This window comes from Bufo gargarizans, chromosome 4 (assembly GCF_014858855.1).
Source record: "Bufo gargarizans isolate SCDJY-AF-19 chromosome 4, ASM1485885v1, whole genome shotgun sequence".
Taxonomy (NCBI): domain Eukaryota; kingdom Metazoa; phylum Chordata; class Amphibia; order Anura; family Bufonidae; genus Bufo; species Bufo gargarizans.
Window position 1 is genome coordinate 451,706,579 of NC_058083.1, and position 288,358 is coordinate 451,994,936.

Genomic DNA, 288,358 nt, shown 5'->3' on the forward strand with positions numbered 1-288,358 from the left:
TTTTACCTTTTTTCCTTTTTGAATGATTTAGGGTTATTTGGGATAATTGTAAAGTTTCATATGGTGACAGTTCTGTTTGTAGAGGATACACATAAGATGCTGCAGCTGTAGTTTGATATAAGGATGGATGTTCTAAAATCTGAATATATATATTTTTTCCCTTTTAAGGAGACTGCTAAAAATGATAAATAAATCAGCAATCCGAATCTCCAGACACTGTCACCATTCAAGAAAGTGAGCGACCACAGAGTGAATTTTGTGCATGGAACTCCCTGGACAAAAAGACTTCTATACTGGAGAAAATAGTATATGGAGGGTGGGGGGGATTAGAACCTGCAATTTTTTTATTGCTGTACCATAAATCTCAAATTCTAGTATATCCTGCTTTCAGAAGGCCCCTGGAACCATGACAACCTTCCTGTCAAACCACAATTGACTATGGTATCTGAGGGGTTAAACTGCCAGGACTGGCGCTTCTCTCTGATTCCAGAAGTTGGCAGGGTGGCAGCTTTGTAATACAGCTGACTTCCGCATGGGCAGAACTCCTGAACGTGCGCCATTACAGCACTGTGCTATTACATCCCTTTGCATTAATGTGTTAGTTGAAGCCACATAATAGTAAACCCCTTATTTGTTACCATATTCACAACCCCTGCATATATGTCATGTCCTGGCAAATTTTGGGTCCTAGGCACTACAAACCACTTCCACTCTTGATGACTCAGAAAAAATGCATAACATGGTTGTCCATTCATCTTAAAGGGCACTTAGATATACCACATTTCTCCTGTAGTGGTTGCTGCAGGAGAAATGTACAGCTGCCAATAAGTTAAACCGATTGCATGGGTTCAATGTTGCTAGATTCCTTCCTGTAGAGATAATTGGGTTGCAATCAAATATTCATATTTTTTAGTGAAACTCCATATTTGATTTACATTAATCTATAGACAGCAAATTTATTAAGTTTACCCTCATTGTTTAAGGATTTAAAATAAACTTTTATTATGCATTTTATAATGAATCTTCATTTTCGAAATTAATAAGTGTTTTTAAAAATGACAGTGTTATTTCCATGTAAATAAAAAATGAATATTTAAAAAGGGCAAGAGTAAAAAAAACAACTCTAAAGTATTATATATTGTTTTAGTGCTAAGGAGACAGCGAGAATCTCACACAGGAAGGCTGGGTTATGCTATGATATTTGGCACATCTCAATAGAGAAAATTTGTAATTTTGCTATCCTGAAGTGAGAAGGCAGCACACAGCAGGATATTTTATCCCCCAGTCTCCACCCTAGGACCAGCCCACCTAAATATAGCATGCTTGCTGGTGCTATATGAACCATCTCTCACAGCTCCCACGTCTGAAAAATAGAGACAGACTGACAGCTGCAAAATTATTGGGTGTGAATATATTTGTGCTGCCTTCGGACTCGCGGAGACCAAAATTACAGATAAGTCAAAATTTGGAAATCTCCTAGAACTGCTCTTCTGCAAACAGTTGCTGTTATATAGGAGTGGTAATAAACAATGCTCATTCCCTCCTGGAAAGAGTAACTATATCATTTAGGAGCAAACTGCCTACTCTCAGACTGACTCAGCATAAATGGATTTAATACATCTTTATAAGAAATCACTCTTGTATGATGATACAAAGATCTTCTTTGTGGTTCAACAGAAAGTCAAGTGAAATGTGGCAGACCTGAAGGTGTCACTTTATCTGATGACTTGCAAGAGCCATCTACCTGACATAACTTTACCATATGGATAGCACTTGTCCGCTCTAGTAGTCACACAGAGTATAATTACTGGCGTCTAAATACCAAAGTTATCCTTTTAACAGGTCTATCAGACTAACAGCTTCCATCTCTAAGACACTCAAAAGTGAGAATTTGAGGACTCGATATGCTGCTTATTGCATCTTGAGGAAGACCTGTGCTGCTGATGAACCAGTTATGACTCTACACTAAGAACTATTACTTGCTGCTATAGTAACAGTTCCTCCTGGGAGGAACTACAATGTCAGAAAACATAAGAGCATGTAAATGCATGGACACAGTCTCCAGATTTTCTACTTCATAAGAAAAATATTTATCTGAAAGAGAAACAGAGCTAACATGTATCCATGAGCAGGGCACAACTGCACAACCTGGGATAGACTTGTTTATCATTCTAGATGGGCTGATCCTAGGGTGGAGACTGGGGGACATAATATCCCTTTCTGTGCTGCCTGAGGACGAAAAGGAAAGAAGGCATATCAATAAATCTAAAAAAACTTTTATTAAAGGGACACTACCATCCATTTCTTTTGCTACAACATATTGACGACTTATATGTCAATGTTCTATTTAATTTTATTCTACTTATTGTCTTGGCTCTTTAAGGGGTATTCTGGTTATAATAAGGGATAAGGGATAACTATCAGTTTGGGGGGTCCTACTGCTGGGACCTCCACCAACTACGAGAACAGGGGCCCCCTAGGCCTATCAAAAGAATAATAGAGCTGCCATGCCATACTGTTTTCCCAGTTTTACACTTACCTTCAAATATTTTACATACCACAGACTTACCTTACAGTAGTTGCATGGTTCCACCTTTTTACCTTTCTTGAATACTGGTACCACATTAGCTGTCCTGCAGTCCTGTGGCACTGACCCTGTTAGAGTGTCTAAGATGAGACACAATGAGAATCAATTACGGAGCTCAATTCTCTCAGTATCCGTGGATGTATGCCATATCTAGGCCAGGGGCTTATTAAATTTGCTCAGAAACAGCTGTACATCTTCTTATCTTATGTTTAGTGATATTTGACAGAGACCATGGTTTACTGCCCCCCACCTTAATGATATCTACCACTGGCAGCTAACTGGTGAACACAGATGTAAAGCAAGTTTAAAATCTCATCCTTCCCTTTGTCGTCTATAGTTATAACCCCATGTTATTTTTACTGTTGCCAGTAAATAAATTTTTCTCGCTATAAAATATACTATAATCTTAAATTAAGAGCATAGTCAGAATATTTTCAGACCTAGCTAGATGGTCTAAGAAAGAGTGGGGGTCAGGGACTCCAAGCAGGATTACCCAGACAGGGACTCAAGAAGGGTCCAAAGAACCGGACCACCTAAGGACAACAATAGCCAGAAAATCAAGGAAACAACATCGGCCATGGACCAACCATCCCAAGTGTAGTAACCAGCAAACTGTATAACACTGTCCCAGAAGGGGCAAGTACAGCAGCCTGGATTTGGTAAAAGAATCGCCAAACATCCATATGTCAGAAAGGATGCAGAAGTCGGCAGGGGAAGCCGGGAAAGACTACACTGACATGTAGAAACCAGCTACCAGCAGAGCACAATGAAATCCCCAGGGAAGGGGGAAGGAACTGACAGGTGCAGACAACGGCCAGGCACAAGGGAACGGCCCTTCAGTCATGTAGCACAACTAATCAGAGAACATGAGGGAGTACAAAGAACACCCGGACCATGGAAGAGGTAAGGGACCTTGTCAGATACCAGAGTAAGCAGCGGAAAAGTCCACCCACCGGTAGGTGTGTGGCACTCACTAGTCCTGTCACAGCCATTTGACCCAAAACTGCATTAGGGGCTGGTGCTCACCGCGCTGCGTACTCTTGCAGGATAGAACATATAGTAGTGATCCCTGTACTCTGCCAGGACTGTGCCATGTAACTCTCTGAAAAGAAAGCAGAGGAGCAGTAATAACAACGCGAGTACTCCATCATGAAATGGGGTAACGCGGCTGTGCAGCATGCAGTAGTTCTTTACCGGGTTGAGAAAGAACAATCCTAGAATGCCAGGCAACAACCTGACCACGGAGGGAGAGCAGTTGTCTGGTGCATGACAGGACTGGGAAGTCTTGTTTAACCCCTTAAGGACCGGGCTCATTTTCACCTTAAGGACCAGGCCATTTTTAGCAAATCTGACATGTGTTACTTTATATGTGAATAACTTTAAAACGCTTTTACTTATCCAGGCCATTCTGAGACAGTTTTTTCATCACATATTGTACTTTATGACACTGAAAAAAATACCAAAGTTACCCCAAAAATTGAAAAATTAGCAAATTTCCAAGTTTCAATTTCTCTACTTCTATAATACATAGTAATACCTCCAAAATAGTTATTAATTTACATTACCCATATGTCTACTTCATGTTTGGATCATTTTGGGAATGCCATTTTATTTTTTGGGGACGTTACAAGGCTTAGAAGCAAATCTTGAACTTTTTCAGTAGTTTTCCAAAACCCACTTTTTAAGGACCAGTTCAGGTCTGAAGTCACTTTGTGAGGCTTACATAATAGAAACCACCCAAAAATGACCCTATTTTGGAAACTACACCCCTCAAGGTATTCATGGAATGGAGCTTAAATTTCAGAATTTCAATTCTAATTTTCCATTTTAATAAAAAAAATTCCAGTAACAAAGCAAGGGTTAACAGCCAAACAAAACTCAATAATTATTGCCCTGATTCTGTAGTTTATAGAAACGCCCCATATATGCTCGTAAACTGCTATACGGGCACAAGGCAGGGCACAGAAGGAAAGGAACACCATATGGTTTCTGGAAGGCAGATTTTGCTGGACCGGTTTATTTACACCATGTCCCATTTAAAGCCCCCCTGATGCACCCCTAGAGTTGAAACTCCAAAAAAGTGACCCCATTTTGGAAATTACACCCCTCAAGGTATTCAAAACTGATTTAACAAACTTTGTTTACCTTTAGGTGTTCCACAAGAGTTATTGGCAAATGGAGATGAAATTTCAGAATTGAAATTTTTTGGCAAATTTTCTATTTTAACCCATTTTTTCCAGTAACAAAACAAGGGTTAACAGCCAAACAAACTCAATATTTATTGCCCTGATTCTGTAGTTTATATAAACACCCCCATATGTGGTCGTAAACTACTGTACGGGAACACGGCAGGGCGCAGAAGGAAAGGAACACCATATGGTGTCTGGAAGGCAGATTTAGCTGGACTGGTTTATATACACCATGTCCCATTTGAAGCACCCCTAGAGTAGAAACCCCCAAAAAGTGACCCCATTTTGGAAAGTACGTGATAAGGTGGCAGTTTTGTTGGGACTATTTTTAGGGTACATATGATTTGTGGTTGCTCTATATTAAATTTTTGTGAGGCAAGGTTACAAAAAATTGAAATTCTGAAATTCCATCTCCATTTGCCAATAACTCTTGTGCAACACCTAAAGGGTTAAGAAAGTTTGTAAAATCAGTTTTGAATACCTTGAGGGGTGTAGTTTCTTAGATGGGGTCACTGTTATGGAATCTCTACTCTAGGGGTGCATCAGGGGGGCTTCAAATGGGACATGGTGTCAAAAATCTGCCTTCCAAAAACCATATGGCGCTCCTTTACTTGTGCACCTTGCCATTTGGCCATACAGTATTTTACGACCACTTATGGGGGGTTTATGAAAACTACAGAATAAGGGCAATAAATAGAGTTTTCTTTGACTGTTAACTCTTGCTTTGTTAACAGAAAAAATGGATAAAAATGGAAAATTTAGCAAAAAATAGCTGTTTTGGCACCGTTTTTAATATATTTTTTGACTGTGTTCATTTGAGGGGTTAGGTCATGTGTTATTTTTATAGAGCAGATTCTTATGGACACGGCAATACCTAATATGTCTACTTTTTAAAATGTATTTAGGTTTTACACTATAATATCCTTTTTAAAACAAAAAAAAAAAAAAACATTTTAGTATCTCCAAAGTCTCAGTCAGTTTCATTTTAATAGTTTTTAGCATTTTTTGCTGGATGAAAGGACGGTTTTATTGGCACTATTTTGGGGTGCATATGTCTTTTTGATCGCTTGCTATTACACTTTTTGTGATGTAAGGTGACAAAAAAAGCTATTTTTTTGTCACCTTACATCACAAAAATCCATTTTTTTTACACCGTTTTTATTTTTTGGACTGTGTTCATCTGAGAGGTTAGGTCATGTAGTATTTTTATAGTTCAGGTTCTTATGGACACGGCGATACCTAATATGTATACTTTTTTATTTATTTCAGTTTTACAAAATAATATTTTTAGTGTCTTCAAAGTCTGAGCCACAGTTTTTTTTTCTGGGCGATTGTCTGTGGCCAAATAGAATAAAAATTGGGGAAGGGGATTATAAATGTGGTACTCCATGGAAGTGTGGTACTCCCTGAAGCAACCGTCAATGCAGAGGCTCGGATGATTGGGGTGCTGTCCTTCCATATCCCCCTCCTGTGACACACTCTGCACTTTTTTGGGGACCGCCCCTTCTTTCAAGTATTGGGGACCTGGAAAGTGTTGGCCAGGGACGATCCGGGCGCCTCCAGTTCCCGAGGTACTCCAGCCTGCTCTTTCCCGGTCAAAAAACATCAGGGCCTTGGGGACTGCCTCCTAGAACTGAAGGAATTTCCCTGTGTTGCCAGTGCTCCAGGACAGCACAAAAGAGTTGTACAAGGCAACCTGTACGAAGTAGACCTCAACTTTTTTGTACCATGCCCGGGTTTTGCACATGGCCTTATATGGCTTCAGGACTTGATCAGAGAGATCAACTCCTCCCATATACCGATTGTAGTCCACGATACAATTGGGCTTGAGAACCGTTGCCGCGGTAACTCGCACAGGGAAAGGGGTTACCGTCAATTGTGGACAGTATGGTGGAAAATGAGTCTCCCCTTGAAAGCAATGAGAGACTCATCAACAGCGACCTCCCTTCCAGGTACATAGGCCTCCAAAAATTTGTCCCTGAAGTGATCGATGACCAGCTTGATTTTGTACAGGCGGCCATAGGTAGGATCACTTTGTGGGGGGGGGCAATGGACATGCTGCATTATCTGCATAATGCAGGCATTTCCGAATGGCCTTTAAAACGGGAACGTGTCATGGCCATACAGTAGAGTGGGGTCTGGTAGAGGACGTCCCCACTCCAGTACTTCCAGACACTGGATTTTTTACTTCAAAATGTTTTTTATTGTTTCATATAAATATGAATATACACTGATAAGCGAGAGAAAATTGACAAAGGCAAGATCACATATATATATCGGCATGCTTGTACAACAACTAATACATTAGTTATACAGATAGTAATATAATCGGTATATCGCATTGTCTGGTAGAACAAGGGGGAGAAGGGGGGGGGGGGGGAGTCTGAGGGGAGGAGGGTAGAGGGTATAGTAAGTCATGATGTCTCATTTTCCCTCACTTCATGAACCATTACTAGAGAACAGTATATTCTTCTCAAAGGGACTTATGGCATTAGTCAGCAAACCCTCTAAACTTCTTCCATGGACCCCATATATCTGAGAATCGTCGAGGTGTTCTGGTGTCCCAATGTGCTATTTGCTTCAATCGATAAATCTGGTGACACTTCATATACCAATGTTGTATTGATGAGGGATCCGTTTTCTGCCAGTATACAGCCACAAGAAGACGTGGCAGCTGCTAAGAGTGTCTTACACAAATTGTGGACCTCTTTCGATTTTGTACTGGCTAATTCTCCCATTAGACCAAAAAGACATATTTTAGGCGATGCTCGGACTGTTACTCTGCACACCTGGGAAAGAATTTTACATATCTCCTGCCAGTAAGTTTGTATTTTAGTACACGATCACCAAACATGACTTTTAGTCCCTATAGTACATTCACACCTCCAGAAAATAGAGCTGACTTCTGGGAACATAATATGCAAACGTTGTGGTGTATAATACCAGTGTGTAAGGACTTTGTAGCTATTCTGCTGCAGTTTTACACATCTAGAGACCTTCCCTGGAGCCATTAATACCTTTGGCAATTCCCATTGATCAAACTTTATAGCTAGTTCCTCTTTCCATTTATCAATGAATTTGCATCTATTTGTATTATTGAAGGAAATAATTAAGGTATATAACTGGGAAATCTTCTTTTTAGGTTCTAGCTTTTGCAAGGCCATTATTTCGAATTTTGTGTGGTCTGTGCCCCATGTTGGAGCCCTAGTTAGTTTTTTAAATACGTGATAGCAATGTGCTATTTGGAACATAGTACATTGTTTCAAAGCAGGGTGTACTTGCAATTCTGACAATGATGGCAAATCAGCGTCTGGGCATAAGGACAGTATTGGCGTCATGTTCTGACACAGTTTTTTTTTGACTAGGCCCATTTGCAGCACGAGGCCCCAAAACATCTTCATGTCGGCTGCACTGACCGGAGTCCAGCCACTGGACCTAGCCAAAAAGGAGCCCGGGTGTTGAGCAATGAACTGTTGGGCGAACAAGTTTGTTTGCTCCACCATCAGATTCACAAAGTGGTCATTGAAAAAAAAAAAGTAAAAGTCATATTTAGTGAAGCCCACTGTGGGAATCTGGATCCTGGTTGGCCAACAAAGTCAGGAATTACGGGCTCAAAATCCTCTGGGGTACACCAGACAAGTTCAACGGAAGGGGGCTCAGGTGGACCGGACAACTAGTACAAGCCCCAGGGTGGCTACTAGTGTGGGCCACAGGGTCCCTGGCATGGGGGTCCCCTTGCTCTGCCTGGTGGTGTCTCCGCCGCCTTGGGGGCTCATCATCATCACTAGATGATGAGGAGGACGCGGATCACAAGATGAAAGTGGGGTCATCCTCGTCCTCGCTGGGGCTCTCTGAGTCGGAGGCAAGCAGGGCGTATGCCTCCTCGGTCGAGAACATCTGGCAAGCCATAGGGGAGTGTGTGTGTAAAACTTTATTTAGTGTGTGTGGGGGGACGGGTGTGGGGGTCCACAGCTGAGTGTGCTGTGAACCCCAGACACCCGATCAGGGTGAAGCCTGAAAATAAAACTTTTTATTTCCCCCTAAAACTATCACTGCCTAATCTAACCTTTCCCTGCAAACTTTGAGTGGCTCACGTGGGGGTGCTGGGCTCAGGTGGACAGACGGGCTCCTCTCTCCACGGATGCAGTGTGGAGGAGAAGAGCAGAGCTGGGGGAAGTTAACCCCCGCCCGTCCAGCCAATAGGAAGCGATCCTGAGAGGTGATGTCACAGCCACCTCTCAGGATCTAAGGATAGTGATTGGTAGTGTATTATCACACCACCGATCACCATCCTAATCTGGGTTATCGGGTCACCGGAGACCCAAATGACCCGGAAACACAGAAAACCGCAGGTCTGAATTGACCTGCGGTTTGCTGCCATCGCTGATACGGGGGAGAGGGGGGGGTCACAGGACCCCCCTCGGCATTGTCACAGAGTGCCTGCTGAATGATTTCAGCAGGCACTCTGTTCCGATCACCGCCCTGTGTCTTTAAGAGGTTAATAGTGCGTCAGGCAATGAAGTAAAAATTATTCCTAGTACAGAGGCAAAGAGAAGACTAGAGGGCCTGGTTCAGGAGGAACTGCACCTGGTGTCAGATCTGAACAGGCCAGCAATATACTTAAACTAACAAAGCAACTCTACTCCGCCCAGGAAGGGCGGAGACATATGGATACGAGGTATGCCATGTATGCTAGAAGCAGAAAAGCGTGATGAATACAGCATCAGGAGATGGAAACATCACTCCACATGAATGAAGGATGGGGTGGGGGGGGGGGGCACATGATTGCCTATCACAGATCAGAGCCAGGGAAGAGAGCAATACGCCCAGTAATGCAGGAGCCGTATGGGTCGCAGACTGTACCAATAGGGCATAACTCCTGGAGATACTGCAAATACTCCGCCTATAATAGGAGTAATGTGGCTGCATGGTGCTCATTATAATGAGTGGAACAGAGCTACAGCATTTGGAAATGCTACAGTATATGGAGGCTGTACAGGTACTCTACCTAATAAGGGAGAAATACGGCTGTGTAAGTGCAGACTTAAAACCAGACAGGTGTAAAGGGCACAGCATTTGGAGATGGCACAGGAACTCCACTTAAGAGGGGAGCGATGCCTGCGTGGTGCGCACTAGAACCAGAGAAGTGCAATAACTACCGCATTAGAAGATGGCCTCTATACCTCGCCTGGTAAGGGAGAAAGCCGGAATTAGACTTACCGGTAATTCATTTTCCACGAATCCACCATGATGGCCCAGAGAGATTGACCCTTTACCTCTGTAGGGGCAGGAAAAGAGATAAGTTAAAAGGACCCCTCCCACCACCATTCACCAGTGAGTTCCAGATTATAGTGCCACAACCACCGGTAAAGAAGTGAAACTCCAGTTGTTTTTTTTTGGTATTAACTCATACCAAGTCCGTATAATAATTTCTTGGGTGGGATATCATGCCGTCATGGTGGATTCGTGGAAAATGAATTACCGGTAAGTCTAATTCCGGCTTTCCACTTCACCACCATGACGGCCCAGAGACACATAACAGATTATATACGTCTTAGGGTGGGGCAATGGCCTGTAGGACCTTGCGACCAACGGCCAGGTCGGAAGACCTGGATAAGTCAAGTCTATAATGTTTAACGAAAGTTTTTATATTGGACCAGGTTGCGGCCCGGCATATCTGATTTCGGGAAGCTCCTGCCCTTTCAGCGAATGAGGCAGATATGGCTCTCGTAGAGTGAGCCCAAATGACATCTGGACAGCTGATGCCGTCCATCTTGTCACAGTCTGTAATAGCCTGTTTTACCCATCGGGCAATGGTAGATCAGGAAGCTGCCCTCCCTTTATTTTTACCGCTGAAGAGTACTAGTAAATTGTCCACCTTTCTTAGGTCCTTAGTGACCTCTAGGTATTTTAATAATGTTCATTTGACGTCCAGGGTATGGAATTGTCCCTCCCCAGAATTTTTTGGATTCTCGCAAAAAGAGGGGAGAACGATCTCCTGGTTTCTATGGAAGCCTGTTACAACTTTTGGTAAAAACCCCGGGTCTAGCCTCAAGGTAATTCGATCTTCCTGGATTGTGAGGTATGGTTGTCTTATTGACAATGCCTGGACAGTCTTTTTGCTGATGTTATTGCTACAAGAAAAGCCACCTTCTGAGAAAGGTGCTTTAGGGAGCCCGGGGAGCCGGAGTCCAGGGGTTCGTAAGGCGGACCTGTGAGTCCCCTAAGGACAATGTTTAAGTCCCCGGGATTGGCACCCTTGATTTAAGGGATGGTCTTAGTCTGGCTGCAGACCTCAGAAATCTTCGGATCCAGCTATGGCTGGCTAATTCAGAATCGAAAAAAAAAAAAAAAACGCTAAGCGCTGAGACCTGGACTCTAAGGGTAGATGGACGTAACCCTGACTCTAGTCCTTCTTGCAGGAAGTCCAGTCTGTATATTTGGTTTAGCCTAGTCTGGGGCTTCTTCACCTGACCAGGTGCAGAATCTTCTCCAGATTTTTAAATAGATGGAGTTAGTCACTTTCTTTCTGCTGGCCTTCAAGGTAGATATCACTCCCTCTGAGAGACCTCTGCGTCTCAGAAGGTCGGACTCAGGATCCAAGCCGAGAGGTTGAAGATCTCTGGATGTGGATGGAGAACCGGCCCTTGGATCAGGATATCTTTCCTCCTTGAGAGAATGAATACTTCCTGTGGGGAGAGGTTGGTTAGGATAGAGAACCAGCTTCTCTTGGGCCAGTACGGGGTGACTAGGATTATTCTGTCCCTGATGATCTTCTGGAGAACCCTTGGGATTAACAGGAACAGAGGGAAAGCATATGCAAGAACTGGGAGAAGGCGTTGATCGCTAGAGGCCTGTCCCTTGGTTTTAGGGAGCAAAAGGTTGATACCTTTGTGTTTTTCCTTGAAGCGAATAGCTCTACCAATGGGAGGCCCCATCTACTGGACAATCAGATTGACGATGTCGATGTTTAGAGACCATTCCCCCTGGTCTATAGTGGTCCTGCTGAGGAAGCCCGCAGCGCTGTTTAGGCTTCCCTTTAAATGAATTGTAGATACTGATTTTAAATTCCCCCCCCCCCCCCCCCCCCCCCCCAAAGGAAGATTCTTCTGGACAGACTTTCTAGTTTTTGAGACCGTGTGCCCCCCTGGTGTTTGAGTTGGACACAGTCGTTACATTGTCTGAATAGATTTTTATATGCTGGTCCTTTAGTCTTGGGGCAGCAGCTCGTATTGTCTCCCAAACTGCCCTGAGCTCCCTGTAATTTGAGGACTGGGCTGCAATTTTCAGAGACCAGGCTCCCTGGTAGAGGTCGGAGTATATCCTTGCGCCCCATCCCTTTGCGATGGCATCTGTCTGAACATGCACTGCTGAGGTTTTGAGCCAACCCATGCCCTTTTTTTTTGATTTTCTGTGTGAAGCCACCACCGGACTGATGATTTTACATGGCCCGGGATCAGGATTTTTTTTGTCTAGAGAGGACAAATGTTTGTCCCATCTCCTTAGAAGCCAGGACTGCTACAATACGGGCTGTCATTTGACCTAAAAGGCTCATTGTTTCTCTGAAGGAGAAGAAACAACGTCCTAGGAAGTCCCTGATTGATGTTTGAAGGCTTTGAATTCTTTCTGCTGGAAGAAAGGTTGTCTGTTTTACCGAATCCAGCAATACCCCAAGGAATTTTACCCTGGTATCTGGAACTAGGGATGACTTTTTCATGTTTATCACCCAACCTAGGGCTGTCAGAAGGGCACAGAAGGTCTCTCGATCCACTATTGACTGATCCACAGTGTCTGAAATCAGCAAAAAGTCGTCTAGGTAAGGAACGATAGTCACCCCCTGAGATCTCAGGGAGGCGACCATCTCTACCACCAGTTTCGTGAAAATCATTGGGGCTGAGGCCAGCCCGAAGGGGAGAGCCACAAACTGGAAATGGTGAACAGAGCCTCTGTGATCCTTCAATGCAAAACGCAGGAGCCTCCGAGACTGGATGTGAATAGGAACATAATATGAGTCCTTCAGGTCGATTGTGCAAAGGAACGCGTCTTTTTGAATTAAAGCAATGGTAGAGTTTAGGGATTCCATCTTGAATTTTTTGTAAACTACGAATCTGTTTAACCTTTTGAGGTTTATAATCATGTGAAAGGAACCCCCTAGCTTTTTTACTAAGAAAAGGTTGGAGTAGAATCCCTGCCCCCGTTGAAGCTCGGGAACAGTAACCACTACTCCTAAGTCCAGAAGATTCTGGACCTCCTTCCAAATTAGGTTCTGCTGGAATGGGGAAGAGTGGTGAGATACCAGAAATACATTCGGGAGGGGGGGGGGGGGGAGATAACTCTATCCTGTAGCCATTTTTGAAAAGATTTTGCGCCCAGGGGTTGGGAGAAGTCTGAGGCCACTGGGCAAAAAATTGGGATATTCTTCCCCCTATCCTGGCGTCACTGTTTCTCACTGCCCTTGTTCTGGGGATTAAGGAGGTAACCTCTACCTTTCCCCCCTCTTGGGTAACTCCAACGTCCGGATTTACATTTACCACGAAAGGAGCTATTTTGGGAGTATTGGTTACGAAAGGAGGGTTTCTTTTTAGGGGTTTTCTCTTCAGGGAACCCTCTCTTTTTATCAGTAGTCTTCTCAAGGATCTTGTCCAATACAGGACCGAACACGTATTCGCCTGAGAAGGCTATAGAGCACAGCTTCATTTTTGAAATGATGTCGCCTGACCAAGATTTCATCCAAAGTGCCCCCCGGGCAGCATTGGGCAAAGCTGCGTCTTTGGCCGAGAATCTAATTGTCTCGGCGGAGGAATCCGCTAAGAACCCCGTGGCGGATTTTAACAAGGGAATAGAGTATAATATTTGTTCCCTGGACATCTTGTTGATTAGATGATTCTCTAACTCATTCAGCCACAGGTACATAGACCTGGCGACTGAAGTAGCGGGTATGTTGGTCTTAACACTGAACATAGCTGCCTCCCAGGAATATTTTTTTTTAATAGACTGACCGCCTTCCTCTCCATGGTGTCCTTTAACTGACAGGAGTCCTTGAATGGTAGCAAGGTTTTTTTATTTATTTATTTTTTTATTAACTTTGGCCATCTGGACGTCAATTCTGGGAACCTCGTCCAAGATCAGAGTGTCCGACAGGTCAAATACAAGGCGGTTCCTGAATTCCTTGGAAATACCTAGTTTCTTTTCTGGATGGGCCCATTCGTCCATCACCATCTCATTAATATTTTCATTTATGGGGAATACACGGGAACGTTTGACCTTCAATCCCCCAAACATCTCTTCCTGAACTGAGTGGGGTCGCTGGATGTCTTCCACCCCCATTATATCCCTGACCACTTTTAGAAGGTCACTCATCTCGCTAGGAGTGAAGAAGAATTTTCTAGATTCCTCAACGATTTCGCCCTCTGATAGGGGGTACTCGTCGTCCTCCTTTTTGGAAGATGAGGCCTCGCCCTCCAAATCCTCGGCGTCTGAGGAGATGTCCACCATTCCGGGACACATGGGTGGGCTAGAGAAGATTTAACTTCCTCCTGAATCATAGTTCTAAATTCCTGCAATTATTGAGGGTTGTTCTTCTCTCACCAACTTGACAATACAATCTTTGCAAAGTTTCTATCCTAATCGGTAAGCCTGACGGAGCACTGGATGCATCTGGCGGTTTTCCTGGGCTTTTTCAAAGCAAGTTTGGCCTAAAGTGAGAGAGCAGCCCATCAATTTTGTGCAGATCCAGTATAGGTGCATAATCTTTAGATGCAGTATACCAGAAGACCTTAGGGGAGGGGGGCTCATACCCAGTGGTTACCTGAACAGTGATACTGAGGCACCCTCCCCACTGACCCCAGATCAGCATATGTCAAGCTGCCGGCATGCCCAGGTGGGCTAATCACGCAGGGGCGCTCTGGAGCAGTCTGCTCCTTCTGCTGCGGCTCCTTCTCCTGGTCCGACATCTCGCCCGGCAACGCAGAGAGCGCAGCAGGAAAGTGCATGTGAGCTTTTTGAGGGCGTCCGCTTCCGGGTTTCACCCGGCGGCCCGGAAGGGACGTCAGACGCGCACGCCTGCGCAAACGTCCTCCCGGCCAGCTACCTACACAGGGAGGTAGGCGACCCCGCGGCAGCTGAGGGCAGGCTTCCGCACAACAGGGAGCGTGACCCCCCCCCCCCCGGCGTCTCCCTGTGAGCTTTGGAACGGAGTCCACCAGAGAGCAGGGGACGCAGTCCTGGAGGAGAAGCCTGCAAGGGAAGCTAAATTTTCCGCCGATGCGGTCACCCAGGTACAGAATTTATTTTTATTTTTTTAAAAGGAGAGACCAACAAGAAGTAGGTCAGGGCGTCATGAGAGGGCCTGGGAGCTACAGCGCACAAACAGGGACAGGCTCACCGTGTGGCAACCCTTTAGCGCAACAGGCACATGTAAACAAGTGGCGACCCCAGGGGTAAGGCAGAGGACTGAAGGAGAGACTGGAAAAAGGAAAAAAAAAAAAAAACCGCCAGCCATAGGCTGTCCTACCAGACCCCAGGTGCTGTGTTCCGAAGAGGTGCTGCAGCAGCTGCAGAGGTGACCAGAAGAGCTGCAGGAGAGATGCCGGCAAGATGGAGGCTTCGTCTCCCAGGAGAGAGAAGGTCACCCCCCCCACCCCCTCCAGGTTAAAGGCCCGCGCTTATCCACGATAGGATGGAGAAGATGGTCCCTCCCGGGCTATGGAAGAAGCCCGGGAAACCAAGAGGGGCGGAACAAGCGCGGCCTAGCAGGCTCAAAAGCTGGGGCCTCGATTTATGAGGTGGCCGGGAATGCAGCGCTGTCGGCAGGGCGGACCACGGGAGACCAGAGGGCCACCCAGGAGAAGAAATTGGGCGAGGAGGTTAGAGGGGGGAATCGACGCCTGGAAAGGGGCGCTTGGACTAAATAGAGCACCAGGAGCCCGGGGACAGGCTGGAGAAAAACGAGGCCTAGTCCCGGCAAAAGCTGTGGACTAAAGTAGATGGGAGGCCGGGGAGTGGACGGGGGGAGGCCGCAAAGGAAGCGGAATGGCCAGGGAGAAGAGAATAGGAGCCCAGGTGGAGGGGGGGGGGGGGGGAGAAAGGAGGAAGAGAGAAAGGCCCCCCCCCTTTCCCAGAGAGAAATTCCTCCAAGCCTGAGGGAGAAGTGGTTAAAAGAGGAATAGCACCCTGGACCCCCAAAAAGGATAGATCCCACCCCCTGGCCACAACAGGGGACCTCACTCAGGACCCCCACTAACTCTGGGACAGGGACACAGGGGAAATACTTACCGTCCGATGTCTTCGGGCGCCGCAGGGTCACCCTATCGGCAGACTCAACACGGGGGCCGTGGGAATGCCGTCATGCCACTGCGAATGCAGTCAATGGGGACGAGTACGCGCCGGCAGGGGGTGAAACTAAAGTGGCAACCTACGATGGAGCCCCATCCGGCGGCAGGTCAAGACCTGCAAAAGAAAGGAAAAAGAATAAAAATAAAATAAAAAGCAACAAGACCTGCGAAAAAAGAGCAGGTCATGTCTGCCTCCTACGGACACTAGACTAAAACTGAATAGCCTAGGGCTTTGGAGAGGGTATAGCCCACCTGGGCGGAGAAAATGCCATTAACGAGAAAACAAAGTTTAATTAATATGCAAATGAGCACTCGCAAGTGCCCAGGGGCGGCGTTCAGTGTGTAGGAGCCCAGGCTGCTCTGCCTTTTTTCATAGTTTCCCCGCCCCAGCCTCTGCCCGCCCTCCTATTGCCTTGCCTCATCCTTCGGTCCGGCCGAGATCCTGCGCTTGAGCACTGACGCAACTATTTATTTTAGTTATTTTTTGGGGATGGCAAGGGGTTTGATTTCTCCCAGTTTAGCATCCACCCCAACTGAAAAAAGAAACTGGCAAGTCTGGAAATACACAACTCTCCAGGGATGGTGCTGAACTTCCCACTACTAACAGGTTGTCTAGGTAGGGATATCACAATGTTCAGCCTTCTCTAATAAGCCACTACTTCCACCATGACTTTTGTAAAATTTATCGGTGCAGAAGTGATACCAAAGCGGATGGCCTGAAAATAGAAATGGTGCAGGGTCCCTTTTAGAAATACTGCTATTTTAAAATACCTCTGATTCTTGGCACAAATTGTAATCTGGTAATAGGCACCCCCGAGATCTGACAAGGTTATAAAATCTCCTTTTTATAACAGATTTATATATTTATTTTGAACTTCTCATACTTAGTGTACTTGATTATTATTAGAAGGAATTTCCTGCTATTTTTTATTTTTTTTTAAACCAGGAAAACTGTGGAATAGTCACCCTTTTTCCCATTGATCTTGAGGGACCGGGTTGTATCGCCTTCAGGGACAAAAGCTGGAAGGGACAGGAAGACAATGAGGAGAAGCCGAAGGAGAGTCTAATTTATGCTTCCTGTCCCTACCTGGTTGGAGGAGGGTCATCTCTCATGGATTGTGCCACTAATATAAATATATCCCACCCAACAGATATTACTGTTATATCACTTTCCCCAAATACAACCATTGATCAAAACTAAAAGTTATTAGCCTACCATTGCACCCTGTGATAAAGAGATTTTTGTGAACTCACCTGTAAAATCTCTTTCTCGCTTAGTTCATTGGGGGGACACAGGGCCGTGGGTATAGCTGCTTGCTGCCACTAGGAGGCGACACTAGACTGAAAAAGACTTAGCTCGTCCCCTGTAGGCTATACCCCCTCCAGCCTGGAGAGAGCATGCCAGTTTGTGCTCGAGCAGTAGAAACATGTGCGAAGCAAAAGAGAACGCAACAAATGCCGGCAGGAGTGAACGCAACCTAAATACCTAATCGACAACCAACCACCACCACCAATGATAAATACTGGGTGGGTGCTGTGTCCCCCAATGAACTAAGAGAGAAAAGAGATTTTACAAGTGAGTTCACAAAAATCTTGTTTTCTCGCTTGTATTATTGGGGGACACAGGACCGTGGGACGCCCTAAAGCAGTCCCCAGGGTGGGAAAACCAATCACACACCCATGGAAAAAACACCCTTGAGGATGCGTAATCCACTGCCGCCTGCAAGACCTGCCCGGAGCAGCCTCCACTGATGCCTAGGAAAGTACCTGGTCAATCTTGGTGAAGACCAAGACACTGTAAAACGAATGCGTGGTGGAGATGAACCCCAGAAGCACCGACCGGTAGTCGGGAGGGCCTCAACTCCGCTGGGCTGTCCCAGCAACTATCAAAACAGATTCACCTGGAACGTCCCCTTGGAGGCCACCGAGTCTGTACAGCGGAAAAAGCTAGACATGGACTAGCAAACCTCAGAGTCCAATCTCATGGCTGATGGAGAGCCCACTCTCTAGAATGTGAGGGAGAAGGAAGGAAAACCGTGTCCGTGATGACGTGGAAGGCGGCGACTCCCTTCGGCAAAAAAGAAAGTATTGGTCGGAGCACCTCCTTATGTGGGTGCATGAGAAGATAAAATGTATGTACAAGAAGGCACTACCAACTCCGAGATTCGCCACCAAACGACCCACAGGTTGTTTGGATGAAACCGGATCTCGGCCGCAATTTTGGAAGCAGAACCAAAAATCTAGGGCCGCAGGATACTCCTATGGTAAAGAGAAACGCTCCCTAGTAGCGGTAAATAGGTAGACAGATGCCCCCAGAGCCGTAGGGGCTTGTGGGGAGACTTCTAGCGAAAGAAGCTGCTTGATAAACCACAGAGAAAAAACTAAAACAAACACCTGAATCAGGCATGCCCAACTAGAGGCCAAGGAATCAATACCCTGGAGAAAGGTAGAAGTTAGCAACCATATCTTGACAGAGACTCTGCTTGGAGGGATAAATGAGCAGGTTAAAGATGAGAGAAATACTCCTGCCAAGTGGAGTGAGGTGACGACAACCAACCCCCACCATATCCGCGAAACTCTGGTCACGCAGGAAAAAAAATAGAGCTGGGATTCCCGAGCCATACAACACATGGCTATTGGTCAGGTAGACAGAAGGGGGTGACTGACAACAATACAGCTCGATGAGGGAGAAGAATAGAGAGGGTGTTCCATGTACGAGTCTCTCTGCCTGGCGCGGAGAGACTCGTAGTCCACCCACGGAATGAGCAGTGAAGGGTATGACCACCATCGGGCCAACATGACGTAGTCATTACTCCTGTCTTAAGAGAGGTAGCACCGATTGCGTCACAGCATCAACTATAGCACCCAAGTCCCGCTTATAACAGCATCCTAGTGATAGACGAGTGCCGTAGGGACTAAGCTACCCAGTAGAGCGCACCCCAAGCCAGGTGCTGATCAGCTATAGCAATTATGCAATCGCAACCCCTGTGTGACGAGAGGACAACAGTTGTCAGAACAACAGCAATTATCAGTAGTGTAAATGAGGAAGAGGTTAGGGTAAAGCCTATTCCCATCTGAGACTGGCGCTATACAGAAGTAGCCACACAATCCAGTGATAGTTGAATACTCCGCCTGAGGATGAGGCCATACAAGGAAAGCCACAAATTTAATTCTAACGCCATACTACAGCTGAGGAGGCGGCCACCGATTCCAGAGCTAGAAGAAGCCGACACCTGACAAAGGAGCTGTAAGTAGTGGTAACGCGAATACCCCTTTATACAGTAGTAGCTACAACATGGCCCGCCAGCGCAAGCTGAGGGGGGAGGCCTGAGGACATCCCGTAGGAGCCATGGTAATTACCCAGTTATGTAGAGCTAACCTTAAGCACTACACCAGGTAAGGGCGCTGAACAGAAGTAAACGCCGAAGACCGCGCCATGGCAAAGCCCCTATTTAAGGGGGGCTGCCTTACTGCAGCGACTACGATCTCTAGCACTAGCATGACCACTGCACCTGTGGAGGAAAAGACACTGTAGCAGCTAATCTAGAGTGCCAGCATAACCACGTCACCTAGAAAAGGAGGGGTGGTGGACAGAGTCCGTGCAAAACTCTGCTCACTGGATCGTAATCCCGAAATTCTGTGTAATGGCGCATGCGCAACATGTTGTCGAGAACCAATATCATGACCGACCTGAATGGTGGAGACCCATGAGGATAGGGGGTATTCTAGGACAGATACGGTAAGTGTTGCTGTGTAACCCCCCTGAATGGGCAGAGGCCGACATCTTTGCACCCCCAACCAGTACCGGAAGAAAAAAAAAGGAGGATACAATATGGAAGTAGCCACAGTATCCAGTGCCAGTACCCATATGCCACTAGATGAAGGCTACGAGGCACCAGCGGGTATCGACCCTTGCCACGCCCTGACTGTGAGGGAAGCCAAGGCATCTAGTGGCGTGGCGTAGTTGAATTTTTGCATCCAAAGATGCTTGGTTATTCCCCCGTTAGCAGATCACTTGTGGAAGGGGGTAATGCAACAGGAAGCATGGTGATGGCGATGCTACTGATGTAGAGTAACACTCTGCTTAAGGAAGGGGGTAGCTAGACAGTCATAACCATATACAACGGTAGTGTAATTACTCCACCTATGGAAGGAGGTAATGCCTATGGCAAAGCACTGCACTCAGTGGCAGTGCAATTACTACACCTATGAAAAGAGGTCACGCATACGGCAATAACTGTATCCTGAGGTAGTGCAAGTATGCCACTTATGGAAGGGGGTAATGCATACGGCAGGAACCGAATCCCATGGCAGGGAAATTACGCTGTTTATGGAAGGGGAGTAATATATATGGCTAGTTTTGTTCCCAGTGGGCGTGCAATTACTCCACCTAAGTAAGAGGGTAATGCATACGGTAAACACTGAAACCAGTGATACATGCTATAACGCCACCTATGGAAGAGGCTAATGCATACGGAAAATACTGTACCCAGTGGAAATGCAATTCCGCCACCTACGGAAGGGGAACGCCTACGTCCGGCCTTGGAAACAGTACTAGTGCAGTTAGTCCACCTATAGGAGGAGGTAATACATAAAGTAAGTACTGTATCCAGTAGTAGTGCAAATACTGCTGGCTACTGTGGACGCAATCTTGGAAGATTGCACCGGATTCATGTCAGAGTCCGAATCAGTGATTTCCCCCCCCCCCACTCGGACCGAACCACTCCAGGGAGGGAGGGTGCGACTGAGCGTGACCGTAGGGAAGAACGGTGGAGGTGACCGAGGCAGAATATATCCTGGCCCGATTGTGCACAGTTCTACTTCTCTGAATCTTGCCCATGGCAGTTGCAGGTTGCGCCGGTGGGGATTTGACTACCAAACTACCCAGGAGGTGGAAAAAGGAACTTCTAAAAGGTCCACCCACCAGATTGGTTGATAAATCAACGCCTGCGCAAACGACCCAGGAGGGTAGATTGGGAACTTCCAGAGGTCCTCCATTGGATTGCGCAGATGGAGAAATATCAACCAAACGACCCCAGAGGGCGGATTGGGAAACAGAGAGAGATTCTCCACTGTCTGGGATAGGGCGCAGGCCCAGTCTAGTACCACACAGTCAGGGTAGTCCAGCAATGTGGGGTGAGGGGGGCGGGACCTGTATGGTGTACATTTCTTTTCTTTTTTTTTTTTTTAAAGAAACTGTGATGCCCCAGTCTCTGGACAAGAGGCAGGAAGGGTTGGAATTATTCAATAATACGGCACATTGCCTGCAGACAGCAACTCCGGATAATGTGGTCCTGGCCATGAAGGGTTAAGACTGCCTTGAGGACCGTGAACAGAGCTAAGCAGGCTGGGGAACAGCCCCCCCCCCCCCCTCCCCAGAAAGAAGTTGCGACCGGGGCCTAAAGTTTTTTTGAGCACAATGGAACCTGAACTGGTGCACGGAATGCGCCTGTTTGAGCGCGGGCCAGAGAGACAGACAGGTAGGCCCAAGAGAAGCCAGGGGGTAAATTTTCCGGCACCCGGCTGACCGGGCGGGACCCAGAGCGGCGCTGGCCAGCCCCCCTGGGTGTGCATACCGGCTGCGGAAGCCAACCCCACGGGCCAAATAAAGTGCGGCGCCCTGCTGACTGGGGAGAACGCCCGGTCGGCCGGAGAACGGTAGACCCCTTATGGAGCACGGCAGGCGCCCACTTGCAGTTACCAGCCGCGGGAGCCACCCCGCAGGCTGGGAGAATCGGGGCAGGCTGAGGGTCTAAGGAGCAAGTGGACTTTACGATAGGGGAGGCATGGGGGGACCCAGGCCCTGAGTTTGCTCCCTCCAGACAGTCTTGCAGAGGCCCCAGAACCTTAGTGGAGAGGAGGGTATGGTGCAGAGAATACTCATATAATCCGGACTACTCACCCTATCTTCATCCTCTTCTCTTCACCCCCTCCTCAGCTTACCAGCAGGGTCACCTCTTTAGCAGCTGGCACCTGAAGTGGCAGGGGGTCTTGCTGGATTCAGGTGACCCCTTGGCTAGCAGGAGAGCTGAGCAGCACCTTTTCTTCTTGGGGAGGTCGGGCGGTGAGGGATTCCGACACCGGCCTTGCTCCTGGGGTAGACAGAGTGGCTAGGCGACTGTTTCCCAAAACCTAAAAAGAAAAAATAATAAAATAAGTCGCCCTGAATTAAGCAGGGAGGTCTGCCTCCTACAGACACTAAGCTTAAACGGACATGCTCTCTCCAGGCTGGAGGGGGTATAGCCTGCAGGGGAGGAGCTAAGTCTTTTTCAGCCTAGTGTCGCCTCCTAGTGGCAGCAAGCAGCTATACCCACGGTCCTGCGTCCCCCAATGATACGAGCGAGAAATCTGTTTTGATAGTCAGTCGCTGTATGCTCCGTCCTGCATTGCAGCCTTGTTATATAGGACACAGGAAGCGCCGTTAGCAAGAACAAGGGGCGTGGTGTCACATGATCTGCTGATGTCAGGACATCTCACTGCCCAAAGGCATGATGGGATGGCAGATACATGACAAACCAAGATGTAGGATTCAAGCATGGGAGATAAGAGAAAACTGCAAATGAGTTACATTTGAAAAAATAAAATAAAAATTTAACTTTTAGAGTGAAAAGTTGTTTGTGGAACAGCTATGAAAATCTTACAATCGTGACAAAGCAGCTTTGTTTTAGCCTTTTTTCCAAACCACACCATCCGTTAGGTAGGGCATTTTTTCAGTTACTTTCCAAGATACTTTTTTTTTTATAGAAATGTAAAGAAAAAAAAGGAAATAAATGCACAAATTTCAGGGGGTTTTCTACATGCCCCTAAATAAAAATTATAAAAAATAATTTAGGAAGGAAGCCCCAGGACAGGAGTGGGGGGATTTTCCATGATGAGCTATTGGGGACCAGATGACACTGGTACTGTATTTGCATTGTACTTTACTATTGCTTTGTCACTGCACTGGTCCAACCATGCTGGGCGGTCTGCCTGAGAGGTCCCCAGGAGTGAGCAATCCTTTTAAAAAGGAATGATCCACAGGGTATGGATCGGAAACTAAGTAAAGGGCAGGGGAGTGTGATATTGTACAAGGGCTAGAGGGGTTTGTGTACCAAGGCTCATTTTTAGTCCCAGTGCAGCCCTAATGCTGCTTCTAGAATAATGCAACTACATTTTTCTAATCTAACAGAAATCCTCAAATGACTAAATCATGTGCAAAAATAAATCCACAACCTTCATGGTGTAAGCAGCATGGAACAATTACGAGACATAAGAATCTGTACTTTGTGGACTCAACGATTGTGTCTCTGAAATAAGATTTTTTTTTATTATTAATAACATACTTATAATCTGCAGGACGAACCATGGTAGAACAGTGATAAAATAGGTAGTTCCGTAACATCGCTCTCTTAACTTTTTAAATCTCTTTTACAAATTATATCTTAAAACAGTTCTATTTTCCTTCTTAAACTCATAGCTGCTGAACTCCGCCATGGTCTATTTCTGCCTTCAATCCAAACATTTTCTGAAATACAGACATGCGCAAACACCTTAATTTAACAGCTCTGCGGAAGAAAAGTCTGCCTAACGTGGCACAATGTATACACGTGGATTCTAAAAGAGGCCAATATACACAAAAATGAAAAGTCGTCACAATTAGTTTAATGAAGTGCACAGAATAGCGATCAATCATATCAATAAAATAAAACAATTATTTTTGTTTTTTTGTCTTCTTTTTTTTTTTTTTCTTTACATCACATGTGCTTCATTTCCTCCACAGGTATTCTGTTAAATAAAGCACCATATATACTGCCAGGCCACAGCTAGAGAGGATTCTTTACAGAATCAAATTTCTTGTGGTTTAGTACAAGTAAACTTAATTTTGATAATAAGAACCACAGAGATTTGAGGCAACTGCCTCTATTATAAGGTACAAAACTGGCACAGAGGACACCATATTATACACGGTAAAAATGACAAGTTTAAATTACATCATATTGGGTTAGGGGCCCCCCTATTATTTAAAGCGGCCATTTAATGAAAGCCACTACAGCGAACCTGAATTACATAAAACATAACCATAATGATTGGCTTTTACAAAGTGTACTGCAGATGCAACTTTTGTTTCTAGACTTCTGCCTGACCAAGAATAAAGCATAGAAATCTTGCCATCCAAGCAGAAAGCACTTGACAAACCGAAGCACAAAAAAAGGAAAAATCTGCAGGAAAAAAACCTGCAAAAATGTATACAAACAGCTTTTAAAAAAAATAAAGACTTAAAAGCAGACATGCTACAACTAATGTCAAGAAGCAGCTTTGTTTTCTTTTCCTGATATCCTTGAGACCACAAGAATTGTGGACTCAATGGTCCTGCACAGGGTATCTAAAATGTCATTTTGTTGTATATGACTAAAAAGTCCCCTGGAATGCTCACAATTTAGTGATAGGCTGAGCTCCTGACTGTCCTGGGTGGGTGACGGCTGACCATCACAGCCCCGTAAGTCTGCCAAGTCAGCCAACACAGCAGAAATGGAAGTGGAAGGGAGAACACTTTCTTCCTCCATTACATTAGTCTCCTTAGGACTTTGGAGTTCTTTCATTTCTTTCCCATCTTCGTATTTAACGCCATTGCCGGGCTGATCATCTGTTGGTTGTGACCGTGCAGGTAGCAGTATATCTTCGGTAAATGAAGAGGACACTTCTATTCTGTATTCCTTAGCAGACAGAGGAGAGGGAGATGGAGGGTCTTGTTCCGTTCCTGGATCAATGATGGAAGAATCTCTTGTCTCATTGTCAGATGTGCTTGTTGGCGTGGATGCCTCACGTTCATTTTTCAGATCGCTTATACAGCTGTCTACCATATGATCCTCATCGCTGCTAACCCTCCTTCGTTTTACCGGTGTAACACCTTCATCATCTAAATAGAAAATATATATCAGATGTAGCAGATTTAAAGGGGTTTTACAGGAGTTAATTACTGATGGCCTAAGGATCGGTGGGAACGCAACTCGCCAACTAATCAGCTGTTTGAAGAGGCCGTAGCACTCGGACAAGTGTTGCAGCATCCTCATACTATACCAAACACCACACATTGTATAGCATCTTTGCATGGTATTACAGCAGCTCAGTTCCATTCACTGCACAAAGGCCACGTGACAGATAGTTGTAAGGTCACAGTCCAAGGAAGAGGCTGCAGGACATGAACAGCAAAGATGCTAGGTATAGGACTCCCACCAGATACTGATTACCTATCCCGAGTATAGATCATCAATAAATAATAAGTGTTTATATGAAGATGATATTTCTAAAAGCCCCACTGGGATACAGTCAATTCCTGACAATTACACCATATTAACCTAGAATTACCAGCATGTTTAGGATTGGTAAAGTGCAGGATACGTGTTTTAATGAAAGGAAGTGTCAAAGCAGCTTCACTTGGGGTTGTGCAAGTGAAGAGGCGATGGTGTTCCGGTCAGTGCCTCTGTCTCTTCCCAGGCCAGTGATGTCATGTTCATCGGTCATATGACCTAAGTGCAGTTCAGTCCCATTTAAGTGAATGGGGCTGAGCTGCAATACCAAGCACAGCTGCAATCCAATAGATGGTGCTGTGTTGGATAAGCTGCAAGAAGGCTTTGGTGCTCACCAGAGAGCTGCGATCTCTTCAAACAGGTGTCATACCTCCTCTGATCTGATGTTGATGAACTATCCTGAGAATAGGTCATCAGTATTAAACAATCAGAAAACCCTTTTAAGTAATAACTATTATTGGAAGTACATCTGCTAAAATATTAGAGTCACTAAAGCTTATATTGGCGTATATGGTTATAATGGTTTAGAACTTAAAAATTCTATTCTCATGCCAATTACCGCCTGATAGGTGGTGGGGCGAGTGTCAATTTTATTGGATAGTCTGTGGGAGTTATGGAAAGAGCTTAGCAAACATTACTATTTTTTCTTAGGTCCCAAAGACTTAGAAAAACGTGGAAAGCCTTGCTGAAGCTGAAACGGCAGGTGGTCACAGGGTAAGGGTATTTAGGACATACCCTGTGACCACATCACTTGAGGTATAGGTCTTTAGACTTTACGTGCACATGTGGCAGAATTACTGCTAAGAAATCTGCAGTAAATCCATCTACCAACTTTTTGCATTAGTATAAATCATGATGTAGATTTCAAAATCCGCTGCATGGAATAAATCCACACAGATTTTTCTACAATGCAAAGGCATTTCTGCATTCACATAAACTGTACTGTAGCTTGCTGTGGACATCCACAGCAAAAAGGGGTGGGTGTGTGCAAGTCAACATTAGGAATAGGATCCCTTCAATGCTCACCTTTAGCTTTACCATCTTTGGATTCTTGCTCTTGCATTGAATTTCTTTGCTGCTGACACGCTCTGCATTTGCTCAGGAGATCCTGTAAAGTTGGTATTAAGGCTGTGTTCATCTGTTTCGGAGTGTGAACTGACAGGAGTAGAATCAGTGCTCTAAGATCCTAAAAAATAAAGTAAACTCTTAATATCTACTGCTATGTATTCATACAATGACTTACATTCAAATATTGATTGGACTGAAAAACAAAAAAGATGATTTACATGTTTCATTATTGCTGGGTCTCCTGGTTCAAGTTTTCGGATACAGTTTTTAAAGCCAAAACCAGGTGTGGATCATAAAAACAATAAGTAGAACGGACAGACAATACTGCGCATCATTTCAATCCACTCCTGGTTTTGGCTCCAAAAACAGAGCCAGAAAAAACTAACGTGGAAACCCAACCTTAAAGGGAACCTGTCATGTGGATATTTGATTATAATCTAACTAATTATATACAATCATTAACTACTAAAAAGTGCCTTAGATGTATTCACTTACTGGTGTGACAGATGGTTACCTCATTATATAGACACAAAGATGCTACATGCTAATGAGCCAATGATGTCAGTGAGTCCAGCGTTTTTTTATTCAGAGCTAAAGCCACTCTTGCTGCTGATTCATATGGGAAAAAACTGTCAATCAGCAGCAGGTAGGCGGGGAGAGTCAGGAGCTCATAAATATTCAAGACTCATCATTATCAGCTGATGCTTTTCAATACAAGATGTTGGCAGATTGACTGGGTCAATTAAAGAAAGTGATCCAGCATTTTGCTAAGAGAATCAGTCACTTATTTATGTTGCCCTTAGTTAGGACACCATAAAACTGGTGACAGGTTCCCTTTAACTTTTACATGCAGGTATATGCAGCAGGCACACACGCTGAGCCTACTCCATAGGTGACAAACACCAGATGTGTAATGCAGCTGGAACATGGCTGTAATGACCGCAATTGGAGATAAAGTGATGAAAAAGTCATATGTACCGAAATGATTAAATAAAAGTGATAAGTTATACCTCTTAGAATGAGATGACTATGCAGGAACATGGTCCTATCAATCAAGGAGTAGTAGGGTCTGGCAGAGCAGTAGAAGCAAGGGTGCACAGAGTGGCTTTGGTCCACCCATGGTGCACTTAACTGCTCATTTGCATACTGATTAAAAGTACATATTCTCCAAAATGAAGCAACAGATCACTAACTGAACTGAATCATTACATTCATTTGAGTTAGCCCTACAAGGCACTGTGCCTGGTTTTACAATGAATTTCCTGGTGATAGACTCCTTTAAAAAGCATGAAGAGGGGGTCTTCTACCCAGACACCCAAAATCTACTAACCAAAGCAGAGAGCTAAAGTAGATTCCATGCAACTGTATGTATTAAAGGATCACCCAATCAACTGAATGGGTGCTGTATAATACAACAGCCCTGCAGGGTAAATGTGTGGTCAGTCACAGCTTTAGGTTTCAACATCAGGACCAGTGGAAATCTGATGAAAGCTTCCAAACTTATAAAACAATGGCTAGGATTTGAAAGGATGCTGAATCAGTGCTACAGCCCCTCCATTCTCAGGATTGATGGGTGTCTGACCTCGATATGCTATCATATTATAAGGTTGTAACAATCATTTAATTCCTCTCATAACAAATAGGACTAACTCAATGATTTTTAAAGGGGTTGTCCGGGTTCAGAACTGAACCCGGACATACCCTTATTTTCACCCAGGAAGCCCCACTGAGGCTAGGATCAGAGCATTTCATGCTCCGATGCACTCCCTTGCCCTGCGCTAGATCGCACAGGGCACGGCCTCTTTTGTTTATCATAACACACTGCCAGGTGGAAGCTTCCGCCCAGCAGTGTGTTCGGTGATGTCACTGGCTCTGATGGGCGGGCTTTAGCGCTGCCCTAGCCATTTTACTGTCTAGGGCAGCACTACAGCCCGCCCATCAGTGCTGGTGACGTCACCGGGCTTCCTGGCAGCCCCATGGAGAGCCCCAGTACGTCACCGGAACTCCTAAAAATGCCTTTGACCTGCGTGATTTAGTATAGGGCAAAGGAGAGCATCGGAGCATGAACTGCTCCAATGCTCATGTCAGGGGGGCTGCCGGGGTGAAAATGGAGGTATGTCCGGTTTCAGCTCTGAATCCAGACAACCCCTTTAAGTCCAGGCTACTATAGAATATGTAACATATATAGGAAGGAGAGCTAACATAACAAAGAAGAGAAGAATAGGGTAAGTTAATAGGATCTAACAAATTTTATGGAAAGGACAATGCAGATCAAGAATCCAATGAAGCAAACAATATCATTTTCAACAAGGATATTAAAGAGTGAACACAGTTTGATATTCTCTTACTCCATTTAAAGTGCTGCTTGCTTTGGAAATTTCAATTCTGCTGATAAAATCAGACTCCACATTTTGATACTGATTGATGAGATGCGTAATTATTGTGTTAACGAGACTTGCACAATTTGTTTCAGAAAAGACCTGACTTTGAACCTGTGGAAGCAAACCAGAAAAATTAATACATTTAAATGGTCAATCACCTTCTTACCAACTCAATGCCTTTCCCTCCAGGAAAAAAACTGTAAGAAAAGTACTTACCTTTACTAGAAAGTGGGTCAGGAATGTGTAGACCATGTTATTATTGAGGAACACGCGCTCATCCATTAAAATACTTTTAATATATTCAGTGAAAACTGGATCCTCACACAGCAGCTTGATGCAGTTTTTTGCCAGTGGAGACTAGATTTCAAAGAGTAAAGGATTTATTTTTTTATGAATAAAGTAAAAAACAGATTCATTGTGAAGAGAATCGCCTCCCATTCTTTTATAATCATATCTACTTATTTTCGTCAGTATAATATTCATTATTACCATTGTCTTTAAAGAAGTTCTCATGAAAACATCACCAGTTATACCTTACAATAGCAAAAGGACATCAGAGGAAGGTTCCCTACTTGAGACTGCCTTCCATGAGCCAGAAAAAGTAGCTTTCTAAAAATGGCTCCTGCTCTGGCGGACCAAAGACGTCTATGCATTATGATGACAGCTTATCATATGGCTGGAGTGGCTTTCCCTGGCAATAGTGGCTAATTACCAGGAGGTACAGAACTCGGATCTGCAGTTCAACTTTGATTTGGTAATAATCACCTTAACAGATCACTCACAAGATGTCAGAGAGGTGCTGGAGACTGGGCCATCAGACCGTCTGACAGATTTGTTACAGAATGGCTTTCTGCAGCTGGCTGAGCAGTGTATATACGTGCCAGCTGAGGAAGGCAAACAATGTAAAATTTTTGAAAAAGAAAGAAAGAACGAGAAAGAAAGAACGAGAAAGAGAAAAGAAAGAAAGCGAGAAAGAAAGAAAGCGAGAAAGAAAGAGAGAAAGCGAAAAGAGAAAGAAAGAAAGCGAGAAAGAAAGAAAGCGAGAAAGAAAAAGCGAGAAAGAAAGAAAGCGAGAAAGGAAAAGCGAGAAAGAAAGAAAGCGAGAAAGAAAGAAAGCGAGAAAGAAAGAAAGAAAGAAAGAAAGAAAGAGAAAGAAAGAAAGAAAGCGAAAGAAAGAAAGCGAGAAAGAAAGAAAGAAAGAGAGAAAGAAAGAAAGAAAGCGAGAAAGAAAGAAAGAAAGCGAGAAAGAAAGAAAGAAAGCGAGAAAGAAAGAAAGCGAGAAAGAAAGAAAGCGAGAAAGAAAGAAAGCGAGAAAGAAAGAAAGCGAGAAAGAAAGAAAGCGAGAAAGAAAGAAAGCGAGAAAGAAAGAAAGCGAGAAAGAAAGCAAGCGAGAAAGAAAGCAAGCGAGAAAGAAAGCAAGCGAGAAAGAAAGCAAGCGAGAAAGAAGCGAGAAAGAAAGCGAGTCATTTTAGACCTTTGCCATAGTTATGAAATACCTGTGTTTGGCATAACTCAGTCCACAACTTTGGAAACAATGCAAGGTGCAAAGAGAGCCCTTCATATGCAATCAAGACACCTGCAAAATAAATCAGTATGAATATCAACACAAGCTGATATGCAAATAATATAAAGCAGATGTATCCAAAATGTTGTTTTGTAATATCAAATTTTCATTAATCACAGGCCAACAAGGTGTAATAGTTACAGGGACAGACGTTAAATGATCCCCAAATACAGGAGAGGCATACTGAACATGCTAGGGAGGTTTACGCTGGGGGTGTTGAAAAAAAGCATCATTGTGTAAGACTATGAACATGGAATACATTTAAGCGTAAAAGCCCAAGTGGAATGATACATTTCAGCTGTTTTGGTTTAAAGCATGGCTCTTTCCAAACAGCATTTGAGCACTAACAGACTTGACAGCTGCATTTCTAGTCACTTAATGTCAAGAGGAGAGTTAGGCCTCTTTTACATGTCCATATTGACAAGACGGTCAGTGGCTCATCCTTGAAGATGTCTGTATAGGCTCCATGCGTCCATTTTTTTGCCCTTAGTGTGTCATTTGTGTTCATTGGCAGGCTGAAAATTGTTTTCCAGAGCATCTCCTACCACTGGTCCGTCAAAATCACTGACCTGGATGGAGCATGGATGCCATCTGTGTTTGGTCAGTGGTTTTCATGGACCCATAGGACTTCAATGGACGAGTTTGATCCGCATCCAGGACCAAAGTAGTGCACACCTCGGTGGTTTTTCCACTGATGTGTGAATACACAATTTAAAATCAACGGGTACGTGTGCTGTCTGTGGAAACCACGAACAGCACGCGTCTGATTCAATGACGTGACCTTACTTGGAGAGCCTGGAAGAACAAGAGGCCACCAATGATCTCAGTAACAGGATAAAAAGGGCAGAGTGGGGGGTAAAGCAATCATGGAAAACTCTAAATGAAGCTAAAAACCAATTTAATCTGGTGTATAGCATTTCTTAATTGTGCCCTGCAGATTATATCATTTTAAGTTTCAAATTCAACTCACTTTAAAAATGTAAATGTTTTAGATGAGATTGGAAAAACAATCTGCCTTATTTTCCCCCTAAAACAGCACCACTCTTTTGCACAGCCTGCATCACACCTCAACTCCATTCACTTGAAGGTGAATGTCCTGCAACACCTGACACAGCCCATTGACAAAAGTGCCACTGTTCCTAGAAAAAATGGCCGACCCATTTCTCAAATTTTATTCAGCCCCTTCAATACAAGAACTTACTCAGCTTGATCAAAGCTTCAGTAAACTTTTCACAATTGATTGCCACACGGCAAAGGAGATGGATAAACTGGTGATATGAAGACAAGTAGTCCAGCAGCATGCGGTCGTATACTTCATCTTTACCCTAAAACAAAAAGGATAAAGGTGGCGTTCCTAAAAATATTAAAACAATCACAAGCGATCACAAGTGACCAAAAGAAAAGAGTTCTCTCTCATAGGTGCCATGCACCCATACCCCCTGAATGAACAGGGCAGGTTTTTAGCCTCATACCATTTATGGACTGCAAGTAGAGATCTTGAAAATGGGGAAGAGGTGAAACACATGGTATATTAGGAAGATGCATATCCAGTATCATCTAAAGGGAACCTGTCATCAACTTCATGCTGCTCATCTCAGACAGGTGAAATGATTTCAGCGGTCTGCCATTTAAAAGCAAGTGGTTTCCGAGAACCAACATCACAATCATTGCAGACTGGGCCTGGAAAAGTCACGGCCACCTGGGAAGAGTCATGGTTATTCATAAATTCCTGCTCTCCCTGCTGATGACTGACAGTCTTCTACCTAGTTTTCTCCCCATCTCTCTAGAAGAGAACTGCAAATCAGCAGCAGATGGGTGAGAGTGCAGGACTCTTCAAGTAGATTTGACTCTTTTCAAGGCCTGGACTGCAAGGATTATGATGCTGATTCTCAGCAACCACTTACTTTTAGCTCATGAGTGACACACCGCTGAAATCAGCATTTCAGTCACTATTTTATGCTGCCCTCAGTGAGGTCAGCATAACGTTGATGACAGATTCCCTTTAAATCAGAAAAAAATAAAATGAAATGTCTAAATATTCAGCATAAACAGACGATGATGCATAAAAAAAATAAAAGTATGATTACCAACCTTGCTGGATTCAACCATTGTGGGCAAGAGGCACATATTGAGTTCTGGGCGGGGAGGACGGATATTGCTTTTTCCGCCTATAAGTTTCATATTTTCACGACATGGGAAGTAGGGCCCGAGGGACACTGAACAAAACACAATGAAATTAGGAATATTTGTTCTCTAAGAAGAGAGCTAATGATTCAGTTTACCTTGAAAACAAAAGGCCTGAAATTTCCTTATCCTGATAAGTCTTGCCATTATCTTTTTACATGGTTTACATGTGGATAAAGGGATATTCAGGTTGAAACAAGTTATCCCCCATCTACAGAATAGGGGATAACTATTAGATTGGTGGGTGTCGGCACACACAATACTGCTCCATTCATCTCTACAGGACTGCCAGAAATAGTCAAGCACTTGTATTTGGCCGTCTCAAGCAGTCCTGTGGATAGAGGATAACATGCTACAATTGAAATGTCCCTTAACAAATGGAAAGTAACAGTCAATAATAAACAAACACTCACTTGGGATATTGCTGTGGTGGTATGTACAATGGTTGTGCTGTAGAAAAGGAACTAATGTGTGCAAGAAATCATGGGGGCTCAGGAGCACAAGTTCCTTCAGGACATCTAGAATGAGAAGCAAATCTGTAATTACTAATAACGTCTTAAACATTTGAAATTAGGTCCATTCCCTGCAATCCCAGTATAGTAGGACATGTCATCATGCTCACATAATTAGCAATGTCAGCTGCATGAAGAACAATTCAGAATTAATGATACCCAAGTTAAAAAATGATATATTTAAAAGGGAGAGTAAATTTGAAACTTTCAAGTGTCTACTGTAAACAGATATCAAACCAAGATGGCCCCTTGTATTCCTATCATTTCCTTCTTCCCACAGTAAAATAGAGGAAAAAATAAAATAAATTACCTATGCAAGCATTTCTAAGTTCTGGTGGACTATAAGAATTTAAGAGGGTTAGGAGTTTGTGAGCAAATTCAATTCTTTCCTGCCACTGGATGAGAGCCTGCTTCACATCTGTGAATATGTAAAGAAATGAACACATCATCATCATCATGTATTAACATTTACATTCCATGTATTACAAGTACTGCATGTCCCTCCTACCTTTTCTCTGAAGATAAGGACGTGTGGACTTAAGGACAGACAGGAATATGGACAAAAGCTCCACCAAGTCCCCAGTCACATGGCACGCTGTAGCTTCATGGTACATCATATGCAATGTGTTAAAGGACTGCAACAAAATGTTTCACAGAAGGAAAAATAAATAAATAAAAAATAATCAACCACTATAGTATACTATAATATGAAAGAAGCTTCATAATGCCCAGTAACAAATATAATCAAATGCTTCTCATAATGTAGGATAAAGACTACACGTAGCAGACAACCCCCGTATACAATGAATTGAATTACCAGGTAACTGCCTGCTCTCTGGTTCTCAGGAAATTTGTATTAAACCAAGACAGATTTTTGCTAGGATTATTATGCTAGCAAACTGGTAAAAATGTCATAAAGCTACACTTTAAGTTCTACAGAAGGCCATTCAGATTATGGTCCTCCTGATCATGGGCAGAAGGGAGTAAGGCTTCCATACACAAACCCAAACCAGTGGATTTAAGCAGGAACAGCTAGCCATCTAATGCACCGACTGTCCCCCAACAGATGTCAAGAAAGAAAAGTTTGCCATGTAAAATTTCAACATACCTAATCCTTTGTTCACATGGGAAACAAACCACTGCAGGAGTCTCCCCAAACGTGGGTCAGGAGCAACAGTTGTTTGGCCAGCAGCTATTGGAAGTGTAGCTTAAAAGGTTTTACGGTTATAATGATCTTTAAGCAAGTGCCTGCAGCCAGCCTGCCGAAACAGGAGATTCATATTACCTGTCCCACACTGCTCTGGTCCCCTGTACATCTTCCACCGGATGTAAACAGTGTGGGGACCAGAAGATGGAGACAGCAGTGGACCGGAGCGGAGGGAAGCAGGTAAGTGAATCTTCTGTTTCAGCAGGCACTTCCTTGAAAATTGTTAGAACTGGAAAAACCCTTTAAGCCACTGCCAGATATGGTGGCTGCTTATATTCAGAGAGACCAAATAATCAGCCATGTTGAAATTCAATTGGGGGAAATTAGAACACCTCCACACGCCTAAAATTGGTCTCTGGGAAGTTGGCGGGTTAGCACTTTATTTAATATCTATGGCCACCTTACCTCATTCTAACTTTTTAAATATATTCCTGAAAGATAACTTAATAAATGAGGTGAAACTCTGGCCCTTGAGCTTTAACTGACGGCAGTATCTGGTGTAAATTACGGTAAATCCAATAGGCAGTGGAAGGCACCGCCCCTCCTGATAGGTCCCAGCCCTTTTCTTGTCGCTTTAAACAAGGCGGTGAAAAATGCAAAATGTCACAAATTTGGCATGCGCCATAATCTGCAACTTTTTATTGCTGCAAAAGTGGTGTTAAAAAAAAATGATAAATCACCCCCAGTATGTCTCAACTAGTTATCAGTAAATTTGATGAAGGTGGGGGAAACCGGACTATATGCCCAGCAACTTCAAGAATGTAAAACTTTCCAACACTATATCTTATGATACATTTTCAAAAAGATACATGGTTTTCCTCCACTCTGCACCCTACCACACCCATGAGGAGTATTGTATGGCTTACCTCAGTCATTAAAATTAAGCCTCTGTTAAATACAACAAGCAGCCTGTCTTCATCAGACTCTAATAATATTCTGAAGGCACTGAAAGATACACAAGTAAGGTAGGTTACCAAGTCACACATTGAGAACAATGTATATAAATGTGCATTTAAAGAGGACCTGTCACCACAAAATGTAATGCAATCTGAAAGGACCATGTTAGATCAGGAGGAGCTGAGCAGATTGATATATAGATTTGGGGAAAACATAGTTACATAGTAGTTAAGGTTGGCAAAAGACAAAAGTCCAACCTGTAATCCTGCTGTATTGATCAAGGGGAAGACTCCAGATGTGGCAATCAGAACAAATCCCTCGATCAATGTCCATCTTCCTTTTAGGGTCCATTCACACGTCCGCAAATGGGTCCGCATCCGTTCAGCAATATCAGGAACGGGTGCGGACCTATTAATTCTCAATAGGGCAGGAATGGATGCGGAGCGCAAACTATATGCTCTCCGCATCTGCATTTCCAGAGCGCGGCCCTGAACTTACGGGCCGCGGCTACGCAAAAAAAATAGAACATGTTCTATTCTTGTCCGCAATTGCGGGGCGGCTGTACACCAACCGCAGATCCACAATACACCACCAACGTGTGAATGGATCCTTACGGAGTGGTTGAGCCAAAAGGAAAAGGGTGTGTAGAACAAGATTTGTATACATTGTCATAAGCCGCAAGGTTATTTTCAAATAAAAAGTCATCTAAACCTTTTTTGAAGCCTTCTCCTGTATTTGCTGTGACCAGCTCCTGCGGCTATTCCAGACATTCACAGCCCTTACGCCTCTTATGACGGAATCTTTTTTTCTCCAAGCGTAGGGAGTGGCCCCTTGTTTTTTGAGGGATTTTCGCACAGAATAGTTTCTCTCGATATTCAGTAAAACCTGTTGTACATAGATATCTTTGCTATTGCAATTCCTGTGAATACCCATCGGTACAGGAGGGAGGTGTTACCAGTGACTGACAGCTCTTATGTACACTTATATACACAATGCTGTCAATCACCGATAACATCTCCTCCTGTACCGATAGCTGTTCACAGGAAGTAGAAAACACAAAGATCTAAATATATCAATTATAGAATTTACTGAATCTTCTCCTGCTTGACAACATGGTGCTTTCATATTGCATTGCACTGCATTTTGTGTAAGGTATACATTACACAGCTAACTGCTGATATGTGAGATAAAGGATACGCTCACATATAGGTAACTACATAATTTGATGGCTACTAAATCCTTTAAAGGGGTTGTCTCACTTCAGTAAATGGCATTTATCATGTAGCCCAGGGATCAGCAACCTCCAGATGTTCTGAAACTACAACTCCCAGAATGCTCCATTCACTTCTATGGAAATTGTAGTTTCACAGCAGCTGGAGTGCCGAATGTTGCTGATCCCTGATCTAGAGTTAGTACAAGGCGCTTAATGTATTGTGATTGTCCATATTGCTTTCTTTGCTGGTCCGATTTATTTTTCCATCGCATTATACACTCCTCTTTTCCATAGGTTATGATCACTGTTCAATCCAGCCTCGGTGGTCACGCTTGCACTCTATAGGAAAAAGCACCAGCCTCTTTGTCGGCTGGGTCTGTGGGAGTGCACGTAGGCACTGCCCTGGCCACCTCGTATATGTGCTGCAGAGATTGTCGCAACCATGGAAACATTGAATGTATAATACAATGAAAATTTAACGGTGCCTGCGCCTATGTTTTGTCCATTCCTATCATGCACCCCTTGACTTAAATGGCCATGTCTTATGTGAAAATCGGACCACAATAGTGCATGCTATGGAATGAATTGGCCCTTCCAGCATAATGGGTCAGTGTTCAGTTCGGGTGCTGTCCGTTCTACGCTCAGACAGCACATGGACATGAACATCGCTTGACCTGAATGAACGTTTAGTAGATACCTTATTAAAGTAGTCCAACAGGAGCGACCATCTAAGCAACGTAAATAGCAGCTTATTGTAGTTTTCTTAAACTGCTTGATATCCTCAAGCTCCTCTTCTCTCATGTCTGGTCTCTGAGCTACAAATAGCTGCATGAGGTTAAACAATTCTTCCACGGCCTAAAAAGGAGAAAAAGAAAAATGTGCTCACAATGTAATATGCATTTTAGAGTTTAGAAAAAAAAAAGATAAAAAGCAAGAAGAACTGCATTTCAGGCGCTGTCAACATACTTAAGGTCAGGTAAGTAAAACCGTAAACTCCTTTATTTGTCAATGGGTTCCGTAGCTCTGCATCGAAAGCAGCAATCCAGGTAAAGGGTTTTCTGGGATTTTAATATTGATGTTAATTCCAGCGGGTAAAGATACAGGTTTATAATGGGTCAAAAAATAAAGTAATAGTTCCAGCAGAAAAATTAACCCTCACAAGGATTTATATTTATTGATATATTAACATAAAGGACGGACAATCACTATGGTCAGTATACCACCAGCTAACTGGCCACTACTGGGTAAGGGGAGGGGGGGGGAGAATATCCCTACACTCGTACCCTAATCTACATCTCAGCTCAGGGATGGCCCCTAATGGTGGGGACTCCCTGTCCTCGAACCTCGGCTAGCACCTCCTAGTAGGCCCTCGGAGGATGACGATGGTCAGAGTGCCGGCCTGGTGGTAGATTGCCGATGGCTGGGGTGATGGCCTGATGGTAAATAACCAAGTGGACATACGGACAAACACAACTACAGGATGAACCATGTATACAACCCTAGTGATGCTGATACTGATCAGAAGGTACAAAGTACATCAAGACTAAAAAGCACACCCTGTAACAAAAAGTGTGGTATTAACACTAATAAAAACTCCAACGCGTTTCCCCCACGGTGTAGGATCATCAGGGGGTGGATGAAAGACAAAAACAAATCAATAGTAAAGATGGCGGAGACCCATAATATACTGTGGGCTCCGCAGACGGGTGTATTATACCGATAAAGATACACCGGTATAAATTTAGTGAGTGATAGGCAGTTAGGACCCACGAATGATAGTAAGAGGAGGAGGAGGAGGACCGTCCAATCCTGCGACCCAAGGAAAAATAAATAAATAAAAGGATATCTACTTACTTATGGTCATAGGTACGGGGAGGCCTTCTGTCAGCGAAGTGCCAGTCGTCAGTCAGAGACAAGTATGGTTAACAGATATAGCACAGGATGCTGAGGTGGCACAGTAGGCCACAATAACAGTGCCCAGCAATTCAGGCGCCGGGCCAGATTAATGAATTGCGACCTACAGCTCGAGATAGACTGCTAGATGGTCACAAAGACAAGTGGATTGGTCCCCACTTAGGTCACAGTCAGTATCGGTCCTCCATGTTGTCTACTCCTCAGGTCCATCCATTTTAATATTGATGGCCTATCAAAATGAGATTGGTGGGGGTCTGACTACCAGCCCACTCGCTAATTAGATTATTGACTTCGAGATAAGGAGCCCGTCAGATTAGCTGGCTGACGGAAGAGAGAAAATTCATATCCCTCTATTAGAGAAACTCTGGTCTTTATTACAAATCTGGAATATTTTTTTCTGTACAGGACTATTTACAAAATAATTTTCAGCTCAAAATGAGTTATGCAATAATAAAATAAAATAAAAATCCCCAAAAGGTGTACTTAGCCTTTAAAGAGGACATTTCACCACTCCTGACATGCCTGTTTTAATAGCTTCATACATTCCCCATGTAGTAACAATTCTGGAGAATCTATTCTTGTGGCTCTATGTTGTGCCATTCCTTTATTATCAACTAGATTTACAGTGTTTCCCAAGCAGTGTGCCTCCAGCTGTTGCAAAACTACAACTCCCAGCATGCCCGGATAGCATTTGGCTGTGCGGGCATGCTGGGAGTTGTAGTTTTGTAACAGCTGGAGGCACACTGGTTGGGAAACACTGAACTAGAAGTTACAAATAGCTGTCATTCTGCAGTAAGGGTACAGAGGGGTGGTAACCAGTTGGGGGGTGTACCTGCACAGACTCTATCCAATCAGTGCTGCCATTTTAAGACTGTGCAGGGACACACCTCCAACTTGTTACCTCCCCTCTCTACCCTTACTGCAGACTGACAGCAATTCATTCACGACTGCTAGCAGAAATAACAAAGGATTGGCACAACATAGAGCCAAAGGATAGATGTTCCAGAACAGTTAATACATAGGGAATGCACGAAGCTATTAAAACCGGCATGTAAGGAGTGGGGAAAGGTCCTCTTTAAACAGAAATCATATTCAGGTGTCTCCAGAGATGGAGATCTGGTTTTCAACCCAGGTTTTCACATATTGATGATCTATCCTTAGGTTAGGTCATCAAATATTAGATCAATGGGGGGTCTGACACTCCCACCTATCAGATGTACTCCCACCAATCAGATGTTCTAAGCAGTTGCTGATGTCAACCATAACACAGAGGGCGATGCTGGATGCACAGAAACTACCATTGTGTAGTGGCTGTGCCGGAATACTGCAGCTCAGCTCCCATTCAAGTGAACGCTCATCATTACACGACTAAAGCCTGTGTATGCACCACATTGACTAGCTACTAACTGCCACAAAGGATCCTGTGTTCTGCCGACTGCTTTGTGGAATCCAATAGTTCTACAGAGTCCTGCAGAGGTAATATGAGCGTAATCCTATCTACAGTAGTGCTCAACTCATTGCATTGGAAAAACCTAATGAAGCAAAATAAAACATAAAAGGGGCTCTCGTATAAACAATTCTTGTCCTACTCTTTTAAAGCATTTGGAGATTATAGAGGGTGGCCCCACTTTATCTAAATAGCCACCATACATACCACATCTACCCTGCTGTGAGGTTCTGGAAGAACCTGCAGTCTTAAAGGGGGAATCACAGGTGAAAACTTATTTTAAAGTGGCTCCAGACGGTGCATTATTTCTCGAGATTTTGATGACCATCAATAGGTCACCAATATCAGATTGGCAGGGGTCTGACTCCTGGCACTCCTTCTGATTGGCTGTTTGAAGAGTCTGGGCACTCTGGCCTCTTCCTAGGCCTGTGACGTCACGTTTATCGGTCACATGTCCTAGGTGCAGCTCAGTCCCTTTAAGGTGAATGTGGTTAAGCTGCGAAACCAAGCACAGCCACTATACAATTTATGGTGCTGTGATTGGTAAACTCTGAGGAGGCTGGACAAGGTAAGCTCCGGTGAGCACTGCGGCCTCTTCAACAGCGCCGCTCCACAGCTCGCCCATCTTCTCCATGCGCTGCACTGGGACCTGACGTCACACAGCGTCAGGTCATAGTGCGTGCTTACCTGCACTATGTCCTGGGGAATATCTGTAATCACATTGGAGATGGCTTTGATATCTGTGTCTTTATGTAGACTCGTTCTATGTCCTTGCAGATATATGTCTTATTATGTATATGTCATATATATCTTTTATGACTGATATTGTATAGGTCAGTGGTCTACAAAAGGTCATGTGATTGTTGTAAAAAATGAATGAAAATTGATAATAAAGAAACATCTGATTTACCTGCACTATGTCCTGACGATGAGTCAGGATACAGTGCAGCGCGGTGCGGGCCGGCGGGGGACCACGGAGCGTGAGTAATAGCAAGCACTTCACTCACGCTCCGTGGTCATATGACACAAATGAATCCTCGAGGGGGATTTTTTTTAATTTTTTTTTTGAGTTACCCGATTCAATCGTTTCAGCCCTACTCTGCTCTCTGTAACTGCCACGCCCTCTGCACTTGGATTGACAGGATCAGGCAGTGTAAACGTCATCACGCCTGGCCCTGACTTCACTTCAAATAAGAGACAGCTGAGCCTCTAGGTGTAACGGTAACGCCCCTGTTGCTCCTAGAGGCTCATTTGCATATATTAAAACTTCATTTTTCTCAGCAATGCGGGCACATATGAACATAGGACCAACACAGATGCCTTCAGCTGCCAAGCGCACATGTAACAGGCCAGCCAGTTTCATAGTTACAAATCTGCTGACAGACACCCTTTAATACAGAAGACCCAGAAAATCTCTCTAATATTGCAGTTGTAGACCTGCTTTGTCTTTTTAGACAGTAAAAAACAGCTCATAGAAGAACAAGTAAATGCATAATAAATATATGCGCTTTATTGCTTACCGCAGGGTACTGGCTGGCATGCGGTGTGAGGTTTTTGAAGGCCCACTGAATGTTCTGGTGTGAGGCAAGTTGACGAGTGAAGGCAGGAGACTGCTCACAACACATGCGAAGAATACCGTAATAGGCGGGCAGCATGCCACGATTGAAGAGCACCACATCTTGGTCATCATGGTCAGCCAAAATATAGTTAAAGGCAATGTTCTTGGTGACAACAGGGTTCTGTACAATAAGGCGTACATTCTCAGGACAGTCAACACATACGTTGTACCAGAAAGAAAGCAATGCTTGTTTATTGTGGTTCGTGGCTATAGCTGGTTCTGACAGCTTGGGTTGGAAGAGGTTCCACAAATCCATAAAATATGTGGAGAACATGAGTTTTTCAGTTTTGGAAATTAAACAATAAGTCATGAAACTAAAATATGGCACCAGCTTTGTGGTACCATGCACAGCAGCATCAACATAGAGCTTAGCTCTAGAAAGGAGACCGAGAAGGACATTGTACACCTGATGAAGCACAACTGTTGTGTCTGGACTAAGGGGCAGGTCTCGTGTAGGAATGTGAAGAGAGCGTGTCGATCTGAACATCTGACGGAAGGAGTTGCTTGGGATTAGTGACACTAGCAGGTAGGCTGCAGCTGCAAATAAAGACAAAGAAGAGACACACCAGCATTTTGATTAAGATTCAAACTACTCAAGCAAGAAGCAAAACATACAAACTATAGCACCGGTTCCAGAATAGTAAAACCCAGAGCCACGCTCACAGTTCTGCTGTTTGCTAATGCAAACGTTTTCAAACTTGTCAAAGACACCCCTCTACCAGCTGAGCATCTATGATGCCATGGGAAAATTTGTTTTTACATGGGAAATTACTATACAATGCCCCCTGCAAACACTACACTACGCAGAATAGTACAGACTTCTAGACTGTGCAGAAATCCAGCAAGCAAAAAATACTAGGCGATTTCAGCTCTGAAGGCTACAGAACTATTTGCTGCTCTGCATTATAATAGAGGCTGTAAATTAAGATTAGTACAAGATAAGTAATGCAATGCCAACTGGAAAGTTACTGAACTTTTCATATAGATTAGTTCTACATGTAAAATTGTGTGAATATATGCTTTAAAAGTATCGTTCAACATAAGGCTGCAAGTGCCACAGGTATTGCTGGATTCTACTTTCTATGACCTGTATGGACTCTGAGTGGCCCAGCATAATAAGTTATCCAACTTAATAGTGTGCAGAGGTTTCTCCTAAGGAAAGTTAACCATTTCGCTAGTGCCACTTTGTGGAAGTGGCTCCCAATGAGTGAAAATCTAAATTTTTAATCAGGCCTTGGGATATGACAAGGGAATACAGCAAAGCCAAATATCCATTTGTAGACAGCTGTTTCAGCTCGCCCCTTATGAGTATGGAGTACATTCCTGGCTACTTCACAAGGTGGCGCTAGCCGGATGATTCTGTTTCCCTGGGATATGCCTAATATTTGTATATTGTTTTTCCATGGAGAATTGCCTATTAGTCTCCATACCAGGGAGTACTTCCAGTGAGTCGCCACACAGGGCTGGTTTCAGTAAGGACAGCCAGTATCCTGCCTAAACAACTTAATTGTGTCACGCAAGTGTACTGTGTAATGGTGTACAAGAAAAGCCATGAGACAGGCCATAGAAGACTTGAACAACAAAATGCTCCGCATGATGGTCTTTATGAGGTACTTACAGGTTCGCACTCTTGGATAGTTGTGGGCTAGCAAGAAACGTTCTACCCAGTTTTCCATGTTCTGTAACACCCAGCTATGTGCCAGCTTGTTTCGTGGTGTTTGCACTGCCAGCCAATCCAAGCACTGAGATGGGTTGTACTCGATAACCTGGATGAAGGAAAAAATATATTTAAAAAAAAATCTAGGTATAAAACGGAAGAGTTCCTGAAAAAAAAAAAAAAAAAAAAGTACAGCGCTTACGTAAGTCTTAGATTTTTATTTTATTTAATTTTTTTACCTCCCATATTCTTTGTAAAATGTAGGAGGCGAAAGGTGGCATTCCTGGTGGTCCACCAGCAAACTCCATTATCATCGTAAGCAGTTTGAAGAAAGGATTAGCGGCCTAAAATAGAAAGGAGTTCGACATTATTAGTTTGGACAGACTCTCTAATGCATGAGGCCTCTAACTTTTTCAGTAAGAGACCAATCCCTGTGTATACAATGCTGACGCTCATCAGGCTATGTAAAAGATGAGGGACAATCCATATAGGTGCAGTAGTAGAACAGAGAGGGAAGAACCAGATAAATAGAAATCTCAATGAGTCAATTACCTATATTTACAGATTATTTTTAAAAAGGTACATTATGCCCTATAACTCTTCCACTGCTAGGGCATTAAAGGTGTTAACCAGTAATTAATATTGATGACATATCCTCAGGAACCCCGCTGATCAGCTGTTAAAAAAAAGCTGGTGAGTCCCGGCACCCAAGGTGATGTGATAATGATGGTTTATTCTGCGGATAGGTATTTATCATCATTCCCTGGATAACTCTAAGTAATGCATCAGGACTCTCAATGCTTGCCACAGCTACAACATAGTCCGGTCCATAAACATTGGGACATCAACACAATTCTAACATTTTTGGCTCTATACACCACCACAATGGATTTGAAATGAAACAAACAAGATGTGCTGTAACTGCAGACTGTCCGTTTTAATTTGAGGGTATTTACATCCAAATAAGGTGAACGGCGTAGAAATTACAACAGTTTGCATATGTGCCTCCCACTTGTTAAGGGACCAAAAGTAATGGGACAGAATAATAATCAAAAATCAAACTTTCACTTTTTAATACTTGGTTGCAAATTCTTTGCAGTCAATTACAGCCTGAAGTCTGGAACGCATAGTCATCACCAGACGCTGGGTTTTATTCCTGGTGATGCTCTGCCAGGCCTCTACTGCAACTGTCTTCAGTTCCTGCTTGTTCTTGGGGCATTTTCCCTCCAGTTTTGTCTTTAGCAAGTGAAATGTATGCTCAATCGGATTCAGGTTAGGTGATTGACTTGGCCATTGCATTACATTCCTCTTCTTTCCCTTAAAAAACTCTTTGGTTGCTTTTGCAGTATGCTTTGGGTCATTGTCCATCTGCACTGTGAAGCGCAGTCCAATGAGTTCTGAAGCATTTGGCTGAATATGAGCAGATAATATTGCCCGAAACACTTCAGAATTCATCCTACTGCTTTTGTCAGCAGTCACATCATCAATAAATACAAGAGAACCAGTTCCATTGGCAGCCATACATGCCCACGCTATGACACTACCACCACCATGATTCACTCATGAGGTGGTATGCTTAGGATCATGAGCAGTTCCTTTCCTTCTCCATACTCTTCTCTTCCCATCACTCTGGTACAAGTTGATCTTGGTCTTATCTGTCCATATTATGTTGTTCCAGAACTATGAAGGCTTGTTTAGATGCTGTTTGGCGAACTCTAATCTGGCCTTCCTGTTTTTGAGGCTCACCAATGGTTTACATCTTGTGGTTGTTGTGCCTTTTCATAGGTAAATGCATTGATATCCAATTAATTCTAGTCAAGATGGATGTTCATTGTCTTTAAGAGTCATGCTCGACGATAGTTACAATTTTGTATATCTTGAGTAGGCCAAAGTAACGTCGCACAAAGGTTTCTGCTCTTTAGTGTTATTCTTCTCATGAATGTACCAGTCTGAGAAGAATCCTCCTTGTCTACTTAAAAATTTATGACGGGAGATAAAAATAAGCTATATGCAGCTAGTGATAATTACCTATACAATTAGGCATTTATTAATGAAGCAAAATATATAATATTCATGTATTCATTTAATGAGCCTTAGTTAGTCCTTAGCATAAGACAATCAGTAGGACATTATATATATATATATATATATATATATATATATATATATATATATATATAATATATGTTGTGAAGACATGTATCCAGTATATTATATATATTTCTCATTAGGAGAATATTCATCTCTAAAAGAGTGTCTGTGAAGATGTGTGTTTTGTAACAATTATTCAAATCTTTGGTATAACAGGAGGTACTGATATCTCTGTGAGAAAACAAGGCCATTCAAGTTATTTACGATCCATAAATCAACAGTGTGAGAAACATTCAGAAAGACGCCTAGAGGTCTGTCTCTAATTGCTACAAGTGTCAGAATTAATCCCTATAGCTTTGAATTAAAGCTTTTAAGGTCAAATGTATAGAATACGTTTTATTCAGACTTACATAAGTTAACCCTTTATACTATGAAGCAAATAGCTTACACAGCAGTGCCACCTAGGTATGAGTAGGTGACATTACAACAGTAGCAAAAGTGCATTCTGGGTAAGGTTATAATGTCACATTTTTTTATCAATGGTCACGCCCATCCGACTATGATTGGAAAGTTCCAAACTAGGAAGGTGTGTCTAACTGATAAGTTTGTGATCATAAACCATACACAGAAGGTAGGAGGACACACAAAAAAGAGGAGAAGGAGAAGAGAAGTTGAGTTCTCTAGAGGGGTCTATCAAGATGAAAGCCATTGTGAGATGCGCTATGATGGACCACCCAGCTTTCCAGCAGAAGTGAGATTTCTTGGTAGGACTTGGTAAGAGACACAGAAAATTATATTTCATTTTATTAAGACTAATTTGATAGTGTGGGTGAAATTATACCATCTAGATTGGCGAATAAATAAATACATTAATTAATTGATCATCTCCATATTGAGATGTAGTCTTAGGATATTGTGAGGCTTCATTCTACCTGCAGAAGAATCAAGACTCAATCTAGCAAAGCACTAAATAATTGCTTAGATATATATATATTGATAGAACATTCTTCGCCAAGCTAAGTGATGGATTCCCACAGGAAAGACTTGTTTCAAGTGCTTCCCATTTAAGATATGGTCTAGGAAAGATCCTAGATCCCTGTTATTTGTCTTAATAGTCTTACCAAAGTCATATGTGTGAAAATAGTCCAGGATGGGGTGGAAAGATACAGTTATCTCTTCTAAGTTATATCCTTGACCGGATTTGCCCATCTTGAAGTCATGTGATGTGTAGTTGGTTAGAGGGGGGGGGGGGGGGGGGGGAGAATGTATTTAGCATTCTATAATGATGTCTAGGATTAGACATGCCCATCCGGATATCATGAGGTTTTCTCTGAACAGGAGTAATGTATATAACTTATGTTCCTACTTTGATATCCTAACCTAATAATAGCTTAGTTATAATGTGACAAGTTATTTCCACTCACATGTATTGTTAAGCTTGTAATGCTTTATATTAACGCTATATATATTCATTTGCATGCATCATTGTGTTTATTTACTTACATATGTTTATAACCTTGTAACCAATAAATCTGCATATTTTTATAAACCTGTGTATTATTGTATAATGCAGAACTACATGTTTATCATTAACGTCATCTCACGTCAAAAATAACTTATTTATCTGAGGAAATAGTCGGACTCAGATGTGAATTGTATCAATTAGGTTGTCTACAATTCACCAGGTTATGATTTTATAATTTTTTATGGTTAATTAATTTTATGACCATAATTAATCATTCTTAATTGAATTATTACCCTCCGACATGGTGAACCCTCTGTATTCACTCTGGTGAAGTCTTCTCTTGATCTGGCCAACTGTTGCGAAGGGTGTTTTCTTCACCAGGAAAGAATTCTTCGGTCATCCACCACACTTGTTTTCCGTGGTCTTCCGGGTCTTTTGGTGTTGCTGAGCTCACCGATGCGCTCCTTTTTAAGAATGTTCCAAACTGTTGTTTTGGCCAACCCTAATGTTTTTGCTATCTCTCTGATGGGTTTGTTTTGCTTTTTCAGCCTAATGATGGCTTGCTTCACTGATAGGGACAGTTCTTTGGATCTCATCTTGAGAGTTGACAGCAACAGATTCCAAATGCAAACAGCACACTTGAAATGAACTCTGGACCTTTTATCTGCTCATTGTAATTGGGATAATGAGGGAATAACACACACCTGGCCATGGAACAGCCGAGAAGCCAATTGTCCCATTACTTTTGGTTTCTTTAACAAGTGGGAGGCACATATGCAAACTGTTGTAATTCCTACACTGTTCACCAGATTTGGATGTAAATACCCTCAAATTAAAGCTGACAGTCTGCAGCTAAAGCACATCTTGTTCGTTTCATTTCAAATCCCTTGTGGTGGTGTATAGAGCCAAAAGTTTTACAATTGTGTTGATGCCCAATATTTATGGACCTGACTGTAAGGGTACATGGCACCAAATGACTAACTATTTGGTACAAATGATTATTTTGGAGTTGAGGAACAGCTAAAAAATATTAAATCTGTTTTTATGGCTGTGTGTGTGTGTAAAAGTTTACTGACATCAGTATCATGAAAATTATTGCTCCGTTTTGTTCTGATGAATATACGTGTATGAAGATATGTGCATGCTAACACAGGTTTAAAGGGGTATTCCCATGTAGAACATAGAGGCATATCCCTAGGATGTGCCATCAATGTCAGAAAAGTGCAGCTCCCACCTCTGGGACGCGCTCCTATCTCCAGAAGAGGGGCCATGGAGAAGGTAGAGCAAGCGGCAAGTATCACTAGGACAGCGGTAGCGAACCTATGGCACGGGTGCCAGAGGCGGCACTCGGAGACCTCTTTGTGGGCACCTGCACCCTGGAAAAAGTATATTTTCTATATTTTCACAATGTTCCAGGTCTCTACTTTCAAGACCATATATTGAAAAATATGTGGGTTAGGGGGTACAATATGATTTTTTTTTTTTTTTTGTGAAAATCTTTCTGGCAGCAAATGGGTAAGCATGCATCATGTTTTAATGAAATGCGGCTTACCTCTGGAGTTAGCTTTGCTATGGATGTGAAAAGCATGGATGCGATCTAAGAAAAAATAAGAAAACATGTATAAGAACAGATTGTAAACCGTTTTTGTGCCCAAAGCAACTAGTCACAGCACAGCAAAAAACAGTTTTGACTTTAGCCAGTTTTCATAAATCCGCCCACTACTATCTAGAATATGTCAAAGTTAAGAGCTAATTTTGTGGTATACAAGTGGTCACACAAACAATGGTGCTCTGAGCTGTGAGACAGGAGGCAAGAATGCTTATAGAAGTGGTGCTACCACTACTGCTAAAAACTGTGCCTATATCCCATTAGCCCATGAGAAGAAATGAGTGAAATCAACGTTTTCAAGTTCAGGTTCGGTCCGTTATAACAGAATAAAACTGAATTTTATGACTGAATGTACCAAGAAAGCCTTTAAGAGGCATTCAGTCATAACAGAAGTCTATGGGCAGCATAAAGGATCCATCTGGTTTCTGTTAAGCAGGAGTCCTGTTGCCCATGGACTTCTATTATGACGGAATGCCTCTTAAAAGCTTCCGTGCATGGCCAAGTGGCAGAGGAGATGTACCTATAAACTGCCCATGGCCACTGCACCCAATCAGTACTTGCGCCATACAGGGTGGACTCGGACTGTGTTTTTACAACCCTGACATCCCTCGGGAGTTGCCAGGATCAGAGATAACCAAGTTAGATTGGGCTGCCTTTGTCCCCTGATCCTCTTCAGCTACAATTCAAATTTGGTATCTCCATACTTATACTGACTCGTGTAATAAGCTTGTCATGTCACTTATTGCATATTGAATGTCACAAAAAAGAAATCTAAAAAAGAATTGTGGAATTTATTTTTTATTCCACCCTACAAACTTTTTTTTCTACAGTTTTACAATACATTATATAGAACATTGAATGGCATAATTAAAAAAAAACATGTCCTCATATAGTTATGTCCATTGTAGGGTTGCAGTAAACGATTATTTTAGAAATAGAGTAGTCTATCGATTATTTTTTACGATTAATCGAGTACTCTAATAAAAAAAAAAGAATCAATAGACCGTTTACCTTTATAAAAACTCATCAGCCCAAGTGCATCAGTTCCCCCCGTGCCACCAGCTCTCCCCCTCCCTCAGTGCCACCAGCTCTCTCCCTCCCTCAGTGCCACCATCTCCCCCTCCTAGCCATGACCCCAGCGACAGTACTTACCTTTCCTGTAGGGGCGCCGCTCCACAGCTCCTCCATCTTCTTCTCTGCGCGCTGCACTGTCGTCCTGACGCCACACAGCGTTGGGTCCTAGTGCGCTTACGTGCACTATGACCTGACAATGTGTCAGGAAGAAAGTGCAGCGTGGTGCAGGCCCGCGGGTGACCACGGAGCGGTAAGTAATAGCAAGCGCTTCACTCTAGAGGTCACATGGCACAAACGAATCCTCGATGCAAAAAATTGGCATTGAGGATTTTATTGTGTCTAATTACTCGATTCATTTGAGTAATCGTTTCAGCCCTAGTCCATTGGAGAATAAAGTTATGGCTCGCTCAAGTGGGTGAGGAAAACCATGAAACTTTGAACTATATAGATCTGCACACATCTGCAGAATGAAGTGGTGTGTCAAAAGGACTTAGCTGCACTGACACCACTGTAAATAGACAGATGAACCATGATATATCCTAAGGATAGAAAACCCCTTCAATCTGACCATACTGACTTATATAGCAGATTCTTACACCATTTTAACTAGGGCACTGCATGCTAAGATGTATTTGACACTGTTATACTCACATGCTCTGCTAGACGGTTGTTGTATCGACAAAGGCTGAAAATGAGATTACAGGTTTGTCGGATATTAATCCCATCCCTTATATGTTGGAAAAGAAAGGGAAAGCCCTAGAAAACAAAAATTAGAGGTATCATCAGATTACAGACTGACAACCTACATGGTTTGGCATAACACATTTAAATAAGAATAAGGGATTTGAAAGGAAGATAATCAACTTCATCTGGACAAACTGGAGGAACACAGAGACAGACAGTTGTTACCTTTCCACCTGTTAATGCTGCCATGTCGTTCTGTGACAGAGTGAGATGCCTGTTGAGAAGGAGAACATAATTTCAGTTTAAGCAATTTTTCATAATTTTAGAAAACTTTAGCTTTTTCCCCGCTGTTTGCCACCAATTTAGGACCTTAGATCCAACATTTAACTATGACCGCACTCTTCGGAGCCCACAGACCTATAGTAGAGTCCCAGAATTCTGCACGTTGTGGTATTTTTTTTTCCGAGTGTGACTGAATCTGCAAACACAGCCTTACACATGCATTTTTCTAAGGCTGAAATAATAGCGTTCATAGAAAATGTACACTCTAGAATAAATACACGGGTGATTTGGCAATCCCTAAGGCACATGTCCTTAGCAATGCAGACTAGGATCTATAAAGCAGCTCTGCAGTCCGTGTTCTTAAGCATTATGTTCCGTTTATTGTACCACTATTTCCTGTTCAAAATTTGACTTGTATACAGTCACATGAAAAGACACAGCGAAATACACGACTGCATGCAAATGTATTACCATGTTTACCGGACAATGATCAGCCTCCTAGAGGTAGCTGGGTATATACCCATGGTCCAGGTGTCCCCTAATGCATTCATGAGAAATTAGATTTTGCCCGGTTTGCAATAACTATTGGGGCCAGGTTGTCTACTAACTGTATACATGGATCTTTCTAATACAAAGATTGCTGCATCCTACAGTCATCACAAAATACCTCTTGCACTTTCTGCTATAGGATTTCATCCAACATTAGCAAGAATTACAGCTTGATGGAAGTTATTCCTGCCCGTGTCAGATCCAGATGCTGGATGGGAACGGGCAAGAAGTTACTTGCCCCGAACTCTACAGGTATTCAGTTACAACCTACCTTTCTGAACGAGACTGTTCCACCAGGAAAGCTATAAGAGCAATCATCTTTTCTAAAGCAGCGGGCCTGTACTTTTCTTCAGCAAGTGAAAGAATATCTTCTTCTTCCTCTTCTTCGCCTTCTTCTTCCTCAGACAATACTTCAACCTGTGGCTAAAAACGGCAGATACACAGTTAGAAGAGGATTCAACATGCATTGAATAACATAGTTCACTATCTGGTATTGGCAGTCAGTAACTAGGGTGTGCTTTATCCACTCACGTTTTCTGGACCTTTGGTTCCCATGTAAAAATGCACCATGGTTGATATGGCTTGTAGGGACAGTAGAAACTGGCTCTGAAAGAGAAATCAATGATAAACCTGCAAAAGATCTGTAGAAGTGCACAAACCTGGCCAAAGTAAAACCAAGAAAAAGAGCCTGACATAGATATAACAGGGACAAATCAAAGCAAAGCGTCTGTGCAGAACTCCCTCCAACACAAAGTGATTGTATGCGGATATGCAGGAAGGTCCCAACAGTCAGCGCTGCTACTGCAGTGTGGCGGCCATGTAAAGTGTGCACCGAAATAGTATACAATATTAAAATGTTATACCAAGCTTTCTGCTGATGATGCGGCATCCCCCCCCCTTTTGGACCATGCCAGCCCTCATCTAGCTATGCCCATGCATTAACACATAATTCTACAAACATACACAGATATCTCTAGAGAAACACATAAAACATGAAATTACCTCTTCTTCTCCCATTTTGACAAACTCATACAGAAAGGCAAAGTACTCAGTCAGGTGCTTGCTGTGAGGTTTAACGCCATGCTCCATTATTGACAGCAATGTTTTCACAAAGCGAGTAACACAGGAGCGGCTTCCAATATCTTCTACAGGCCCATCCATGTCATCAGAACTATACAATGGGCCAAGGGGATATGTATTAAATATCTAATACTACAAATAAGTCAAATGCAATCAATCACTTATCTTCCCCATTATTATACAGAAATAAGTGGTAAGTTCCCATGTTAAAGGAGTTCAGTCATCAGAAACATGGACCTAAAATCATCTCACCTGAGAGATGAGCCTTTGACAGCTCAAGATCATGATCTCTGCCCCACCAGTCTCCGTTGCTGCTTTCCTAAGAAAACTGCACTTTTGTAATAGCCTTACTCCTGCCGCTGAGACTGACAGGCCAGGCAGTGAAAAAATATTCATGCCTGGCCCTAAAGTCTAGCGGGAGGACAATCGGCACACCCACAATAAAGGGAGGAAGATTTACCATCTGCCCGGCGGTCTCCATCCCTTTATTGCGCAGGTGCCGAACGTGCTCCTGTGAGACTTCAGAGCCAGGCATGAATATATTTTCACCGCCTCGCCTGTCACTCTTTATGGTGGGGGAGCGGCATGAAGAGGAGGGAGCGGAGCCTATGGGAGCACCAAGATGCAATAGCACCAACCTTGTTGCGGATTTGCATATTACATAAGTGTAATTTTCTCTGGAATGATGGCTAATGGGACAAAGACCATGATCTTCAGCTGTCGAGGCTCATGTCTCAGGTGAGATGGTTTTAGGTCCACGTTTCTGATGACAGAAGTTCTTTAAATGGCAGCATGATTGCCGAATGTAAAAACATTATTTTGTTATATGGACGCGGCTACAATTAGTTGCAGGTTGTGTTTAATCAATTTACAAACATTTGTACAAGGTTTGGTGCCTATAATTTAAAAGCTTTGCTTCGGACATGAAAAGGGTCTGATAGATCAGTGTTCCTCAACTCCAGTTCTCAAGGCCCACCTACCGGTCATGATTTGAGAATATCCCACAGAATGAATACCTGAGGTAAGGCCTGATGCACTGACACTAATTATATCACCTGCTGAATACTAAGGAAATCCTGAAAAAATTACTGGTAGGAGGGCCCTGAGGCCTGGGGTCGAGGACCACTCTGAAAGATGGCTTTTAGCCAAGACAATGTTATAAGCCAGCCTTCTCATAATAGAAACAACATGAATATATCTGGCAGTGGTAAAGGTTCTGCACATATAGAAATGCATTAGCTACTACATAAGTTAAACTTCGTATGTTACTAGAAAAGGATGAGAGATAGAGAGGATCACCCAATATACTTACCCATCTTCTATGCCAGGCTGCAGGTACAAATGAGCATGTGCTGATCGCAGCCTCTGAATAACATGGATGCAGAGACGCTGGAACATCTATCGCAAAAATTAAATTCAAATTAAAACTATAAAATGGAAATTTCTAATACTAGTTATGGTTCCATTTATCAACAGGTTGCAAGTTAACCAAATGGGAGTACCCTGAAACCTTTGAAGATGACTTCACCATAATAACCAATCAGATACAACATTATTGAGACTGGCAAGTTTCACACTTAAATTCTGCTTCTGGCCTCATGCACGCTGCGGGATCCGAATTTTGGTCTGCCAAAAATGGACCAGGGAGTAACAGATAATGACTGTGTGCATTGTATTTTTTCTCACTCCCATTAATAGAAAAGGCTACTTCCATTGGTAAAGAATAGAGGATACCCTAAGAGATTCTTTGAATATAATATTGTTGTAAGCACGAGGCCTAAAGAGGTGGCAAGACTGACACTGGGGTGTGACTTGTAAGTTGTAGCTGTGTGAGAAGGACATGTATGACCTGAGCTAAATCTATAGTTTCCAGAGGGAACCGCAATCCAGTCCTCGGAGTGAGGCCTTGCTTGGCATGTATGTAGAGGCTAGCTAAGATTTAATTCCAGGTAATAAGACAAGTTATTCATTTTACACATATTCATGCAGGTTAAGAACTAACAATGACCGTTAAAACATAAAAAAGGGAAAAAGGTATCATCAAGTTCTCACCCACCTGTCTCACTATCTGATTTGGGCATTTGATCAGTATCTGCATTGGCCACCAGTCATCATCAGCCATGCGGTCCAGGAACCACTGAGAGAAAAGCAAAGATCAGGAACTCGGCACGGCTTCAGAGGCCACGTTGTGGTTCACTAGGTCATTTCTATACATCTTACCTCACAAGCTGCCTGGCTGTTGTTAAACTGCTTTGTCAGTAGCTCAATCCACTGAAGCATTGTGGGCTAAATAGAGGAAATAAAACATGACATTTAGGGCTCATGCAAACAAACGTATTTTCTTTCAGTGTCCGTTCCGGGGTTTTTTGCGGACCGTATGCAGAACCACTCACTTCAAAGGGTCAGCAAAAAAAAAAAAAAAAAAAAAAACAACCACCAGAAGTTACTCCGTGTGCATTTCATTTCCATATGTCCGTATATTTCTATTCCGCAAAAAAAATAGAACATGTCCTATTATTGTCTGCATTACAGACAAGGATAATACTGTTCTATGAAGGGCCAGCTGTTGCGTTCCGTAAAATATAGAATGCACAAGGATGTAATTTTTGTGAATACGTTTTTGCGGACCGCAAAATACATACGGTCGTGTGCATGAGCGCTTAAAATAAATAAAATGTAGGTGACACACAATCTTCCACTTATACAGCACACAGATACAGAATCCTTCCAGAAAATCTTGAGATTTTTGTCCCCAGTCTTTGTGACTGACCCAATTTACTTGTTTCCATGTCTGGCAATCTTGGCGGAAAAGGTTTGAAATAGGGCAAATTACAAACATGCTTACTCGTATGAATCAATTTCACTTACAAAATTTAACAAAGTCGGACTGGTTTCTATTGGCAGCTCTCCTGTTCGTCCGTTCTGATGCTTTCAGACACTAGACAAATATCCGCATTCAGCTGTCTATTCCACTATAGAGAGAGGTTTCCTTGTACCATATTCTCACTTCTGCTGACACAAGGTCCATATATCCACCTCCTAGCCCGTCTCAAATGCTTAAAGGAGTATTATCATCTGAATGATCACAGTTAAATCTGTTAATGATTTAACAGCGATCATTTTTCTAAATATATTTCATTAACAAATCCCTATACAAACCCGACTGTTGTCTTCAGTCTCCCCTGGTTACGGCCACCGCTCTTCTCAGGAATCGCGGTGACCGCGCGTGCGCAGACGACTTAATTTTCTTCTCCCGGCCGGCCGCGCGCTGTACTGAACGCGCACGCCGAGTCCGCGCCCTAGTGACTTCTTCCTGGCAAGTATACTATACTGGCCAGGAAGAAGTCACCAGGGCACATGCGCGGACTCAGCGTGCGCGTTCAGTACAGCGCGCGGACCGGCCGGGAGAAGACATCAATGAAGATGGAGCCCGCCCCCTGCAGAGTGCCGAAACAAGGAAGTGGACGGCGCGCCGGGAGCAGTTAAGTATAAACCTGCGTGTTGAGAAAACCCCTTTAAGGAGTTTTCCTGGATTTTTATTGTTGGGGACCTATCCTCAGGATCTGATCAGCAGAGGTCCGACACCTCTCCTTCAATGGGAGCAGTGCAGCCGTGACCAGCTTCGTCCACTACACAATGGACAGAGCTGCGTAGGTCCGATGCAGGAGCTACTTAGAAAGAGCTGATCGGTGGGGTGTTTGGGCCCCTGCAGATAAGATATTGATGGCCTGTCCTAAGGATGACAGTTAAATAGTGGAACCACACAATATTTCTTCAATCGTAAGTGTCATCCAACTAAAAAAAAACATTAGTATAGGTATATGTTCAGAAGTAACAATCAGCTACTGACGTTTTTAGTCCAACAGGACCTTTTATCATGCTTGATCTGGACATAAATGATGTGGGCTAGTGTGAAAAGGAAGGCGCTGTCCCACTGAAGTGAATGGGACGGCGCTGATGTAATTACACCTGCTCACCACTGCAATTGTGACGGCGAGCAGGTAAACAGTAAAGAGAAGGCATTGCTTGTACGAGCACTGAGGTCTCAAGCAGCTGATCGGTGGGGGTGCCTGGAGTCAGACCCCCAGTGATCTGATATTAATGACCTATCCTGACGATAGGTCATCAATATAAAAAGAAGTGGATAACCCTGTAATATCAGTCAAAGGCCTCAACTAAGCATGGCAATGACTACTTTGTGTAATGTACCCCTCTCTCTGCGTCTTACCTTCCTCCCCAGTATTCTCCAATCCTGATTCTTCTTTGTTGACTGTCAGCACCAACAGAGCAACAAAGATTGCTAGAATCATACAAGCTGGTGGGGGCCACTAGGGAGGAAGGGAAAGCTACGGCTGGATCTTTTCTATCAACTAGATTTCTTAAGCATAAATCAGACTGGAGAATATACTCAAAGCATATATAATAGTCGTGTAATATGTAGGTGGGCAGCTAAAAATGTAAAAATAAGCATCTAAAAACTGAGGCGAACAGTTTGAAAATCTACAATGCTCGATATATGGTAGTCGTCATGACACATAACAGATAGAGTTTAGTGTTGGGTACCCGTCTAACTAGACATCGCCTTGACATGCGGCAGACAGGCTCAAATAATTTTGTTGTTCTCAGCCATAGCAACGTGCTCCTGCGATTTGGGATGTGATGACTGACCCCCCCCCCCCCCCCCCCCCTTTTTTTCTTTACAATGCTCGATATACATTGTAACTAGGGATGAGCAAATCGACTTCGGATAAAACATCCAAAGTCGATTTGCATAAAACTTAGTTCTAATACTGTACGGAGCAGTACAGTACTGAACCGTACAGTATTAGAACGAAGTTTTATGCGAATCGACTGCGGATGTTTCATCCAAAGTCGATTCGCTCATCCCTAATTGTAACGGTCATTTACTACATACAAATTTACTGGGATGGCCCGATATGCATAAAGCATTATGAAAACAATGTTAAATTTGCATATTCCCCTCTAAAACAAAACTTTATATAGCATTTAACATTTGGCTTTTATAATGTAAAAAACAGACAGAAAACTGGCAGTATGAAAAATACCTTCTCTTTTGAGTGAATGAAGGTCTCCAAAACAAACGATGTACTCAACTGCAAGAGAAAAATGCCTTATTTAAAAACAGCTCTACTAAATAACACAAATTCTGGGAGAATAATGAGAGAATCAGATGGAAACGTGAATTCTTCACATCTACAGTCGTCGCCAAAAGTTTTGAGAATGACACAAATATTCGTTTTCACAAAGTTTGCTGCTAAACTGCTTTTAGATCTTTGTTTCAGTTGTTTCTGTGATGTAGTGAAATATAATTACACGCACTTCATATGTTTCAAAGGCTTTTATCGACAATTACATGACATTTATGCAAAGAGTCAGTATTTGCAGTGTTGGCCCTTCTTTTTCAGGACCTCTGCAATTCGACTGGGCATGCTCTCAATCAACTTCTGGGCCAATTCCTGACTGATAGCAACCCAATCTTTCTTAATCACTTCTTGGAGTTTGTCAGAATTAGTGGGTTTTTGTTTGTCCACCCGCCTCTTGAGGATTGACCACAAGTTCTCAATGGGCTTAAGATCTGGGGAGTTTCCAGGCCATGGACCCAAAATGTCAACGTTTTGGTCCCCGAGCCACTTAGTTATCACTTTTGCCTTATGGCACGGTGCTCCATCGTGCTGGAAAATGCATTGTTCTGCACCAAACTGTTGTTGGAAGAAGTTGCTGTTGGAGGGTGTTTTGGTACCATTCTTTATTCATGGCTGTGTTTTGGGGCAAAATTGTGAGTGAGCCAACTCCCTTGGATGAGAAGCAACCCCACACATGAATGGTCTCAGGATGCTTTACTGTTGGCATGACACAGGACTGATTGTAGCGCTCACCTTTTCTTCTCCGGACAAGCCTTTTTCCTGATGCCCCAAACAATCGGAAAGAGGCTTCATCAGAGAATATGACTTTGCCCCAGTCCTCAGCAGTCCATTCACCATATTTTCTGCAGAAGATCAATCTGTCCCTGATGTTTTTTTTGGAGAGAAGTGGCTTCTTTGCTGCCCTTCTTGACACCAGGCCATCTTCCAAAAGTCTTCGCCTCACTGTGCGTGCAGATGCGCTCACACCTGCCTGCTGCCATTCCTGAGCAAGCTCTGCACTGGTGGCACTCCGAGCAGCTGAATCCTCTTTAGGAGACGTTCCTGGTTCCTTAGTAGCCAGAATATTCTTGCCTGTGAAGCTATTTTTATGCAACGCAATGATGGCTGCACGCGTTTCTTTGCAGGTCACCATGGTTAACAATGAACAGGTCAAGTCTGCCATTTTAACCCAATCAGCCTGACATAATGATCTCCAGCCTTGTGCTCGTCAACATCCTCACCTGAGTTAACAAGACAATTACTGAAATGATCTCAGCAGGTCCTTTAATGACAGCAATGAAATGCAGTGAAAAGGTTTTTCGGGGATTAAGTTAATTTTCATGGCAAAGAAGGACTATGCAATTCATCTGATTACTCTTCATAACATTCTGGAGTAGATGCAAATTGCTATTATAAAAACTTAAACAGCAACTTTTCCAATTTCTAATATTTATGTAATTCTCAAAACTTTTGGCCACGACTGTACTCTCCAAGTTATGTGAATGGAAACTCAGAATATAAGAAAGCCATATGCTGACAACACTCCCTTGAATGTGTTATTAGAAAATGACCTATTGTTTAAATGATATTTTTGATCGATACATTTTTAAAAGACTTTTTGGTGAAGTTATTTTAAATTTTCCATGTCACTGTCTATATTTAAACATAAACCACTGGCCAATAAGCCTAATAATAAATGTGGCTGCCGGAAAGCAATTTTCTTAATGCTTTCTAAATGCCATTAAGAACAGCTCAGGCAAGATGTCCGCCTCCATAATCACGTTCAGAAAAAAAAATTATTAAAATGTCTGCAATCAGAAATAAAAAAAAAAAAGAGATTAGGAAAAAAATATGTGTTGCTATATGGTTTTCACTGGCAAAAATAAAATTGGTGACACTTCTTTTACAGGGGCTTTCCTGTCCCATCAAATCTTTTGCAAACAGCTAACAAAGGTATAAAGTAACAAAACAAGTAGTATGCACCTGACCAATCCCATGCAACTTCTGTCCTGACACTTCTTTGGTCTCCTGCCAGAGGTTCCAATAATGACGTGGCATGTCAACATGAGACTTTTCTGCAGCAGATCACTGGCTGTAGCCAGAGGTCGCAATAAAACCTGTACAGGCGCTATTATGCTTTGAAAAAAAAGTCTGTGGAGTACTAATACGCCTTTAGCTTTCCCTGCACAATGTAAATGGCGAGGGCAGCACAGCAATACTTGTTGGCACCCCAAGCGTCTTAATAAAAAGCTCCATACTCCTATAAGTCAGTGAGTAGAGAGCTTCGTTATAACTGAGGAAGGCTGCTGACTGGCCACTTTCAGCACAATTCTGTTTAATGCCATGCCCTCCCTACAGATGTACTGTTAAGAAGTGCTTTAATGTGGTATAAGATAGGGGTGGACGGCAGGGCAGGTATTTGTGGGTCTGTTCTGGCTGTTACAAGCAAGCATGTTAGCGAGAAAGGGGTGGCACAGGCAGGAGAAGCATCCGGGGAAAGTGACCGGGGCTGTGCAGGAGGAGGAACTGGCACCATCACTGTGTATAGAGCAGCAGGGACAAGGACAGACTCACTCTCTCTCTCTCTAATTATATATATATATATATATATATATATATATATATATAAAAATAAAACTATTAAAATTGTAGATTCACACTGAAGGCATCAAAACTATGAATTAACACATGTGGAATTATATACATAAAAAAGTGTGAAACAACTGAAAATATGTCATATTCTAAGGTTCTTCAAAGTAGCCACCTTTTGCTTTGATTACTGTTTTGCACACTCTTGGCATTCTCTTGATGAGCTTCAAGAGGTAGTCACCTGAAATGGTTTTCACTTCACAGGTGTGCCCTGTCAGGTTTAATAAGTGGGATTTCTTGCCTTATAAATAGGGTTGGGACCATCAGTTGCGTTGTGGAGAAGTCAGGTGGATACACAGCTGATAGTCCTACTGAATAGACTGTTAGAATTTGTATTATGGCAAGAAAAAAGCAGCTAAGTAAAGAAAAACAAGTGGCCATCATTACTTTAAGAAATGAAGGTCAGTCAGTCCGAAAAATTTGCAAACTTTGAAAGTGTCCCCAAGTGCAGTCACAAAAACCATCAAGAGCTACAAAGAAACTGGCTCACATGCGGACCGCCCCAGGAAAGGAAGACCAAGAGTCACCTCTGCTGCGGAGGATAAGTTCATCCGAGTCACCAGCCTCAGAAATCGCAGGTTAACAGCAGCTCAGATTAGAGACCAGGTCAATGCCACACAGAGTTCTAGCAGCAGACATCTCTAGAACAACTGTTAAGAGGAGACTGTGTGAATCAGGCCTTCATGGTACAAACCGGATTCCAAAAAAGTTGGGACACTATACAAATCGTGAATAAAAACTGAATGCAATGATGTGGAGGTGCCAACTTCTAATATTTTATTCAGAATAGAACATAAATCACGGAACAAAAGTTTAAACTGAAAAAATTTACCATTTTAAGGGAAAAATATGTTGAATCAGAATTTCATGGTGTCAATAAATCCCCAAAAAGTTGGGACAAGGCCATTTTCACCACTGTGTGGCATCTCCCCTTCTTCTTACAACACTCAGACGTCTGGGGACCGAGGAGACCAGTTTCTCAAGTTTAGAAATAGGAATGCTCTCCCATTCTTGTCTAATACAGGCCTCTAACTGTTCAATCATCAGGTGAAAGATCTGGACTGCAGACTGGCCATTACAGTACCCGGATCCTTCTCCTTCGCAGCCATGATGTTGTGATTGATGCAGAATGTGGTCTGGCATTATCTTGTTGAAAAATGCAGGGTCTTCCCTGAAAGAGATGACGTCTGGATGGGAGCATATGTTGTTCTAGAACCTGAATATATTTTTCTGCATTGATGGTGCCTTTCCAGACATGCAAGCTGCCCATGCCACACGCACTCATGCAACCCCATACCATCAGAGATGCAGGCTTCTGAACTCAGCGTTGATAACAACTTGGGTTGTCCTTGTCCTCTTTGGTCCGGATGACATGGCGTCCCAGATTTCCAAAAAGAACTTTGAATCGTGACTCGTCTGACCACAGAACAGTCTTCCATTTTGCCACACTCCATTTTAAATTATCCCTGGCCCAGTGAAAACGCCTGAGCTTGTGGATCTTGCTAAGAAATGGCTTCTTCTTTGCACTGTAGAGTTTCAGCTGGCAACGGCGGATGGCACGGTGGATTGTGTTCACTGACAATGGTTTCTGGAAGTATTCCTGAGCCCATTCTGTGATTTCCTTTACAGTAGCATTCCTGTTTGTGGTGCAGTATCGTTTAAGGTCCCGGAGATCACGGGCATCCAGTATGGTTTTACGGCCTTGACCCTTACGCACAGAGATTGTTCCAGATTCTCTGAATCTTCGGATGATGTTATGCACAGTTGATGATGATAGATGCAAAGTCTTTGCAATTTTTCGCTGGGTAACACCTTTCTGATATTGCTCCACTATCTTTCTGCACAACATTGTGGGAATTAGTGATCCTCTACCCATCTTGGCTTTTGAGAGACACTGCCACTCTGAGAAGCTCTTTTTATACCCAATCATGTTGCCAATTGACCTAATTAGTGTTAATTGGTCTTCCAGCTCTACGTTATGCTCAAATTTACTTTTTCCAGCCTCCTATTGCTACTTGTCCCAACTTTTTGGGATTTGTTGACACCGTGAAAATTTGAATCAACGTATTTTTCCTTTAAAATTATACATTTACTCGGATTAAACGTTTGATCTGTCATCTACGTTCTATTACAAATAAAATATTGACATTTGCCATCTCCACATCATTGCATTCAGTTTTTATTCACAATTTGTTTAGTGTCCCAACTTTTTTGGAATCCGGTTTGTAGAATATCTGCTAGGAAACCACTGCTAAGGACAGGCAACAAGCAGAAGAGACTTGTTTTGGCTAAAGAACACAAGGAATGGACATTAGACCAGTGGAAATCTGTGCTTTGGTCTGATGAGTCCAAATTTGATTTATTTGGTTCCAACCACAGTGTCTTTGTGCGACGCAGAAAAGGTGAACGGATGGACTCTACATGCCTGGTTCCCACCGTGAAGCATGGAGGAGGAGGTGTGATGGTGTGGGGGTGCTTTGCGGGTTACACTGTTGGGGATTTATTCAAAATTGAAGGCATACTGAACCAGCATGGCTACCACAGCATCTTGCAGCGGCATGCTATTCCATCCGGTTTGCGTCTAGTTGGACCATCATTTATTTATCAACAGGACAATGACCCCAAACACACCTCCAGGCTGTGTAAGGGCTATTTGACCATGAAGGAGAGTGATGGGGTGCTGCGCCAGATGACCTGGCCTCCACAGTCACCGGACCTGAACCCAATCGAGATGGTTTGGGGTGAGCTGGACCGCAGAGTGAAGGCAAAAGGGCCAACAAGTGCTAAGCATCTCTGGGAACTCCTTCAAGACTGTTGGAAGACGATTTCAGGTGACTACCTCTTGAAGCTCATCAAGAGAATGCCAAGAGTGTGCAAAGCAGTAATCAAAGCAAAAGGTGGCTACTTTGAAGAACCTAGAATATGACATTGTCAGTTGTTTCACACTTTTTTGTTATGTATATAATTCCACATGTGTTAATTAATAGTTTTGATGCCTTCAGTGTGAATCTATAATTTTCATAGTCATGAAAATAAAGAAAACTCTTTGAATGAGAAGGTGTGTCCAAACTTTTGGTCTGTACTGTGTATATATATACTCTTCCGAAAAAAATGTAGTGTGACCACTGGCTGTAGCAGTAATGCACTGACACCACCGAGCTCACATATGCAGCCAGTGACTGACTGCAATACTCACACGCCAAGACATTGGTGGGTAAACACAGACTGGTGGGCGACCAAGGAAGCGCCGACACAAAAGGTGCAGGAGATTGGTAAGATAAGCATTAGGCTACTTTCACACTGGCGTTTTGGTTTCCGTTTGTGAGATCTGTTCAGGGCTCTCACAAGCGGTCCAAAACGGATCAGTTTTACCCTTAATGCATTCTGAAGGGATAAGGATCAGTTCAGAATGCATCAGTTTGGCTCCGTTCCGCCTCCATTTCGCTTTGAAGGCGGAGACACCAAAACGCTGCTTGCAAGAAAAAACTGAGCCAAACGTGTCCTGGCACACAATGTAAGTCAATGGGTACGAATCCATTTTCACTGACAATAGAAAACGGATCCGTCCCCCATTGACTTTCAATGGTGTTCAAGACAGATCCGTCTTGGCTATGTTAAAGATAATACAAACGGATCCATTCTGAACGGATGCATGCGGTTGTATTATCTGAAAGGGGATGCGTTTGTGCAGATCCATGACGGGTCCGCACCAAACGCGAGTGTTAAAGTAGCCTTAAAGTTTTTTGTTTTTTTTACAAAATTCAGCATGATCTAGGTACCGTATTTTTCGCCCTATAAGACTTTTGGAGAAAGGCAGTGCGTCTTATATGGCGAATACTTCAGTTTGTATACCGCCGACCGCATGCTGTGCAGCGCGGTGGCGGGTGTATTAGTAGGCATGGATGAGGGAGGAGGGGCCGGCACCCAGCTCTGTAACTACAGCGGGCAATCCTAACTGCAGGCAATGCAATCCTAACTGCAGGCAATGTAATCCTAACTGCAGGCAATGCTAACAGTAGTCTTTTATGCAGCCTGTACTTACGATACTAACTTTCCGGCAGGCAGCAGGCTGAGCTGGCGGGCGCTGACAACGTAACTCACTATGTCACGCGCCGGCTCCGCCCACTTTATGAATGAAGAAGGGAGAGCCGGCGCGTGACATAGTGAGTTACGTTGTCAGCGCCCGCCCGCCAGCTCAGCCTCCTGCCTGCCGGAAAGTTAGTATCGTAAGTACAGGCTGCATAAAAGACTACTGTTACGGTACCTTAATCAGCATACAGCATTGTCTGCAGTTAGGATTCCTACAGTGAGCGGGCCCGGTGTAGCAGAATACAGTGACTGCACCGGGCCCGCTGTAATTACAGAGCTAGATGCCGGCCCCTCCTCCCTATTGGGGGTCATTCTATGGATAGCACTGTTATGGGGATTTGAGGATGGCACTGTTATGGGGGTCTGTGGATGACACATAGCATAAAATGCTATTTATGTGTCATCAACAGATCCCCCATAACAGTGCCATCCACAGTCCCCAATAACAGTGCCATCCACAGTCCCCAATAACAGTGCCATCCACAGTCCCCAATAACAGTGCCATCCACAGTCCCCAATAACAGTGCCATCCACAGTCCCCAATAACAGTGCCATCCACAGTCCCCAATAACAGTGCCATCCACAGTCCCCAATAACAGTGCCATCCACAGTCCCCAATAACAGTGCCATCCACAGTCCCCAATAACAGTGCCATCCACAGTCCCCAATAACAGTGCCATCCACAGTCCCCAATAACAGTGCCATCCACAGTCCCCAATAACAGTGCCATCCACAGTCCCCAATAACAGTGCCATCCACAGTCCCCAATAACAGTGCCATCCACAGTCCCCAATAACAGTGCCATCCACAGTCCCCAATAACAGTGCCATCCACAGTGCCCCCCATAACCGTGCCATCCACAGATCCCCATAACCGTGCCATCCACAGATCCCCATAACCGTGCCATCCACAGACCCCCCATAACAATGCCATCCACCGACCCCCCATAACAGTGCCATCCACAGATCCCCATAACAGTGCCATCCACAGATCCCCATAACCGTGCCATCCACAGATCCCCATAACCGTGCCATCCACAGATCCCCATAACCGTGCCATCCACAGACCCCCATAACAATGCCATCCACCGACCCCCCATAACAGTGCCATCCCCAGATCCCACATAACACCATTAGGCACACCTTTTGGTTCAAATTTTATTTTTATTTTTTCCTCCTTAAAAACCTAGGTGCGTCTTATGGGCCGGTGCGTCTTATAGGGCGAAAAATACGGTACGTGTTTTTTTTTTTCTGGTATTTTTCCCTTAACCTCTTAAGGACATAGGGCGTACAGGTACGCCCTTGTGCCCTGGTACTTAAGAACACAGGGCGTACATGTACGCCCTGTGTATTTCTGATCACTGCCGTGCGGCTGGCAGTGATCGGAACCCGGTGCCTGCTCAAATCATTGAGCAGGCACCTAGGCTAAATGCGCGGGGGGGTCCCGTGACCCCCCCATGTCGGCGATCGCGGCAAACCGCAGGTCAATTCAGACCTGCGGTTGGCTGAGATTTCTGCAGAAACTTTAGTATTCCTAAAATGCATCTGTATCCCCCCCCCCCCCCTGCACCCCTTAGTGATTTTTGCCCGGTGGGAGGTGCAGGGGGAGGGTTGCGGGCGGTGCAGGCGGTGCGGGAGGTGCGGCAGGCGGGATCGCGATCCCCCGCCTCCCATTGCGTAATCGTTGGCGTCTAGTGGGTATACCAGGGTGCCAGCATATTGCTGGCACCCTGGTATAAACGGCTGACATCTGTGCTGCGATGTCAGCCGTTTAACCCTTTCCATACCGCGGTCCGTACGGACCGCTGTATGGAAAAGGTTAACAGCGCAGGGAGCTCCCTCCCTCTCCCATCGGGGGGCTGCTGTGCCTTTGCAGCCCCTCCGAATGGAGAGGGAGAGAGCTCCCAGGCAGCCCCCCAAGCCCCGTCCTTACCCTTCCCCGTCTGCGCAGTTCTGACCACTACTGAGCAGACGGGGAAGGTTCCCATGGCAACAGGACGCCTTCTCAGGCGTCCTGCTGTCCATGGTGCTGAACAGATCTATGCTGAAAGGCATAGATCTGTTCAGACAAAGTGTAAAATACAGTACAGTACTATATATTGTACTGTACTGTATTATACAGACATCAGACCCACTGGATCTTCAAGAACCAAGTGGGTCTGGGTCAAAAAGAAAGTGAAAGAAAGTGAAAAAAAGTGAAAATAAAGTAAAAATCAAAAAACACATTTATCACTGATTAAAAATAAAAAAAATTAAATTCCCTACACATGTTTGGTATCGCCGCGTCCGTAACGACCTGATCTATAAAACGGTCATGTTACTTTACCCAAACAGTGAACGCCATAAAAATAAAAAATTAAAAACTATGATGAAATTGAAATTTTGCCCACCTTACTTCCCAAAAAAGTTAATAAAAGTGATAAAAAAAGTTGTATGTACTCCAAAATTGTAACAATCAAACCGTCACCTCATCCTGCAAAAATCATACCCTACCCAAGATAATCGCCCAAAAACTGAAAAAACTATGGCTCTTAGACTATGGAAACACTAAAACATGATTTTTTTTGTTTCAAAAATTAAATCATTGTGTAAAACTTACATAAATAAAAAAAAAGTACACATATTAGGTATCGCAGCGTCCGTATCGACCGGCTCTATAAAAATATCACATGACCTAACCCCTCAGGTGACCACCGTAAAAAAAAAAAAAAAAGAAACTGTGTAAAAAAAGCTATTTTTTGTCATCTTACTTCACAAAAAGTGTAACAGCAAGCGATCAAAAAGTCATATGCACCCCAAAATAGTGCCAATAAAACCGTAATCTCATCCGGCAAAAAATGAGACCCTACTTGAGATAATCGCCCAAAAACTGAAAAAACTATGGCTCTTAGACTATGGAGACACTAAAACTTTTTTTGTTTTAAAAATTAATTCATTGTGTAAAACTTACATAAATAAAAAAAATTGTATACATATTAGGTATCGCCGCGTCCGTGACAACCTGCTCTATAAAATTACCACATGATCTAACCTGTCAGATGAATGTTGTAAATAACAAAAAAAAAACTGTGCCAAAAAAGCTATTTCTTGTTACCTTGCCGCACATAAAGTGTAATATAGAGCAACCAAAAATCATATGTACCCTAAACTAGTACCAACAAAACTGCCACCTTATCCCGTAGTTTCTAAAATGGGGTCACTTTTTGGGAGTTTCTACTCTAGGGGTGCATCAGGGGGGCTTCAAATGGGACATGGTGTCAATAAAACCAGTCCAGCAAAATCTGCCTTCCAAAAACCGTATGGCATTCCTTTCCTTCTGCGCCCTGTCAGTGTGCCCGTACAGCAGTTTACGACCACATATGGGGTGTTTCTGTAAACTACAGAATCAGGGCCATAAATAAAAATTTTAAATTAAAATTAAAAATATATTAAAATGGAAAATCTGCCAAAAAAGTGAAATTTTGAAATTGTATCTCTATTTTCCATTAAATCTTGTGCAACACCTAAAGGGTTAACAAACTTTGTAAAATCAGTTTTGAATACCTTGAGGGGTGTAGTTTCTTAGATGGGGTCACTTTTATGGAGTTACTACTCTAGGGGTGCATCAGGGGGCTTCAAATGGGACATGGTGTCAAAAAAACTGTCCAGCAAAACCTGCCTTCCAAAAACCATATGGCGCACCTTTCACTCTACGCCCCGCTGTGTGGCCGTACAGTAGTTTACGGCCACATATGGGGTGTTTCTGTAAACGGCAGAGTCAGGGCAATAAAGATACAGTCTTGTTTGGCTGTTAACCCTTGCTTTGTTAGTGGAAAAAATGGGTTAAAATTGAAAATTAGGCAAAGAAATGAAATTCTCAAATTTCATCCCCATTTGCCAATAACTCTTGTGCAACACCTAAAGGGTTAATGAAGTTAGTAAAATCAGTTTTGAATACCTTGAGGGGTGTAGTTTCTTAGATGGGGTCACTTTTATGGAGTTTCTACTCTAGGGGTGCATCAGGGGGCTTCAAATGGGACATGGTGTCAAAAAAACTGTCCAGCAAAACCTGCCTTCCAAAAACCATATGGCGCACCTTTCACTCTACGCCCTGCCGTGTGGCCGTACAGTAGTTTACAGCCACATATGGGGTGTTTCTGTAAACGGCAGAGTCAGGGCAATAAAGATACAGTCTTGTTTGGCTGTTAACCCTTGCTTTGCTAGTGGAAAAAATGGGTTAAAATGGAAAATTAGCCAAAAAAATGAAATTCTCAAATTTCATCCCCATTTGCCAATAACTCTTGTGCAACACCTAAAGGGTTAACGAAGTTTGTAAAATCAGTTTTGAATACCTTGAGGGGTGTAGTTTATAGAATGGCGTCATTTTTGGGTGGTTTCTATTATGTAAGCCTCGCAAAGTGACTTCAGAGCTGTAGTGTTCCCTAAAAATTGGGTTTTTATAAATTTCTGAAAAATTTCAAGATTTGCTTCTAAACTTCTAAGCCTTGTAACATCCCCAAAAAATAAAATATAATTTCCAAAATAATTTAAACATGAAGTAGACATATGGGGAATGTAAAGGCATCACAATTTTTAGGGGTATTACTATGTATTACAGAAGTAGAGAAACTGAAACTTTGAAATTTGCAAATTTTTCAAAATTTTTGTTAAATTAGGTATTTTTTGGTGCAAAAAAAATTTTTTTTTTAACTTCATTTTACCAGTGTCATGAAGTACAATATGTGACGAAAAAACAATCTCAGAACGGCCTGGATAAGTCAAAGCGTTTTAAAGTTATCAGCACTTAAAGTGACTCTGGTCAGATTTGCAAAAAATGGCCTGGTCCTAAGGTGTAAAAAGGCTGTGTCCTTAAGGGGTTAAACCACCTGGTTGCAAGGAATGTATGGTCTGTATGGTTGCAGAATGCATTATTTTTTTTTATCATTTCTAATTTAATAGTACAGAGACAGACATGTATGTATATTGCTTGTGCTGACATGAGCATTACCTTGGCAGTCATCAGTGACACAGCTTTGGGATCTGGTAGTGTGCTTGGGATACTACTGCACAACTGCCACATAAACCTAGGGGACATAAAATGAAAAAGGTTGAGTTCCTTGTATGTAGGAGTAAATTAACAGAAAGTGATGGCATGCTTAGGATGCTTACCCAAAGTAAGTATGCTCAAAAATATTCTTGTCCTGTAAAAATTGCATGTTGTCGTGCCAAATCCACTGAAAAATAAAATTTACATAAATTCTAATTTTGCTTGTGTAACATGCTTCATAATATTAAGCCAATAACTGATGACAAACACATTTCCCAAGCTCTGTTCTTGATAACTATGCATAAAACTGGTAGATTTGCTACAGATACAATAAAATGGTCCAGTTTGCTCCAGAATAATAAAATATCTCATTGTGAGGCAATTTTCAGAATTCTAAAGTTAGTTTACTTACCTCTAGAAGTTCTGAGGAGACATCAAACTTGACTTCTTTGCTGGTTTCCTCCTCTGGTTCAACGCGTTTATAGAACAGCATGTACGCACTATGAGTCTAGAGAGGATTTTAAAAGAATCAAATTTTAAAAAATGCATTAGCTCCTTCTACTTTTGTTTTTTGTGTGTAGAGCAGGGCTTCCCAAACTTTTCCTACAGGGGCCTCACCAGCCAGAATATGGTGAAGAGTGGTCTTCACCACTGGTCAAAGTCCATGACAGTGATTTTTAAAATGACCTCAATGTTCCCTAAATTTCTCTTTAACTTATTAGAACACAAAAAGCAGAGTAAGTACAAAAGCAGTCTGCTACCCTGCTCAAAAAGCTTGAAAAGTGTGACATAACCCCTTTAAAGCAATAGTCCTGGGAAAATGTATAAACTGTTTTGAGGAGGACTAGTCACCCAAAAAAAGTCAGCATGTTATAAAGATTCACTAAAACGTGTAATTTATACATGTATATCTCTGTTTATTTTGAACTTCCGTGAACAACTTCCGTGACTGACAGCTTCCTCTGTATACACACTTACACAGAGAATACTATCAATCACTGATAACACCTTCCCTATGTACAACTATCAGTGACTGAGAGCCATCTATGAATACACAATTACACAGAGAATGCTATAAATCGCTGATAATACCTCCTCCCCCCCCCCCCCCCCGTGTACAACTGGTCAGGAAAAAAAACAGAATTAAATGGCTATTCCTGTTACCATAAATATAACTTACGTTTTAGGCTAAATCATCATCAATAATTACCTAATATAATGTAAATTTCACATACTCACCGTTCAGTAGTTATAAAAGTAGTTTTCTTCCTCTCCTACCCAATGCTACCCCATGGCATCGACCTGTAGTTCTAACCCTTTGTTAGGTCGAGCATGCTCAGTGTGTTGCTATCAATTCTCTAGCTAAATGTCTTGTGAAACAAATGGAGCGTTAGTGCCTTTCATTCTCTTCAATGGGAGGTTTAAAGCCACAACTGCACCGAGAAGGGACATGTCCCTTTTCACAGCGCATTAATGGCCGTGCCACAATCTTCTGCGCTGACTCACATTAAAAACAGAAGACAGAAATGTATTCGACCAAAAACTCCACTAGGAAAAAAAATAAAAACTGTGCAGGACACTACCTCTCTTCGGCCATTGTTAAATCTCTGATGTGTGCAGCAGCCCTCCCCCCCACCCTCCCAACTACCTGCACTAGACAAAACAGTATATCAGCTTTGTCTGGAGTTTTCTTTAATAAATGTTCAGCATCATTCAAATTCCATAGTACACAATGCTGATAGTAAACCATTCTTTACATACCTTTTCAAAGGAGAAGTCCATAAATTTATCTGTTACAGAGTCATAGGTCTTTGTCTAGAACAAAAAGAAAAAGCAAGAAATAAATAGTTTTGTTTTACTAAAATACTGCATTTGCTACCATGTTAAAACGGAGATGCCTTTGTAAGCTGAAATGGAGACCTATTGTAACGCTACTGCTTGATCTTTAAAGAGCCTTTGTCAGCATGATCAACCCTATTAAACCAGGAATATTGATGGGTAGGGTTGATCGTGCTAATTAAATAAATACTGTACGTTTCTTTTCAGCTTGTACCGCTGTGGAGATGTGTGGACTTTTAGATTTATGCAAATTTGGCAGTTCGGAAACCGAAGGGCCAGCATAGCTCTTGGCGCACTAGTATGCCCCTCTGTGCACTCCCCCCTCACCTTTGATTGACATGGTTGGCCCGGTCTAACGGTGCCTGCACTGTGGCTCACGTCTGAACTAGATAACAATAATTGTAACTTTTCTCTGCAGCTTTTCTAAATTCCCAGAAGAGCTTCCAGTGACAATCACTACAAGGACTGCACTTCCAGCAGCTCCGACAACCACATACCCTCCCATCGCCACTGACATGCACTTAAGGGTTAGAGAGAGGTTCCTGGAACATTCTGCACATGCCCTGTGCTGGACACAGCAGAGAATCCCAGAGCCTGGTGTCCAGTCACTCTCGAGCTTCAGTCCCTGAAACTTGGGGCCTCGAATAACTGAGGTTTGGAAGGGGGTGGCTATCTGTGAAGCCACCGGCACCTCCACTTCTGTATGGACTAAATCGCTAACAGCTTCCCAAACAGCCACCCCACCCCTCTAATGCTCACTGCTACTGAATGAAGCAATGGATCACTAAACGAAAGGCATCACTAAATTCAGCTAAGCTAGCCCTACAATACATTCTGCCTTGTTTAACAGGGGATATCCTGGTAACAGACTCCCTTTAATCACCCCCTACACTATTCAGCCCTAAGTCATTTAGTAGTAGTCTCTTTCCAGCTTATACGGGGGCTGAACTGTACATTGCTATTATAAGGCTGGTAACAGATGATGATTCACACATTAATAGGAACTAAGCAGAATGGTCAACAAATTAACTTACCGTCATTTCCCCACCAAAGCATTCTGAAGCAAGCTGAGCTGAATCAAAGGGCTTCACTTCAGCATCATTAAAAAGATACCTGAGATGAAGAAAAGAGAAAAATTAGATCTCATTTATAATTTAGTATATTTTTTTTAAAGTGGAAAGTCATGCACTTTAGTTGATTTAAAGTGTCAATTGAATAAATTGAATTGCAGGGATAGGGTACTATAGCTTTAAAGTAAAAGGGAACCTGTCACCGGGATTTTGTGTATAGAGCTGAGGACATGGGTTGCTAGATCGCCGCTAGCACATCCGCAATACCCAGTCCCCATAGCTCTGTGTGCTTTTATTGTGTGATAAAAAAGATTTGATACATATGCAAATTAACCTGAGATGAGTCAGAGCTTGAAAATATGACTTCTCTGGTCACACAAGATATGACTCTCTTTTATGTTAATTTGCATAAAAAGGTGGGAAGTACAAAAATGCATAATACTTACTGAATTCGTCTGCAAATGAAATTAAAAGTGTAATTTATATGTTTAGGGTAACACAATGAACATTTAGCAACGCTCAGTGAGAGTAGCATAGTAGAGGTGACAGGTTCCCTTTAAAGTTATTGTCCACCCAGTACCCACTTTCTTTTAGAGGGTCACTAAGAAGAAGAGTCTTGCTCTGGATGACTTGCTGAAGTCAAGGAGGCGGTTCTATCAGTGATTGACAGCTATCTCTGTATACACAGTCATAGAGGGAAGGCTGTCAATCACAGATAGGACCGTCTTCTGGACTCCAAAGCCCAGAATGAGCAGGAATTTGAATGAATAAATTGTTGTACTGAATCTTTTTCCATAAATTATCTATCAATCTGCGCAGATCCTTCTGCTCTATATTATGCTGCCTGCAGCTTAAGGGCACATTCCTCGCACATTCACATGGCCTGTGTAATAGGTCGATGCAAACTAGTGCCGATACACATTGGTGCTTGTCCTGTCTGAATACTGGGTAGTCTAAGGCCTTAACATTGGCTAAGATGTAACCTCGCTGTCTCAACACTACAAAGTTTAAAATTGGATTTTTGTACTTACCATAAAATCTGTTTCTCGTTCAGTTCATTGTGGGACACAGCACCATGGGTATACGCCCAGCTACCACTAGGAGGCGACACTAGATATGAACGGTTGGCTCTGCCAATGTGGGCTGTACGCTCTCCACAAACACTAGGCTAATCAGTTTGTACCAATAGTAGTGGGAGAAACAAAAGCAAAGAACCAACATGTCCTGGGGAAGGAAGAAGAACAGCAGCCCGGTGACACAAAGAGAAATAAAAACAGAGGGTGGGATCTGTGCCCCCAATGAATTGAACGAGAAACGGATTTTATGGTAAGTATAAAAATCTAATTTTCTAGTTAGTTAATGTCATTGGGGGACACAGCACCATGGGACGTCCCAAAGCAGCCCCCGAGGGTGGGAAGGAAATCTCATGCAAAAAGTTGGGCGCACAGGTGCAGGAGAACCATGTGACCTAACAGGACCAGGAGAGGCCATAGCATGAAATGGTAGATCGAAAACTAAGGAAGTTAGCCGAGAGACTCCAGGACCAGGAAGAGTCCAAAGAAACAAATTGTGGGAGACCGCCAAGATCCCAAGGACAAGTGCCTAGGAAAAAAGGCCATATGCAGGAAAGGAACAAAGGGAAACACCCAGCTCCACCCAAGGTGGGAAAAATAAAGAAGCTAGAGGATAGAGAGCAGGGCTACATGTCCTGTGCAAGAACCGAGAGTTGAACAAGTGCACACTAAAGAGCCAGAGGAAACATCTGGAAGAACCAGGCCTCGCCCCAGGAGAGTAGCAGGAAAAATACTTACTGGAGACAAACTAAAGAAAGACCCTGTGGACCACCCCTCTACAAAAGGAAGGCGATTCCATAAGGCCTGGAAGCAAAGGAACCCGACTAGTAAGAGGGCCTGGCAAGGAAAAAAACTCTAAATTGTCTCAGACCAAAAACATGGCCTGTCTGTGGCAAACACCGTGTGAAGGCCACGGTAGAGAGGAAACAAGGAAGCACTGGAGGCTGAACAATTGAGAGAAAGAATAGCAAAGACTTACCATGGGAAGGGAAGCAAGCCTTCTTCCACTGCAAGGCAGGTGGGAAAAGAGAAACACCCTATGAGAAGGTGAAAACCCATCCTGCCAGAGAAAGCAGCCAACCGCTGGGGGAGAAGGGGGTCCTTGGTAATGACCAGGAGAAGGGAATGAAAGACATGGTTCCCACACAAAGAAGGCAAGAATCGAGCCTCAAAAAAACAGCACTGTGAAATGTAAGACCAGAGAAATCCCTGGCCACATGAAGTCTCAGGAAAAAAAAAAGAAACCAGTCACAGGCCCTGGTAATACAAGTGTGGACACACTCATCTGAGAGATATTGGCGTAGAAGAGAAAGGACTCCAAACAGCCTAAGGCCTTACGCACACGACTGTTTCATTCCGTGTCCGTTGTTCCGTTTTTCGTGATTTTCTGCGGACCCATTGACTTTCAATGGGTCCGTTGAAAACTCGGCTAATGCACCGTTTGTCATCCGTGGTTGCAGTCCGTCCAAAAAATATAACCTGTCCTATTTTTTTCACGGAAAACGGTTTGCGGACCCATTCAAGTCAATGGGTCTGTGAAAAAATGCGGAGGCACACAAGATTGTCGTCCGCGTCAGTTTTTTTCCTATCATTTGCATGGCAAACTTGACTTAGACTTTTTTTTTTTACTTTTCTTCATGTCTGGTGATCCTCCAAAAATAAAGGAAGACACACGGAAACGGATCACGGAACAACGGAACCCCATTTTGCGGAACAGAACGGTCGTGTGCATGAGGCCTAAGGAGAAACAGTTCTCAAATTGAGAGAAAGCTCCATCCCAGAAGTGGCCAATATGAATGTAATTGCAACCCAGAGCAACAAACTCACAGGAACCAGGACCTGAACCTGGGTAGACGGGAAGAGAGGTTAGAATCTCGATGGAAACAAGCCTATGGGGACCGAGGAGGGAAAGAACCAAACCGGGCCCAAAGAAGCAGCCGTCATACAGAGCATGTGCGGTCGAAGATGCCATGCGTAGCTTCCCCAGAGGGAAACGGCCAGCTAGATAGTCTAAGAATCATTGGGGCAGAGACTCCAAGCAGGGTTACCCAGTCAGAGGCTCAAGTAGGGTCCACAGAACTAGACCACATAAGGACAATAATAGCCAGATTATCAAAGGAAAAATAAAATGTAGCAACCATAGGGAAAAAAAACAGCCATGGTTAATCAACCATCCTAAGTGCAGTTTTCAACCACACTTAATGAGTAAATACAAGTCCCATAAATGTAAAAATGTATAATCTTTATTCAACATAATCACGGTATAAACATGATTCAACAAATATTACACGTTACATATTAATTAAAATAAATAAGCATACAGTGGATATATCCAATAACAACACCTATATTCAATATTAATATGACTCCTGCAAGGGATGATAAATCAGTGGTGAACACCTTTTCAGGGGAGGAGAGTCACTGATAACCTGTTATATACTGAGCCGAATGAGGGAAAACACTCTGTATATTGCTCAGCATTAGGTCAGTAGCTCCCCTTTTCCTGATAGGCGTACCAAATATCAGAGTGACATACAAAAATTTCTTAAACAGTAACCAAAGACTGAGTAGGAATCATACCAGTAGGAGTCAGGATAGGTGTGTGTTATCTCTTCGACGTACGTTTCACCGTTCTGCGTACTCAGGAGGAGTAAATTAATGGGGCCAGATGATCAGTATTTAACATAAACTGCTGTCCAATGAACGATATCCTTAGATCTCATGTGATGAATGACGAGTGGAGGCTCATTGCGGCGCATGAACAATCAGGAGCAGCCGCGTCATACCCGCTTCCGCCCGTCTCCTGAGTCCGACGCTGGCGAGGGCAGCCACGTGTCATGAGCGGCACTGACCGACGTCTGATCTCCTTGGAGACAAAAGGAAGCCTGCTAGCTGCCGGACCGTCATGCGCACTATGCCATTCCCGTTTCATTGAGTGCTTTATGTCACCTACAAGTTAAAATGCGGTGAGTTAACTATAATGTGGGGGGGGGAGGGGCAGATACCTAAAAGATATATAGATAGATATTAATACCGGGGGGGGGGGGGGGGGGGGGGGGGCGGTCTAAAACCAGCACCTATAAAAGAGGAAAGATTTTGGCTTTTTTGATTTTTTTAAGGGCATCTAAAATACATTGATTGCCCTATAAACAGACTAATAATTAGCAGCATCTCATAGAAAAAAAAACATTAATAATAAATATTATCATAAGAGAATACATTATATTTTCTGAATGGCAATGCCATAGTGATTACATATCAAACAAGGTAGCACTTTATATCTACTCCCTGTCATCAGGGATATTCAGTATTTGCACCTTGTTTGATATGTAATCACTATGGCATTGCCATTCAGAATATATAATGTATTCTCTTATGATAAGAGACACCGCCCCCCCCCCCCCTCCTGGTATTAATATCTCCATATATATATCCCTTATTTTAGGTATCGGCCCCTCCCCACATTATAGTTAACTCACCGCATTTTAACTTGTAGGTGACAAAGCACTTAATGAAACGGGAATGGCATAGTGCGCATGACGGTCCGGCAGCTAGCAGGCTTCCTTCTGTCTCCAAGGAGATCAGACGTCGGCGACGTCGGTCAGTGCCGCTCATGACACGTGGCTGCCGGCGTCGGACTTAGGAGACGGGCGGAAGCGGGTATGACGCGGCTGCTCCTGATTGTTCATGCGCCGCAATGAGCCTCCACTCGTCATTCATCACATGAGATCTAAGGATATCGTTCATTGGACAGCAGTTTGTTAAATACTGATCATCTGGCCCCATTAATTCACTCCTCCTGAGGATGCAGAACGGCGAAACATACGTCGAGGAGATAACACACACCTATCCTGACTCCTACTAGTATGATTCCTACTCAGTCTTTGGTTACTGTCCCGACTCCTACTGGTATGATTCCTACTCAGTCTTTGGTTACTGTTTAAGAAATCATTTGTATGTCACTCTGATATTTGGTACGCCCATCAGGAAAAGGGGAGCTACTGACTTAACCTGTTATATACTGAGCCGAATGAGGGCAAACACTCTCTGTATATTGCTCAGCATTAGGTCAGTGACTCTCCTCCCCTGAAAAGGTGTTCACCACTGATTTATCATCCTTTGCAGGAGTCATATTAATATTGAATATAGGTGTTACTGGATATATCCACTGTATGCTTAGTTATTTTTATTAATATGTAACGTGTAATATTTGTTGAATCTTGTTTATACCGTGATTATGTTGAATAAAGATTATACATTTTTACATTTATGGGACTTGTATTTACTCATTAAGTGTGGTTGAAATCTAAGTGACAGTCATTGTTCCAAAATTCCTCACCTAATTGGTGATTTCATCCTAAGTGTAGTGACTAGCATAATGGGGAGTAATGGGAGTAATATGGTTGCGCGGTGTACACTAGCACCAGGATGGTGTATTGGTGGCTACAGCGTCTGGAGAAGTAATACGGTGGCCTGGAACACTCTCAGACTAGGAGGGTGAGTTGAATATAGCATCTGGAAATAGTGCTAAACACGGTGGCGGGTAAAGCACCACCTACTGGAGAGGCGTCAAGCTGTGCGGATAATTACCTGTGCAACCAGGGGAGTGCCATCTGAAAATACACTAAAGGGGATACCAACCCTGGAGAGGAGAGGTTCATTAGACATTTGTCTTTAACCACACTGAGATTCTGTATGGTGGAAGACAGCCTGATGCTCTGTTCCGAGTCAGAATCTGTGCAGAGGAGTCCTCCGATGAGGCAGAAGAAACCTGAGGCGTTTCCCTCAGTGCTAGTCCTGTCCTGGGAGGAAACAAGGATGCAGGGGATGAGCGGGACCTATAAGGGGAGACCCTAGGCTGTTACTGGACTCTGCCCCCTGATATGGACCGAGGAAGCAAATGACACGCGGGGAAGGCAATGCTGTTGCATGAGGGCAGGGAAGAGCGCAGGCTACAGTGGAGATGAGGGACACACATGGGAAGAAGATGAAACCTAAACAGAGTTTAGGGTAACCCGACTGAGCCCAGGATCCAGTCACCCCATGCAGGCCAATAGCACAGCAACCCTACAGGAGCAGATGCATCCCAGGGGGAGGGATAGAGGGCAAGGGGACCTGCCACAACATGAACCACCGAACAGGGGCCCAAGATAATACGTCCCACCAATGATTGACGCTACATGCGGGGGGCACTGTGAAGATGGGGAAAGCACCCTCTGGGAAGAAGGACATATCGTCCTCCCAATGGAAATTCCATGCAGAGACCTCTAGAAGGCAATGAGGGAGGCAACACCCCTAGAATAAAAACAAGAAGCAAGAAAAAAATGGCAGGAAAGAGTTTGGCCTAGTCCCGACAGAAGCAGGAGGCTAGAGTAGATAGTGTAGCCGAAAATGAGGCACCCCTGGTGGACTGATGCTGCAGGGTGCTGGTAAGCAGAAAAAAGCTACAAAAAAGGGTAGGCACGTTAAGGGAGTCAAAGCGACCCCAATTCGTGAGAAAATGACCCAATTAAACCCCTGAAGGCAGGGAAATATCCAAAAAACAGACGTGGCCTTGTCACAGCTGGAGCTGGGGACTAAAGTAGATGTCCCAGCTGAAAATGGAGCACCCTAAGCGGGTGGACACCGCGGGACCTGGGGAGGGGAGGAAGGGTTGCTCTGAGGGGGGAGGGAGGGGGGCTCATAGCGGCTCCCATATAGAGAGAAAATGAGCCACACAGAGATCCTGGATGCAGGAAGAAGGAGGGAACTGGCGCTGCCTAGTACAGGCACAAGAGTGGGATTACCAATACTCCACTGCGGATGCAGTAATGGGGGACTGGGTGACCGGCAAGGTACAGAGGTACGCGACCGCAGGGGGTGCAACTAAAGTGGACTTCCACGATGAAGACCCCCCTGCTGCAGGATAAAACCTGCACCTGTAAAGCGAAGAGAAAAAAAATAATAAAAAATGTAAAAAGCAAAAAAGTAGCAGCAAGAGAAGAGCAGGTATTGTCTGCCTCCTACTGACACTAGACTAAAACAGATTAGCCTAGTGTCTGTGGAGAGGGTATAGCCAACATGGGCGGATCCAACCTTTTCCATATCTAGTGTTGCCTCCTAGTAGTAGCTGGGCATATATACCTATGGTGCTGTGTCCCCCAATGACATTAACAAGAAACTAAAATTTTGCTAATATATTTTCTCTATTTGATCCATAGACTCTGAGAATGTAGCAGTTATTGATTTTGCGGGTTTGTATTATTTCTAGTGAAGCTGTTTATTATTAATGACCATCTCCAGCTGTACCTATAAAAGGTCCAAAAGCCCTAATGGAGAAGGGCATGATGCTCCCCTCTTTATAGAGAACAACATAGTCAGCACCTCCTCATAATCAAATACACGGAGAAGCGCAAATCTGCTGTGACTGAAATGCAAAGCTAACAAACCCAAAGAAGCAGGTGCCAAAATATATGTAAAGATGAATATTACAATACTTTCCCATTGCATTACTGCTGCATTTAATATACTTTAAAGGGACATAGCTATCTGATTATAATGTTGATTTTACATGGTCTGAAATGCAGACAGGGGGTACAATTATATGACTGGTATACACATTATAAGCCCTGTGACAGCATAGGAATAGCTAAATATATGTTTATAGGGCCTGTCAGTGTCCCTTTAAAGGGGCTCTCTGGGAATTAAGAGAACGAAAATACTTGAATATTACTTTATTATAAATATATTCCCAAATACCTTTCATTTGTTATAATGGCTCTTTTAGGCCTCTTTCACACTTGCGTTGTCCGGATCCGGCGTGTACTCCACTTGCCGGAATTACACGCCGGATCCGAAAAATCGCAAGTGAACTGAAAGCATTTGAAGACGGATCAGTCTTCAAAATGCTTTCAGTGTTACTATGGCAGCCAGGACGCTATTAAAGTCCTGGTTGCCATAGTAGTAGTGGGGAGCGGTATACTTTCAGTCCGTGCGGCTCCCGGGGCGCTCCAGAATGACGTCAGAGCGCCCCATGCGCATGGATGACGTGCCATGCGATCACGTGATCCATGCGCTTGGGGCGCCCTGACGTCACTCTGGAGCGCCCCGGGAGCCGCACGGATGGTAAGTATACTGCTCCCCACTACACTTTACCATGGCTGCCAGGACTTTAGCGTCCCGGCAGCCATGGTAACCATTCAGAAAAAGCTAAAACGTCGGATCCGGCAATGCGCCGAAACGACGTTTAGCTTAAGGCCGGATCCGGATCAATGCCTTTCAATGGGCATTCATTCCGGATCCGGCCTTGCGTCAAGTCTTCAGGATTTTTGGCCGGAGCAAAAAGCGCAGCATGCTGCGGTATTCTCTCCGGCCAAAAAACGTTCCGTTACGGATTTCTCTCCATTCAGAATGCATTAGGATAAAACTGATCAGGATTCTTCCGGCATAGAGCCCCGACGACGGAACTCTATGCCGGAAGAAAAGAACGCAGGTGTGAAAGAGCCCTTATCTAGGGAGCAATCATTAGAGGAAATAAAATGGCCACCGTCCTATTAGTACAGACAAAACCTGTCCTAATCACACAGGAGAACAAGTTTAAAAGGTTTTTATATAATATTTCACTACCCATAGACCTTTTTTTTGGCTACTATCTTTTAAGCTGGTGCCTAGATTTTTCCAGTCATGGGTTTCGTTATTCACCATGTGAACAAGGTCTATACAAGAAGAGTTTCAAAACTTACCACTTATTATTTTTATAAGCATGAGGGTTCACAATATCTCTAATGAAGCTGTAGTAATGACCTCCATCGGCCGTACCAGTATGAACCGTGACACCAATCAAATCATACTCGTAGCTCTCAGTCTCCTTTAGTTCATCTCCATCTTCTTTTAAACCTAATAGGTTAACCAATGCAACACATTTATTAGGATATCCTGCATGGATATTTAAACAGTTGTATACTGGCCACATATCTATAAGAATGACTGCAACTGCAGTGTGTAGAATAGAAAGGCACGGAAATGTTAATGCCTTAGGCTAGTGCAATGCGGCAACATGTGACGCAGAGAAGTCGCACAACATTTTTTAAAATAACAGTCAATGGTGTTCCCCCGCCGACTGAAACACGAGTGTCGTAAAAAATACATACAAGTTGGATTTTTGTGGGACTGTCATATATATATATATATATGTTGGTAAGGCTGAGGTTCAGCCTGCATTTGTGGGAGGGGCTTGAGCCTTCTTAAACCCCCACTTACCTCATCACAGTGGGCGTTCCGGTTCTTGGTGATCCACTGGTTAGTGTTGGTGTGTCTCCTGGTACCTACGGTCGCCTCTCGCTGAGTTCGTGTCTCCTGGTGGTAAGTATGGGGCTCTTTCGCAGGGCAGAGCTGAGGAGGTCTGGCGCCCTCCCTCCACCTCATGCGGCCGATGCGTTCCAGCGTGGAGCGCTCGGGCTTCCGGCCAGCCCCGTTCCTTTGCAGCTAAGGCGGCGGCAGCCCTGGCCCAGTTCCAGTATGTCACCAGCTGGTCCTTGATTGATACCGAGCTTTTCTGCCGTCACTTCGCTGGCCTCAGGGCTCCCAACTGTGCGACATGTCAGTCGATTTTCCACTCCTCTGAATGGTGCCCCAATACCGCGCACCCGTCTCAGGACAGGCCCATCCCGGGGACCTCTGGATCATTTCCTTCCAACCCCTCCACAGACAAGCTCGGCAGACCCATTGTCTACCTGGGGAAGAGCCAGGTCTGCAATAATTTTAATTCAGGGGGGTGCTCTTATGCCAGCTGCCGATCGCTCCATGTCTGCTCCCTGTGCTTCAGGGCCCACCCACGGTCCGCCTGCCCAAAGAAGTCTTCCAAGGGTTCCTGACTAGCAGACATCAACGTGGACCTCTTGGCGGCACTCCTTCGCGACCACCACGATCAGAACTTTGTGGCGTTCTTGTTGGCAGGCTTCCGCAAGGGGTTCCACACAGGGCTCATCGCTCTGCCACAGGTGCCCTGGGAGGGCAAGAATCTGCTGTCCGCCACCCTGGACCCACCGGCAACCAGCGAATTGCTCCAGTCGGAGGTATCCAAGGGATTCCTCATAGGCCCATTCCCATGCATTCCATTTTCCTCATGGCGCATTAACCCCATCGGCCTGGTAGCAAGGAATAACACCAATAAAAAAAGATTAATTTATGATCTGTCCGCCCCCCATGTGTCCGGTGTTCCAAGCCTCAATTCTCTGATCCCCTCAGAAGAATTTTCCATGCGATATTCCTCGGTGGACGACGCCATCCAGGCAATCCTGTCGCATGGTAGGGGCGCTTGGCTGGCAAAAGTTGACATTGCAGATGCATTTAAACTCCTTCCCATACTGCCACAGTTATGGCAGTTCTACGGTATTGAGTGGGCCGGCCAGTATTTTTTCGCCAACAGGCTCACGTTTGGATCCAAGAGTAGCCCGTGGTTATTCGACCAGCTGGCCAAGGCGCTACATTGGATCCTGATCCATCACGGGGGCCTCCGGTCGGTCATTCACTACCTTGACGATTTTCTTGTTGTCGAGGATCCACAGAGCGGGTCCGGCATACTTTCCATCCTCCTCGAATTGTTTGCCAGTCTGGCTGTTCCGGTCGCGGAGGCTAAGACTGAGGGTCCGGCCACGAGGGTATCTTTCTTGGGCATCATCCTGGATTCGGTTCTGTTGCAAGCCAGCCTACCAGAGGAGAAACTCGCTCAGTGTCGGGAGGTCATTTCCCATGCGGCAGCCACGGGATGCCTCACTAGAGTCGAGTTGCAGTCTCTTCTGGGGCGGCTCAACTTTGCCTCCAGGATTATGCCCCAGGGGAGAACCTTCGTGTCAAGGCTACTCCAGCTTCTTCCCTCGGCACCCGAACAGGACAGCGTCATCCGGTTGGACGGCCAGGCCATGGCGGACCTGGCTATGTGGGAGCTGTTCCTGTCCCGGTGGAACGGTGTCTCCTTTTTCGTGTCACCTTGGTCTTCCTCCTGCCCGACTATTTTTTCAGACGCAGCGGCATCTTGCGGCTACGCTGCCATTTGGGGTTCCCAGTGGCTAGCAGATCGTTGGCCCAGCGCCATCTTGGAGGAGGCTGAATCCATCCGCACCTCCTCTTTGTTGGAGTTATACCCCATTGTGGCAGCAGCTCAGGCTTGGGGCCACCTCTGGGCCAACTTGCCGGTGATGTTTGTGACAGACAACCAGGCCTTGGTCGACATATTGGCCAAGGGCAGGGCCAAGTCCCCCAAAATCATGGCACTGTTGCGCCAGCTGGTTTGGCTGGCCCTGTCACATAACTTCCACGTGCATTGTAGCCACATCCCGGGGGAGAAAAATATAGCAGCCGACGCGCTGTCCAGGTTTAATTTCGAACTTTTCTTTCAGGTAATGCCGGAGGCCGAGCCACGCAGATTTCCCACCCCGCCCTTCAGTTCCCTGACAATGGACTAAGCGTACTCATCGCGTCAGCAAGGGACCTGGCGCAGCAGTCCCTTGCCCCCAACACGGCCAGGAACTACCTTTCAGGCCTAAGAACCTTCCAGGAGTTCTCACGCCTGCACCCGCAGGCTGGCCTGGAAGACATTCCCTACGTCATGGCCTTCATCGCCCATTGTCACCACCAGTTACACCTCTCCTACAACACCATTAAGTTGTACCTGGCGGGCGTGCAACACAACACCATGCTCCGCAACCCGGGGGGTGGGTCCATTCTTTCTGCGCATGCGGTCAAGGCCACCTTGCGAGGGGTCCAGAAGGGTGGGCCCAATGCCCCGTCCCGCAGGCAGGGCATCACGGGGGAAATGTTTCGGAAATTATCTTCAGCCCTGGATGGTGCTCCTTTTGGGCCTTTTCCCAGCCTGGTCATCAAGGCTGCCATGTACTTAGCTTTTTATGGCTTCCTCAGGCCGGGCGAGTTCACGTGCGGGACGGTGCAGCCTGCACAGAGAACAGCTGGTGAGGGGGATTAACCATTACGCGCTGAAGATAATTACCACCAAAACCAGTCAAACAGGCCCCCCGGTGGAGGTCCAGTTCTTTCCCACTAGCAATGAATGGTGCCCGATACAGGTATTTGACCGGCTCATCCTCGCCCTCCGGGAGGCACCACCTCACAGCCCTCTGCTACCCCATCTGAAGGGAGCTCTCACCACGGCGCAATTAGTCAGCCACATCCGCACGGTGGCGGCTGGCTTGGGATTGGACTCAGGAGCGATATCCGGTCATTCCTTCCGCATTGGTGCCGCCTCCGCGGCTTCCCGGCGGGGGGTCCCCGCCCATGTCATCCGGAAAATGGGGAGATGGCGTTCGTCTTGCTTCGCCAGATACATACCTAACCCGCAGGTGGAGATTTCGCAGGCATTTCGGTCTTTGGTGTTATAAGGTAATAAAGTCTTACACCTTAACTATTGTTGTCAGTTTTGCCCCCTTTTAGGCTACTCTCATACCCGGCTCCAGGCACACCCCAGCCGGTTTAGGTTCCAGGCAGGCACTCTGCCCTAGTCTCGTATTTAGCCTCGACCACAAGTTGGTAAGGCTGAGGTTCAGCCTGCATTTGTGGGAGGGGCTTGAGCCTTCTTAAACCCCCACTTACCTCATCACAGTGGGCGTTCCGGTTCTTGGTCCCACCCACCCATTCCCTTCATTTCAAGGGTCTTCCTTGGGGTAGCCCCCTTTTAGGCTACTCTCATACCCGGCTCCAGGCACACCCCAGCCGGTTTAGGTTCCAGGCAGGCACTCTGCCCTAGTCTCGTATTTAGCCTCGACCACAAATATATATATATATATATATATATATATATATATATATATATATATATATATATATATATATATATATATATATATATAGAGATATAGTGCAACACCACCGACTGTCATTACTAAAAAATTGAGGAAGGCTCGCGATTAGAGCCGAAACGTTGCACCACCGATGTGAACAAAGGGTTCACTGCTTTTACTCTTGGAGTGCCGCTCATTTTTCCTAGAAAATATATATATATATATATATATATATATATATATATATATATATATATACACACACACATACACAGTTTCAAGAAAAAGTATGTGAACCCTTTGGAATGATATGGATTTCTGCACAAATTGGTCATAAACAGTGATCTGATCTTCATCTAAGTCACAGCAATAGACAATCACAGTCTGCTTAAACTAATAACACACAAAGAATTAAATGTTACCATGTTTTTATTGAACTCACCATGTAAACATTCACAGTGCAGGTGGAAAAAGTATGTGAACCCTTGGATTTAATAACTGGTTGAACCTCCTTAGGCAGCAATAACTTCCACCAAACGTTTTCTGTAGTTGCAGATCAGACGTGCACAGCGGTCAGGAGTAATTCTTGACCATTCCTCTTTACAGAACTGTTTCAGTTCAGCAATATTCTTGGGATGTCTGGTGTGAATCGCTTTCTTGAGGTCATGCCACAGCATCTCAATCGGGTTGAGGTCAGGACTCTGACTGGGCCACTCAAAAAGGCGTATTTTCTTCTGTTTAAGCCATTCTGTTGATTTACTTCTATGCTTTGGGTCGTTGTCCTGTTGCAACACCCATCTTCTGTTGAGCTTCAGCTGGTGAACAGTTCTCCTGCAAAATGTCTCGATAAACTTGAGAATTCATTTTTCCTTCGATGAAGGCAATCCGTCCAGACCTTGAAGTAGCAAAGCAGCCCCAAACCATGATGCCCCCACCACCATACTTCACAGTTGGGATGAGGTTTTGATGTTTATGTGCTGTGCCTCTTTTTCTCCACACAGTGTTGTGTGTTTCTTCCAAACAACTCAACTTTGGTTTCATCTGTCCACAGAATATTTTGCCAGTACTGCTGTGGTACATCCAGGTGCTCTTGTCCAAACTGTAAACGTGCAGCAATGGTTGTTTTGGATAGCAGTTTCTTCCTTTGTGGTATCCTCTTATGAAATCCATTTTTGTTTAGTGTTTTACGTATCATAGATTCGCTAACAGGGATGTTAGCATATGCCAGAGACTTTTGTAAGTCTTTAGCTGACACTCTAGGATACTTCTTCACCTCATTGAGCAGTCTGCGCTGTGCTCTTGCAGTCATCTTTACAGGACAGCCACTCCTAGGGAGAGTAGCAGCAGTGCTGAACTTTCTCCATTTATAGACAATTTGTCTTACCGTGGACTGATGAACAGCAAGGCTTTTGGAGATACTTTTATAACCCTTTCCAGCTTTATGCAAGTAAACAATTCCTAATCGTAGGTTTTCTGAGAGCTCTTTTGTGCGAGGCATCATTCACATCAGGAAATGCTTCTTGTGAAAAGCAAACCCAGAACTGGTGTGTGTTTTTTATAGGGCAGGGCAGCTGTAACCAACACCTCCAATCTCATCTCATTGATTGGACTCCAGTTAGCTCTTGGAGATGTCATTAGTCTAGGGGTTCACATACTTTTTCCACCTGCACTGTGAATGTTTACATGGTGTGTTTAATAAAAACATGGTAACATTTAATTCTTTGTGTGTTATTAGTTTAAGCAGACTGTGATTGTCTATTGTTGTTACTGAGATGAATATCGGATCACACTTTATGACCAATTTGTGCAGAAATCCATATCATTCCAAAGGGTTCACATACTTTTTCTTGCAACTGTATGTAACTTAAGAGTGAATAAAGCCTAAACTAAATACATCAGCACCCTCAGCCATGAGCAGTATTAAAGGAGTCTACTGGTTATAATAAGTTATCCCCTATCCACACGGTAGAGGATAACTATTAGATTGGTGTGGGTCCCAGTGGTAGGATCCCCACCTATCATGAAAAAAAGAGCAGTCAATTGGGCATGGACACAGCAGCTCTATTAATTTCTATGGGAGCTACAAAGATAGTCAAGTACAGCGCATGCGCACAGGAGTCCTCTGCATTATGTTGGCATGGAGCAACAGTCCAGACTGTGTTTTTCAGCACAGCTTTGAGTGCAGATAGTTGGGAAACGGGGGCCAGTAGAAAAATAAAAGATGGGAATCTGGACTCCTTATCTGTAGTGCTACTCGTGTATTAACTGCATTACATTTGGTCATTAATTACCTTCTATTCGATCATTTTTTCCCATTAAAAAATCTTCTGTGTAGGGTGTCATATCAAGTCGCAGAGGGAAAGAGAAATGGGTGTTGACCTTTTCTTTCATCATGGTGACCATGTTAAAGGTGTACCGCATTGTATTAAAGCTTAATATCCGTGGCAACTTCTTAAAACAAGCCCTGAAATGAACAGCAGGCAACAAATAAGGTCATATGCCTCTGACATGATTAAATACAAACATAGGAAGATATGAAACTAGGAACCAGTGGGTTTGAGGAAGGCCCGTGAATGACAAATTAGAAAAACTAGTGACATAGTAAGGCTCTCTTACTCTTAAGGCACTCACATTAAAGCTGGTCTCCACTGCTTCAGGTGTGCTTTTTGCATTATTATACGTGTGTTATACTCGTAAAGAAGAAGGAAAATTTATTTTTATTTTTAAATAGATTTTTGAGAACTCACCTGTAAAATCTCTTTCTCGCGTAGTTCATTGGGGGACACAGACCGTGGGTATAGCTGCTTGCTGCCACTAGGAGGCGACACTAGGCTAAGAAGTGATAACTCCTCCCCTGCAGGCTATACCCCCTCCAGCCTGGAGAGAGCATATCAGTTTGTGCCCAAGCAATAGGAGTAGGAGAAAAAAAATCAATAAGGAAAATACAGTAAACAACCAATAACTGACAAACATCAGTCGGAATGCACCAGAACTGAGGAGCATACTGGCCCACCAACCGCCAATATGTGCGGCAAACAGAACACTGGGTGGGAGCTGTGTCCCCCAATGACCTACGCGAGAAAGAGATTTTACAGTTGAGTTCACAAAAATCTCTTTTTCTCGCTAGTATCATTGGGGGACACAGACCGTGGGACGTCCTAAAGCAGTCCACGGGGAGGGAAAAAAAAATAATCACACGCCCCTGGAGAAAAAACGCCCTCGAGCATGCGGCATCCGCTGCCGCCTGCAAGATCATGCTGCCTGGAGCAGCAACAGTTGATGTCTAGAAAAGACCCACGAAAAACTCGGTGAACTTGCCGGAAGACCAAGACGCTGCCCTCTAGAAGCGATGTCTGGAGTAGATGAACCCGAGAAATGACGACCGCTGGACGGCCAGGCCATCACTCCGCTAGGAAGCAACCGACAGGCAGACATCCCAGGAAAAAAAGCATCCCGTTGGAAGACGCCAGCTATGACAAGGACCTCCAAGAAAATCAGGCAGAAAACCCATACAGCGGAACGCGCCAGATATGGACCAGCAAATCTCCGAGGCCAAAATAGATGGCTGATGGAGAGCCCGCCCTTAAAATACGAGGGAGAAAGAAGAGAAAAACCATGTACGAGAAGACCCGGAAAGCGGCGACCTTCCGCCAGAAAGAAAATTCTGGCGGAGCACTGCCTGATGCAGATGACAAAGGACAAATGGACATACAATAATAAGAAGAAGAAGTCCCAGAGGGGGGGCTTGTTTGTTCCTGAAACGCCTCCAGCGATCTACCGATCGTCGGGGCGAAACCGGTTGTTCACCACAACTGTGGAAGCGGAACCAAAATCCAGGTTCGCAGGATCCTCCTCTGGTTAAAAGAAACCGGTAATGGAAAAAAAAAACATAATTGACATATATTGACTTCCAGCAGAGACCAAGATAAGAGAATACTCTCCGTGGAAAAAAATAGATCCCGGATTCCATAGCTATACAACCCATTGCCACCGGTCGAGGAGACCGAAGGGAAAGGTGGTCAGCAGTCCAGCTAGAGGAAGGACAGGAAAGAAAAATAGGGGTGTTCCGTTCAAGGAACGAAATCCCTACCAGTGGTGACAAGGTGTGACAGTCACCCGCTCAGCCTGGCTTGGGGGGACCGTAATCCACCCCCGGAAGGAGCAGTGAAAGGAATGACCACCATCGCTTGATGTGACACAGAAGTAATCATAACTGAATGAAGGAATCACTGTAGTGGTAGATGAGTTCCACAGGGACTAAGTAAACATATCTGAAGGACGGTATCACCGTAGTGGTAGACGAGTGCCACAGGGACTAAGCCACCTAGTCGAGCGCGCCCAAGTAAGGTGCGGATAGCTATGGCATTGACACCAATGCAAAACCCGAGTTGATGACACAAGAACAATAGTTGTCAGAGCAACGGACAGTTAACAGTAATGAAGACCATTAAGAGGTCAGGGCAAAGCCCATTGCCATCAGGGACTGGCACTTTACAGATCTCTTGGTAATGAAATACACCCTTGAGGAGGAGCCCATACAAAGGAAGCCGCCAGAGTAACGCAAAGGCCACACTCCAGCTGAGGAGGAGGCCACCCGTACAGGATACCAATCCCAGAGTCGGAAGAAACTGCCGTCTGACGAAGGAACTGTGCAATAGGAATGTTCAGTAGGAACCCTAGCATGTAGTGGAGATGCAAATACCCCTTGTACAGTAATAGCTACAGCCTGCTCCTCCCAGCGTAAAACTGAGGGAGAGGCCTAAGGACACCCAGAAGTAACATGGAACCAAGCTAACTCAGTCAACCAGAGCCATTCTGAGGCATTCCATCTAAAAAGGGGGCAAAACCAGAGCAACCGCCGAAACAGTGTCAGGGTAGAACCCCTATCTGAGGGGGCTGACCCACTGCCATGAGTTCGATCTCCGGCCCTTGTGAAAACTACCCTTGCTTTTTTGTCAGAAGTGGGATCTGAACCCACGCCTCCATTTGGAGACCCGAACACCCCATACACGGAAGAGATTAACTCTCGAGTCCGGCACATTAGACCACTCGGCCATCCTGACTTAGAGAACACGCTGTAGTAGTCAATGCAGAATGCCAGCAAAACACCCTCACCTAATGAGGAAGAGTGGTGGCCCAGAATACAGAGTCAGTGCAACCTTGGGCTCGCTGGGTCGTAATCCCAACATTTGTATAATGGCGTGCACCCACACGCTGTAGAGGACCAATTTCTGACCGACCTGAACGGTGGAGGCCCATAGGGATGGGAATCTAGGGCACCTGAAGAGCTGCTGAGCGACTCCCCTAAGAGAACAAAGGACGACCTATCTGCGCCAACAACCAGTACCAGAAGAGACGGGAGGATACAGTATGGGAGCAGTCCCAGTATCCATATACCTCTAGATGAAGAGTACCAGGCACCAATGGTAACGACTGTTGCCGCGGCCCACCCGTGAAGGAAGCCAAGGCATCTAGTGCGGAGGCTTAGTTGAATCAAAGCATGCATAGATGCTCAGTGATTTCCCGTTATATGTAGAAGGGGGTAATGCCACGACTGTTGAATAGTATTCAGTGGTAGCGCAACCCTCCGTCAAGGAAGGGAGGTAGGGAGATAAACAGAACCGCATCCAACGGTAGTGTAATAACCCCCACCTTGGAGGGAGTAACGCGTACTGTAAGCACTACACTCAATGGAAGTGCAACCACTCCACCTATGAAGGGGAGAAAAATATATAGGGAGTACTGTATCCTGAGTTAGCGCAAGTACCTAACCTATGGCAAGGGGGTAATGCACCCAGTAGGAATTGACCCCAATGGCAGAGAATTACACCCCTATGGAAGAGGATAATGCATACGAATAGTCCCGTTCCCGGTGGGTAGAGAATTCCTCCACCTAAGCAAGGTGGTAATACTTACAGCAAACATTGCCACCCGCGATAAAGCCATAACGCCTCCTGTGAGAGAGGCTAATGCATAACGCCAGTACTGTACCCAGTGGAACAGCAATCCGTCAACAACCGAAAGGGTAGACGCGAATGGCTGGCACCGACCAGTGCAAGTGCCGTCAGTCCACCTGTGGAAGGAGGGAATACAAAGGGTAAGTACTGTATCCAGTAGCAAAGCAAATGCCGCCTAAGGAAGGGGCAATGCAGACAATCAGTACTGCCGGTAGCATGGATGCAGTCTAGAAGATTCATATCAGAGTCCGCAGAACTGTTCCCTCAGAACCAACCCCTGTCAGAAGGGAGGGTTCTGAATATCACCCTAATGAGGAAGGGTGGAGGTGCGGATGAGACCGAGGAGGAAGTGTCCTGCTCGTGCGCAGCTCTACCTCTTAGCATCCAGCCATGGCAGTTGCAGGCTGTGACAGCGGTGATATAACCATCAAAACACCCAGGAGGTGGAATCGGCATCCCCACCTGACTGCTCACAGGATTGTGTGGGCGGCACTCAATCAACCCACAATCCAGGAGGGTGGATTGGGAACCGCCAGAGGTCCTCCATTGGATTGCGCATGTGGATTAACAACCAAATGACCCAAGAGGGTGGATTGGGAATCCAGCAGCTGTGCTCCCCTGGATTGTGCAAGTGGAGCATTATCAACCAAACGGCCCCGTAGGGCAGATTGGGAATCCTGCATATGTGTTCCCCCGGATCCGTGCAGGTGGAGCATTATCCACCAAACGGCCCCGTAGGGCGGAATGGGAATCCTTCAGATGTGCTCCCCCGGATCCGTGCAGGTGGAGTATTATCAACCAAACGGCCAGAGCGGGCGGATTGGGAATCCTCAGATGTGCTCCCCTGGATTTGTGCAGGTGGAGCATTAATCAACCAAACGGCCCCGTAGGGCGGATTGGGAATCCTTCAGATGCGCTCCCCTGTTTGTGTGCAGGTGGAGTATTATCAACCAAACGGCCCAGCGGGCGGATTGGGAATCCTCCAGATGTGCTCCCCTGTATGTGTGCAGGTGGAGTATTATCAACCAAACGGCCCAGCGGGCGGATTGGGAATCCTCCAGATGTGCTCCCCTGGATTTCACATGTGGTGGCCTATACACCAGACGACCCAGAAGGGTGGTCTGGGAATTCTTCATGTGTGCATTCACCACTAAACAGCCCCGGAGGGCGGATTGGGAAACTGTGAGCAATCCTCCCCTGTCCAGATAGGACATGGGCCCAGCCCCATACCCCACCATCAGGGTGGACATGCCGGCAGGAAGGGGTTAGGGTTAACTTCCTAATCTAAGGTAATTGGCCTGCAGAAAGGGGACACCGGATAATGCAGTGCCGGCTGCAAACAAACGACTTGCCACAAAGGGTTAACCCAGCTCAGAGGACCGGATGCGGAGCTCAGCGGGCACCTGGGGGAGGAGCGACAGCTAGTCGGGGAGAATCCACGCCTAAAGGACGAACCCGCCCCCTCCATAACTGGAATGAAAGTTGCGGCCAAGCCGGGACATAAAGTTCGGCGCACAGCCGACCGGGCGGTACTGCCGGCCGGTTACCACAGCGGGGCCTGAAGAGCAACCGCCGATGTCTGCCCACTGATCTGGAGGGGGTGTGTCCACTCTCGCTGCGGGAACCCATCCCGAGCCGCTAAAAAAAAACTGCACGGGCCGAGTCCCGGTAGGCCCGAAGAGGAGCCGGGGGCTAAATTTTTGGCGCGGCCGAACGAATAGCCGGCCGGGAGTGGAGTGACCGGAGCGGCGCTCTGCAAGCGCCCTGGCTGAACATCGGCCGCGGGAGCTCACCCCGCAGGCCGTACAACTGGACCAGAATCTGAGGAGAACCCAGGCCCCCCGTATGGACAGAAGCCCAAACCTACATTGGGCCTGAGGTAATGTGGGGCCCTCACCAGGAATGGCCCACCTGAGGAAAAAGGTCCTCCATCTTATGATGAGGTGACCGGGGGGAAGGGAGAAGGGGGAGGGGAAGGGCCGAGGTACTTACCCAATACGGACTACTCACCCCATCTTCATCCTCTTCTCTTCACCCTTTCTCAGAGTACCAGCAGGGTCACCTCTTCAGCCGCTGGCACACGAAGTGGCAGGAGACTGGAATGGCGGAGGGTCTCGCCGGATTCAGGTGACCCCTTGGCTGGCAGGAAGCAGGGGAGCTGGGCTGCCCTGGTCCACTTCCGTTTCTTGGGGAGGGCGAGCGGTGAGGGGATTCCGACACCGGCCTTGCTCCCGGGGTAGACAGAGTGGCTAGGCGACTCTGTTTCCCCAAACCTAAAAGAGGAAAAAGATAAAATAATAAAAGTAAGCCGCCCTGCAAAAGCAGGGAGGTCTGCCTCCTACGACACTAAGCTAAAAACTGATATGCTCTCTCCAGGCTGGAGGGGGAATAGCCTGCAGGGGAGGAGTTATCACTTCTTAGCCTAGTGTCGCCTCCTAGTGGCAGCAAGCAGCTATAACCACGGTCTGTGTCCCCCAATGATACTAGCGAGAAAAAAACATTTCAAGTAGGATCCATCGGGGATCATTGATTTTTCGATAAAAAGGGTTTTCCAAGGACAAAGGAGGGAGAAAATCAAAAATAATAAATGTTTTAATATACCACATACTGTATGTTAGTATCACTGGTAGATACGTCTGGCCTGATCACATGACATAGTGTCCCCGTAGATGATGTATTGTGCAGAAGTGTATACAAAGATGAGGCAGGGGTAGAATGATGAAGAATTATGAAGAGCTACTCAGAGTTTGCTCCCCCTTCCCCTTCGGCTTAGCTTGGTATTTTAAGTATGTGGAGTACTTTTCTATACTTCACACTCTCAAAAAGCCATGCAGGGTCGAAGAAAGACCAAGGGGGCAAAGCCCCTGTGTATTTTTTCTTCTAAAGGTTTAGTCATCCTTTAAAGGGGATGTCCGTTTTGTTTTGTATTTAATACTGATGGCTAGTGTTTAGCGAATTGAGTTTCGGATCAGAGATCCAAAGTCGATTCATTCTAACACAGTTTTTCATGGTGTCTCCAAGTACAGCATTAAAATGTATTGCCTCCGTGTAGGCAAAATTCATCTCACCCGAAGTCACGCAAGACTTTGGTGAATTAATTCGCATGTGCGCCCTTTAAAAACATTTTAAAATAGCAATCCAAAGTAGAGCTTGGTACAGGCTGGTACCTCTGTAACAAACCCGACTCTGGATTGCTATTTTAAAATGTTTTTAAAGACAGATGGGATTACTGAATGAATTCACCGAAGTCTCACACGACTTTGGGTGAGAAAATATTTGTCTACGGGGAGGCAATACATTATAATGCTGTAAACGGAGACACCATTAAAACCAAAGTGTTTGAACCAATTGACTTTGGATCTCTGATCCGAAGCTCGCTTCACTCAACTCTACTGATGACCTATCCTGATCAGCTGCTTGAAGAGAAAGCAGAACTCGTACGAGCACTGCCTTCACTGTTTTACCTGCTCGCCGTCACAACCGCAGTGGTGATCACTTGAATAGAAAGGAGCCGCCCCATTGAAGTGAATGGGACAACCTAGGATAGGTCATCAATATAAAACAAAAAAGCAGACAACCCCTTTAAGTAGTAGTATTTTATTATTTTGGGCTATGTTAACTTTTGTTCTAAGAAAACCCCTTTAAGCAATCACTTAGATGTACCTCTTTATGGACAGCACAAATCGTAATAATTAAGCACCAAGGAAGGACTAACCTTTTCTCTGCTCGGACCTTCTTTCCACAGTGAGAACAGGTGTACATGTTGTCACCTTCCAATGTATCCTTGATAGTAACTTCATCAAGTGACTCCTAAAGGACAGACATGACGTTTAATCACCAAAACAGGTCATACACAACACATGTACATATATAGTGCAGATAGAAACATTGATAGATAAGATGCAGAAACATTTTCCATCCTATTCACTGGACACAAAACATTAAACAATTTTATTCTACTAAATTCTGTACGTTTTAAACCTTTTCTAGACCTCTGCCTGTAGTTCGTAAGGGAAAAATTGTTTCAGTTCAGAGGCTGGGATCTTTACAATTGACATGCTAGGTTATTTTCACACGATCTATCTTCTGTGCAGACTTCAGCGCACATTCCTCACTGAAAACAGGACAGAAACCGCTTCCCATAGTCTTCAATGAGAAATTTCAGCTGGTTTGCTGAGTGTGCAGTCTCAAAAATCACTAAAAAGTGATGGGGGAAAATATGTCTTCTTGCTGCAATTCTCGTGTGGATAAGGCTACTTTCACACTAGCGTTTTTCTTTTCCGGCGCTGAGTTCCGTCCAAGGGGCTCAAATCCGGAAAAGAACTGATCAGTTTTATCCTAATGCATTCTGAATGGAGAGTCCGTCCCTCAGGATGCATCAGGATGTCTTCTGTTCAGTCTTTGTGACTGATCAGGCTTTTCAGAAAAACGTAGCATGCAGTATTTTTACCTCCGGCCAAAAATCCTGAACACTTTGACTGAACGCCTGATCAGGCTTTTTTCCCATTGACTTGCATTAACGCCGGATCCGGCTCCGTGTGTTCAGTCAAAACGGATCCGGCTTTTGCATGTTAAACCCGAAAAATAGGAAAAAAAAAGTTAAAGTCCATAAATGGCGGATCCGTTTTTTCCAATGCATTTTTCCATTGTGATCGAAAGCCTAATCAGGATTCAAATGTAATCAGTTTTCACACGTTTTTCCCGGATCCGGCGGGCAGTTCCGGTGTCGGAATTGAACGCCGGATTCAAACAACGCTAGTGTGAAAGTAGCCTAAGCCGCACTGTACGAAGCCAAATCCACAGGTGGATCTGTGGTAGGCAAACTTTAAAACTGATTTAGAAATCAGAAGGCCAATCTCAGATTTCTGCTGTGGATTCCTTACCAAATATAAATCAGATTTTTCCACTATGTGATCATGGAAACAGGGTGGATAAAAAAATCAATGATTTATTTAAAAAAAGGGGGGAAAAAAAAGATTTTTTTTTTACTTAAATCAGATTTTTTTTATTTATTTAAATCAGATTATTTTTATATAAAATGCTTTTTGAGGAAAATATATTACCATCATGAAATAAAGATTAGTTATTTATTTATGTAGAATAAGGCTGTATATGTTCAATTTTTTTGGTAAATAAATTCCATTAATCCATTCACAATGTCATGCTCTTCCAGAGGTTTTTGTAAGATTATTGGGCAGTTTCTCTGCCTACAAGATATTATCACAGATGCTTGGTTTACTTTTGCAGTTCTCAAAACTGAATTTGACTCAGCAGAGATCACATGCCTCTTCTTCACAGCAAAAATGTTATAACATGAACAAAGTTGAGAAAAAAGACCTTAATCCTAACTTCTACAAACCTATGAATAAAGAATCAACTTAATTAAACTAAGGCCTCATGCACACGACAGTTGTTTTTCTCGGCCTCCGTTCCGTTTTTTTTTGCGGATAGGATGGGGACCCATTCATTTCAATGGGTCAGCAAAAAAATGCTGATAGTTCATCCGTTTGTGTTCCGCGTCAGTTGTCGGTGTTTCCCTTCAGCAAAAAAAATAGTGCATGTCCTATTTTTTTTACATTTGTGGACGAGGATAGGCATTTATTACAAGGGATCTGTGGTAAAAAAAGGGATCCCCCCCCCCCCCCAAAAAAAAAACTGATGCCACATCCGTTTTTTTTTGGGGCGGACGAACAATTTGCGGACTTAAAAAACTGTTGTGTGCATGAGGCCTTTTATGAAAAGTTGTTATTCTAAAAATCTTCATCTACTTGCATATTATAAGTTATACCAGCAAGAATTAGTCTTTATGTAGAAAACTAAGATTTAAATCAAGCCTTACTGACTAGTGATTTAAATCGTGATTTAAAATCAGTTTGATTTAAATCAAATCCACCCTGCCTGGAAATACTAATACCTGCAGCCTGCCTCTGCTATTGAAAGATCCACATGTCAATTTTTTTTAGCCCCCAGCTTGTTTACTTCCTCCCATTCTGCTGCAGCCTACCAATGGCTTCAGCGGTCACGTGTCTCATCTTTATTTATGGTGCCCTCTTTGGATCCTGTATCCCCACTCCCCCCCCATCTACATGTACAACCTCCTCTTATCAACTCCAACATGAAGGGTCCTTTTACACCGGCACAATTTCTGTCTATTAAAAGGCATCAGTTTAGGATAATAGCTTGCCAATCATTGTTCGTTAAGTGCAATTTAAAGAGGACCTTTCACCTGTAAAAACAATGTGAACTAAGTATGCCGACATTGAGAGCGGCGCCCGGGGATCTCACTGCACTTACTATTATCCCCGGGCGCCGCTCCGTTCTTCTGTTATGCCCTCCAGTATCTTCGCTCTGTAAGTTATAGTAGGCGGTGTCTGCCCTTGTCCTGTGGGCGTCTCCTTCTCCTAGGCTGCAGCGCTGGCCAATCGCAGCGCAGAGCTCACAGCCTGGGAGGGCATAACGGGAGAACGGAGCGCCCGAGGATAATAGTAAGTGCAGTGAGATCCCCGGGCGCCGCTCTCAATGTCAGCATACTTAGTTCACATTGTTTTTACAGGTGAAAGGTCCACTTTAAATACAAAAATGAATCCTAGTTTGTTTTAATGACGCTTGTTGGCTGATGTTGTTTATGTTTACCTATGGCAAAAATACAGCTGAATTAACCTGACCATAGATCCATGCAAAAGGGACTTAAGGGAAGAGAAAGAAGAGCAGAGAAACAGCACTAGTCTGCTTAATTTTGCATTTAGGAAGAAAATAAAAATCTTGGTGGTCATAGGAGCTGTGCAGGGGAGTAATATTGATGATCTATCCTATCAGATCATTGGGGGTCTGACTCCCGCCACCTTGCCAAATAGCTATTTTAAGGGGTCATGGCGCTCATACGAGTGCTGCTTCTTCTTTAAAGTTTATGCACATTGTCTCCTTTGCAGCTGCGGTGCAGTGTAATTACAACTGCTCCATACTATTCAAGTGAAAGGGACAAGCAGATAAAAGGGTTGTCCCACGAAAACGAGATTTTTGTATAACTTACCAGTAAAATCTCTTTCTCGCTCTTTCCTTGGGGGACACAGAAGACCTTGGGTATAGCTCATCTCCATAGGAGGCGTGACACTAAGTGAAAACTGTTAAGCCCCTCCTCCACAGCTATACCCTCAGCCTGGAGAGAGAGGCTGCCAGTTGCGTGTCCAAGTAGTGAAAAAAAGGCAAAGTCCAAAAGTGGAACCAACAAGCCAACTACCCAACGGGTAAAACAACTCGGAAACCGTGTAGAGAAAAAACAAAGAATGGGTGGGTGCTGTGTCCCCCAAGGAAAGAGCGAGAAAGAGATTTTACTGGTAAGTTATACAAAAATCTCGTTTTCTCGCCCAGTTTCCTTGGGGGACACAGAAGACCTTGGGACGTTCAAAAGCAGTCCAAAAGGGGGAGGGACCACAGCACCAAGGCAAAGCACCCGAAGGCATCAAGAAACCGCCGCCCGCAGACCAGGCGGCCCAAGGCAGCATCTGCCGAAGCCAGAGTGTGCACCCTGTAGAACGCTGTAAGGCAGACCAGTGACCGCCTCGCACAGACGCATGGCCGAAGCCAAATGCCTCCGGCCCAGGAGGCACCGACCGCTCTGGTGAAATGAACGGTGACACCAAAAGCAGAACCCTGCCCTTGGTGCGGTAACCACAGCAATAACCACTGTGAGAAAGCGGAGGAAAGCCACCCCGGAGGCCACCAACCCGTTGCGCGGACCTCCTGGAAAACCAAGAGACCGAACGTCGACAAGAGTCGGAGATCTCCAAGTAAAAACCGCAAGGCCCAAACAACTCCCAAATCGGTGAAGTGTCCGTTCCCGGGGGTGGGAAGGGGAGGACGAAAGCCCCGTTAAAATGAAAGACAAACACCACCTTCAGAAGGAAGGAAGAGACGGGATGGAGAACAGCCCTGTCCTGAGGAAAGAGAAGGCTCGGAACAAGAAGGGCCGCCACCCAGGCACCCGCCAGAGACACGACGGCTACGGAAACATAACCGTACAGGACAGAAGGAGTAGAGAGAACTTCTGTAACGGCTCCAAGGGAAAGATTGGAGCGCCAAGAGCCCAGTATGCAATGCCCAGGGCGGTACCCAGGGGCAGTACAAGGGAACCCCAAAGCCGCTCCACGGAAGAGGGTCCTGACAGGCCCAGAGGGCCGGGGAACGCCGAAAGGGGAAGGACAGCGCTGACCCTTGACACTTCAAGCAACAGAGTCCCAGTCCCAGATCTAGGTCGGACTGGAGAAAGACAGAACCATGGAGAGAGAAAGGCAGAGTGGGGGAACGCCCAGCTTCCCACAGAACCCCCGGTAAAACCCCTAAGTCCTACAACAGATCCTGGACAAAACACGGCCAGGAGGGAATACTAGCGAGCCCGCTAGAGACGCCTGGGCAAGCGGGTGAAAACCCAATGCGAACAGGCGCAGACCAGTAACACGGGCAGAACGGTCGGCAAAACTGGTCCCGTCGGCCCCCGAGCAACGTTGTCCTGTAACCACCCGGAGTGGGGGAGCAGAAGGACAGACGGAAAGGAACCGAAGGGTCCGCCCAGCAACCGCCAGGACAAGACAGGCTAAAGTCCATGTCGATGTAGCCACCACAGGAAGACGTCCTACAGTCCCGGTGTGGGAGATCTAATGACAATCTCGACCGAATGGGGGTCCTCCCAAGTTACAGCCAGAGTGAACAAGGGAGACAGTACGAGGCCAAGAGGAACATCAGAACCATCCACATGAACAACCAAGCTCTCCCCAGAGGGGAGGGCAGCGAAGGAACCGCCACTGAAGCGCGGCCGGGGCAAAAGCCACATCGGAGGGAGCCGAGCCGAACCGAGCGGGAGCCAAGCAGAGCCGGCGAGAAAAAGCAGTCGAGACAGAGGCCGGCATAACACCCTTCAACCGAAAGGAGGAGTGGGCAACAGGGAAGCCATAGGACAGCTCAAAGGCAGAACCCCGCTCACTGAGACGCCCGGTTCACTGCCACGCAGAAGGCGAGTACCCTGAAGAACCCAAGGTGGAGGTCCTACGGACCTGGGTAAGCGAGCACCCAAGAGCAGCTGGGTGACCATCCCGAGAAAAGCGGCCCGAACCCGGTAGCGGACCAGCCTGAAGCGCAGAGGGGGCGCCAACAGAAAAAACTCATACTGCATGACACCCGAAGAGGAGGAAACAGTAGTAGGCGAGGGAACAGCAGTCCCGCCAGAGCCAACGCAGAAATCGAGTGGCACTGCAAACGGCACTCTCGACCCAGTGACCACTTGCGCCGGGAAGCGAGTGCACGGGAGAACGAAAAGGTACGTATCAAAGAACCACGAACACTCCCCAGGTGGAAAGGCCAACGGACATGGTGGATGCCGACACAACGGGACCACAATATACAGGCCAAACCAGAGAACGAGCACCACCCAGCTCGGCGAAGTAGAGAGCAAGTAGAGCCCATCTACTCATATCTAAAGAATACACCTTTGAATACAACGGCATACTTTTAATGCTTGTATGACAGCACCCAAGGGTTATACAGGTGGACAGAATGATTTCTTTAGAGAAGAGTGCAAGGCCCGTGACAAGCACCACATCCCAAGAGAAAAAAAAGGGTATGTCGCAGGAGGAAGTGAGGCATACGTACGAGCAGCCCCGCAAGCAGTGAGAAGGCCAACCCACCTATGGGAGGAGAAGGCATACACGGCCCAAACAACAGACAGAGCGCACCAGAAAATTCCGCTCACTGCAAAAAAATAGTCACCCAGTGAAGGGGATCAGCCACAGAGTCCAACAGTATCAACGGAAGTGCAAAGTGCAACCTGAAAGGGAGTGATGCACAAGACATCAGTATGGCATGCGATGGAAACGCAGGCAGGCCCCCCAGAAAAGGGGGAAATGTACCTGGCAACACTGCAGCTGGTAAGAATGCAAAGGCCCGTCCCAAAGGGGGGATGCCCAAGGCCAGTAACAACTTCAGAGAAGTAGAACATACCATAGTTTGCCCAGAAGGTGACCAATCACATGGCCGCACAGTACCCAGCGGGAACGCAGGAGGTCCGCCCAGTGAAAGGGGGACATGAACGGGGTTATCTTACCATTAAGCGAGTGCGCAATAACCCACCTAACACCGAATACTGTGAGAGTGCAACTACTCCACAATGAAGGAGAACAAGCAAGAATCCCGCACAGCATATCAAGGACAGCCATGGGTCACGTGAGGGTGCAAATTCTTGCCCATGGATGAGGCGGGCCGTGTATGGCCCGCAACATATCCGGCGAAAGAGCAGTATTCCACCCAGAAAGGGGCGGGTAATGCACACGGCCGTCATCGCATCCAGCAAAAAATGCAAGCACCCCGCCAAGGATGCGGGACATGCACATGGCCAGCAACGCACTGGCGAGAAAACAACCACAGTCAGTGGCGTTGTGCGTATGCCGCCTGAGGAAAGGATACATGCTCATTGCTGGCAGCGATTCCAGTGAGTGCAGCACACCACCCAAGGAAGGGGTCGTGCACATGGCCGGCAGCGAATCCAGTGATAGTGCAGCAATCCACCTATGGAAGGAGTTCATGCACATGGCCGGCAGCAAATCCAGAGAGAGTGCAGCATTCCGCCTATGGACGGAGGTCATGCGTATGGCCGGCAGCGAATCCAGAAAGTGCAGCATTCCGCCTATGGAAGGAGGTCATGCACATGGCCGGCTCATGCATATGGCCGGCAGCGAATCCAGCGAGAGTGCAGCGTTCTGCCCATGGACGGAGGTCATGCATATGGCCGGCAGCGAATCCAGAGAGAGAGAGCGCAGCAGCCCTCCTTTGGACGGAGGTCATGCGTATGACCAGCAGCGAAGCCAGAGAGAGTGCAACATTCCACCTACGGAAGGAGGTCATGCATAAGGCCGTAGCGAACCCAGCGAGAGTGCAGCATTCCGCCTATGGAAGGAGGTCATGCATATGGCCGTAGCGAACCCAGCGAGAGTGCAGCGTTCCGCCTATGGAAGGAGGTCATGCATATGGCCGTAGCAAATCAAGCGAGAGTGCAGCGTTCCGCCTATGGAAGGGGTTCACGCATATGGCCGTAGCAAATCCAGCGAGAGTGCAGCGTTCCGCCTATGGATGGGGGTCGTGCACATGGTCAGCATCGTATGCGGTAAAAGGGCAGTATTCCGCCTACAGAAGGGGGTCATGCACAAGGACCAGCCCGCAGCCAGAGAGAGTGCAGTATGCCGCCTATAATGGGGGGTCATGCACATGGCCAGCACCGTGACTGGAGAGGGCGACTAATTCTGCCTATAGAAAAAAGGCGGCCTGCACCTGGCCAGCGCCGTATCCCAGGAGAGGGCAAGGGTCCGCCTAGAAGGGGAACATGTATACCTGGCCAGTGCCACGGAGCGCAACATGCCGCCTATGGAATAGGGGCAGGCATACGGCCAGCGCTCTAAGGTCAGGCTGCAGCATCCTGCGCAGCCATATATATATACACACATACAGTTAATTCCTATATTATTTCTGTATTTATATTTTTATAAAAAAAAAATTTTTTTATTTATTTTTATTTATTATTCTAAAACACAGCCTCTTTGAGGCAGGAAGGGGCCACCATATAAGGGCACAGCCTCTTTGAGAGGCTAGCCATCCTAGGGTCTCCTCCAGATGGGAGCCGTCGGCATCCAAGAGGTTAACAGGGATCCGACCTGAGGGCGGTGCAGCGATCCCCTGGTGGCGGGGGGACCTCCGGCGGGAAGAATTCGCGCCTGGAGAGTGCCTGCCCCCTCCAATCGAGGCCGGAATTTTGCGGCCTAGTAGGCCGCGAAGCCGGGGCCTAAATTTTTGCGGTGCCCGGAGGTACCGGCCGGGACCTGGAGGGAGCGGAGCGTGCATAAACCGGCCGCGGGAGCCCACCCCGCGGGCCGGAACAGTCAGGGGGCCCGGGAAGGAGCCGGAATCCTGGGACAGAATCTTTCTGCGGCGCCCGGCCGACCGGAAAGACAGCCTCTCTGAGAGCACCAGTGGTCGGCCAGGGTCTGCTGGAACACCGCACCAGTCATTCCGGCCGCGGGTGCCCACCCCGCGGACCGGAAACAAGGGCCCTTCGCTGCAGCCGTCAGGAGAGGGCCTCTGGCCCTGAGCAGCGCACCGGTAAGGCGATAGGGAGGGGGGGGGGGGGGGGGGGAGATGGGGGACCCTGTGACCGGGTGCCCGTAAGGATAGAGGCAGCTCCCTGGGTGGCATGATAGGGACGCCAGCATAACCCCTCAGTGGGCACCTATTGGGGATGAGAAGGAGCTAATAAAACAAGCTAGGATGGGGCCAGCCTAGGACCAGCAGGGACCAATATGGGGGTCAGTCACGCAGGAGACCTGGGTGGGGGGAGGGGGTCGTAGGGCTGGAGAAGCCACTCTCTCACCACAGCCGTCTTCACCCTCGGTCCGTTCCAGCAGGGTCGCCCCTTCAGCTACTGGCACCGTAGTGGCAGGACGCTGGAAGAGGGACTTGGCGTGCGGGCGACCCTTGCGCTGGCGGGATGCAGGGGAGCTGGGCTGCCCTGGTCCACCTTGCCTTCTGAGGGGGAGGCAGCAGTGCGGATGACCGGCACCGGCGCAGCTCAACCCCGGGAGAAACAGAGAAGTCTAGTGCGACTCTGTTGTCCCGTATTGTCTGGAACAAAAAGAAAAGAAAAAGTAAAAATCAAAATTAAAACAAGGAGAAAACAGCCCTGCAGAGCAGGGAGTGTCTTGCCTCCTTGGACACTAAGCAAAAAACTGGCAGCCTCTCTCTCCAGGCTGAGGGTATAGCTGTGGAGGAGGGGCTTAACAGTTTTCACTTAGTGTCACGCCTCCTATGGAGATGAGCTATACCCAAGGTCTTCTGTGTCCCCCAAGGAAACTGGGCGAGAAAAATATTTTACAATTTTCACACCAGCACTTGGATCTGGATTATAGCTACTGAGTTATTCACTAAAATGTATCTGTATAGTGGAACTTAATTTTTTATTTCTTTGACCTGCTCACTGAGATGGCTGCACATGCTCAGTTATATCCTTCAACTGCCTCCTGAGTTGCGATAGGGAGATCATGGACACTCCCCCTGAGCTGCAGCAGAATATTTATGATATAAATCTAGCAGAGCAATGAATGGGGAGATCTCTGGATCCATGTGAGGTACAGGGCTGGTTCTAGCTTTGTTAGAAAGAGATTGTCATGTACTATATGATGTCTGGTTTTCATTTTTTGTGGGATAACCCCATTAAGTATAATCTCACTGCGCCACCGTTACAAAGGAGACAGTGGTCAGGTAAACATGAGCTGTCACACCTTCAGGGGAAGGCTGTGGCAGATGTGATGTGGAAAACCTATCCTGTGTTTTTTAACCCACTTTGAGGTCTTCCCCAATACCTATTCCTTGCTGGACAAACCCTTCCATGTTCCACATACTCTGTGTCCAAGGCAGAGATAAAGCAGAGTTCTACGTTGTTTTTGTCACTTTGCAACTGTTACTTGTACATATTAAAGAACAAAGTTGGTAAATGGAATGCACTCCTACTCACATAGATGTTCTTCATATCTGCCACCTGGCATCTGACCGTGTAGAATTCTTCAGCTGTCTGACTTACGTGTTCACAATCCTAAAGTAAATGGGTAAAACAATCAATATGAAGAACTACACATACTAACATGCTAGAAACCAAATAAATGTAGCTGTGCACCAATATACATGGGAAATAGCAGCTATACAATGTCCTAAGAGTCTAATGCAATGGGTCCCATTTAGGGGGGTTATCTGGGAATTTGATACTGATGTTCTATCCTCTGGATAGGTCATCAATATCAGATTGGGGAGGATCCGATACCTTGGAGCTCTGCCAATCAGCTGTATGAAGAGGCCGCTGCGCTCTGAGTGCTTATGCCTCTTCCTAGGTCAGTACACTGGTCACACGACCTAGGTGCAGCTCACTTGCATTCAAGCAAATGAGACGTTAATGGAACAGAAAGCATAGCTGCTATATAATGTACGGCACTGTGTTTGGCAAAACAATGAAGAGGCCTTGCCACCCACTGGAGCTCTGGAGTTCCATCCTAAATTTCATCCTTTTCAAAGCACTGGGTGAAATCTGCATGGGAGTATCTGCCATGCCTAGGTAAAAATTTAGCAGAATTTGTATCACTGTGTCAAACTGCTGCATCGTGCATATATACCCGTGGACTTTATTTTTCCCCTCAAGAAAACCTGTTACATACCCCACAAAACACACACAAACTAATCATCCGACACATAATTCAAGAGGACTTACCAAAGACACAACGTTATTAGTAATAACACCTCCAAATAAAGTTTTGACTGTGTTTTTCTGTTGATTAATTGATAAAAAGAAAAAACAAAAATGTTAACATGAGAGATGACTAGTAAATCATACAAGAGGTAAAGAGTTTAACAGAACTGACCAGTTCAGGAGACATTTCTTCGATCTTAGTAATTAGGTCAGTAAAGAACTCGGTCATGTCTTTCTGCTCTCCTGTGTTCAGAGGCTGTTTGTCCATGGTATAAGTCTTGCAGAAGGGTCTGGGATTATAAGCTTTACATTCACTCTCCTGTAATAAATAAAAGCATTACACCACCTTACACATATTAAAAGTATTGTTGCCATATTTAAGGCTACTTTTAACACTTGTGTCAGAGGATTCCGGCAGGCCGGATGCGGATCAGTCTGACAAATGCATTGAAATACTGGATCTGTCTCACTGGTGTCATCCGGAAAAACGGATGCGGTATTTATTTTTTTACAAATTTAAGTGTGTGCGCATGTGCGGACCGGAAGAACAGATCAGTCAATGCGGCAATTTTACATTTCAGTGGAAATGAATGCCGGATCCGGCATTCTGGCAAGTGGTCAGGATTTTTGGCCGGAGAGAAAAATGCAGCATGCTGCGGTATCTTCTCTGGCCAAAAAACGTAAGAGGGGCTGAACTGATGCATACTGAACGGAATGCTCTCCATTCAGAATGCATTAGGATAAAACTGATCAGTTTTTTTCCGGTATTGTGTCCCGAACGCAATACTGGAAAAGAAAAATGCCAGTGTGAAAGTACCATATCTCGTTTTGTTCTGAAAATGACAAATTTGCAGTCACTCAAGGAGAAACTTCATTGTATAATTACATAGGACAGAAATTGACATGCTCGTGTGATAATCGCAAAGGTGGAGAGAGCGTTACAAGACTCAACTCTGTTAACTGTAGTGTAAGGATATGGCTAGGGATGAGCGAACTTCTGTTTTCAATTTTGGTGTATAAGGTTTGGGTGATCTGAAAATTCCGTTATGGTCTGTGGTAGTGGAATCCATAACGGAATTCTTAGATAACCTGAATCTTGTACGCCGAACTTCAAAACACAAGTTCGCTCATCACTAGACATGGCCACACGTTCAGGTTTTTTGATGCAGGAGTGAACTGCAAAATGAGAAGTCGTATCTGTCCTTTATACTTTCTCTGCTATTATGATCCATTTCTGATTTAGGCTTCCAAAACTGCAAAAAAATAAAAAAAATGAACTTAAGGCCGTACACTAAGGAGCTGCGGAACAATGTGATCATCACATGACCGAGAATGATTTGCAATTTTGCATCCTTTGTCACCACTTCCTACGTGTCCGTTTTGGTAAATAATAAATAAATTGTGTAGTTCTGTAGTATGCTACAAACCTGTGCAGAACTACACAGTGAAGGAAAACCTGCCAGCTCTACTGACATGCCTGCTTTAGTAAAAAAGGAGATTTTTGTATAACTTACCAGTAAAATCTCTTTCTCGCTCTTCATTGGGGGACACAGAGACCTTGGGTATAGCTATGTCCTCTAGGAGGCGTTGACACTAGATAAAGCTGTTAGCTCCTCCCCTGGCAGCTATACCCCCTCCAGCCTGGAGAGAGAGCTTCAGTTTGTGAGAAGCAGTAGGAGAAGCAAGCTAAGAAAAAACACGGAACACCAACCATGGCAAAAGACCCAACGGGCTCAAACCATCAACTGCCACAACCGTGACCAAACAATAATACTGGGTGGGTGCTGTGTCCCCCAATGAAGAGCGAGAAAGAGATTTTACTGGTAAGTTATACAAAAATCTCCTTTTCTCAGCCCATATTCATTGGGGGACACAGAGACCTTGGGACGTCCAAGAGCAGTCCGCAAGGGGGGGGAAAGAAACACAGACCCATGGAGCCAGCGCCCCTGCAGGCAACAGAGAACTGCTGCCTGCAAGACCAAGCTTCCAGAGGCGGTGCCCGCCGATGCATAAGTATGCACCTGGCAAATAATTGTGAATGAGCGGAGGAGGGCAGTAGCCGCCCCGCACTACTGCACGGCTGAACCTTGAACCATCCGAGCCCAAGAGCGCTAACCCCTCTGGTGAAAGGAGCCGCAACACTGAAGGGTGGAACCTTGCCCCGGGGACAGAAGTTCAAAAAAAAAAATGCAGACGTGCAATTAACACCCTGGAGGCCGCCAATGTTATGCGAGGACCCTCCGGAAGACAAAACCAAGGCGAGCACGGACGCCGGAAGGAACTGGAGGCTGACAAACAGTCAGAGCCCTGACAAGGCCAAATGACCCAACTCCTGTTCCTTAGGGTGGGAAGGGGAGGTACGTAGTGATGGAAGGCCAGATTCTTCATTGAGATGAAAATCAGAGACCACCGTCGGGAGAAAGGAAGAACGGCCCCAGGGAAGCTCCTACCCCTGGCAGAACCAGGACAGGTTCAAGGGGAGAATTCCGGAGTGCTAAAAAGACCAAGGTCTGATCCCAGGCGGTAAAAGGAGGACGGCATGGAGGAACCGTACGGCTATTCCCTGTAGGAAGGAATTGAGGACCCCGGGTGGGTCAGAGGACGCTGGAAGGCCACACAGTGTCGAACCTATCCAGCCAAGAACCAAAGCCCAAGCAAAAAAACCCCGATCCACCCCTGCTAAGGAGAAGCGCTCCACGGAAACGGAAGTGGTCCACCAATGTCCCCCCGAGCCGACCAGGTTTGACGGGAGACCGAGAAGCTGCCTGAATGAGGCATGTCCAACCGCAAGCCAGGAATCAATACATTGGATAGTCAAAGGTAGTGACGATATGAGAACCATTGATGGAAGAACTCCGTTAGCGACCGTGTAGCAAAACTGCTTGACGGAAGCAAACAACCAAACCAAGATTAGAGAGAAAAACTTCTGCCTCAAGGAGGAAGAAGAGAAGGGGTGTCCCGTTCCAGGAACCAAACTCCATCAACAGACGCGACAGCACCCCCCGCACATCCTGGCGTGGGGAGTCTCATAGTCTAGTCACGGAATGCGCAGCGAAAAGGCATGACTACATCGGACAGACATGCCGACACCAGTCAAGTATCGAGAGGTAGTGGTACACACCGGTAGCGCGCCCAGGACCAACGGTAGGAGTCACCTGTAGAAGGAGGAATACAGGAACGTCACAGGCCAACAGTCGGTCCAGAACGAGACCGAAAGAAAAAGAAAAAACCACAGAACCAAAAACCCTGCATCACATAGATGAGGGGGAGTAGCAACAGAGGAACCACCAAGGTTTGCGGAATGGCAGTGAACCCCGAGCCAGAGAAGGAAGAACGGAAAGAGAAAGGGGGAAGGGGGAAGCCCGTTTCCCATCCGAGACCAGCAGTATACAGAAGTAGCCACCGGATGAAAGCAGGGATGCCATACTCCGCCAAAAGAGGAGCCTATGCAGCGTACGCCACCGAATACGGAGACAGAAGAATCCGTCAACTGACGAAGGAGCCGTACAGGAGGAGCCAGATTACGCAATGGCTACCACAGGACCCCCATACCGTAGAGGAATCCGGTAGAAGCCACGGTACCATACAGCCCCAGGGAAGGAGAGCTAACTTTAAAACGCTCCACCCGGGAAGGGCGCTGAACAGGAACAACTGCCCAGCAAGCGTCAGGGTAGAACCCCTACCTGTTAGAATGCCCCACTGTAGCGACTGCGAACGCTAGTACCCGCACAGGCTGAACAGGCTGCAAAACTAAACCAGAGTGCCAACCCAAACACTTCCCACATCAGGAATGGTGGAAGAGAGTAAGGAGTCAGTGTAACACTTGGCCCTGTTGGCACGTAAACCATATATGTGCAATGGTGTACGCACCACTACTGATGCGGACAATACCGTTACTGACTGGGACAATGGAAACCCATAGAGATGGGAGTCTCCAGGACACAAGTGGTTTTGGGCAGGAGTTATAATCCTGCCCAAACCCAGCTCCAAAGGAACACAATGAGGAATAGCCACCGTATGTACTGGCGGAACTCATATAGTACTAGAGTAAGCGTACCGAGCACCGTCAAGTACCGACTGTCGCCACGCCCCCAATGAAATAAGCGCAGGCACCTAGAGCCGTGGCGCAGTTGAATTGCAGAATCTGAAGATGTACAGATACTCCCCCCCCCCGCTAGTGATCACTAGCGAAAGAGAGTAAGGCAAGTAGTAAGCACAATGACGCGCAACACTCCGCCTAAGGAAGGATAGTGCGACAGCCGGACCGTATCCAAACTGGCGCCACAGGCAGACACCCCACCAGGAAGGGGGGTTAATACCCACGGTGAAAACTAGTGCATATGGCAATCCTGTACCTTATGGGAGAGCAATTAGCACCCGAGAAAGGAGGTAATGGATACAGTACCCCTTGTAACCAGTGAGAATGGAAACACTCCACCAATGGAAGGAGCTAATGAATACGGCAGGTACAGAACCCAGTGGAGGTACAATTCCGCCACCTACAGAAGGGGGAATGCACTGAAAATAGTGTTATTGTACCTAGTCCACCTATGGCAGGGGACAAAGTATAAAGGTGAAAACCGGATCGTAGTAGTGCAATTACACCGGCTAAGGAAGGGGGTAATGCCCACGACGAGTGCTGCTGGCCACCGTAGACGCAACCTAAGGAGATTGATTCGGATTCACGTCAAGGCCCGAATCAGTGATTCTCCTCACCCCCCCTCCCTTGGGCGGACCCACTCCCGTGAGAGAGGGTGCACCTGAGCGTGACCCTGGGAGGAAGGAAGGGTGAGTGGAGATATCGAGGAGAAGACGACCTGCTGTGGTCCGCTTGCGCGCAGGTATACGCATTAGAAAATCGCCCCTAGCAGTCGCGGACTGCGCAGTTGGGGCTTATCAACCAAACTACCTGGGGGTGGATTGGGAACAGAGGTCCTGTATACAAAGGGAACCTGCGGAGAATTATCAACCCAACAACCCTAGAGGGTGGATTGGGAATTTCCAGTTTTTTTCCCCCACTGGAATCGCGCAGGTGGGGAATTATCAACCAAACGACCCCATGGGGTGGATTGGGAATTCCAGAGGTTCTCCACAGTATGGCTCAGGTAGATGAATATCGACCAAACGGCCCCGGAGGACGGATTGGGATCCCGCAGAGATCCTTAACTGAATTGCGCAGGTGGAGAATTACGGGAATACTTCAGCTGTCCTCCTGTGAGTTGCGAAGGTGGAGAGTTATCAACCAAACGACCCCGGAGGGTGGAATGGGAATTCCAGAGGTTCTCCGCTGTATTGAGCAGGCGGAGAATTATCAACCAAACAACCCCGGAGGGTGGATTGGGAATTGCGGAGGCTCTCCGCTGTATTGAACAGGTGGAGAACTACCAACCAAACGACCCCGGAGGGTGGAATGGGAATCCAGAGGTTCTCCACTGTATTGAGCCGGTGGAGAATTATCAACCAAACGACCCCGGAGGGTGAATTGGGAATTACGGAGGCTCTCCACTGTATTGAACAGGTGGAGAATTATCAACCAAACGACCCCGGAGGGTGGAATGGGAGTTCCAGAGGCTCTCCGCTGTATTGAACAGGTGGAGAATTATGACCAATGACCCCGGAGGGTGGATTGGTAATTGCAGCGGTCCTCAACTGCATTGCACCGGTGGAAAAGAATCAACCAAGCTTCCCCTGAGGGTGGGTTGGGAACTGTCAGAGGTCCTCCACTGGTCCACGCAGGTGGAGGATTATCAACCAAACGGCCCAGAGGGCGGAGTGGGAAACTACGGTAAGAGAGGTGGTCACATGTCCGGGGCAGGACACGGGCCCATTTTCGTGCCGCACAGTCAGAGTGGACATGACTGAGTGGAGTAGGGCCTGAATGGAGGCAGACATTTATTTCCAGCTTCATTTAATTTTTTTTTTTTTTTTTTTTTTTTTTTTTTTTTACTTTTTAAAAACTGGTCTGCCTAGCCTCAAGTGGATAAGAGGCAGGAAGGAGTTAACAGTGCAATAAGCAATTTTTCTAGGCCATCCAACCCCTGATAATCCGGAGCTGGCCCAACAGAAGTGGCTGGCCGGAAAGGGTTAACCAATAACGACATTAGGTCCAGGGGCGGTGCTGATGGGGGCGGGGCAGCGGCAGCTAGGCGGGAATTATTCGCGCCGGTCCGGCCACCACCACCGGCCTAAAGTTCCGATGCACAGCCACCCCGGACCCTCCCCCTCTGTACTGAAGTCAGCCGGAGGGTGGAGGGACCCGGAGCGGAGCGCGACACACATCCCGCCTGAGAAGCCGCACCGCGGCCGGGATGACAACAGGGGAAGGAAGCCTATAGGCCCCAAGAGAAGCCGGGGCCTAAATTTGCAGCGGCGCCCGGAGGACCGGGATGCTCACCCCGCGGCCGAAATCGTGACAGCCGGAGGTCCATGTTAAGTAAGTGCCCCGCGGCGCGAGACAACCGCAAGTTGTCAGATGTCCGCGAACGGCCAGGGGCATTAACCCTTTCGGAGCTGCGTGCTTGACGCCTGCTCCCGAAAGTAAAATGAAGGATACTGCAGCAAGTGGACGCCTGCTCCCGAGACGGACTGGGCTCCAGTCTTTTGCCGGAGGTGCCCCGGGAAAAAGATACATTAACCCTCTAAGAGCCGGAAGCAGTCGGCCTAGAGGGCAAGTGAGAGGGGGACCGCGTGTCGCATGGCGCCCGCCGGATTAAACCCCTGCTCTCTTTCAGGGGTCTTGCCATAGTTGAGTAAAGCCCCCTGGCCGTTAACCATAGGGTGACCCAGACTTTCAAAGATGGAGGGAGGGGCAAGGTGTCTTCATACTCACCTAGTCCCATGTACTCACCTCTCTCATCCTCTTCTCTTCACCCTCCCTAAGTGGACCTCAAGGTCACCTTCTCCAGCAGGGTCACCTCCTCAGCAGCTGGCACCGGAGTGGCAGGCGTCTGGTATGGCGGGAGGGTCTTCTCTTTGGCGGACCTAGGTGACCCCTTGGCTGGCGGGATGCAGGGGAGCGAGGCTGCCCTGGTCCACTTTGTCTTCTGTGGGGGAGGCAGCAGTGCGGAATCTTCAGGAGATCCCTGCAGAGCAGGGAGGTCTTGCCTCCTATTGACACTAGAAAAAACTGAAGCTCTCTCTCCAGGCTGGAGGGGGTATAGCTGCCAGGGGAGGAGCTAACAGCTTTATCTAGTGTCAACGCCTCCTAGAGGACATAGCTATACCCAAGGTCTCTGTGTCCCCCAATGAATATGGGCGAGAAAACTTGAATTCCTCAAGAAATAATTCTATTGTTATTCCTTCAAGACATTTACAATAAGTGTCAGTTTCAAACTGTGTAGGGAAACAGCTGTTAGACAAAGATAATGGTAATGTCCAGTTGTCATTAATTCATACATTCCTATGAGGAATAACAGAGGAATGGTACAACACAGAATAATAAGACAAGAAGCTTCAGAATTGTTATTTTTGAGGGAATAAAATTATTTACTAAACGAGACATGTCACAAGTGAGGACATATCCTCTTTAAGTGATAAAATTCTACCATCACTAGGGAGAAGTTTATTGCATACTATTTACCTCGATGTGGAAGAATTTTACTACTTAACTCAATAGTTTGCAGGGAATCATATCAGCACAGAATTTTGGACCTAAAAACAAACAATTACCGTATCTTTCACTTTATAGGACGCAAGTTTTAGAGGCAGAAAATACGGAGAAAAAAATATATATTTTTCGTCAGATATCATATCTTTAGATCAGACCCCTCATATCAGAGACTAACATCAGACCCCCATGTCAGGAACTCAGACTTCCATGTCAAACCTTAAAATAAATAAATTCACTTACCTACACTGCTCCGCTACTACTCTCCAAGTCCAGCGATCTCTGCTGCAGTCGCACTCCCTTGTCTTCTCTCGCCCGTGCTGCATTGTCACCTGACTGTGTATGGTGTCTAGTCACAGTACAGCGCAGCCCCAGGGAGGGCGAGTACCGGCAGTGCCTCACTGCCTTCACCTCTACGGCATACTAGTGTGCACTTCCATAGCTCACTAGTATTCACTTTATAAAGGCACACTGCCATTTTCCCCCCCACTGCAGGCAAAAGAGTGCTTCTTATAAAAGGAAATAATACGGTAGTTTTAAAAGGTAGAGACTCATTTAAAGGAGTGCTCAAGACTAAACAATTACATTACTTAGGAGCCACAGTCAAATTAAATTAGCCAAATATAAATAGTTAGATAAAGTGTTTTTTGGACTATAAGACACAGTTTGTTACCCCAAACGTGAGGGAAAAGTGGCGGTGCGTCTTATAGTCTGAATGCAAATAACAGCTTCCATTATGGAAGCAGTCATAAGCATGTGGGAGGTACAGGAAGCGGTGAGGGAAGACTGCGTGGCTGCACTCACTCTCCCTGATCTTCTTCCGGGCCCTGCTCTGTACTGTTTCCTGCCTGCGCACAGTGTCAGGACGTAGTGCACATAGATGCACACTATGACCTGATGCTGTGCGACATGTCACAGTGCAGTGCGGGCCATAAAAACTGTGTAACAATGAATGGAGCCGTGCACTTCTGGTGCCAAAGTTACTACTGAACAAAGTGGTAGGTATGCTGGGAGTCAGACCCCCGCCGATCGGATATTGATGACCTTAGGACAGGACATCAATATTATGCCACGGCACAACGCATAGGGCGAAATCTGTGGCAAATTAGACATGCATATTTTCCATTGCAGCCCTGATGTTATTTTCCTGGCTGAAGTGGTGAGGTCCCATATAAAGCAGCTCATCTTGCAGCTAATCACTGGCCTCTGCAGTATATAGCACGTCGCTGAGGCCAGTTACTGGATGCAGTGGTGACGTGGTGTGTGCGCTGAATGTCTCTGATGCAGCCAGGAAACAAATGGTGGTTGGGAGGACCAAAGAGTGAAGATGGAAGCAACAGGAGAGAAAAATGCTAACTGTTGCTTCTTTTGTTATTTTATAATACTTACACATTCAAATATAAAAGCTACAAGGCCAATAGAAAAACATTTAGGTCCTACTCACAGCAAACAACAAAAACGAACAATTGTAAAACAAATATATATTGCCAAACTGACAAGCCACTTACCATTAAATATGTAAACATTTTTTGAAGTTCCAGTAAGGTAGTCTTATGTTTAATATCATCTGAATACTGTAAAGGAATAAGAGAAAAAGCATGTAATGTAATTTCAGCCCCATAGCAGTGAATGGAGAGGATGAAGCACATGCACTTTATGCTCTCCATTCACAACAAGGTCCCATTCTTGAAATAACAGCAGGTCCCAAAGTTGGGACCTGAACTTATGGGACGTTCATGGGAAATCTAATTGTTATGCCACACATGTTCCAGGACTTAAGTTTTATACCAAGAAAACGGCTTAAAGTTAATATCTATTTTACCCTTGATAAGCACCATATAAAAATAAAGTATCTATTTACATCTTCACTTTATTAAGAGCAGCGTATTTGTATGTGGCTTTGTGGCTAAACCTCAAACTGTATAAGAATATAAGAAATACCTTAGCAGTAAAGATGGCTTGCCTTGCCTCGGGTATCATGTACAGTTGCTGAATGGTAGACGCCAAATAACATGTTGCTCCGAGGTTTGTGAGTCCAACAAACCTGCACTCAGCCCGGACATCATCATGGGGCCAGTAGTCCCACTTGTAAGGTGCATGGGACGCTGTGGTGAATAAATTGATTTTACAGTATTAAAAAAAAAAAAAAAAAAAAAAAAAAAAAAGGGAAAAAAAGTATGACAAAAATCTATAAAAACGGATATTATAATGAGAACTCAGAGTTTCAACCACAGTTATTTACTTCTGAATTGAAAGCATATATTGCTGTTACATGGTTCGTTATTTAGAAAATGCATTTACAAAAATAAAACCCTTTTAGTGAATTCAATAGAGCATGACCCTTCATTCATACCATCCATCTAATAGGCCCCATGCACATAACTGCATTCATTTCAATGGGGCAACAACAAAATGCAGACAGCATTCATATGCCCGTTCTGTATTTGCCCACAAACAAGATGTCCTATTCTTGTCCGTTTTGTGGACAAAGTTAAGACATGGAAAAATAATGGTGGCATGCACACATCCGGGATTTGCAGACCTCAAAACACAAACGGTTCTGTGCAAGAGGCCTTAGCATGAAAATAGAGCGGCTACAAAGAACATTTCTTGCTCGATAGAACATGGCATTACTCATACGTTACACACACAGTTCATCGATTTCAATGGACATTTTTACCAATGCTGATGCCGCAGATTAACTACGGTAAGGGGACAGTCGCACAACAGATTTTACAGAATTTTCACCGTGCCAAAACTTCACAGAAAACCCACTGGCAGATGTGTCCTTTCTGCCTCCCATTCATTTCAATGGGAGGCAGCGCTGAGGATAGCAGAGCAGCGGCTTAAAGTGAACCTGTCACCGGGATTTTGTGTATAGAGCTGAGGACATGGGTTGCTAGATGGCTGCTAGCACATCCGTAATACCCAGTCCCCATAGCTCTGTGTGCTTTTATTGAGTAAAAAAAAAAAAAAAAAAAAGATTTGATACATATGAAAATTAACCTGAGTCCTGTATGTGAGATAAGTCAGGGACAGGACTCATCTCAGGTTAATTTGCATATGCATCAAATCGTTGTTTTTTTTTTTTACACAATAAAAGCACACAGAGCTATGGGGACTGGATATTGCGGATGTGCTAGCAGCCATCTAGCAACATATGTCCTCAGCTCTATACACAAAATCCCAGTGACAGGTTCCCTTTAAAGCTTTGGCTGCGACGAGAACGGACATGCCCCTTCTTGGAGCGGCTGCAGCTATAAGTCGCTGCTCCACGATCCTCAGTGTTGCCTTCCATTGAGATGTGTAGGAGGCAGAAAGGATGTGGCCATCAATGGGGTTTCAGAGGAATTTTGGCATGGCGGTCTGCCCCAAACTTCCACTGTAAAATCCGTCATGTGAAAGTCCCCTAACAGCCAAGTGGGTCGAGGAGGGTGAATAAGGAGTTACGGAAAACTGCATAGTTCAGAGATCTACATTGTTTCTGTATGTCTCAGGTTACAGAAATAAATACCCCTTTAAGGTATTCTAGGAGGAACAATGAGCTTGTAAAATTAGCTTCTTGACACATAATTTTAACAGTATCTGCAGTTTAAAAAATAAATCTTCAGGATTCCAAAAAATGAATGCTGTATACAGAGGGGATAAAACCTCTGGCCATGAATGGGGTAATAGAGCAAGAGAGGGAAGACATGAAAGTATAGTATCTGAAATACTCAGCTCTTACACTGCATGTGCTGTGCCATCACCCAATTGTGTAACAGCCTGTAGTTCTCCACGGAGCCCTTCACCATTTCCACTAAGAGGTCGTATGCTGCTGCTCGGGAAGAATGAGATTTACATTTGGGCTGCAATCTGTCCTTTAAACTTGGTAACATAAACAGGAGGTTAAAAACATCTCTGAGGAACTCCTGAAATAAAAAAATAAAATAAAGATAAAAACCAAACTAACATCTTAGGACACATTTGCAAATTCATTTTTAATAATTGGCAGCATTAAAAGGGTTGTCTAGGACTTAAATTTAAATGAGCTTTTCTCAGATTTGTAGGGGTCCGACACCCAGCTTCCCTGCTGTTCAGCAGTTTGTGACGTCACGACTATCAGTCATGTGGCCTGCAAAACCAAGCACAGCAGCTATACGATGCTTGGTGCTGTGCTTGGTATACTGTGAAGAGGCTGCAGCTCACAGCCCCTTCAAACTGCTGACTGGCGAGGAATAGGCCATCAATACTCATTTCCCAGACAACCGCTTTAATAATTTACCCCACCTGTCCTTCTCTTGAAAATTTGAAAGGTGGTTTATGCTTGATGACACTGGTTGCCAACCTCAGGAGTCCCGTCATTCCATCATCTTCTACATTGCCATCCTGGTAATCCAGGATTTCTCTGCTATGAAGGGAAATAAAATAAGTATGTTTAGCAAAAGGGCTCCTACAACAGGGTAAAACACGGGTTTTTAAATTCCTCATGGGTTTCAAAAACTCTGCTTGTGGTCGCTGAATAGGAACCTTCAAGTTTACAGGTGCATAGTGTTATGAAATGTAAGAATACATGAACCAAGAGAGAGTTTCATCTTCTGGAAGGAAACAATGAATGCTTCCATTCAAGGACTGCAAGCAAAGAGCATGGAAGCTGAAGAATTGATGCACAAAGTGCATTAGAAAATTCCACAACTAAGCTTTATTATGTAAAAAAGGAATATCCTTAAAGGACACGAAGTAGTGATAAAAACACAAACAAACCCCCCCCCCCCCCCCAAAAAAAACCCTACCTGCGAATGCAGTCAGCCAGATGTCGAGCTAGTGCATCTAAATCAAGCAATGTTGTCTAGGGTAGAAATGGCAAAAAATGTCAATGCATTACATTTATGAAAACACCATAAGGGTGTAGTTTTGTATAGCAATAGTCCAAACATAGTTACTTCAGATCAAGTCAATCGAATAAGTTAAAATCTGGCCTAGTAAAGCCATGTCTATATTAGGGTACTTTCACACTAGCGTAGAAGAATCCAGCAGGTAGTTCCATTGTCGGAACGGCCTGCCGGATTCGGAAATCCGTATGCAAATGTCTATCATTTCTTTCCGGATCCGTCTGACAAATGCATTGAAATACCGGATCCGTCTCTCCGGTGTCATCTGAAAAAAAACGGATCCGGTATTTATTTTTATTTTTTTCACAGATTTAAAGGCCTGAGCATGCGCAGACCTGGAAACCGGATCAGTTTTTCCGGAACACTTTGTACCGGATCAGGCATTAATACATTTCAATGGAAATTAATCCCGAATCCAGCAATCAGGCAAGTGCTCCTAAATTTTGGCCGGAGAAAATACCGCAGCATGCAGCGGTATTTTCTCCGGTTAAATGCCGTAAAAAGGGACTGAACTGAAGACATCCTGATGCATACTGAACAGATTGCTTTCTATTCAGAATGCATTGGGATAAAACTGATGCGTTTATTTCAGGTATTGAGCCCCTATGACGGAACTCAATACCGGAAAACTTTAACGCTAGTGTGAAAATATCCTTAGGGGTAGCAAGAAGAAAAGGTGTAAAAATGGCTATAAACAAGTCTTACATAACAAATTTATGGTATATCCACATGATAGGTAAAAGTCCCAAATTCCCACCATTTGCCAAATCTGTGAGACCTCTTTCCTTCTGAATATCTGGGAATTACGTAAAGATTCTAATGCGGCTTCAAAATCAGGTGACAATAAAAGCTGGTTCTCTACACAATAACCATAATATGCATCCAAACATGTACACAAATCTTCAGTCGCCCTCAGACATCTAAGTCTGCTACATTACGTAGGCATCACAGCTGTCTAAAGCATGAAGACATTGCTGTATTTTACACATCTGTATTCAAACGCAAAAAAACGAATGATACCTGGCTGGCATCTTTGACATGGATGTTATCAATCAGTTTACACAGTAACCAAAAATATTCTTTACATCCAGGTCGTAAAATAGTTTCCTCCTCATAGTCTTCAACCTACAAACATAAAAACAAAATTAGTTAAAAAAAACAAAAAAATTAAATAAACCAAAAATAGGCTCATAGCTATATACTTCCACAGCAACAGTACAGTTCTCGTACATGCTGTCCATACTACAGTATTCTGACCAGTGGATGCAAACAAAGCAGAAACGGCTAAATCCAGACTTCTGCTTCAAAAGCAATATCCAGTAAAGTTCTGATTTAAAGTGCGTGTAGTCACAAGACCCCATCTATGTATAACATGGACAGCTTATTCACCTGGAAGATTTTATAGTTTTCCTTGCAGTGGCTACTGCAAAAGGAACATTTGGGAGACAGATCTTTGGTGATCAGTTAATCAATGACATACGGTAGCTCTCATATAAAGAGGGATGTCTGTGGTGAGACAACTCCTTTAGGGCTGGTTCACACGAGCAAGTCCATTGCATTCCGTGTGAGAGCGTGGTCTTCCTTTCTGGAGCGCAGGGCATGATCATGATTTATAATGCTATGTACCTCTGCTTGACCTTATTGCTACAGGATAATAGTCACAAAAAGCTCATTCAGACGGCCGTATTTGTGGGGCATTTCAATGGGGCTGCAAAAGATGCAGACAGCACACCGTGTGCTGTCCGCATCAGTAGTTCCGTTCCTGCGGCCCTAAATAAAAATTTAGAGCATGTCATATTCTTGACCACAATTGCGGACAAGTATAGGCATTTCTATATACGCCTGGCCCTGTACGTTCTGCAAAATGCGGAATCCGTGTTTTGCGGGTCTGCAATTTGCGAACCGAAAAATACTTAGTCGTCTGAATGTACCCTCGTCACCAAAAAAACGTGGCCATAAAAAAAAAAAAAATATTCAATTGTGCTGAAGGGGTAAAATTAGGGTGATGTTCAAGTAATGCTGTATGCTCTGAGCATATTAGATTTCCCTTCCTGCTGCCCATGCTGCTTCACTGAAATGCTTCATGACCAACTGCAGCTGCATCTCCCCTCCATGCCGGTTTACCGTTTTACTCTACATGAATGCTCTGGTACCTAAGGATGTCTCTGAAGATTTACAGAAATCCTGCAGCAAAGAAACTACACAGGCTGCTGGAAGGAGAAGCAGATTTCCCATAAGATATGTTACAGACAAATGATTGCACTACTGAGTTCTGTAAAAAAGGATTTTAATGGCAGGACACTTTAAACCGGAAACAATTTTGCAGATAGTTTTAATGTATCCAGTGAAGTGAATCATGTCAAGTAATATTAAGGTCTGCTTTACATTTACATGAACATAATAATTGCTACTGTGACTTACCTGAATAGGCTTTAGTGCTTGAGCATCAGGAAGAAATTTTAACAATGTTGATGCAGCCAGAAGCAAAAACGATCTGTTTATTGAATCACCACCATCCAGACCAGAAAGGGACAGTTTGTACAGACCATTGCATGACTCATGACGTACTGCAGTCTAATAAAAAAGGATCAAAAATGGAAAAAAACAACAACACATTTTTAAGGTTTTAATTCCAAGGACTTCAAAGTCCTGCATTCAACAAAAAATTTCTATTAATAATAAAATGCATTTTTTAAGTTCAAGCTAACAAAATCATTGGGCAAGTGCGTCTAATTTGCCCGATCCTTATCTCCCCCGACATTAACTATCGGGGAAGAGTTAGACGACCACTATACAAATAAGATGGTCAGGTACACCTGCCAAAACCAGCAGATTCTGTCAATATACACGCAATGTGCATAGCTAGCTTAAGGCAGCGTGTTAACAGATTTTCAAATGGATATAAAATTAAAAGGCTCTGCAGGATTTAAATATTAAAGGGGTTCTCTCCCATGGCATCTATTATGTAGACAAAGTTAATACAAGGCACTTCCTAATGTATTGTGATTGTTGATATTCCCTCCTTTGCTGGCTGAATACATTTTTCCATCACATTATACACTGCTTGTTTCCATGGTTACAGACCACCCTGGATCCATCAGCGGTGGCAGTGCTTGCCCACTATAGGAAAAAGCGCCATCCTGTGCGCATTTCCATGGTCTCGGCCACCAGAGAGGCTGGCACTTTTTCCTACAGTGTGCAAGCACGGCCACCGCTGCTGGGTTTCAGGGTGGTCGTAACCATGGAAAAGCGCAGTGTATGATGTGATGGAAAAATAAATGAAGCCAGCAAAGGAGGTAATATGGACAATCACAATACATAAGTGCCTTGTATTAGCTTTGTATACATGAAATAGGCTATTTGCTGCATTGAGACAACCCCTTTAAAAATCTATCCTTAGTAAAGTATCAGTAAAGAGTTTTTAAACTCAGTTTGCTAATGCTTACCTCAGGAATAAGAAGAGTTAATTTTTTAAGCCAATCCTGTAAATTCTCGCTGTCTGCCAGACTGGATTTCACAGCAGAACAACAATGAGCCCAGCTGACCATTAGCCACATGGAATAATGTGTAACTGTTGGAAGTAAAACACAAGAAATGTATTGATGGCCCAGCAGAATGCCTGTCATCAGACCCAATACACAGCAATGCTATAAACAAGCCCATGACTGTCTCTGAATTACAATTATTGCAATAATTACAAAAACTTTCAAATACTTCCCATAAGTAAAGGCCCATTTACATGGACTGACCATGCAGGCAATTATCAGGAACAAACCGGTCGGACCCAATAATTGCTTGCTCATTAGAGTGAGAGATGCACTTCTATGCAATCACCTCCACTGCATGGGAAGGAGCAATCACTAAAATGCCCATAAAGATTAATTGTTTCTGGGCAGAAGATTTCAGTTTATACAGGAGGATCCGCAGACCAGAAACAACGAGCTCGGTGTCCGCACCAACAATGCTCTCAACTGATGAACAAGCTTTTGCTCGCTCATCAGCAGCACCTTCACACATGGCAATTATCAGGAGCGCTCTGCCCCAATAACTGCCAATTATCAGCCTGTGTAAAGGGGCCTTTAAAAATAAGCCCCTCGATATGACAGCACACAGATGAGCTATCAATGAACATTTTTGTCAAACACGATGCAAATATTTATAAAGGAATCCAATGACAAATGGTTATGGTTGTCATCAGGGAAGCAAGATTCTTTTCAAAACAGGGTAGCAATGTTATTAAAGGCGTTTTACGAGACTTTTGAAAGCCTGTTCTTAAGCGATTCACTGGAATGAAGTGGCGCTGTAGATAAAGGATCTGCCAGAATGTGTGTGCCTGTGTAAATATGCAGGACACGTGGCATCTGTTTGAAGATGTGGCCACTTCACTCTGCTCATCGGCACTAGTAGGATCTAACAATGCACCTAAATATAGACAGATGACAGTAAATGCAATCGATTGACTACATACCTTCATGCCTTGAACGATGGTCAGACTGTGCCTTCAATACCCTGCAAGAAAATATTATGTTGTCATCTAGTGAACAAAGAAATATTCAAAACCAGCACAGACGTAGGTGCGATCTATAAAACCACTATGCTTACCGTTGGGCTAAATTATCATAGGTGTAAGCCACGGAAATTAAGCGCTGAATCAAACAGGTTCCTTGGACAAGAACAAGAAAAACCTTCAGGGAGACAAAATGTAGAAACTAAAGCTTTAAAAAACAATGGTTTAAGTGCATATTAAACAAAGTACACCAAATCTCTAGAACAGCTGGATTTTAATGGGAACGGTGTGGGTCTACATCACCCAACATTTTTAAATAAAAACAATGCAAACAAATTGAAAGTGATTTAAGGCCTGTTTCACACTTGCATTGTTAATTCCAGTATTGAGATCCGGCAGAGGATTTCGATAACGGAATTAAACTGATCCATTTTGATTTTGTACATCAGGAGGCATCCGTTTAGTGACGAATCCTCATCCTAACTGAATACATTGAAAGTCAATGGGTGACGGATACATTTTTTTAGGCTCCTAAAAAACAGATCCATCACCATCAACTTACATTGTTTTCAGTGCCGGATCTGTGTTTTTTTTACCATTTTTACGACTGGACACAAAACTGCAGCGGTTTTGGGTCCGGTCACAAAACAGAATGCTGCCGGAACGAAAGACCTCCTGATGCATCCTGAACGGATCTCTTTCCAGTCAGAATGCATGAGGACTAAATGAAGACTTTTTTTTTTCTGGTTTTGAGATCCTCTGCTGGATCTCAATACCGGAAAACAACGCGAGTGTGAAAGTAGACTAAGATATAGGATTAGCAATTATTATTAATAATTATTTAGTTAATAAAAGTCTAATGATAATAATGTTACTGCCAATGTTATTAAAATACTGCCAAATGGATATTATCAGAACTTTAACTCCCCTGAAATCAAATGAAAGGCATGTTTTGCTATTAAAGGATTTATAAGGGCATCCCCCCAAACTTTAAGCAGCACCTGCTTCTTGTAAAAGTGAAAGCAGGCTGCCACACCTTCTCCCATTCTACATGCAAATGTAATACAAGTAGTAAGACGCTGGTTGTTTTCTTGACTGAATCTGGGCACAGGCCCATACATATATACTGCCTGAACCCGCTGATTTCAGTGGGATAAGACAATGGTATAAAGTACATGTGGAATTTTTATTTTATTTAATGTAAATAGTTCCAAAGTAAATTATCAGTTGTGTGTTAATTCCATAATGTGTATCTATATACAGTATATACTGCTTTCTCGATTAAGCTTAAAATCATATTCTGGTGCATACTCTTGGCTGCTCTAATTCATACAGCTCAGTTTTCAAGCGGTTCTAGATAGAACCAATAGGATACTCTTATATGAAAGACTTACGCTGGGTTCACACCTGAGCGTACTTGTATGCGCTCAGATGCACGATTTTATGGGGCGTTTACATTCGTGGCTCCGGGAAACAAGCAAACACCCATTGTCGCGCGATCCCGGAAGTCTATGTGCAGGAACGCGCGATAATACGCCCCAAAGAAGCTCCTGTACTTCTTGGGGCGTTTTACAGCGCAATCGTACGCGCTGTAAAACACTCAGGTGAGAACCATGCAGATAGGAAAGCATTGGTTTTTGCTTGTTGAGCGTTTTACAGCGCGTAGGAACGTGCTGTAAAACGCTCAGGTGTGAACCCAGCCTTAATGCCATCCGCACAGATACATCTGCCGCCTGGGAGCCCTGGTTGTCCTCTTCCTATTCCACTGATTTTCGCTATTGTATTACTTTATAGGAAACTTATTCAGGGTGTGAAGTGCGATATTATTTATATTTTGTTTGTCTGACCAGTAATATATGTGACTATGAAACCCCAATATTTTCCTATGTACCCATGCACGTACACTTTTATTTCTTTTCATTTATCTTTTTATTTTGCTGTATTGTGTGATCTACTGTTCAAAACTCTAATAAATACCTTTTGAAACATTACATTTTCTTCTGTCCTCTGTCACACAGAATGGACAGAAAACTCCAGCTGCCTGCAGCCACCACTAGGATGAGATAACTGGAAACGGATTGATCCAACTCCTACTAAACTCCATGGGGCAATGTGAACAGATTCTGCTCTTGCACCGAGCTACTTTGCAGCCCCTACCATCTGCATGAAAGCTGTAGTGGACTCCTTGCTGGATGCTACAACAAAGTTTGCAACGGTCTCCCCAGCCCCTACTTAGTGCCATCAGCAGTCCTGTATGGTCAAAACGGCACACACACTTTCTGAATGGGAGCCTTGCTGCAGTAACCAGCACCGTCCACCACAGAAATGGACAGAGCTGTGTGATTCCAGCACTTGAGCTACTGCAGAACAGCTGACCGGTGTGGGTGTAGGACTCCTTACGATCCCAAGGATAGGCCATCAATATTAAAGTACTGGAAATCCCATTTAATGCCAATGGGAGCAGCATATAAATGTACTACAGGAAACCCGGAAACTGATGTCTGCCCTTCTGAAAGACTTTATTGAACAATACACAAAAGATGGATTAAACATTTAGAAGAGACTGATTAGTGGGGAAGGTGTACCTCTGTTAAACGTGGGATATGAAGGCCCTTTGAGTGATCTGCAGTTGATTTTCGTGACTTGCCAGGCCACGTCCTTTTTCTGTGGCTCTCTGCAATCCCGGACCAGGCAAATACATCATGATATGCCAGATCCAGATCTGTCGGGTCCACAGCAAACTGACATATCAACTTGAGCAAACACGCTAAACAGTCCAGCTGCCACTGTAGAGACACAGACAGAATGAACACTAAATGAAGCACAATTTAATACTCAATGTCATTTCTATCCAAGAATCAGCAAGTGAACATATCTGGCAAAATGACACATAAATCACATTATAAAAGTTATGATTGCAGATTATAACATTACAGATAATTCTTTATGGTTTTACATCTTCAAAACTAAAACATTTACTGAGAGGGGTTGTGTCACTTCAGCAAATAGCACTTATTATGTAAAGGAAGTTAATACAAGGCAATTAATAATGTATTGTTATTACCCATATTGCTTCCTTTGCTGGCTGGATAAATTTTTCCATTACTTTATACACTGCTCGCTTCCATGGTTACAACCACCCTGCAATCCATTAGTGGTGGTCGTGCTTGCACAGTATAGGAAGAAACGCTGGCCTATTTCGTGGTTGGACATTGGTAGCGCACATAGGCTAGTGCTTTTTCCGATACAGTGTAAGCACGACCACCACTGATGGATTCCATTGTGATTGTAACCATGGAAAGGAACAATGTATAATGTGATGGAAAAATTAATCTAGCAAGCAAAGGAAGCAAAATGGATATTAACAATACATTAGTAAGTGGCTTGTTTTAACTACCTCTACATAAATGCTGTTTGCTGAAGTGAGACAACCCCTTTAATTCTGTTATAATAAAACTAGCGACTCATAGAACAGGAGTATAATTTTCTAATATGGCAGTACAGTTGGGAGAAGGGAGCCGCCAGATCAAGCTATACTGCCACGACAGTATTACAATCATATACCCCAATAGAAGATTATTAGGGCAGACGTCTGCAGAAGGCTGCCATTCATATTCTTCCGGTCTTAATTGCCATTATATCTAATATTTAAACCAATATTTTATCACATAAGTAATGAGGGCATTGGAACCATTTAATTCTAAGGCTCTGTTCAAAATGTGTACATTCTGCACATGTACTAGGAAAGCTTCGGGCGCTTACACTGTTTGCAGTCAAAGGAGGATAAAATAGGTTCTTTGTGGTCTCTATCAGGCTAACATAGGTTGCAAAACCTAATAGCTTAGGTAATAGTGTCACCTAGGGGTAAATGAGTAACATTACACCAAAGCAGAAATGCATTTTGGGTAATACAATGACATCACCCACATTATCATATGTACACGCCTAGCCGACAATGATTGGAAAACTCCAAGTTAGGAAGGTGTGTCTAACTGATAAGTTTGTGATCAAACCCTTAGATTTTCCTTTGATCCTTTCTTTTATATAAAGCCATTTGACATAAAAGTCACTATGTAAATGGTGTTCAAAGAAACAATTTGATTTACAGCATGGTGAAATTGATTTTTCATGCAAACTACCCCAAGTACAGAGAGATCCACATCCCCATTTGAAATACAGGGTGGCGTATTCAGGAACTCTGTTATACAGATCCTAAATACATCTGTGTCTGTGCATAAGGCCTAACAGGACAATTCTGACATAGAAAAACTCACCACAGTCCAAGACTCTTGATCCTTGGGCTCCAGAATTCCAGAATTAAATATTTCTATCAGCTGTTGTAGACCCCCTGCAGCAACAAACTAAGAATACGTAGGGAGTCAAACACTTATTGGTTCAATGCTAAAACATCTGACAGTTTTCGCTTTCTCCATCAAACCATATTAAAATATTCACGCAAATTAAATTACCAGTTGTTTTGAGCATTATTTATTAGGATGGTGGATGTATATGGATGTGACCCACAGACCCACAACTGTAAGCAGTCTGTGCTTGATAACAACCAGCTAACTGTTAAAGGGGCTGTCCTACAAAAAATATTCTGTTTTCAACCAGCACCTGGATCAAAATATTTTCATAATTGCAAGTAATTAAAAATGTTGTATAGCCACTGAGTTATTAAATAACATGCATCTCTATAGCACCACCTGTTCTTTTCCTCATTTCTCTGTCCACCTCACTGGAGGTGGACACACATGCTCAGTTCCATCCTTCAACTGCCTCCTGAGCTGTGACAGGTAGTTGGCTGCAGCAAATGGGACACAGCCCATGAACTGTCAGCTGGAAATAAATCTAGCAGCGCAATTGGAGCAATGAATATGGAGATCTCTGGATCCATGTGCAGTACAGGGCTGGTTCTATCTTTGTTAGAAAGAGATTGTCATGTACTATATGATGTAGGGATCGACCGATATTGATTTTTTAGGGCCGATACCGATAATTTGTGAACTTTCAGGCCGATAGCCGATAATTTATACCGATATTCTGGGAATTTTCATTTTTGAAAAAAAAATTAAAATTCCCACAAATCTGCTGAAAATTAATGTTTATTGTTAATGTGTATTTTTTTTTTGTAAATCTTTCTTTTTCATTTATATTTAATATTTTGGTGTTTTTATTTTTATTACTTTTTTTTTTTTTTTTTTAACTAACTTTTAGCCCCCTTAGGGACTAGAACCCTTGTCCTATTCACCCTGATAGAGATCTATCAGGGTGAATAGGAGCTCACACTGTCCCTGCTGCTCTGTGCTTTGTGCACACAGCAGCATGGAGCTTACCATGGCATCCAGGGCTTCAATAGCGTCCTGGCTGCCATGGTAACCGATCGGAGCCCCAGCATTACACTGCTGGGGCTCCGATCGGAGGAGCAGGGGAGAGGGAATCCTGTGTGGGGGGCGCACTGCGACTGGGGGGAGGGGGGGGGCGCACTGTGCCACCAATGCCTAATATTGGGGGGGAGGGGGGGCGCACTGCGCCACCAATGTCTGATACTGGGGGGCTTGGGGGGGGGGGCGCACTGCGCCACCAATGAAGCTTAATCTCAAATTTATTCATATACAGGAGGCGGGAGCTGCAGGATCACATAGCCGGCTCCCGACCTCTATGAGCTGTAGCTGCGATCCGCGGCACCTGAGGAGTTAACTACCGTAGATCGCAGCTACAGCTCATAGAGGTCGGGAGCCGGCTATGTGATCCTGCAGCTCCCGCCTCCTGTATATGAATTAATGTGAGATTAAGCTTCATTGGTGGCGCAGTGGCCATAGCTCCTCCCCTCCTCTTGTCCCCTGTCCTCCCATTGGCTGGAGCGGCAGCAGCAGCACAGGGGGAGGAGACACTGCTCCTTCTCCCCTGTGCTGCTGCTGAGGGAACACGGAGAGCGCTGTCAGCAGCGCGATCTGTGTTCCCCATACGCTATCGGAATATCGGCAAAATAAATGCCGATACCGATAACGTTCAAAATCCTGAATATCGGCCGATAAAATCGGTAAATCCGATAATCGGTCGATCCCTAATATGATGTCTAATTTTCATTTTTACATTAATAAAGGGACAACCCATTTAACTTGATTTACTAGTAATGACATAAAAAAAGTAAAAAAAAAAAAAGATAGTTATGTACTGTGTATACCACAGCATTTTTGAAGTATAAGTAAAACTGTACCTTGCAGCTCCAAGTGTTTTTACTGTTCTCAATCTGATCTTCACTGGAGTCATCAGAGTCTGGATACAAATCACTATAACTGCCCTGTAATATAAAAGTAATGTATTATTACATAGAAATTGTGAAGGTTCAGCTAATACACTATAAACCACTACACACAAGTATTGAAAGTGGTTTTGCAGATAAACATGCTTAAATTTGGCCCCTCTACTAAAACTTCTAGTCTCTTAGACAAACACTGGCGGCTAACCCGCAGATTTCGGTGGGACCAACCAATCAACTAATGTGTATGGGTCTGATCGATGGGAACCCCTTGATACTGAGAAAGAAAGGGATACATTGCTGGTTTAGCACTGCATCCTTTCTAATATTTCCCTAGTCACCCGGCTGCACAGAAAACTGCAGCTAGCCCCATTAAACTAAAAAACAATTGCAGGGGAAAAAACAAGTATAGGGATGCAGTGCCACACCAGCAATGCATCCCATTCATTTTCATGATCATGGAGGGTCCCTGAGGTTGGACTCACGCCGATCACTAAGTGATGGCATAACCTAGAGGCATGCTATTGCTTTATGACATAAAAACCCCTTTGAATGTGTACAAAACAAGCAAATGTACTTATCTATTATTCAGCAATTAAAAATAATCAGTTTTGGACAATTACCGTAGATTCTCTTCTTATCCTCCTGTTTGGCTTTCCTAGCGCTTCAATAATTTCAAGAGCATATAAAAGCTTGTGTGCACTTTTTATCCTAAGCAAATCTTTCCAGCACGGTCCATCATTTCCCTTTATATAAAAAAATATATTAAATACTGCTGATGCATAGAATTGTGAAAAGGAGAACTATAAACTGATAGTTATGTCCTTATCTCTCAGCACAGTGCAATGCTGCATAGAGTGTATAGCCCACCAACATAACCCTCAGCACTATGCTCTGCTCACCTGCTCCTCAGACACATTCTGAAATGCCTGCAGCATATTGGGACACGTAGGCAGTAGCATTAGGAGCTCCCAGACACGTCTGGAAAGGTTTTCAGCATGAAGGTGCAGTTCTTCACACCTTGCACTCTGCAATGAAACATATGTAACATTAGAAGATGGAATAACTTTTTGTGCCTAATTAGTTCAAGTTCCCTCACATAATATAGCTTGGAGTAATCAACAGTGATCATTTAATATAAACCTTTCCCAACATAAATACATAATAGTAAAGGAAAATAACGAGATTTTTGTATAACTTACCAGTAAAATCTCTTTCTCGCTCTTTCCTTGGGGGACACAGAAGACCTTGGGTATAGCTCATCTCCCTAGGAGGCGTGACACTAAGTAAGAACTGTTAAGCCCCTCCTCCACAGCTATACCCTCAGCCTGGAGAGAGAGACTGCCAGTTGCGTGTCCAAGTAGTGAGAAAAGGCAAAGTCCAAAAGTGGAGCCAACAAGCCAACTACCCAACGGGTAAAACAAACTCGGAAACAAAGAATGGGTGGGTGCTGTGTCCCCCAAGGAAAGAGCGAGAAAGAGATTTTACTGGTAAGTTATACAAAAATCTCGTTTTCTCGCCCAATTTCCTTGGGGGACACAGAAGACCTTGGGACGTTCAATAGCAGTCCAAGAGGGGAGGGACCACAGCACCAGGGCAAAGCACCCGAAGGCATCAAGAAACCGCCGCCTGCAGACCAGGCGGCCCAAGGCAGCAGACGCCGAAGCCCCAGTGCGCACCCTGTAGAACCCAGTAAGGTGTGCAAGGAAGACCAGCGACCGCCTTGCACAAAAGCATGGCCGAAGCCTTATGCCTCCGGCCCAGGAGGCACCGACCGCTCCGGCTGAAATGAACGGTGACACCAAAAGCAGAACCCTGCCCTTGGTGCGGTAACCACAGCAATAGACACAGAGAGCGAAGGAAAGCCACCCTGGAGGCCGTCAACTCTTTGCGCGGACATCCTGGAAACACAAGAGACCGAACGCAGACAAGAGCCGGAGATCTCCAAGTAACAACTGCAAAACCAAACAATCTCCAAGCGGTGAAGCGCCCGTTCCCGGAGACGGGAAGGGGATGACCAAAGCCTCGTAGATAAGAAGGCAGATACCACCCTCAGAAGGAAGGGACGGGATGGAGAAACAGCCCCGTCCTGGAAAAGGACAGAGGGCACAGAACACGAAGGGCCACCCATCAGACATGATGGCAACAGAAAACACAACTGTACAGGACAGCAGGAGTAGGGAGAACTTCTACAACGGCACCAAGGGAAAGAGTGGAGCGCCAAGAGCTCAGTGTGTAGTTCCCAGGGCGGTACCAGGGAACGGTACAGAGGAACCAAGAGCCACTCTGTGGAAGAAGGTCATGACAGGCCCAGGAGGGCCAGAAAACGCTGCAAGGGAAAGGACAGCGCCGACACTTGACACTTCAGTAACAGAGTCCCAGTCCCAGGGTCAGGCCGGACTAGAGAAAGACAGAACCAAGGGAGAGAAAGCAGAGTGGGGGAATGCCCCACTTACCACAAAACCTAGTCAAGAACCCTAAGTCCGACAACCGAACCCGGACGAAGCACAGTCGGGAGCGAACACCAGCGCGCTCGCAGGAATCGCCTGGCAAGCGGGAAAAAAACCCAATGTGATCAGGCGCAGACCAGTAACACGGCCCAAGGGTCGGAAGAAAACTCCCGTCGGCCCCCGAACAACATAGTCCCGTATCCAACCGGAGTGGGTGAGCAGAAGGACAGACGGAAGAAACCGGAAGGGTCCGCCCAGCAGCCGACAGATGCCAGGACCAGACAGGCCAAAGTCCAAGTCGACGTAGCCACCACAGGAAGGAGTTCTACAGTCCTGGTGAGGGAAAGTCAAGGACAACCGTGACCGAAGGGTAGTCCTCCCAAGTTACCGAAAAGGTAAGTCCAGCAGGACCATATGCCCAGAATGGAAAGGCAATCTGCACCCAGCGGGAGGACAGAACGCAATAGGCCTGGCAAACAGGCACACAGCTAGTACTGCCAGCGAAAACGAGGGAGACGGTACGAGACCACAAGTAACCCCCGGAACCATCCAAATGAACAACCATGCTCACCCCCGAAGGGGAGGGGGCAATGACGAAAACAGCCTCTGAGGCCTGGCCGGTGCAGAAGCCACCTCGGAGTGACAAACTCAGAGAGGAAGCCAAAACAACCGAGCCAGCGAGGAAAAGCAGTCGAGACAGAGGCCGGCATAACACCCTCCAAACCGAAAGGAGGAATGGCAAACAGGGAAGCCACAGGACAGTTCAAAAGCCGAATACCTGCTACTCTGTGAGACGACCTGCAGATCGCCTCGCAGAAGGCGAAAACCCTGAAGAACCCAAAAGTGGAGGTCCCTCAGACCTGGATAGACGAGCACCCAAGAGAAGTTGGGTGACCCTACCCGAGAGGAGCGGTCTGTTCCTGGTAGCAGATCAGACTGAAGTGCAGAAGGCGCCAAGACAACGCTCTTGACCCGACGGCTTGCGCGGGGAAGCAATGTCACGGGAGGACGAACGGGTACGCATCAAGGTACCCCGAACACCCCCCAGGTGGAAGGGCCAATGAACATGGCTGGTGCAGTCACAACGGGACCACACCAGAGAATGAGTGCCACCCAGCTCGGTGCAGTAGCGAGCCAGCAGAGCCCGTCTACATATATACAAGTTATACAGCGGTGAATACATTGGGCATTCATTTGTTGTGTGTTGGACAACACCTTAGGCTCATACAGGTGGACAGAATGACCTCTTCAGAAAAGAGTGCAAAGCTAGCGACAAGCAGCCTCACCCCAAGAGAAAAAAGTATGTCGCAGGAGGAAGGGAGGCATACGTACTAGCAAACCGCAGGCAGCGAGAAGGCCAACCCACCCACGGGAGGAGAAGGCAAACACGGCCCAAACAACGCACAGAGCGCACAGCCAAGCATCCCACAGTATCCATGGAAGTACAAGTGCAACCCGAAAGGGAGTTATGCACAAGGCTAGTACAGGGGGCATGCTATGGAACGCAAGCAGTCCGCCCAGAAAAGGGGGGAGAAAAGCACCTGGCAAACTCTGCAGACGGCAAGAGTGCAAAGGCCCGCACCAAAGGACCTAGTGAAGGGGGAAGGGCATGCACAGGATTATCCGGGCATTAAATTATTGTGCAATAATCCACCCAACACCGAATTTTGTGAGAGTGCAACGAGTAGTTCGCCAATGAAAGGGGAACGTCCAGTACAGCATATAGAAGGACAGCCGTGAATCTCATGAGCGCGCAAATTACCGCCCACGGAACGAGAAGTGGTCATGCACAAGGCCAGCACCGTTTCTAAAGGGAGTGCAAGCAGCGCACCCATGTTTAGAGGGCCATGCTCCTGGCCAGCAACGTATTCGGTGAGGGTGCAATGAACCGCACACGGCAGCATCGCATCCCAGGAGAGCGCGAGCACCCCGCCACGGACGGGGCCATGCACATGGCCAGCAACGTACTGGCGCAAGAACAAACACCGTCAGTGAAGGTGCATGTATGTCGCCTGAGGAGAGGAGGCATGCCCATGCCGGCAGCAAAGCCAGCGAGAGTGCGGTACACCGCCCAAGGAAGGGGGGGGGGGCCATGCCTATGACTGGCAGCGGATCCGGTGAGAGTGCAAGCACCCCGCCATGGAAGGGGGTCAAGCACGTGGCCAGCAACCTACCGCGAGAGAACAACCCCAGCCAGGAAGAGTATGTATGCCGCCCGAGAGAAGGAGGCATGCTCAAGGCTGGCAGCGAAACCAATGAGAGTGCAGCCTACCGCTTATGGAAGGGAGTCATGCACAAGGCCGGCAGCGAATCCATTGAGAGTGCAGCGTTCCGCTTATGGAAGGGGGACGTGCACATGGCCGGCAGTGAACCCAATGAGTGCAGTGTTCCGCATATGGAAGGGGGACGTGCACATGTTTTATACCCATGGCCGACAGCGAACCCAGTGAGAGTGCAGCGTACCGCCATAGAAGGGGGATACACACATGGCCGGCAGGAATCCAGTGAGAGTGCCGTGCTCCTTGAGGGGTCATGTACATGGCCAGCACCGTATCTGGTGAGAGTGCAATTCTTCTGCCCCAGAAGGGGGTCATGCACCTGTCCGGCATTAAATCCAGTGAGAGTGATGCACATGGCCAACCTGTAACTGGAGAGGCGACGTTCTGCCTATAGACGGGGCGCCTGCCTTTGGTCAGCGCCGCATCCCGGGAGATGGCAAGGGTCCGCCTAGAAGGGGAACATGTAGCTGGCCAGAACCGCAGCAGAGGAGCGCAACATGCCGCCTACGGAAGGGGGGCATAGCGTGCGGCCAGCACTACTGCATCAGGCTGCAGCGTCCTGCGCAACCATTCCGTTTTTAAAAACACAGCCACTCTGAGGCAAAAAAGGGGCCACCATACAGGGGCACAATCTCACACAGGCCCACCAGGAAGCCCAGAACATAGAGGGTGTCCTCTAGATGGGAGCCGGCCCCTGGTGGCCGGTACCCAACAGGTTAACAAAACATCCGGCCTAGGGGGCGGCGCTGCGATCCCCTGGGGGCGGGGGACCTCCAGGCGGGAAGAATTCGCGCCGCGAGAAGTTCCCGCCCCCTCCAACTGAGGCTGGAAGTTTGTGGCCTAGTAGGCCGAGAAGCCGGGGCCTAGATTTTCGCGGCGCCCGGCCGACCGGGAGTACCGGCGGTCGGCCGGGACCGGGAGGGAGCCGGCTGACGCATGCACTAACGGCCCGCGGGTGCCCACCCCGCGGGCCGGCAGAGACAAAGGGCCGGATTGCGGCCGTGCAGGCCGAAGCCTGGGTCAAAGGTTTGCGGCACCCGGCCGGGAGCCGGCAGACGCATGCACTAACGGCCGCGGGTGCCCACCCCGCGGGCCGGCCGAGACAAAGGGCCGGATTGCGGCCGAGCAGGCCGAAGCCTGGGTCAAAAGTTTGCGGCTCCTGGCCGACCAAAAGCCTCAACAGTCAGCCGGGGCCTGCTGGAGCATCGCGCTCAGTACATGCAGGCAGTGAGGGCCTTGCGTCCGGCAGCTTCTGGAGCCGGCAGCTTCTGGAGCGGGCCCTTGGCCCTAGACACCGGTAAGGAGGGCGGGGGGGGGGGGGGGGACCCTGAAGTCCAGCACTGCACCCCCTGCCCTAACGGCGCCCGTGGAGGAGGGACAGGGCAGTCAGCGAGGGCCCCCTGTACTGAATCTGCGACCGGTAAGGGGGAGGGCCGGCATAACCCCTGTGTCAGAGGCAGCTAGGAGCGGGTCTCCGGTCCTAAAGCAGAATTCCTCCACAGCCATCCATTGCTCACCCCTGTGCAATGCCCTATGAAGGGGCAGTGTATAGTCGCCCCGCGGTCACCAGTATGGTGGTGGTGTGGGGCTATATGATTATTGGGCAACAGCTGGATATGAGAGACAGCCCTGGAGCCAGAAAATGGCTGTTCCCAACGACACCTCAGGGTCCAGCAGGGACCAGTATGGGGGTCCAGCACGCAGGAGACCGGGGAGGGAATGAGGGGAACGTAGGGCTGGAGAAGCCTCTCTCTTACCACAGCCGTCTTCACCCTCGGTCCGTTCCAGCAGGGTCGCCCCTTCAGCTACTGGCACCGTAGTGGCAGGACGCTGGAAGAGGGACTTGGCGTGCGGGCGACCCTTGCGCTGGCGGGATGCAGGGGAGCTGGGCTGCCCTGGTCCACCTTGCCTTCTGTGGGGGAGGCAGCAGTGCGGATGACCGGCACTGGCGCAGCTCGACCCCGGGAGAAACAGAGAGGTCTAGTGCGACTCTGTTGTCCCTGATGATCTGAAGAAAAAGACAAAAGCAAAAAGCAAAAATCAAAACTAAAAACCAAACAGGAGAAAAACAGCCCTGCAGTAGCAGGGAGTGTCTTGCCTCCTTGGACACTAAGCAAAAACTGGCAGTCTCTCTCTCCAGGCTGAGGGTATAGCTGTGGAGGAGGGGCTTAACAGTTCTTACTTAGTGTCACGCCTCCTAGGGAGATGAGCTATACCCAAGGTCTTCTGTGTCCCCCAAGGAAATTGGGCGAGAAATAAGAATTAAAAATAAAAATAAAATCGTAGAATATAAAATCCACATTATAAAATAAATACATGTGTGTCTTCCTTACTTCAATGTCCAATAAACCAATCTCCCCAGAAGGAGGTTTAAAAGAAGCCAACATTTCCAACAAATCAAACAACGTGGTGAGATGAGGTTCTTGTAGTAGGAGAAGCATGGGGATATTTTCCTTCTGTGGTGGGGGCAGACATGAGGCAGGAAGCTGCACACCTTCTCCTTTTCTTTCCCGACGTGGTGCACCCAAAGACACAAAGACCATCTGATGAAGGACAAGATTATTACACATATTACAATGGGGTTTTGTTTTGTTTTTTAAACTGTAGATTTTTATTAGTACAAATGTACATATTTTCAATAATACATCAAAGCACACGTAGAGTCACTTAAAAGGTCCACGGAGATGGGGAAGAGTACAAGAACAGTTTATGCAGCAGTCCAAATACCCTATCTATGATCAATACGCATTCCTATAAAAAATAGAGTAGTGGCAGCAATTCTCTCAGGAGAAATCCTAAAAGCAATTTCCACCAGAACCTCTGGAAACAGGTCAGTAAATAAACCAAATCATATAGAAGCAAGTCTCCAACTTGTGGTTACACCTCTCAGCAGACAGTGGCAGTGCTGGGAGTTATAGCCCTGCAACCACTAAATATCCTGGAGGCTGAAGGTCACTGCTTTTTGATAAACAATGATTAAAACATTAAAAGGTTATTCTGGTTACATCAAGGGAATAAGATCAGTGGGGGTCTGAAGGTTGAGACCCTCACGAATCATGATAAAGGGGGGGCTCTGTACCCCGCAGGGATCGCCGAGATGAACAGAGTGGCAGGTGTGTTGCTTTATTTAAAAAAAAAAAGAAAATGGGGTAAAATTCTCCACTTGGAAATACCTGCATATCCTTAAATCCCAGCTCATGAAGGGTCTTCTCATCATAATCTGTTGTTAGTTCATGACCTGATGAAATCATGCGAACTGGACCCATTAGGCCACCTATTCAAAAAACATTAAAAATAGCCTTATATTATAACACAAATTACACATCAAATCCTATAATTCAAATGTGTTAATCCAGACAAATGCAAAAAAAAAAACAAAGAAACAAAAAAAAAAAAAAAAAAAAAAAAGAGGCAGATGCAAATTGGTTGATATTAGAGAAAAAAAAAAAATAATACTTCCAGGCTAAATATGGCAATAAGAATAAATACAGTTCCTTGAAAAGGTATTCACATCCCGTGAACCTTTCCACTTTATCTCACATTACACCCACTAAGGCTACTGTCACACTGCCGTTTCTGGGTGCGCCTGTGAGATCCGTTTCAAGGCTCTCACAAGCGGCCCAAAAAGGATCCGTTCAGAATGCATCAGTTTGGCTCCGTTCCGCCTCCATTCCGCTCTGGAGGCGGAAGTTTGGGCATCCGCCTGGCGATGCAGAGCCAAATGGATCCGTCCTGACTTACAATGTAAGTCAATGGGGATGGATCAGTTTACAATGACACAATATTGTGCAATTGTAAACGGATCCGTCCCCCATTGACTTTCAATGTAATTCAGGACGGATCAGTTTGACTTGCACTTAGACTTTTTTTTTTAACAGAGTAATGCAGACGGATCTGTTCGGAACAGATACTAGCGTTTGCATTATAGGTGCGGATCAGTCTGTGCAGATACCAGACTGACCCGCACCTAAACGCAGGTGTGAAAGTAGCCTAACTAAAATGGATTTTATTGGTATTTTATGTGATAGACTAAAACAAATTGGACAGTATGTGTGAAGTAAAAAGAAAAATTATACATGGTTTTTAAAATTTTCAAAAATCTGAAAAGTGTGGCGTGCATTTGTATTTAGCTACCTAATGAGACCCCTAAATAAAATCCATGTGACCAATTGCCTTCAGAAGTCACCTAATTAGTAAACAGACTCCACCTGTGTGTAATTTATTATCATTATAACTACAGCTGTTCTGTGAAGGCCTCAGAGGTTTATTAGAGAATATTCATGATCATACAGCATCATGAAAACCAAGGAACACACCAGACAGGTCAGGGATAAAGTTGTGGAAAAAAGTGTATAGCAGGGTTAGGTTATAGAAAAAAAAATATCCCAGGCTCTGAACAGCTCACGGAGAACTGTTCAATCCATCATCTGAAAATGGGAGTATGGCAGGCACAACTGCAAACCTACCAAGAGGTAACCGTCCACCTAACCTGATGGCACAGGCAAAGAATGCACTAATTAGAGATGCAGTCAAGAGGCCCATGGTCACGCTGGAGAAGCTGCAGTGATCCACAGCTCATGTGGGAGAATCTGTCCAGAGGACAACTATTAGTAGTGTACACCACAAATCTGGCCTTCAAGGAAGAAAAGCAAGAAGAAAGCCATTTTTGAAAGCAAGCCATTTTTGAAAGCAAGCCATAAGAAATCCAGTTTTCAGTTTGCCAAAATCCATGTAGAGGACATAGCAAACAGGTGCTCTGAAGGTGCTCTGGTCAGATGAGACCAAAGTTGAACTTTCTGGCCTAAATCCAAAACGTTATGTGTGGCAGAAAACGAACAGTGCACATCACCCTGAACACATCATCCCCACTGTGCAACATGGTGGCAGCATCATGCTGTGGGGGTGCTTTTCTTCAGCAGGGACAGGGAAGCTGATCAGAGTTGAGGGGAAGATGGATGGAGCTAAATACAGGGCAGTCCTGGAGGACAACCTGGTAGAGACTGGAGGGGAGGGTTCACCTTCCAGCAGGACAACAACCCTAAACATACAGCCAGAGCTACAATGGACTGGTTTACATCAAAGCATATTCATGTGTTAGAATGGCCCAGTCAAAGTCCAGACCTAAATTCTATTGACAATCTGTGGCAAAACTTGAAAATTGCTGTTCATAGATGCTCTCCATCCCATGCAACTGAGCTTGAGCTATTTTGCAAAGATGAATGGGGAAAAATTTCAACCTCAAGATGTGAAAAGCTGGTAGAGACTTTCCCTCAAAAGACTTTAGGCTGTAATTGCAGCAAAACATGATCCAACAGAGTATTGACTCAGGGGCGCTGAATACAAATACGCACTTCCCAGATATTTATAAAAAATTACGAAAACCATGTATCATTTTATTTTCATTTCACACATACTTGCTAAATATGTGTATATCACATAAAATCTCAATAAAATCTATTTAAGTTAGTGGGTGTAACGTGAAAAACTGGAAAAATTTAAGGGGTATGAATACTTTTTCAAAGCACCGTAGCTGGATTGACACTCCATCTCCAGAAATCCAGTGCCTATAACTTGTGATACTATATTGTCCAAGAAAGGAATCCATACCCCTCATGAATATGCTCAATGAATCAACTATCACAACCTCCTTTGGCAGAGAGTTCCATGAGATGGCCTTACACTAAAGAATCCCGTCTACTCCCAGGCAACTTTTCAACTGTTATTGAAATTCTGCAATAGTCGCAAGGTTGCCTTGAGACCACCACCTCCCAATTTGGCAAAAATACTTTTTGTAGTCAATAGTCAGTCTGGAATTTCAGAACAAATGTGGGGAATACACATGGTAAAGAACGAGAAACACTAGAAACGTTCAACACACACAATCCCATAGTGTGAACAGGGGGAAGCTGAGGAACAAGCATGAGAATTTGGGGCAGGCCCAGGTCACATACAGAAAGTAGTCCATCTATGAGGTGGTCTCTGATCCTTTACAGAAAGTAATCCATCTATGAGAACAGTGCCAGATCCTACAGACAATACCCTACGATGTCAGGTTTTCTACATTTGAGTAAAACTTTCTACAAAAAACAAAACAAATATGTAATAATTTTCAGCTGCTCAACTACAATACTTTCTGGTGCTCTAGGGCACTTTTTCCCAGTGTTACAGAGTCTCATGTGTTTTTCATCAAAGTTAGATGTACCATATGAAATGAAAGGGGTTATCCAATCCTTAAAAAAGCCCACCCATATGCAGGGCCCCCCACACTGAATATACTTATGCAGCTCTCGGTCCCCACACCACCGATGCTGCTTTTCCCCGTGCCCGGACGAAAACCTCCCGTGTTTCAGGGGTGGGGAGCCTCCCTAGCATCACCCACAATTCTAGGGAGGCTCGTCACCGTTACCACCTGCCATTGTCTGCCACCCGCAACCGGATGTTTTCATGTAGACAAAGTTAATACAAGGCACTTACTGATGTATTGTGATGGTCCATATTGCCTCCTTTGCTGGCTGAATTCATTTTTATCCAAGGGTTACAGAAACCACTACTGGATTACAAGTGCATAAGGCAATTACAAAATTAATCAAGCCAGCAAAGGAGGCAATATAGGCATCGAAAACACATTAGTAAGTGCATGTATTAACTTTTCCAAAATAATAAATGCTATTTGCTGAAGTGAGACCTAGCGTTTAAAGGAAAATGACAGGAAGAAACAGAATTATGATCTTATTAACTCTTTTTTAACACATACACTTACAAAAGGGAACAACTGGAAACTAACACACTTTAAAGAGGTTTTCTGGTTCTGGGATCTGACCCTCTGAACCTCCTTTGATCAGTTTGAAGGGGCCGCAAAGCTTGTGTTGCATTCTCTTCAAGGTTTACCTGCACTCCATCTACACTGTAACAGTGGTACAGTGTTATTGCAGCTTCCTCTCCCATTCACTGGAATGGCGGGAACAGTTGGAATCACACTGCACCTCCACTGCACAATAAACAGAGTGCAAGTAAACAATGAAGAGAACGCAGCAGGAGCATCGCAGGCCCTTCGTACAGCTGATCAGCGGGGGTGCCGAGAGCTGGACTTCCACCTATCTGAAATTGATGACCCACCCTATAACGATGAGATAAGCAAAATAAGTAATTATCCTAAAGGGGCGTGGCCTGCCCGGGAATGTGAGCAGCAGCAGCGCAAGTTGGCGCCTGCCGCCTTATTACAAAAGCCTGCTCCGTGGGCTTACCTGCACCTTCCTGGGACTGACCACAGCATCCCCGTTTCGGCATTCATAGCCCATTGCCCCTTTGGAGGGTCCCATGGCCAGAGGTGCCGCCAAAAAGAGCAAGGAGACAGCGGGAGGTGCCGAGCGCGGTGCGCAAGATGGCGCCGGCAAGCTCCTCACAGTTAAGAAGCCAGGCAGAGCAGATGGTGTGCCGGCAGCGGCACGAAGTATGGTGAGCTCCAGGGCACCACAGAAGATGCCAAAGCGGAAGGGGCCCTATATGGCAGAGAATTTGGAGGTGGAGGCAATTCACATTGAGAAGACTACAGCAGGAGGAGCCCAGGATGACAATATGGAGGTTGGTGCAGCAGGGGCTGAGGAGGCAGTTGTGGCAGAGAAGGAGGGGTCCATATCCCCCCAGAGTGCAGAGCAGACATTAAAAGATGTCTTCAGGGCAGTTTCCCAGTGTGGAGTGGCCCTGACAGCGTTACAGCAGCAAATGGGCTCCCTGAAGCAAGAGTTCTCCTTTATTCGGCATGACTTGCAGAAATTTAATAATAGTATTGTAGAGGTGGAGGGCCATGTCAGTGAGGTGGAAGATAAGTTGCCCCCTCTAACCAGGGCATCCCGCACTCATGAACAGCAGATCTCAGCATTAATCGCCAAGACTGACGATCTAGAGAACCGCCTTAGACACAATAATGTACGACTTCTGGGGATCCCTGAAAAAGTTGAGGGACAAGATCCTACGTCCTACTTTGAAAGCTGGCTTAAAGAAATTTTCGGTACCGAGGTGCTTTCCCCACTATAAGCGGTGAGTCCCAACCAAACCGCTGCCGCCGGGATCGCCTTCACGACCCGTTCTGATTAAGTTACTTCACTGCAGAGACTGGGATGCCATTTTACAGGCAGCCAGAAATCGTCCTTATATCACCATTAATGGGAAAACAATTGCGTTCTTTCAGGACTTTTCCCTCAGAGGTCCAAAAAAAAGCGGAGCCAGTTCTTGGATGTCAAGCGACGCCTTCGTTCCTTGCAAGTGTCCTATTCTATGATGTACACAGCACGTTTGTGGGTGGCTGCTCTGGGATCTGTTAATTTCTTCAGTACACCGAAAGATGCGGCCTCGCTGATTGACCAGCATGAACGTCAGCTGCGACAGGAGGAGAGATGATGGATGTCCGTTTATTTCAAGTTTGTACCCTTGGTCATCACTGAGCGACCTGTTAGGTTACCCCTCTACTGTTCTACTACTGAACTGCCCACGGAGCACGGGTATCCTTTTATGGCGGGGGGAAAATCTCGCTCAGCAGTAGTAGAAAGTTTGAAACGTTTCTTATATGTCTGGTTTCAAGTAGGACTTGTGCCTCAGCCTGTTGGATGATGTAACGCAGGCCCGATTTTCTGGTTACGGTTTTTGTTGCTCTCTGTTACCGGGGACTTTTTATAGCATGTTCGTATTGATGCTCTATCTGTGATATCATGCCTGCTTATTAGTACTGCACCGCCATTGTATTGCTTCCATCTTCAATGATCCCATTATTATAACCGAAACAATCATCAAAAAAGATGAAAGGCTATGTGTGAGAATATACTCAATATTTACCAAAAAACAGAAACACACATATATGATAATACATTTTATTGGATGACATTATAAAAGACAACATATAAATAAATGATTTGTATGGATATTAAATAGCAGTAATGCAGTTAGCGCCGCGAATCAGCAGCTCACCAGTAGGTACAGTAGGGTCCCCTTGAAAAAGCATAGCGAAACGCACATCGGGGTGCGCTCTCCAGAGGTCCAAGGTGTTGTCCCCTACTATACTTAATCAGGATTTGTCAGTTGTTGTTATTAAGCTCCATATGGGTCCCTTCAAGCAAGTGGTTTTCCATGCTATTTGTTTTGCCCTTTTTCGGTTGCTGTAACTTCAGTGGTTTTTGCCTGCATTTATTTACCTGGATCATTGTAACATACTCCCTCCTTTGGCTTGCTGAGGAAGGTTTTCTGTCTCCTCATGCATGTTGCTGCTAAGCCATACGGAGTGGGCTTTAGGGGGTATTGTCACCTTGTGTACCTACTGGTGAGCTGCTGATTCGCGGCGCTAACTGCAGTACTGCTATTTAATATCCATACAAATCATTTATTTATAGGTCTTTTAGGATGTCATCAAATAAAATGTATTATCATATATGTGCGTTTCTGTTTTTTGGTAAATAATGCTCCTATTCTGTTATGTTATCAGCTGGGTCATATTTCTGACGTCTAAGTATTGCTAATGTATTTAATATTGTGATCTGGAATGTGCGTGGCTTGGGTGACCCATCAAAGCGATTTTCCGTGAAGGATTATCTGCGGCCGTATTTTCCCCCTATTGTATGTTTGCAAGAAACCCATTTTACGAAGGAGGGGGCACATGCATTGCATAGGTCATGGATGAGTCATACTTTCCATTCAGCGTTAAAGGGACTCTGTCACCACTTTCTAACCCCCACTTTTAAAACTATTGTTCTGTCCATGGAGCCCTTGTGATTACTAAGATGTTGTTAAAAGCTAAATCTGCTGGCTCGTTTTGATAAAAAAACCTTTTATCTGACCTGTCAGTCATGTAGATAAGGTGCCCAGGGCGTTTCTCATGGTCCGAAGATGCCGCCGCCGTTGGTGCCCAGCTCCTCCTCCGCTCTGATCAGCGCCGCCTGAATGTGAAGAAATACGCCTCCGGCTCTCCCTCAGTCCCCCCTCCTTATTTTCTACGATCCTGCGCACAGGCCTGTGCAGGCTTTTCGATTCAGCCTCATTGAGCGAAGTGCGCATGCGCGCGCGCACTTCGCTCAATGAGGCTGAATCGAAAAGCCTGCACAGGCCTGTGCGCACGCGCGGGATCGTAGAAAATAAGGAGGGGGGACTGAGGGAGAGCCGGAGGCGTATTTCTTCACATTCAGGCGGCGCTGATCAGAGCGGAGGAGGAGCTGGGCACCAACGGCGGCGGCATCTTCGGACCATGAGAAACGCCCTGGGCACCTTATCTACATGACTGACAGGTCAGATAAAAGGTTTTTCTATCAAAACGAGCCAGCAGATTTAGCTTTTAACAACATCTTAGTAATCACAAGGGCTCCTTGGACAGAACAATAGTTTTAAAAGTGGGGGTTAGAAAGTGGTGACAGAGTCCCTTTAACTAGCTATTCCTGAGGGGCGAGTGTCCTGGTCCATAAATCAATTCCCTTCCAGGTCGAGTATCGACCCTGAAGGTTGTTTTATTTGCATACGCTATACTATCTTCACTCAGGAATATCTACTGGTATCACTATATATACACCTCCACCGTATAGCAGTGCGGTGTTAAGAGGTGCATTGACATTTATTAATGGTAACCCTTATATACCTGTTATTATGGTGGGAGATTTTAACAATACATTTCACCCCTACTGAGACAGATATGGGGGGCACGGGCAGATGCCGAGGGCCCTGTATCAGCCTTTGGTAGATTGTTGGAGGAGGCGACTGATAGATTTGTGGCGTACCCGACATCCCAATGTACGCCAGTTCTTTTGCTATACCAGATCGCACAAGGCTTTATCACGTATTGATCTGGCACTGGGATCTAAGTTGGTGAGCAGACAGGTGGTGGAGGTGAAGTACTTGGCTAGGGCTTTGTCTGACCATTCCCCTTCCTCTTGCGACTGTCCGCTTCGCCGTGGTTCCCATTTCTCAACGGCTGTGGACGTTTAATTCCTTCTGGTTACAGGTAATTGACTGTTCATATATTAGTTCTACTATACAGGAGTATTTTTTAATCTGAATGCTGGCTCAGCCGAGGGCAGGGTGGTATGGGACACCATGAGGGCTTGCCTAAGGGGGGTGCTTATTCAAGGAATTAATAGGGCCAAACTTAAAAGCCAACAGGTAGGAGAATTTTTGAGAGACCGGGTTGGGGTGACAGAGGCAAACTTTGTGAAGAAGGGCGATCAGCTGTCTTCATCTGGTCTGGAAGGAGGCACAGGATGCATATAACTCACATGTTGTGGAACTTGCCCAGACAAAGCAATCCTTTCAGCAACATGAGTATTATGATGAGGCGGAGAAGGCGGGCCACCTGCTAGCCTTTGTGGCAAGGGCACAGTCCACGTCTGCATATCTCACTGCTCTACAGGGTGTGGATGGAACGGAAATTGTGGATAGCCAGGCAATAGTGTCTGTCTTTGGCTCCTTTTATGCCGATTTGTATCAGTCACGTATAGGTTGTGATAGGGATGACATAGCATCATATTTACGTGGGGTACCCTTGCCTAGGCTGTCAGATTGCGATAGAGCGTACCTTAATGGTCCGTTACAACTGTCAGAAATTGAGGAAGCAGTATCTTCCATGGCTAATAATAAATCACCGGGTACTGATGGGCTGCCAGTAGAAATTTTTAAGTAGTTTGGAGATATTTTACTACCTCAGTTGCTGAAGGTATACCAGGAGGCCTCAGAGAAGGGGGCGCATCTGGCATCCATGCAGGAGGCCATTATAGTTGTTCTCCCTAAGCCAGGAAAAAGCACTCTTCCCGGATTCCTACCGACCTATATCATTGTTGCCCACTGACAAAGATATTGGCTAAGGTGTTGGCTCTGAGCCTCTCTAAGGTCCTTTACTCCATTATACATATGGATCAGTCTGTTTTTTTGCCAGATTGGTTAATATCAGACGTCTATATCTTAATATGCAGATTCCAGTGGACAACCCAGGGGGATAGGGTCACCTGTTCCCTGGATGATGCTAAAGCATTTGATAGCGTTGGGTGGGATTATCTGCAGGAGGTACTAGAGAGGTTTGGGTTAAGGGATAGTTTCATAGCTTGGGTGCTGTTGTTATATACGAGGCCTACAGCGCGGGTGAACGGATGACTATCAGAGGGATTCCCGCTATACAGGGGAACCAGGCAAGATTGTCCTTTATCTCCTTTACTGTTTGCCCTGGCCATCGAGACATTGGCGACTATTTATTAGGAGTCATGACGGGATCACAGGGTTTAGCCGAGGCGGGTCACAGGAGAAAATTGCATTATATGCGGACGATGCCTTGCTGTTCCTGGCCGAGCCTACGGAGTCCCTACCGGAGGTTATGGAGGTGATGGGTGCTTTTGGGCGCTACTCTGGCTTGGTTCTTAATTGGAGCAAATCGTCCCTCCTCCTTATGGATAATGTGGATGATTCTGTGACTTATACTCAGACAGGATTGCAGGTGGTGAGAGAATTTAAGCATTTGCGGGTGGTGTCTAGGAGACTAGGAAAATGCATGTATGGTCCAAGTTACAGCTGTCAGTAGTAGGACGGATTAATCTTATTAAAGATGATCTGGATGCCACAAGTACGGTACTTTATCTGCTACATAATTCCCCAATATGGCTGCCTCAGGTTTTTTCAGGGTGGATAAAAAAATCAATGATTAAAAAAAAAAAAAAAAAAATCAGATTTTTTTTTATTTAAATCAGATTTTTTTTATTTAAATCAGATTTTTATTTTTATTTAAATCAGATTTATGGCTCTACCGTCATAAAATGCTTTTTGAGGAAAATATTTTACCATCCAAAGGTTATTTCATTATGAAATAAAGATTACTTTTTTAATTATGTAGAATAAGGCTGTGTATGTTTAATTTTTTTGTTAAATTCCATTAATCCATTCACAATGTCATGCTCTTCCAGAGGTTTTTGTAAGATTACTGGGTAGTTTCTCGGCCTACAAGATATTATCACAGATGCTTGGTTTAATTTTGGAGTTCTCAAAACTGAATTTATAAAACATGAAATGAGTTGAGAAAAAGATCTTAATCCTCACTTCTACAAACCTATAAATACAGAATCAACCCCTTCAGTGCTAAGTTTAAAGTTCAGTGAATAGAATATAAACAATATTTTTCTGATTGTTTGGAGTGGAATAGATCTGCACAAGAAGAAAGTGAAACTAAGTGTAAGGAGGAAAAGGCAAGCAGACAAGGAGTACTACAAAATGAAAGTGAAACTTTCTGAGCACAGTACTGCACAGCCACAGACAGACAAGTCTTTGGATCTTTTTGCGAGTATGACCTGAGGTTTATCACATTCTTTCCTTGGAGGAAAAAAACTATAATGGCAGTAGGCCGTAAAAGATACCCAGTTTGGCAATATTTTAATGGAGTTCCTTTACCTATCGGTAAGGCAGGCATGCGTGCAAAATGCAAACACTGCAACAAAGAAATGCAAGGCCTGGTGGCCCGAATGAGGCAACATCATGAGATGTGCTGTGATGAAGATGACCAAAGAAACATTTTTCTCCTTCCTAAGTACAACAGAAAAAATGTCCAAATATGAATCTTTATGTAAAAAACTGATTTAAATCAAGCCTTACTGACTAGAGATTTATATAGTGATTTAAACCGGTTTGATTTAAATCAAATCCACCCTGGGTTTTTTCACACAATAAATATTGTTTAGGGCAGGGTTCCCCAACTCCAGCCCTCAGAGCCCACTTGCCAGTCAGGATTTAGGAGTGTCCCGCAGAATGAATACCTGTGGTAAATCCGGATGGATGGACACTAATTATATCAGCTGCCCAATACTAAGGAAATCCTGAAAACATGACTGGTTGGTGGGCCCTGAGGACTGGAGTTGAGGACCACTGGTTTAGGGAGCTTATATGGAAAGGGGGCTCGGCGCGGCTGAGGTTAGACACTGCAAAGAAGTAAAGCCGATGGGGGATTGGCTCTTCCGAATCCGTGGGTGTACTTCCTGGCTGCTCAACTTCAGCATATGCAGGGTTGGGAAAGGGGGAGGAAGATACCCAAAATAGGTTACTGAGGGGATTCCTGCCGGTACCCAACCTATATGAAGCGTTAGAGGCAAATAAGCGGAAAATGTCAGGTCTGGCATTCCCTAAACTACTCCTAATGGATAAGACGTGGTGGAAAGTGAGGGACATACAAGGCATAAATTACATCATGCAGTATACTTCCATTATAGACACTCCGTGGTTGCCACATCTGGGATCCCTGCAGGGTATGGGGGGGTGGGCATCATAGGGGTATTATCAGAGTTCACTAACTTCTTGACCAAAATGATCTTAAAACTTATGAGCAACTTCAGAGGGAAAATGGTTTACTGTCCTCTGAGTTTTATAGGTATTTACAGTTACACCATGCTTTCCGGGCTGACCATGATGACGGTATGTTGAGTACTGTACATCAAAACAAAATTATTCCCCTGGTAGACCGGAGGAACTCTACGTCTGGCGCCATCTCCCTGCTCTATTGGGCTATATTGGACCGATTTCTGCAAGAATACCCAGTGATCAGTAGGGCAAAATGGGAAGTAGAGATGGGACCGTTAGAGGAAAATAAGTGGCAGGAGATATTGGAGAGGACTCCACAACTCTCACTCAGTGAAGCCCACAGGTCGTCACAATTGTACACGATTCATCGGGTTTGCAAAACTCCTCAGTTTTTGTTTAATATAGGACTCCATTTGGACTCCCAAGTGTCCTTGATTTGGGGAGGAGGATGCGGCATACTGCACATGCTGTGGTCATGCTCGGCCCTGGGGGGCTTTTGGCGCGCTGTGCTGCATCTTATTGACTCTCTATATGAAGATACATTGGAGTTACAATGTTTTCATCCAAGTATATTGATGGGAGCTTTCGAGGGGAGGAGCATGTATTTAGTAAGCTGAAATGTTGGTGTGGTTGGGAGGTGAGGGGGGTGGCGGATGGAGAGCATCATCGGGATATTATGTCGGGGGAGGGAAAGAGGACGTTGGGGTTTTCTGTATGTAAAATTCAAAATTTGTTAATAAAAACTACTTTTTTTTTCACATTTCTGGAAGTTGTTCTGTGATAACTAAAACACGCTGATACATTCTGCATGCAACCTATATAGACCAATACTGTCTGTTTTACTCATTGTGATTGTCCCACGATTGATTGTCCCACGAATAATTATTAATTTCCTGTAATTAAATTTTAATTATACCTACTAAGCTGTTCAATGAAATCTATCTGTAAAGCGCCAACTGCCGGTTGCTCTTTTTCATATTTCTCTGTTCTGCTCACTTGGACTAAAGCACATGCATCCTTTATCAGCCACCAGCTGCAAGGACACGTCCCCTACACCGATAGCTTGAAATAAATGTAGCAGAACAATTGGAACACTTAATGAGAAGATCTCTGGATCCATGTGAGGTACAGGGCTGGTTCTAGCTGTGTTAGAACAAGGTTGTCATGTACTAGATGCATGTTTTACATTATGCATGGGATAACCCAAAATGTCTACCCAATCACAATACTCTAAAAGATAATATTACAAGTATAAGAAAGAAAACGTATAAGTAACTAAAAATAAAGACTTTTTTTGCGGCAGAACGTAAAAAGGTTTTCCGAGTTAAAGGTATCGATGACCTATCCTTAGGATAAGGTAATGCTAGAATGGTTGTGGATTTGAAACCTGGCACCCCCACCGAAAAGAAGCCACCAGAACTAAACACAGAACAGAGTCAGAAGCACAGTTCTGTCCGCTGTAGTGGAAATGCCAAATCACGGTAGCTCGGCATACAAATGAATGGCAGCTGAGGGGCATTAACCCTTCACCGCCAATATACATAGAATATGTTTTTCTGCGTTTCTGGCTACATCCTTGTTAGTTTTTCTGCTAGAGACAGCTGATCAGTGGTGGTGCCCATTGAGCTGATATTCAGAGTACCCCAGAAACCCCTTTAAAGAGGACCTGTCATCTCTCCTGACATGTCTGTTTTAGTAATTACTTGAATTCCCCAAGTAATAACTATTCTGGAGCATCTATTGTTAAGACTATGATGTGACATTCCTTTATTATCCTGCTAAACGTTTTGAATTCCTAGCTGTCTGCAATTAAGTTCCAGATGGGTGTCACTCGTTGGGGGGGGGGGGTCCCTGCACAGTCTGACACAACCAGCACTAACTGGACAGTGTCAGACCTGAATTGGCAACACCCATCTGGACCTGCAATGCAACTGCTAGTAAGTTGTAGCTTCTAGCAGGATGAATAAAGGACTGGCACAACAGAGTCATAAGAACAGATGCTCCAGAATTGTTATTACAAGTGGGATGCACATAGTTTCTAGAAACAGAGGTGACCGTAAACCTAATTTAATTTAATTAGTAAACTGCTTACCAGGAAAATCCCCTTTCCGGCTACTCTGCCCAAATTCTTGAAGTTGGGGCTGCTGGTTCATCTGATCTTTCTGTAAGTTTTCATACCAATGGGTTACTTCTGCCCGCAAGTCAGCTACTTGGTCACTTGGATACATTTCTATAGTCATCTAAGGTACAAGAAAGTCCTTGTTAGCAATGAGCTGATACAAGCCTATGCAAAGAATGTATAGTAGCACCCTGACCTTGTCTGGAAGTCCTGCTGGCTGGCACACAATTCGTAGAGGTAACGACTGCTTATCATTCAGCGCCTTTAAGTGACTACTAATACCAGTGCCTTCAATCTGCCATTGCCTTAAATGATAGGCAAACCTAGCAGAGAAACAAAACAGCAAAGCTAAAAGAATGCATTTATGTATGTACCCTACAACACAGATCATTAGCATTTCTAATGTACATATACTGTACATACAGAGTTAAAGATGAAATTGCGATTCAAGTAAAGAAAAAAAAAAAGGCCAAGAACTCATCGCCATGTACTGGAGCTACAATATTTTAGAAAAACAGCTAGGTCAATAAAAAAGACCCAAAGTTTGGTGACTCGTCACTGGTTTATGCTGCTCTTAGTGAGGACAACATAAATTTGGTGACCGAGTCCCTTTAAAAGAAAAACGGTCACCATGGACAGCTCAAACGATACATTAAGAATATGTTGATTTTTTTTTTTTTCTGCTCACTTACATTCCTATAAACAGATGGTATGGTGAAAAAGTTATACGTCCAAATTAATAAATCAAGAAAATATAATTAAGGACGTTAAAACTCAAAACAATTTTTTTTTAATGTTACTCAATATGAAAAATACAAGGGGGTGTATAACCTCCAATCGTGACAGATGGATAAAAAACAGGGGTACAGGCCAGGTGTCAAGTGAAACACCTAGGGCAGTCTGTGGCGTATAATTTATGTATTGCCACAATAACACGCCGAGGGGCCTGGGCACTTGCCGAACCTCATTAGCATACGTTTTAAAGGTCTTTTTTGGAAGATCTCGGCGAGGGACAGCACAAATAAATAAAGGTACCATTGTAATGAGGGCACAGGAGTCTATAACCTGATCTGGGCGGTCTAAAAGGCACAGATTAGGTGACAGACTCCCTTTAAAATATACTCAACAAACACTGATTATTCTATTGAGAATGTGGCAATCACAATCATCCTCCTAATGTGGGGCCCATATGCATACTGCTGTATCCCTCTATAACAGCAAGAGGTTTAGGTGTTCAGGGTATGATCACACAAGACAATCCAGCTGCTGAATTCCCATCACGGAAATTAAATAGCAGGTTTTACCTGAAATCTAATGCTGCAAAAAACAAAAACTCAAAATGGCTTTTTTTTTTTTTTATGAGGCAGCAATGCTTTTGGAATCACAACTGATCTCCTCCTGCTTTTCACTGTGGATTTTATGTGTACAGTGTGGATCAGATTTCTGCAAATCTCCTCCACTTAGCTGGTGCCATAAATGTAATAGATTTTATGCACACAATTCCACTGCAGCCAATTAGGGTCACATGAGGCCGTATCCTAAAAGTAACATGTATTTATCACAGCTACTTACCGTCTCCTGAAAGCTTCAAGGTGTGTTTTCAGCATCAATAGCCCTCGTTCAATGATAGTGAGGCTAGAATGTGCATCCTGCTCCAGATTACTGGAGGCAAGCATAAGGCTCTCCATACATTTACTAATAAACTCGTGTTCTTTCTCTAGCACCGTTTTTCCTAAAACAAAACAATGAACGCAGAGAAAAATGAAAACGTTTAAATTTTACACATCTGGGAGTATATTTCATTTTTATCTACAACTAAAAACAACTAGGTTATCTTAATTATCAAAAGTTATTCTTACCATTAATATAGTATGAATTAATGTATTGTATTGCAGCACGGCTGACGTCTCCAGAGTGTGCTCTTAAAGCAATGCCCCAAAACTGGTCCATTCCACATAACTAGATAACGATCAAATAAAAACGGATTTATTAAACAAGTCATAAGTGAACGTGCTCTACAGGGCCAGAAGGACGTGGACAACCCTTCTCTAAGCAGTTGATTAGGACGTATCAGCCACATATATTGCAAACATGGAGCAAGCAAAGTCATACAACATGCATAGCTGATCATTAGTAGAATGGGCTGAAATACAAAGAGCTCACTGACTATTATCTTCGTACAGTTAGAGTAGTCCAGAGGTTCTCCTATCTGGACATGAACGGCATAACCAAAGGATAGGTCATAAATGTTCATCTGGAACCACCCCATTATCTTCTTCAATATTCTGCCCTTATATAGGTGCTCACCAGCTGCAAGTGTTGTAATTTTGTGCAAGGAGTGCCCAGGAGCTTTAAGATCTCTGTTTTCACAGGCAAAGCAAGCTCACAGAGCAAGACTATAATTGGTTATAATTACTACTAATTTCTAAATAGATTCTGAAAGGCATATTAGGTCAAGAACTGTTCTTTGGAGGCTTCATGACTAAATCTGGATTTACACAGCCCAACTTTTGAGCACATTATCTAGAAAGGGTAAACCTTCGAATGCCCATCTAAATGTGCTGCAGATCAGGCGGTGAACGAGCGAAACGCTTATTTATCAATTGAAATTATTGCTGGTGCGGACACCTCAAACTTAGTTTCTGGGCAGAAGATTGTGCTGCGTAAACAGCGATCTGCTGTCTATAAAACAGCTGTATGAGGATAATTGATAGCAGTAGCCATATCTCCTCATACTGTGGAACCGATTTCTGCATGTAAATGCAGTGCTTCACCTTCTCTATCAATCAGGCAATTGATGAGAAGGAATGGTTATAGTCTGAAAAATCCTATAGACATAGTGGCAGTGTCCAGCAGTCTTAGCACGGTAAAAATAGGAACAGGAACTGTAACAAAATTGGATTACAAAAGGGTAGTATAATTGTTACTTACCTCTGAATTTGACCCGCCATCATAGGCACTAGTTGCTAATCGAGCAAGATTGCACAGATGTTGAAAGAGGTTAAGGCCAGTCATGCTAATGGTTTCGGGTTTCAGTTGTGGCATCTACATATAAAATATATAATGTGTATATAAATATCTAGCTGAATATATTGTTAAATTCCTGAGGCTGTTGTCACAGACTGAAAACATTTTTGCATTTGTCTTTGCACTTTTTGGAGGAAACAAAACAAAAACCAGATGTGGAAAGCAGAAAGTCTATAGGAAACGTGAAACTAACTAGAAACAGTGCATGGTTTTGTGCATATTAATTAGAAAGTATAAGGAATTCAATTACCTTTTCTAAAAAGAGGTGCTTGTAAGTTTCCATTCCCATGGCATGCTGATCTTTGCTGCGCACTTGATTTAGGAACCAGTGTAAAGCATCGTCATAGCACTCCACATCTTCTACCAAGCAGTGCCACAGGATGTCCACTTGCTCTAAACTAAGCCCTGTCAGAATTGGGAAATACTTTTTAAAACTTACTAAATAAGCAAATCATCATTAACTCAAACTGGATAACTTTTTGGTAAAATACTGTCAAGTACAATCACATATGTGTAACAACACACAAAATAAAAAAATATATTGTTAGATTTAATTGCAGATGAGACATTGGTCAGGTAGAAGCACAGCAGAGCTTCTGCACTTGTGCTGCTAGTCGACAGCCAGGTGCACGGACTGCCAAAGGCCGGGCCTAATTTATGACAAGGCATATGCCTTGTCATAAAGTAGGTGCAGTCTTTGGTAGTACGTGGGGTTAGCATAGACGAGCGTATGACGCTGGTCTACAATATAATGGCCTATATGTTTAAATAATGTTACATATTTCACAAACTGTTGTGCATTTTCATACGTATACAATATTATCTAATGACATTATAATCAAAATGAATGCTCATCTCATTGCCTTTAAGAATAAAATCAGCCTGAACCAAAGTTCTATTATGTGGCTGAGGAAGCCAAGATGAGTACATGGCAAGTTCAGTTTATATAAAAAATAATTGTGAACATAAAACGGACATTGTATTTAAAAGTTATTACTAAAGATATGGGATTATCTGTAAGGAGTAAACCAACTTCCTAAGACATGTCTGTCTGGAGGGAACAAGGTTATTTCATGGATAAGCAATGACTTGATAAGGATTCATATCCTTGAGGCACACCTGAAGTATGAAGTTACATTTTTATATTCATAATTATATATCTGTATGGTATATTTAGTTTAAAACATATATTAATCAATAATTCATATAATGTGTTATGTGTAACAATGTATTGATTTATATAGATATTATACCATGTATTTATCATTTAGAAGGAATTGTAGAAGGTACAGAAACATTGAAGTTTATGTTAATTGGATTTCTGAGAAGAGTAAATGTTATTTCAAAATAATAGTTATTCATGGATGTAGGTAAGTGAAATGTACAAAGCAGTTATATAAAATTTTCGTCAAGTCAACCTATATTTCAAAAAGATAGGAGAAGACAGCCAACTCCAACAAGTCCAGGATATAGGTAATTAAAAGTGTCAGGAAAAGACCTTCCTCAATGATTTATGTTAAAAGTTCAAGGAGGTCGGGGGCGTGGCCTGAGAGCGCATGGAGTAGGTCGCACCGCTCATAGCTCCTGTCGGTATCCTGTTTTAATGTGTGGTAGCACCCGGCGGATTACTAGTCCTGTGTACCCTGGTGGGAGGAAAGTGACCGGAGAGTGCGGCGGTGATTGTGTGGGCTCCGATATGCCGAGGAAGTCGAGTAAGGTGCCGAAGTCCGACGGACTGGAGGTGGGCCAAGATGGCGCCGACGGAGGAGAGGAGACGGCGCAGCTGACGATGAGCCAGAGCGTGGCTGCTAAATTGAGCAAGTATGCTCGTGCCGATACCAGAGCGGGCGAGTGGGCTGAGGGAAAGGAGGCAGACATACATACCTCGTCTGATCTGGAGGACGGATCCCTTGATAGTGAGGCCCTGGATGCGGTGAACTGGCCGCCGCTGACTCCTGCAGGCGCAGTTAAAAGTAAAGTAGGCCCTAAGGCCGCGTCCAGTGAGGAGCCCACCTTGAAAGATATCATGGCTGCTGTGGCCAGCTGTAACAGTACCCTGAAGGTGCTCACAGTGCAAGTTGGCAGCCTGAGATCGGATGTGTCTATAATTAGGCATGACCGTCACAAGATTTCTGAGCGCACCTCTGAATTGGAGAAAAGGGTGTCCACGATTGAAGATGTAGTACAGCCGTTGCAAATGGCGGTGAAAACGACTGCTAAGGACATTGCTGCTTTATATGCCAAGACGGACGATCTGGAGAACAGGTCCAGAAGGAATAACCTGCGGATTGTGGGGGTGCCGGAAAAGACGGAAGGGGATAACGCCACAGAATTCGTGGAAAAATGGCTGCACCAACTGTTTCATGAGAAAGGCCTCTCTTCCTTATATGCGGTGGAGCAGGCGCACAGAGTGCCCATGCGGCCGCTGCCGCCCGGCAGGCCCCCTCGCCCGATATTGGCGAAGATTTTGCATTTTAAGGACCGGGACACTATTTTGCGGCAGTCTAGGGACAATGTGGAGATGGTCCTGAACGGGGTTAAAGTGTCCATATTCCCTGATTACTCGAATGAGGTGCAGCGGAGAAGAAGTAGATTCATGGATATAAAGAAAAGGCTGAGAGGATTTCAAGTCCAGTACGCTATGCTGTTCCCTGCTAAACTGCGTGTGGTGGCGTTGGGATCCACCAGATTTTTTGAGGATCCGGAGGAAGCGGCGCAGTGGCTGGACGTCCACGAGCGGCAATTGAGGAGTGGGGCCCTGGACACTTGAAAAAGGCTGAGATATGGTTTCTTATGCTTGATAGTAATATGTGTTTGCACTTTAAGGTTGCTTTGATGTTGCACCAGTTATGAAGTGTGTTATGCAATGCTACCGTATGGTAGATCCTGAGGAGGGAGTAGGTGGTTAAAAATGTATGATGTTTTTCTCAGATGTGGGGAGGATTCTCTACCCGAGAAAATGTGTTGTAATTTGTTATGATTGTAATAAGTTAGGGGGCGGCTTGCTCTGTTTGCCCCGTGTTAGGAATGGGGGGTGATGAAGGGGGGACTGAGATCCCCAGTTACGGTAACCTGATAACGGATAGGGGGGGTGGGGGTGGGGGGGAGGTAGGGGGGGGGAAGGGAGTAGTAAGTTAGATAGGAGTATGATGAAGGGTGGTATATATGAGTGGATGAGATGTGAGTGGGGTGTGTGTAGCAAATATGTTGGTATGTTTTACCATGACACCGGGGATTAAAGTTTTGAGCTGGAATGTGAGAGGTTTGGCTGATGCGAAAAAACGGCAAAGTGTCTTTCATTATTTGGGGCGCTTTCAGCCAGCTATTCTTTGCTTGCAGGAAACGCATTTGACTAGGGATACTGTACAATGGTTGAGCAAGAATTGGGTGGGTCAGGTGGTTCATGCGACGCATTCTTCACATTCCAGGGGGGTGAGTGTTTTAGTGCATAAGAGTATTAGGTATGAACATGTGCAGCAATGTGTGGATGGTGAGGGCAGGTTTGTCTGTATTGTGTGTAAGATTGATGGGATCCAGGTGGTATTAGTAGCGGTTTATGTGCCACCTCCATTCGCTTCCCCTTTAGTAAGGGCAATTATGTCGTTTGTGGCGGACTTCCCTGGGTTGCCATGGCTACTAGTGGGGGACTTTAACTGCACGCCGGATGACTCGATGGATAGATGTCGGGTGGAAGGTGGGGGCGGATCGCCTGGTAGTGCGGCCCTGAGAAATATTATGACTGAAGTCGGTTTGGTGGATGTGTGGAGAGTACGCAACCCCAATAGGCGCGAATATTCGTGTCGTTCTGCTACGCATCATTCATTGTCACGTATTGATTTGGCGTTGGTTAATGATTGTATGTTACCTCTGGTCCGGGGGGTTGTCTATCATCCCCGGTCGTTGTCTGACCACTCCCTGGTACAAATTGATCTGTGCTTGGGGGAGCTTGGACAGGGACCGAGGTTGTGGAAGTGCAATCCGCATTGGCTTAATGTATTGGGTGATTTATCTGAAGTTTCTATAGCGCTTAGAGAATACTTTGCGATTAATGTAGGGACGGCCTCAATTCACGGTGTCTGGGACGCTATGAAAGCGTTCTTGAGGGGAGTGTTAATTAAAGAGATTTGTAAGCATAAAACCAAGTCTAGGGAAGCAGATGTTAAGGTACATTTACTAGCGGCGGAAGCTGAAAGGGTGTTTAGCAGGGTGCCTTCCTTGGTTAATAGTGAGGCGCTGGCGGTTGCCCAGGAACAGTTGAGGTGTCACTTAATCCAGGCTGCGGAGCGGAAGCGTAGTTTTTACCGCCAACGATCCTTTGAAGAGGGTGAGAAGGTTGGGCATCTGCTGTCGGTCGTCTCTCAGGCCCAACGGGGATCTTCCTGCATACAGGAACTGAGGGATGGAAATGGGAACGGTAGGCAAGATACCAAGGGAATTTTGGATATATTACAGGGTTTTTATGTGTCACTGTATACATCTACTGTCCCTAGTTCTGGGGATGCGTTGAAAGTCTTTTTAGAGGGGGCACAGTTGCCGGCTCTGTCGGATGAGGATAGAGAGAGACTGGAAGAGCCGATTTCGCTGGAGGAGCTGGAAGCAGCACTGGGAGGTATGGCGAATGGTAAGGCCCCGGGGGCGGACGGATTGCCGGTGGAGGTATATAAGAAGCTGCAGGGGGTGCTCCTTCCGGAATTACTTAAGGTGCTGGAATACTCACTGGAGACAGGTTCGCTGCCACTCTCGATGCAGGAGGCTATAATTGTAGTACTTCCCAAACCTGGGAAAGATCCCAAATTTCCAGAATCATATAGGCCGATTTCACTTCTTACGGCTGATGTGAAGCTCCTGGCTAAGGTGCTGGCGAACAGGTTGTCCAGGGTGATTCTGACTATTGTACATTCTGACCAGACAGGATTTATGCCTGGGAAATCAACGGCTATTAACATCAGGAGGGTGTATGCTGGTCTGAATGTCCCGGCTGACAACTGTGGAGATAGGGCTCTGCTTTCTTTAGATGCCGCTAAGGCATTTGACAGTGTAGAGTGGACTTACCTGTGGGGTGTTTTGAGAGCTATGGGGTTTGGGGACCGGTTTGTGAGGTGGGTACAGGTTTTGTATTCCTGTCCCAGAGCCCGCATTAGAGCTAATGGAGGTTTGTCGGACAATTTTAAGTTGGCTAGAGGTACCAGGCAGGGATGCCCATTGTCGCCCTTACTGTTTGCACTGGCCATTGAGCCACTAGCAGCTTTAATACGCCTGTCTCCTCATATTGTGGGGTTTAGATATGGCGAATTCCAGAATAAGGTGGCTCTATATGCCGATGATACCTTGCTTTTTTTAGGCGATACTGGGTCATCTTTGGACAGTGCCATGTCACTAATAGATAGATTTGGGAGTTTTTCCGGTCTTAGGATCAATTGGCAAAAATCTGCTTTGATGCCGGTGGATGGACAGGTGGTGCCTGATGTGCGAGTGGATGATAGAATTCCCTGGGTTAGTAAGTTTAAATATTTAGGGCTGTACATAACGTCTAGACTGATGGACTTTGAGGATCTTAATCTAACCCCCTTGCTTGTGGCTTTCAGGCTTAAGGTGAGAACTTGGTGTAAGCTCTTTTTGTCGGTAGTGGGTAGAGTGAACCTTTTAAAAATGGTTATGATGCCGCAGCTGCTTTATGTACTTAATAATGCTCCTGTATGGATCCCTCGAGATAGGTTTAGGAAAATTCATTCCATATTTAGAGATCTTATTTGGAAGTACGGCCAAGCAAGGATCAAATTAGAGACGTTGCAGTACCCTAAGACGGAGGGTGGTTTGTCAGTCCCGAATGCCTGGATTTATTTCCTGGCGTCTCAGTGCCAGCACTTTAAGGGCTGGATTGATTTTCAGGCCTCGGATGTGACGGGGATTATATTGCAACATTGGGTGGGTAGTCGGGACCTTATGTGTATATTAGAGGGGGCGGGAATGCATGGGGGGAGAGATAGGGTCCTAATTATTGATCTTATGAAGAAAGTGTGGGCGACGGTGAAGCAACTTAGAGGTGTGGGTGGTGTTGGTGAGCTTTCCCCAATATGGGATAATAATCTATTGTCAGAGTTCACTTCACTGTCAGGACTTAGGAACTGGGAGTCTAGGGAGGTGATGAGGATAGGTCAATTACTTGAAGGCACGGTATTCAAATCCTTTCAGGAAATGCGGCATGAGTTTAATGTCCCAAAGAGATGGTTTTACCAGTATTTGCAATTAAGGCACGCTTATGATGTCACGGTAAGGAAAGGGTGTCGTATAGCTAAAATGGATGTGGTACAGAAGCTTATTCTTTCAAAAGGTGGGAGGAGAGGACTGATTTCACAGGTGTATACGTTATTACTGGATAAGTTTCTGGATGGGTTCCCTAGGTCACGGATGTTGAAGTGGGAGAGTGATTTGGGTGCAGTTTCGAAGGATCAGTGGGATGCTATATTAGATGCAGTTCCCAGAGTGTCTCTGAGTGAGCAGGCGAAATTATCACAACTCTTTATCATCCACAGAGTTTATAAAACACCAGTATTTTTACGAAAAATAGGAGTCAGGACTGATGATAGGTGTCCGAAATGTATGAAGGAAGGAGCGGATCTGGTGCATATGTTGTGGTCGTGCTCTGTCATAAGTAGATATTGGGATGAGGTGCTGAATATGATTAACCGTAAGCTGGGGCTGAAGTTGCAAAATGATCCTAAGGTGTGTGTGCTGGGGTATGTGGCAGAGATTGGAGGAAGCGAGTTGGTTAAGGTGGCGGTGGGAAGACTGTTATATGTGGCCAGGAAACTGGTGGCGCAGAGGTGGATCCAGGGGAGTCCGCCAGCGATTGAAGAGTTTGAAAGGAAGGTGAACGACATGTTGATATTGGAGAAGAGTGTGTTTGTTAAGCGTGGCTGTCCTCAGAAGTTTGACAAGTTGTGGAACGAATGGATGTCACATACTCATCTAATGCTATAAGCTAGGTTAGAAGGCTTCTTACTCCTTTCATCGGGGGGGGGGGGGGGAAGGGGGGGGGAGGGGTGTTAACATGTTGGTCTAGGGAGCATCGTCATGATTAGTGGTCTTAGTGGGTTATGGGGGGTGTATTTTATGGCATTTCAAGTACTCGAGATTGTATAATGTGTGACATTGTAATAGTCATTTTTGCCAATTGTGAGATCTATGATGGTATTGTATTATGATGGTGGTAATGGCATATTGTGATTGTGAACCCTGATATTGCCTTCTTAATAATTTTCAATGAAAATGATTTGATTCAAAAAAAAAAAAGTTCAAGGAGGTCATGTTGAACGTATTATTAGATATTTCGTTTTAATGCTTAAAAGTTGTGATGTTCATCTGCAGTACCACAGTGCCATCTGGAGGCAGATGGACAATATTAAATTATTTCATTATTTGTTCTATACCATATTAGGAGTTAATATGACATCATGGTGTTATTGGCATGCGAATACACCCACCTTACCCGATTGGGAATCCCTAATCTAAAAGGGGATGATTCTTAGATAAGGGGGGGGAATAATTACTCGTGTGCAGAGCAGCAAGGGAGATCCATATTGATCCATATTAAGCCATAGATCCATCCAATCAATCAAAAATAAAACTTTACCAGAAGAAACTTGGATTATTATTTTTGGATTACTAGGAAAGTTCTTCAGAACTGATCCCATCTGAACTCTGTCTACCTTTGACCCGGTAACGTATATTTTGTTTACTACTCGTGATATTAATAAGATATTTCTCTCGGTATATAGCCAAGAGTTCCTATACTGTGGGAATATATAGTGTTAGGTGCCTCCATAATGCTGATTATTCTCTTAGCAAAGATGCATATTGTTAATGGAAGATCTGAGATTATTTGAAAAAAGGACTAAAACCCTTGGAACGTTATTTTCCAATATTTTATCATATTAATATCATATTTTTGATTGGTCATAGGAAAACAGAGTCAAGGGATAACAGTTATTTTCCTGTATAATCCGTGTTTGATTTTCTAGCCTGTTTGATAAACAGAAGATCCTAAGTTTCTCTTGGTATAGGAGTCTGTTTGTTAAAAGTATGACACTAGTTGTCATAAATCACTAAATCATACTGTGCTGATCAGATAGGGGTGTGTTAGCACCACCGTGTGGTACATTTTGGGTATCATTTTGTAACTTTATAATTTGTTTTGCACTTATATTGATTTTATATTCTTTGTTTTTATAATAAACGATTATATATTTTTGCATATACAATTGTCCCTTTGTTTCACTGCTTGCACAAATCAAACTTGATAAAAAGAACTTAAAAGCGATTATGTCCGCCTGAAGGATAATATTTTATTGGGGGTTTTTATCCTCTCTTTTATATGAAGATTCTTTTTATATAGAAGATATATGACAAAACAGAATAAACAAATAAAAAAAACTGAACTGAAGACATACAGAGCAGTAACTAGCATAAAAAAATTAGTTAAATATGGTACTTACTGAAATGATCTGGTGATCCCAATGTTGAGAACACACAGGTTAAAAATTGAAGTCGAACCTGGACCTCTGCACTGTGGCTGTACCTGTACATTAAAAATAGCGATTTAAGCTACCATTTCTGCTGTCTAACATTTGACCCATACTCAAAAGTACCAAAGATATAAAATATACTTCTTTATAGATTAAACAGTAACCATTTTTGAAATGTGCAGTACAAGGAGCTTATGGCACATGCAACTAGCTCCTCCTATTTTACATGACTCCCCAATTGCATGGCGTGACGATACAAATATTCATAATTAAGAATCAATTCTGCAAAAATTCTCTCAACTAATTGGATTTTTGCACTCTCTAAAGTCTCTTTGAATTTATTGGTGGACTCAGCACCATGGGTATAGGCCCTGCCTCTATGAGGCCGCCATTAAGAATAAATTAAAGTGTTGGCTCCATGCAGGTGGGCCATCTGTTCTCCACAGACGCTAGTCTAATCAGTTGGTACAGACAGCAGTAGAAGCAAAACAATAAAAAAAAAAAAACACTTTCATAAGAAAAATTAAGGAACATAAAAAGGATTAAGATCAGTGGGCGGGGGGATCCGTGTCCCTCAATTAATTTATTAGAAAGGGATTGTCTACTTTATTTATATTGATGACCTATCCTCCTGCGAGCACCGCCTAATTACAACTAAGCCATCCTATTCAAGTGTATAGAAAGGAGCTGTCCCATTGACGTGAATGGGACGGCTTAGGTGTAAGTACACCTGCTCACTGTTGTGAATGACAATGCGGGGTGTCGACCCCCGCTCATCTGATATTGATCCTGAGGATAGGTCAATATAAATAAAGCAGACAACCCATTTAATGTCATAGGCGGACACAGCATTATGGAACATCCTAAAATCAGTCCCTGAGGGTGGGAGAAGAACAGCCATACGGACCACCTAGCACACAGCTGCTTGCAGAACATTATGATTCAACCTGGCATCGGCAGAGGACAAGGACTGAAGCTGATGGAATGTAGTAAAGATGTGGACGGAGGCAGTAGTAAAGGGGGACTGAGTGACTGGCCCATAATTAAGCACATGCAGGAGCGATCTCCTCCACAGCATGGGAAGGAGCGATCTTTATGTCACTGCTTGTCTCCATACTGTATAGTTGCTTGTCAGCAGCAGATCGCGATTACACAGCATGATCTGCCGCCGGCAAACGATTTTTAAACGTGCCTAAAAATCACAATTGCCCAATGAACGAGCGTTTGCTCGTTCATTGGACAATTGGCGGCAGTATTAGACTGCCGAATCATCATTAACAAACGTTCCTGTGAACTGGCCGAGAATTGGACAGTCTACTACATCCTTAAAGCAGCAGACCTGAACAATTGGGATGTGTCTGCCTCCTACTGACACTAAGCTAAAACTAATCAGCAAACAGGTTGTCTGCGTCCTGCTAAAACTGATCAGCTTAGCGTCTATGGAGAGGGTATAGCCCATCTGGGCAGAGCGAACATTTTCTTTTTTTTTTTATTCTTCCGTGTCAGGCTCATAGTGGCAGGACCTATCTCCACGGTGCCGTGTCCCCCAATTAAGGAGAAATATATTACACAGAGTTGAACCACACAAACTTACAGAACATGCTTGTGCCTCCCATCTCGAATAGATTGGATGTAGTGCACTAAGTTGTCGAAGAACAGCTTCATCATGTTTAATTCCTTCTCTGCCCACCTGCAAAAAAAAAATTGGTCAGACTAAAAAGGTCTCATAGGCAAATCTCACAATTGTATTATAACAGGTAAGGGAAAGGGAAGGGATGCACTGACATGTGGGTGTTTTCACTGCAAGGTCTATGCACTGAGCAGTAAGGACCAAGCTACTGAGGACTTATGTACACAGTCATACCACAATGTAATGCCTGGTTACATACAGGTACACATATCAGTGATATAGTGGTCTGCATTTGCTGACAAGTGAAATAGAGGAGTCAATTATTAGTAATCTCACACGAAGCCTGTAGCAGCTTTTGGCATATTTTTTTCATTAGGAAGAAATTTCTGTGTGTTCCGCTTGCCAAGTCAATAAAAAAAAACATGAAAAACAGAATTTCACCTACATTGTTATCCAGTGGGTATCATAGCTACTTCCAAATTGCTGAAAGGTCCCAAACAACTTAGGCAGCAGTCGAAGAGAGACAACAACAGACCTGAAGACACAAAACAGTAACAACCGTTAACAAATATTCATTAAATAATCGTGAACAGGTGCAAAATTAGCGGAGGAAATACAAGACTTGTATACTGTAGTATGGAGCAAACTTCTAAAAGCTGGCAAATACGGAGCAGAAGTGGAAAATTAAGTGGAATGTATGTGTGCCATTTACTGACAGCAATATTGTCCTCATTCTCTTTCGAAAAACATTTCTATGGATGTGGTAAAAAAAAAACAAAAAAAAAAAACATGTATGGCTTATTTAGAAACTACATGTGGCATTTTCAACGGCAAAATGCAGATGGACCGCTAACAGTATAAGAAGGACCAGCTCTATATTGTAAGCCACAGTATCTGGTAGGCCGGCAAACAAGAGCTCACAATATGCCATGGGAAAGAAAAAACCTACAATGAGGATTCCCCTACTATTAGGAAATAAGTGCAACTTGCAAGCATGAAGAAAGATAAAAAAAATAATAAAACATAAAAGGCAGCTACAGAAGAAAAAATCCAATGGTAGGACCCCTATCCTGTCCTCAGGGTGTTTTTTTACCTAAAGCAGTACCGTCCTCCTGATAAGGGTGACTGTATCCGAAACTGACCCTAGGAAGCCCTGAACTCTCCCACTGGTTCAGTGAGGTGTGGAGTCAAATATATCAAGGGAAAAGAGGGTTGAAAATCTAGTATGTGAAGCCCCTCAATCCCCCAGCCTAATCTTTAGGCCGAATGTACACGGCAGTGTTCCACGGCCATGACCGGTCCGTGGTATCCCGGCCTGGATTCCTGCTGACAGCAGGAGCGCACAGCGTCATTGGTTGCTATGACGCTGTGCGCTTCATGCCGCCACTGTACTACAGTAATACACTCGTATAGATCATACGAGTGTATTACTGTAGTGCAGCAGCAGCATGAAGTGCACAGCGTCATAGCAACCCATGACGCTGTGCGCTCCTGCTGTCAGCAGGAATCCAGGCCGGGATACCACGGACCGCTCACGGCCACGTGCATTCGGCCTAACTCTGATGTCTCTTAGCCCAACAAGTTTCCCACACTGACAAAGTGGAGTTTATCAGGGGCTATAGTTGCACAAAACATACAAACCAATACCCTATATACACTGTTAATAACCACTGTCACTGTATAGACATGAATAAAACTCCAGTGCAGACAGATGTTCAGCAGAGCTATAATGCAAGACCCCAGCCCAGGATGCAGGCAGGAGCACGAGCCCAGATTTAAATAAGCCACTCTGATCAGCAGCGTGCGCAGACACAGCTGAGGGTGGAACTACGTCACACTAGGGCTTTTTCTAGGGTGACATGTCAAAATCTGGCATGGTAGTACTCAACATTTTAACCCGTGATATTCCAGGTGTTCTGTGCACCTCATTCTGCAGTCTGGTTGTTATATATGAAAGCAAGTCAGGAGCCAGAAATCCAGATTATAATAAATATGGGATATTTTTACCTAATCAACAGATTCATCTACTTCCGAAGTGTGCTGCTGAAGAGTTAGTTATACTAACCATTAATGATTCTACATCCTCTAGCAAGTACAATTTACCATGGCTTTTATCTGCCCTGTCAAACAGCCCAGCCACACCAATTTCCCAGGTCTGTATGTTACTTCTACCCTTCATAGCTATATGTTCTATTGCTAGGGAAAAAAACGCCAACAATTATATATATTGATTTGCAGATACACCAAGTCAGAAAACCACTGAAACCAAGCACAGTGTCACTATTTTCACCAACGGGAAAGCAGTTTGACCATGTAAAAATTACAGGGAAATGCCTTTGGCAACAAACCATATAGCTAAACCTAAAAAAAAATTGCCAGTCCGCATTATTATCATCAAAAAAGGAGATTTTTGTATAACTTACCAGTTAAATCTCTTTCTCGCTCTTCCTTGGGGGACACAGACCTTGGGTATAGCTCAGCTCCCTAGGAGGCGTGACACTAAGTAAAACTGTTAAGCCCCTCCTCCATCAGCTATACCCTCAGCCTGGAGATAGAGGCTACCAGTTGCGTGTCCAAGTAGTGAAAGGAAACAACCAACAATGCAAACAACAGCCAACAACCCAACGGGGCGCCAGCCAAAACCCTAGAACCAAACACAGAAGGGTGGGTGCTGTGTCCCCCAAGGAAGAGCGAGAAAGAGATTTAACTGGTAAGTTATACAAAAATCTCCTTTTCTCGCCCATTTTCCTTGGGGGACACAGACCTTGGGACGTTCAAGAGCAGTCCAAGAAGGGAGGGACCATAACCCAAGGCGGACCACCGGAGCATCAGGAAACCGCAGCCTGCAAGACCAGGCGGCCCAAAGCAGCATCCGCCGACGCGTGCGTATGCACCCTATAGAACCTGGTGAAAGTGTGCAAAGAGGACCAAGTGGCCGCTTTGCACAACTGCTCAGCCGAGGCTCGATGCCTCTGCGCCCAGGAAGCCCCGACTGCTCTGGTGGAATGAGCAGTGACGCCGAAAGGCGGAGCCCTACCCTTGGCTCGATAAGCCTCAGACACCGCCAGTTTAATGAACCGGGCAATGGCCACCTTGGAGACCGCCAAACCCTTGCGCGAACCCTCCGGGACCACAAACAGGGAATCCGTGCGCCGGAAGGATCCGGTGACCTCCAAGTAAATCCTCAATGCCCTGACCACATCCAGACGGTGCAGTTCCCGTTCTCTGGAGTGGGAAGGAGAGGGACAGAGCGACGGAAGGACGATGTCCTCATTGATGTGAAAGGCGGAGACCACCTTTGGCAGGAAAGCCGGGACTGGTCGGAGCACAACCTTATCCTGGTGGAAGATCAGGAAAGGTTCGGAACAAGAAAGAGCCGCCAACTCAGACACCCGCCGGAGAGACGTGATGGCCACAAGAAAGATGACCTTGCAGGACAGAAGGCGAAGGGAGACCTCCCGCAAGGGCTCGAAGGGGGCAGATTGAAGCGCCGAGAGCACCACATTCAGGTCCCAGGAAGGAACCGGAGGGCGATACGGTGGAACAGAGTGAGCCACCCCTTGCAAAAAGGTCTTAATCGGCCCCAGAGGGGCCAGGGGACGCTGGAGAAGAATAGACAGCGCCGAAATCTGTCCCTTCAGAGAACTGAGGCCCAGCCCCAGGTCCAGGCCCGACTGGAGGAAGGACAGGATCGTGGGAAGAGAAAACCGGAGAGGTGGGACGCTCCGGGACTCACAGAACCCCAGATAGGACCTCCAAACCCGATAGTAGATCCTCGAAGATACGGGTTTACGAGCACGGATCATGGTGCGGACAACGTCCGCGGAGAAACCCCGTCGCGTTAAGACGGCGGTCTCAACAGCCACGCCGTCAAACGTAGCGAGCCTAAATGCTCGTGGAAGATCGGACCTTGAGAGAGAAGGTCCTCCCTGGAGGGCAGTGGCCACGGAACGTCTGCCAACAGCAACATTAGGTCGGCGTACCAGGACCGACGGGGCCAATCCGGGGCGATCAGAATCGCGGGAACGCCCTCTGCCGCGATCCTCCGAAGAACCCGTGGCAGGAGGGGAAGAGGAGGAAAGATGTACAGAAGGGAGAATTGGCACCACGGAAGGACAAGCGCGTCGGCGCCGTAAGCCTCCGGGTCCCGTGCCCTGGATACGTATAGGGGAACCTTGCGGTTGAATTTGGAGGCCATGAGGTCCACGTCGGGGCGACCCCAGCGAAGACAAAGGGCCTCGAACACCTCTGGGTGCAGGGACCATTCTCCCGGATCGATGGTGGACCGGCTGAGGAAATCTGCCGCCCAGTTGTCTACCCCCGGGATGTAAATCGCAGACAAGGCTGGCACGTGCGTCTCCGCCCAGAGGAGAATGAGGGACACCTCTTGCATCGCCGCAGCGCTGCGGGTGCCTCCCTGATGGTTTATGTACGCCACCGCCGTGGCATTGTCCGATTGGATCCGAACAGGGCGGCCCCTCAGTAGATGGGTCCAGTGTCTGAGGGACAAAAGAACTGCCCTCAGCTCCAGAATGTTGATCGGAAGTCTGGACTCCGATAGAGACCAAACGCCCTGGACGGATCGGGGAGGGAAAACCCCCCCCCACCCCCGTAAGCTGGCGTCGGTGGTAATCACCAGCCAGTTCAGTGGAAGGAAGGACCTCCCCCTCAGAGGGAGATGCAACCACCAGTTGAGGGAAGCCCGAGCCAGGGGAGGCAGAAGGAAGGTCCTGTCCAGACTCCTCGGTGATTTGTCCCAGGCCGACAGAATCGCCCTCTGAAAGGTGCGGGAATGGAATTGTGCGAACGGCACTGCCTCGAAACAGGCAACCATCTTCCCCAGCAACCGCATGCCGGATCTGAGGGAAGTCCGGTGATGACGGAGAAGGCTGCGAACCGACCCGCGAAGGGCCAGACGCTTGTCCGACGGAAGACGGACCTCTGCCAGTTCCGTATCCAGGAGCATCCCCAGGAAGATCAGCCGTCTGGAGGGGGTAAGGGAAGACTTGGGGTGGTTGATAATCCAACCAAACCGCGTCAGGGTCTCCAGAGTGAGATCCACACTGCCGGATGCCTGTGAAAGGGAGGGTGCCTTGACCAAGATGTCGTCCAAGTACGGAAGAAGAAAAACACTTCTTGAACGTAGAAGGGCCAAGACAGGGGCCAGGACCTTGGTGAACACCCGAGGAGCCGTTGCTAGACCAAAGGGAAGGGCAACGAACTGGAAGTGATCGTCCCCCACCGCGAAGCGTAGGAAGCGGTGATGACATGGAGCAACCGGAACGTGGAGGTATGCATCCTGAACGTCGATGGAGGCCATGAAATCCCCCTTTTTCAGGGAGGCCACTGCGGACCGGAGAGACTCCATCCGGAATCTCTGCAGGCGGAGGAAGCGGTTCAGGCGCTTCAGGTCCAAGATCGGTCGCACCGAGCCTTCCTTTTTGGGGATCACGAAGAGGTTCGAGTAGAACCCCCTGAACCTTTCCGTCGGAGGCACCGGGGCGATGACACCCTTGTCCATGAGTGAGCGAACGGCCGCGAAGAAAGAGGCCGCTCGTACGGGGTCCCGCGGAGGACGGGACCGGAAGAAACGGTCTGGCGGAATGGCCGCAAATTCGATCTTGTACCCGCAAGATACAATCTCGAGCGCCCATGCATCTGAGATGTGGTTCCGCCAAACGTTCCTGAAAAGGAGAAGGCGGCCCCCCACCCGGGTGGGTGGGGGCGCACCTTCAGGCAGAGGGCTGCTGGCCTGTGGTAGCCCGTGCAGGCTGGGTCTTGCGCCAGGTAGGTTGCGCCCGAAAAAACGGCTTCTTGCGTCTATCCTGGGTTGGGCCAGAGGAAGAAGAACCGGCCCCGGGTCTAGATCCGGAGGGCTTACGAAAGGACCGAAAACGGGACGAACCCGCGCGACCCCGTGGGGCGCCCTTTGGCCTGGACTGGGGAAGGAGAGTACTTTTCCCACCCGTGGCCTCTGATATAAGCTCGTCCAGGCGGGTCCCGAACAAGCGGGAACCTGTGAACGGTAGACCGGCCAAGGAGCGTTTGGAAGCGGCGTCCGCCGCCCAAACCTTCAGCCAGAGTTCCCTCCTGACAGAAACCGCCAGGGCAGAGGAACGGGCAATGAGGGCCCCCGCATCCAGGGAGGCCTCACAAATAAATTTTCCAGCCTGGATAATTAGCTGGGCTAAGGAACGGAGGTCCTGAACAGGAACGTCCGACCCCAACTCCTGCTCCAGCTGCAAACCCCATTCAGAGACCGCTTTGCCAACCCAGGCGGAGGCAAAAACCGGTCTAAGGGCTGAACCAGAGGCAGAAAATATTGCCTTGGAAAGGGATTCCGTCCGACGGTCCTCAGCGGACTGGAGGGAAGATCCGTCCTGTACAGGAATAGCAGTGCTTTTGGACAGGCGAGCCACAGGAGGATCCACCTTGGGCGGAGATGTCCAGGTGGTCACAGACTCCGCCGGAAAGGGATAACAAATGTCCAGCTTTTTTGGTGTAACAAAGCGGACGTTTGGCCGAGTCCAAGCCTTGGATACCACAGAAGAAAAATCTGCATGTATGGGAAAGACCTTGGAGGCCTGTCTGGGTCGGAGAAAGGACACGCCGGCCTGTTCAGAGCTGGGGGGGTCATCGTGTATCTGAAAGGTATCGCGGATACTAGTGATAAGATGCCCCACCGCGGATGACAATTTTGACGGAAGCTCTGAGTCCATGTCCACATCCGAATCCGCCAGTTCTCCCTCAGAAGGCGTATCCCTTTGAGAGGATAGGCTTGACTGAGCTCGCACGCATGGCGGAGAGAGCGAAACATCAGGAGAAGATGTGCGCTCAACCCTTGAACGTTTCTGAGTACGCCGGGCCCTGGAAGATTCACTGGGAGGCAGGGAATCAGTGGGGGCGGCAGAAACGGCATTCCCAGCAGGTGCGACAGGGATTTCGTCAGTCTGCGGGAGAGGCGGTCTATCCACGAGACGGCCCACCACGTGTGTAAGGCTCTCCACCGCCAGAGACAGAGACCTAGCCCAGTCAGGGGGTTCAGAAACAACAGGGGGCACAGCAGAAAGCGGGCCCTGCACCGGGGCCTGACATGCAAGGCAATGCGGCTCAGATTGCCCACTTGGAAAAAGTGCCTTGCAGGCGGTACAGGCGTGGTACCAGGGTTTGGGGGCACCCGTGGGATCAGACATGCTGACAAGTGGTCGTACCTTGATACAGGGACAAGGGATTGCAGCGGCTATGACCAGTGGGGTTAGGAGAGGGTTAACAGCCCTACCAGTGCCTCAGAAGAACGTCAGGTCAGATCCCTAGGAGCGAAGGTCCAGATCAGCAGCCGCGAGGCAGCCAGAAAACCAGCGTGCGTCCCCAGCGATGCACCGGTGTCTCCCAAGTGTCTCCACTTCAGTCCGGAGTGAGGAAGCGCGGCAAGCTTGAGCAGAGACGCGGGAACAAGCTCCGCCCCCTCCACGCTTGAATGTTTCATAACGAAACTCCGCCCCCATGACGCGCGCGCGCGCGAAAAAACACCCGCACCCCGTGCTGCCCGAGATTCCCAGGCATATGTTGTCAAAGAAGGGCCCGCAGGCCCCAAAAGCGCGGCGGTATAACCGGACGTCGGAAGGTAAGGTGGTCACCTGACCCCCGTCCCGCCGAACCGAACCGCCGATGCCGGGCCTAAGCCCCGCCCCCTCGATCACGGTACGGAGCGGGCAGCGGCGGGGAGGTAGTAAGAAGCAGGGGCTATCTTTTAAGCAGCGGGCGGCGGCGGGATGTGTAAGATCGGGAGGTACATGAAAAGCAGGCAGATGGGGAGATCCCACAGAGCGCTCTGAGAAGCGCAGGAAACGGCCGACCACGGGTGCCCCCCCCCCCGAACCCAGTGCAACAGGGACAGGGAATGGGCTGGAAAAAGGAGATTTTTGTGAAACTCACCTGTAAAATCTTTTTCTCGTCTTTTCCATTGGGGGACACAGACCATGGGTATAGCTTAGAGGTATTAGTAGGAGGGACACTATGCAAATGAAAGAGCTCCTCCTCCTCGGGCTATACCCCCAGACTCCACCAGGAGGAACTCAGGCGTTGCACAAGCAGTAGGAGAAGGAGCAAGAAAAAATCATGGAAACCATCGGACCAAGCCATAAGGTCCAACCAGAAACAGAAAAACTGAACTAAAGACCCCTCCTGCAACAGGAATAATGGGTGGGAGCTGTGTCCCCCAATGGAAAAGACGAGAAAAAGATTTTACAGGTGAGTTTCACAAAAATCTCCTTTTCTCGTGCTTTTTTCCATTGGGGGACACAGACCATGGGACGTCCAAAAGCAGTCCATGGGGTGGGAAAAAATACCAGCACCGCCAGGAGGAACGCCCCAACGGTCAAACAGGAACCACAGCCTGCAAAACCCTGCGGCCAAAGCCGCATGAGCCGAAGCCAGTGAATGCAACTGACAAAAATTTGCAAAGGTATGCAAGGACGACCAGGTGGCCGCCGTACACAGCTGAGACGCAGAGGCACGACTGCGTCTTGCCCAGGAAGCCCCCTCCGCCCCAATGGAGAGAACGGCAATTCTAGCCGGGGGAACTCCACCACAAGCGTGACAAGCCGCGGAAATAGCCAAGCAGATCCAGAGCGCCAAGAACGGCGGACGGAAGCAGTAGCCGCGAGACACACCTCCAGGACCCGTACAACATCCAGGGAATGCAGAGTGCGTTCCTTGGGGTTAGCCGGAGAAGGACAAAAGGAAGGCAGGACAAGATCCTCATCAAGGCGGAAGGGAGAGACCACCCTGGGCAAAAAGAAGGGGACTGGACGGAGCACAACTTAATCCTGGTGGAAAACCAGAAAGGCTCCTGACAGGAAAGAGCGGCCAGCTCCGACACCAGTCTGACTTAAAAGCTCGTGATGGGACGTGAACTCACAGCCACTGCATAATAGCCCAGAACTTTAATCACTACGCTATGTAGCTGTATCAGAAGCTATGGTCACAAGGAAGTCCAGATGAGAACAGTCAGAGAGACCCTCCTCAAAGGCTCGAAGGGGGCCGACTGCAGAGCGCGCAGAACCAAATTGAGATCCCAAGGAGACAAAGGGGGAACATACGGGGAACCGAATGCGCCACCCCCGAAGAAAGGTCACCACCGGACCCTTAAGAGCAAGGGACCTCTGACGGCCCGCGCCGAAACCTGACCTTACAGGGAACTAAGCGACAGTCCCTGCACAAGCCCAGACTGAAGAAAAGACAGTACCATCAAGATGGAAAACCGAAGGGGAGGGAACCCCGAACTCTCAAAAAAGGATAGGAAGGCCATCCAGGTACGATAGTAAATCCGGGAGGAAGAAGACTTCCCCGGACTGATCATGGTCCTAACCACTGAATCCGAGAACCCCATCTTTATCAGGATGGCGGTTTCAACAGTCACGCCGGTAAACGAAGAGACCGCAAATTCCGGTGGAAGACGGGCCCCGAGACAGTAGGTCCTGTCCGTCGGGAAGAGGTCATGGGGCGTCCGCCAGCAACCGAGCCACGTCCGAAAAAAACCACGCGCGGCGAGGCCACTCTGGGGTGATGAGAACGGTCGGAGTCCCTTCCGCCTCGAACTGGCGTAGACCCTTTGGTAGGAGAGGAAAACAGAGGAGGCTGAAGTCCTGCCACGGAGACACCTGCGCATCCATCCGTACGCCTCCGGATCTCGGGCGCGAGCAAGGACCACTGGGATCTTGTTGTTGAACCCGGACGCCATTAAGTCCACATCCGGACGGTCCCATCTGTGGCAGATTTCCTCGAACCCTTCTGGATGCAGAGACCACCCGCTTGGATCCACCGTGTTGTGGCTTAGAAAGTCCGCTGTCCAGTTGTCCACTCCTGGAATGCAAACTGCTGACAACACCGGAACGTGCGTCTCCGCCCACGTCAGAATTCTCTTCACCTCCTGCATCACCATCCGGCTGCGGGTCCCGCCCTGATGGTCGATATAGGCCACGGCCGCGGCATTGCCCGTTTGAACCCGCACTGGGAGGCCCGCAAGGAGAGAGGTCCAATAGGAGAGAGAGAGCGGAAAAAATCGCCCTCAGTTCCAGAAAGTTGATTGGAAGGCGAGACTCTGCCGCCGACCAAATTCCTTGAACCGTGCGAGACTGGAAAACGCCCCCCCAACCCAGGATGCTGGCATCGGTGGCGGCGATCGTCCAGGAGAATGCGAGAAAGGAACTCCCCGACCTCAGGTTCTTTGGGAACAGCCACCAAGGGAGAGCTGCCCGAACCCGCTGAAAGGTAAAGGATCTCCTGTTGCGCCAGGCGAGTGTGAAACTGGGCATATGGAAGGCCTCGAAAGAGGCTACCATAAGACCCAGGACCTGCAAGTATTCCCGAATGGAGCGGCACGGGGAGCGCAGCAGATGCGACACTGCCCCCTGGACCTGGGAGGACTTGAAGGCTGGTAGAATACTTAGGCAGCCGAGGTGTCCAAAATCACCCTCCGGAAGGAGAGCCTCTGGGACGGGAAGAGGCAGGAGTTTGGGAAAGTTACCAGCCAGCCGAACCGTTCCAGGGTCTGAACAGTGATCCGGACGCTGTCCGTGGTATGCAGAGATGAACTCGTCCAGCTGATCCCCATAAGGTCTGGAAACCCCAAAGGGGAGATTAGCAAGGGAACGCTTGGTGGAGGCGTCAGCATCCCACACCTTCAATCAAATCTCTTCGCGCTGAGTGACAGAGATGGCCAACCTGCGGGCAAAGAGGGAAACAATGTCCCTAGAAGCTTCGCAAAGAATCTTAGAAGCCTGAGACATCTGGAGAACCAACTCCAGTGTGTTAGTAGCCGCATCTCGTACCGCCAGTTCCTGGTGGTGGTGTTGTAACCACACCGAGAGAGCACTGGCTACCCCTGCTGAGTGAAAGGTACACAGGGACGCGCTGCCAGCGAAAAAAGGACCTGGAAGAGAGTCTATGCGTCTGTCTACAGCATCCTGGAAAGAGGAACTGACTAAGACAGGAAGGGCCACATAATTGGCTAATCCGGCCACCGGAGGATCCACCTTAGGGGGAGGAGACACCTCTCCTCGCCGTCAGCAGGGAAAGGAAAGTATATTCATGCGCTGGGTGGTCGAGAACCTTATTAAGACCACCCCAGGCCCTGGACATGACCGCGGAAAAATCCCTCATGGACCGGGAACATGGTAGTCTCCGACTGCCTGGACGGAAAAAGGGGGAACTCCTGACCAGTGGAAGGAGGAGAATCCCCTTGGAGAATAAAGGTGTCTCGGACAGTCACCACTAAGTCAGCCACCCTGGTGGAGAGCTTAGGCGAGGGGTCCCGCTCCATGACCTAATCAGAGCCGGAAATTCTCCTTCAGACTTGCGCTCCCTAAGGGAGGGGAGAGTCGCCCGAACGCGCCTCTAGACGAGGGGAGGGGGGGGGGGGGGAGAGCCAGAGCCATCCGAGGAGGGATGCTGCTGCTCACGCTCCCTGTTAGTAGTCGGGCGTCTTCTGTGGAAAACCACTTAGAGAGGTGGTTGGCGTCACAGGATTTGAAAATGCCCTATAGTCCAAAAAGGACCTGGCTCGTCCGAGCCGGATAATTCTCCTTCGGATTACTCTCCCTAGGGAGGGGGAAGAGCAGTCCGCAAGCGCCACCGGCGAGGTGAGGGGGGTGGAGAGACGGAGACATCCGAGGTGGGATGCTGCCGCTCACGCTGCCTCTTCGTAGTCAGTCACCCACTGTGGGGACCACTGAGAGAGATGGAGTCGTTAGCGCCACAGGATTAAAGGACATGGTTGCCTTGGCGACTAAGACCAATTTAGCGGCCGCGCTGGACATGGCAGATGCCCAAGCGGGGACCGCAGGCCCCCAGGGACGTGGAGGAGGGGTGGAGGAGGGGGGTAAGGCAGGGATGCAGGTAATACTTATCTGCTCCTGCAGAACTTCTCCTGCAAAACTTCTCCCTCGACTCCAGGACCAGCAGGGATGCACCTCATCAGGCTTCTGACTCCTTGTCCAGGAGTGCAGTGTTCTGGTGGAGGGTGGCAGCAGGAGACCCAGTAGCTGGTGGGATACCGGAGCTGCAGGTCGAGCCCGGATCCACTTGTCTTCTTTGGGGGGCAATGGAGGCAGCCAGGCAGCGTCCAAGGACGGCAGCGGGCATTCCACGGGGGACCAGGAAGGCGCCATGCCGACCTGTGTCCCCATCTAGAATAATATAAACAATTTTTGAAGGCTGAAAGGGGCTTTGAACTCAGAAAGCCTGGACATGGGGCAGCAGCAGCAGTACCACTGAGCTACCAGCTTGCCTGGCACAAAACGGAGTAGAGTGATGAGGAGCTGCACGGCCATGAGCAAACAGAGTCTCCGGTGTAAGGAGAGTCAGAGCGGCATGCCGAGGCTCCGCCTCCCCGAACGCGTCATTATGGCGCGAAAAAAGCGCGCGAAAAATAAGCGCGCGCGCGAAAAATAAGCGCGCGCGCGAAAATATGCGCGAAAATAAGCGCACGCGCGAAAATATGCGCGAAAATAAGCGCGCGCGTGATTTAAACAAACACCACGTGGAGGAGCGGCCTGCCGGCGGGCGCTGAGGGAGCGCAGCAGCCAAGGCCCGACGAGAGAAGCGCTGAAGCCCACAGTTAAGGGGGAAGAGATGCCAGTACTCCAGTGCCAAAATGAAGAAAGTGCCCCATCAGGATCCTTCTTCAAGTTCACCCAGGTAGCCACAGACAAATAGACACAGAGGGAGGGGGAGGGATTGGGCAACACTTATCTGCTCAGCATGCTCCCTCGATGTCCAGACCAGCAGGGATGCGCCTCTTCAGACTTCTGACTCCAATCCAGGAGAACAGTGCTCTGGAGGAGGGTAGGCAGCAGGCGTCCCAGCAGCTGGTGGGATGCCGGAGCTAACAGGTCGAGCCCGGATCCACTTATCTTCTTGGGGGGAAATGGAGGCAGCCAGGCAACGTCCCAAAGACGGCGGCGGGCACTCCACGGGGGACCAGGAAGGCGCCATGCCGACCTGTGTCCCCATCTAGAATAAAAATAACAAAAAGGAGTAGAATCAGAGAGTGTCAACCTCCTTCACCAGACACTAAGCAAAGACTGAGTTCCTCCTGGTGGAGTCTGGGGGTATAGCCCGAGGAGGAGGAGCTCTTTCATTTGCATAGTGTCCCTCCTACTAATACCTCTAAGCTATACCCATGGTCTGTGTCCCCCAATGGAAAAAAGCACGAGAAAGCCATCTTACCTGTCTTCACCCTCATTTCCTTCCAGCAGGGTCGCCCCTTCAGCCCCTGGCACCGCAGTGGCAGGAAGCTGGAAGAGGGGCTTGGCGTGCGGGCGACCCCCTAGCTGGCGGGATGTAGGGGAGCCGGTGCTGCCCAGATCCTCCTATTGCTTCAGTGGGGGAGGCAGCAGCGCAAATACGTTGGCACTGGTGCAGCTCAACCCCGGGAGAACAGAGAGGTCCAATGCGTCTCTGGTATCCCTAGGAAAAAACAAAAATAAAATAACAAAATTAGAGAAAAAATTAAAACAAGGAGAAAACAGCCCTGCAGTAGCAGGGGGTGTCTTGCCTCCTTGGACACTAAGCTAAAACTGGTAGCCTCTATCTCCAGGCTGAGGGTATAGCTGATGGAGGAGGGGCTTAACAGTTTTACTTAGTGTCACGCCTCCTAGGGAGCTGAGCTATACCCAAGGTCTGTGTCCCCCAAGGAAAATGGGCGAGAAAATACTTTATTAAACAATTCAAAAAGATAATTAGAGGTTTAAAAACAACAGTGCAGGTAAAATAGCAACATCACTGGAGAGGACCACACGTGGGCAAATACCATCTATCAGTGAATTGTAAAGATAACAGAACAAAATGTAACTGCAGATATACTGCCTATAATACAAAAAAAAAAAAAAACGCCCTCCAGGATGGCGCCAACCCCGGCGCGTGTTCTATTGCTATTGGTTGGAGCTGAAAATGCACTGAGAGTCCAACATCATTTGTAATCTCCAAGTTACAACAAAATTACATTTGTCTGTACAACATTCACTGTGTGGTAAAAATCACCCATTAACTTTATTTTTAGGCAATTTTGAGTACAGTGATAACAAAAGTACATTGTTTTAGCCATGTTTAACCACTTAATGCAAAGATAGGCAACTTTTAAACCCCCTCAGAGTGACAAAGGATATCAAGAGTGGCAGACATACTAAAGAGGCCCTGACAGCAGTCCAGATGGGACCAATGTCAGCAGTGTGTTAGCAAGATACAAAACCCACGTGGCTATATGTTTCCTATCATCATTAGCCATAACACTGTGGGTTTTGTATCTTGCTAACACACTGCTAACATTGGTCCCGTCTGGACTGCTGTCAGGGCCTCTTTAGTATGTCTGCCACTCTTGATATCCTTGGTCACTCTGAGGGGGTTTAAAAGTCGCCTATAGATCCCCCATACTAACTTTATGGGAGACTGGTCGCATCACATAGAACTTAGCAGCGCAATCGGGAGCTTGGCCGTGGGAGTGAATTTCTGTCACGTCCTCCTCCTCTGATTGGCTGCTCCGTACAGCGCCCACCCTCCTCTTCACAAGCCTTTCCTTACAAAAAAGCTGGAGTCAGCGGCGCGCTCCTGGCCATCATAGCGCCACTAACGCTGCAATGTACACATGCAGCGTTCACCGCCGACTCCATGAAAATTCAGTGATGGTCAGAAAAGGACTCCTCTCGTCTTGCCTGGTGCTCCTGATGAAGTGTCCTGCTGATAGGGGCACAGAAACGCCTAAAGCGCATGTAGGGCATTTGACTCTGACACTGGATGTTGCGGCTGCTAAGTAGTGCAGGGAGTGACAGTCCATTAGCGAAGCATAATAGCGTTCAGTCTTGGGGTCCATTCACACGTCCGCAATTTCGTTCCGCATTTTGCAGAACGGAATTGCGGACCCATTCATTTCTATGCGGATCCGCACTTCCGGGTCCGCAATTCCGATCCCGAAAAATATAGAACATGTCCTATTCTTGCCCGCAATTGCGGACAAGATTAGGCATTTTCTATTAAGTGTCGGCGATGTCCGTGTTTTGCGGATCCGCAAAACACACACGGACGTGTGAATGGACCCTTAAACAGATACCTGGTTGTGATACTTACTGTCTCACCTTTTTCCCTGATGCTCCTGGCACATCTCTAGTCAGGCCAGGGGGGCTAATATCTATTCAAAGCCTCAACCTGATAGAGTTGTAGTGTTCAGACGGCTATCTTGTTGTGGGACCTGGTGATTTTACCCAGGATATACAAGGAGCGTCTGACACTGGCATAATTAGTGGTACTCACTTGTGGACGACACAAAAGGTCCAGTGAGTTTATAAATTACCACTAATTTTCCTTTGGGAAGTGGTTCAGGGCAGAGATATAGCAGTACTGCAAGATACATAGATATCGCGACCATCTATCAGCATACCTACTGCTCTGACCATTTGTAGTGCCAGTGGGACTGTGGGCATCTTCTCACACAGCTCCATTTTGGCGCTAGTCCTTTTCTGCCTAGTCCTAGTAAGGGCACATGAGCCTACTGATTTTAATAAAATTTCCTAATAAAGATTTTCTTTTAACCGTACATTTAGGCAGTGAAACCCCCTAAAGATTATACATGCGAATTCTATGAAAGTGTCATAAACATGATTCTGCAGATCACATAATAACTCTTCTGTTATCATTTACCTGTTGTTAGCAAGGTTTTCTAGGCAACCCTCAATGAAACGCATTCTAATCTGTCGGTCTGTGAACCAGCAAACTAAGGAGCAAAGAAGTTTTTCGGCTTCATTTATTAAGCCTTCAGAGAGGTGAACCTGCAACACAACAATATGTGCAGAGTTAGAGAGAAAACTCCAGCACAATAATATAATAACCTCTAAATCTGCACTCACGGCATCCTCATCCTGAACCAGGTCCCACAGCAGCGTGTTGCCCTTCTTACATACATTATCTAGATTGATATCCACCACTGCGTTGCTGTTGTACTGGTGTTTATGAACTGAAGGACCTGCACAGAAACAAAAGTAGTAAGGCATCACAAAGAAATCTGAATTCTATTCAGCAAAAACAGCACATACATTCTGAATGGCTCTTATGATGGCCATACAAATTAGACAAAATGTTGGCTGAAACTGCTGTATTAAGCAGGACCACCTATTCAGTATGGAGGCCTCCCAACGCTCTCGCTCGGTGGCAGACGTTGGTAGAAGGTGGTAGAAGGTAGGATCAGGCATACTGGATATTGTGAGATAAGTCATCTGAAAAGTTTTCTGGAAGATGCTCAATTACCTCTCCAATGGAAAACTCAGCTGACACGAGCATGCCCGTTTTTGGTGGGTCGGAAAGAATTGGGGTACATACGTATTTTTTGGTACGAAAAACGCAGATCCGCAACAAATACAGAAGGCTTTTTTTTTTTTTTTTTTTTTTTTTTTTTTAACAGACCCATTTTGAATGCCTATTCTTGTCCACAAAACAGAAAAGAATATGACATGTTCTATCTTTTTTCTGGGGCTGCAGAGCACACACAAGGATGTGGACAGCACACGGTGTGCTATCTGGATTTTTTGAGGCCCCACTGAAATGAATGGGTCCGCATCCAATCTGCAAAAAAAGCACTTTGTCAAAAATAGAGAGAGAGAAGTCCTGCATGCAGGACTTTTTTTCTCCACTAAAAAAATGTTCCCCCGAAAAGAAACCAAACAGATCCCATTACAGTCAATGGGATCTGTCAGTTTTTGTTGGTGTCAGTTATGTGCTGAATCTGTTATTTCCATTCTTCGTCTATTATAACGGAGCAGAATGACAGAAAATGATAAAGTAAATTGAATGCTATAATACACCGACAGTAACTTTCTATAATTGCCTCTTTTAGTCAGAATTACCAACATCAGAAAATAAGCAGCATGGCCCTATATAAACATGGTAGTTAGGCAGTAACTGTTGTTGTGATTGAATCATTATAAAATTTGTCCTTGCCTTGACTGAGGTGCTCGTGGTACATAGAAGCCAGGTTGGGAAGGTGCTGCTGCAGGTGAGAGGTCAGCTCGGCGTGTGAATTGATCTGTACGAGCTCTTCTTCACAGCCAGACTCTTCTCCATCAAAGTCAGCCATGTTCTTTTCAGACTTTGCACTTACTTGTGAACTGCTACAACTAACGTCATCTGCACTCAACATGTCGTCTACCATGTGCCTACAAATTAACAAAAAGAAGCTTTTCTTCAACATGTACAATATTTAGTATGCCATTTATGAACTGAAGCCTCACCCCCCTGCAAAGATCTGAAATGTCAACTTTAACATTTTCCCATCCTATAATATAACAGACTAACGTACAAACACCGTAACTGTGCTACTTTTTCAGTTTCTCGATTCTTAAAGAGAACGCGTCACTTCTGCTCACAGGAATCAGTGGCTACTAGCATTCCCCTTGTAATAACAATTCTGAAGCATCTATTCTTATGACTTTGTTGTGCCTTTCCTATATTATTCCAGCTAGAAAAATTTATTAATAGCAGTTTAGAGTGTGTGACTGCTCCATTATCCCCCCCCCCCCCCCCAACTGGTAACACCCACATGGACCTTCATTACAAACTGCAAGACATTTATTCATAGCTTCCTGCAGGAATAATAAAGGAACGGCATATCACAGAGTCGTATGAATAAATGCTCCAGAATTGCTACAACCAGTGGAATGAAAGCAGTTACTAAACAAACATGTCAGGATGGGCAACAGATCCGCTAATTTTTTGTTGTTGTTTCTTTTGGCTAACACATGAAAGTTTCGTTTCGTAAGATTTCACGTGATTTTTTGGGGACACGGATGGAATGGGCTAATTAAGAAACAAAAAATGTGGATATGACTAACGTCTATGATAAGAAAACCACTTTAAACAAATAGACATTTCTAACACTCACAGAATCTCTCCATCTACGGGAAATAGAGAAAAGTATGCGAGTTACAGAAACAACCAAGCAATATGATTTTCACATGTAGTGTATTAACCCTAGACTTGTCAGGTTTCCTACATTACAATGTCGCTATTTCAATGCTTAACACTAACCTGTAATGTGCAAAGGTCTATTTCTGAAATTATGTTAGTGATCACAAAATACCTTCTATTAAAACTTCTTTGCATAGAAACCTACCCCTCGTGGTGGTGATGGTGATGATGGTGGTGGTGGTGATGATGATGCTGGGGGCCAATAAACCGTCTGCAGTTAAACAGCTCATTCCCAATGGTCTCTCCAAGGAACTCTCCGGTTCGTGTGATGCAGGTATCGTGAGAGCCTTGTATGTGGCCACCGCTCATCTCTCCTGTCATATCATGTTCAGGCTCTTCGGCGTGGGAGCAGGCATCCAAGATGCGAATGCGACTATCACCTGGTTGAACAGACTCTGAATTAAAAACCAGGTCCTTGCATGTCCCATTACTTGTTGTACCCATGTCCGTTGCCCCCTGGGGCTCCCCCAAACAAATACCCGCTTGAGATTCCAATTTTCTCTTCTGCAGGTCAACTACCCTGCCATTTTTTGGTGGGTTGTGGGAATGCTCTTCTTCCTCCTCCTCTTCTTTTAAGGCTTCCATATCTGCTATATCCTCTGAGTGGACCTCACTGCCTGGGCTTCCCGCAGACTGACTGGCATGACTGGAATTTACCTCATTGCTCGACCCATCACTGTGCCCACTGCTACTCCCAGGTCCACTGCTTGCATCCTCACCACTGTTTGCCGTCTCATCTGAGCTCCCCTGCATGGATTCCTGGTAACACAACAAAGGAGATAAGCCCGCGACAATTCAATCATGGGAGAGCAGTATAGATAAATACGGTAATATTAGTAAGGAAACAACACATGCTCTACATGTAGATAAGAACGTAAAAGGAATTGCAACTACAAGTAAAAACGGTTGGACAAGATTAAACCTCCAGCCAACCTTGCCATTTCTCTTTGAGTGATGGAAGCAAAATTATGTTTAATAATTAGAATGAGCAAATCGACTGCAGATGGAACCGAACCAGAGTTCAGAAAATGTTGTTTTTTTTTACAGTAGAAATTGATTTATGAAGTTATTATGCAAAAACGTCAGCTCATAGGAGCCAATAGAGTCTAATACTGTACTGAGAGCTCGCTCCGTACAGTATTCAAACGAAGTATTATGCAAATCGACTTCGGATGTTTCATCCGCAGTCGATTTCGCTCATCCCCATTTATAATTAAAAACAATCCTACAGGACCCAATAAGTGGATCACATATACAAAAGGTTGTCTGTCTTAGACAACCACTACCCTTATGCCCAACAATGCCATCTATGCTATTACACAAGGACAGGCACCAATCTGTATGGCTGCCATGAAATACTACATTTCCCCTGCTGCAGCCTGATTAGTGGGTTGAATCTTCCCCCAGAAAAATCAACTGGTTGCCTGGGGTCTCCGGCTCCAGATCCACGACTAAGGCTGTATTACACCAGGTGATTGTCAGGCAGATCATCGCTGACAAGCGTTCGGAGGAACACTAGTTAGCAATGATCTGGCAGTGTAATACTGCCGCTGATTACCCGATGAACGAGCAAACGCTTTTCATCGGGCAATCTCAATCTTTAACAGGTTTAAAAAATCATTGCTTGCCAGCAGCACATCGTGCTGTCTAATCAAAATCTGCTGCCGCCAAATAATGATTCTATATGGGAACATGCGATGGCATTAGCGATCACTCCTTCCCATACTGCCTGCAAATAGCACTGTCTTTTGTGTTGACAGGTCCCTTTGATTGTATGTATACACATATACTTCTGTATTTTCCCAAGCTGTGTTCCATTTGATACACAGGCTCAAATACTATTGGGGTATGGCCCAACGGTGCAGCCAAGCCATGCCCACTGGTGGGAACTTATGGTTACGGGATTGTGGGGTAAAATCATGCGGCCACTGGCCGCTGCAGGTGAGGGAGGCTTAGGCACATGCATCCAGCTGCACCATTATATAACATCCTTCGGTCAGGGCCCATTGGCCATTTATCAGGCGTTATTTATACAAGATTCAGGGGGTACTAGTTTTCTTTATGGAGCGTGCCTAAATGGCATCTTATAGGCCTAGGTATGCAAATAAGCTCTTAGCAAGCGCATTTGGTTCAATAATCTCTTAACCAACTGTATACAAGTTCCCTACTTACTACTAAAGGTAGGGCCACACTGAGCAATTGTTATAAGTTACTTAAACACCGCGGTGGTTTGTATTTTGGGCGTTCTCTATAGCAGATAGCAGGCAAGTTTGTGCTGCAATCTTACATGTAGCCTATTGTGTGCGTTTAAACGCTGCACCTTTGGGCGAGACCACAAGTAACAATATTCAGTCAGCGTACATAAGAAATTAATTGCAGAATTGTAAAAGTATAGAAGTTACTCAAGTACAGAATTACAGAAGTATAGACAGAAAAACTACCAAACAAGAAGCAGAGTACCTCAGTATCAGACAGGCGCTGTTGTACATGCTTGGACCGGTTCATGATTTGCTCATCCATTTCTATGTCACTTCCTCCACTGTGGTGAGTGTCACTGTTGTCGCTGCTCTGTGGGCTGGCTGCCGGCGATCCTAAAAACATAAAGGGGCGATTCCAAAACTTTAATAGAGCTTAGCTATCTCATCCCCATAAAACTGTAGGAGGTCAACTAGTACTAAAAAGAGCAGGTTCCTATACAAACCCTTTGGTGTACAGTGTAAAATCAATCATATAAAATACACAAAAATAAACTGAATTTTAATGGCACATGAATTAAAGTGACCAGAAAATACAGCCTTATTTTCTGGAAGTATGTTATGGAGCCGAAGGAACAGAGGAGATTAACAAATACTCTAGTTTTGTGGAAAAAGATTCCGTATATCTTGCCAGTTATTCATTTAATGCCTCATGCATATAACAGTGTGCCGGCCAGGCCTGTGCTGCGGACTGCAAATTGCGCACCACAATGCAAGGGCACCGACTGTAGGGCCGCCGCATGTGGACGTGGATTCATTCACTTGAATGGGGTCCGCACAGAAAAAAAAAAGTAGTGCATGCAATACTTTTTTGTGATGCGGAGGAACGGACAGAAACCCTATGGAAGCACTCCGTAGTGCTTCCGTATGGTTCAGTGCCTCTGTTCCGCACCGACCTTCCGGATTGCGGACCCATTCAAGTGAATGGGTCCGCTTCCGTGACGCACGCGGCAGGTGCCTGTGTATTGCGGACCCGCTGTTTGCGCGCCCTAATACGGCCACGGCCATGTGCACGAGGCCTAAATCTCTGGGTTTGGAAGTCCAGTGGGCGGTCGTATTAGTGACTGACAGCCTTACCGCTATGTGCATACAGAGGTAGCTGTCAATCACCAAGTAGGACCGCCCACTTGACTCCTAAAGAGACTTAAATGAAAAAATTACAAGTTACATGGAATCTTTTCTAATAAAACTATATATCAATCTGCAAGGCCACTTCTGCTGTATAGCATGTTGCCTGCAGACTGGGATGCATTTACAATGTGACAGTTTCCCTCAGCTCCATTAGGCTAGATTTACACATGCACCCCATAAGGGGTGAATCCAAGAGAAAAACAAAAGAATCATGGAAAAGCTTCTACTTTTTTATTTTTGTAACCTCTCATGTGTTTGACTGCACCAGTCTTACATAAATCAAAGAGTTGGCATGTAAGGACTTACCTTTTTTATTACCCATTGGTAGATTGTTATTTAGTAATGAAGCAAATGAGCTCTGTTTAGAGAGTTGGGCTTTAGCAGCCAGGGCATTGTTCCAGAGAGCTTTAATCAGCATGGATGCCAAATACAAGGTCTATAATATGACAATGTAAGAAGTAGAAGAAAAAAAAGTTAGCTAAACAATTGATGTAAAATAAAAACTATTACAACACATCCATGCTTATATAGGTAAAAAATTGAAACATGATTTAACAAGGAAAACCTCTCAAAACTCAGGTACACATGGCGGAAAAATCCACTGGACGCAGACCCGAGGTTATTCTACTGAAAATTCTGCATGAGTTACATCGGATTTTGCAGCAGATGGTGCTTCAACAACCACATATATATTATATTGGCCACTAATGAGAACAGCATCGGCCTACGTGCAATGCCCCAGGCCGGTGCATTTTCCTATACTGTGCAAGCACGGCCACCGCTGCTGGACTGTAGGGTGGTCAAGACCCCCCGTATACGAGCAGCGTATAATGCGATGGAAAAATGGATCAAGCCAGCAAAGGAGGCAATATGGACAATCACAATACATTATTAAGTGCTTTGTATCATCTACATGATAAATGCTATCTGCTGAAGTCCCGTTTAAATCTTAGGCACACAACAGAGAGAATCCACCTAAACAGTTAAAGGGTGAGTCAGCAGTCAGGACACCTTTTTATTAAATATCTGAATTCCCCAGCAAGTAATGGGTGAGGGGGCCGATCATTTAGGCTATGTCCAGAATATGGTCGCCATCTTGAAAGCTTCATTTTGGATCAACAGCAAATTTTGCAGCAATCGAAATAAAAGGGTGTCCTGAGACCGTTAACTCACCCTGTACAGATTTACAACAGTCTTACCAGTGAGCAGAAAATGTCTGAAGTCCCAGCTAACACTGCAGATACCCTGCAAGCAACTGCGACACCGACTGCCAGACCAGCACCTTCCCAAGTATTGAGCAGGAACATCAATTCCTTCCCACTGGTAGGACTATTGCTGTATATCTGTATTTCACCGTCTCTGTGGATTTGCTATGTTCTGTGTCAGACCTAAGGCACTTTTTTCTGCAGGATACCGTGCGACACCATTGTGACTTACCTGTCCGGAATTCGTGGGAGGTATGTGTCATCATGAGCAAATAATCTATGTATTTTATAAATTCCTTTGGTGGGCACCTTTTAGACATTGTGGTATTTTAATGCATTACTAAAAATTAAGTTTTATTTTTGAGTTCTTCCCACTGCATTTTTTGACATGCAGATGGGGGATTCACCACAGATATCACCCTATACGTGAAGGAATGAAATCCACCGAGAAAACGTGCAGCATATCTGCAACATAACAAGCACACAAAACTCACAGTATGCTTGTTTTATATCTCAATAACTGGGTGGGGGTATAAAAAAAACTAAAACATCCACAGCAAATTACTGCGAGTCTGCATGTGGAATCTGCATCACATTCACAGCACAAGCTTTTCACACATTGCAGATGTGCTCTGTATTTTTTAAGCCAAAACCAGGACTGGAACTTACACAGAAACAAAGTACCAGACCGGAGTCAGATGAATGTATACTGTCCGTTAAACCTAGTCCATGTGATGGCCACATATCCTGGATCAACTGGGGCTAGGCTGACCTGAACTCACTGCATAGTGATCAAAACTGAACTGTACCGTACTCAAATGATGCTGTGAGTTCACGTCCGACGGGGTCAGTCCGGGAAATGCTCTAATCACAAGGGCAGAGTACCACAACTGCACGTCCTTGTGCTCATCTGAAACCATCTTGATGGAAACATCTACACTCCTCTTCTTTGCAACCACTCGTGATTTTGGCTTACAAATACTGATGAGATCAGGCAGGAGAGTACACCTGCTTAAACATCTTTACCAACCCAAAGAGTGGGTTACCGAATGGACACGGACAGTTTTATCACCAGGTATTTTAATAGTGCTGGGGCAACTCCAATTACCTGCTCTGTGTGTGCACTCGGGTGAAGGCCAGATACAAGATTCAGAAGATGTCTTAGAGGTACAGGATCCAAGTTTTTGATTAACGAAGGAAATAAATCATGGATATAACGACTACAATGTTTTAACTGCAAAAGAAGACAAAAATGTTGCAAAAATCATCATATACGGGCTGATTAATATGTCACCCACATAGTCAATACACAAGTACACCTGTCTTCAGCCATGGTCTCAGAATGGGACACATACCTGTGCTGCTGCCCATATACAGTCTATGTGCTGCGTGCTCAAACGACCTTCTGCGGCTAAAAAATTTAGAATAACTTGGCACTGCTTGATGATCTGGAAAATGCAGAAACACATGTTCAATATGATTTCTATGAAATCATATGGCCTAGAAGAACTTTATTATTTGTGATTATAATTTCGATCATTTGTATAGTTTCCAGTATGGGAATTAAACAGTACAATCGGGCAGATAAAACTAGCATTTGACACAAAATGATGAATTACCTCTAAAAAAAAAAGGTGCCTCTAGGTCCTATTTATGCTTTGTTTAAAAGGGGTTATACGCTTTATTTAAATTGATGACCTACCCTCAAGATAGGATCAATATCAGATCTGCGGGGGCCTCACTCCCAGCACCCCACCGATCAGCTGTTTGGAGATAGGGCCCCTCTTCATTGTTGACTTGCTTACCATCAACATCGTAGCTTTAAGCAGGTGCAAAAGACCCCCTGACGGATGTTAACCAGAGCTGCGGTGATACCTCCAGTGCTCATCTAAATCCCGAGACGCGCATTTATACAGGACTGTTACAGAGAAGCACGAGCCACCAACTACACGTGCAAACAAAGTCCAGCGCGGAGTGCCGGCTCTTATACCTACGGAGCGGCAGTCTGAAAATAAAGGGATCGAGAGGAACCACAGGAGCACGAACGAGGGCCGGACACAGGCATCAACTGTACCGGAACACCAGCTCAACAAAGTATCCATGGAAAAAGTTCCAATCAATCAGTGAGTATAGCGGGACGCTGCTTTCTTTTCACTGCAACTAAGTTACCAATCTATACCCTCTGAGCGGAAGAAGTTTGAACTGTGGAACATTATATCCCAAGGGATTGTATTGCTGCATTGACTTACAGATTTTTTCCCAGCAGCCAAAGGACTTTTTGGACCTAAACCATCTAGTGACATTACCTTGATTTTATAGTGAATTGTCCGGATTTTATATAGTATATTGATAGTGTTATTTTTAGGTATTTTATCAATTTTATGTAGTAACATTTCTGTGCATTACTGCTATCCTTAATAAACTATGTGGTCTCATAGCCAGTGAGAGTGCCCAGTATATTTGTACCTATATTACACCTTCCCCTTCACTTCTACGGGACGGCTCCATTCTATTAACATGAATACAAAAGAGCCGTCTCATAGGAGTGCCTGGGATGGAGGCGCTGTAATTACACCTGCTCATAGCCATGATGTCATCGGCAAGCAGGTAAACAGTGAAGAGAGGCCTTCTCTTCGACCAGCCTATAGGTGGGGTACTGTGAGTCAGACCCCTGCCGATCTGATATCGATGACCTACCCTGAGGATAGGTCATCAATATAAATAAAGCAGACAACGCGATATAAAAAACAAAAAAACAGCACAAATATGCAAAACTATTAAGAGAAAGGAATACAAAGCAAGTCCCACCAACCTCAATGTGTAGATTTGGTCCAAATATATGTTCTACCACATTATTGCTGATGAGCCAATCTGCAAGCTCCTTGGCTATAGACCTGAAACAACACGTTCCAATTAGAATAGGTTGACGTCATGTTTTTTTTGCACAGGATCCAACTTCATAGGCTGCTGCACCCTGTTCTAGAGTACATACACACTATAAAGACATCAGCCTCAGCAGGTTTTCTGTCACATTATATGATTTAAAAAAATTAAAATGTAATAAGCAGTCCACATCACATTTCAGCTGTCTACCAAGCTTTCCCACAAGGGACTAGGGGGGGGAATATACATCTGAATACCCGAAAACAGTATTCAAATCTATAACTCAGAGGATCAATAGGTAAATGGAGCTCAAAAGATTAAACATTGGACTCCGTTTCAGCTGCTTTTCATCCATTCCCATTTTTTTTGTATACACTATTGTGTCATGGGGGAAAAAAAAAATGCATACAAAAAAAAGGTAAGAGTCCAAAGTTTAATCTTTTGGACTCAATTTGCTTTACTGAAATGAATCCGCTGAGGGATATGTTGGAATATTGTTTTTGGGTAAAACTCAGCAGAGAGCTAAAATGTAATGTGTAGAAAGATACAGCGCAAAGTAAGTGCACATGTGGCCATGCTAACTAGCGCTATAGCCTGTAGTGTGCAGCTAGTCATATATATATAAAAAAGAATACTAGCCGATTGTAGGCCATGACTAACATCAAGTTACAATCACTGTGTAGCTCAAAGTTAGTATGACTACAATTTAGTGAAGTCAAATAAACTGAAATGCGCAGTGGCCGCCGGGCGCTCCTTTTTCTCATAGGTCTGTGCGGCGCATTGCTAATGCTATAAGCATTAGCAATGCGCCGCACAGACAGAAGAAGGAGCGCCCGGCGGCCACGGCGCACGTGAGTATAATGCTGCTTACTAACATACCATAGCAGCCAGGGCTTCATCAGTAGCTTCCTGGCTGCCATGGTAACCGATCGGAGCCCCAGCATTACACTGCTGGGACTCCGATCAGAACTACCCACTGCCACCAATGATGGGGGGACGACCCTGTGGCCTCCAAAGATTAATATTGAGGAGGGGGGGCCCACTGCCACCAATGATGGGAGGGGGACCCTGTGGCCACTGCCACCAATGATTAATACAATTAACGTCTCCTTGTGGCTGCCTGGCTGCCCCTATACAGTGTAACGTCTCCTTGTGGCTGCTGCCCCTATAACGTCTCCTTGTGGCTGCCTGGCTGCCCCTATACAGTGTAACGTCTCCTTGTGGCTGCCTGGCTGCCCCTATACAGTGTAACGTCTCCTTGTGGCTGCCTGGCTGCCCCTATACAGTGTAACGTCTCCTTGTGGCTGCCCCTACAGTGTAACGTCTCCTTGGTGGCTGCCCCCTATACAGTGTAACGTCTCCTTGTGGCTGCTGCCCCTATACAGTGTAACGTCTCCTTGTGGCTGCCCCCATACAGTGTAACGTCTCCTTGTGGCTGCCCCCATACAGTGTAACGTCTCCTTGTGGCTGCCCCCATACAGTGTAACGTCTCCTTGTGGCTGCCCCCATACAGTGTAACGTCTCCTTGTGGCTGCCCCCATACAGTGTAACGTCTCCTTGTGCTGCCCCCATACAGTGTAACGTCTCCTTGTGGCTGCCCCCATACAGTGTAACGTCTCCTTGTGGCTGCCCCATACAGTGTAACGTCTCCTTGTGGCTGCCCCCATACAGTGTAACGTCTCCTTGTGGCTGCCCCCATACAGTGTAACGTCTCCTTGTGGCTGCCCCCATACAGTGTAACGTCTCCTTGTGGCTGCCCCCATACAGTGTAAGCGTCTCCTTGTGGCTGCCCCCATACAGTGTAAGCGTCTCCTTGTGGCTGCCCCCATACAGTGTAACGTCTCCTTGTGGCTGCCCCCATACAGTGTAGCGTCTCCTTGTGGCTGCCCCCATACAGTGTAGCGTCTCCTTGTGGCTGCCCCCATACAGTGTAGCGTCTCCTTGTGGCTGCCCCCATACAGTGTAGCGTCTCCTTGTGGCTGCCCCCATACAGTGTAGCGTCTCCTTGTGGCTGCCCCCATACAGTGTAGCGTCTCCTTGTGGCTGCCCCCATACAGTGTAGCGTCTCCTTGTGGCTGCCCCCATACAGTGTAGCGTCTCCTTGTGGCTGCCCCCATACAGTGTAACGTCTCCTTGTGGCTGCCCCCATACAGTGTAACGTCTCCTTGTGGCTGCCCCCATACAGTGTAACGTCTCCTTGAGGCTGCCCCCATACAGTGTAACGTCTCCTTGAGGCTGCCCCCATACAGTGTAACGTCTCCTTGAGGCTGCCCCCATACAGTGTAACGTCTCCTTGTGGCTGCCCCCATACAGTGTAACGTCTCCTTGTGGCTGCCCCCATACAGTGTAACGTCTCCTTGTGGCTGCCCCCATACAGTGTAACGTCTCCTTGTGGCTGCCCCCATACAGTGTAACGTCTCCTTGTGGCTGCCCCCATACAGTGTAACGTCTCCTTGTGGCTGCCCCCATACAGTGTAACGTCTCCTTGTGGCTGCCCCCATACAGTGTAACGTCTCCTTGTGGCTGCCCCCATACAGTGTAACGTCTCCTTGTGGCTGCCCCCATACAGTGTAACGTCTCCTTGTGGCTGCCTGGCTGCCCCCATACAGTGTAACGTCTCCTTGTGGCCCCAAGTGTTTTTTTCTTCTAAATGGGCATTTATCGCGATATATATCGTTATCGCGATAAATTTCTTAATATCGTTATCGTGGGTATATTTTTGATATCGTCCAACCCTACTAGAGACAAGCTAGATTCATGCCCAAATAAACTATGTATTGGCTTAGAAGAGAAACATTACCATATTTTCCACTTTATTAGGCTACATGCACACGAGACCGTATGTGTTTTGCGGTCTGCAAATTGCGGATCCGCAAAAAAACAAAAAAAAAAAAAACTGACGACATTCCGTATGACATCCATTTTTTTGCAGATCCGGTTTTTATTTTTTTTATTTTTTTAAGGATCCATTGTAATAATTCCTATCCTTGTCCGCAAACTAGAAAAAAAATAGGACATGCACTATTTTTGACATACTGATGCAGACAGCACATGGTGTGCTGTCCGCGTTTTTCGCGGACCCATTGAAATGAATGGGTCCGCATCCTATCCTAGCAAAAAAAATACGGAACCCACATGGAAACAACGTTCGTGTGCATGTAGCCTTAGACTGACTTTTTCTCTCCAAAAGAGTGTGTGTGTGTGTGTGTGTGTGTGTGTGTGTGTATATGTATGGCGCGGGGGGTAGAATGGCAGTGTCTCTTACAAAACGAATACTAGTGAGCACTTTCATTACGGAAGGGCTCACTAGTATGCAGGAGGTATGGGGAGAGGCGACTGTAGAACTGCCTTTACTCTCTTTCTTCGGGCATCATTCTGCACTATCCTGACTGCGTACAGCGTCAACACGTTGTGGACACACTATGACCTGATGTTGCACGCAGTCGTGTCACAAAGCAGTGCAAGAGCGAAGACCACAGATCGGCGAGTACAGTAGAGACCACTGGATCTGCAGAGTGGCGGAGGAGAAGGAGAGGTAGGTTAATTTATTAATTTTATCTGGGGGTCTGATAAGTCTGATGAAGATTGGGGGTCTTATGAAGATGGGGTGGGGTCTGATCTTAGGTCTAATATAGGGGGTCTGATGAAGACTGCGGTATCTAATGAAGATTGCGGGGTCTGTTCTGAGGTTTGATTTTTCTTCTAAAACCTAGGTTTGTCTTATCATGAGGTGCGACTTATACAGTATGTGTCACTCTGCTCAGCTCTTCCCGATCTGTAACATGCTGCCTGCAGATTGCACTGAATGTTCAGGCTTAAATTAGGTGTGGGTATGTAGAAAACAAAAAGGAAATAATTCACAAACCAATGCACTTACGTCTCTGTGTCAGAAACCAGGGACTCGTTATTGCAGACGTCATTAAATGTATGTAGCTGATTCTATGTAACAGAAGAGTAAACAGGCAAAGTCAACCAACCAGGCTTAGAAACTTAAACCTCAGTGAATCAAAGAACATGCAGAAGTGGCATCTGGACAATCCCTTTAAAGGGAACCTGTCACCTCCAAAAACCATCTGAAGCCGCCAGCAGTACCTGACAGTAGCCAGCAGCGTGTTTCTGACGATTGTTTTCTTCCTGAAGGCAAATGCTGCAAAAGCTCTGAAAACGATCCTTTATCCCCTGCCCGGCGCTCTTCTCTAGACATGCTTCAAGTCAAGGTAACCACGCCCCCTTCCTTGCCCTTTCACTGTGACTGACAGCCGGCAGTTTGGCTGGCTTTGCGGAACTCTCTGCACAAGCGCTGTCAGTCACAGCGAAGGGGCAGGGAAGGGGGCGTGGTTATCTTGACTTGAAGCAAGAAGGACGCTGCCCCCTTGACTTCAAGCATGTCTAGAGAAGCGCGCCGGCAGGGAATAAAGGAACGTTTTCAGAGCTTTTGCTGCATCTGCCTTCAGGAACAAAACAATCGTCAGAAACACACTGCTGCCTACTCTCAGGTACTGCTGGCGGCTTCAGATGGTTTTTGGAGGTGACAGGTTCCCTTTAAATTCAACAAATATTACATCCTAAAAAGACTTGAACAGAAAAGGGTGGTAAATACTTTTATTGAAACACAACATTAAATATTTCTTGGGGGGGGGGGGGGGACCGGATGGCAATTCATGAAAAACTGCTAAGCATCAATAATTCCTAATGATAGCGATTTCCAAGAAGAAGAGCTGAGCACTCACAGTTATCTGACTCAGCCCAGCAAGCCTCATTGTTAGTGTAGGTGACATGAAATACTTGAACGCCAAGTCAAGGCTCTCTTTGTCAAAGCACAGAGCAGTGTCCAGGGGCTCCTTCACAGTGCTCCACATTAGGTCAGCCATGTTGCGAGCTGCACTTTGCCGTAGTTCCTGGTCAGACAGTTTACACAAGTACCTGGAGGAAAAGTCATGAAAAGAATATCATCAAGTCAAGTTCAGAGATTTAGACTTTTACATTTTAAGAGTTATAGGGAATCTGTCAGAAGGAAATTTACCGTTAAATCAGACACGACGTCTTGTAGGATTATCGCAACTGAATGTAATTATACTTTTTACTTAGCGCTCTGTTACTTTAATCTGGAGAAAAATAACTTTGAATCCATAGCAATTGAGCAGTTAAGTGCACTGAAGGCGGGCCCTGCTACTCTGTGCACCCTCGCTCCTCCTGCTTCCTCTGCCAGCCCCTCGCTCCCTCTCTTTCTTGTCAGGGCCAGGAGAGAGGACTATACAGGAATCTGCAGATACTTTTTCTCCAGAATGAAGCAACAGATCGCTAAGTGAAAGGCATCACTACATTCAGATGAGCTAGCCCTACAAGACATTCTGCCTGGTTTAAGGCTACTTTTACACAAAGGTTTTTGCTGGTGCTTTATTGTACTTTTGTTCTTTTAATGTCATTTTTTCTCCTGCATTTTTGTGATTATTGCATAAATAGGGACTTCAAGGTCTATGGCAAATATGCACACAAGCATTTATTTTATTTATTTTTTGCGCTACTGGCGTTTTTAGTTAGGTTCAGTTCACACTTCAGCTATTTGATCAGTTATTGAGAGCCAAAACCAGTAGTGAAGTCTACTCAGAGATAAGGTATAATGGACAGATTTGCACCTGTTCTGTGTTTTTGACCTGTGCCTAGATTTGTCTCACTGATGGAAATAACTGACTAAATAAGGCTACTTTCACACTAGCGTTCGGGGCTCCGCTTGCGAGTTCCGTTTGAAGGCTCTCACAAGCGGCCCCGGACGCATCCGTACAGCCCCAATGCATTCTGAGTGGATGCGGATCCGCTCAGAATGCCTCAGTCTGGCACCGTTTGGCCTCCGCTCCGCTCAGCAGGCGGACACCCGAACGCTGCTTGCGGATCCAAACGGATCCGTTCAGACTTACAATGTAAGTCAATGGGGACGGATCCGTTTGAAGTTGACACAATATGGCTCAATTTCAAACGGATCCGTCCCCCATTGACTTTCAATGTAAAGTCTGGACGGATCCGTCTGAGTAACTTTAGGAGCGGATCCGTCTGTGCAGACACCAGACGGATCCGCTCCGAACGCAAGTCTGAAAGTAGCCTAACTGAAGTGTGACCACCACCTTAGGCTACTTTCACACCTGCGTTAGGTGCAGATCCGTCTGGTATCTGCACAGACAGATCCGCACCTATAATGAAAACGATTGTATCTGTTCAGAACGGATCCGTTTGCATTACCATGAACAAAAAAAAAAATATATAAAACATTTTTTTCTCATGATAATGCAAACGGATCCGTTTTGACTTACACTGAAAGTCAGCCTTTTGGTGTCGGCCTCCAGAGCGGAATGGAGGATGAACGGAGGCAAACTGATGCATTCTGAACGGATCCTTATCCATTCAGAATGCATTGGGGCTAAACTAATCCGTTTTGGGCCGCTTGTGAGAGCCCTGAAACGGATCTCACAAGCAGACCCAGAAACACCAGTGTGAAAGTAGCCTTACTTAGGTGGTACTCTGTCTTCGTCTGCTGTAGCTCTTGCCATTTTTTCCAGGTATTTTGCCAACACCTTTACTATAGGGATAAAATGCCACGAAGAAACAAAGAACACAGAAGAAAGAAACTGTTCAGTTACTTGGAGTGAACAGACAGGTGGTGGCGAGGGGCATTACCAGCTGTGCCAACCCCCTCCATCTACATAGACTATGGTAAGATCTATTACAGTCTTCAGGGCATGCTTAGACAACAACTACCTCCTACTACTGCCACTGGAGAGAAAAGGTGGCCTGACATATCCAAGGCAAGTTGCACACTAGCGTTTAAGAGATCTGGCAGGCTGTACCAGCAATGGGGCCAGACAGAGACTTACAAACCTCCGACATTGCCGGATTGCGCAGAGGTCCAGCAGGCAGTTCTCTGCCGGAATAGCCTACGGAATCTCAAACGCTAGTGTGTAACTAGCCTAAAATAGCTGCCACACAGTGAGTGGTTTGAATACTTTTACCATTAAAGAAGCACTCCTGGAAATGTTTTAAAACTTACAATGCCCACTCACCTGCAATATTCTAGCAGTGTGATTTGTTTAATCTCAGCTGCATCCATACATTTTGAGCCATTTCATTATGGCAGCCTTGACATGTGACCGCAGGCACTGCTCTCTACTGTGTGCATGGCTTCCTGAGAACTACAGGATTACATCAGCACCTAATAAATGCCTTCTAGCAGCTCTGACACCTCCCTTCCCCAAGAAGCCCCACCCACTCTGTCCCTCTATATTTCCCGTATACAGAGTGCTGCAGAGAATATCATTTCTGCACCATCTAAGAGACCAGGGGAGCAGTGACAAAGTAGCGAATTCCTACAATGATTAGCTGCAGAGTTATAAACGTCTGACTCACACTGCCTGTCCATACTATCTATGTGTGCAGAATCTCCAGTGTATTTCTACGAGATACAGCTTCATAAGTTTCTCCCCTCGCACCTGCCTGTAAGGGCTGACAGTGAGAAATAGATCACAAGCAGCAGGTAGGGGAAAGATGTGTGCAGCTGCAGATTTATAAAACTCTGATTCATGCTGCCTGTCTATACTATCCATGTGTACTGTGTACAGAAAGTTCAGTGTATTTCTACGAGATACAGGTTCACACTGCTGTCCCCTTCCACCTGCTTGCAAGAGCTGACTGAGAGAAAACTTTGACCAGTAGGAGTCGAGGCAGGGGAAAACTTTGTGTAGCTGCGTTGCTTAGGTATACACTGAGACACTGCAATGTCAGTTAGCAGTTCTATGTCAGTACTCTGTCACCTGCTGCTCTTAAGGTGGTCACACACGTTAGACAGAAGTTGGTTGATGGTTTGACAAACAAACATCTGGTGAACGTTGCTTATGCAGACACAGCCATATATATTTTAGTCCACATTGGCAGTTACAGTTGTTAAAGTTGCCCATACATGTTCAATGAAAGCAGGTGATCGACAAAAGATCTTTCAAAGCAAGATCTTTTATCTGACTATTGGACTAATTAAACACAGTCGGCCTCTTTTCAGGATATAATGGTCTGTCATTGGTCTCCTAAAAGGAGCGTTTGTTGTTAAATTTCAACTGAAGTACTATTGTTTTTGCTGAATTTGTCCATTTTCGTCAACTAATTTGTATGGTCACCGTTAGATAGGAGTTACAGCAAACCAAGTGCAGTGTGTTAAGACTCGGTCCCCACCACCTCGGCAAAGCTAGATCCATAATGGGATATGTAGGCTGCATAAGGGGGAGCCATATCAGAGGTGAAGAAAGAACCAAGCTGGTAGACAACCCATAAATGGCACAATAATGAGAAGAAGAAAAAACAAAAAAAAAAAAAAAAAACACATACACAAACACACAAGATCCTCTACACTACAGGTGAAAAATTTGAATATCGTGCAAAAATCCATTTCAGTAATGCAAATTAAAAAGAATTGCATTAATGCAACTTCAATTTAAATTTTGTGATAAGGTTCAATATTCTAGGCTCAAAGTGTCACACTCTAGTCAGCTAATTAATCCATACCCCCTGAGCAAAGGGTACCTCAAAAATGTGACTTTGGGGTTTCATAAGCTATAAGCCATAATCATCCAAATTATAACAAATAATGGCTTGATATATCTCGCTTTTCATGTAATGAGTCTATCACATATATTAGTTTGACCTTTTAAGTTGCATTACTGAAATAAAATGACTTTGCACAATATTCTAATTTTTCGAGTTTCACCTCTATTTATCCTGCACTAGAAAGGCAAAAGAAAAAACTGCTGGGGTGCTTCTTTAAGGTGAATTGTCTGTTCATTCATAACTCCAGTATTCGTAAACAATGTGCACGCACCTTATAACATAGGTCCTGAACGGTATAATATGCTGCATAACAGCTGGGATGTGAAGCCATATTCTGATCTATAAGGAAAAAGCACAACCATACATTTGTAAACCGTAAATCAACCGTAAAATAATTTTAAAAAAAAAACATTGGATAGGCGTGCCTGCTGTAAATCACAGACCATAAATACATATATATGAAATTAGGTAATATGCCAATAAAAGTATTAGAGGTTTATTGCCAAGTGGCTCCCTCTTTCAAGCATATTCACAATGCATACAGAATGTAGGGAGGCTAGCACCAGCATTGCCCTGCAGGACTGACATGCTTAACCTGCATTCAGAGTTTCTCATCGATGCCTGCTCCAGCAAGATCTACAAATGGTCAAATGCAGGTCTTCCTGAAAGTAACGTGTGCTAGCACTTATTCTTATGTCCTGGCAGACAAACTAATTGCAAGTGACTGCCGACACGTGGCCTGTTGATAATTATCCTGCCAATTATGCATGAGCGGCAAAGAGAAAATTGAGGCATCCTTACTAATAAGGTCTATTATTTAGAGAGTATAAACTTGCCAGGCAACAGATGTGCCAAATTTATCACAGTGGCACACGCTGTAGTAGATTGGCACACCTTACTAGAAGTTAGATTTCCTCCTTATGCCAGCTCAAGCCTGGCTTACCATTAACGGGGTTGTCAGAGTTATTTTTTGGTCTTTTTATGTTTCTAACTAATCAAATGTAAGGGGTTTACAATTCGCTTACTTCATTCTGCATTGGCTCCTTTCTGAGATTTCACTGAGGGTCACATGACCTGTGAGGTCAGCTTCTCTCCCTACTCTGATGATGTTTTGTGCACAAGCCTGAGGAGCAGGTCTCTGTGTGCACAAAACATCACTGTGCTGGCCACGCCCCCATCCACTGCAATCTGCCCTGTGTCCCCCTCCTAATGGATTCTTCAGGAAACTTTAACCCCTTCTCAGCACTCAGGGCTGGAGGCTTTGCAGAGCCGCTGCAGGCAGTGGAGAGACAAATCCTGGGCACAGAAGCTGACAGACTGAAGGAGTTCTGCAGAGCACTGCAGTAGAACAGGTAGGGGGAATATTCTGTGTGAGCAGTGTCATTGTACAGTTGGGACTTGTATGTCCTACACATATATAATGCTGCAATGTATCCCAGCTGACAGACATTGCACTCAGGGCAGCACTTGTATTCACTCCCTTTGCAGAGCAGGAGGAGGGGTACAAATATTCCTAAGGTAAACAAAGGCCAGAAGAAAACCAGGGAAATTAGGAAATAGAGTTTTTTTGCCTAAAACTTGCTTAGCTTAGTTCCATATTATTGACCAACAGAGTTACAGCGCAATGTTTTTTGTTTGTTTTTTATACCTCTGACAACAGCTTTAGGCTACTCGCATTTTGGCTTTCCGTTTGCGAGATCTAACATGGGCTCTCATAAGTGGTCAAAAACGGATCAGTTTTGCCCCAATGCATTCGGAATGGAAAAGGAACCGCTCAGAATGCATCAGTTTGCCTCCGATCAGTCACCATTGCGCTCTGGAGGCAGACAGGTGTCCGTTTGATGAAACTGAGCCAAATGGATCTGTCCTGGCACACAATGTAAGTCAATGGGGACGGATCCGTTTTCTCTGACACAATAGAAAACGGATCCGTTTTCCAACTTTCAATGGGAGTTCATGACTGATCAGTCTTGGCTATGTTACAGATGATACAAACCGATCCGTTCACGACGGATCCGCCCAAAACGAGAGTGTGAAATTAGCCTTAAAGGGGCTATCCCATTAAGCCTTTAACGCATTTGGACGTAACTGTACGTCCAAATTGCAAGTGACTTTCTACATTTGGACGTACAGTCAAGTGATATTTGCTTATCGGGGCTGTGACACTATTAAGTGTCACAGCCCCGGAGTCTCTGCTCTCCCGGAGAGCAGACACACCGGGGAAGCCGGCAAGAGACCAGTCCAGAGACCTGTCTGGAGGCTAACCAATCGTAGAGCTTAATTGAGAAAAATGCCAGTTTCAGGCTGTGATCTCCACACTCGAGATCACAGCCGGAAATCCGGCATGACTGCCACCGTGAATGTAAGTGCCCCCCACATGCAACCACTGCTGTAACTTACAGCTGACACTCTGCTGCTACGGCCGAATTGACTTTTGCAATGCACTGAATAGCCATCAGATCCAGATGGGTCTTGATAAATAAAATAAAAAGTGTAAACTTTTTTTTTTTTTTTTTTTATAAAAATAGTCTTCTCATATCCGTTCATTTAGGTCATTAAAAAATAATGTAGAAAAAAATTACGGAATTGCTGTTTTTGTCACGTCCACAAAAAATAAACAAGTGATCAAGAAGACATATGTACCCTAAAATGATACCAATAAAAACTACAGACAATCAGGCAAAAAACAAGTCCCTACACAGCTTAATTGGAAAAATATAAATGTTATGGACTTTAGTATATGGCGATGCAAAATATAATAGATTTTTAACACAAAAGTGACTTTATTGCTAAAAAAGTAGTAAAACAAAAAAAAAAAAAAAAAACATAAATTTGCTATCGCCATAACCGTATCAACCGACAGAATAAAATAATAAATATTATATTTACAACAAGAGAAACCCCATAAAAAATACAAATAAAAAACACTGACAAAATTGCCATTCTTGCCCACTGCACCTTCATAAATGATATAAAAAGTGATCAAAAAGGGATATCCCAAAATGATACCAATAAAAAAAAACTACAGCCGTCCCACAAAAAACAAGTCTCCATACAGCTACATTGGTGAAAAATACAAGTGTTATGGGCCCTAATCTAATTTAAGCAAATTACCCTTCTAAAAATTACCCTGCTGCTTTTACCCTTCTGAATGCTGCCGTGCCCCCAAACAGTGGTTTAGGACCACGTATGAGGTGTTGCTGTATTCAGGAAAAAAAAAAAAAAAAAGTGTATAACAAATTTTGGGGTGAATTTTCTCCTATTACCCCTTGTGAAAATGAAAAATTTGGGGCTAAAGCAACTTTATATTGGAAATAAAAGTTAATTTTTCATATGAAACGCTTGTTGGGTTAAAGCATTCACTTCATCACTAGCTTTATTCCTTGAGGGGGGTAGTTTCCAAAATGGGGTCACTTTTTGGGGTTTTCTTTCTAGGGGTACCTCAGCGGCTCTTCAAATGTGACATAGCACCTGGAAACCATTCCAGCAAAATCTACCCTCCGTTAACAATATGGTGCTTCTTTCCCTCTGCACCCTGCCAAGTGCCCATAAAGCAGTTTACGACCACATACAGTGGCGGAAATAATTATTTGACCCCTCACTGATTTTGTAAGTTTGTCCAATGACAAAGAAATGAAAAGTCTCAGAACAGTATCATTTCAATGGTAGGTTTATTGTAACAGTGGCAGATAGCACATCAAAAGGAAAATCGAAAAAATAACTTTAAATAAAAGATAGCAACTGATTTGCATTTCATTGAGTGAAATAAGTATTTGAACCCCTACCAACCATTAAGAGTTCTGGCTCCCACAGAGTGGTTAGACACTTCTACTCAATTAGTCACCCTCATTAAGGACACCTGTCTTAACTAGTCACCTGTATAAAAGACACCTGTCCACAGAATCAATCAATCAAGCAGACTCCAAACTCTCCAACATGGGAAAGACCAAAGAGCTGTCCAAGGATGTCAGAGACAAAATTGTAGACCTGCACAAGGCTGGAATGGGCTACAAAACCATTAGCAAGAAGCTGGGAGAGAAGGTGACAACTGTTGGTGCGATTGTTCGAAAATGGAAGGAGCACAAAATGACCATCAATCGACCTCGCTCTGGGGCTCCACGCAAGATCTCACCTCGTGGGGTGTCAATGGTTCTGAGAAAGGTGAAAAAGCATCCTAGAACTACACGGGAGGAGTTAGTTAATGACCTCAAATTAGCAGGGACCACAGTCACCAAGAAAACCATTGGAAACACATTACACCGCAATGGATTAAAATCCTGCAGGGCTCGCAAGGTCCCCCTGCTCAGGAAGGCACATGTGCAGGCCCGTCTGAAGTTTGCCAATGAACACCTGAATGATTCAGAGAGTGACTGGGAGAAGGTGCTGTGGTCTGATGAGACCAAAATAGAGCTCTTTGGCATTAACTCAACTCGCTGTGTTTGGAGGAAGAAAAATGCTGCCTATGACCCCCAAAACACCATCCCCACCGTCAAGCATGGGGGTGGAAACATTTTGCTTTGGGGGTGTTTTTCTGCTAAGGGCACAGGACAACTTATTCGCATAAACGGGAAAATGGACGGAGCCATGTATCGTGAAATCCTGAGCGACAACCTCCTTCCCTCTGCCAGGAAACTGAAAATGGGTCGTGGATGGGTGTTCCAGCACGACAATGACCCAAAACATACAGCAAAGGAGTGGCTCAAGAAGAAGCACATTAAGGTCATGGAGTGGCCTAGTCAGTCTCCGGACCTTAATCCAATCGAAAACCTATGGAGGGAGCTCAAGCTCAGAGTTGCACAGAGACAGCCTCAAAACCTTAGGGATTTAGAGATGATCTGCAAAGAGGAGTGGACCAACATTCCTCCTAAAATGTGCGCAAACTTGGTCATCAATTACAAGAAACGTTTGACCTCTGTGCTTGCAAACAAGGGTTTTTCCACCAAGTATTAAGTCTTTTTTTGTTAGAGGGTTCAAATACTTATTTCACTCAATGAAATGCAAATCAGTTGCTATCTTTTATTTAAAGTTATTTTTTCGATTTTCCTTTTGATGTGCTATCTGCCACTGTTACAATAAACCTACCATTGAAATGATACTGTTCTGAGACTTTTCATTTCTTTGTCATTGGACAAACTTACAAAATCAGTGAGGGGTCAAATAATTATTTCCTCCACTGTATGGGGGTTTCTGTAAATTGCAGAATCAGGGTAAGAAATATTGAAGTTTCTTTGGCTGTTTTCCTGTAACACAGCACGGGTTAATTAGATTTAAATGGATAATCTGGCAAGAAAATTATTATTTTTTTTACATTTCCCCTCCATTTTGCTTTAATTCTTGTGGAACACCTAAAGGGTTAATAACGTTTATAAAATCAGTTTTGAATAACTTGAGGGGTGTAATTTCTAAAATGTGGTCATTTATGGGTTGTTTCTACTGTGTAAGCCCCAAAAAGTGACTTCATGACTAAAATGGTCCTTAAAAAAGTGGGTTTTTGAAATTCTTATAAATTTAAAAATGTGCTTCTAAACTTCTAAGTCTTCTAACTTCCTAAAAAAATAAAATGACATTTACAAAATGATGCCAACATAAAGCCTACATATGGGGAATGTAAAGTGATAACCTTTTTATGAAGTATCACTATCAGTCTAAAAAGCAAAGAAATTCTAATTTTGAAAAATAGCTAATTTTTCTAAGATTTCGGCAATTTTTTATTTTTTTTTATAAAGGTAAAACGTATCAACTCAAAATCACCACTAACATGAAGTACAATGTGTGACGAGAAAACACTCTCAGAATAGCCTGGATAAGTAAAAGCGTTTCAAAGTTATCACCACATTAAGTGACATATGTCAGATTTGAAAAATGGGGCTCTGGCATTTGCTCCAAACTGGCTGTCGCTTGAAGGGGTTCATTTAAAACCGTGTGTTACCTATTTGAAGGACTTGCTTCCCTGTCAGTTGGTGGGCAGGAACTCATCAAGCACCAGCATCACCCAGGAAAAGATTAGCTTGTTAACCCCTTCCTCCCCTCCCCTTCTCCAGACTGGAGAAACAAATGATATGCAATGGCCCAACAATTTCAATCTAGAGATACAGCTATATAGTTCTATTCAATTAGAAGGTGGGATGGACCAGTTCACCCGCTTCTCTATGAGATTACTATTCCAGCACTTAGGGGAGAAAGGGGGCAGGGAAGCTACTGAGCATGTCAGTCCACCTCTGAATGCAGGAGAAGGTGGACAGAAAAATAAAGTGTAGAGGGCGCTACCAGAGAGGAAAATGTAATGTACATAAAAACTTACAATATTTTCACTGCATGTATATTGCAAAAATACTTCATTACAAATGGCCTATTCATTGCATGGTAATATGGATAATGCCTTTAATAAATCTGTCGTATTTAAGAATTTACAAAGTCACATCCATTTTTCTAGTGACTAATGAGTTGCGAAAAGTGCTTTTGGTGCTCAATAAAAGTAGTGCACAGAATATGCGTCAGAATTTTGTTATTGTATAGCACTGTCGGCTGGGCCTATGCTTTTCTATAAAAAAAAAAAAAAAAAAAGATACTGTACATTTTATTTTTTAACTACGGAAGCCTATTAGTAATCTATGCCACTGTATGCATATAAAGTATAATACATTGCAACCTTCCTTTAGAGAAATACATCTAGAAATGTGTCACCAGGAAACAACCAATTTAAATCATGTCTTATTTTAATTCTTTAGGATTTTCACACTGGTGCCCAAGTCTCCTTTCACACTGGCGTTTTGGCTTTCCGTTTGTGAGATCCATTCAGGGCTCTCCCAAGCGGTCCAAAACGGATCAGTTTGCATTCTAATGCATTCTGAATGGAAAAGGATCCGCTCAGAAGGCATCAGTTCAGTCTCCATTCCGCTTTGGAGACAGACACCAAAACGCTGCTTGCAGCGTTTTGGTGTCTGTCTGATAAAACTGAGCCAAACGGATCTGTCCCGGCACACAATGTAAGTCAATGGGGACGGATCCGTTTTCACTGACAATAGAAAACAGATCCATCCTCCATTGACTTTGAATGGTGTTCAAGGATCCGTCTTGGCTATGTTAAAGATAATACAAACGGATCCGTTCATGACGGATGCAGACGGTTGTATTATTTGAACGGATCCGTCCAGTGTGAAAGTAGCCCAAGCCTAATATGTCAAAACTTCCTGTTCTTTTTTCAGCAGTCATCTCATTATCACGGGCAGAACTGCAATTGAAAGATATCACCTTTGTATAGATAACAAAACCCCACAATTTACAAAAGGTGGTCACAATGACTGCTACACAGCCCAGCATGCCTAGAAATCGCTCCCATATAGGTCAATGAGTCCCCTCCAGTCTACCGTGTCTATGTCCCATATGGCTACTGTAAAGCATCTCTCTAAACATATTACCGACATTATACTTATTGGCCAGTACCACTGAATGCCAAGGCAAAAGCCTAACATGACTGTTAACTTACATTGGACACGACAGTGATGAACGCGTGAGCAATTAAAAAGGGGAGCGTGTCCGGAGATCCATATTCAAAGCAATCCTTCATAAGAGAAAGTCCATTCTTCCCACAGAACAGACAAACATAACGGAGGAGGTGCAGAGGGACTTCTACATCCTGAAAGAAAAGCAGGAAACAAAGAGTTAATCGTACACAGACAATCATGGGATCGCCATAACCAGTGACTGGCTGTGTAAAGAGGTATAAGTACAGAGACTGGCAGGGAACTTGAGCAGCAGGGGAATTAGCGAGTATTACTTTTTTTATCTTTTGACACCATTCTAAGTGCTTTTTTATTTGTAATTTAAGTGGTGATACAACTGCTTAAAGGGAACCTGTCACCGGGATTTTGTGTATAGAGCTGAGGACATGGGTTGCTAGATTGCCGCTAGCACATCCGCAATACCAAGTCCCCATAGCTCTGAGCTCTGTGTACTTTTATTGTGTAAAAAAAAAAACAAAAAAAAAATGATTTGATACATATGCAAATTAACCTGAGATGTGTCCTGTCCCTAAAGCACAGGACTCATCTCAGGTTAATTTGCATATGTATCAAATTTTATTTTATTTTTTTACACAATAAAAGCACACAGAGCTATGGGGACTGGGTATTGCGGATGTGCTAGCGGCAATCTAGCAACCCATGTCCTCAGCTCTATACACAAAATCCCAGTGACAGGTTCCCTTTAAGCAGCAGGGATGCAGAAGACAAGACGACATGGACTACAGGTGGCCATACACTTGAGACAAAGGTCTGAACCAGCCAATAATGGCATCGCCGACTAACGTGTATTCGATGTTCAGGTGACATCTGGCCAGTGTTGGTTAAAAAGGGATCGGGAAGCAGCTTACCGACCTCTCCACACTCAGAACACTGTTATGTGTAAAATAGATTGTTCCAAGATGATGTTATGATATAACTCGGCATGAAAAACTAGCTACTTTTGTAATTTATATTCTGTGACAAATATGCTCCAGTTGTGAGATATTCTCTTACTTTGTTATAATGTTGCCACTGGTATTCAGTCTCAGGGCTCTTTCACACTTGCGTTGTCCGGATCCGTTGTGTACTCCATTTGCCGGAATTACACGCCGGATCCGGAAAAACGCAAGTGAACTGAAAGCATTTGAAGACTGATCCGTCTTCAAAATGCATTCAGTGTTACTATGGCAGCCAGGACGCTATTAAAGTCCTGGGTGCCATAGTAGTAGTGGGGAGCGGGGGAGCAGTATACTTACAGTCCGCGCGGCTCCCGGGGCGCTCAAGAGTGACGTCAGAGTGCCCCATGCGCATGGATGATGTGTCCATGCGATCACGTCATCCATGCGCGTGGGGCGCCCTGACGTCACTCTGAAGCGCCCCGGGAGCCGCACAGACGGTAAGTATACTGCTCCCCACTACACTTTACCATGGCAAACAGGACTTTAGCGTCCTGGCAGCCATGGTAACCAGAAAAAGCTAAACGTCGGATCCGGTAATGCGCTGAAATGACGTTTAGCTTAAGGCCGGATCCGGATTAATGCCTTTCACTGGGCATTAATTCCGGATCCGGCCTTGCGGCAAGTGTTCAGGATTTTTGGCCGGAGCAAAAAGCGCAGCATGCTGCGGTATTTTCTCCGGCCAAAAAACGTTCCGGTCCGGAACTGAAGACATCCTGATGCATCCTGAACGGATTTCTCTCCATTCAGAATGCATGGGGATAATCCTGATCAGAATTCTTCCGGCATAGAGCCCCGACGACTGAACTCTATGCCGGAACAGAAGAACGCAAGTGTGAAAGAGCCCTAAATAGTAATGTGCATGTCCACCTAATAAGCAGGTCATACATGCTCAGTTGCATCCTTTAACTGCCACCAGCCAAATCTTCTATTAGAAGCTGTGACAGTTACAGGAAAAGAGCTGCATCAGAAATGACACGCCCCCTTAAGGTACGGGAACAGGGACAGCAGACAGGATACGTGAGGTACAGGGCTGGTTGGAAAGACTGTCATGCACTGTGTGATGTCTGATTTTTTGTGTGTGCGTTTTACTTCAATCATTGCATAGCTCCTTTAAGACATTTATCCATGAGCTAAGGTGAAGGGGGAACACAGCAGAAGAAGGGAGCAAGGAGAAAGGAGATGAATTCATATGTTGTTGAGGGTTTTGCAGGAAACATAGGAACCAGTTTTTCTGTCATTTTTAATAAATACATAAAGTGGCAGCTTTCTGGTCTCTAAAAAAAAAAAAACAACAAAAAAAAAAAAAAAACGGTACCGTCTTTTTCCTACCACCTGAGCAAAGAATTAATTGGGGTGTTAACCCCGTAGTGAGATCTACCACACATGTATGGTGGATGTATGCCAGGACTTATGGAGGAGGCTATGCATGTACAGTGCGGTGCTAGCTGTGTTATACAGCCAAGGATTTGCTAGGCGGAGGCTTCCTGTAAACCGGCTTCCCCTGTAAAACAGCTAGGGCAGTGCTAAAGCCCACCCATCAGAGCCAGGGACGTCACATGGAACACTGCGCCTCTGCCTAGCAGTGTGCTATTGGAAACACAAGAAACCCTTGTCCTGCGCGATCCAGCACAGGGCAAGGGAGTGAATCGGAGCACGAAATGTTCCAATGCTAATGTCAGGGGGGCCAGAGGGGTGTAGATGTAGATATGTCCAGGTTCAGCTCTGAACCCAGACAACCCCTTTAACCCCTCAGATGCTGCAGTATGAGACCATGGCATCTTAACGGTTGCAAAGGCACAATAAACACTGACTACCGGAGGTTTTTTGTTTTAATTTTTCTTTCCTATCTTCCTTGAGCCATAGGTTTTTTGTTTTGTTTTTTCATTCAAAATAGCTGTACGAGGGGTTATTTTTTGCAGGACAAGTCGTACTTTCTAATGTCACCATTAATTATGGCATACAATGTAGTGGGAAGCAGTAAAAAAAAAAAAATCCAAAATGAGGTGGGAAAAAAAACGCAATTCCGCCACCATTTTACGGGTTTTGTTCACACGGCGTTTTGTTTGTGGCAAAACTGACCCATGCCCTTCATTCTCTGGGTCAGTACAATTACAACTATACCCCATATGCAAAGGTTTTGTATGTCTAAATAGTGTAAAAATAAAGAAACTTTGGGGGGAGGGGGGGGGGGAATTATAATAATTTTTTACACAACCATATTCTGACCCCCATAACTTTTTTATACTTATGTCTACTGAACAGTATAGGGGCTCATTTATTGCGGGCCAATCTGTGGTTTTTATTGATACCATTTTGGAGTGTGACTTTTTGGGTAAGAGAAGCAATGAAAAAATGGCAAATCGTCCATTTTGACCCTTTTCGTTACGCCATTTGCCGTATTGGAAAATGTTTTTTATATTTTAATTTAATAGTATGGGCGTTTTTTGTTACGGTGATACCCATGATGTTTATATTTATTGTTATTTAGTTTTTTTAGTTTTTTTTTTTATACTATACGGAAAGGGGGGTGAGTTAAACTTTATTTAAATTTTTTTATATATTTTTGTTTATTTTTCACTTTGTACAATCAGGGATTTTCAAAATGAGTTTATGACTGTCAATTGCTCATTGCTTATGTTGGCCTGCCACTTGGTGGCCAAAATAAGAATTTCAGCATGAATACTATAAGCCTCATCAGCGATGCAACTACTGACATCCCCATTGGCCGCAGGAGACTAAAGTAATAAAAAAAGATTTTCTTTTTTCTTTCCTCACCCAATTTAATGTACATGTCGGTATGATAAAGAATGCAATAAAGAAAAACTGGGCAATACTGAAAAATGATCCGGTGTTGGGTAAAGATATCCCAGAACAACCAGGGGTGATTTTTTAAAAAGCTCCAAGTCTCCGTACAAAATTAGTCCACAGTTCAATTCACAATAATAGCGGAAAAAAGGGGAGTAAGTTTACCTGGTGTGGATTCTACCTGCAGTGTAGGAACAGAAAAAAGGATAATAGGAAGAGGGATACGCAGTGTACATTCTAATAAAAAAAAAAATACTAGATTTTAAGATTAAAGGGCAAATCTCCTGTGAGAGCGTAGCAGTCGTCTACATGTTGGAGTGCCATGTGGCCTCCAAGATGTAGGCCGAACAATGAGAAAACTCAAAGTGAGAGTGCAGGAGCACGTTAGACATAAAAAAGGGGCTTGAGACTCAGTGTTAGGCCTCATGCACACTGCCGTGTTTCACGGCCGTATGCGGGCCGTGGAACCGCGGCCTGGATCCCTCCTGAGAGCAGGAGCGCACGGCGTCACTGGTTGCTATGACGCCGTGCGCTCCCTGCTGCCGGCACAGTACAGTAATACACTGGTATAGATCATACTAGTGTATCACTGTATTGCGGCGGCAGCAGGGAGCGCACGGCGTCATAGCAACCAGTGACGCCGTGCGCTCCTGCTCTCAGGAGGGATCCAGGCCGCGGTTCCACGGCCCGCATACGGCCGTGAAACACGGCAGTGTGCATGAGGCCTTAAGATGGCACATCAGAAGGACCTAAGTGGTCTGTTTTTTATGGGGGCTGAACAGGTAAAACCACATTCGCGTGGATGTAACACCACAATGCAGATTAACAGGCGGGAGGTGGAGTGGATCTATAAGATAGGATCATTAAAACCAAGAGGGATGAATGTGGAGTTCGATCTAAAACCATGCCTCACCTAATAATGTCCGTACTGGCTGTAGTTAGCATCAATGATCTAGGACCTTTGGTAGTAAGGTGAAAAGGCTAGGGTTGGCTGGAGGGGGTTATGTGGGGTGTGACGTGGGTCAGATTTTTCTGAATGAAAGAGGGTAGGCCTTAGGATTTGGTTTATAAGACGTCTCGAGTTAGGCCACGTGAGTGATGTGTAAACATGAATGAACAGTAACCACAGAGGTTTTTAAGTAAAGAGAGAGTGTACTGTCTAATTTATTTGAGGAAGTTTGATTACTATGTATTTATATTTGTGTTTGTTTTAGTAATAGGTTATGGTTTTAAGAATATATTTTGTAATGATTGTAATATGACGTTTTATAGAGGTGGGGTGTATACCTACCTGTGGGTTTAAAAAGACCTCCCCGGAATGGGCTGAATAGATGCCACTGACAAAGCTTTTCGGAGCGAAACCCAGGTTGGATGTTTGATCTTTTATACACTGCTTATTATCGTTTTAACCTTGTGAGTATAATAAACCCTTTCCATTTCAACTTATGTGACGGTGCTTCACTATTGTTGCAACTTTTGGTCTTTGACAGAAGCTTGTAAAGGGGAGGAGAAGGTGGCTTTCTGTGGCCTGAATGCTTTCCTATATCCACCAACATCTGAATGATTCTTGAGTGAGAATTTTCTGTTCCGTAGCGCAGCGCGGTCCGACTGAAAAACGCACCTTTAAATGTGAACTGTACCCACGCACTAAAGGCAACGTACTAAAGGCTATTTTATACATCTATTAACTTCACCGCAATACCAAGCACAGTCACTATACAATGCACGGCGCTGTGGTTGGTTTGATGTGAGGAGGCCACAACACTCACCACAGTTGATTGACCCTCCCCACAGATGACCACAAATAAAATTAATAAGAAAAACAATAAATATTTTACACTTACATTCATGTCACAGAAGGCCCCTAGGAGATTGCTTTCTTGAGCGGAGATATCCTGAAAGAACAAAGCATATGCCAGATTCAAACAGAGAAATGTGAACGTTGAATTGCGCTGATTTGTCACAATGATCATAGCTTCAGCAGACACAGATTGAGACCACATGTGAAAGAATAATAATAATTATTATTTATATAGCGCCACCATATTCCGTCACGCATTACAAATTCATAGGGTTCATGTACGAAACAAAAACTAACTAGCTAATATGCAACTGAAACACTAGGAGTCAGGGCCTGCTCGCAAGAGCTTACAATCTATGAGGAATTGGGGTGACACATAAGGTAGTTGATTGCAATAAGTAGGATTTGAGCCTTATTGAACTGACAGGAGTGGTGCCGGACAATCTGCTTCGGGTTTGGGACTACTAGAGGATCGACTTCAGGCCAGAGGAGTTGGTAGGGGAAAGGTTTAGTCTGGGAAAAGTCATTTTAGGTAGCTTAATAAGCCTGCCTGGAAAGATGTGTTTTTAAAGGGAACCTGTCACCAGGATTTTGCGCATAGAGCTGGGGACATGGGCTGCTAGATGGCCGCTAGCACATCCACAATACCCAGTCCCCATAGCTCTCTGCGCTTTTATTGTGTTAAAAAACAGTTTTGATCGATATGCAAATTACCGGATATGAGTCCTGTATCCGGAGATGAGTCAAGCGGAAAGGAGCCCAGCACCGCCCCGCGTCCTCCGAATCTCCTCCTTGCTGGCTGACGTCACAGAGCTGGAGCGTTGAAATCTCGCGATGCGTGAGCTAGCGCATGCGCAGTGTCGGCATTCCCTGTGCTGGCATCAGCACAGGGAACAAACTACGCATGCGCTAGCTCGTGCATCACGAGATTTCGGCGCTCCAGCTCTGTGACGTCAGCCAGCAAGGAGGAGATTCAGAGGACGCGGGGCGGTGCTGGGCTCCTTTCCGCTTGACTCATCTCCGGATACAGGACTCATATCCGGTCATTTGCATATGGATCAAAACTGTTCTTTAACACAATAAAAGCGCAGAGAGCTATGGGGACTGGGTATTGTGGATGTGCTAGCGGCCATCTAGCAGCCCATGTCCCCAGCTCTATGCGCAAAATCCTGGTGACAGGTTTCCTTTAAGGCACGTTTGAAGGTGGAGAAGTTGTGAATTGACCTGATATTCCGGGGCAGAGTATTCTAGAGAGTATGTGCAGCTCGAGAAAAGTCTTGAAGACAGGAGTGAGAGGTACGAATTATGGAGGATGTTAATCTTAAGTCGCTAACAGAACGGTGAGCACCAGTAGGGTGGTAGATGGAGATGACGGAGGAGATGTATGGAGGTGCAGCACTGTGGGTGAGGGTCAGAAGTTTGAACTGTATTCTTTGGTGGACAAGCAACCAGTGAAGTGACTGGCACAGGCTAGTAGCATCAGTGTAGTGGTTGGATGGATAGATGAGCCTGGGTGCAGCATTTAGGATAGACAGAAAGGGGGAGAGTTTAGTGAGAGGGAGACCGATTAGTAATGCATTGCAGTAGTCAAGACGAGAATGAATCAAGGCAACAACAAGAGTTTTTGCCGCTTCCACCGTAAGAAAAGGGCGGATTCTGGGGATATTCTTGAGGTGCAGACAACAAGAGCGTGTACGTGATTGAATATGGGGAACAAAGGAAAGATCTGAGTCAAGTGTGGCCCCAAGACAGCGGGCATGTTGCACAGGAGTTATGATAGTGCTGCAGACCGAAATTGAAATATCAAGTTTAGGTGAGTTAGTAGATGGGGGAAAGACAAGAAGTTCAGTTTTTGAGAGGTTAAATTTTAGATACAGAGAGGACATGATGCTAGAGACAGCTGCCAGACAATTACTGGTGTTTTGGAGTAAAGCAGGGGTGATATAAGGGGATGAAGTGTATAGTTGGGTGTCGTCAGCATAGAGATGGTATCGAAAGCCAAATCTACTGATAGTCTGTCCGATGGGGGCTTTATAGAGGGAAGAAGAGTAGAGGACCTAGTACTGAGCCCTGAGGAACGCCGACATCAAGAGGAAGCGGAGAAGAAGAAGAGCCAGCGAATGATACACTAAAGGAGCGGCCAGAGAGATAGTTAGAGAACCAAGAGAGAGCAGTGTCCTTAAGGCTAATTGAATGGAGCATGGTGAGGAGGAGTTTATGGTCTACTAGATGAAGTCTCGTCCACACAGTGAGGAACCTGACCTGTGGAGTCGATTTAGAAATCAGTAGAATGTCAATTGTTTGTGCAAATTTTCTGCCCAGATTTCACGTAAATTTGCATCAAAAACTGCACTGGCATGTGCCCTTATGGCAGTCTATGGTTTTCAGGTCACATATAGACTACAGGAACTCAAACAGCAGCCTTGTTTCTTGTTTATTAAAGAGGTTGTCTCACTTCAGTAAGTGGCATTTATATTATGTAGAGAAAGTTAATACAAACCACTTACTAATGTGTTGTAATTGTCCATATTGTCTCTCCTTTGTTGGCTGGATTCATTTTTCCATCACATTATACACTGCTCGTTTTCCATGGTTACAGACCACCCTGCAATGCATCAGTGGTGGTCATGCTTGCAGAATATAGGAAAAAACACTAGCCTATGTGCGCTCCCATGGTCCCGGCCACCAGAGAGGCTGACACTATTTCCTATAATGTGCAAGCATGGCCACCACTGATTGATTGCAGGGTGGTCTGTAACCATGGAAACGAGCAGTGTATAATGTGATGGAAAAATGAATCCAGCCAGCAAAGGAAGCAATATGGACAATCACAATACATTAAGAAGTGCCTTGCATTAACTTTCTCTACATGATAAAAGTCATTTGCTGAAGTGAGACAACCCCTTTAAGACCGGCATTTTATACCCTGGTTTTAATAAGCCCTTTAGCGGACAGTGGATGGAGGAAGTTATGTAGAGGTCCTGGTCTCTACATAACTTCAGCGTATCCATCACTGGTCTAAACGTAAGCCAGGTTAAATTTGGACCATTTTCTATGCCTAAAACTGGCGAAGAAAATTATGAATGAGACAGGCCTGCAGACCCTTCCCCGCACACTTTTTTAGACCTGGCATGAGTAGGATTGGGCAATATACCAGTATGGGCTCATTCACACAGCTGTATGAACGAATCCGCACCTGTTCCGCAATTCTGCGGATCCATTAATTTCTATGGGCCCTCAAAAGATGTGGACAGCACACAGTGTGCTTTCCGCATCCGTTATTCCGTACCGCGGCTCCGCAGAAAAGATAGAACATGTCCTATTCTTGTCCGCAATCGCAGACAAGAATAGGCATTTTCTATTATGGTTGCTGCCACGTGCGGTCCGCAAATTGCAGAACGCACATGGCCGTTATCAGCGTTTTGTTGATCCGCAAAAGCACTACGGCCGTCTGAATGGGCCCCATGTACGATACACCGTGATATTGAAATATAACAGTTTCAATATCACAGTTTCTACATCTACCAGAGCATGGTGCTCTTCTTCCAGCACTACACTGGGATGGAGGTCAGAACAAGATGCGGGAGGTCACATGTGTGGGCCTGGGGTACCAGGGGATCAGGGTACATCAACTAAAATATTTAGAAGCTGGACATCAACAGCATGTGCTCTAGTGCCCACTGCAATATTACCAGGAAGTGTTATAGTGGCCACTGTAATACTGTACATCACCAGCATGTGATCTAGTGCCCACTGTAAAATTACCACAGGGGCAACAAGGAGACACTCTGTATAGGGGCTACAACTCGTAGCCCCCATAATGTATAATTGATCCCTGTGGCTGCCCCATACAGTTTAAGGTCTCCTTGTGGAGACCATACAGCATAATGTCTCCGTGTGGCTGCCCCATACAGTTTAAGGTCTCCTTGTGGACCCCATACAGCATAATGTCTCCCTGTGGCTGCACCATACAGTTTAATGTCTCCTTGCTGCCCCCATACGGTAATGTTTCTGTGTGGCCCCAGTATAATGGGATAAATAGCCATTTATCGCAATGTGTATTGTTATTGCAACAAATTTCTTAAAGGGACACTGACAGGGCCAATAAGCATATTGAGGTATATATATGGCACTACAGGTCTTATGATGGGTATTACAATCATATAAGTATCCCCCCTGTCCACATTATACATACAGTAAACTTTAAGTTTTATAACCTGCTCCAACGGTCTTCAATCTGCCCAAGGAGCGGCGTTTCAGCTCTCTTGCGCCCAGCCAGCCTCCCCCAACTGCCGCTTTGAAGCGCCACCCAGCTCATGAATATTCAGTTTGCTGGGCGGCTTCTGCGGTCCCCGCTCTGAAGCGCTGCGCTGAACAGTGCCCTGCGCATGCGCCGGATCTTGTGAAGTCGGGGACAGTAAGCGCCGCCCAGCGAAGTGAATATTGATGAGCTGGGCGGCGCTTACTGTACCGGACTTCACAAGATCCGGGAAGCGCTTCAGAGCGGGGACCGCAGAAGCCGCCCAGCAAACTGAATATTCATGAGCTGGGCGGCGCTTCAAAGCGGCAGTTGGGGAGGCTGGCTGGGAGCAAGAGAGGTGAAACGCCGCCCCTTGGGCAGATTGAAGACCGTTGGAGCAGGTTATAAAACTTAAAGTTTACTGTATGTATAATGTGGACAGGGGGGATACTTAGATGATTGTAATACCCATTATAAGACCTGTAGTGCCATATATATACCTCAATATGCTTATTGGCCCTGTCAGTGTCCCTTTAATATCTTTATCGTGGAAATATTTTTGTTATTGCCCAATCCTAGGCGTGAGCGGGGAAAAGTCGCAGATTGCGGTGCAAATTACCTTTTGCGCCGCAACAATCTGCATCTAATATAGGTGTATTTCTTATAGTAAATGACCCCTTTGATCTTTACAGTATTATTGGTTCAGTTAGGTTTTAAATGCTGCAGCATAGTGTAGCGATAGTCCCACTGACCTCAGCGGTCTGTCACTTCTCTGACAGCAGTGAATACTTTCAGAGTACGGACACGAGTCCGATGAGGATAGCTGCCCCTGACCCCCACACCTCTGGACTATGACATGCATTCATTATCGGAGGGCAGGCAAAAAGCAATATCGGATTAATTTTCCTTGATGGCAAGTACTGCGGTAGCCAATCAGTGATTGCATCAGTGACATGTCAGTGTATGGCACATGACCACTGCAGCCAGTGTGTAAACAAGTGGGGACAAGGAGAACTGGACCGGCAACACCGGAGAAAGGGGGAAGGCAAAAAAAAATTTTTTTTTTTTTATTTCTTTCATTTTAGACCATTTACCAAAAATGGTCTAAAAACGTTTTTTCCTCAGCTTAGTGCATTTCCCATCACACATCTTACATAGTGGGCTAGTATTATACCAAGTACTATGAACAATACATAAATAATGAATCCGTACATTAGGTGCTGATGTTGGGGGCAATTGGTTCTCCTTATTAAAGAGGACCTGTCACCTCACCTGACTTGTCTATTTTAGTAACTACTTGCATCCCCCATGTGTAAAAACTATTCTGGAGCATCTATTCTTATAACCATGTTGTGCCATTCCTCTATTACTACTACCAGACGTTTATGAATGGTCAGCAGCCTGCAAGACTAAGGCCTCATAGGCAGTGTCCTCTTCCCCTCTGTACCAGTCTGTTAGTAAGGCCATGCCTATTGTATTTGTTTTGCTCCATATTATGCATGTATACGCCCTTTTAGATATAGAGCATCTGAGAATTATTGGCGCTTTAAAATAAATAATGAAGGTCCAATTAGTACTGACACAGTGTCGGGTCCTTTTTTTAAAGGGGTCGTCCAACATTGAAAAAATATTTAAAAGGATTCTTGATGCCCAGATTGCTTTGAAATGGTAGTCTGTGCCCTCCTGTCTTCTTAAAGGGGTTCTGCAGTTTTTTTAAACTGATGATCTATCCTCTGGATAGATCATCAGCATTTGATCGGCAGGGGTCCGACGCCCAGGACCCCTGCCGATCATCTGTTTGAGAAGGCAGAGGCGCTGGCAGTAGCGCTGCTGCCTTCTCGCTGTTTACTTCAAGTCCAGTGACGTCATGACTAGTATCAATGGCCTGGGCAGGGCTAAGCTCTGTTCACTTAAATGATACTAGTCATGCGCCTCTGCCTTCTCAAACAGCTGATCGGCAGGGATCCCGGGTGTCGGACCTCCGCTGATCAGATGCTGATGATCTATCCAGAGGATAGATCATCAGTTTAAATAAAACTGCAGAACCTCTTTAATTTAAAGCTTGGGTAGGGCTTGTGAGCAGGTTACCAAATTCAGGTTACAAAAGAAAAATTATATTAAATATTGGCGCTCCTGGAAAACATTACTAGATCACAGATTAATACTCCCCACCCATCTTATACCTTTGGCCATTTCTTCTAGGGTACAACAAGGAGTGTGGAGTAAAGAACGATTATTATGAATTTCATTTCATTCTCTATTTTGTGATCTCAGATAAAACACTCAGAATAAAAAAATAAAAAAATAATATATAAATCTTTGATATAATCTGGACGTCATAACAGTGGTAATCCTCAATCGCTCTATAGATTTCAGTAGTGCAGTAGAAGATGAGCTTGGTCACTAATTTCCAGTGTTTGATGGGATATATACCAGGGGTGCACAACGTTTTCTGGTTGGGGGCCACATTGTCAGACTCAACCAACTTCAAGGGATGAAAATAAAATTTAAAAGGGGTATTAACTGAAATACTGTATTTATGGCATACTGAACATACAGTATACCATTAATGTCTGTTACCAGGTGGTTGGGGGCCGCAGGTTGTGCACCCCTGCTGTAGACGGTTCACTCCCCTCCATTGGCCCCTTTCACATGAGCAAATTGAAATCAATCCGTATTCCAGCTCCAGAACACACACGGATTCTGGATGATATACCCATCAATGCTGCTTCAGTAATTCATCCAGATTTACATGTCTATTCCTTCCTTCCTGCATTTCTCATGCACTCACATAGACTATAATGGGCGTAATTGGAAGCAAAAAAGCAGAAAACTAGGACATGCTGACAGAAATTATACACCAGCCGTTTATATTGATGACTTATCGTCAGGATCAGTCATCAGATCAGCGGGGTCCGACACCCCCACGATCAGCTGTTTTAGGAGGAGGCAGCGCTCCTTGTGAGCACCGCTTCTTGTTCAGTACACTGCACTTTATCTTGAGAGTGCGGTGTAATGTCAAGTACTCGCTCCATTTAATTGACTGGAGCGAGTACTTGTAACTACGCTGTTCCGCAGGAGACGACAGGAAGCGGTGCTCGAATGGATGGAACACTACCTCCTCTTAAAACAGCCGATCATGAGGGTGTCAGACCTCAATCGATCAGATATTGAAGCCCTATCCTGACGATAGGTCAACAATATAAACAGCAGGACCACCTCGAACAATAGCAGCAGATTCCGGTACAAACATTTTTGCAGAGTGTTGGAATCCAAGCTGATGAACCAACAAACCAATTTTCCGGCCTAGCAGATGAAGACATTTAGGGCATATAGTCGATATTAGGGCATAAGTTAAGCCTGGGGTTTCCTGCCCCACTCCTGAGCTGCCCACCAGTCACACATCCACATGTATGCGGAATATCTGCACCCATCAGACAGAAGGTATCGTGCACAAGTGCTTTCCTAAATAATAAGACACATGCACAATACTTGCTGGGCATCGGACAGTGGCCTCGGCATGCAGTAGCATATCCCCACTCCCAATCTCAGACCGTGCTGGAGAGAGGGGCTGAACAACCCCTTGAACACAGCAGTATCTCTACATATGGTCAGGTTAGGTCATCACTTACTTCATTCAACGCGTGTTAATCAAATTAGAACGTCTCCTTACTACAAATAAGTTGAAATGTGTCCCAAAGCAATACTAGTTTACACGCATATGAAGGTATGCTTAACCACCCTGCCAAAAGAAACAGCAATTTCCTAATCTCTGCTCGTAAAAGGAATTCTCCTCTTCTCTCACAGAGACAAAGATATGTTACTGAGCGGTTCCTTATATCTGCCAGGTAACACACCGTATGGTCATCCAGCTTTCCAAAATCTTTCTACTTCTGAAACGCTGCATTAGTGATAGGTGTAACGGAGGTTAAGGTCATAACCCAGATTTCCAAAAAGCGGAGGCAACAATATACAAGCTGAAATCTAACATTAACAGAGGTCTTCAAAAGGTTCCCACCATTATGCTTTACGACCCAGTGACAGTATAAAGGTCCCTTTACATGGGAAGATATTACAGAAGACAATCTGCTGATCGCTAGCGGAGACTGCTGCAATTACCATGCACCGATCTCCTCCACAGTATGGGGAGGAGCAATCGCTAATGCCATTGCTCTTCTCCATAAGGACTCATTGTTTGCCAGTGCGTGCGCACAAACAATCAGATTACCCGATAATCATCGGCGGTACATTTACACCACCAGATCGGTAACAAGCGTTACAATAAACACTCGTCAGCGATAATCTGTGCGATTCTCAGCCCGTGCAAAGGGCCCTTAAAGGCGAGTTCACATCACCGTTCAAAGTGCTGCATAACGGATCAGAAAAACGGAAAGTTAAAGGGTGAACTCAGCCTATGTTATACAAAAATACTGACTGGAAAGCAATCACTAGGACCCCAATGACCCAGAAAACGGGAGGGGATTAAGTCCTTATGGGAAAGGAAAAATTCACAGCAAGTGTGTATGCCCTCCTAGCTGAAAGAAGCCATTATGAAACTAACAATGTTCTTTAGGCAAGAAAGACACTGTCCATCTAAGGCTACTTTCACACTTGCGCTTGATCGGATCCGTTCTGAACGGATCCGATCATATTAATGCAAACGGAGGCTCCGTTCAGTACGGATCCGTCTGCATTAATAACTTAGAAAAAATTCTAAGTGTGAAAGCAGCCTGAGCGGATCCGTTCAGACTTTCAATGTAAAGTCAATGGGGGACGGATCCGCTTGAAGATTGAGCCATAGGGTGACATCTTCAAGCGGATCCGTTCCCATTGACTTACATTGTAAGTCTGAACGGATCCGCTCGCCTCCGCACAGCCAGGCGGACAGCTGAACGCTGCAAGCAGCGTTCAGCTGTCCGCCTGTCCGTGCGGAGCGAAGCGGAGGCTGAACGCCGCCAGACTGATGCAGTCTGAGCGGATCCGCTCCATTCAGACTGCATCAGGGCTGGACGGAGGCGTTTGGGTCCGCTCGTGAGCTCCTTCAAACGGAGCTCACGAACGGACCCATGAACGCTAGTGTGAAAGTAGCCTAACCTGTGTGTACATCACCTTACACTGCCATCTCTGATCCATTGGCTTAAAGGGGTTGAACACAAAACATTCTACATTTTCACAACAGCACCTGGATCTGAATATTTCTGTTCTTGTATATAATTTAAAATGCAGTATAGCAAGCGAGTTCTTCAATAAAATGCATCTGTATAGCGGCACCTGCTGTTTGTTCTTTTACATATTTATTGTCCGTCTCACTGAGCTGGTCGCACATGCTCAGTTTAAACCTTCAACTGCCACCAGCCACATGATCTGTTAGAAGCTGTGGCAGCTACAGAGAAAGAGCTGCAGCAGAAAGGACACATTCCCTGAGCTGCCAGGCTGAAGAGAATCTAGCAGAGCAATTGGATCCATTAATGTGGAGATCCCTGGATCCATGTGAGGTACAGGGCTGGTTCTAGCGTTGCTAAAAAGGTATTGTCATGTACAATAGGATGTTGGACTTTTATTTTTTACATAAATCATGGCATAGGACATGCAGAACTGCGCTGCTTCAAAATATGCCCTGCCTCAAGTCAAAATGGGATGGATTATGCCTATGGACACCTTTGAATGCATTTTTTATCCTACTGCATTGTACTTACTTTAAGCGGAGTTCTTATTAAGTTGATAAGTGCTTATGAGTTCTCAGGAATGTGACAGCTTTACTTACGTACACAATCACACCCGCATGGACCCTGGGGTCTCAACTAGGGAATTTAACTTTTAGAGCCTGCATATTATCAATTTCAGCCCTAGTAAACTTTATTTTTTGAAACATTAGGGTACGACCACAGTTTAGTCACATGTAACACGGCGGTGCTGCAGTTGAGTATCAAGCGGCTGTACGGGCCGCAGCGGACTCTTGTTAATGAGAGGTCACTGTTTAGTCAGTCTGCATTGTTAATGGCCATACAGCACCTACTGTGCAGCCTTTCACAACGCAGACCGACTAAACTGTGTGGTCTCACAAATTTCACAACAACACACATCTGCTCTCTGGCATCCTATTCCAGCACCAAAGGCCCCGTAAGGCACCTTTGAGTCCCTTGCGTGTTTCAGACAGAGTCATGTGCGCAGCTGTAGCCTCAGTGGTGACATGTCCCCAGGGAGCATTGGAAAAAGCAGTGATGTACCACTTTGGGGCAAGTCAGCGCTGAAGCCAACAAATGGCTGCAGCAGCGCACATGACCCTGTCAACCCATTTACATGCTAGGAACCAAAACAAACAGGATCAGACCATCATCGCTGGATCAAAGCGGCAAGAAGCAAGTGAGTTTTTTTTTTTTCGTTATATACAGTGCTATCCTGGCTAAATGCTGGACAACCCCTGTAAGTTTTCTTTCACTGGACGCTAGAGATCTAAAACAGGCAGTATACACATAAAACAGTAATCATGAAACATACCTCTATTGTGGGATGGGTGTTATGCTTGTAAGCTGTATAGAGGGGAAATTGTATCTGAAAGATTTTTGCCACACACAATAAAAGTTTTTCTTTTTCGTCAGTACTCCATAAACTAAACGGGTCAGTGCTTTTCAAGGAGTCCTCTTCTGTCAGGTTAGAAGTCCTTGCAGCTTCTAACTGCTTCTCGGGGGCTTTACATGGTTCTGACGGCCCCTCCTCCCCCTCCTCCTCCTGAGGCTCCTTCTCCACATTCAGCAGCTCCTCAGATGGGTTACTCTCATCCTGCCAGTTTCCATCAGGGCTAGTAGTGCAAATTTTCAAAAGCTGGTCCCGCAGGGCTTGGACTTGGCTAATCACCAAGTTAATAAGGGCACATACCACTTGGTTGAAGATCTCCAAATGCTTATACTCCTTAAAGCAGCACAGACACTGTCTGAAAATGAAAAATATAAAAAATAAATTATAATAATTCAGCATGCATTAAGAAATCATCATATTGCTATAATTCACACTACTTCATAAGCTATAGGGTTTAAAACTGAAAGAGTTTTCATTTTGTAAAACAAATCTTAAAAGAAGTGCGAAAGAGGTTTTTTAAAAAGTGCCAAGAGCAGGAGGCTGTACAAAATTAAGAATAAACCTGCACTCGCCTTTAAAATGTCCCGTTGCTAGCGCAACGCAGTTCCGGTCCTTACTGGGCCTGTGGTGGTCACATGCCGTTCACATGACCGCTGAAGCCAATGATGGGCTGCAGTGGTCACAGAAACGGCACATTAACAGTGGGGATCTCCGCAGCAGGGACTCGAGGGGCAGTACGGGAGTGATTGGACATTGGGATTTTTGTTTTTCTTTATTTCATATGGCCCGATGCCCTCTGGCACTTAAAAAAAAAAAAAAATGGACAACTTATTTTAATCACTGCATAAAGAAAAGGCTCTTGTCCACATCCATCTTGTCCAACTGACCATGTGCAATTCACACCACTCATGGACGCCATGTAGCTCTGACGATTTAAAAGCATTAAATCCATAAAATGAATATGCTCTATTTATAAAAATGCTAAATAAAATGACAAAACACACACACATTTTGGAGCATAAACCAAATCTGTAGACCAGAAATTCCTCTGAATTCTTCTCCCAATTCGAAACTGGTAACCCACAAACATTTCTGGAAAATGGTTAAAGTAACTGTCCCATGAAAAATATCTAAAAACTTTTGTAATTGCATGTAATTGAAAATTTGTATAGTTAAGTATCTGTATGGCGCCACCTGCTGTTTGTTCTTATTCTTATTCCTTTGTCCTTCTCACTGAGAAGGCCGCACATGCTCAGTTTTATCCTTCAACTGCCTCCTGAGCTGTGATAGTGAGAAAGCTGCAGCAGAATGGACACGCCCCCAGAGCGGCAGCAGAAAGGACAACCCCCTTCAGCTGCCAGCTTGATATAAATCTAGCAGAACAATAAATGGGGAGATCTCTGGATCCATGTAAGGTACAGGCTGGTTCTGGCTTTGATAGAAAGAGACTGTCATGTATTATATGATTTTCATGTTTTACAATAATTATGGAATAATCCCTTTAAGACTAAGTGGAGACAAAAGGAATATATACTGTATACAGGCAGGGCAGATTACAATTAACTAATAACACATTTGAGAGTTAAAGACATCCAGAAAAACACAACTTGTATCCGCAGTCTCTGGAAGAGCGGCACTTGCACATGTCTTACCTTTGTGTCCAGGAATTAATGTAAGCGAATATCTTGAGAGCATGTTCTTTTCTGAGCTGTAGCTCATCACTGCCGTCCGAGTCCGATACTGCAATAATAAAAAGAAACATAAAAGTTATATTGCATCGTGGTGAAATATAAAAACTAGTGTAAGACTAAACACTGGAGCAACTGGTTTATTATTTATTTCACACGCAAACAGAGCCAACACATACCGCAGCATTGTACACAGAGTCACCAGTCACATATTTCTGCCACAAAATTGATACATTAACTTAAAAAGGAGTAAATCAAGGATGTATTTATTTTTAAATCCCATCCTCAGCGGGACCTGTGAAGAGAAACATACTTAAGGTATATTCACATGAGAGTCAAAAACGGACATTCTACAGGCATTTTCCGAACCATTGCAGTCTATGGTTCTATTCTCACGGCCCGGTCAGTTTTCCCAGCACACTTCCCAGTATTATTACATGATGTTTGGCCGACCAGGTAACATCATGGAGTCCATCAGAGCAGGAGCTGCTCATCGCAGCAATTTTCTGCTCAGGCTAGTAATGGGGGACTGAAGTAACAGACCACCCTCTACAATTACAGTTCTACCCTACGGACACTTGCAAAACTGTCTGAATCGCGTGCAGATTTTTGTGCATCAAATCCACAGCATCATACATTACCAGCTAAGTAGATTAAGCAGATTTTCAAAAATCACATGTACAAGGGGCATTCATTTTTCATGTGTAAATCGACCTGCAGTGGGAATTTTTAGATCTGCAGCATGCGGTTTTTCAGTGTAGAATCGTCAATAACCGCGAGCAACACCTGTAGATTTTGCCACAGATTCGTCGTGGAAACACAATTAAATTTGTACACAAGTCTGTGCAGAAAATCCAGATAAAATACATTTCCGTACACGTGTCGCCCAAGGCTAGGGTTACACAGTGATTTTGGCCACCACAGACGTTGCATAACCAAGAAAAGCAGGGCATTCATAAAAATGCACATTTACACAGGCCGATTATCCAGAAAGAGCATTTGTAGGAACGTTCGTTTCCAATAATGGGGCCGTGTAAATCCACCATTATCTTCTAGGAGGCATGCAGAGCTCCATTACATGCCAGGAGACCAGGGCCAGTGACTGATTCATGAGGGTGTCTGCAGCTGCCACGGTGGGTGCGCTTCCGCGAAGAATGAAAAGGACTGGTGTCTATAACGTGGCAGGCTTCATGTGCTTCTGACTGTATTGGCCCAATGTAATATCATGCTCGGGTTCGCTGTTTTTCAGCTGTGTCGTATATTTCCTTACAGGGCCAACAGACTGATAAATCATATCTATTACTCATTTAGTATGGTGAATAGGGCTGCAGCTATCGACTAATTTTGTAATCAAGTATTCTATCGATTAAACCAACGATTAATTGAGTACACTAGGGCTGCACGATATGGGAATTTTGTGCGATTGCGATTAGGGCTCTAAAAATAGTGATAACGATATGCGATGCAATATTTTAAGGGAATTGTGCTAGAGGTCTATTTGCTTGGATTTTCCCATATGAGCCACTGACGGGATCTGTGGAGGACGCCGTTATGGGGGGGGGGAATCGTCGGAGGACGCCGTTATGGGGGGGGGAATCGTCGGAGGACGCCGTTATGGGGGGGGGAATCGTCGGAGGACGCCGTTATGGGGGGGGAATCGTCGGAGGACGCCGTTATGGGGGGGGGAATCGTCGGAGGACGCCGTTATGGGGGGGGGAATCGTCGGAGGACGCCGTTATGGGGGGGGGAATCGTCGGAGGACGCCGTTATGGGGGGGGGAATCGTCGGAGGACGCCGTTATGGGGGGGGGAATCGTCGGAGGACGCCGTTATGGGGGGGGAATCGTCGGAGGACGCCGTTATGGGGGGGAATCGTCGGAGGACGCCGTTATGGGGGGGGGAATCGTCGGAGGACGCCGTTATGGGGGGGGAATCGTCGGAGGACGCCGTTATGGGGGGGGGAATCGTCGGAGGACGCCGTTATGGGGGGGGGAATCGTCGGAGGACGCCGTTATGGGGGGAATCGTCGGAGGACGCAGTTATGGGGGGGAATCGTCGGAGGACGCAGTTATGGGGGGGTCCCTCTCATTGCCCTATGTGTCCTAAACTGTGCACATAACTGGCTTTGTGTGTGAAGTATTTTACTACTATGTGAAACAAGCTCTCTCCTATTGATAAAATGGCCAGCCTCTGTAGTCTGTACTCACTGTCACAGTACGATGAATGCACTGCAGCGAAGTGGCCGGCCGGTGCGTGACTGACGTCACTTAGTAACGCTCCTCCCACTTCAGGAAGCAGGAGCGTTACTAAGTGACTTCAGTCACGTGCCGGCCGGCCACCTCGCTGCCATTCGCTGCAGTGCATTCATCGTAATAGTGAGAACAGAGGCTGGCTATTTTATCAATAGGAGTCAGAGAGAGCTTGTTTCACACAGTAGTAAAATACTTTACACAAAAAGCCAGTTATGTGCGCGGGGCCCCTTCATATATAATCGCTGCATTTTCGGGTCGGCCAAATCGCCATATCGCATTTGGCGATTATCGCGATTCGATTTTTTCGCTATATCGTGCAGCCCTAGAGTACACTAACAACAAAAAACTAATTACAAGAACGTTTTTCTTTATAAAAACTCATCAGCTCCCCCCCACCCCAGTGCCACCAGCTCCCCGTCTTATCCATGTCCCCAGAGCCAGTGAAATAAAATACTTACCTCTCCAGTAGGAGCGCCGCTCCACAGCTTCTCCATCTTTTTTTCACGTCGTCCTGACGTCCCACAGCGTCAGGTCCTAGTGCGCGCTTACGTGCGCCAGGGCTGAAAGTGCAGCCCGATACGGGCCAGCGGGTGACCACGGAGCGGTGAGCAATAGCAAGCGCTTCACTCCCACTCCGTGGTCACATGACACAAACGAATTTGCATTGTGGATTTTTTTATGTCAAATTACTCGATTCAATCGAGTAATCGTTTCAACCCTAGTATGGTATATGAACAACAGATACAGGACCTCCCGGACCCGTCCACTTGACATAATTGTGGAGCAGAATTCCTTAAAAAGACTGTCTGGGCGATACATCTAACATGCAAGGATGCAAGTACAGCTGAGTTTGCATCTGCATCGGGGACTCTGTTCTGGGACCTCAGTCACAGACACAGTTAAGTTTAAAAATAGAGAAGAAAAAAAAAAAAAAAAAAAAAATTTTTTCAACTTCAGTTCTGGACACCCAAACTGGTACTGAACGGAACCCTAACAGTCAGCCGGTTCTGTTTGAGTCAAATATGTGCCAAACAGATCGCCAATCTGTCCTCTTCCACAGGCTGGAGCAGTGATGGATCCTGCAGTATAAAAGTTTTGAGCATTACATAAATATTGAAAATTGGAAAAGTTGCTGCTTAAGTTTTAGAATAGCAATTTGCATATACTCCAGAATGTTATGAAGAGTGATCAGATGAATTGCATAGTCCCTCTTTGCCGTGAAAATTAACTTAATCCCCCAAAAAACTTTCTACTGCATTTCATTGCGGTCATTAAAGGACCTGCTGAGATCATTTCAGTAATCGTCTTGTTAACTCAGGTGACAATGTTGACGAGCACAAGGCTGGAGATCATTATGTCGGGCTGATTGGGTTAAAATGGCAGACTTGACCTGTTAAAAAGGAGGGTGATGCTTGAAATCATTGTTCTTCCATTGTTAACCATGGTGACCTGCAAACAAATGTGTGCAGCCATCATTGCGTTGCATAAAAATGGCTTCATAGGCAAGGATATTGTGGCTACTAAGATTGCGCCTCAATCAACAATTTATAGGATCATCAAGAACTTCAAGGAAAGAGGTTCAATTCTTGTTAAGAAGGCTTCAGGGCATCCAAGAAAGTCCAGCAAGCGCTAGGATAGTCTCCTAAAGAGGATCCAGCTGCGGGATCGGAGTGCCACCAGTGCAGAGCTTGCTCAGGAATGGCAGCAGGCAGGTGTGAGCGCATCTGCACGCACAGTGAGGCGAAGACTTTTGGAAGATGGCCTGGTGTCAAGAAGGGCAGCAAAGAAGCCACTTCTCTCCAAAAAAAACATCAGATTGATCTGCAGAAAATATGGTGAATGGACTGCTGAGGACTGGGGCAAAGTCATATTCTCCGATGAAGCCTCTTTCCGATTGTTTGGGGCATCAGGAAAAAGGCTTGTCCGGAGAAGAAAAGGTTAGCGCTACCATCAGTCCTGTGTCATGCCAACAGTAAAGCATCCCGAGACCATTCATGTGTGGGGTTGCTTCTCATCCAAGGGAGTGGGCTCACTCACAATTTTGCCCAAAAACACAGCCATGAATAAAGAATGGTACCAAAACACCCTCCAACAGCAACTTCTTTCAACAATCTAACAACAGTTTGGTGAAGAACAATGCATTTTCCAGCACGATGGAGCACCGTGCCCATAAGGCAAAAGTGATAACTAAGTGGCTCGGGGACCAAAACGTTGACATTTTGGGTCAATGGCCTGGAAATTCCCCAGATCTTAGTCCCATTGAGAACTTGTGGTCAATCCTCAAGAGGCGGGTGGACAAACAAAAACCCACTAATTCTGACAAACTCCAAGAAGTGATGAAATAATGGGTTGCTATCAGTCAGGAATTGGCCCAGAAGTTGATTGAGAGCATGCCCAATCGAATTGCAGAGGTCCTGAAAAAGAAGGGCCAACACTGCAAATACTGACTCTTTGCATAAATGTCATGTAATTGTCGATAAAAGCCTTTGAAACGTATGCAGTGCGTGTAATTATATTTCACTACATCACAGAAACAACTGAAACAAAGATCTAAAAGCAATTTAGCAGCAAACTTTGTGAAAACTAATATTTGTGTCATTCTTAAAACTTTTGGCCACGACTGTACAGGATATCACCGCTGAACCCAGAGGACAAAGCAGCAGTGCTGGATTGGAGGGGGTATTAAAAGCATCCCAGCAGTTTACAGCAATGCTGTGGCAACCCAGGGAAGCCCTTTATCCCCTTAAGGACCTTGCCATTTTTCACCTTCCTGCCCAGGCCATTTTTTGCAAATCTGACATGTCACTTTATGTGGTAATAACTTTAAAATGCTTTTACTTATCCAGGCCATTCTGAGATTGTTTTCTCGTCACATATTGTACTTCACGACAGTGGAAATTTGAGTCAAAATATTATATTTTCATTTATAAAAAATACCAAGTTTACCAAAAATTTTGAAAAATTTTCAAAATGTCAATGTCTCTGCTTTTTAAAACAGATAGTGATACCTCCTAAAATAGTTATTTTACATTTCCCATATGTCTATATCATGTTTGAATCATTTTGTAAATGCCATTATTTTTTTTTTTGGGGACGTTAGAAGGCTTAGAAGCAAATCTTGAAATCTTTTAGAAAATTTCCAAAACCCAATTTTTAAGGACCAGTTCAGGTCTGAAGTCACTTTGTGAGGCTTACATAATAGAAATCACCCAAAAATGGCCCCATTTTAGAAACTACACCCTTCAAGGTATTAAAAACTGTTTTTACAAACTGTGTTAACCCTTTAGGTGTTGCACAAGAATTAAAGGAAAATGGAGATGAAATTTCAGAATTTCACTTTTTTGGCAAATTTTCAATTTTTTTAAGTAACCAAGCAAGGGTTAACTGCCAAACAAAACTCAATATTACCCCGATTCTGTAGTTTACAGAAACACTCCATATGTGGTTGTAAACTGCTGTACGGGCACATGGCATTGCACAGAAGGAAAGGAACACCATATGGTTATTGGAGGGCAGATTTCATTGGGATCATTTTAAGCTGCCATGTCACATTTGAAGACCCCTGATGCACCCCTAGAGAGTAGAAACTCCCCCAAAAAATTACCCCATTTTGGAAACTACAGGATAAGGTGGCAGTTTTGTTGGTACTATTTTAGGGTACATATGATTTTTGGTTGCTCTATATTACACTTTTTGAGAGGCAAGGAAACAAAACAAAATTGCTGTTTTGGCACCCTTTTTATTTTTTGTTATTTACAATGTTCATTTGACAGGTTAGATCATGTGGTATTTTTATATGGCAGGTTATTATGGACAATAGCAAATATGACAAAGCATTTTTGAAAAAAAAAATATTTTTTAGTGTGTCCATATCCTGAAAGCCATTCTTTTTTGGCAACTGTCTTATGTAGGAGCTAATTTTTTTTCGGTATGAGATGACCGTTTTATTGGTACAATTTTAGGGTGCATATAACTTTTTGATTGCTTGGTATTACACTTTTTGTAATGCAAGGTGACAAAAAATATTGCTTTTTGTAGCAGTTATTTTTTTTACAGTATTGACCAAACGGGGTGGATCATGTGATATTTATATAGAGCAGTTTGTTACGCATGCGATGATACCCAATATGTCTTTTTTATTTTTTTCAATTTTTTTTTATATTATCTGTCTCTTTTTATGGGAAAGGTTTTTTGTTTTGTTTTTTACTTTTTTTAGTTTTTTTTACGCTGTTCACCTGAGAGGTTAGGTCATGTGGTATTTTTATAGAGCAGGTTGTCACGGACGCGGCAATACCCAATATGTATACTTTTTTGTTTATTTAAGTTTTACACAATATTTTTGAAACAAAAAAAATAAAAAATCATGTTTTAGCGTCTCCATATTCTGAGAGCCATAGTTTTTTATTTTTTGGGCGATTGTCCTAGGTAGGGTCTCATTTTTGCGGGATGAGATGGCGGTTTGATTGGTACGATTTTGGGGTCCATATGACTTTTTGATCGCTTGGTATTACACTTTTTGCGATGTAAAGTGCCAAAAAAAGGCTTTTTTTTTGTGACCAGACAGGGTGAATCATGTGATATTTTTATAGAGCAGGTTGTTACGCACGCGGCGATACCTAAAATGTCAGGGTTTTTTTGTTTGTTTTTTTACAATTTTATATATCTTTCTTTTTATGGGAAGGGGCTTTTTTTTATTGAAACTATTTTTATTTATTTTTTTAACATTACAGGGTCCGATACCTGTTTCAATGCAGCACAATACATCTGTATTGTGCTGCATTGACTATCAGTGTATTACACAGTGTAAGGCCTCATGCACACAGCCATTCAGTTTTTTGTGGTCCGCAAACCACGGATGCGCAAAAAAACAGTGTTGCCTTCTGCAATTTTCGGAACAGAACGAGCATTCTCGTCCTGGGTCCTTAAGGCGTCAAAGAGGAAGGTCACCACTCCTGACACGCCTGTTTTACTAGCTTTATACATTCCCCATGTAATAATTCTGGAACAACTATTCTTATGGCTCTATGTTGTGCCATTCATTTATTATTTCTACTAGAAGTTATGAATGAATTGCTTGCAGTATGCAGTAAGGGTACAGAGGGGAGGTAACCATTTGAGGGTCGGTACCTGCACAGTCTGAAAATGGCAGCACTGATTGGATAGAGTGAATCTGTGCAGGTACACCCCCCAACTGGTTACCTTCCCTCTGTACCCTTACTGCTGACTGCTAGCAATTCATTCACAACTGCTAGCAGAAATAATACAGTAATGGCACAACATAGAGCCATAAGAATAGATGCTCCAGAATTGTTATTACATGGGGAATGCATGAAGCTATTAAAACAGGCATGTCAAGAGAGGTGACAGGTCCACTTTAACTCTACTTGTGCCATTCCTCTGTTATTCATACGAGACCATTATGAATAAATCGACAAGTAGACCATTTAAAGGTGTTTCCCTATACACTGTGAAATCCATGATGACAGAAGTGAAGGAACAGACCCTTTGGACAAGGGGAATGGTAAATTTATTAACAGCACAACACACAGCTATAAGAAAAGATATTGAGAATTTTTCTTTAATAAGTACTTCCTAAAATAGACATGTCAGGGGTTCTCCCATCTCAGGAGAGGCTTACCCGTGTCAGATGGAAATACCATTCAGGCTTGTTCTGTACAGTACACAGAATATGACCAATTACCAAGCCCTGACTCCCAAGCATTAATGGACGTTGAGAATTACATTCAAAGAATGTTAAGCAGGGAAATTTATCTTAAGCAAATGTTACATCACGTGTCTGTACTGTATGTAAGGCAAAAGGTCACGTAAAAGCCCTTTTTCCCCTTAACAAGGAATTGTTGCAGTATCAGAGTGTTAAAGGCACTGTACAGAGAAATACAACCGCTTTCTTCCAGAAAACAGTATCCCACCTGTCCATGGACTATATCTGGTATTACTGCTCAGCTCCAGCTGAAGAGGGTAGGAGCAGTGCTGTTTTTGGAAGAAAGCATCCATGTTAATTCTAAAACATGACTGGATGACCTACAAGCCGGTGTCTGTTACGTCTGGACGGCTTACGTTTATTTTATCCCCCTATCTACACTGCAAACTGGTGCAAAACCTCCAGGAAATGTAAAATTAGAGTTTGTATTTAAACATTAACTTTTGAAGTCTTGGTTGGGCTTCATTATCATCAGTGCTGACTGTTCATTCTCTCCAAGGTTAACCTTGGTCACTAATGTGGCCTTCAAGAGTAAACATTTACCCAGCATGCCCCACTCACATGCCTGACAAGGATCCTTTTATTAATACATGCAAATCATCACTTTGTGGAAGACATCAGACTAAGGTCGCGTACACATCTGCGCTTTCAATTCCGGCAGAGGAACAAACTCCCGGAATTCACCGTATTATAAAAATAAAAAAAAATAAAAAAATCTAAATCTGAATTTCTGTGCTTTTATGATGAAAGTTTTATTACCTCATAAAATACCGTACTTATTAATTAACATTCACCATCTGTATACTTTATGTTGACATCATTTTGTAAATGTCATTCTCATTTTTTTAGGACGCTAGAAGGCTTAGAATTTCAGAAGCAATTTTTAAATTTTAAGAAAATTTCCAAAATCCACTTCAAGGACCAATTCAGTTTTGAAGTTATTTTGCGGGGCTTACATAGTAGAAACCACCTACCGTATTTTTCACCCCATAAGACGCATTCTTTCCCCCCAAAAGTGTGGGGGGGGGGGGGGAGAAATGCCCCTCTGTCTTATGGGGTGAATACTAATGAAGCGCTTCTATTATGGAAGCGCTTCATTAGTACTGGAGGATCGGGAAGCGGAGAAGGCTCTGTACTCACCGCTTCCTGGGGTCCTTGGCTGTCGGCTGTGAAGGCTGCGCACAGTGTGAGGGCGCGCTGTGACCTCACGCTGTACGCGCCAGTTCACAGAACAGCAGACGAAGGAGGAGGAAGACCGAGCACATGCGGTGAGGAGCGGTGGCGTCCAAAGCAGGAAAGGTAAGTGTTTTTTGTTTTTTTTTATAAAACATAAGGGCCCTGGGGGCACTGTGGACATGCTGGGGGCCGATATGGGGGCACTGTGGACATGCTGGGGGCCGATATGGGGGCACTGTGGACATGCTGGGGGCCGATATGGGGGCACTGTGGACCGATATGGGGGCACTGTGGACATGCTGGGGGCTCATCTGAGAGGCAATGGGGACTGCTGGGGACTGATGAGAGGCATGAGGCTCTCATCTGAAGTCTGATTGGGGGTCTGATCTGAGGTCTTGGGTTTTTGGGTACTACATCACATTTGAAGGCACACTAAGGTACACCTACAGTAGAAGCCCCCCAAAAAGTGACCACATTTTGGAAACTACACCGCTCAAGGAACTTATTGAGGGTCACACTGACCATTTTGACCCCACAGGCATTTCATAGAATTTAGAAACACAATGAAAATTTTCATTTCTTCCAATATAATCATGAATAAGCTCCCCCTTTTTCATTTTCAGAAGGGGGTAACAGGAAAAAAAAAAATTAAACACCTCCTTTTCTCCTGAACACGTCAAAAACTTTAATGTGGTCGTAAACTGCTGTTTGGGCACATGGCAGGGATCAGAAGAGAAGGAGCGTCATATGGTTTTTGGAGGGCAGATTTTGGTGGAATGATTTACAGGCGCCATGTTGCTATTAATCAGCCTCTGGAGACCAGTACAGGCCATAGATTTTATTTTTCTCTCAACAGACCTTTATCATTGGTTCTATTTTGGGGTACATACAACTTTTTGAACGCTTTTTATTTAGATTTTTGGGAAGCAGGATAAAGAAATACAGCAACTATGCCATTGCTTTTGGGGTTTTGTTATTGCAGCGAACATTGTGTGGAAAAAAATTACATTATCTTTATTCTGCTCAGTACGATTACAAGGGTACCAATTTTATATAGCTTTTTTGAACATTTGCCACTTGTACACTTGTGTCGCCATTTTCTGAGAGCATAATTTTTTATTTTAACTATGGCGTACTTTTTAATTATTTTTTTGTACAGCGTTCATCTGACAGGGTAGATCATATGATAGTCGGTCATTACAGATGCGGCGATACCCAATATGTGTATGTTTATATATGTTTTAACCCCTTCACCACCTCCGCTGTACATGTACAGCGGAATTTGTGTCTTTAAACATTGCGCCCGCTCTCATGTGCAGCGGGCGCCATAGCCACATGGTTTCTGCTGTTTAAAACATGTATGTGACCACGGTATCTGAGCAGTCCGGAAGCGTTCCCAGGCTTCAGCAGCTATTACGCTGGGTTCACACCTGAGCGTTTTACAGCGCGTTCCTACGCGCTGTAAAACGCACAACAGGCAAGAACCAATGATTCCCTATGGGAATGGTTCTCATCTGGGCGTTTTACAGCGCGTACGATCGCGCTGTAAAACGCCCGACGCTCAAACAAGTGCTTGAGCTTTTTTTTGGGCGTTTGTCGCGCGTTCCCGCACATAGAAATTCGGGAACGCGCGACAATGTGTGAACGCCAGTCTCTGTATGCGCGATTGTAAACGCCCGTACAATTGCGCATACAGAGCGCTCGTTTCCGAACGCTCAGGTCTGAACCCAGCGTTAGAGGAACATACCAATACAATCAACTGTATTGTTATATTGCAATCAATGAACACAATGGGCAATCTAATGACTGCCAGTTAAAAAAAACAAAAAAAAACAAAAACCTTTCCTTAAAATAATAAAAAACCTCTGTCAGAATTGTGTTTTTTCCCAATTCCACCCCATTTGAAATTTTTTTCCCGCTTCACACTACATTGTATGCAACCATAAATGGTGCCATTAGAAAGTACAACTTGTCCTGCAAAAGATAAGCCCTCATAAGGCTATGTGAACGGAAAAATAAAAAAGTTCTGTCAGTTTTGTCTGCATTTGCGTTTATTTTTTCCCGCACGGGTGCAATGCGTTTTGATGCATTTTTCACGCGTGTGAAAAAAACCTGAAGGTTTACAAACAACATCTCCTAGCAGTCAGTGAGAAAAAGGCATTGCACCCGGACTGCATCCAGATGTGCAATGTGTTTTTCACTGAAGCCCCATTCACTTCTATGGGGCCAGGACTGCGTGAAAAACACTGAATATAGAACATGCTGCGATTCTCACTCAACGCATAACTGATGCGTGAAAAAATAAATAAAAAATTTGCGGAACGGAACAGCACTATCCTTATCCGTTATGCGGACAATAATAGGACACGTTCTATCTTTAAATGGAACAGAAAAATGGAAATCCGGAAACGGAAGGCATACGGAGTACCTTCCGTTTCTTTTTGCAGATCTATTGAAATGAATGGTTCCGTACACGGGCCGTATACAGAAAGCAAAAAAATGGAAGTAAATGCGAGCAAGAGGTCTTACTCCTCTAGAAGTGAAAGGAAGACTTTGTTGTAGTTTCAGAACAGCCGGAGGTTGCTGATCTAGTAGAGAAGCACTGTGCTCCTTAAAGGGAACCTGTCACCGGGATTTTGTGTATAGAGCTGAGGACATAGGGTTGCTAGATGGCCGCTACCACATCCGCAATATCCATTCCCCATAGCTCTGTGTGCTTTTATTGAGTAAAAAAAAAAAAAAAGATTTGATACATATGCAAATTAACCTGAGATAAGTCCTGTCCCTGACTCTTCTCACGTACAGGACACATCTCAGGTTAATTTGCATATGTATCAAATCGTTTTTTTTACACAATAAAAAGCACACAGAGCTATGGGGACTGGGTATTGCGGATGTGCTAGCGGCCATCTATCAACCCATGCCCCTCAGCTCTATACACAAAGCAGAGTTCGGCCGGGAAATCACACTCCTACACGTGAGCACACTTCGCGGCAGTCCTGCTTTTTAGGAGCGGCAAAAAACTGCATAAGGTCTCATGCACACGACCGTTGTGTTCTGTTCCGCAAAATGGGGTTCCGTTGTTCCGTGATCCGTTTCCGTGTGTCTTCCTTTATTTTTGGAGGATCACCAGACATGAAGGAAAGTAAAAAAAAGTCTAAGTCAAGTTTGCCATGCAAATGATAGGAAAAAAGCGGACGTGGATGACAATCTTGTGTGCCTCCGCGTTTTTTCACGGACCCAGTGATTTGAATGGGTCCGCGAACTGATTTCCGTGAAAAAAAAATAGGACAGGTTGTTTGTATTTATTTTATTTTTTTGGACAAAGGGGGTTATCTGAATTTTTTATATTTAAAAAAAAATGTTTTTTTTAACTTTTTTAAGTCACCTTAAATTTGACTGTTAAACTTAAAAAATATTTTTTGAAAACCCCTTTAATTATCCAAACACACAACAGCACTATTCCTTTTTTATTTTATTTTAAAATATTGCAACTACATAGATCCCAGATGGATGAACACAAAGGGAAGCATATACAAGGGGGTCTTGTGGCTAACAGACTATCGACAACTGGAGAGTAAGCCTCATGCACACAAACATATTTTGTCTCTGTCTGTTCCGTTCTTTTTGCGGGTAGGATGTAGACCCATTCATTTCAATGGGTCTGCAAAAAGTCCATTCCGTAGCCCCGCAAAAAAAATAAAAAAATAAATAGAACATGTCGTATTTTTTCCCGTTTTGTGGACAAGGATAGGCATAGTTACAATGGATCCGCAAAAAATATGGATGCAATACGGATGCCAAACAGACGTCATCTGTATTTTTTGTGGATCCGTGTTTTGCAGACCACAAAACACATACGGTCCCGTGAATGTAGACTAACCCTGCTTTCACACCTGAGCGTTTCTCAAACGCGCGTTTTTATGCGCGTTTGACGCACGTTTGTGTGATTGACTGCAGTGTCCTATGGCCACAAACGCGCGTCAAAACGCCCCAAAGAAGCTCAAGAACTTAATTATGCGTCGGGCGTTTTACAGCGCGATCGTACGCGCTGTAAAACGCCCAGGTGAGAACCATTCCCATAGGGAAGCATTGGTTTTCATGTGTTGAGCGTTTTACAGCGCGTTTGAACGCGCTGTAAAACGCTCAGGTGTGAACTTAGGGTCAGAGTGCATTTACAGCTGATTATATCTGACAGATTTTCTGACTAATCATTGGTCAGATATCCGGTTACACACACAGATCTTTTGTTATACACACCAACTATCGATCTGATTGGACAGAAATTGGTCAGATAATCTGTTGGTGTAACCTTAAGGACCAATAGGGCGGGCAGTGATTGGGAATGAATGTTCTTCATCCTTATCACTGCCCCCTTGGGGTCTTTTTACTTGGACGGATTTTCTGACAAAGCAGACGCTCCCGATCACTGCCAGATCATCTGCGGAGGTGACTGCTTCATTTACATGGCACAATCGCCTCCACTGTGTGGGGACAAGAGACGGATTCAGCAATCGCCTGGCCCCATAGAAAATCATTGTTGCAGTGCAGCAGATCGCTGTCTATACACCGCAATCTGCTGCGCAGTAACAATGATTATGGGGAACAAGCGTTTATACAAACTCTAATCCCCGATAATCTGTCCATGTAAAAGATCCATTACGAGCCGCATTCACATGCGCCAATGATCACTGCTGTAAGGGGATGAACAAACAGTACAATCGTCCACATTCATTGTTTGTCGCCAGCACGTCAATCTCCATTTAGGGTCCATTCACACATCCATAGAATGGGTCTGCATCCGTTCCACAAATTGCGGAAAGGGTGCGGACCCATTCATTCTCTATGGGGCAGGAATGGATGCGGACAGCACACAGTGTTCGATCTTCCGGTCCGCGGCTCCGGAAAAAAATAGAACATGTCCTATTCTAGTCCGCAATTGTGGATTAAGAATAGGCAGTTCTATAGGGGTGCTGGCCGGGTGTATTGCGGATACGCATTACACTACGGACGTGTGAATGGACCCCTTACAAAGAGCGGCGTGCAGACAGCAAACGAGGATTTTTGGTGCAACATGAAAGAGGTGTTCATAAGACACATAACCCTTTGCTTGTTCAGCAGCACATTTCACAGGTCAATTATCAGGAGCGAGCATTCATTTGTTCTGGTATTTGGCCCATGTAAAAAGGTCTTCGGCTACTTTCACACTTGCATTTGTAATTCCGGTATTGAGATCCGGGAGAGAATCTCAATACCACAATTAAACGGATCCATTCCGTTAGAATGCAGTTGTGTGAAATCAAAAAGGAAAAAAAATTAAATAAACGGATCCGTCACTAAATACACTGAAATTCAATAGGTGACGGACCCTTTTTTTAGGCTCCTAAAAAAGCAGATCCGTCAACAATGACTTACATGTGTTTTTTTTTTTTTTTTTTTTTTTTTTTTTTTGCAATGCAGCTGGAACGGAAGACATCCTGATGCATCCTTAACGGATCTTTTCCATTCAGAATGAATAGGGACAAAGTGAAAAGAAAAAAAAAAAAGTCTCCGGTATTGAGATCCTTTGTCGGATTGCAATACCTGTAAACAAGACAAGTGTGAAACAGGCCTTAAAGTGGTTGTCCGCTTTTTTCTATAGATAACCTATGCTATTTACTTGAACCGACGAGAGCCGTCCCATACAAGTGAATGGTGACGCCATAGTTGTAATTACACTGCTCAACGCTGCAGTTGCGATGGCGAGCAGGTAAACAGGAAGGAGAAGCTGCTTTCTCTTCAAATAGCTGATCGGCCAAAGAAACCTCGAGGCCCAAATATATCCCAATTGGATGGATTTCCAGATCTGTATAAAGAAAGCAATTATTTAGGCCCCTTTCACACAGGCGATAATTCCGTGCGGGTGCAATGCGTGAGGTTAACACATTGGGTCTGGATTCAGTGCGGGTGCATTCACTTCAATATGGCTAATTAGATGAGCGGTGATTTTCACGCATCACTTGTGCGTTCCGTGAAAATCTCAGCATGCTCTATATTCTGCGTTTTTCACGCAACGTAGGCCCCATAGAAATGAATGGATCTGCGTGAAAATCGCAAGCATACGCAGGCAAGTGCGGATGCAATGTGATTTTCGCACATGGTTGCTGGGAGACGATGTTAGTAAATTGATAAAAGTCAATTTACTGTATTATTTTCCCTTATAACATGGTAAAAAGGGAAAATAATAGCACTTTTAATACAGAATGCTTACTTTAACGTGGCTTTAGGGGGTTAATAAATAAAATTTAAAAAATTAACTCACCTCATCCACTTGATCGCGCAGCCGGCATAGTCTTCTTGCTTCTTCTTTCAGGACCTGCCAAAGGACCTTTGACGACGTAATCGCGCTCACCACGTGGTGACGTCAGCGCAGGTCCTTTTGCAGCTCCTGAAAGAAGAAAAAAAGAAGACGATGCCGGCTGCGCGTGGAACAGGATGAGGTGAGTTAAATAAATAAAAAATTATTAACCCCTAAAGCCACATTTTAGTAAGCATTTTGTATTAACAATGCTATTATTTTCCCTTATAACCATGTTATAAGGAAAAATAATAAAACATACAGAACACCGAACCCAACCCCGCACTTCAGTGAAGAAGTCCGGGTTCGGGTACCACACACAGTTTTTTATCACGCGCGTGCAAAACGCATTGCACCCGCGTGATAAAAACTGAACATCGGAATGCAATCGCAGTCGAAACTGACTGCAATTGCGTACCTAATCGTACGATTTTCCCTGATCGCAGACGCAACGTAACCGGACACACTCGTCTGCAAGGGGCCTTAGGGTCTCTTTTGGTGTCACTGGAGAATTCTCTGCTCCAAATCAGCGCGATGAATGCTACGCGTTTATTTTGACAGCATCTACGGTCAGCATGGCAGCTCAGTGGATAGCACTGGTGCCTTTGCAGCGCTGGGGTCCAAGGACAACATCTGCATGGAGTTTGTATGTTCTCCCCGTGTTTGGAGAACCCGGAGGAGACCCGCACAATGTCAAACTGATAAGATTGTGAGCTCCTCAGGAGACAGCGGGCGATGATCATGTCTGTAGAGCACTGCGGAATATGTCAGCGCTATATAAGTGAGTATAATAAATAAACGGAGATCGTTTTTCGACGAGGATACTAATGAGAATTAGCCCTAAAGTTGGAAATACTGCTGAGGCTGTCACTAACACGAGATCCAGATCCATAAGCACCCAAACAAACCAGTTCTCGGGGGAGGGACATCCAGGACCTGTCCCCCTGGCCTGTCACCTGCAGCACAAGCCGCTTCAGCCCAGGTGTGAAGCAGTAAGAACCCCACACGACCTGGAGGGAGGCTACTGCAGAATGAATCATTACTAGCTCCATATATTCCAATTCTAGAAATATCCTGATAGATTTACATATTTAAGAACCGGCGCCGACTGCATGCAACGCTCAATGTTCCCTAAGAGCGTGTCCTCTAATGCAAATGTATTGAGAAAATGCCAAAAAGGCAATACTTAGTGCGAAGCACTGGATGAACACAAAGCACTGACATCACTGTACCCTTAAAGGGGATTTCCACTCCTTTCTTTAGGACAGGTCACCAATATCCCATCACCGGGGGGTTTAACACCCCGCACCGTGTTGTGCAGGATGCAGACAGCTCCCTCCATTGAGCAGAGTTGGTTACTGCGCTGCTGCACCTGTTCAGGACCAGCTCCATCCACTGGACAAGGCCAACTGCAGAACAGCTGATCGGCGGGGGTGTTGGGTGTTGACCCCCTGCCGATCAGATAGCGACGGTGTATCCCGAGCATAGGCCATCACTTGTAAACAACCCCCTTAAACCTTTTGACATGATGGAGACCTGCTCGATCTTTCATCCATTCTGGAGATCAGCCCATTGCTTTTTTAAAGGGACGCTGCGTCGGGAGTTCAGTAAGGGTGTATTCACACGCAGCAGATATGCGATAGAAAATGCTGCTTATTTTTCATGGATTTCTAAAAGCCCTGAACAGATATATCTACGGCCACATGCGAATATACCCGTCATAGGGTCTCAAAAGGCTACTGGCTGCACAATCCTACCACCTCCTAGGAGAACAGACCGCCACTCACTGTAGTAGTTATACCGCTCCTTCTCACGATCAATACACACAGGTGACGCGTTTCGGCTCAGCCAGAGCCTTTTCCAAACAGGACCAATCACACCGATTGGCAGGTTACACCCCTGAGGACAGGCTAGCAAGCAGGACCGGGCGCCCACCACCCTTGCTTACACACGTGACCTCTCGGTAAGCATTGGACTGCCCATGTACACACAGACAAGCCATGGCTGTCATCTCCTGACACATCAGACAGGTGGAAAGCCCCTTTAATCCAGAGCGGGGCCCCTGATCAGCGGAGGGGCCACTGCCCTCCCTATTTAATGCCATTGTCTGCAGGTGGTTGTGGAACATGGCGGGGGAGATGACTTTGGACTCCATGCTGAACAAAGGGGTCCTGCCACATTTCCACGGTGCCCACTAACTGCAGTGACCCCAAGGGGTTAATAGCATCATCCATCTACTACAAAGGTTACACCAGGGCCGTAAAGCGCCAGCCACTCACAGCAGGGAGCGGGGCTGTCATGGTGGCAGGTCACTGCAGGCCCCCATGACAGCTGACAGCAGCCCGAGGCCTGCGGCTTCCTAGGCCCTGGGTGACTTCTCCATCCAATGACGGTCCGTTCCCATGACGAGCAGAGGCCTCCGCTCCAGCCGGTCCCTCCCCCTCCCCGCGGCCGTCACTTACTCTCATTTAACACCTCCACCAGGTCTGCGCAGATTTCACACATCGTTCATGAAGGAGCCGCGTCCCGAGCATGGATCTAGCGCTGCCCGCGGCCCCGTCAGCCGGTGGATGCGGCGCCGCTCCTGGCTGCAAGGCCCGGGGACGAGCAGGAGTGAGGAGCGCGCTGTGACTGGACGTCTGAGCCGGAGGATGCAGGAAGAGGGGGGCGCAGGGAGAGGAATAGCAGGGAGTTTAGTTCCCCCAAATGTGACCGAGGCGGCGACGAGCGGAATCCCTCACTGCCTCACCGAACCATTCTCAGCACAGCCGCCGCCATTTTGGTTGGGGATGCTCAGTTCAGCTCGGCTGTTTCCGGAAGTGAATCGGCCGTTCGGCTATTCGTGATCCCTCCCACTAGCCGAGCTGTCAAGTCACATGACCGGGCCGACAAAGGGGAGGAGCTCAGTAATGGTGACTGTGGCCTGCTGCTCGGAACTGCAACTCCCGGCATATCCTGACAGGCGACTGACTCCCAGAGCATGCTGGGGTTGTGTCACCAAACAACAGGCAGCAGACCTAGCTGTAAGGGCCACTCCAAGGCAAAGCGCTGCCACCCCCAGCTTAATGACTCGTTTGGAATACGTTTTTTTTTTTTTTTTAAAAAGGCACCAGCCCTATGACTTTCTGTCATAAATATACAAAATTCTACACAACATTTGGGGGTAGATTTATCAAAACTAATGTAAAGGAAAACTGGCTTAGTTTCCTATAGCAACCAATCAGAGCTTCTTTGCAAATAAAAGTTGGAATCTGATTGCTATATGCAACTATGCCAGCTTTCCTGTACGCCTGCCTGTTTTGATAAATCCCCCCTTGTCTTATAAAACTGCCTGCAGCCACCAGTAGGAGGAGCTCAGGGCATAGGAATTTATACAGTTACTAGAGATCAGCGAATTTCAGGTTATGAAATTAGTTTACGCTTCGTTTACTGGTAAAAGGTAAATTGCGTTATGGATACCGTTACCACGGACCATAATATAGTGCGCGCACTACGTCCTGACGCTGTACGGGGTCAGGACAGTGCAGCACGGGCCCATCAAAGAAGACCAGGGAGGGTGAGTATCGGAAGTGCTTGCTGCGCTTCTTCCCCGCTCCCGACACCCGATGCATACTAGTGCGCGCTTCCATAATGGAAGCGCTCACTAGTATTCGCTTTATACACAGTATCGGTAAATCGGCATGGTTAGGTGCCGAAACCGATAATGTACAAAATCCTGAATATCAGTACTTACGATCCCTAGTATTAATACACCTTTTTCTTCAACTCTACCCACAATGTTCGATTGGTTTGAGGTCTGAGGACTGTGGGGACCAATCCAACGCCTCTATTTCATTGTCACTGAACCATTTCTTCGACAATCTCAACGTATGCTTTGGGTCGTTGTCCTGCTGGAATACTATGTCGTCCTTTTCATACCCATAGTACCTGAGTGGACGAAGTAACTCGTCTTGTAGGATACTCACATATAGCCCAGTATTGAGACCACCATTGATACTGGTCAAGTATCCAATGCCTTTGGCTATGAAACGACCCCATATCATCAGGCTTAGGCCCCATGCACACGGCCGTTGTTCACAGCCGTGTGCAGGCCGTGGAACCGCGGCCTGGATCGCTCCTGAGAGCAGGAGCGCACGGCATCACTGGTTGCTATGACGCCGTGCGCTCCCTGCTGCCGCCGCAATACAGTAATACACTGGTATGATCTATACCAGTGTATTACTGTACTGTGCCGGCAGCAGGGAGCGCACGGCGTCATAGCAACCAGTGACGCCGTGCGCTCCTGCTCTCAGGAGCGATCCAGGCCGCGGTTCCACGGCCCGCACACGGCTGTGAACAACGTCCGTGTGCATGGGGCCTTACTCAACTAAACAATTTCTCGATCTAGGAAAAAAGTGGATTGGTCACTCTTATATGGAAATACAGGATGTTTTATTTAACATATATATTAAAAAGAATGGATAAAAATAAAGATTAATGATAAAAAGTACAATATAAGAGCTTATATAAACTGTTCAGCACCGTATCATAGGCTTAATTACTGTCAAAATATCAAAATAGTATGTTCATTGTATAGGGAAAAACACCAGCACTAGTTTAGGTACTGATAGTGCCAAATGCCTCTCTTTATATCTATCTGGACTGGTACAGTCCTATGTGTGGTAAATTTGCTGTTTTGATTGGAGAAAACAGATTGGCACAGGCAGTATCTATCTAGTTGCAGACAGTATCTATCTACCGTAGTTAAAATAACAAATTAAACCAAATGACATTACATCCAATATTCAATTGTGTTGGACCATTGGGTGGACCGGTCTCTGGATATTGAGTCTTTTATTAGATCTGCACAGACCTATCCGAGCGTCTGTGTCAGAAAAGGACTCCAACTCTTGACAAACTAATAATGAATTATGTCAGCTTTTCAACTACTAGTTGTCCCGATACATTAGCATACAGCTCAATAGCAGCAGAGATTCTTATATGGCCAATGTAGTTTGTTTGTGTTAAAAGTCTGTGTCGGAAAAAGCGCTTCAACCTCCACAAGCTGATACTTAGTTGCATCCAACTGCTGGTTATGGTGGTAAGTTCGTATGTAACTACAGCAGGGATTGTTCGCTTGAGTCGCAAAAGCAGTTAGTTCAGTTGTTACTTAGCAAGGTATTTCTTATTGTTGTACCCACTATTTGTGGGCTTACCTTTACTTGCCCCGTCAGGTGAATCGGGACTTAATTTCGAGCCCTTGCTCCGTGAAATCTGCCGGCGTCCCGGCTTTGGAGCCGCTCGCGTTCCACGTGTCTCTCACAGATGATGTTGATTCAATGTGAGGATCACCTTTCTCTATTGGCGCTGCTGAATGACGTGTTGCACTCTTCTGTTGCTAAATCCCAAAGGTTCCTTTTCTTTGTAGTTCACTAGGTGGAAAATGGGGTATTCGTCCAAATGTTTTTCTTCTATAATTTCTCGATCTGTTAGCCCCTTTTTCCCTGGTTTCTTCCAGACCCATTTGCTCCCATCAGAGCCCAGTCTATTGACTTTCATCTCATTTCTCCTAATCGCCTGTTTCTAATCTACTGTTCACTGTTAGTACTTTTTTGTAAACTTGAGCCAACGCTTCTTATGACGATATTGAAGTCAAGGCTTATTCACCTTTTTGGGCCACCATTGTAGACTTGTGTAATCCGCATCGCATGGACATCTGTGATCTCACTATTACAAAGCACATGAGCCACCTCTACTGCTTTGTTTGTCGTGCCAGGACTTATAGACCTTGTGATGAACCCGACTTGTTGATATTTTGCTAAAGCCTCCTGACAAAGCCAGAGAGTTGGCGAAACGCGCGTTGGGGCAGTAGCACACTGAGAGCCTTGGTCACACAGTCCGTCATGGGTAATTGATCTCTGTTATTTTCAGCTATATGTTGTAGTGTCATGTAGTCTATACATACACACTTTGGTGTGCGGACCCACCATCACGCTACCGCGTGTTATTGGTGACCGGACTTTGTTCTGGGGTTACATGGCCCTCATACATCGTATGTATACAGCACATTCTTGTTTTTATATATAACAAACGTTCCATCATATTCTAATCGTGTATTACTTTGGCTACATGCACATGTACTATCCGTGTGTATTTATACCATTATTCTATCGGGCTGACAAGCTGAGTTGCTCCAGTGTGGTCTCCACTACCAGGGGTTTTGGGGTTGAGGGGGTCTTACGGCCACCTCCTCCCTTATGTTTTCACCTTGTTTAATATTTTTACTATCAATAAAGACTTTTGCTAAATATTACATACTGGTAGTCAGTCAGGATTTTGGGTAGGGTTTTCACTATGTGTCCATCTTCCTTCCCTAGTTCTCAGGCCTGATTCCCTGTTTCCCCTTTCCCTCCTATGCTCGGTGTGGTGTTTCCTTTCCATACCGAAGTGTGACAGCAGCGCTGTGAGAGTTTCATCAGCTCCCATGTATACCATAGAAAAGCTGTCTCAGGCTTGAACCGTGACCAGAATATTTAAAATGGCTAAAGATAAGCTCAATGACCCGGTACCAATTCCCAAGCAACAAAGAATCCAGCCAGAAATGAAAAAATACCTCAAGAAGAAGCTCCACTTCCTGGCTGGGAAAGTGTAACGGGGTGCCGAAGGCGCACTCGGTCTCCCATCAGCCGCAGACCTGCTGCTTAGCTTCGGGAGCGAGGATCTGTGTTTGACCTCGTTCCCAGGGCGGCTTTGCTAGCTGGTAGGCCCACTGCTCCTAGGTCTGCCTTGAGCACCGAGCTGATCACTCGGTGCTCGACTGGTCGGTCTGTCACTCCCCACTATAAATACAGGCGGCCTGCTGGCCACAGGTTGCCTGTTAATCTAGGTTCCTGGCAGTTGTTGGATACCTGTGTACTTACCTGATCCTGTTCCCTGACAATCCTTTGCCTGCTCCTCCTGTACTGCACATCCTTCCTGGAATATTGACCTCAGCTTCCACCTGACTATTCTTTGCGGACTCCTTTGGTACTTCTCGACTCTCCTGGTATTTATGACCCCGGCTTCTCCTGACCTTTCTTTGCTTATCCCTCTGTACTGCGTTGTCCTCTTGGTTTTGACCTGGTCCGTTCACTATCCGTTATTTGTCTTGTCTGTCCTTCCCACAAGTATCCTAAGTTAGGTACTGCCGTCCAGTTGTCCCCTGTCACCAGGACTCGTGAGGCAAATAGGCAGGGCCAGGGGTGAGGGTGGAGCGCAGTGGTCACTATCCTCCCCCCTGTGAGTGTACGTGACCGTTACAGAAAGGCAAGATGGTGTTGGATAACCCTACTCCCGCTATGGCACAGTAGACTTCGGAGATAAAAGCTCCAGTTCCCATTCAGAGACCAACTCTGAGGTTCACTCTACCTCCATCACTAGAGACTATTTGATAAAATCTTTACAACAGGCTGTATCTCCAGTTATGAAAGAACTAGCAGATTTCAAAGCCGAGATTAAACAAATTGGGGCTCGAGTGGCTGACCTGGAGGACTCCCAGACCGCCATTATTCTACACATTTACAAGCTGAAGACCATGAGAATCATAGTAGGCACAAAAATGTGTGCCAGAGAGGCTTGCCAGAGTCGGTTACTCCTGATGTGCTACTAAGTGCAGTGAGACAGGTCTTTGCCTCCTTGCTGGGGAATGATAGAGCTAACCACATTGTTGCACATCATACCATGAGGCCCAAGCCATTGCCAAGCGAGCCACCCCGAAATGTTATATGTGGCCTACTGAGCTTCTTGGACACCAAAGCATTACTCAGTGCTGCAAGAGAAGCTAAGATCTAACTTTTTCAAGACTTGGCAGAGAGTACACTTGCCAAACATCGCATTCTAAAGCCCCTAACGGAAACCTCACGCGTCATAACACTCCCTACCCGCTTGCACTTTCTGTTTCAGGCTGGCTGCAGCAAAAGATGGCCACCCGATTGTGATTCAATCACCAGAGGATCTTTCCAAGGCCTGGGCTAAATTTGGTATTCCATCCATGGAGATTGCCTCCTGGCTCTCGGCATCTGGAGATTGTTGCTTACCTGATCTACCTGGCAAGCAACGAAGTAGAGAACCTCTAGGAACAGAAATTCCACCGCCGAACTTGATGGCCCCTGAAAGCATGATCTACAATGATTCCATTCTATTTTTCCACCTTAGGGTTCCATAAGTTATCTGATTCTTCATGGTCCCCCTAGTTTGCAATGTTACCTTATGCCTGAATTGTAATTTTCCTACTGTTTTTCTTTGCAAGTGACTGTAGGACAACCCAGGACTGGTTGTGGTATACACTCCTTTGACCCCCCCCCCCCCCCCCCCTTCCCCATACTATTGAGGAGAAACTCCTAAAGCGCTCTCCATATGGCAGTTACAGAGAGATATTTAGTGCACTCCCTCTGCTCATGGAGTCACTTTATAGGCCCTAGTCAGTACGTCATCATATATTGGCTTCTAACAACTAGTTTATGTTGTTTACGTACTTATTGTTTTATACATGCGTAGGTATGTCTTAATAATTTGCATAGTGGCAACAGTAACGGGACAATATGGCTGATTAAAAGCTCACTTCATTTAAAGAGGTTGTCTGGGTTCAGAGCATAACCCGGACATAACCTCTTCTTTACTCATTTAGCATGTCTGTGTGGAGCATCCTAGCATTTCTTGCTCCGATGCTCCCCCGTGCCCTGGGCTGCATCACGCAGGGCAAGGTCTGTTTTGTTTACTTCCTTACTATTTTAGGCGGAGGCTTCCGCCTAGCAGTGATCACAGTGACATCACAGTCTATAACAGCTCTAAAACAGCCTAGTGCAGCGCTATAAGACCATCCATTTGTACAAGTGACGTGACTGGGCTTCCTGCTAGGCAGAAGTCTCTGCCTAGCATACTCATGTGAAGTCTGGTACGTCACTGGTAGTAAAGAAAAGATCCTTGTCCCTGCACAATGCAGCATAGGGCAAGGGGGAGCATTGGAGCAAGAAATGCTCCAATGCTCCACTCAGACATGCTAAATGAGTGAAGATGAGGTTTTGTCCGGGTTTAGCTCTGAACCCAGACATCCCCTTGATGTAATGGGCATTAAATACATATCAAACGGAGTCACCTTTTATGTATTTTGAAAAAAAACCTGCAAACATTCTTCTATTACAAGAAAACTATTTCAAACACACACATATCCCCTCACTTAGGCTACTTTCACACTTGCGCTTGATCGGATCCGTTCTGAACGGATCCGATCATATTAATGCAGACGGAGGCTCCGTTCAGTACGGATCCGTCTGCATTAATAACTTTAAAAAAATTCGCAAGTGCGCAAGTAGCCTGCGCGGATCCGTTCAGACTTTCAATGTAAAGTCAATGGGGGACGGATCCGCTTGAAGATTGAGCCATATGGTGTCATCTTCAAGCGGATCCGTTCCCATTGACTTACATTGTAAGTCTGAACGGATCCGCTCGCCTCCGCACGGCCAGGCAGACAGCTGAACGCTGCAAGCAGCGTTCAGCTGTCCGCCTGTCCGTGCGGAGGCGAGCGGAGCGGAGGCTGAACGCCGCCAGACTGATGCAGTCTGAGCGGATCCGCATCCATTCAGACTGCATCAGGGCTGGACGGAGGCGTTCGGGTCCGCTCGTGAGCTCCTTCAAACGGAGCTCACGAACGGACCTATGAACGCTAGTGTGAAAGTAGCCTTACTAAATACCAGTATACTACATGGAACCACAGCACATAGGTCCATATATATTTGGACAGAGACAACATTTTTAAAAAAAAATTGTTCTGTACATTACCACAATGGATTTTGTACAAAACAATTCAGATGCAGTTGAAGTTCAGACTTTCAGCTTTAAATCAGTGGGTTGAAAAAAATGATTGCTTAAAAATGCGAGGAACTGAAGCATTTTTTAAACTCAATCTCTTCATTTCAGGGGCTAAAAAGTAATTGGACAAATTAAATAATTGTAAATAACCTTTTTAAAGGGAACCTGTCGCCTTCAAAAACCATCCCAAGCCGCCAGCAATACATGACAGTAGCCAGCAGCGTGTTTCCAACGATAATTTTCTTGCTGAAGGCCGATGCGGCTAAAGCTCAGAAAGCGTTCTTTAACCACCTCCCGACCGCCTAACGCGCCGATGCGTCCGGGAGGTGGTTGATTTGTTCCTCCTGGACGCATCGGCGCGTCATCTCGCGATACCCGAGATTTCCTGTGAACACGCGCACGCAGGCGCGCGCGCTCACAGGAACAGAAGGTAAGTGAGTGGATCTCCAGCCTGCCAGCGGCGATCGCTCGCTGGCAGGCTGGAGATGTGATTTTTTTTAACCCCTAAAGGTATATTAGACGCTGTTTTGATAACAGCGTCTAATATACCTACTACCTGGTCCTCTGGTGGTCCCTTTTGTTAGGATCGACCACCAGAGGACACAGGTAGGTCAGTAAAGTCGCACCAAACACTACACTCCACCCCCCCCCCCGTCACTTATTAACCCTTTATAAACCCCTGATCACCCCATATAAACTCCCTGATCACCCCCCCTGTCATGCTCCGTTCAGACGTCCGTATGATTTTTACGGATCCACAGATACATGGATCGGATCCGCAAAACACATACGGACGTCTGAATGGAGCCTTACAGGGGGGTGATCAATGACAGGCGGGTGATCACCCATATAGATTCCCTGATCACCCCCTGTCATTGATCACCCCCCTGTCATTGATCACCCCCCTGCAAGGCTCCATTCAGACGTCCGTATGATTTTTACGGATCCATGGATCGGATCCGCAAAACACATGCGGACGTCTGAATATACATATACACTCCCATATACACTCCCTGATCACCCCCTGTCATTGATCACCCCCCTGTAAGGCTCCATTCAGACGTCCGCATGTGTTTTGCAGATCAGATCCATGTATCCATGGATCCGTAAAAATCATACGGACGTCTGAATGGAGCCTTACAGGGGGGTGATCACCCATATACACTCTCTGATCACCCCCTGTCATTGATCACCCCCCTGTAAGGCTCCATTCAGACGTCTGCATGTGTTTTGCGGATCCGATCCATGTATCCATGGATCCGTAAAAATCATACGGATGTCTGAATGGAGCCTTACAGGGGGGTGATCACCCATATACACTCCCTGATCACCCCCTATCATTGATCACCCCCCTGTAAGGCTCCATTCAGACGTCCGCATGTGTTTTGCGGATCCGATCCATGGATCCGTAAAAATCATACGGACGTCTGAATGGAGCCTTACAGGGGGGTGATCAATGACAGGAGGGTGATCACCCATATACACTCCCTGATCACCCCCTGTCATTGATCACCCCCCTGTAAGGCTCCATTCAGACGTCCGCATGTGTTTTGCGGATCCGATCCATGTATCCATGGATCCGTAAAAATCATACGGACGTCTGAATGGAGCCTTACAGGGGGGTGATCAATGACAGGGGGTGATCAGCTCCTATACTCCTGATCACCCCCTGTCATTGATCACCCCCCCTGTAAGGCTCCATTCAGACGTCACATTTTTTTGCGGATCCGAGCCATGTATCCATTTATGCGCTGTATAAAATCATATCGGACTTGTGTCAATGGAGCCTTACGCAGGGGGGTGATCAGACCAGGGGGTGACACCTTTAACACTCCTGATCACCCCTTCATTGATCACCTGTAGGGCCATTCCTATCCGCACAGGGTTGTCGGATACCGATCCATGTGATCCCATGATCCGTAAAATCATACGGAGGTCTGATGGAGATTACAGGTTGGAAATGTGGAGGTAAGTTAGCGGAAAGGATCTTATGGATGACAACACACCCCTTCAATTTCCGCTAACTTATGCAAAAAAAAAAAATTCGATGAACTCGCCAGGACCCTCATTGCATACCTTGGGTTGTCTTCTTCCAAGTGGGGTCACCAATGTGGGGTATTTATACTGCCCTGGCTTTTTAGGGGCCCTAAAGCGTGAGAAGAAGTCTGGGATCCAAATGTCTAAAAATGCCCTCCTAAAAGGAATTTGGGCACCTTTGCGCATCTAGGCTGCAAAAAAGTGTCACACATCTGGTATCGCCGTACTCAGGAGAAGCTGGGGAATGTGTTTTGGGGTGTCATTTTACATATACCCATGCTGGGTGAGAGAAATATCTTGGTCAAATGCCAACTTTGTATAAAAAAAATGGGAAAAGTTGTCTTTTGCCAAGATATTTCTCTCACCCAGCATGGGTATATGTAAAATGACACCCCAAAACACATTCCCCAACTTCTCCTGAGTACGGCGATACCAGATGTGTGACACTTTTTTGCAGCCAAGGTGGGCAAAGAGGCACACATTCCAAAGTGCACCTTTCGGATTTCGCAGGCCATTTTTTACACATTTTGATTGCAAGGTACTTCTCACACATTTGGGCCCCTAAATTGCTAGGGCAGTATAACTACGCCACAAGTGACCCCATTTTGGAAAGAAGACACCCCAAGGTATTCCGTGAGGGGCACGGCGAGTTCCTCAAATTTTTTATTTTTTGTCACAAGTTAGCGGAAAATGATGATTTTTCTTTTTTTTCCTTTTTTCATTACAAAGACTCATATTCCACTAACTTGCGACAAAAAATAAAAAATTCTAGGAACTCGCCATGCCCCTCACGGAATACCTTGGGGTGTCTTCTTTCCAAAATGGGGTCACTTGTGGCGTAGTTATACTGCCCTGGCAATTTAGGGGCCCAAATGTGTGAGAAGTACTTTGCAATCAAAATGTGTAAAAAATGGCCTGCGAAATCCGAAAGGTGCACTTTGGAATATGTGCCCCTTTGCCCACCTTGGCTGCAAAAAAGTGTCACACATGTGGTATCGCTGTACTCAGGAGAAGTTGGGGAATGTGTTTTGTGGTGTCATTTTACATATACCCATGCTGGGTGAGAAAAATATCTTGGTCAAATGCCAACTTTGTATAAAAAAATTGGAAAAGTTGTCTTTTGCCAAGATATTTCTCTCACCTAGCATGGGTATATGTAAAATGACACCCCAAAACACATTCCCCAACTTCTCCTGAGTACAGCGATACCAGATGTGTGACACTTTTTTGCAGCCAAGGTGGGCAAAGGGGCACATATTCCAAAGTGCACCTTTCGGATTTCGCAGGCCATTTTTTACACATTTTGATTGCAAAGTTCTTCTCACACATTTGGGCCCCTAAATTGCCAGGGCAGTATAACTACCCCACAAGTGACCCCATTTTGGAAAGAAGACACCCCAAGGTATTCTGTGAGTGGCATGGCGAGTTCCTAGAATTTTTTTTTTTTTTGTCGCAAGTTAGTGGAATATGAGACTTTGTAAGAAAAAATAAAATAAAATAAAAATCATTTTCCGCTAACTTGTGACAAAAAATAAAAAGTTCTATGAACTAACTATGCCTATCAGCGAATACCTTAGGGTGCCTACTTTCCGAAATGGGGTCATTTGTGGGTGTTTTCTACTGTCTGGGCATTGTAGAACCTCAGGAATCATGACAGGTGCTCAGAAAGTCAGAGCTGCTTCAAAAGGCGGAAATTCACATTTTTGTACCATAGTTTGTAAACGCTATAACTTTTACCCAAACCATTTTTTTTTTTTTGCCCAAACATTTTTTTTTTATCGAAGACATGTAGAACAATATTTTTAGCGAAAAATTTATATATGGATGTCGTTTTTTTTGCTAAATTTTACAGCTGAAAGTGAAAAATGTCATTTTTTTGCAAAAAAATCGTTACATTTCGATTAATAACAAAAAATAACTAAAAATGTCAGCAGCAATGAAATACCACCAAATGAAAGCTCTATTAGTGAGAAGAAAAGGAGGTAAAATTCATTTGGGTGGTAAGTTGCATGACCGAGCGATAAACGGTGAAAGTAGTGTAGTGCCGAAGTGTAAAAAGTGGCCTGGTCATGAAGGGGGTTTTAGCTAGCGGGGCTGAAGTGGTTAATCCCCTGTCGGCGCACTTCTCTAGACATGCTTGAAGTAAAGGGGGCAGCAGCATCCTTGCTTCAAGTCAAGATAACCACGCCCCCTTCTCTGCCCCTTCACTGTGACTCCTAGGAGAAATCCACGGCACACCATTTGTTCTTCATCAGATAGTGTTTTTAATACATAGTAGTTTTTACATCATTTTTGTTCCATCCAAAGCAAGTAATAATGCAATAAAATTGGCCAAAAAGTACAACCCCCAACGTTTCGGTCGGTTGTCGACCTTTATCAAGGGATATGAAAAGAATATACAGCAATGTTATAGTAAATATCATGGACCAAACGATGATGTAAAGCTTAATACTATAATCCAGGAAAAAAAATACTAATGGCTGCTGGATGATGTCATCCTAAACGAGTATAGGAGTCTATATCTGAGACGACAAATCACATCCGCTCAGCAGTCCAAACAGAATGGTGAAAAATAAGGGAAGGAAAAAAGAAATCTAACAAAACTAAAAATTATATAATGTATAAGATGACTAAATTTATAACATGGTTATAGCACCTCGGTACATGGATCAATAGGTACACGTGATCAATTAATTTAGATGACAAATGTTGCTACTAGGTATAGAAGAAATATATATAGTCCAGAGTAATATTGAAAGTTGGAAGCACTTGATGGTAGGAGAGGGGTAAAGATAATTGAGACAGCATAAAGTTACTAGTATAGAGGAAAAATGCTATGTGAGGAAGTTAAAAGATATAATCATCAGAGGAATCTGAAGAAAATATAGGTGAGTATGAATGGTGTCCCTGTGGTGTCATAGGACTAAATAAGAGGGCTCCAGGAGGGTCTTACCTGTGGCCTAAGTAATTTCAAATTGCGTTCTGGAGGTGGGCGCCTGTACGGGGATATTGCCGTTATATAGAGGCTTAAAGTGTGGCGTCTCCTCTGAGGTGACGCCCGTAGCGTCTGACGTCGATGATCCGTACAGCGTGCGCATGCACATTGCGATTATTGAAAACTAAAGCGGGCCAAGACTCTCAACGTCATGCGTCAGTGTTGTATGAAACGCGCGTTACGTGTATTGAAGGCGGAAGAGGGCAGAAGGTATGCCCTCCTTCTATGGGAATGCTGCTAATGAACAATACATTATATTGTAATGGGACTGGATGTAAAGGGTAATATAAGGGAGTAGTAGAGGCAAAAAATAAGAATGAGTGGTAGGTGGAAGGTGATCAAGGAGATAATGGGAACCTATATTAGGGCACAGGGAATATGCAAGGTTAAAGATTGAGGATGGAAATAATGTTATGTATTATATGTTATATGGGAAATGGAAAGGTAGAAAAAAGCATAGAATATAAGTGAAAGCATAGAGTATGAAGGGGGAGAAAGAGGGGGGGTAAAGTATGGGGAAGGAGGGGGGGAGGAGAAGAAGGGGTAGGTGGGGAAGGGGTATGGTTCTCACCCATGGATAGATCACTATGGACCGAGATCAAGACTAACGAATCTGAAATAAAAAGGGTAATAGATCAGATATATTGTGAACACACCATAACATTAAACAATATTATAGAAAAAATCTTGTTATAGAATAAGTCTCATAGTTTAGTACATCCATCAGAGATTGGATTTACTGTTAAGTCCTTTGGGTGATAACGCGTCCAAGCGATGTATCCAATAGGACTCCCGTTGCTTAAGTAATAATGTCCGGTTGCCTCCCCTCCGTGGGAGCGGAACCTGTTCCAGAACTTGGAAGCGCAAAGAAGAAATCTGATGATTGTGTCCCTTAAAGTGGGCGGGAATTGGTAGCAATAATTGGTCTGTTCTGATGGTGGATTTATGTTTAGAGATCCTATCCCTGATGTGTTGAGTAGTCTCACCAATGTAGATCAGTCCGCAGCGGCATTTGATAAGGTAAACAACATGGGTGGAATCGCATGTAAAATATCATTTAATATAGCATTTTGTACCTAAATGTGGATGTGTAATAGTATCACCCCTTATTACACTTGAGCACTGAGCACAATGGAGACAGGGAAATGTTCCAAACCTGGGGGAACCTAAAAACCTTTGACGCGGTATCTTGGAAAGGGGGCCTATAGTTGATCGCTAATATTTTTTGACCGTTGTTGGCAGGTTAATGGTGGGGTCTGGAATTCTTCTATGTCAAGAAATGTTCTGGAGAGTAAGTGCCATTGTTTTCTGATGGTGTGTTGTATCTTAGGTGCAAGAGGGTGGTAGGTCAGAATGCATGGTATTCTTTTCTGTGTCTGTGCCTTCCTGACCTGTATTTGTGTATTTCCACACTGAACTGATTGTTCTGGGTATCCCCTCTGTATAAAGTTCAAAACCATCTCGTCCATTCTTTTTATCTTTGTGGAGTGGTTAGAAACAATTTGTTCTACGCAAGTTAATTGGGAATGGGGTAATGATTGCTAAGTCACTTTGGGATGATTGCTAGTGAAGTGTAAAAGACTATTCCTGTCTGTGGGTTTACTGTACAGATCGAACTCGATCCTTCCATCTTGGTCATACAATCTTTGAATACGAGAGTGTCCAGAAAACTAATGGTATTCATGTTAGTCTGTATGGTAAAGCCCAGTTTCGGGTAAATGTTGTTTAAATATTGGTGGAATAGAAGTGCACTGGATATGGAGCCTCCCCAGAGACAAAAAATTTCATTAATAAATCGTAGCCATATGATGGCATGTTGTTGAAATAATAAATTTGGATACACAAACTCCTCCTCAAAGTTGATCATGTATGCATTTGCGTAAGGGGGGGCTACATTAGCCCCCATAGCGGTCCCCCGTTTCTGGGCATAGTATTTGTCCCCAAAGAGAAAATAATTCTCATGTAGAACCAAAAAGAGTAAGGACAAGCAAAATTCTTGTTGTTGAGTATTGAGTGAGGAATGAGTGGAAAGCAGTTTTGCTGTGGCTCTCATACCCTTCTCATGCTCAATGGATGTGTATAAACTGTTTACATCCATAGTCAATAATAAAGAATCAGGTTGAGGAGTACTCCGTTTGAGTTTACTAATGAAATCTTTGGTGTCAAGTAGAAAGGAGCGTGAAGTTACTATACTAGTAACTTTATGCTGTCTCAATTATCTTTACCCCTCTCCTACCATCAAGTGCTTCCAACTTTCAATATTACTCTGGACTATATATATTTCTTCTATACCTAGTAGCAACATTTGTCATCTAAATGAATTGATCACTAGAGATGTCGCGAACATTAAATTTTCAGTTCGCAAACAGCGAACTCAAATTTTCGCAGATGTTCGCGAACGAGCGAACAGCCATTGACTTCAATGGGCAGGCAAATTTTAAAACCCACAGGGACTCTTTCTGGCCACAATAGTGATGGAAAAGTTGTTTCAAGGGGACTAACACCAGGACTGTGGCATGCCAGAGGGGGATCCATGGCAAAACTCCCATGGAAAATTACATAGTTGACGCAGAGTCGGGTTTTACTCCATAAAGGGCATAAATCACCTAACATTCCTAAATTGTTTGGAATAACGTGCTTTAAAACATCAGGTATGATGTTGTATCGATCAGGTAGTGTAACGGTTACGCCCGCTTCACAGTGACAGACCAAACTCCCTGTTTAACGCACCGCAAACAGTCCATTTGCACAAGGTTGGATACCAAGCTAGCCATGTCCCGTTCCTTGTCCTCACTGTGTCACGACCATGGTCATGGTCGTGACTCTTGTAACCACATGCAGTTGCCTGCGGTCTGGTCTGGTTTTCAACCACAGGTGAGGACTGAGGTATGTTGCCTCACCTGTGGTTGCCGCTGTGGTTCACGCTCATCTACGGCCTGATCCAGCACCCTTCCCAGGGCACGCTCCAGGAAGAAAACAAATGGGATGACGTCGCTGATGGTGCCTTCGGTGCGACTGACTAGGTTTGTCACCTCAAAAGGACGCATGAGCCTACAGGCATTGCGCATGAGCGTCCAGTAACGTGGCAAAAAAATTCCCAGCTCCGCAGAGGCTGTCCTAGCACCCCGGTCATACAAATACTCGTTGTCGGCTTTTTCTTGTTTGACGGCTTTTTCGTGTTGAATTCCAACGTGTTGGGCTGTCGCAAATCAAGCGCCTCACTGGCATGTTGTTTCGGCGCTGAATGTCTGAATAGTGCGCCATGGCTGTGTAGGAACGCCTGAAATGGCCGCACACCTTCCTGGCCTGCTTGAGGACGTCCTGTAAGCCTGGGTACTTATGCACAAAGCGCTGTACGATCAAATTACACACATGTGCCAACTTGCCCAAATTCAATGCCGCCAACAAATTGCTTCCGTTGTCACACACCACTTTGCCGATTTCCAGTTGGTGCAGAGTTAACCACTGATCCACCTGTGCGTTCAGGGCGGACAGGAGTGCTGGTCCGGTGTAACTCTTTGCTTTCAGGCAAGTCAACCCCAAGACGGCGTGACACTGTCGTATTCGGGAGGTGGATTAGCCCCTGGGGAGCTGGAGGGGTGCCGTTGATGTGGAGCAAGACGCAGCAGCAGAAGAGGACTCAGCCGAGGAGGTTATGGAAGAGGATGGAGTAGGAGGAGTAGAGGAGGTGGCAGTAGGCCTGCCTGCAAGTCGTGGCGGTGTCACCAACTCCTCTGCAGAGCCACGCATTCCATGCTTGGCAGCCGTCAGCAGGTTTACCCAATGCACAGTGTAGGTGATATACCTGCCCTGACCGTGCTTTGCAGACCAGGTATCAGTGGTCAGATGGATCCTTACCCCAACACTGTGTGCCAGACATGCCATTACTTCCTTTTGCACAATCGAGTACAGGTTGGGGATTGCCTTTTGTGCAAAGAAATTTCGTCTGGGTACCTTCCACTGCGGTGTTCCAATAGCTACAAATTTTTTGAAGGCCTCAGACTCCACCAGCTTGTATGGTAAAAGCTGGCGGGCTGAGAGTTCAGACAAGCCAGCTGTCAGATGCCGGGCAAGGGGGTGACTTTGTGACATTGGCTTCTTATGCTCAAACATGTCCTTGACAGACACCTGACTGTGGGCAGATGAGCAGGAACTGCTCAAGGCGAGAGACGGAGTGGCGGATGGTTGAGAGGGGGCAAGGAAGACAGCAGTGGTTGACGTGGCTGAAGATGCTGGACCAGGAGGAGGATGGCGGCTTTGAGTTTGTGTGCTGCTTCTACTCATGTGTTGATCCCATAGGCGTTTGTGATGTGCGATCATGTGCCTTCGCAAAGCAGTTGTACCTAGGTGGGTGTTGGACTTCCCACGACTCAGTTTCTTTTGGCAAAGGTTGCAAATGGCATCACTGTCGTCAGAGGCAGATACACAAAAAAAATGCCACACTGCTGAGCTCTGCAATGACGGCATTCTGGTGGTGGCAACAGCATGCGTTGATTGGGGTGCTGTCTGGCTGACCCCGGGTGCCGATGCATGCTGTCTGACTGTGCCACTAGCTCCTTGCGACAACCTCCCCCTGCTTCCAGCTCATCGTCTCCTCCTCCTCTCTGTCTCCCCATCTGAACTTTCCCCCTGTTCTTCTTTTCTTCTAGCGAGCACCTACGTGACTTCCACGGACACATCGTCATCATCAACGGCTTCACTTGTATCTGACAACTCAGCAAAGGAAGCAGCAGCGGGTACAACATCATTATCATCACACCGTACGTCCATGTGTGTAATGCTGCCTGACTGAGACATATCCTGGTTATCTACATCCTCTGGCAATAATGGTTGTGCATCACTCATTTCTCCCAACTGATGTGTAAATAACTCCTCTGACAGATCAAGTGAAGCGGCTGAGGTGCTAGTGTTGGTGGTGGCGGCAGGCGGGCGAGTGGTAACTTGAGAGGTCCCCGAAGCTAAGCTGGGGGAGGATGGTGCGTCAAGGTTCCGAGCGGAAGCTGTAGAAGATTGGGTGTCCTGTGTTAGCCAGTCAACTATGTCCTCAGAACTTTTCGAGTTCAGGGTACGTGGCCTCTGAACACTGGGCATTATTCTAGGGCCAAAGGGAATCACAGCACCACGACCACGATGGCCCCTGCGGGGTGGTCTGCCTCTGCCTGTAATTTTGCACTGTGCACTGGCAGAAGTTGGCAGACTAGACACTGTAGGCCTGACACACACGCTTGCAAACAACTAACTGCTATTCAATCTATTACAGTCAAATTTCAATTTTTTTTTATTTTTATGTACACTACTGTTACAACAGATATGAGTGGCACTGGTGTGACACTGTGCCCTGGCAGGCCCTGAAACGCACACATGTGAAGGGCAGGCAACTGACTGCTATTATTTCACAGTCAAATTTCTATTTTTTTTAAATGAACACTACTGTTACACCAGATATGAGTTGCACTGGTGTGACACTGTGCCCTGGCAGGCCCTGAAACGCACATGCGTGAAGGAAACTGACTGCTATTATTTCACAGTCAAAAAAGTTTTTTATTTTTTTGAAATGCAAGCTATTGTGACACCAGATATGAGTGGTGGCACTGGGCAAGTGGGCACAGTATACGCTGTGAGCATGACACACACGCTGGCAGGCAGGCAGGCAACTGCAATTCGATTACACAGGAAAAAAAATAAGGGCTTTTTGGGGTGCTGTCCTTACAGCAGAGATCAGATGAGTCCTTCAGGACTGTAGTGGACACTGAATACACTTGCCTTGCTATCGATTTCCCTATTAAATCAGCAGCAGCTACACTGTCCCTCCTCTCACTAAGAATGCAGCTTCCGAATGAATCTAAAATAGTGATGTCCGGATCATGAACGAATCGTTCTTTTGAACCGATTCAGTTCACTGATCCGGAAGAGTCGGTTCCTCTGACTGAGCCGATCCGAATGAAACGGCTCAGTCAGATCAGCATACAGGCAGCAGCAGCCAGTGTAATAGCCCCGCCCTCCAACCAATCAGAGGCAGCCAGTGGACGCTAGCCCCGCCCCTCCCCGCCCTCCAACCAATCAGAGGCCGCAGCACTGACTCCCAGCACAGGGGGAGTCGCAGGGACTCGGAGAGTCGGCTGAGTCTATTAGTTCAAAGAATCGAATGAGTCAGAGACTGTGTCACCGAGTCCCTGCCAGGCTCCCTGCTCTGCGGCTCCCTGTAAGTCCGTCCGGGGGGAAGGGGGGCATTAATCTAGCATGTAGCAGAGCTGTATGTGTACTGGGTGCATGCAGCAGTGTAGCACATGCTACACTGCTACATGCACCCTGTACACACACAGCTCTGCTACATGCTGTAGCAGAGCAGGAAGTCTGGTAGGGACTCGGTGACAATTCTTTTAACTAAAACTCTCAATTATCACAGTCTGCTTCACTGCAGCAGAGCTGTGTTTGCCAGGAGCCAGTCCCTCCTGACCTTCGGTTCACTTGAGAGCCGACTCAGCAAGTGAACCGAAGATTCGATGAGCTGAACATGCGCATTGATCTTCAGTTCACTTGCCTCTGCCGGCTCATGAAATGAACCGAAGATCCGATTCATGAATCGGTTCATTTGAATGAGCTGATTCAAATGAACCGATTCATTTGAAAGATCCGAACTTCTCATCACTAATCTAAAATGGATGCTGTCCAGGAGGTGGGAGGGTCTGGGAGGGAGGGTCTGCTGCTGATTGGCTGGAATGTGTCTGCTGACTGTGAGGTACAGGGTCAAAGTTTACTCAATGATGACGAATAGGGGGCGGACCGAACATCGCATATGTTCGCCCGCCGCAGTGAACGCGAACAAGCTATGTTCGCCGGGAACTATTCGCCGGCGAACTATTCGGGACATCTCTATTGATCACGTGTACCTATTGATCCATGTACCGAGGTGCTATAACCATATTAGATATTTAGTCATCTTATACATTATATAATTTTTAGTTTTGTTAAATTTCACTTTTCCTTCCCTTATTTTTTACCATTCTGTTTGGACTGCTGAGCGGATGTGATTTGTCGTCTCAGATATAGACTCCTATACTCGTTTAGGATGACATCATCCAGCAGCCATTAGTATTTTTTTTCCTGGATTATAGTATTAAGCTTTACATCATCGTTTGGTCCATGATATTTACTATAACATTGCTGTATATTCTTTTCAGATCCCTTGATAAAGGTCGACAACCGACCGAAACGTTGGGGTTGTACTATTTGGCCAATTGTATTGCATTATTATTTGCTTTGGATGGGACAAAAATTATGTAAAAACTACTATGTATTAAAAACACTATCTGATGAAGAACAAATGGTGTGCCGTGGATTTCTCCTAGGAATCAATTGACGCATGTCCTTTACGAGCACCCACTACCTAGGGTGTGCAGATCTCATATCTCCCTTTTCCTTCACTGTGACTGACAGCGCTTATGCAGAGAGTTCTGCAAAGCCAGCCGGACTGCCGGCTGTCAGTCACAGCAAAGGGCCAGGGAAGGGGGTGTGGTTACCTTTAGTGATGTCCCGAATAGTTTGCCGACGAATAGTTCCCGGTGAACATAGCTTGTTCGTGTTCGCCGCTGCGGGCGAACATATGCGATGTTCGGTCCGCCCCCTATACATCATCATTGAGAAAACTTTGACCCTGTACCTCACAGTCAGCAGACACATTCCAGCCAATCAGCAGCAGACCCTCCCTCCCAGACCCTCCCAGACCCTCCCACCTCCTGGACAGCATCCATTTTAGATTCATTCGGAAACTGTATTCACAGAGAGAGGAGGGACAGTACTGCTGAGGGAAAGTGTTAGCTAGGGCAGTGTTCTGTGTCCACAGACTCATCTGCTGTAAGGACAGCGTCCAGACAGCACCCCAAAAAGCCCTTTTCAGGGCTGGTACATCAGTGTGCTTCCCCCCCCCCCCCCATATATATATATATATTGCAGTTGCCTGGCTGCCCGTGTGTGAGAGGCTGCAGGCTCAGTCATAGACAGCACTGTGTGCACAGTGCACACCATTCATACAGGGTGTGACAGAAAATACCTTGCAGATAAAAAAAATTCTATTTAATATTTTTCTGTGATCTAATCACATTTGGAAGCCCGTGTGTCTCAGGCCCACACATACTGTATTGTGGCCACTGGCTAGTGGCTAGGCCTGCACTCATACCGTTACAGGGTGTCATTCACTCAAATACCTTTCAGATAAAAAAATATATATTTTAAATTTAACTGTGATCTAATCACATTTGCAAGCCCGTGTGTGTCAGGCCCCCACACATACTGTATTGTGGCCAATGGCACTCATACCATTACAGGGTGTCATTCACACAAATACCTTGCAGATAAATAAAATTATATTGAAAAATTTTCTGTGAAATAATCACATTTGCAAGCCCCGTGTGTGTCAGGCCCACACAGACTGTACTGTGCCCACCACTTATATAGGGTGGCACAGTACCTTGCACGCATAGTACCACTTATCTAAAAAAAAATGACAGGCAGAGGCAGGCCACGCCGCAGGGGCCATCGTGTTCGTAGTGCTGTGATTTTCACTAGCCCTAGAATAATGCCCAGTGTTCAGAGGCCACGTACCCTGAAAAATTCTGAGAAAATAGTTGACTGGCTTACACAGGACACCCAATCTTCAACAGCTCGAGCTAAGAACCTTGACGCACCATCCTCCTCCAGCTCAGCTTTGGTCACCACTCTCCCGCCCGCCGCCACTACCACCACAGCCACCACAGCCGCTTCACTTGATCCCTCAGAGGAGTTATTTACACATCAGCTGGATGAAATTAGTGATGCGCAATCATTATTGCCAGGGGATGTAGATAACAGGGATATGTCTCAGTCAGGCAGCATTACACACATGGACGTACAGTGTGATGATGTTGTACCCGCTCCTGCTTCCTTTGCTGAGGTGTCAGATACAAGTGAAGTGGTTGATGATGACAATGTGTCCGTGGATGCCACGTGGGTGCCTGCTCGAAGAGAAGAAGAAGAGGGGGAAAGTTCAGAAGGGGAGACAGAGAGAAGGAGGAGACGAGTTGGAAGCAGGGGCAGGTCGTCGCAAGGAGCTAGTGGCACAGTCAGACAGCATGTATCGGCACCCAGGGTCAGCCAGACAGCACGCCAATCAACGCATGCTGTTGCCACCACTAGAATGCCGTCATTGCAAAACTGAGCAGTGTGGCATTTTTTGTGTGTGTCTGCCTCTGACAACAGTGATGCCATTTGCAACCTGTGCCAAAAGAAACTGAGTCGTGGGAAATCCAACACCCACCTAGGTACAACTGCTTTGCGAAGGCACATGATCGCACATCACAAACGCCTATGGGATCAACACATGATGACGAGTAGAAGCAACACACAAGCTCAAAGCCACCATCCTCCTCCTGGTCCAGCATCTTCAGCTACGTCAACCACTGCTGTCCTCCTTGCCCCCTCTCAACCACCCGCCACTCCGCCTCTCACCTTGAGCAGTTCCATCTCATCTGCCCACAGTCAGGTGTCTGTAAAGGAAATGTTTGAGCGTAAGAAGCCAAGTTCACAGAGTCACCCCCTTGCCCGGCGTCTGACAGCTGGCTTGACGGAACTCTTAGCCCGCCAGCTTTTACCATACCAGCTGGTGGAGTCTGAGGCCTTCAAAAAATTTGTCGCTATTGGGACACCACAGTGGAAGGTACCCGGACTAATTTTTTTTTCTAATAAGGCAATCCCAAACCTCTACTCGGTGTTTGAAAAGGAAGTCATGGCATCTCTGGCATACAGTGTTGGGGCAAGGGTCCATCTGACCACTGATACCTGGTCTGCAAAGCACGGTCAGGGCAGGTATATCACCTACATTGCGCATTGGGCCAACCTGCTGACGGCTGCCAAGCATGGAATGCGTGGCTTTGCAGCGGAGTTGGTGACACCGCCACGACTTGCAGGCAGGCCTACTGCCACCTCCTCTACTCCTCCTACTCCATCCTCTTCCATAACCTCCTCGGCTGAGTCCTCTTCTGCTGAGTTGTCTGGCTGTACATCAACTGAACCCCCCCAGCTCCCCATCCCCATCCCGAATACGACAGTGTCACGCTGTCTTGGGGTTGACTTGCCTGAAAGCAGAGAGCCACACCGAACCAGCACTCCTGTCCGCCCTGAACGCACAGGTGGATCAGTGGCTGACCCCGCACCAACTGGAGATCGGCAAAGTGGTGTGTGACAATGGAAGCAATTTGTTGGCGGCATTGAATTTGGGCAAGTTGTCACATGTGCCGTGCATGGCACATGTGTTGAATCTCATCGTACAACGCTTTGTGTCTCAGTACCCAGGCTTACAGGACGTCCTCAAGCAGGCCAGGAATGTGTGTGGCCATTTCAGGCATTCCTACACGGCCATGGAGCAGTTTTCAGACATTCAGCGCTGAAACAACATGCCAGTGAGGCGCTTGATTTGCGACAGCCCGACACGTTGGAATTCAACACTCCTAATGTTCGACCGCCTGCTGCAACAAGAAAAAGCTGTCAACGAGTATTTGTATGACCGGGGTGCTAGGACAGCCTCTGCGGAGCTGGGAATTTTTTTGCCACGTTACTGGACGCTCATGTGCAATGCCTGTAGGCTCATGCGTCCTTTTGAGGAGGTGACAAACCTAGTCCGTTGCACCAAAGGCACCATCAGCGACCTCATCCCATTTTTTTTCTTCCTGGAGCGTGCCCTGCGAAGAGTGCTGGATCAGGCTGTAGATGAGCGTAAAGAGGAAGAGTTGTGGTCACCATCACCACCAGAAACAGCCTTGTCATCATCGCTTGCCGGACCTGCGGCAACGCTGCAAGAGGAGTATGAAGAAGAGGAGTCAGAGGAGGAATGTGGCTTTGAGGAGGAGGAAGACCAACCACAGCAGACATCCCAGGGTGCTCGTTGTTGTCACCTATCTGGGACCCGTGGTCTTGTACGTGGCTGGGGGGAAGAACAGACCGTCAATGACATCAGTGAGGAGGAGGAACGAGAAATGAGTAGCTCGGCATCCAACCTTGTGCAAATGGGGTCTTTCATGCTGTCATGTGTGTTGAGGGACCCTCGTATAAAAAGGATGAAGGAGAACGACCTGTACTGGGTGGCCACGCTACTAGACCCCCGGTATAGGCAGAAAGTGGTGGAAATGTTACCAAATTACCGGAAGTCAGAAAGGATGCAGCAGTTCAAAACCAAACTAAAAAATATGCTTTACACAGCTTATAAGGGGGATGTCACAGCACAACGGGAATCTAACTGGGGAAGAGGTCAAAGTAATCCTCCTCCTACCACGGCGGCAAGGACGGGACGCTTTACAGACGTGTTGTTGATGGAGGACATGCAGAGCTTTTTCAGTCCTACACATTGCCACAGCCCTTCGGGATCCAGCGTTAGGGAATGACTTGACCGACAGGTGGCAGACTACCTCGCCTTAACTGCAGATATCGACACTCTGAGGAGCGATGAACCCCTTGACTACTGGGTGTGCAGGCTTGACCTGTGGCCTGAGCTATCCCAGTTTGCAATAGAACTTCTGGCCTGCCCCGCTTCAAGTGTCCTGTCAGAAAGGACCTTCAGTGCAGCAGGAGGCATTGTCACTGACAAAAGAAGTCGCCTCGGTCAAAAAAGTGTTGATTACCTCACCTTCATTAAGATGAATGAGGCATGGATCCCGAAGAGACTGACAGTAGGGGATACGTTTAACTAACAAAAGGCCTGACATGCCTTGGCCTCAAAATGGTCCCCACTCTGCTGTATTTAATGTCTGCATACCGGATGACTTTCGTGAATTCTCCGCCACCAACTAGGGTTCAAGCCGCAATGTTTTAGTCACCTTTCTGCCTTGAAAACATCAATTTTTCTGGCCGCTGCTACAACAGCGACTGCAACAATAACATTGTTTTTCAGGCATGTGTACATGCCTAATTTTTCTGGCCTCTGGTGCTGCACTGTGGCTGCAAAAACAAAACAAAAAAAAGGCACATACAAGTGTCAATTCCCCTTTCGTGATCGTTACCTTGTTGTGGTGAAGGGGCTTGCGTATCACAATGAAGCGATCATCACCTCTATGAGTGTGTTGGCAATGTTACCACACCCCAGATGATAAGGCCGTTGCTTCATTATGATCAGACCAAAAGCGATCGGGACGGCTGGATGTTTTTTCATAGAAAAAATAAAAATAAAAAATGTATTTATTTTAAGTTGTATGGGTGGGTTTTTAATACATAAAATAAAAAAATCATAATAAAGTCTCTTAATAGTTTATTAGAAATAATGCAGACAATTTAAAAAATCCCCAACAATTCCAATACAAATCAAGTACAGAGCTCAGAACTAAATTATTCCAGGATGTCATAATGGTTCGTTAATTCGACAATGGTTAATCAATTCGACACACGTCCCCGGATAGGGGATGTAACAGGGATTAAACTGATAGGAATAGTACTAGTTAAGACACCACTCATATAGGGTGTCACAGCACATTGCTCCGTGCACGCGCAGTGCCCCATCTTGGGAGTAAGAGGACCGACCAAGCTGCTTTTTCCATCTCCCGATTCCTAAAATCAATTCCAGTTTGGTGTATAAGAGTTTGGTCTATCACTGTGAAGGCAGTCGAAGGTACCTGGCCTAAAAATTTTTCACAAAAGGCGATCCTACCCTGATATGGGACGTAACAGGAATTAAACTGATGAGAATAGTACTACAGAAAATACCACTCATATCGGGTATGACAGTAAATTGCACGACGCAGACGCAGTGACCGTGGCGTGGATTCAAACAAAGGGGAGGGAGCCAGCGTTTTTTTAACCATCTCCCCGTTCGAAAAATCTATTTAATAAATGGACCCCAGATTGGGGAAGTAACAGGGATTAAACTGATGAGAAGAGAGAACTACAGGAAATACCACTCATATCGGGTGGGACAGTAAATTGCACGGCGCAGACACAGTGACCGTGGCGTGGATTCAAACAAAGGTGAGGGAGCCAGCGTTTTTTTTACCATTTCCCCATTCAAAAAATCAATTCAATTCACCTTTTCGGGACCCTTGGTGTTGTACGTGGCTGGGTGGAGGAAGAAACCTTCAATGACATCAACGGGACATGGCTAGCTTGGTATCCAACCTTGTGCAAATGGGAAGTTTGCGGTTGGGCAAATGGACTGTTTGCGGTTGTTTGCAGTGCATTAAAAGGGGAGTTTGGTCTGTTAATGTCTGTGAAGCGGGCGTAACCCTTACACTACCTGATCGATACAACATCATACCTGATCGTATACACACACTGGATGTTTTAAACCACGTTGTTCAAAAAAAATTGGATGGTTAGGTGATTTATGCCCTTTATGGATTAAAATCCAACTCTGCGTCAACTATGTAATTTTCCATGGCAGTTTTGCCATGGATCCCCCTCCGGCATGCCACAGTCCAGGTGTTAGTCCCCTTGAAACAACTTTTCCATCACTATTGTGGCCAGAAAGAGTCCCTGTGGGTTTTAAAATTTGCCTGCCTATAGAAGTCAATGGCGGTTCGCACGTTCGCGAACATTTCTAGAAATTCGCGTTCGCGAACTGAAAATTTTATGTTCGCGACATCTCTAGTTACCTTCACTTGAAGCATGACTAGAGAAGCGCGCCAGCAGGGGATTAAATAACGCTTTCTGAGCTTTAGCCATATCGGCCTTCAGGAAGAATATTATAATCGGAAACACGCTGCTGGCTACTGTCAGGTACTGCTGGCGGCTTGGGGTGTTTTTTGGAGGTGACAGGTTCCCTTTAATTTCTAATACTTGGTCGAAACCCTATTGTTGGCAATGGCTGCCTGAATTCTTGAACTCATGGACATCACCAGACTCTGTGTTTCCTCCTTTTTAATGCTCGGCCAGGCCATTACTGCAGCTGTTTTCAGTTGCTGTTTGTTTGTGGGCCTTTCTGTCTGAAGTTTAGTCTTTAACAAGTGAAATGCTCTACTGGGTTCAGATCAGAGGACTGACTTGGCCATTCAAGAATATTCCACTTCTTTGCTTTAATAAACTCCTGTGTTGCTTTGGCTTTATGTTTTGGGTCATTGTCCATCTGCATTATGAAACGCCGACCAGTTTGGCTGGATTTGAAGCACACAGTATGTCTCTAAAACCCCCAGAATTCATCCGGCTGCTTCTGTATTGTGTCACATCATCAATAAACACTAGGGACCCATTGCCACTGGCAGCCACGCAGGCCCAAGCCATCACACTGCCTTCGCCGTGTTTTACAGATGATGTGCTATGCTTTGGATCATGAGCTGTACCATGCCTTCACCAGACTTTTTTCTTTCCATCATTGATCTTGGTTTCATCTGTCCAAAGAATGTTCTACCAGAAGGGTGCTGTTTTTTTAAGATGTTTTTTTAGCAAAGTCCAATCTAGCCTTCTTATTCTTGAGGCTTATGAGTGGCTTGCACTGTGCAGTGAACCCTCTGTATTTACTTTCATGCAGAGCCGGTGCAAGGATTTTTGACAACACAAGCGAAGCTACATTTTGGCGCCCCCCTTCCTCGCAGCTCACCAGGCCCTGGTCCCGTCTGCAGCAGCTGGCTTCTCCTCTGTGTGGTCCTGGTATCTTCTCTCTGCTTCAGAAAATCGCTAGTTTGAGGACCGTATTTTTGTGCCCTCTAAGACACACCTAGGTTTTAGAGGAGGATAATAAGAAAAAAATATTTTCCATTACATCTCAGGTCAGACCAGCAATCAGACCCCCAATGTTAATCAGACCTCAGCTCACAGCCCCAATCAGACCTCAGATCAGACCCCCATGTCAGACATCAGCCCCCCATGTAAGCCATCATGTCGCCATTAGCCCCCCATGTAAGCCATCATGCCCCCATGTAAGCCATCATGCCCCTATGTCAGCCATCATGCCCCCATGTCACATTTCTCCCCCTCCATGTCAAATCACCCCCCTGTGTCACATCAGCCCTCCATGTCACATTTCTCCGCCTCCATGTCACATTTTTCCGCCCTCCCCCAGGGTGCGCCCTAAGGAAGCCGCTTGGTCTGCCTTATGGTAGCACCGGCCCTGCTTTGATGCAGTCTTCTCTTTATGGTAGATTTGGATATTGATACACCTATACCCTGGAGAGTGTTGTTCACTTGGTTGGTTGTTGTGAAGGATTTCTCTTCACCATGGTAATTATTCTGTGATCATCCACCACTTCTGAAGGCGTCCAGGTCTTTTTGCTTTGTTGCGGTCACCAGTGCTTTCTTTCTTTCTCAGGATGTACCAAACTGTACAGTCGTGGCCAAAAGTTTTGAGAATTACATAAATATTAGTTTTCACAAAGTTTGCTGCTAAACTGCTTTTAGATCTTTGTTTCGGTTGTTTCTGTGATGTAGTGAAATATAATTACACGCACTTCATACGTTTCAAAGGCTTTCATCAACAATTACATGACATTTATGCAAAGAGTCAGTATTTGCAGTGTTGGCCCTTCTTTTTCAGGACCTCTGCAATTCGACTGGGCATGCTCTCAATCAACTTCTGGGCCAATTCCTGACTGATAGCAACCCAATCTTTCTTAATCACTTCTTGGAGTTTGTCAGAATTAGTGGGTTTTTGTTTGTCCACCCGCCTCTTGAGGATTGACCACAAGTTCTCAATGGGATTAAGATCTGGGGAGTTTCCAGGCCATGGACCCAAAATTTCAACGTTTTGGTCTCCGAGCCACTTAGTTATCACTTTTGCCTTATGGCACGGTGCTCCATCGTGCTGGAAAATGCATTGTTCTTCACCAAACTGTTGTTGGATTGTTGGAAGAAGTTGCTGTTGGAAGGTGTTTTGGTACCATTCTTTATTCATGGCTGTGTTTTTGGGCAAAATTGTGAGTGAGCCCACTCCCTTGGATGAGAAGCAACCCCACAAATGAATGGTCTCAGGATGTTTTACTGTTGGCATGACACAGGACTGATGGTAGCGCTCACCTTTTCTTCTCCGGACAAGCCTTTTTTACTGATGCCCCAAACAATCGGAAAGAGGCTTCATCGGAGAATATGACTTTTCCCCAGTCCTCAGCAGTCCATTCACCATATTTTCTGCAGAAGATCAATCTGTCCCTGATGTTTTTTTTTGAGAGAAGTGGCTTCTTTGCTGCCCTGCTGACACCAGGCCATCTTCCAAAAGTCTTCGCCTCACTGTGCGTGCAGATGCGCTCACACCTGCCTGCTGCCATTCCTGAGCAAGCTCTGCACTGCTGGCACTCCGATCCTACAGCTGAATCCTCTTTAGGAGACGATCCTGGTGCTTGCTGGACTTTCTTGGACGCCCTGAAGCCTTCTTAACAAGAATTGAACCTCTTTCCATGAAGTTCTTGATTATCCGATAAATTGTTGATTGAGGTGCAATCTTAGTAGCCACAATATCCTTGCCTGTGAAGCCAATTTTATGCAACGCAATGATGGCTGCACGCGTTTCTTTGCAGGTCACCATGGTTAACAATGGAAGAACAATGATTTCAAGCATCACCCTCATTTTAACAGGTTAAGTCTGCCATTTTAACCCAATCAGCCTGACATAATGATCTCCAGCCTTGTGCTCGTCAGCATTCTCACCTGAGTTAACAAGACATAGAAACATAGAATGTGTCGGCAGATAAGAACCATTTGGCCCATCTAGTCTGCCCAATATACTAAGTACTATGGATAGCCCCTGGCCCTATCTTATATGAATTTGCAGCTACCACTTCTGCAGGAAGGCTATTCCATGCATCCACTACTCTCTCAGTAAAGTAATACTTCCTGATATTACTTTTAAACCTTTGCCCCGCTAATTTAAAACTATGTCCTCTTGTAGCAGTTTTTCTTCTTTTAAATATTCTCTCCTCTTTTACCTTGTTGATTCCCTTTATGTATTTAAAAGTTTCTATCATATCCCCTCTGTCTCGTCTTTCTTCCAAGCTATACATGTTAAGGTCCTTTAATCTTTCCTGGTAAGTTTTATCCTGCAATCCATGTACTAGTTTAGTAGCTCTTCTCTGAACTCTCTCCAAAGTATCAATATCCTTCTGGAGATATGGTCTCCAGTACTGAGCACAATACTCCAAATGAGGTCTCACTAGTGCTCTGTAGAGCGGCATGAGCACCTCCCTCTTTCTACTAGTAATGTCTCTCCCTATACACCAAAGCATTCTGCTAGCATTTCCTGCTGCTCTATAACATTGTCTGCCTACCTTTAAGTCTTCTGAAATAATGACCCCTAAATCCCTTTCCTCAGATACTGAGGTTAGGACTGTATCACTGATTTTATATTCTGCTCTTGGGTTTTTACGCCCCAGGTGCATTATTTTGCACTTATCCACATTAAATTTTAGTTGCCAGATTTTTGACCATTCCTCTAGTTTTCCTAAATCCTTTTCCATTTGGTGTATCCCTCCAGGAACATCAACTCTGTTACAAATCTTTGTGTCATCAGCAAAAAGACACACCTTACCATCGAGGCCTTCTGCAATTTCGCTGATAAAGATATTAAACAATATGGGTCCCAGAACAGATCCCTGAGGTACCCCACTGGTAACAAGACCTTGGTCTGAATATACTCCATTGACTACAACCCTCTGTTGCCTGTCCCTCAGTCACTGCCTAATCCATTCAACAATATGGGAGTCCAAGCCCAAAGACTGCAATTTATTGATAAGCCTTCTGTGTGGGACAGTATCGAAAGCCTTACTGAAGTCTAGATAAGCGATGTCTACTGCACCTCCGCCATCTATTGTTTTAGTCACCCAATCAAAAAAATCAATAAGATTAGTTTGACATGATCTCCCTGAAGTAAACCCATGCTGTTTTTCATCTTTCAATCCATGGGATTTTAGATGTTCCACAATCATCTCCTTAAGTATGATTTCCATTAATTTCCCCACTATTGATGTCAGGCTTACTGGCCTATAGTTGCCCGATTCCTCCCTACTACCTTTCTTGTGAATCGGCACAACATTTGCTAATTTCCAATCTTCTGGGACGACTCCTGTTGCCAGTAATTAGTTAAATAAATCTGTTAATGGTTTTGCTAGTTCACCGCTGAGCTCTTTTAATAGCTTTGGGTGTATCCCATCAGGCCCCTGTGACTTATTTGTATTGATTTTAGACAGCTGACTTAGAACCTCTTCTCTGTAAAGACACATGCATCAAAAGATTCATTAGTCTTCTTTCCTAACTGAGGTCCTTTTTCTTCATTTTCCTTCGTAAAGACTAAACAGAAGTATTCATTGAGGCAGTCAGCTAGTTCTTTATCTTCTTCCATATACCTTCCTTCTTTTGTTTTTAATTTTGTAATTCCTTGTTTTAGTTTCCTTTTTTCATTTATGTATGTGAAGAATGCCTTATCGCCTTTTTTCCCTGACTGAGCTAATTTCTCTTCTGCCTGTGCTTTAGAAGCTCTTATAACTTGTTTGGCCTCTCTCTGCCTAATCTTGTAAATTAGCCTGTCATCCTCGTTTGTTTGTTTTTATAATTCCTAAATGCTATCTTTTTGTTTTTAATGATTTTGGCCACTTCTGCTGAGTACCACAGTGGTCTTTTCATTTTTTTGCTTTTACTGACAAGCCTAATGCAATTTTCTGTTGCCTTCAATAGTGCCTATTTTAAGTAGTCCCATTTCTCCTGGACTCCAATGAAACTGTTCCAATCTGATAGGGACTCGTATACCACTAATCTAATTTTAGAAAAGTCAGTTTTTCTAAAATCTAAAACTTTTGTTTTTGTGTGGTGTGACTCAGTCACTGTACTTACGGTAAACCACACTGACTGGTGATCACTAGATCCCAAGCTTTCCAGGGTATCTGGGGGGGTCTAAACATCGGCATCACATCCTTGCGAAAATGAGTCTCTTGAATGGAGGCAATTTGTACCTTTTTACACCACAGGAGCCGGAGAATGGAGGAGCGTTTCTCTGGTGTATTCAGCCCGTTGGCGTTGATTGACGCAAAGTAATATCGGACAAGGTCAGTGCCTGTAAAAGAGCAAGAGGGGGAGAGAAGGACAACAGGGGGGGGGGAAGGAAAGAGAAACAAGAGGGTAGGTGGACAGTACACAAAATTTAAATCAAAGGAAGACAAATAAGGTCAATTACCCAAACCGGCTAATCCGGATCAGATAAAACAATAAAAAAATTTTTTTTCAAAGAATGAAGAAACTAAGACAGAACTAAACAAAACTGTGGAAGATGGTATCCACTATGCGACTATTGGCAAGCCCAATTTGAGCGAACCAAGACTCACGGTCCTAGTAGGGGTGAAGGAGAGCTATCTAAGATGCGTCCCTTATTCAAACAACGAAAGGAGATTGGAGATAGGAGATACAGAGAACAGCAGAAAACTAGGATTTAAAAGCCACCAACGGAAAAAAACGTTGAGCGTGTCGGTACCACACACTGGTCTCTGCATCTACACTCCATCTAGATCTATACTAGTTATTGCAGGTCGAATAGCAGGGGCCCTTTTCATCCCATAGGACCCGGAACTACTTTTGAGAGAGTCCCCTGTCCTGAAGGTTGTTGGTCTTGGAAGCCGTGGTGGGAGCATAGTGGCTGGAGTTGAGAAGACTGGAACGTCAAACCAGTCCGGCAGTGAGATGGGTGGGATGTCCAAAAACTGTCCAAGCTCTCCCGCCTGGTCCGGGGAGTGTAGGGCAAATGTTGTTCTATTCTTACGGACGATCAGGTGGAACGGGTGGCCCCAGCAATAAGTGGCCCCAGCATTAGTAATAACTTGCAGGAGAGGTTTGAGAGAACGCCTCATAAGCAAGGCGTAGGATTTGAATCTGTGATCCAGCGAATACTGTAGGGCCCTTTCTCCAGGCTCTTTGTAAAAGTTCCTCTTTTTCTCAGAATTTTTATTTCAGACTCCGCAGGTCTGGAGAGAAGAGAGTTAAATATAGTGGACACAGCTTTGCAGAAACGGCTGAAGAATGAAAAATAGCCGGGGTAGAGGGGAGATCTACTTGCAGGTTCTGGGAGGGCTGATCGTCTCTATTCACAGCGGGTAATTAGCCTTGGGCCTGCGGCTGAAGTATACATGGCTGAGCCACTAGCGGATGCTGGATACCACCAGACTGTGGGGCCAACTTCTCAGGCCGGCAGCAGAGGTGTGGCGAGGCCGGCAAGATGCCGGTATGAGGCCCAGATGCGGCGCCACAGGGCATTTCAGTCACCGGGGTAAGTGTCGGGGTCCCATCTGTTTCCATAGACCCAGGTGTGGTCTCAAGGAGCTGCGAGTGTGGATCTCCGGAGGCTGATGTAAGAGGCGCCGGCCTGGTAAGGTCTTGAATATAGTCCTGAGAGGCGGGAGCAGTCGTCTCTTGCGCTCCCTCGGGCGCTATCTTGGACCGGAGGGCCGACTGAACTTGCGCCTTCTTGCCTAAGTGTTGCCTATGGTTGCGGAGGCCACTGCAGCCAGACCAGCAGCTGGAGTCAGCTGCGACAGGGAGACCGACTGTGCAAGAGCCGGTAAGTTGGAAGCCGTAGGGCGACAAAGGGGAGCGGGTGGCTCTGCTATTTCTTCCTCCATTGGCGCCATTTTGGAGAATTCTGGCATGGGAGCTGGCGTGTAGGAGAAGTACTTTGCAATGTGAGGTTCCCGAACATCTCACCATCCTCTTCGGGACTGCTGAAATTGGATCGTTGCTTTTGAAAGCAGATGAAAGGGCCCAGGGTCCGGGAGCTCTGAGAAATACATGTTCACGGCTCCATGCTCAGGCCACGCCCCCCAGGCCTATTTACTTTTTGACTCCTCAATGACACCTAGCTGTAACATCAGTAGCACTTCTTCTGAGATGGCTTGTCGCCGCGACTCAGGTAACCGGTCTGGTTTCAACCAGATTCTGGCCTGAGGCTCAGTGACAATGTCATGTCGGAAGATTGATGGTCCGAAAACACATCCGTGTTTCTGCTGACAAACTCCCTGGCCTCCTGAGTCTGTTTAGAGGAAAGGTTGTCAGCAATCTTTACTGTGGCAACTGCTTCCCTCATATCAGATTGTGGGACTGGAAACTCTACCCCCAGAAAACTCAGCCGGGGGCTGTCGTCTGTACTGGTTTCCCTGTCTTTCCATGATTTAAGAAAGTTTACAAGGTACACCTGCTCCGGCTTTCTCCGCCCTGGCTGGTGTACCCTGTAGGTTACCTCTCCAACTTTTTCGAGCACTTCATAGGGACCCTGCCACCTAGCCAGGAACTTACTGTCCACCGTCGGCACCAGAACCAAAACCCGATCTCCCGGGTTAAAATTCCGAACCCAAGCCTGGCGATTATAGACCCTACTCTGGGCTCGCTGGGCTGCCTCCATATGTTTCTTAACCAGCGGCAGCACCGTCTCCATCCGTTCTTGCATCCGAGTGACATACTCAATCACACTTTTATGCGGTGTGGGTTGTTAATTCCCACGCCTCTTTGGCTATGTCCAACAAACCACGCGGATGTCGGCCATACAGCAGTTCGAAGGGAAAGAACCCAGTAGAGGGGCACCTCTCGCACTGCGAACATAAGATAGGGCAGTAGAAAATCCCAATCCATCTCATCTTTAGACACCACCCACTTTAACATGTTTTTCAAGGTTTGATTAAATCTTCCTACCAGGCTGTCTGTTTGCAGGTGATAGACGGACGTCCGCAACAGTTTGATCTGTAGCAGTTTACTGAGTTCCTTCATGACTTTTGACATAAAAGGGTTCCCCTGGTCGGTCAAGATCTCTTTAGGTAGGCCCATTCGGGAAAACATCTCAATTAACTCTTTGGCTATAAGTTTGGCGGAGGTATGTCGCAGCGGCACCGCCTCCGGGTACCAAGTGGCATAGTCCAGGACTACCAAGATGTGTTGATGCCCTCTAGCGGACTTCGAGATCCATAGCGGTCCACTCGAATGGAACCTCAATAATCGGGAGAGGGACCAGGGGACTACGGAAATATGGCTGGGGGCTGGTTATCTGGCAGGTTGGGCAAGACTTGCAATACTCTTCCACCTCTCTGAACACACTCCTGTGTTTTCTGCTGGCCCAGGTGTCCCCCCAAGAACATGTTGGTGGGCTAACTCGCTAACTCCAACACAAGCTTGCAATACGCCTTGGGCACCACCAACTGTTCAATATGCTCACCCCGTAGTTGATTTACCCGGTACTGCATCTCCTGTTGAACCACAAAACGGGGAAACATAGACTCGGCCCCCGGTTGTTGCGGCTCACCCTCAACTTCTACCACATTTTCCCAGGCTCGAGATGGGTCCTGGTGCTGTACCAAAACTGTCTCCGGAGACGTTGAAGTCTGCCAACTCCTCCACGACTCCCACCATCACACTTAGCGGGGTTGTCTCCCGCTCTTCCACCGAAGTGGTGGTCACCCCTACCGCTGGCCCTTCGGTCTCAGGTTCTCAGGGTTCTGGTCTCCCCCCTGAGCCGGGCCACTCTGCTAGGGTTATCCCAGTCTCATGGGTATTGGTGACTCTGGCCTCAGGCCACAGTGAAGTCTCTCCCAATTATTAGTTCATAATGTAACTTTGTGGCGACGGCCACCTTATGAGTCCACCTGCCGGCCACCGTGGATAGAGACACCAGGGTGGTGGGATAGTCCTTTAAGTCTCCATGGATGCACACAACGCCGTCTTTTCGGCCATTATACTCAGCAGGCCGCACCAGCTCTTACCAGGGACACCAGGTTCCCTGAGTCCAGCAGTGCTACCGCCAGGGTATCTCCCACTTGCACCTGGCACAGGTGACTATTGTCTCTGGGGTACCGGTTGCACACAACCTCCTGGCATACATTGAGGGGCGGTAGCCATAGTTAGTGTCCATGGGTTCCCCCCGATGGGGACAGTCGGCCCTTATGTGTACAGGCTCTTGACGCGGCCAACAGACCATCGGAGCTGGGTCTGTAGGGAGTATATCCCGAGCGGGTTTTGCTGGCCTTAGCTGCCTGGTCGAGGGTGGAGACTTTCGGGGTTTAACTGGCCTCCCCCCCCCAAAAAAAACCTGTAGATTTCTGGTGGTCTCATAGAGCTCCACCAGGTCGACCATCTCTAGGGCATTAGCAGGAGACGCCTGGCCAGTGCTGGAGAGGGTACAGCAAAGCCCTCCAGAACACATCCACCAACAGACGGTCCAGCATAGCAGCGGGACTCAGTATGTCAGGCCATTTTGCAACCGGTGTAGCAGATCATAATACTGCGGTCTCGCGGGTTCAGCCAGGTTAAATTCCCAGTGACGCCCTCGCTGGGCCCAGACCAATACATTCACCCCCAGTCTTGCCAGAATCTCACCTTTTATGGTCGGGTAGGTCGTAAAACATCTGCTGGGGTCCAGACGCCAGGAACGGAGTGACGACCTCAGCCCATTGGTCTTAGGGTAACTTCCCCCTCACGGCCACTTTTTCAAATACCGCCAGATAGGTCTCAACGTCGTCCGAGCGTGTCATCTGAGGGATCGCCGCGCGGACAGATTTCCAGACATCATGGATATTCTGGGACGCTCCTGCCGCTTGTAACACCATCCCATGCTATAATAGCAGCTGGTTGGTTTCCTGCTGCTGCTTGTTAGCCTCCCGCTGCTGCAAGTTAGCTTCCACGAGGGCTTTCATGACCAGCTCCGTTTTGTCAGGGGACACGGGTCGTAACCTTGCCAGCTTGATATAAGACATACACCCGTGCCAGGAAAAACAAAAACTTTTGGGCCTTCAGACCAGCCAACACAGAGACTGGCAGCGCTCCACTGTCAGAGAGGAGTCATCCACACCACCTGACAGTGCTGCCTGTGTTTTATATCTCAAACCAAGACCCGGCCTGGAACGTGGGGAGTAGCTACCCACCCATCACTTTGACTACTCCCAATAAGAGCCGTCCTAGGTTAGCTTTGCAGCTAATACTAACACAGCTGAAGTGTCAGACTGCAATCTGCTAAACTGACACTTTTCTGAAAAACTGGCTCTAACCTCAACGAGGCCAGGAACCCCAGTGACACGTACTGACCATCAATGACGACCCCTTGCTCCTTCCTACAGTACTGATTCTGATAAGGCATTTGACAGGGTCTGCTAGAATTATATGCGTGCAATGCTATCAATTCAATTTTCCAGACCCTTTCATATCTGCCACTGCTACCCTATACACTTCTTCCTCAGCTAAAATCCAAATTAACGATTAATTTCAGACCATTTTCAGATACGGCACTAGACAGCGATGATTCGTTTCTCTCTCTCTCTTTCTATTCTATCCATGGGACCCCTCTTACTTCGCTTTAGACAGTCAATGAACGTGAAGGGCCTCATCATAGGATCCCATACTCATAAAACAACTGCTTTTGAAGATGATCTCCTCCTTATTTTATCTAATCCGTCTTCAGCCTTCCCATATATTATTACCATCTTTGAAGAATTCAGATTCATATCCAACTTCAAGATCAACCTGGATAAATCAGAGGCATTAGGCATTAACCTGTCACCAAATATTCTGGCTTCCTTGAAATCAAGTACTCCCTTTAAGTGGCCACCTGTGGCGCTCAAATACTTAGGAGTTATGATTCCAGCTGGCCCTGGGCAACTTTTTTTGCTCAATTATGTCCCACTACTCCAAAAGATCAGGTCATATTTGAGGGGGGTGTCAATATCTTTTCTGTCCAGGATAGGTAAGAAAAACCTACTTGTCACTTACAGATGAAACTCGAAAAATTAGAAAATTGTGCAAAGTTCATTTATTTCAGTAATGCAACTTAAAAGGTGAAACTAACATATGTGATAGACTCATTACATGCAAAGCGAGATATGTCAAGCCTTTATTTCCTTATAATTTGGATGATTTTGGCTTACAATTTATGAAACCCCAAAGTCACAATTTTGAGGTACCCTTTGCTCAGGGGGTATGGAATAATTAGCTGACTAGAGTGTGACACTTTGAGCTTAGAATATTAAACCTTTTCACAAAATTCTAATTTTGCGAGAAGTTGGTCCAAGTTTTATTCATTGATGACCTATCCTCACGATAGGTCATCAATATCAGATCGGCTAGGGTCTGACACCCGGCACCCCCGTCGATCAGCTGTTTGAAGAGAATGCACGCTCCATGCCAGCGCTACCTCCTCTTCATTGTTTACCTGCTCGCCATTGCATCTGCATTCACCTATTCATTTCAATGGTACGGATCGCTCCTATTCAAGCTACATTAATTCAATTCCTTTTAATTTGCATTACTGAAATAAATGGACTTTTGCAAGATATTCAAATTTTTCGAGTTTTGCCTGTACAGTTGTGTTAAAATAATAGCAGTCAGACATCACTAACCTGATCAATCACTGTTTTTGGTAGAAATTATATTTCTACATGGCAAATAATTTACTAGCAGGTGTAGTAGAGTAATAGAAACCCAACAGTCATGACATGCATGCTGCTGATTCTCTGTAATTCAATCACTTATTGAAAGGGACATGTTCAAAATAATAGCAGTGTGGAGTTCAATGAATTAGGTAATTCATTCTTTGAAAAACAGGTGGCAATTATTGCCCTTATTTAAGGAAGAAAGGCAGCAAATGTTGTATATGCTGGTTACAGGGCATTTCTCTCTGAAAAATAGATCGTTCCAGACATTGTTCAGAAGTACAGCGTACCTTGATTAAAAAATTGATTGGAGAGGGGGAAAACATATAAAGAAGTGCAGAAAATGATAGGCTGCTCAGCGAAAATGATCACAAATGCTTTAAAATGGCAACCAAAACCTGAAAGGGAGAAAGCGAAAAACTACCATTCGAATGGATAGATGAATAGCCAAAATGGCAGGGACTCAAGCCAACAATCAGCTCCAGGAAGATCAAAGGTCTACAGTTACCTGTGAGTACTGTTACAATTAGAAGACGCCTATGTGAAGCCAAGGTATCTGCAAGAAGCTCCCGCAAAGTCCCACTGTTGAAAAAAAGACATGTGCTGAAGAGGCTACAATTTGCCAAAGAGCACATTGACTGACCTAAAGAGACATTTTGTGGACTAATAAAAGTAAGATTGTTCTTTTTGGGTCTAGTGGCCAGAGACAGTTTATCAGATGACCCCCAAACACTGAATTCAAACCACAGTACACTGTGAAGACAGTGAAGCATGGTGACGCAAGCATCATGATATGGGGATGTTTCTCATACTAAGGTGTTGGGACTATTTATCGCATACCAGGGATCATGGATCAGTTTGAATACATCAGAAAACTTGAAGAGGTCATGCTGCCTTATGCTGAAGAGGAAATGCCCTTGAAAAGGGTGTTCCAACAAGACAATGACCCCAAACACACCAGTAAACGTGCAACTTCTTGGTTCCAGACCAAGAAGATTGACATTATGGAATGGCTAGCCCAATCCCCGTCTTAATCCAGTAGAAAACCTGTGGGGTGACATAAAAAAAAAGCTGTTTCTGAGGCAAAACCAGGAAATAGAGAAGAACTGTGGAATGTAGTCCAATCATCCCGGGCTGGAATACCTGTTCACAGGTGCCAGAAGTTGGTTGACTCCATGCAACACAGATGTACAGCAGTTCTCAGAAACAGCGGTTATACAACTAAATATTAGATAAGTGATTCAAAAGAAAGCAAAATCTTCAAACATGTTTCAGTTTATATAGTGAATGTTTGAGTTTGTAAAGAAGAATACAAACCCTGCTATTTTTTTGAACAGTCTTATATTCACTTTTCTTCAATTTTTTTTAGAGGAACAACACAAATTTTATATATATTTTTCTTCATAAATAAATATTAGAGAGGACTCACCTACTAATCAAGAGATAGTATGGGTGCAACTACAGGGAAGATTCACCCAATCTTCTGAAGCATAATTAAAAATAGAAAAGTAGTATGCGTGCCCCTAAGGTGTGCCCTACTACTTTTCTATATTTTTCTTCATGTGTTGATTTGGAATAGAATGTGTAGTGTTCCCAATCCCAATGCATTTGTGTGTATGGAAAAAAAGCTATTAGAAGGATGTTGAGCTTTATTCACTTTTTTAAACACACTGCTATTATTTTGAACACAACTGTATGTGCTGTTGCAATGGATATAACTTATGCAGGAGTTACCCATATACATTCCACAGTATTTCTATACTATACTATACTATACTAATATTTATATTATTTATATAAGAACTAGATTCACTCCATTTTTGTGGCAGGTTAAACAACCTTGACTGAACTATGATCTTCTGGCATAGAAAAAACAACAGGGACTTATGTCACTCCCAGATTTACAGCTGTATTTATCAGACCATAAATTTACTCAGATGGCTTAGTCAATCCTCACTGTGGTTACCCACATGTGGATATTGGACGGGCAATGTAAGAGATTCCAACATTCTTTCTGGGTCAAAATCCCTCTTCCCAAAGCGAATTTGGTAATAAGTGAATTAACCAGGAGCACGATCAGGGTTTGCCAACAATCATCCGTGCTGGGGTTTCATAAGGGAGTTTTCTCGGGGGACACAGCACCATGGGTATACGCCCAGCTACAACTAGGAGACAACACTAGATATGGAAAAGGTTGGCTCCGCCCAGTTAGGCTATACCCTCTCCACAGACACTAGGCTAATCAGTTTTAGTCTAGTATCCGTAGGAGGAAGATACGACCGTCTCTCCTCCTGCAGGTCTTGCTGCTAATTTTTTTGCAGCAAGGGACGTCCCCTTTAGTAGCACACCCTGCGGGCGCGAACCTCGATACCTCGCCAGACACCCAGTCCCCCATTACTGCATCCGAAGTCGAGTACCGGTAATCCCACTCTTGTGCGAGTTTACCGAAGGGGTGACCCTGCGGCGCCCGAAGATGCCAGATGGTGAGTATGCTCCCTACCCTAGTTAGGGACTCCTTCCCTCCCATCCATCCATACTCCATCGGGTCCACCCTTTCCTTCCTCGGCCTCCTAATTACTCGAGTCCCCGGCTTGTGCCTGGACTAGGCCGCATCAGTTTCCGCCTTTTTCCTAGCGTCCATTATCTCTGTGTGGCTCATTTTCTCTCTATATAGGGGTCGCTATGACCCCCCTCTCCTCCCCCCTCAGGGCATTCCTTCCTCCCCTCCCCAGATCCTGAGGTTTCCGCCCGCTTAGGGTGCTTTATTTTCGGCTGCGGCATCTACTTAGTCCCCGCCTCTGACAAGGCCGCATCTGTTTTCCAATTTTTCCCTGTCATCCAGGGGTTCTATTAGGTAATTTTTCTCACCGACGGGGGTCGCTTTGACCCCCTTTCCATGTCTACCCTTTTTGGGAGTTTTTTTTTTCGCTTCCCAGCACCCTGCAGCATCAGTCTGCCAGGGGTCCCTCATTTTCGGCTACACTATCTACTCTAGCCCCTGGCTTCTGCTGGGAGTAGGTCAAACTCTTTCCTGCCATTTTTTCTGGCTTCCTGTTTTTATTCTAGGGGTGTTGCCTCCCTCATGGCCTTTTAGAGGTCTCTGCACGGAATTTCCGGTGGGTGCTTTCCCCATCTTTACAGTGCCCCCCACCCACATGTAGCATCATTGGTGGCATGTATTTTCTTAGGGCCCTGTTCGGTGGTTCATGTTATGGCAGGTCCCCTTGCCCTCCATCCCTCCTCCTGGGTTGCATCTGCTCCTGCGGTAGCTGGGGGTTGCTGTGCTATCGGCCTGGCTGGCTTGCATGCGGTGACTGGATCCTGGGCTCAGTCGGGTACCCTAAACTCTGTTCAGGGGTCACCTTCTCCCCACGTGGGTCCCTCACCTTCACTGTAGCCTGCGCCCATTCTCAGCTATGATGATATTATGGCGCTCTTCCCTGCCCTCATGCAGCAGCATTGGCCCCCTCCGGGAGTCCTTTGCATCATGCCTCGGTCCATATCAGGGGGCAGAGTCCAATATTGGCATAGGGTCTCCCCTCATAGGTCCCGCTCATCCCCTGCATCCTGGTTTCCTCACAGGATGGGACTAGCACTGAGGGAAACGCCTTAGGTTTTTTCTGCCTCATCAGGGGACTCCTCTGCACCGATTCTGACTCGGAACAGAGCATCAGGTGGTCTTCCACTATACAAAATCTCTCTGGGTGGTCAAAGACAAATGTCCACTGATGAACCTCTCCAGGGTTGGTATCCCCTTTAGTGGATTTTCAGATGGCACTCCCCTGGTTGCACAGGTAAATATCCGCACAGGTAAGTCAGCTTGCTGCCTCTCCAGTAGGTGGTGCTTTACCTGCCACCGTTTTTAGCACGCCGCCACACCTATGTGGTGTCACAGGTACGTACACCATATCCTTCACAGGGGGGTACTTGTACCATTGCCAAATGCTGCATCTGCCAGACTTTACTGGTTCCAATGTATCTCCTCCTTTTCAGCTGGACAAATTTCACTATTACCAGGGGCTATATTCAACACACCCTCCTAATCTGAGTGTGTTCCAGGCCACTGTATTACTTCTCCAGACGCTGTAGCCCATCCTGATGCTAGTGTGCACCACGCAACCATATTAATCCCTTATTAAGCGGAGTACCTGTACCATCTTCACATGCTATAGCCATTTTACCTGTCTGGTTCTAATGCCCCATATTAATCCATTAATGGGTACCTGTACAATCTCCAGAGGATGTAACCATTGCACCTCTCTGCTTCTAGTGTGCACCATGCAGCCACATTGCTCCTTTCTTAGGTGGATTTCCTGTACCATCTCCAGATGCTGTAGCCATTACACCTGTCTAGTTTTAGTGTGCATCACTCAGTCATACTACTCCTTTATCAAGTGGAATACCATTTCCAGATGCTGTAGCCATATCTCCACTATAGTGTGCACCATGCAGCCAGATTACTCCCATTCTCAGGCGGAGTATTTGTAGTATCTCCAAGTGCTGTGCCCTATTGGTACAATCTGTGGCGGCCCATACGGCTCCTGAATTGCCCTTTCCTGGCTCTAATGTGTGCTAGGCAATCATGTGACCCCTCTTCATGCGAAGTGATGGTACCATCCCCAGACACTGTATTCATCACTCTTTACTGGTTCTAGTATGCATCTGGCACCCCATTACCGTCATCCTCGGTGGTGTACTTGTACTATCTCAAGACGCTGTATCCGACAAACCATCCTGGTTGTAGTATGTACCTGGTAACCATATGTTCCTCCCCTTCTTGGGTGGAGTAGAGTTGCAATTGTTATATCAAGTATATGGCTGGCCTGTTCAGATCTGACACCCAGTGCAGTACCTCCTGAACCAATTCCTCTGAGTGCACCAAGTCTTCTCATTGCCCCTGTACTAGGCATGATTTTTACTTTATTGCTTGACGCCGTGAGGGCTTACAATCTACATAGTATGGGAGAAGGACACAGTAGGTGTGGGTAAAGTTGGTCATGGCGGTACATTGTGCTCTGCTGGTAGCTGGTTTCTACATGTCGGTGTAGTCTCTCCCGGCTTCCCCTGGCAAATTCTGCATCCTTTTCCTACATATGGATGTCTGGTGATTCTTTTACAAAATCCAGGGTACTGTACTTGCCCCTTCTGGGGAAGTGCTATACAGTATGCTATTCACTACACTTAGGATGGTTGATTAAACATGACTGATGTTTTTTTTCACACTCCCGTGCGGAGACTACAAACAAGGTGTACTCAAGAATTCACAAGATCTTTCTTCAGTGGTGTGCTGTTAAAGAGGTAGTACCCTCAGATCCTCCTCTTTCAGCTATTTTACAATTCCTGCAGGACGGCGTGGACAAGGGTCTAAGCCCGTCTACTCTCAGAGTCCACACCAGTGCTCTCTCTACCTTTCTAGGTAGACCATTATCTCAAGACCCCCTACTCAGGAGGTTCCTCAAGGGAGCCGAAAGATTAAAACCTAGAATCCAGAGACCTATCCCTGAATGGGATTTATCCATTTTCTAAAGGGGCTATCCTCTCCCCCCTTTGAACCCCTAGAGAATGTAGACCTTAGATTCCTATCTTTAAGGGTCACATTTCTACTGGCCATAACATTGGCCAAAAGGATTGGAGAATTACAGGCCTTGGCGGCCGCTGAGCCTTATACCCTCTTTCTCCATGACTGTGTCCTGTTGAGATTTTTACCGACCTTTGCTCCCAAAGTTCCATCATTCGGTAACCGAAATCAGACCATATCTTTGCCGGTCCTATGTCCTACTCCGTCATCTCCTGAAGAGGAAGTCCTTCACTCCTTGGACATTTCCAGGAATCTCAAAATCTACCTGAACAGGACTGCAGACTTTAGAAAATCAGAGCACCTGCTGCTCTCCTTCTTCGGTAAAAGCAAAGGTCTAAAAGCCTCCAAACCCTCTCTAAGTAGATGGGCAAAAGAGGCAATCCGAGAAGCCTTTCTAACCCAAGGGTTGGCTCCTCCATCCTTTGTCACCGCCCACTTTACGAGGGCAATATCGACTTCCTTTGCGAAAAAAGGTCTAGTTCTGCTAGAACAGATTTGTGCTGCGGCTTCTTGGAGCTCCCACAGCACTTTCGTTAAACATTATCGCCTAGACTCTAGGCGTTCTGAGGGGGTAGCATTCGGATGCACCATTCTGTCTGCTGCACTCTCATAAAAAAATAAAAATAAAATAAAATAAAAAAGCGGTATTGTGTACTTTTTAGGAGACCCTCACAATTTGTTTGAGTTACTTGCTAGGTCCCCACTTGTGCTGCTGGTTAGGACGTAAGGGAAGCGTTAATTTTTAACGTAAATTTGTTTTCCCTTAGTCCTAACAGCAGCACACAAATTTCCCACCCTTGTTTTAGTTCCTACTTTATAATAAAGCACTGGGATGTGGGCAGTCTGCCCTTTATAGGGGTGGGTTTTACAAATTATTTAATAAGTGCTTGGTAGGGAATTTATTTTCAACAAAAATTCCACCTGTCCTACGAGTTTCACAGGGGAGAACTCCCCACTTGTGCTGCTGTTAGGACTAAGGGAAAACAAATGTACATTAAAAATTAACGCTTACCTGATTTTTGGTCCCATTTAGCCTCTGTGAAGATTTTGGTGCTGCTTTGCCCTCCAACCACGACGCCCCCCTATCTGGCTCTGGAAAGGGAGGGTATTTCACTTTCCCATACTTTACAAAAATTAGCTTTCACGACTTCTTTGAAGAAGTTTATCCAAAATATTTGTCTCACCCTGACCCAACTTGGTTGGAAAATTATGTTTTACTGCCTGAGTTCCCTCATAAACTATTATCCAAGATTTACCAGTGATTGCTACTCTTCAAAGCACCAGATAGGCCCTATTACATAAGGGACTGAGAGAGGGAATTGGCTACCTCCATTTACTCAATCAGATTTGTCTTTTATTTTGGCCTATTCTCATGGTTTCTCTAGATGTGTGAGGATCCAGGAAAAGTCCTTCAAGACTTGCACTAGATGGTATCACACCCTGACTTTTTGTACAAGGCCTACTTACTCTCACACAACCTGTGTTGGCACTGTAACAAAGAAGCATGTACTATCACTCATATATGGTGGCCTTGCAGTAAAATCCAAACCTTTTGGACAGAGCTAGAGTCTCAAATTAACACTATCTGTGCTTCCAAGATTAAATTATATGCATCGTTAGTCCTCCTTTGGTTACCCCAACCAGATTTTATACCTTCTAAACAGAATTTGCCCACCATTATATTAGTTACTCATCTTCTTATTCCTGTGAAGTGGAGATTAGAAGACCCCCCAACCATGGAGATGTGGTTGGAGAGTCTTCACACAATTTGCCATATGGTGAGAAATGAAATCTAGACAGGGGGCTGGGTGCGGGCGGTTTGGAGCGCAGAGTACAGAAAACGTAGGTACAGAAAACGCTATGATTTTCGTGTTTGACGCCCTTGCAGCTCTTGAGGTGTATGAGTATTTTGCCCTATTTCCGACTATAATCGACTAATGTCTACAGTTGTGTCTATTCACTGTCTTGGATTTCTTATGTTTAGGGATATGCCTGTACTTAACTTTTTGTTCTAGGTTCTTTTTGTTGAACTATTACATTAAACTGGGACACTTTCAGATTTTTCATACCTCCGAGATGACAGCTGGTGTATCCGTATTCAATATTTTGATGAGGTCCTTAGACCGGCTTACAGGGCCACTCTACAAAAGGAGAGATCTACTCTCCTTACCCTGAGACGTTCAGAATACTAAGGGAACAGGCTGATACGGCTCATTATCACTTATGATAGGGCTGCTAAACTGGTACGCGAGCTTTTCAGTAAACACAAGGACATCCTTATGATGGATCTCGACTTAAAAGAAGTTCTAGGTGATTATCCCCTCATCACCTATTGTCGCGGCAAGAGCCTACGTGATAGATTGGTTCATAGTCAGTTTGCACCCCTGACACTGTCGAGCACCTCCTGGCCCCAGAGAAGAACCAAAACACATGGAGTCATTTACCGACTCATCTGCGAGTGTGGTATGGAATACATTGGAAAAACCATACATGATTTTCGCAGAAGGGTGGTTGAACATCTAAGTGACATTGCCAATAAAAGAGACACACCTGTAGCCAAGCATGTTCACCAAAATCACAATGGTAGAGCCCACATTTCCTTCATGGGAATTGACACAGTAAAACCACCCACAAGTAGTGGCAATTGGGACAGGGAACTTCTCCAAAGAGAGGCCTGGTGGATTTTTTTTATCTCAAAACCACAGCCCCTTGCGGTCCTAATGAGCAGCTTAATTTTAGCTGCTTTATTTAATCCCTATCTCCATGTTTGGGGATTATAGGTCTTGTTAGGGCCTGCTCGGGGGAATTACCATATTTTTCGCTTTATAATGTGCCTGCTCCTCCTGCTTCATTAATAAAGTGGGAGGAGCAGGCACATGATGTTAGACTGCCGTCCGGCCTGCCTGCTATGGTTATTTGATAGTAAGTACTACTGCAGAGGATTGCGCTACTTTAATTAGGATTACATGACTACACTTTACATATGAACATTGCTGTGCGGGGCCCGGAGTAATAGAGTACAGTGACTGCACCGGGCCCCGCCATGAGTTGCCGGCCACCAGCCCCTCCTCTCTCCCCGCTGATACATCGCAGGCCGCGCTGTGCAGCAAAGCGGCCGGCGATGTATCAGTGTCGGCAAAGTTAAAATGGCAGCATTCGCTTTAAAAGATGCACTGCCATTTCCCCCAAAATTTTGCGGGGGAAAAGTGCGTGTTATAAAGCGAAAAATATGGTAATTCCCCCGAGCAGGCCCTAACAAGACCTATAATCAGTGACTGTACCGGAACGGCACGGAGATCCAATAATATAACTGCCTATTCTTGTCCGCAAAACAGACAAGAATAGGACAGGTTATATTTTTTGGGCGGACCACAGAACGGAGCAACGGATGCAGACAGCACTCGGAGTGCTGTACGCATTATTTGCGGCCCCATTGAAGTGAATGGGTCCGCATCCAAACCTCAAAAACTGCTGCTCGGATGCGGACCAAAACAACGGACGTGTGCATATAGCCTTATTCTGAGGGGTTAGTTTTATAGAGCAAATCGTTACTATCATGGCAATACCTAATATGTATACTTTTTCTTATTTATTTAAGTTTTACACAATAATAGCATTTTTGAAACAAAAAAAAAATGTTTTAGTGTCTCCATAGTCTGAGAGACATTTTTTTTTATTTTTTGACCGATTGTCTTAGGTAGGAGCTAATTTTTTGTGGGATGAGATGAAAGTTTGATTGATACTATTTTGAGGGGCCTTTTTGATAAAAATTTTGTGATGTAAGGTGACAAAAAATGAATATATATTTTTTTTACTGTGTTCACCTAAGAGATTTAGTCATTTGATATTTTTATAGAGCTGGTTGTTACGGACGTGTCGATACCTAATATGTATACTTTTTTTATTTATTTCATTTTAACACAGAAATTTCATTTTTGAAACAAAAAAAATAATGTTTTAGTGTCTCCATGTTCTGAGAGCTATATTATTATTTTTTAAGGGCAATTGTCTTATATAGGGGCTCTTTTTTGCAGGATGAGGTAACGGTTTTATTGGTACCATTTTGGGGGGCATGGTGACAAAAATGGCTTTTTTTTAATTTTATTTATTTTATGGTGTTTATCGGACGGGGTGGATCATGTGATATATTTATAGAGCCGGTCGTTACGGATGCGGCGATACCTAATATGTGTGTGTTTTATTTCTTATAAAATTTATTTATTATAAAATTTCATTTTTGAAACAAAAAAAATAATGTTTTAGTGTCTCCATGTTCTGAGAGCTATATTATTATTTTTTTTGGGCGATTGTCTTATATAGGGGCTCTTTTTTGCAGGATGAGGTAACGGTTTTATTGGTACCATTTTGGGGGGCATTGTGACAAAAATTGCATTTTTTTAATTTTATTTATTTTATGGTGTTTATCGGACGGGTGGATCATGTGATATATTTATAGAGCCGGTCGTTACGGATGCGGCGATACCTAATATGTGTGTGTTTTATTTCTTATAAAATTAGTGGAAAGGGGCGTTTTTTTCTTTTTTTACTTGAAACATAATTTTTTTTATTAAAAACTATTTTTAGGTTAGGTTGCTGGAGGAGGGAAATATCTTTCAAGGTATAAAAATAGGGAAAAGTGAGGTGAGGACTTCGCTATTTGCTGATGACCTGCTCATTTTTCTTTCCGACCCTTTGTTGGACCTTGAGAAGGTGCTGCGACTTTTGGCATCATTTGGTCCGGTTTCAGGCTTTAAAATGAATCTAGAGAAATGTATGCTACTCACATTGAGAGCTTCCTCGTCAAAACTAAAGCTGCCAGAGTCATGTGGTCAGATCGTGGTAGCGGAGGCATATATCAAATATTTAGGCATTAAAATAGGGAGAACCCCTGAATCACTCTATGTTCTGAATTATACCCCTTTATTTAAAGCAATAAAGAAAGATTTAGATAGGTGGAAAAATTTGCCATTGTCCTTAACGGGCAGAGGCCATCTCATCAAGATGATCTGCTTCCCGAAACTCCTATATCCTATGCAAACATTGCCATTGCTCTTGAAACACTCTGACATCAAGGGTATTCAATCCATGTTTACTTCATTCTTATGGTCAGGGAAAAAACCTAGGGT

The 288,358-nt window shown here is 45.2% G+C and overlaps 1 protein-coding gene across 3 annotated transcripts; it reads right to left on the reverse strand.

The window, feature by feature from the left end:
• Positions 1–23,730: 23,730 nt before the first annotated feature.
• USP34 (ubiquitin specific peptidase 34) lies at positions 23,731–240,300 on the reverse strand. Of its 3 annotated transcripts, XM_044289323.1 has the most exons (80): positions 239,941–240,300; positions 221,957–222,044; positions 220,227–220,659; positions 209,532–209,582; positions 203,908–204,057; positions 196,693–196,760; positions 192,569–192,761; positions 191,716–191,777; positions 187,768–187,849; positions 186,311–186,403; positions 186,064–186,189; positions 184,057–184,186; positions 182,825–182,955; positions 180,844–181,123; positions 180,510–180,744; positions 179,339–179,553; positions 178,252–178,367; positions 178,046–178,173; positions 162,798–162,887; positions 162,317–162,412; positions 160,693–160,775; positions 152,448–152,602; positions 152,102–152,215; positions 151,030–151,129; positions 150,743–150,902; positions 149,367–149,493; positions 149,144–149,291; positions 135,927–136,027; positions 135,087–135,296; positions 128,927–129,052; positions 128,648–128,770; positions 127,983–128,066; positions 126,037–126,123; positions 124,348–124,548; positions 121,858–121,940; positions 121,724–121,764; positions 120,702–120,826; positions 119,677–119,829; positions 118,276–118,380; positions 117,157–117,212; positions 116,654–116,774; positions 116,112–116,295; positions 114,326–114,489; positions 113,893–113,958; positions 104,951–105,097; positions 104,800–104,856; positions 104,056–104,133; positions 94,225–94,319; positions 86,844–87,016; positions 80,503–80,656; positions 71,673–71,751; positions 70,561–70,614; positions 69,212–69,307; positions 68,922–68,986; positions 68,761–68,836; positions 56,959–57,006; positions 54,113–54,178; positions 53,949–54,029; positions 53,205–53,290; positions 51,815–51,983; positions 51,344–51,418; positions 51,084–51,235; positions 50,207–50,255; positions 49,949–50,053; positions 48,167–48,211; positions 43,298–43,402; positions 43,020–43,167; positions 41,304–41,938; positions 37,120–37,277; positions 35,179–35,257; positions 33,614–33,740; positions 33,416–33,523; positions 33,007–33,111; positions 32,501–32,625; positions 31,611–31,734; positions 30,342–30,421; positions 29,062–29,202; positions 28,813–28,956; positions 26,423–26,582; positions 23,731–25,005 (listed from the first exon to the last, which is right to left on the reverse strand). In XM_044289323.1, exons 1-80 carry the CDS (start codon positions 239,981–239,983, stop codon positions 24,392–24,394), a joined length of 10,530 nt encoding a protein of 3,509 aa, XP_044145258.1. In that variant the 5' UTR covers positions 239,984–240,300; the 3' UTR covers positions 23,731–24,391. The 3 variants fall into 3 exon arrangements, with proteins under 3 accessions (XP_044145258.1, XP_044145257.1, XP_044145256.1); XM_044289322.1 differs by having other exon boundaries at positions 116,654–116,771; positions 180,510–181,123; XM_044289321.1 differs by having other exon boundaries at positions 180,510–181,123.
• Positions 240,301–288,358: the final 48,058 nt, after the last annotated feature.

Bases quoted from the DNA above. Each gene is read 5' to 3' on its own strand.
- USP34 (XM_044289321.1), bottom strand. From the start codon at position 239,983: ATGTGTGAAATCTGCGCAGACCTGGTGGAGGTGTTAAATGAGA. The intron at 152,216-152,447 runs GTAATTGAATTC...TTTTATATGTAG, and splicing joins AGCACCTCTTTTTAGAAAAG to ATGCCACAACTGAAACCCGA. The intron at 51,984-53,204 runs GTAAGTATATTG...CCCATTGTATAG, and splicing joins CAGCCTGGCATAGAAGATGG to TTCTGATGACATGGATGGGC.